The sequence below is a fragment of the Marmota flaviventris genome, chromosome 6 (assembly GCF_047511675.1).
Source record: "Marmota flaviventris isolate mMarFla1 chromosome 6, mMarFla1.hap1, whole genome shotgun sequence".
NCBI lineage: Eukaryota > Metazoa > Chordata > Mammalia > Rodentia > Sciuridae > Marmota > Marmota flaviventris.
Genome location: NC_092503.1, coordinates 116,528,911 through 116,810,050, shown reverse-complemented (window position 1 = coordinate 116,810,050; position 281,140 = coordinate 116,528,911). Strand labels below are relative to the sequence as shown.

The 281,140-nt window shown below is 50.6% G+C and overlaps 8 protein-coding genes, 1 long non-coding RNA gene, 1 other non-coding gene and 1 pseudogene across 23 annotated transcripts; 6 read left to right on the top strand and 5 right to left on the bottom strand.

Annotated features, from left to right (window-relative positions):
- The first annotated feature begins 2,859 nt into the window (after window positions 1-2,859).
- Window positions 2,860-10,852, top strand: Cdkn1a (cyclin dependent kinase inhibitor 1A). Of its 2 annotated transcripts, none has more exons than XM_027943723.2 (3): window positions 2,860-2,942; window positions 7,389-7,838; window positions 9,364-10,852. In XM_027943723.2, the coding sequence occupies exons 2-3, from the start codon at window positions 7,400-7,402 to the stop codon at window positions 9,411-9,413; spliced, it is 489 nt and encodes a 162-aa protein (XP_027799524.2). In that variant the 5' UTR covers window positions 2,860-2,942; window positions 7,389-7,399; the 3' UTR covers window positions 9,414-10,852. The 2 variants fall into 2 exon arrangements, with proteins under 2 accessions (XP_027799524.2, XP_027799525.2); XM_027943724.2 differs by lacking the exon at window positions 2,860-2,942 and adding an exon at window positions 2,950-3,072.
- A 5,439-nt stretch (window positions 10,853-16,291) lies between these two features.
- Rab44 (RAB44, member RAS oncogene family) lies at window positions 16,292-47,055 on the top strand. Of its 5 annotated transcripts, XM_027943583.2 has the most exons (15): window positions 17,757-17,924; window positions 18,098-18,237; window positions 21,485-21,703; window positions 30,954-31,065; window positions 31,995-32,166; window positions 33,064-33,210; window positions 34,139-34,229; window positions 34,481-34,576; window positions 36,012-36,199; window positions 36,679-37,862; window positions 40,591-40,672; window positions 42,455-42,569; window positions 43,600-43,701; window positions 45,647-45,723; window positions 46,621-47,055. In XM_027943583.2, exons 2-15 carry the CDS (start codon window positions 18,199-18,201, stop codon window positions 46,709-46,711), a joined length of 2,715 nt encoding a protein of 904 aa, XP_027799384.2. In that variant the 5' UTR covers window positions 17,757-17,924; window positions 18,098-18,198; the 3' UTR covers window positions 46,712-47,055. The 5 variants fall into 5 exon arrangements, 3 of the variants coding, with proteins under 3 accessions (XP_027799385.2, XP_027799386.2, XP_027799384.2); XM_027943584.2 differs by lacking the exons at window positions 17,757-17,924; window positions 18,098-18,237 and adding an exon at window positions 16,292-16,375; XM_027943585.2 differs by lacking the exon at window positions 43,600-43,701 and having other exon boundaries at window positions 17,747-17,924.
- On the bottom strand, window positions 22,703-23,367 carry LOC114099328 (transmembrane emp24 domain-containing protein 10 pseudogene; annotated as a pseudogene).
- Window positions 47,056-51,064: 4,009 nt separating the features above from the next.
- LOC114099293 (neuropeptides B/W receptor type 1-like) lies at window positions 51,065-52,156 on the top strand. Its single transcript, XM_027943552.2, has one exon. It carries the CDS (start codon window positions 51,065-51,067, stop codon window positions 52,154-52,156), a length of 1,092 nt encoding a protein of 363 aa, XP_027799353.1.
- A 2,911-nt stretch (window positions 52,157-55,067) lies between these two features.
- Window positions 55,068-143,647, bottom strand: Cpne5 (copine 5). 2 transcript variants are annotated; one of them, XM_034636749.2, is made up of 22 exons: window positions 143,066-143,647; window positions 128,894-128,934; window positions 128,070-128,116; window positions 105,621-105,724; window positions 104,686-104,725; window positions 104,269-104,345; window positions 101,452-101,511; window positions 99,501-99,551; window positions 99,162-99,225; window positions 88,109-88,212; window positions 83,438-83,542; window positions 75,964-76,005; window positions 73,475-73,550; window positions 67,790-67,843; window positions 65,230-65,291; window positions 61,144-61,190; window positions 60,182-60,363; window positions 59,136-59,263; window positions 58,808-58,910; window positions 58,093-58,150; window positions 57,566-57,639; window positions 55,068-56,490 (listed from the first exon to the last, which is right to left on the bottom strand). In XM_034636749.2, the coding sequence occupies exons 1-22, from the start codon at window positions 143,158-143,160 to the stop codon at window positions 56,272-56,274; spliced, it is 1,833 nt and encodes a 610-aa protein (XP_034492640.1). In that variant the 5' UTR covers window positions 143,161-143,647; the 3' UTR covers window positions 55,068-56,271. The 2 variants fall into 2 exon arrangements, with proteins under 2 accessions (XP_034492640.1, XP_027799545.2); XM_027943744.3 differs by lacking the exon at window positions 99,501-99,551 and having other exon boundaries at window positions 143,066-143,646.
- Window positions 143,648-145,925: 2,278 nt separating this feature from the next.
- On the bottom strand, window positions 145,926-146,048 carry LOC114099435 (U6atac minor spliceosomal RNA). Its single transcript, XR_003583896.1, has one exon. It is a non-coding gene; the product is annotated as a U6atac minor spliceosomal RNA (small nuclear RNA).
- Window positions 146,049-157,413: 11,365 nt separating this feature from the next.
- Window positions 157,414-173,972, bottom strand: Ppil1 (peptidylprolyl isomerase like 1). Its single transcript, XM_027943607.2, has 4 exons — window positions 173,680-173,972; window positions 170,477-170,631; window positions 159,163-159,231; window positions 157,414-158,585 (listed from the first exon to the last, which is right to left on the bottom strand). The coding sequence occupies exons 1-4, from the start codon at window positions 173,733-173,735 to the stop codon at window positions 158,365-158,367; spliced, it is 501 nt and encodes a 166-aa protein (XP_027799408.1). The 5' UTR covers window positions 173,736-173,972; the 3' UTR covers window positions 157,414-158,364.
- A 6,939-nt stretch (window positions 173,973-180,911) lies between these two features.
- C6H6orf89 (chromosome 6 C6orf89 homolog) lies at window positions 180,912-221,755 on the top strand. 6 transcript variants are annotated; one of them, XM_071613443.1, is made up of 11 exons: window positions 181,044-181,068; window positions 184,281-184,316; window positions 189,038-189,129; window positions 190,964-191,133; window positions 194,782-194,989; window positions 195,415-195,628; window positions 211,807-211,961; window positions 212,172-212,311; window positions 213,477-213,606; window positions 217,577-217,700; window positions 220,593-221,755. In XM_071613443.1, exons 4-11 carry the CDS (start codon window positions 191,123-191,125, stop codon window positions 220,685-220,687), a joined length of 1,077 nt encoding a protein of 358 aa, XP_071469544.1. In that variant the 5' UTR covers window positions 181,044-181,068; window positions 184,281-184,316; window positions 189,038-189,129; window positions 190,964-191,122; the 3' UTR covers window positions 220,688-221,755. The 6 variants fall into 6 exon arrangements, with proteins under 6 accessions (XP_027799402.1, XP_027799403.1, XP_071469543.1 ...); XM_071613442.1 differs by lacking the exon at window positions 184,281-184,316 and having other exon boundaries at window positions 180,913-181,068; XM_027943601.2 differs by lacking the exons at window positions 189,038-189,129; window positions 190,964-191,133 and having other exon boundaries at window positions 180,912-181,068.
- Window positions 221,756-232,659: 10,904 nt separating this feature from the next.
- Window positions 232,660-239,971, top strand: LOC139706041 (uncharacterized). Its single transcript, XR_011707745.1, has 2 exons — window positions 232,660-233,999; window positions 237,860-239,971. It is a non-coding gene; the product is annotated as an uncharacterized lncRNA (long non-coding RNA).
- Window positions 239,972-241,400: 1,429 nt separating this feature from the next.
- Window positions 241,401-254,095, top strand: Pi16 (peptidase inhibitor 16). 2 transcript variants are annotated; one of them, XM_071613441.1, is made up of 7 exons: window positions 241,401-241,813; window positions 245,913-246,134; window positions 248,740-248,849; window positions 249,165-249,253; window positions 249,924-250,184; window positions 250,798-250,915; window positions 253,764-254,095. In XM_071613441.1, the coding sequence occupies exons 1-6, from the start codon at window positions 241,643-241,645 to the stop codon at window positions 250,896-250,898; spliced, it is 954 nt and encodes a 317-aa protein (XP_071469542.1). In that variant the 5' UTR covers window positions 241,401-241,642; the 3' UTR covers window positions 250,899-250,915; window positions 253,764-254,095. The 2 variants fall into 2 exon arrangements, with proteins under 2 accessions (XP_071469542.1, XP_071469541.1); XM_071613440.1 differs by having other exon boundaries at window positions 241,402-241,813; window positions 249,924-250,622.
- A 2,446-nt stretch (window positions 254,096-256,541) lies between these two features.
- Mtch1 (mitochondrial carrier 1) lies at window positions 256,542-273,633 on the bottom strand. Of its 2 annotated transcripts, none has more exons than XM_027943599.2 (12): window positions 273,279-273,633; window positions 269,060-269,144; window positions 266,381-266,487; window positions 265,940-266,017; window positions 265,558-265,615; window positions 265,171-265,222; window positions 263,636-263,695; window positions 261,012-261,156; window positions 259,134-259,181; window positions 258,915-258,982; window positions 258,603-258,678; window positions 256,542-257,369 (listed from the first exon to the last, which is right to left on the bottom strand). In XM_027943599.2, exons 1-12 carry the CDS (start codon window positions 273,597-273,599, stop codon window positions 257,298-257,300), a joined length of 1,170 nt encoding a protein of 389 aa, XP_027799400.2. In that variant the 5' UTR covers window positions 273,600-273,633; the 3' UTR covers window positions 256,542-257,297. The 2 variants fall into 2 exon arrangements, with proteins under 2 accessions (XP_027799400.2, XP_027799401.2); XM_027943600.2 differs by having other exon boundaries at window positions 261,063-261,156.
- Window positions 273,634-281,140: the final 7,507 nt, after the last annotated feature.

Below are 281,140 nucleotides of genomic sequence, written 5' to 3'. Positions count from 1 at the left end.
GGTTCAATCCCTAGTACCAAAACAAACAAAACCCCCAGGACTTCTTTTGCTCAGTAATATAACTTCTCTGTTCCGCCTTTTCTCTGGGGTCTCACTTCTACGTGGAGGTGAATTCCTCTGAAAGCTGACTGTCCCTGTTTGGGACTCTCCAGTCCTTTTCTAAGAAATGGAGTCGTCATCCCCACACTTCCTCCCTGGCTTGGGTAGCTCCTACAGCCACCATGGAGCTCTCCTCAAATCCTCCTTCTCCAGCCTTGGTCTTCTGTCTTTCCCTCACCCACCCCACAAGGGCCCAGTCTGGGGTGGGAGCTGGTCTGGGCCCTCCCGTCCTCTAGCTGAGCTCCCTCCAAGTTGCTCCCTCCCCCTGAGCTGCCTGCTTTCTGGCATGCCCGGACAGCAGGCTACGGTCTAGACTGGCCCTCTGGCCCTCAGGAACATGTCCTAACATGTCAAACCTTGCTGTGGAAAATGCTGCTGGTTGCTTTATCCTTGGAAATGCCTGCCGGGAGGTGAGGAGGGGCATGGTGGGACACTAGAGACCCCTGGAGACTTTGCCTGAGTCTCTCTGAACAGAATGTGATTTGCAGATTCCTTGGGATAGGCTGGGGTCTGGTGCACATGTGTGGGCTTGTCTGTGTGGTGTGTGTGTGTGTGTGTGTGTGTGTGTGTGTGTGTGTCTGTCGGTCTGTCTGCTTCTGTCTTGTGTGTGACTTTTGCTCCCTTGCCCTCTTCAGGGCTGAAGTCCTCCTTTGAAGACTGCCTGGGTACACGTACAAGTGCATGGTCACAAACAGTTGTTGAAAGCTACTGAAGAGAGACAATTAGTAAGTGCTTAATAAGTATTTGTTGATACTATTGTGGTTGTGGTGAGCCAGAAGTTATGAATTTTTTTTCACTTCCCAACATCACCAACAAAAAATAATTATTTCACTGTGAGGCTCAGGACCACAAAACTTTCAATAATTCCCGACCATCCTTCATTTAAAAATTTCCCCCTAAAGTAGACACATAGATAATGTCAAGTCTCTCTGAAATGCTTGAAAGCCAAGGGGATTCAAGTCAGTAGGAGGACATGTCTGTCCTCTGCTGTACATCTGACAACCTAGCCTTTGGATGACCTAGGTGTGGAGAGGAGGTGGGAGACAGCAGCCAGAGGTGGGAGTGGTCCTGGCCTGACTGCAGGGCCAGGCAGGACGGAGAGTCGGGTCCTGAGTGCTCCCACCCCTGCTGGGACTCCATCCCCACAGTTGAGAAGAAGGGGGCCTGTCCTCTCTGAGGTCAGCTGCATTAGAGGAAGAAGACTGGGCATGTCCGGGCAGAGATTTCCAGACACCAAACAGCCCGAGACATCAGTAATTGTAGCTGATGCAAATCCAAATTCAGTTTTTTAGTGAGATTTCTGTTCACACTCCATTCTGGTTATTTTTGAAAAACAAAACTGGGAATGTTTGAGGTAAAGGAGGGAAGGCCAAGGTCAGGAACAAGGGTGCTTAGGGGTGTGGAGGTGGGTGGGAGCACATGGACACCTCGCTTCTGCATCGGTCAGAAGCATCAGTGGACCCTTCCAGAAATATCCTTTATCAATGTCATCTCAGTAAACTGCCTGGAATTGAGGGGTGCTGGGTATTTCCCTCATTCTGGACCTGAAGAAGTAGAGGGCCACAAGCAGAGAGCTCAGATAGGAAGTAAAGGGCTGACCTTAGTGGTTTATTTGCTGTGTGATCTGAGTCAGGTCATTGGACTAATCTGAGCCTCAGTTTCCCCAGAAGTTTATGTGGGCTGTGCGGAGGAGGAGTACCCAGGAGATAACTCACAGCCCGGATCTGTCTCTTTCCTAGCCAGCATAGCTACTGCATTCACACTGGTTTTACTGGAGAGGTAGGAGGGAGGTGAAGTCAGGGGCTCTGAGACTGGTTCAATGTCTGCTTTCTCCATGTCCCTGGAGACCAGATTGTCCCTTCCCCCTTTTTATTAGATACTGGGGATTGAACCCAGGGCTGGGGATTGAGCCCAAGGCTGCTCTACCACGGATCTACCACATCTCCTGTCCCTTTTTATTTTGAGACAGAGTCTTGCTAGGTTACCAGGACTGGCCTTGAACTTGCAATCCTGCCTCAGTGTCTAGAGTAGCAAGGGTTACACAACTGTGCCAGCACACCAGGCTGTTGGCCCCTTCTGAAAAGCTTTGGAATCCCCTGACGAGCAATGACTTTGCATACTCTAGTTCTCTGGGCCTCTCTTTCCTCATCTGTGAAACAATGAGGATTGAATTCTATTCTGGACTCAAATATGCTTTGTTGGGATTTCAGGGCATCTCAGGTGCTTCTGGGAGAGGTGTCTAGTGAGGTCCGGGTAAGTACAATGGTGTACAGTAGCCTTTTTTTCCCGGGAATTGTAAAGAAAGATACATTATGTTTTATTATTTATGGATTTGTATCTATTAACATCATTCCTCCTGATTTTCTCTACCGTGTGAAATACATCTTACCCAGAGTGTGTCAGTGGTGGGCAGGCACGAAAGGGGACTCACCCTAACAATGCGTCCCTTCCCGAGGGAGTGCCAACTCATTCGCCAACTTTAAAAAGCCCGATCTGTGCTTCCCTTCGTGGGGGAAATGTATCAAGCACACAGACCCAGGCGACGGCTAAGGGGAGGAGGGGAGCGCCCTTCGGCAGCCCGCGAGTTTCCCGGACCCGCTGGCCTGCTGGAGCGGTGCCAGGTTCCGCTGCTCGAGCCGGGAAGGCGTGTCTCTGCGGCGCGATGGGCCGAGCGGCGCGTCCCGCCTCCCGACGGCTGGGAGGCGGGCAGGGGCGGGCTTAATTATAAAAGGGCAGCGCCGAGCGGCACCCGCTGAGGTGTAAGCAGCTGCGGAGCCAGTTCTTTGGAGAGCCGGGATCGGGCGCAGCGGAGCAGATTCACAAGGCACAGACACCCAGAGGAGGTGAGGGAGCCTCGACGCGGAACAGCGGCCCCCAGCCGTCGGCTGGGAACTGAGCCCAGCGTGTCCGCGAGCGTCTGCGGGGACATTTGTTCGCGGGCGCGCGCCGAGTCCACAGGTGTTTCTGTGGCAGGTGAATGGCTGGCGTGGGTCTGGGCGTGCCGGGTTTGACACGCGCGCGTCGGTACACTTGCGGGTGACAAGGGAGGCTGTATCTGAGACTCGGCGAGGACAGCAGGAGCTCTGGTGACAAGATCGCCCGCCACGCTCCCCGCCCCCTGAAGCCCAGCTGGGGCGACGGATGAAGTGGTTAGGGCCGCTCCCAGGATCTTGCTTCTGGAGGTGGGTGGGTCCGGACCCCCAGGAGCAGCTGCTCGAGGCGCGAAAATGAAGCCCAGGTCCCCCGCGGGGGCCGAGAAGGGGAGGGGGACTCTCATAGAACAAGTTCATCTGGAGTCCGACCCGCGACGGTTCTCCGATCCAATAGGACCTGGACCGTCTGGGTCCAGGTCCCTGAGATTCAGGTCTTCTACGCCCTGGTGTCTGCCGCCCCGCTGGGAGCTGAGGTCAGCACGGGCTGTGTCCCTGGCCCTCGGGAACGTGTTAGGACATGTTTCCTAAGGACAAGAGAGGAGGTGACTCACGGTGACAAGGAGACCCTGGGGACTGGACTGTGAGATGAGAACCCCACCCAGACTGGGGAACACTGGCACCCCTGAATCGCTCTTCCCTGCCTCACCGAAGTCCCCGTCCCCTATCAGCACAGTGACCTATTTGGCTGGCACAAAGTGTTCCCAGGGAAGCCGGGACACTAGGAGGTCTGGGGCTGGGCGTCCGGTCCTCCCGCTCAGTGGCGCGCCCTCGGGGACCGGGAAACGCGACCGAAGCTAGTTGGGATCTCGCCAGCCTGCCAGGCGGGCAAGCCTAGGGGTCCTGCCCACCTCTCCCACAGCTGCGGGAGAAGCCTGGCTCCCGCTGTCCTTGCGTATGGACTCTGGGCTCTGGTGCGCGAGTGGAACCGGCACTGCGGAGCGACACTAGCCCACTCTAGGGAGGGAAGCACAGAGAGGCTCGCATCTTTGCGGGATGGGGCTGCGGGAGGACCCGACGGTGCTTAGGGCATCTGTCAGCTGCCTGAGGGGCTCGGGGCACCCGGACCTAGCCCCCAACCCAGTCGGCAGGTGGCCAGGCTGAGTGGAGTAAGAGGGCGAGTCGCTCCTTGGGCGCGTCCGCCCCGTCTGAAACCTGTAAGGGAACTTTGCGCTCTCCTGGTGTTCCCAGATGTTAGGGCTGGGTTTGGCATTTTGGGACACTCAGGAGGCCTCCTTTCTCTTTCCGTTCCTTTACGTCGCGTTTCTGGGAGGACTTTCGAGCGGTTTTTGTTTTCGTTGCTCTATTTTTATTTTCCAGGGATCTGACTCATCGGGAGTTTTGGGCGTGGAGATAAAGGTGGAGGGGCCAGATTTCGCCGCGCCTGTGCGTGCGCGAGTGTGTGTGTTTGTGTGTGTGTGTGTGTGTGTGCGCGCGTGTGTGTGCGTGCCGAGCCAGAGCGCGCCGTTTCCCAACAGCGGCGGGAGTTTCGGAAGCCGGACGGCTCAGCGTGACGTGTTCGCGGCTCTGGGCCCCTCCTCCCCTTCCCACCCCGGAGTGACGCGCGCGGCGGGAGGGGAAGAGAAGTTTTGGCGGGCGGGGAGCGCCTGGCAGGAAACTGACTCATCACTACTTGCGGGCGCTGTCCACGGCTTGGCCCACGCACCGTCCACCAGCGCTGCATTGCCTGGAGACCGGCGCCCCCTCCCGGCCCCGGTGCTAGTAGCAATCCGCCGGCCAGGGGCGATGCCTCTCCTGCGCGCTCACGGGAAATCGCTCCCAACGGCCCCTTAAAAAGAGCACCCACTGACTCAGCAGTAGTTACTGGGGACATCACGGGGGAGCCAGTATTTACTGGCTGACATCTATAGGAAGCCATTCTCAGTTGTTTGTAAAACGAGGGCTTGTGTTTGAGGTTGTTTTGAGATGGGAGTCGTGATAATGGGCATGAGAGCAAACTTGGGGAGGAGGGGTTTATGAGAACAATCCAGGAAGGGTGGTGGAAGGGGAGAGGGTCCCTGCCTGGAGTCTGGCCCCACCCTCAGCTCCTAGGACCCAGGGAATATCTAGCTCCTCCTTGTGCCTATGCAGCACTGAGACCCATCCGTGGGTCCCCACCCCCACCCGGGCTGGCGCCCAGAGAGTGCCCATCTGGGGCAAGTGTCTTAAGTGCATAAATCCCCTTCAATTTGGAACCAGTTGGTTTGGGGAAGCAGGGGTGCATCAATCTGTATATTTTTTTAAATGATTCTAATAGACATCTCTTTAAAAGAATCAAAATAGTGGAGAGAAAAACAGAGTGCTGCCCACACCAGGTTCTGCACTAGAGCACAGAACCTAGAACCCAGGGCAAATGGGTCTGGATTCAAACCCTGGCTGTGCCACCTGTGAGTTGTGTGACCTCAGACAAGTTACTTCTTTGAGGCTTGGTTACTTCTTCTGTAAAGAGAAGCTAACAAACCCACTTTCAAAGAGGGTTGATATCTGTAAACTGCTTAGGACAGCCCCAGCACATAAAAATATATTTAAATCCTACCCCCTGCCCTGAACATGGTGGGCAGAGGTTATACAAGTGTCCTGTCCAATGTAGTGTGTGACCCCTTAATAGGGTGGTGGACGTGGGTCTTTATTAGATGTGTGATTTAAGGGAAAGTTTCATATCTCTTCAAGCTCCTGCCCCTTTAAATGTGTTCTGAGGGGCTGGGGATGTGGCTCAGGTGGTAGCGCGCTCGCCTGGCATGCGAGCGGCCCGGGTTCGATCCTCAGCACCACATACAAACAAAGATGTTGTGTCCACCGAAAACTGAAAAATAAATATTAAAAAATTTTCTCTCTCTCTCTAAAAAAAAAAAAAAGTGTTCTGAGGTCACTGAGTGCCTCCCCTCTCCAACCAGCTGAGAGGTGGAATTATGGGCTGCACTCATCATGAGAGGCAAAGAGGTGGGGTGGGGTAGGTGTGGGCTGGGTCCAGGGATTCCTGCCTCAGGGGGCTGCTCAGCAGGGCTTTCACCCCAAGCCTGCAAATCAGGACTTGTCCCTAGGAAACAACCCAGTCCCTTCCAAGGTCGTAGGGCTTCTCAGCCTTGGAATCAGGCCACAGCAGGACAGGTAGACACCAGGGCTCCTCATGGGTTTTCCCACTCCTGAAGTGGGAGGAGAGGAGCTGGGTGGACCGGCCACCTTTAATTTTCTGTGCCTGCCAAACAGGTTCTTTGGATGCAGGCAACGCAGGAGGGCAGGGTCCCTGAGGTGTCTAGACTTCTGATCACCTGATGAGCCTGGCAGGATGTGTCTCAGCCTGGGCGAAATCATCACCCTGCCCTGCCCCACCCACCCCTCCTTTCCCCTGATGACATTCTTGGGAAAGGCCCTCAGCCTAGAGCACCTGTCAGCTGCTGCCTGAAGGAGCTGATGGCCAGGGGGAGTGATGGGGAGGAGGCTCAGCCCCAACTGCAGGCAGAGAGAAATAATAACACTTTCATTTTTCAAGATCTTCCACGCACCAGGTGCTGCTCCCAGCACGTGACTTACCATAATTCAGTTAATCCTCACATCTGCCTACAGAGACAGTCATCATCACTGCCTCCATTTTACCAGATGAGCCCAGAGACGTTAAGTCACTTGTCCAGGGTCAAACCAGCAGAGGCTGGATCCCAATCTAGGCAGTCTGGCTCCAGATCCCTCACACAGATCCACCAAGTCACAGCCTCTCAGCTCTCTTCCAGATGCTTCCCTGGCCAAATGCCTGAGCATGCTTCCACAGCCACACTCCTTAAACTGTCATGTAGCCCCATGTATACCTGAGAAAACTGAGGCCCAGAGTCATTAAGTGACTTTTTAAGGTCTAGGTAGTAAGCAGCAGAGCTATTAGGGCTACAGCCCAGGGCACTTTTCATTTGTGGGGCAAGGTTACCCCATTTGGGCATCTGGGTGGGGGAATCAGGAAGCTGGAGGAGCTGCCACCTGACCATTTGGGAATCGACCTCCTGTCCAGGGCTGCGGTTGGGAAACCAGACTCTGGCAATTCACACGGATTGGGGGCATTCACACCAATGGGACAGCTCAAGGGGGAAGACAGATTTATTTTAGCTGATAATTCCTGGTGGTAAACAGGACCCTGATCCCTGTGGACTCAGCTTGCCCTTCAACGCCAGCTCCTCCCATCCTTGACGTTGGGATGCTGGGCTGCTGAGCTCTGCCAGCCCCCAGTGTCTGTTGGTGGGCTTGGGGTGGTGTCCGGTGGGGAGGAGTGGTGGCTGGAAGGGACCAGAGTGACCCCTACCTGAGGTTGCCCAGCAGCGCCTGGTTGGTAAGGGAGGGCCCAGCTACCCTAGTGACTGGTCCTTCCTTGTGTCTCAGCCACAGGCACCATGACAGAGCCATCTGGGGATGCTCGTCCAGTCCCTCACGGCAGCAAGGCCTGTCGTCGCCTCTTCGGCCCAGTGGACAGCGAGCAGCTGCGCCGTGATTGCGACGCCCTCATGGCTGGCTGCCTGCAGGAGGCCCGGGAGCGGTGGAACTTCGACTTTGCCACCGAAACGCCCCTGGAAGGCAACTTCGCCTGGGAGCCCGTGAAGGGCCTGGGCCTGCCCAAGCTCTACGTGACCCCGGGGCCCCGGGGTGGCCCGGATGACCCGGGCAGGCGGCCCAGCACTTCAGCCGCCCTGCTGCAGGGGTCATCTCAAGAGGACCACGTGGACCTGTCGCTGTCCTGCACCCTCGTGCCTCGCTCCCCTGAGCGACCTGAGGGGTCCCCTGCTGGGCCTGGAACCTCTGGGGGCCGAAAACGGCGACAGACCAGCATGACAGGTGAGGACAGAAATGGGGAAGGATTCTCAGATCCAAAGAGGCTGAGGTGACTGGTCCAGCTTGTACCTTAGATGGAGGGAAATGGGCCCACAGAGAGGAAGCTACTACTTGAGGTCACACAGCAACTTTGTAGCCAAGACCAACTAGGTGGCATTTATTAGGAAATAATTACCTTCCAGGCAAGAGCTTCTAAGGTGGATTTCAGTTAGTCCTTCTAGCAATCCTGTATAAGACATTCTTCGCCAGGCACAGTGGTATGCCCCTGTTATCCTAGTGACTGGGGAGGCTGAGGCAGGACCACTGCAAGTTTGAGGCTAGCATCAGCAACTTAGCAAGACCCTGTCTCAAAATAATAAATAAAAAGGGCTGGGGATGTAGCTCAGTGGTAGAGCATCCCAAGGTTCAATCCCCAGTGCCCCCCCACCAATAAAAGAACATTCTTGCTTCTTTCTTTTCAGAACTGGGGATCAAACCCAAGGCCTCGTGCGTACTAGGCAAACACTCTTCCACTGAGCTGTATCTCCAATCCTGTTCCTCCTTTTTGGAGCAAGGAAACAAGGCTCAGAGCAGTACAGTGATTTGTCTAAGGTCCCACAGTGAATTTGCAGTGGAGAGAAGAATGCTAGTTTTTAGTCCACTCTATGCAAACTGTACTCCCTTTTCCAATACAGTTCCCTCACCCTTTCCTGCCTGCCTGGCTATCTATCAACAGCTCCTTCCTCACGGTGCCTCGCTAAGATATTGGCCTCACTAGATATCAGCAGAGACCTGCCTCTCTCTGGTTCATTGCCAAATCCCCAGCACCTAGCACAGTGGCACATAGAAGGTGCTTGGCAGATAATGAATGGGTGATGCTGACATTTAAACCCTTGTTACACAGGGTCCTAGACCAAAGCCTTCATTCTATCCTTAGGGCACCATGCCGTGTTATACTTATTTTACAGGTAAGGAAACCGAGGCTGAGAGATAAAGGCAGAAATCCCATGGCGTATTTGCAATTGGTCAGTACCAAATAATGATGATGCCAATAATAACAACGACATTCATGTGGGCCAGGCACTGTGCAAAGCACTTCTCTCAGATGATCTTATGGAATCCCCAGATCAGTGCTATTTAGTAGACTCTCTGCAATGACAGAATAGCCCAGTGCAGTAGCCCTCATAGTGGCCACGTGTGGCCATTAAGCCCTTGACATGTGGCTGGTGTGACTGAGGGGCTGAGTTTTTCATTTGATTTGGATTTTCGTCAATTCACGGAACCACAGGGGTAGTGGCTCTGTGCTGGGCAACATGCCTGAGAGCAGATAGATGGGTGCTGGTGTCCTTGCTGTTGCATCTGGAAAGCCCATGGGGTACCATGATTACCCCCTGGGAAACAGTGGAAGTTCTCCAAGTTCTTCCCCATACTTAGCAGTGTGTCCCTTTGGCCTCGGGAGGGGCGCCCCATTCCTTCCTCAGTCTGTCCTCACAGGTAGCTCAGGGCCCTCTTCCTCCCAGCCTGGTTGATGTCTGTTCTCTCCCCACAGATTTCTACCACTCCAAGCGCCGGCTGATCTTCTCCAAGAGGAGGCCCTGATCCACCCCTGGAGCCTTCGCACTCCTGGACACAGCGGGGGGGCCCCCAGGCCTCTCCCTATCTTCTGCCTTAGTCCTTCAGTTTGTGTGTCTTAATTATTATTTGTGTTTTAATTTAAACTCCTCCTCATGTACATACCCAGCCTGCCCTCTCTCCCCCCAGCCTCTGGCAGTAGAATTTATTTAAAGAAAAATTAGGCAGTAGAATGATAGGCTCCTCAGAGTGCTGGGCATACTTTTATTATATGAAATATTATTTAAAACCTGTCATCCTATACTCTTTGTGTCCTCTCGTGGAGGTCAGGGGGCGTCTGGCTCCATGCCGGCCACCTCTTCCTCCGCCTTGAGGGACCTGTTCCCTCCCTCTGCTCATGTCTCATGAGTATTCTGTGATTCCACCCCTTTCTTGGGTTCTCAACCTGAATTCCTTACCATTTGAGAAGTAAATAGATAGCACTTTGAAGGGGGCCCAGCCAAGTGGGGTCATCATAAAAAAAAAATCTTTGGAGTCCCTTCACCTCCTTTAAGATTGGGCAGGGTGACTGTGAAGTGGGCACAGCCTAAACTAGGGCTGGGCACTTCGTCCCTCCTGGCCCTTGATACCCACCTCTGTCCTGTGGTAGGGGAAGGTGGGCCCTGTAGCAGCTCCCCACCTCCACTGATGGCCCCCTTGGCCGTCCCCTGGGAGCACGCCTCAGTGTTTGGGCTTCTCTCCTGGTGGCTCCCCCTCTACTTTTTGGGGGGCCTCGACTGACTCTCAAGGCCCCTCTGCTGCTCTCCCCTCCCCCGTGTCCTTTGGCTCTGGGTACCTGCCCCCTCCCCCCCAACTTCATGGACTGGAAGGAAAAAGGACACACAGGAAGTGGACTCCCAAGTCCTACCTCGGGCAGCTCAAGCAACAACCACCTTCTTATGTAGCTCTGGGGATGGGGGTCCTGGGTGGTCAGGCAGGCCTCCGTGAGTGGGGGCCACTCCATATTAGGGTGTGTGGTGGGGGGACAGACCCCAGCCCCTGGAACTCATCCAGTGACCTTCCTTGCCTGCTCCATCCTTCCAACTTTCATTGCACTTCGAGGAGCAGCTGAACAAGGAGATGGCCAAGATGGCGGGCGTAGAGGCTGAGGAAAGGTGCACTAAGTAGACTAATAGGAGATGGAGTTGGGGGTGGTCGTCTTTCCCAGCACTGAGCATGGAGCCCCTGGAGGCGCTGAAGCACTTAGTGGGTCTGACCCCGAACACCCTCCAGTTCCTGTTACATCCTGGCCTGGACTGTTTCTCCCCGGCCCCCAACTGTTCTGGTTCCCTGTCTCTACCTAGACTGTAACCCTCCCAAGGACAGGGATCCTGCCCTGTACCACTCTGTGTCCTTCATAGCCCCTCCCTCGGTGCTGGATATACAGCAGGTGCTCAATAAACATTAATGAATGACTTTACTTGTAATATTGCTGTTGTCATTACATCTTGTCATTTATAAGAACACACAGGTGGAGGGCTCTGGGATGGTTTTCATGATTAAATAATTTTTTAAGGGCTGGGGGGCATAGCTCAGTGGTAGAATGTATGCTTAGCAGGGGTGAAGCCCTAGGGTCAATCCGAAGCATTCTAACAGTTTTTTAATTAAATACTTAAATTTTTAGGATTTGGAAATTTTAGCAAACAGACCTTGTAGCAAAAAAACCCAATAAAACCAAAATCATCATCACACCTCTGCAGATATCACCACTGTCAATATTCTGGTATGTTGTGTAGTCTTTGCAAAGTGTATTTTGTAGCTTAACATTACTTATTGAGGAAATGCAAATTAAAAGCACAATAATAGCCGGTTGCACAGGCCTGTTATCCAGCAGCCCAGGAGGCTGAGACAGGAAGATTGTGAGTTCAAAGGCAGCCGGGGGGGGGGGGGGGGGGGGGCGGGGGCGCTAAGCAACACAGTGAGACCCTTTCTCTAAATAAAAAAATACAAAATAGGGCTGTGGAGGCTCAGTGATTAAGCACCCTGGGTTTAATCTCTACCAAAAAAAAACCAATAGGAACTTAGCAAGGCCCTAAGTAACTCAGTGAGACCCTGTTTCTAAATAAAATATAAAAAAGGGCTAAGGATGTGGCTCAGTGGTTAAGTGTCCCTGGGTTCAATCCTGGATACAAAACACACACACACACACACACACACACACAAAATAGGATACCACTATGTACTTGCAAGAAAGTATCAAACTAAAAGGTCTCACAGTGTTGAGTATTGTCAAACATTTGGAGAAACTGGAAAGCATGATTTGCTGGTGGAAGTATAGAATTTTTTCTTGTGCTGGGTTTTTAGTTTTCCAAAGTAGTTGAAATAGGCTTGGGGTGTAGCTCTGTGGTAGAGCATTTGGCTCGCATGGGGTACTGCAAAAACAAAAACAAAAAACACTCTTATGGTCTCTTCCTAAGTCTGTTCTCTATGAGCACACATTTCCACTACAGATGTACAAAATGTTCCTAGCAGCATTATTTGTAATAGACCAAACTAGAAATAACTGAAGGGTCTATGACAAAGAATAGACCTGTAAATTTTGGTATATTTGTATAGTGAATTATCATACAATATTAAAAAGAACCAAGTACTGTATCATGCACGCTCTGATCATCTATATATAATCAACCACCCTAAGACTTAGTGGCTTAAAACAATAGTCTTTTATTTGCTCTGGTTCTGCAGCTCAGCCAAGAGCTACCTTTTAGTGTCGGCCAAGAGCTACCTTTGAGAGGCTGATTGTTCCCATGGTCCAGGGCAGGGCCTTGCACCAGAAGCCTGGGATGAGACGGCCCCACCCTGGGGCTTTCCAGACTTCTAGGTCTCCTCCCATAGCTATGCTCAGGACCAGGAGATGTGCTGGGCTGTGTGACCCAAGTGCTTCTGCCCAGCCTCACCCATCACGGAGCCCTCTCCTGCTCTGGATTCCACCCAAATGTGGCCGCTAGCCAGTCTTCCAATAAATGGGCCAGAGGGTGTTTATTGTACAACCTCCAAAATCCAAATTAAAAAGCAGTTGGAGGTACAAGATATAAGTTGCCCTTCACTACAGACAATGTCCCAATTCATTTAATCACTTAACTAAGGTGATGGATCTCTAAATTTTGGTAAAGAATGTGAATGTGGACATTTTTGATCTTCTTTCCTGATACAGATTGAAAAGAATGCATTTGTCATTATTGATGAGTTTCTTTTTTTTTAAATTTTAATTTATTTTTTGGTGCTGGGAATAGAAGCCAGGACATCATACACGCCAAGCGAGTGCTCTACGACCCAGCTCCAGCCCCTGCCCCACCAACGCCCCAGGCGAACACGGGGTGAGGCGCCAACCGTGGCTTCTGTTACTAACCGTCAGCGCGCCCAGTGCTGGGGTGAACGTAGGGGCACAAAGTCACTGTGGCTTACCCCCTGCCACCTACCCTACAGGACTGTGAGCTTCCTGAAAGCTGGTCTTGGCCCATTTTGTTCTCTGCAGTACCCCAGCACCTGGTGCATCGTGGGCGCCACACTGTGTTTAATAAATATTTGTTGAATGAAGGAATGATTCACCGTTGCTTGAATTTCCTTCTTGAGCTGAGCACTGGTCTTCCAAATCCAGCCCCACTCCTTGACCCTACCCAGCCCCATCCTAGCTCCCAGGCCCAGGGCTCAGGTCATTGCCCCTCACCACTTGACAATCAGTCTTAACTTAAAGCAGGCGGTGTGTAGATTGGTAGGAGGGAGCCATCGAAGAATCTCACTCAGTCTCCTCTCAACAATTGCACAAATAACGACAGCTAACATCGATTACCATCTGCCTGACACTGGTCCAAATGCTTTACGTGGTGCCTATCGTTTAATCTCCATAACAAACCTCCAACATGGGCACGGTCACCAACCCCATTTTACAGATGAAGAAACTGAGGCAACAAGATAAAGTCACTGGCCTGAGGTCACGCCCCTAGGAAGTGGTGAGGAGCCAGGAGCCCCACGGTGAGGTTTGCAGGTCACACTGCCTGTCTGATAAACCAGAAAGGAGAAGTGCTAGACTACGATTCTAGGAGGAGGCTGGTGGGGACCAGTGCCCTTCCGTGCCACTCCTCAGTCTTTGATGTAACTCAGATTTTCTCAATTTTCCGGAAAGTGCCTCACCAATACAGCTTCGAATCCAGCTGTCTAGCCCAGGTCTCCCGTGACCCTTCCACCTGCCTGAGCTCCTGCCAGAGAGACGATGGAGGCCGGAATCTCAGGGTTCCCTAGCTTTACCCCAGCTTTCACCACTGAACCCCCAAACAGAGATGCCTTGCTTTGGGATTTGCCAAACTGTGACGTGAATTCAAGCAGCTGTAGGTAGGGGACTGGGCGTGAAGACCTTCCTAATTGTGGAATGGTCTCGCGCCTCTGACCCTTGTTCACGTTCTATTTTGTAAAACCTAGTTTCCGAGCTCAGTGCGTTTAAGTCCAGCGACTCTGGATTTTAAAATTGGCTCCACCAAATCCAAAAGCTCCAGGACCTGACATTGTTTCCTAGCACTTGGTCTGTCCAGCCGGTGGGCTCAGCCTACAGAGGTTGTCACCCTGGGACAGATGCCAAGGATTGGCAAGGGCGGCTGAGCTGAGCGGGGAGGCTGGGCCTGAAGAACCCAGCTCACCCGGTGCTCAGAGAACAGGAGGGTTGGCTGCATTTGTCCCAATGCCTCAGCAAACCCTGCTGGCCCGGCTTTCAAAATACACCCAGGGTTAACCTCCTCCACCACTGTCCTCCTGTCCAAGCCATCACCTCTTGTCTGCATGAGTGGAATCACCTCCTCACTGGCCTCCCTGCTTCTGCCTTTGTCTATGGTCTATTGTTAGAATGGAAGCGGGATCCTTTTAAACTCTAAGTTGGGAGAGCTGAATCCAATCTCTTCCCCCACTGCAAGACCCCATGGTAATGGTCCCTCACCCATCACCAGAGCCCTCTTTGAATAAAGTCTTCCTTATCATCTTAAAAAAAAAAAAAGCTGGGTGGGGTGTTGCACGCTTGTGATCTCAGCAGCTCAGGAGGCTGAGGCAGGAGGATTGCAAGTTTGAGGCCAGCCTCAGCAATTTAGTAAGGCCTTAAGCAACTTAGTGAGACCCTGTCTCAAAATTTTAAAAAAAATGGAAAGGGCTGGAGATGTGGCCCAGTGGTAGAGCACCCCTCGGTTCCATCCCTGGTACCAAAACAAAAAACCAAGTTGGATCATGTCACATTCCAAATGGCTTCCATCTCATAATAAAAACCCAGGTGTTCACATGGTCTCTAGGTCACGCCTGTTACTTGCGATCTTGTCCCCTCTTCCTTCAGTCATGCTGTCACCCTGTTCCAGGTACACAAAGCATGCTCCTGCCTCAGGGCCTTTGCACTCACGGTTGAACACTCTTTCCGGATCTCCTTCCTCACATGTTTGATTCCAACGTTGCCTCCTCAGTCAAGAAGCTTCATTTTATAGGAAAGGCAGCAGAACACAACAGACACTAGTATGGCAACATGTAAATCAATGGATGTGTAACTGATGTGATTCTGCAATCTGTATACGGGGTAAAAATGGGAGTTCATAACCCACTTGAATCAAAGTGTGAAATATGATATGTCAAGAACTATGTAATGTTTTGAGCAACCAACAATAAAAATTAAAAAAAAAAAAAGAAGCTTCATTTTGTTTTTTTTTTTCAATTCAGCTTTCTGACTCTGCTTGTGCCTCCAACCCTCTCAACAATTTTCTGCTCCTTGTTAGGGAGAGTAACTTCGGCTGTCACAGACACGTTCTGAGAACGCATAAGAACTTGAGGTCTCAGCACGGGCCCCTCCAGCTGGTCTGTCCAGCTGCACCACATGCAGACATTGGTGCTCTGTCAACCTTCTTGGTATAAAGGTAAATGATCCTATCACCTAGGGGTCGGGGCAGCCGACTCCTGTTGGAGGCTGTAGAGTAGGAGAGCCTACGACAGTGTGTCCAGTGCTAGGCCCTTCTGAGAGGCTCAGACACCGTCCCCGGAAGAGGCACTGACCACCCGTTTAAAGGCACCTCCCACCACCACTCCACCCCTTCACTCGCTCTACTTCTCTTCGCAGTCCTTGTCACTATTGAACTTAATGTTATTGAGGTTTTTCTCCCACCTTGGTAGCCTCCATGGTCAGCACAGTGTCCAGCACAGAGTAGCGCTCAGTAAGTACTAACTGAGCCGGTCTCAGTGGTGCACGCCTGTGATCCCAGTGACTGGGAGGCTAGGGTAGGAGGATGGCAAGTTTGAGGCCAGCCTCTGCAATTTAGTGAGGCCCTGTCTCAAATATAAAAATAAATAATTAAAAAGTGCTGGGCTCAGTGGTAAAGCTCCCCCAAAACAAGAACAAACAGAAAATCCAGTATTTTCTTAGGCAAGAAGGTGCCCATCTAAGAGATCATATTTAGTCAGGCATGGTGGCACATGCCTATAATTCCAACTACTCAGGAAGCTGAGGCAGGAGGATTGAAAGTTCAAGGGCAGCCTTAGCAAATTAGCAAGACCCTGTCTCAAAATAAAAATAAAAAAGGGCTGGGTGCAGGGGCGCATGCCTGTGATCCCAGCGGCTAGGGAGGCTGAGGCAGGAGGATCGTGAGTTGGAGATCAGCCTCAGCAATGGCGAGGCCCTAAGCAACTTAGTGAGAGCCTGTTTCTGAATAAAATACAAAAACAGGCTGAGGATGTGGCTCTGTGGTCGAGTGCCCCTGAGTTCAAGTGTTCCCTGTTACTAAAAAGCAAAAAAAAAAAGACTTTGAAGGGGCAGTCAGGGGTCGCTTCAGCAGGAAGTTCCACAGGTGACCACAGGAGATTGGCTGGCTGGGAGCGGAAGGAGTGATTAAGCAAGAGACAAGACTGTTAACAGTCCCCAGGCGTGGGCTCTGCAGGGCGGCAGGGCCCTGTCACCAAGTCCAGGAGCACCGGGCTGCAGCGGGGAGCCTTTGAAGGTGGGGGCCACCCCGTGGTGCGAGGCTTCTTTCCTTTGGGGGCTGAGGGTGGGCAGGAGGTACAGCCCCAGTCTGTCTTCATGGCGAGGGGCCAAGGTCACGGTGTGACGTAGGGCACGGGGCGGGAGGCTGGAGGGTCACCTACCCCTAATGGCTGGTGGTCCTGGGCAGGCGGCCGGATTCGTCCCTTCCTGAGGGTAAGTAGGCTGGAGAAGGCCCCGGGTGCTGTCTGGGCCCAGCTTGGGCACTCTGGGCTCGGTGACTGTCAGGACTATCGTCACTGAGTTGGTGGCGTGGGCAGCACACCCAGGCTCAGGCCCCTCTGTGCCAGGCCGGTGGCAATGGGGAGCCTAGGGCCCTGCGAGTGCCATGCTACCCTCTGCCGCTGCCCTGGCCCTTCCTTGGTGGGGTGTCCCCACTTCCTGGTGGACAGCCTGTGGGGCCTGCTGCCCCGAGTCTACAGTGAGCCCCGCTGTGGGGAGCTGGCTCCTGTGGGGTCCCTGGGCGTGGGACAGGCAGGCGCCCGTGTTGGGCTGCAGACCTGGTGTGGTCCCTGTGGTGAGCAGCGTAGGGAGAGGCGCTGGAGTTGGGGGACAGTGACTGTCCCTGGCCACAAGCTCTCTGACGGCTAAGGGTGTGGATCCCAGGGTCCCCGAGGGCACTGTGGAGGAGGGTGCTGGCCTAGGGCCACCTCCGCTGGCTGACTCAAGGGAGGGGTTCTGAGTCACAGACCATGGGGGGGACCTTTGCCCAGCCAAGCTCAGGAAGGGTTTGTGTCCCACTGAGAGCCGCGTGGGGGGAGGGAGGTGACGATGGCCTGGGAGGGTGCATGTGTGCCCACACTGTGGGTGGACTCAGGGAGGTCCCTGCTGTCACAGAGTGGCCACAAAGGGGACATGGGCTGTTTTTGTGCTGCGAGGCCCTGGGGGCCTGTGGCTGATCTGAACGTGAGCGGGGACATATGGGGACAAGTGATCTGATGACTTTGAGGCGGCTGACTGTGGGGCATCTGCTGACTTCCTGCCCCAGGCCACCTGACAGACAAGGAGGGGACAGGCTGAGAGGCGGACACTGAGGGCCCCTGCTGGGTGGGGCCATGAGGGGTCCCAGGAGATGCGGGGAGACTGCAGGAGAGGGCCGCAGAGGTGCCGTGTGGCTGGGAGCCCCCAGGAGTGACGTCAAGGGTGCCCTGGGCCCTAGGACGTGGCTGCAGGGAGTTTATTTCAGGGCTCTGACGTCCTTCAGGGTGGGAGCCTGACAGGCCCGGGACACGGCAGCCACGTCGGTGACCTCCCAGCCTGGCACTGGGTCGGAGGCCTCCACACTGGAAGCTTATCTTGTTCCCTGCCCCTTATCTCCGCCGCCGGAAGCCCACGTGAGCGGCTCTGAGTGTCCAAGTACCGAGACCGAGTGACACCACACGAGCACAGCCAGCCCACATCTGGCCCGCTCTGCAGCCCCTGTCCCTCCCAGCACTGCCCGCCGGCGTCTGTGACCCCCAGAGGGGCCTCTGCCCGCTGCAAGGCCACTGTCCCAGTAAATGTCTTGGGTAAGCTCATCCCAAGAGGGGCCCGGAGTGCAGAATCTATTGCCAGCTCAGGGCGGCTGAGGCCTCTGCTTCCCCACCTGAGCAACGGGGAGAAGTCACCCTGCACCCGTCCTGGCTTTTCTACAAGTCAAATAGGATTTCACCCCCGTCAATGTCAGCACTACCTCACCCAGGGTCATTGTGTGCCGAACAAAAGAGCTTGACGTGGATTACATATTCAACAAATATTTGCTGAGCACCAACTGTATGCCAAGCGCTGATCTAGCCATTTGGGATGGAGCGGTGGCCAAGAGTGAAACCTTACTCACAGAAGGCATGTATCTCAGTAAACGGAAATGGAAATTTATAAAATAAAAGAGTAAGAGACTATTCTGAGATGGTGACAAGTGCTAAGAGAAAGTCAAGGTGAACAGGGAGGTGGGCGCTGCTGAGGAATGGGAGATAGTGTTGCCATTTCAATCATCTAATCCTCACAGCGTCTCGATGTGGTAGATATTAATCCTTTGAGGAAACTGAGGCACAGAGAGGCTAAGTGAGTTGCCCAAGGCTGCACAGCAAACGAGCAGCAGAGCTGGGAAGGTCAGAGGTCTGCGTGACTTTTGAGCAGTATGACCAGAGGCCACTCCCTCTCTGTGGCCGCCTTTACCACATCTCTTGGTCTAGAGAGAGAAAGTGGTTCTCTTCTGATACTGATGCTCAGTGAGTCTTTCTTTAACTATAACCCAGAGGTGCCAGGATAAGCTCCACTAGTCCCTGGAGAGCCACATGGTCCCCCTTGTAGGGGGACAGTGAACAGAGATGGACAGTGGCTTTCTGGGTGTTGACAGATGTGGCCCAAGGTGGGATGTGCACCTCATCATTGTTTCCACGGGACAGTTTGTGGTTGTGAAATACTAGGTGAAGTGTGGTCAGATTAACAGAGGGACTTCCTTATTCTAGACCCTGGCTAGTCTTTTTGGCTTTTTATTAAGAAGAGTTGATCAAATAGCTCAGCGGGCGGCGCTGTGCTGAGGGCTGACTCTGCCCGTAGCTCTCTGCACGTCCCCTCCACCACGCACCTTTTTCATTTGTTATGTATTTGTTTAGAGTCACCTCTAAAGGTGAGTTCAAGACACCTCATCCCCTGCCTCTAAAGGACAGGAGAGTTCCCAGCATGACTGCCACGTCTTCATCATGCCCAGGAGACTTCACAGCGCCCAACATCAGCTTAACCCGGCCATGCTCACATCTCCCTGGTTGATCCCAAAACACCCCTATTCCTAGGCCTGTCCTGAAGAGGAATCCACCTAAGGACCACAGTTGTATTTAAGTGTCATTTCTTTATATTGGGGATATAAAGGGATTGAACCCAGGAGCCCCTAACCGCTGAGCCACATTCCCAGCCCCCCACCTGGTTTTTTGAGACAGGGTCTCACTAAGGTGCTCAGGGCCTGGCTAAGTAGCTGAGGCTGGCTTTGAGGTCAAGATCCTCCTGCCTCAGGCTCCCGAGCCGCTGGGATTACAGGCGAGCGCCACGGCGCCTGGCTAGGTGTCATTTGTTTCAGTCCCTTGAATGTTGAATACGGGGCAGGGGCAGGCCCTGGCGATTGAACCCGGGGGTGCTTTGCCCCTGAGCTGCATCTCCAGTATATTTTTAATTTTGAGGCAGGACCTCCCTAAGTTGTTGAGACTCCATCAATGGCCCCGACCCCCTGGATGAGCCCATTGTCCCTGAAGCAGAGCCCTAGGACAGTTCCATTCAGCCTTTGGCCCTGTGTCGGTCAGCTTTTGGGTACTGTGAAAAAATACCTGAGAAAAACAACTTAGTGGAGAGATTTTTGTAAGCTCGTGGCTTTATAGAGGTTTTAGGCCGTGGCCAACTGGCTCCGAGCATCACGGTGGAGAAGGCGAGGTGGAGAAATGGGGGCTGGACTGGGGGAGGGGCCCAGGACAAGAGGACCCCCTCCGGGACACGCCCCCCAATGGCCTGCTCCCTCCAACTAGGCCCCGCCTCCTGCAGTTCCCACCCCTTCCTAATAGTCTGTTCGATCAGAACCACCAAAGGGTTAATCCAGAGTCCTCATGAGTCAATGCCTCTCAACGTGGGTGCATTGGGGACCACGCCTTTGACACACCGAGCCTTTGGAGGATGTTCCAGACCCAGGTCATAACAGGCTCCTCCCTCCACAGCACAGACAGGTTCTGCCGCCTCCAAATCCCACCTGCCTCCTTGAGAACTTGCTCACGTCCCACTCCCTGCAGAAGCCACCCTAAGTGCCCATCAGGGTCTTCCCATTCTCGACAGCTCCGGGCGCTCTAGACTCACTGCCCTGAGGGCAGGCCCAGCGTCCCTTGTCCTTACCCTGGGGTCCTCTACCGGAGGACGTTTATCTCAAAATTCTTGTCAACTGACTGAACTAAGGCCTTTAGCAACAGATGAAGGGGCCCCAGTGAATGAATTTGACAATTCATGTCTGAGCACCTGCTATGCACTAAGGTTCTAGGATCAGTGTAGACTGAGATGCACAGAGACGTCCCTACCAGGGGAATCCCAGGCATCAGGGGACTGTCTTACAGAATAGCACAGATTGAGTAATGTATGAAGCACAGACATCTAGGAGATCAAGGCCCTGGCATTTGAGGAAAGCTTTCTTGCCGCATCATCCCATGGTGGAAGGCAGAAGGGCAAGAGGGAGCAAGAGGGGCCTGAACTCACCCTTTACTAAGGAACCCACTCCTGCAGTAACAGACCTGCTCCCGCAATGACAGCCTGAATCCATCCTGAAGGATGGAGCCCCATGACCCGAGCACCTCCCGTGGGGCTCCACCTCCCGGCACTGCCACACTGAGGGTTGGGTTTCCAACACATGAATTTTTGGGGACACAATCAAACCATAGCAGGTCACAGATAAGGGGACACTGAGCCTGAAGCACGAGGGTGACTGTAGGGAAGGCTTCCTGAGGAAGGGAGGGTATGAGCTAGACCAGGGATGAGAGAGTTGAGAGAGATTTGGGGCAATGGGAGCTGGGAGTGGGAGAATCTGACATTGCTGGAGCCACCAGTTTTTCCTCAGGGTCCCCATGGATCACGAGGGTGTGAGGAGGGAAGGAAGAGGGGTGCGTGTCAGGTGGCACGCTTTGCTACATGGGTTCACGATGCGATGCGTGTGTCAAAGGAGGAGAGGAGAGCTGGAGAGGGAGGCTGAGGGAGGGAGAGGGCCAGAGCAGTCATTTGGATGCTGCCAGGGTGTGCAGAGATGAGCTGGCAGAGCAGCAGGAGACAGCAAGTCTGGGCAGACACTAGGTGACCTTCTCCTAGGACAACTGCCTGGGGCCATTTTATAGGGTGGCCAAAGAAGAGTTTCATGGGGACCTGTGGAGAGCTGGGGAAACGCACTCCAGGCCAGGCCCTGAGCAAGAGGTAGGGACGATGGGGGACAAGGACAGAGGGTCCAGCCAGGGACGGATCAGACAGGGCTCATGGGCGATGGTGGAGTTTCTTGCGGGGGTGATGGGGAGACACGAGAGGGTTTTGATTTTCTTCGCAGCCCAGTGCCCACTTAATTCTCCTCGGTCCCCAGGTCCAAGGCGCCATGGAAAATGGACAGAAAATACCTCGGAAAGGCCGGAGGTTGGGCTCCAGTCGGCGACGGCAGACCAGAGAGCCAGCTGATGGCCAGGATGCCCCGGTAGCCCCAGAGCCAGAGGCCTGGTCCGCCCAGGCAGATGCGGAACTGCAGGCCTTCTTCCAGGACTGTGGAGCCCAGGAGAGGGGGTTTGTCACCCGCGAGGACCTGGCGGTGAGCTCAAGGCCCCACCCTAACTCCTGAGTCCCTCTTCTGCAGACTCGGGAAACCTGCTGTCCCAGCAGCTCAGAAAAGACTAGGGCTTTGTTTAAACCCACATGGAAAGGACTGATAAGGCTTCCTGGGGCGCCCTCTTCCAGGAGCATTTGCATTTTAACAAAGGAGAGGATTTTAAACCAGAGGAGAAATTTGCCAGTGGTATAATTTCAGGCCTGTTATGCAGCAAAGTTTTTCTTGGGGAGCAGTCAGAACCCTGGAAATCAAACCAGATTGATGACTATAAACTTTATTATTATTATTATTATTATCATCATTATTATTAGGTACCAGGGATTGAACCCAGGGGCACTGAACCACTGAACCACATCCCCAGCCCTTTTTTATTTTTTATTTTATTTTATTTTATTGAGCACAAATATTTTAATTGTCTAAAATGAAAAAAATTTTTAAGAAGTTATCTACAGTTCTGAGCTCACTTTTATAAGGTATCACCTTCACGACTCTTATAAGAGAATCTTGTAAACATTTCCGCTAAGGGCCAGGATGTTTTTAGAAGGAAACCCAAAGAGGACAATGAGAATGAAACAAATTCAACATGGTCGTACAAATCTTGGTGAAAGAACTAGAGTGAAAGCCCAAGCCGCTGAGCAAGTGGGAGAAGGAAAGCAAACATGGTTCACGTACATCACGGGAGGAAACCCAAGACCAATGCTGACTTTGGCATTATCTAGGGAACCCCTATTTTTCATCCTGGGTGACTCTAATACTAGTCCTATTGTTGCAAAACCAGTCCAAATCCTCCCGAGTTAAAAAGAAGCCCCTCATTGACTTGTTGAGTGTAGGTAGTACCCCAAGTCCTCCCAAAAAAGATCTGTTCTGGCAAGAAAGCTTCAGTGTGCCTTCATGGTGCTGCTGTTGATAGGATGCCTTAGGTCAGGCGCGTCCCAGCGATGCTCTGCCGGCTGAGATTCACGAGGGAGGAGGAGATTTGGTCTCATTACTCAGTTAACTTCTTGGCCTTGAAAAAGCGACGAAGGCAGAAGACCTGCCAGGTGGCTAGTCCCATAAGGCAGAACAGTGAAAAGATGCTGAAGTACAGGACTCAGCGTTTGGTGACTCATTGGTATCACGCATTTCCTCCTCTCGCTTCTTCATGTAGGCAAAATCATTAACAATAGATCCTGAAAGGTCTTCTAGGCATCTTAGCTCCACCTCTAATGGTCTGAGCTTCTCAACTTTTGTTCATCTCTTCATAATTTTTCGCCTCCACTCCATGCTTCATGTCTAGGATCACCAGTTGGTCAGGGATCCGCCCTGTCCTCTTGCTCTCAAAACGTACTTCAAACATGTCATGATCTTCAGTGGTAAAGGCAAACTTCCCCTTGGATGCATCTTCCTTGGAGTATAAAATATGTCCAGCAGAATCTGTGATCTTGAGGTGGGTGCACAGGCTGCCAGCGCCCCCAGACTGGTCGGCGATCTCCTAGGCGCCCGTCACGACAGGTCCTTGTGGATCTCCTCGTGGAGACACTTGCAGGAGTTAACGGGCAGATGGAAAGAGATGGCGAGGACCCAGCTGGGTCCGAGCATTAATGCCAACAGCAATGCCAACGGGGGTGGGGGCCACTCTGGGCTACAGGGCCAGACAAACCAGACATGGTGCCGGAGACTGGTTCGCCACCCGGCCCCAGCCCTTTTTTATATTTTGAGACAGGGTCTTGCTAAGTTGCTCAGAGCCTCACTGAGTTGCTGAGGCTGGCTTTGAACTCTCGATCCTCCTGCCTCAGCCTCCCAAGCTGCTGGGATTACAGGCACCACTGCTCCTGGTGATGACTATAGACTTTAATATAAGATCAGCCATGGTTGTGTGTTCCAGTAAGGAGTCTTGGGCTACGGCCCAGACCGAGATTGACTGATTTTAATTTGCTTTCTCCTCATTCATTGCAAAAGGGCCTGTTATGGGTTGCTAGAGTCTCAAGGGGCCTGCTCTTCTATGCTGGTACTTTTGTCCTTTCCCCATCAGAACTGACCTTCAAGGCCACAGTAAGGTGTAAATATTGAAATGTGATTCTCAAAAAGGTAAAAAGAAAAAAAAATGACTTGAGTAAATATGAAATCAATACTTATCAAAGGTCTTGTCTAGTTTACTTTTATCATTATTAATTAATGAGGGAAACAGAAAGATGTTTTGACTCATTCAAAGAGCCCTTGAGCAATAGGATATTTATAGGCAATTTCACAGAAAAGTGTTTAAGATTGCTGAGTTCAGTGTTAAACATAGCTAATGTCTAACAGGCCATAAATCTTTGGGGTTTTTGTTCTATTGGATAAAAATTCTTTCTGTTTTCCCTGGATAAAAATCTTCCAGGTGGCAAGTAACTTTAGTCAGGGATATATATATATATATTTATTTACTTATTTATTTTAGTTGTAGATGGACACGATATCTTTATTTTATTTATTTTTATGTGGTGCTGAGGATCAAACCCAGTGCCTCACACATTCAAGGCAAATGCTCTACCACTGAGCTACAACCCCAGTCCTATCAGGGACTTTTAATTATAGATAAATAACACAATGATCTAAATCCCTTCTCTGGTTTAGACAATGCATGTAGTCTTCGCCTCTATGTAATATGGAAAAGATGTGCTTCCTACCTTTTGTCTTTTTTTTTAAAGTTTATTTATTTATTTTTATGTGGTGCTGGGGCTCGAACTCAGTGCCTCACACGTGCTAAGCAAGTACTCTGCCCCTGAACCACAACCCCAGCTCCTACCTTTTTATCTTATTTCCAAGTTTCAGATAATTTTTCTGATTGAAAATAATATCCTAATTTTTTCTTGATGTATGAAAGATTTGATTGGGTTTGGTCTTATTATTTGCACATGTGCAAAAAGAGTATGAATTAAATTAAATTTTTGGCAAAATCAAGACTTGGTAGTATTAGGCCCATTTTAGCTTCTGTTCAGAAGTTTTGATATGAAATCGTAGGTTGGACATTAAAAACCTCTGTAATTTGCCCTTCTAAGTGACAAGCTGTCCCAGTTTTCCAAGGACTTTGAGGGTGCCTGGAATATGGGATTTGCTTGCTAAAACTGGGAAAGTCCTGGGGAACCTGGGGAGGGTTGTCATCCTACTTGAATCCTAAGGTAGGAAATCACGCCCAAGACACTCTCTCCAGCAGATGGCACCTATAGATTTAAGTGGCTTCCTTTCTTGTCGAAGTCCCCAGTTTTTCTGCCAGGAAGTGACCTTCCTTCTCATTTGGTTCCAAAACAGCTTCCTGAGAGGTCTTTGCTCACACCTGATTAAATGAGGATCATTTTATAAAGTGACACCCCAGGTAGGGCCTTGGTTACACAATACTTTTTTTTTTTCTCCTTTTTCTGGTGGTACTTGGAATGGAATCCAGGAGCGTTCTACCACTGGAATAATCTCTAATCCCTGTTTTATTTTTTGTTTTGAGACAGCATGTCACTAATTCACCCAGGCTGACCTTAAACTTGCAATCTTCCTGCCTTAGCCTCAAGTAGCTGGGATAACAGGTGTGCACCATCACACCTGGCTCACAATTGTTTTGTCCAATTACATCCTTGTAAAAAAGTGGCCAGATTCTTTTAACTATATTGCTTTGGAAAGTAAGGAGCTTCTGTGAAAGCATTGGTTTCTAAATCCGTGAGGGGGCAGTGAGATTCAGATACCATTTAAAATGTTTCATTTCAGGGGCTGGGGATGTGGCTTATGCAGTAGCGCCCTCGCCTGGCATGCGTGCGGCCCGGGTTCGATCCTCAGCACCACATACAAACAAAGATGTTGTGTTCGCCGAAAACTAAAAAATAAATAAATAATTAAAAAAAAAAAAAAAGAAAAAGATTTCAGATCAGGGCTGAGAATATAGCTTAGTCAGTAGAGTGCTTATTTAAAAAAATAAAATAAAATAAAATGTTTCATTTCAGTTTACAAATGTCTGATGTACCAAACTGAGGATTAGAAACAGCTCAAGAAGAAAGAGAAAGAATTTCCTCCCAGGTCTATTAAAGTAGACTAATAATAAATAGTTATCAACCATCTTCCCAACAAATAACCACAACCAGAGTCCCTGCAGCTGTTCTTTCAGAGCCATGTCATTAATTTGGGTTCTGCTGGATCTTGGATAAACTGTCTGCATTTGGACTCAAAAGCGCTTCAAATCCTCAGGCCATCAGGTCCACGTGAAGGTCATCCAATGTCAGCCCAGAAGCCAGCATCTAAGTGAAGCATAAATAGCTCTGGGACAGTCCTTTTTCTTTAGTCTTTGACTTTTTCCTTGTTGAAGACAAAAGCTGTGACCTGCAGATCATAGCAGAGCCTTCAGGCAATCCGAGGAAAGCAGAAACCTGTCTAGTACAGACAAAAAGGCTGTGGTGATTTAGTAGAGGAGCTAACAAGCCCCGAGAGGAGGAGAGCCGAACACCCTGCCAGGGGACGCGCATAATTATTTCATAAGGGTTTGATCAGTGCCTCCCCCTGAAGACAAGAACATATCATGGGTAGCAAAGGCTTTGAGAAATCTCCAGGGTCTCCCCCACAGCGCAGGACATTGCTGAAATATTTATCTTAATAGCATTTTGCCCGTGTAAATTTAGCCTTGGACGGAAGGGTGTAGCAGGTGTTCCCATGATGCTCCTTATAATATGTATTGAAGTATTTAAGAAATATAGAGAAAGATAACCTCAATATTTTATTTTAATTCCCCCCTCCATTTAGGGGAAGCAACATTAAAAGAGCTGGCAGAGAACACGTGAGCCCTAGATTAAGATAGGATCCTGGGACCCAGAAATAGCAGTTGGTCACCTAACTTAAAGTAATAGTAGAATAAAATATTTTGAAATAAACATGGGAGAAGGTAATGTGATTACAAGAAAAATGAGCTCTTTCATAAGGGAGGTGACTTTGCTTGTTCTTTAAAAAATTAGGATATGGTATGGAAAAAACAAACCAGAAATTATTGTGGTGAGATAGAATCTGTTACCTATGTAGCTTACACAGAGAAAAATAGTCACCACCACCACTCCGCCTTTTTTTTTTTTTCTTTGTACTAGAGATTTAACTAAGGGGCATTTAACTACTGAGCCATATTGCTAGCCCTTTTTATTTTTTTACTTTGAGACAGGGTCTCACTAAGTTGCTCAGGACCTCACTAAGTTGCTGAGCTTGGCTTTGAACCCTTGATCCTCCTGCCTCAGCCTCCCAAGCTGCTGGAATTATAGGTGTGAGTCACCACGCCTAGCATAGTCACCCATTTTGAGCCCTTGCTGAGAACTCTGAGACCAACTTATCATTTTAATAGAGATGGAGCCAAATTCTAGTTTTGCATTAGTAGAATATCATGGCTGTTAATGTTTCATGAGTTTTTGTTTATTATTATTTTCAAACCCATCATAATGAAACCAATTTGGCAAAATGTTAATACATTTCATAGCTGATTTCCAGGCATTATAAATTAGGGCAAATAAAACTGCTTTCAGCGAACCTTCTCTATATATTCATATTTTGTCTTTTAATCCTTTTGCATGTTCTGGAATAACTGGGCTCTTTCAGCCAAAACCTCTCGCCGGATCCCTTGGAAAGCAAAACCACATTCCATTTTCCTTGCAGACTGTGTTTCTGTCACTATTGCTCTTAGTGGTGTCTTAAGCATCCAGAGGGATTAATGCTTTTAATCAACATAATTAACCTCTGTTTCACAGAAAGAACTGAGGGTAAATCATCAAGAATCATCCAACACAACCCCTTGTATCCGACTTGCAAAGCTCTCTGAGACACCTAACACAGCTTTCTACAGCCGCTCGTAGATGTTACACTTTTTAAAAAATTGTGATAAGGTGGACATAACATAAAACTTACCATTTTAGTCATTTTCAAGTGTGTAGCTCAGAGGTATTAAGTGATTCACACTGTTGCGCAACCCTTCTGCACCATCTGTCTCCAGAACTTTCTTTCATCTTCCCAAACCGAAACTGTGCTCATGAAGCAACAGCTCTCCTTCCCGCCTCTCCTCACTCCTCTGTGGCCTTATCCTCCTTTCTTTCTTTCCTCCCCCCCCCCCTCCTCCTCCTTCTTTGTACTGGAAATTGAACCCAGGGGTGCTTAGCCACACCCCCAATCCTTTTTATATTTTATTTTGAGACAGGGTCTCACTAAATTGCTTAGGGCCTGGCTAAGTTGCTGAGGCTGGCTTTGGACTCTCGATCCTCTTGCCTCAGTCTCCCAAGCCACTGGAATTACAGCTGTGTGCCACCACACTTGGCCCTTATTCTCCTTTCTGTCTGTGTGAATTTGAGCACTCCAGATACTTCAGTGGGATGGCCCAGTATTAGTCCCTTTGTGACCGGCTCATTTCACTTAGCATAGTGTCCTTACTGCTCACCCAGGGGGAAGCTTGTGTTCCAAATTCTTTACCTTCTTAAAGCTGGGTGCTATTCCATTGTACGTGGATACCACGTTATCCACTGATGGGCATTTGGGTTGCTTCCGATGTGGGGCTGTTGTGGGTACTGGTACTGTGGGTATGAACATGCAAACGTCTGAGTCTCTGCCATCCCTCACACAATTTTTTCTAAGTGGCAAAATGAATTCACTCAATAACATGACCCAAGATATGGAGACCTTCTAGCATGTGCGAAAACAGGCAGTAAAGGATATAAAGTTAAAGTTATGCTTAGCAATCAACAAATATAATTCAGTAAGTTCAATATTAAATTTTTCTTGAAATTATATAAGTAGGGGCTGAGGCTGTAGCTCAGTGGTAGAGCACTTGCCTAGCACATGTGAGGCACTGGGTTCAATCCTCAGCACCACATAAAAAAATAAAATAAAGGTATTATGCCCATCTACAACTAAAAATATATTTTAAAAGATTATATAAGTAGCCAAAAATTATTTGTTAATGTAATTGAATATAAATTCAGGCTCTTAAAGTTACCTGAGGATTTTGGAAATTGTGTTGAAGATGAGACACTATAGGCTGGGTGTTCAATCCCCAGTACTCGGGGGTGGGGGGGGTGGGGAAGAGGATACACTATAAAATTAATACTATTTACATAAAATGTATTTGTTAGAATAATAGATTTATTTATTTACATTTTTATAACCTTACACAATAACAACAGCACATGGTTAAGGATGATGTTGGCTTATTTCATCAGTAAGATGATGAAGTGAAAGCAATTCAGATTAATTAGTTTTCTCACAAAAAGCAAATCAAGATCTTCTAAAATACAGAATGGATACCTGCATTATAGTTAACATAAAGCAGAGAAAACACAGATAGCTATTATTTGTGTTCTTTAAACCAAAATTAACAAATCAGTTTAATTTGTTCTATGATCCACCTTAATTATGGCTAGCTCTTTAAAATATATTTTGAGTTAGCAGTTTCTATAAGATCATATTTTAAAGTGTAGCATATTTGTAACACTAGAATTTCAGTATTCTTATTTTCTATTTTGAGAAACATATTTGTCTCTGTAAACCAATCATTGCTGAACATTTTCAAGAGACATATTACCCTAAGTTATTACTTCCTCCCACAGGTTCAAAAATATTGCAGATTCTCAATAAGCGTTGAAGGTTTTTCTGAATTATAGACACACGCGCGCACACACACACAGAGTCCAGCTTCATTTCTACAATTCCACCCATGGGTCAAAAGGAAATGCAGAGACACAAAAACTCACCATCTCAGATCTCCAAGAGCTGTCCTCCTTCCCTGTGCAGAGCAATTCTTAGCCAATTCAACGTCACAAGTAGAAAAACAAACAACAAAAAGATGAGCAAACCAAATTTCTGTTATCTCTCCACCAACAGGCGCTTGGTCTCCACCATGCATCCCAACTAGGCCACGAAATCTCATCCCCATCACTGCCGCCACCATCTGGGAATAGCTTACCAGCAACATGCAACCCAAAATAAAAACACAAAATCAGCAAAAGGAAACCAATAATCAGAGGAACAGAATTGGCAGATTCAAGGTTCTGTTACAGTTGGATTCCTTCTGAGAGTCAAAAAAGAAACACCTGCTGGGGTTGTGGCTCAGTGGTAGAGCGCTCGCCTAGCATGCACAAGGCACTGGGTTCAATCCTCAGCACCACTTAGTGTAAAATAAAGATATTGTGTCCACCTAAAACTAATAATAATAATAATAATAAAATTAAAAAAAGAAACACTGGATTCCAAGAGCCCATGAGGTATCTGGCAATGTAGGGTACTTGGCTCTGCCAGGTGAGTCCCTTAGATGGTGGATCTTCTAAAGAAAATTAAAGGATAACTTTCCAAAAGGTGAAATCTCATGACTTATAGGCAAACATAAAAACATGCACATCAGAGACGGACACAGTGGAGCACATCTGTAATCCCAGCAGTTTAGGAGGCTGAGACAGGAGGATCATGAGTTCAAAGCCAGCCTCAGCCACTTAGTGAGGCCCTAGCAACTCAGTGAGCCCCTGTCTCTAAATAAAATATAAAAAGGGCTGTGGATGTGGCTCAGAGGTTAAGCACCCCTGGGTTCAATCTCTGGTACCAAAAACAAAAACAAAAAAAAAAAACAAAGAACTTCATATCAGAGACTTAACTCATTAATTAAGGTCAGGAATGATTCAAAGCACATTAAAATAGTTATGCAATTAAACAGAAGCATTAGAACCAGATTGCTGAGTTGGATTTTTAAAAGCTGGTTAATGTTCAACAGGCCATAAATCTTGGAGTTTTCTGTTCCATCAGATAAAAATTATTTATGTGTCCCCTGGATAAAATCTACATGATGACCTGTGACTTCATGTAGTCAGTCCCATGACTTGAACTAAGTCCACCTTCTAGTCTGGCAGAAGTGTGGGTGGCCCTCGATCCTCTGTGACACTGTGAGGATATGCTATCTACCTTTGTGACTTGTTTTCCAGTTTCAGATAATTTTTAGACATTGAGGAACACGTCTGGGGAGGATTAGTGGCTGTCCTTTATCGAGGTCCTGAAGGGCTGGGACTCAAAACAGATGAGACTGGATTTTGGAGGGAGAGAGGGAAAAGGCTTGGGGCCTGCTGCAGCTGCCCGGGGTGATGCTGGGAGTCCTGGGCAGCCCTGGGTCGGGGGTTGGGAGAACTCTGAAACAGGGATGGGGAGGGGGCTGGAGACAGCACCCCCTGTTTTGTGAGGGGGACCCGCAGCCCCTCGCTGTGGGAACAGCCGCCCACTCATGCCTTCCCTCCAGGACGCCAAGTTCAGTTTCCTGGCCAGCCAGGAGGAGCCACAGATGATCTTCGACTGGGTGGACGTGGAGCAGAGGGGCCGCCTCTCCCTGGAAGAATTCAGCTCTGGACTCAGTACGTCTGACCTGGGAGGGCCCCGGGGGACTTCCCCAGAGGTGTGCCAACCACATGTCCGGTGGCTGGTCCACCCCATCACAGTGCCCCCCTCCCATGCCCAGCAGTTCAGGGTACTCCGCTGCACACGCCCAGAAGGCCTCTCCTCAGGGATCCGTTAAAACCTCCCATCTGCACTTAGGCCACAGGCAGGTGTCCACCTGAGGGAGGTGACAGTGCCTGCTTTGGTGAAGGGAATTCTAGGCCCCAGGTCATTTAGAGGGTGGGGCCCCCTGACTGGGCAGGGTCCCTAAGCACCTGCCTCTCAAGATGAGCCTAACAGGACTCAGAGAGCTGAGGTCACGCTTCTACGAAGCAGAAAACTTCTGGCCCAGGGAATGGAGGGGGCGATGTCCTCCTCCGAGTCCCTCGGCCTTCAGTGTCCTTACAGCCCTCCAGAGCTCCAGGACCAGGGGGTGACTCAGAGCTTGGAGGAGAGCAGAGAGGAAGGCTAGGGGTTTGCATTCCTGGCTGAGGCCGGCCCGGGAGGTGGCTGCTCAAGTTCTGGTGACTGGGAAGCTAAGAGCGGAAGAGAGTCCGGCAAGTTTGCTTTTCAACCTTGGCTAGAAGGTCAGCTCTGCCAGGGATGGGCTTTTGCCTAATTTAGACACCAGCACAGAGTAGGTGCTCAGTAAACATCCTTCGACGGAGCGCACAAACAATCTGTTGGCTTCCAGAGCTTCGGTGTGAATTCCAGCAGGTCTTTGGGTGTCTCTGAGTGTCAGGTGACCTGTAAGATGGCCAGTGCCTACGTTCAGTGGACTGCCGAGGTTGCAAGAGGAACACAGAATGTATAAATGTGACCGGCACAGGAACAGTCCTCCCTCAAGGGCTGGAGAGGGGCGGGGTGGGGGCCAGGGCCCACCCACCTGCTCCCCTTTGTTCCACAGGAACCCTCTTTGGCTCCAGCCTGAGCACCCAGAGGCTCCGCAGAAGGCGGCCGCTGCCCGCTCGGGTGTCCGTGGCCACCAGCTTCCCTGCGCTGGAGGAGGCGGACGCTGAGGAGAGGGAGGCATTCCTTGCCCTCATGGGGCAGCTGGGGACCAGCCACGCCCTTCCTGAGTAAGGCCACTGGTGGGGGTGAGGGCGGTCCTGGACACAGAGCCAAAGACGCAAGCTGGGTGCAGATCCAGCCTGGTCACTTGCCGACTTGTGACCACGGGGTGGCTGACCTCTGACCTCTGTCCCCTGGTTGTCCAATGGGGAAGCTGCTGTGGGGTTGAAGCCTGTGCAGAGGATGCCCGGGGTCACCTTCCCCGCCCAGAGGTTGGGGTGTCAGCCTCCCGTGAGTGCTGGGAGCGCATCTCTCCTGCTCAGAGAGAAAATGCCCCCTCCACACCCTCCAGGTGCCTTGGGGACCCTCAGAGCCCCCCACTCCCTCAGGTTCGCTCACCCCATCCACGGGGCTCTGTGAGGACAAGATCCCTCACATCTGGCACTTGGAGGGTGGGACCTCGGGTGTAGGCCGGCAGGGCAGATAGAACGGGAGCCGTTTACCCACTTGGCAGCTTGGCCTGGGCTCCCGCCCTCTGGCGTCTGTCTTCACGACTTAATTAACAATCCTCGTGAAGCAGAATTTGCTGAGTGCCCGCCGTGTGCCAGGACCTGCGCTGTGCTCTCAGGGTGCGTCTCTCACTCCCCAGTGACCTTGCCAGGCGGTATTGCCCTCCCCATTTACAAGTGGGCCCAGAGAGGGTGTGATTTGCAGAAGATCACACAGCTCCAGAGTGGGAGAAGAGGGGAGGCCGATGGACGCCCTGGCTCACAGTCATGAGGACGGGGGAGAGGGCGCCTCCGGGACAGGTTCCTGGAGGAGGTGACGTTTGAGTTGTGCCTTGAAGGCTGTGGCTGGAGTTGCTGTCCAAGGCTCTGGGGGTGTTGTTGCCAGGAACACTGAGGAGCAGGGTCCCCTGCTGCCTGGCCCCTCCTCCCTGATCTCTGGTGGCCTCCCCTCCCCAGGCAGGCGGAGCTCTGGCAGCTGTGGGGGAAGCTGCGGCAGGAGGAGCCCCAGCTGGCGGGCAACCTCGAGGCCTTCCTGGCCAGGGTGAGCGGCCGCCTGCAGGAGGTCCGGGCCGACCGGGAGGCGCTGGAGCTGACTCTGAGGAAGTGAGTGACTGGGGACCTGCGCTCGTCCCCACGGGCTCCCTGTTGGATGGAGTCCAATCCCGCTCCTCCTAGGGCAGGCCTCGGGCTGCGCTGGGGCCAGGGCTTCAGGCAGCCTGGGAGGACAGTCCATCCTTCTGCAGGGGAGAGTGGCAGTGTGTCTGGTGCCGGGACTCCCCCAGCCCAGTCCAGGGACACTCCCAGCCCAGTCCAGGGACACCCCCAGCCCAGTCCAGGGTCACCCCCAGCCCAGCTGCAGGGTCACCCCCAGCCCAGTCCAGAGACACCCCCAACCCAGCTGCAGGGACACCCCCAGCCCAGCTGCAGGGTCACTCCCCAGCCCAGCTGCAGGGACACCCCCAGCCCAGCTGCAGGGACACCCCCAGCCCAGTCCAGAGACACCCCCAACCCAGCTGCAGGGACACCCCCAGCCCAGCTGCAGGGACACCCCCAGCCCAGCTGCAGGGTCACCCCCCCAGCCCAGCTGCAGGGACACCCCCAGCTCAGCTGCAGGGTCACCCCCAGCCCAATCCAGGGACACCCCCAACCCAGCTCCAGGAACACCCCAGCTCAGCTCCAGGGTGGCCACTCACCCAGACTGCAGAGTGTGTGGTGAGTCGAGCGCGAGGGCTGGCAAGGACACCCTGCCAGAGGGTCTGAGGAGGGGCAGGGGTTGTTGACCGAGGAAGGTGGGACCAACGATGGGGCCACAGGGACCATGTGACAGGGCCTGGGGGAGCCAGTATCTTGGTGACGGGGGAGTAACCCGTGTTAAAGTGCTCAGATGGCTGTTCCCAGGGTGACAAGGGACCGTGACTGCTGGAAGGGTGAGGCCAGTGGTAGGACAGGCTGGACCCTGGATCCGTCTGCCCCGGCAGCAGGGTCCCCCAGGTGCTGAGGGTCCCGGTGCCCGCCTCCTGCCCCCCTCCAGGCGTGACTCCGACCACCACCGCGAGGTGCGCCGGCTCTATGAGGAGATGGAGCAGCAGATCAGCAGGGAGAAGCGGCAGCTGCAGGCCGAGGTGGGCACCGCCTGGCCACCGCCTGGCCACCCTGCCCTGGCTGGGCACTGGGAGCGCAGAGCTGCTGTCTCCAGGGCCAGCTCCCTTCTCTGGGTCTCGGCCTCCTGTTGTGCAACCTGGGGATCCTGAGAACACTCCTGGGGCCTCCTGGCCTCCGAGTCTGGGGCCGGGTGGGGGCCACGCGTTGGGAAGGCCGCCCAGCCCGTTGGCTCGGGGAGTCTCAGGGCAGGGCTGAGCCGTCTTCTCCACAGAGCGACTCCCGGGGCCTGGCCCTCAGCTCCCAGATGCAGGAGGTCCTGGAGGCCAAGGAGCAAGAGGTGCAGAAGCTGGCCGAGGGCCAGAGGGAGGTGAGTGACAGGGACGTGCAGACGCCCCCCGACGAGGAGTCCCAGACTCTGACACCCATCTTGATGGGCCTGCCCTCCGGGCTCCCTGATCCTGACTGGACAGGTCAGCCTGGAGCCACCACCCCACTCTGAGCATTCACTGGGCCACCTGGGCTCCCCCACAAGCACAGCCCCTGGGAAAGAGTGTCCTGGGCCTGTTCTGAGGTAAGCAGCAAGTGGAGCTCTGAGCTCCATCACGAGGTCCAGGCTCAGACCCCTGAGCGTCCTCCAGTGAAGATCCATGCAAACCTGAGGAAATGGCTTCTCCTGGCCTCCGTCTCTCCACCTGTAAAATGGGTGGCTGTGTCCAGGGTGTCCCCTAGGAAGGCGCATTGGGTCAGATGAGGTAGTAGATGGGAAGGTGCTTTGAACTGGGAAAGCACTGGACAAACACAAGGTCTTGTTGTTGGAGAAGCCTGGTGACCAGGTGGAAGTTCATCTCCTCTGCATCGTCAGCTGAGTGACCTCTGCGGGTGCTTAACATCTCTGAGCCTCAAGGGGCCATTTTATCTTGCACCCTGCACCCCCACCCCCCGCCATTCTTCCCTCCACCCCACGGTTCCTTAATGGGCACCTATGATGTGCTAGACGCTGCTCTAGATTTTGAGGAACACGAGAGACAGACCCCTGCCTGTGGAGGTACCATGTAGTCAAGGGGACAGGGACAAAATGCACAGGTACAATATGATAGAACACGAGAGAGATGGGTGAGTGCTGAGGAGGAGTAAAGCAGGGAAGGGGGCTGGAAGGTTGGGGAATTTTAAATGAGTTAGAGGGGTGTCAAGGAAGGCCTCCCTCAGATGATGACATTGGAGTACAGACCGGAAGAATTGTGGGCTGAGCCTTGTGGTAACTGGGGGAAGAGCAGTCCAGGCAGAGGGAGTGGCAAGTGCAAAGGCCCTGAGGTAGGAATGTGCAAGGACTGAGAAGCAGACCTGTGAGCTGGGACAGACTGAGGGAGGGGACAGCACTAGGAAAGGCAGGCAGAGACATAACAGGGGGTGTTGGGGAGACTGCAGGGTCCTGGAAGCCGTTGTGAGAGTCCTACCTTCCACTCCCTATGGTCACGCAATTCTTCATCTGAGCCCCATGATTTGCCATTGGGTCAAGAGCCCTCGAAGCCCAGATGGAGCAGCCATGGGGCTCTCGAGCCCAGGCAGGTGTGCCTGTTTGACACGGGCCTTCCCCTCCTCCATGCCCTGTATGTCACATGTCCCTGTGTGGATGACAAGGGAGACGGTGAGGCCATTGAGAGGCGCCCCCACCCCACATCCTGTGTTTTCAGCTGGTCTCCTGGAGCTTGGGCCATGGGGTGGCAGGGGGTTGTCCCCATGGCCTGGGGAGACTTCTGGCTGCCCTGGAGGGCCACTGTGCCTCTGCCCCTCCCCCTGTGCAGCTGGAGGCCCGGCTCCATCACCTCAGTGACACGCAGCAGGAGGCCGACTCAGAGAACCGGCAGCTTCAGGAGGCCAAGCAGGACCTGGCTGGGCAGCTGGAGGAGATGCGGGGTCAGTTGCAGGTCACCAGGAGACACCTGGATGCTGCCAGGGGCCGAGTGTCCTGGCAGATAGAGGAGGAACCCAGGCAAGTGGCTGTCCTGGGACAGGGGAGGGGGACAAGGGAGGGGGACTCTGTTCTCTAAGGCTGTGGTCAGCATGCAACACACCTCCCTCCCTGATGCTCACGCAACCCTGCCGAGCCGAGATGACCGTGCCCATTTCTCAGCTGAGCAAACTGAGGCACAGGAAAGTGAAAGACTTGTGCCCAAGATCACACAATGGGATTAAGACACGTGTGTGCAGGGCACATGTGCATGCACACACACACACACACACGCACATGCACACGGCCTAGCGTGCTGCTGGAGGAGGTCCGGCTTCTTGTGGGCCTTGGGATGAGGGCTTGGTGAGTGGGAGGGACATGGCCAGGTAGGGAGGTGCCTGAGCCAGCACTGGAGGGGACAGTCATGGGACATGCACTGGATGGGTTGGTAGGCAGGTGGGAGTGGGGTGACCGTCCGCACCTGACCTTCCCCTGACTTCACTGCCCCACGTCCTTTCCAGTGTCCCCCGTTCACCTGAGAAGGCCCCAAGCCCTCCAGCGATCTCCCCGGAGGAGCTGCCCCTGCCTGGGCTGTTTGGGGACAGCGATGACTGGGGCCAGCTCCTGAACTTCAGCAGCCCTCCCCCCAAAGCCCTGCAGCTCTCCTGGAGCCCACCCCCAACCCCAAGAGACGCCGCAGGCCCCCAGACACCCCGCGTGGTCAGGCAGATCTCCCTCTCCAAGTCACACGCTTTGCCATTTGGTCAGGAGCCATCCTCTGGAATTGACCCAGAGGAGCAGGACCTTGGTCCAGAGCGTCCTGTGAAGCCCCGAGGCCTGGAACCCGACACTGAGCCAGGACCCAGCCCCAAGGCCCCCCTCCCCTGGAGTCCGGGAGCCCCAGCTGGGGGGTCAGGGAGCCTGGTGGCAGCTGCCCTCCGGGTGCTCATTCCTTTGGAGGCCGAGTCTGCCCCCCAGGGGGCTGTGGCCCTCCCAGAGGGGCCAACGGAACCCTCCTGGGGCCTGCGGTCAGTGGGTCAGTCTCCCACAGAGGGGCTGGGGCAGGGCCACCCCGGGGGGCTAAGAGAGGCTCCTGGCCAGGCCCTCAGGCCAGACGGGCTACCTGCCTCCCCTCTCCGGAGGCTGGAAGAGGAGCCCAAGGCTGAGGCAGGAAAACCAGCGGACCGCAGCCGGCAGGACCCTGGTTCCGCGCAGGCAGCTGAGGCTCCTGGCCTGGAAACTGGGCATCCCGAGTCCCCCCAGCAGGAGCCTCCGCGTGCCCCTCTCCCCGCTGACCTACCCCAGACTCCTGTGGCAGCCCCTGCTCCTGGACAGCTGTCCCCTCCAGGGGACCCTCCGCCCAGGGCTGCTGCAGGGTCCCTAGAGTCCCCTCGACCAGGCCCCGAGCTGGCTGAGAGAGAAGCGCAACCCAGGTCCCCAGCCACAGCTGCTCTGGCGGAAAGAGAAGCAGGCCCCTCTCGGGCCGGGGAGCCAAGGGCCGGGAGCAGGCCTGAGGACCTGGGATCCGACTCCGGGGAGGCTGGGCTGACCCCATCCCCGGGGGACTCCCCGGCCGGAGGGCCTCCAGCTGACCCCGAGTACCTCTTCCACGTCATCTTCCTGGGCGACTCCAACGTGGGCAAGACCTCCTTCCTGTACCTTCTGCACCAGAACGCCTTCGCCACGGGGCTGGCAGCGACCGTGGGTAAGGGCCCCGCCGGGGAGGGCAGACCCGGGGTCAGGGACGGGGAGCTGGAGCAGGCCCAGAGCCAGCCCCCGGCGAGGAGGCAGCAGGTTGTGCCCTGGCCACGGGCCCGGCGTTCGACCTTGTTCTATGTGGGCATGATCTTAGTATTTCACTAATCGTCCCTAATTACAGGTAATTTGCTTTTTCTGCATTGATCTGATTAGCTTATAATGTGCCCATCAACAAAGCACCCTGCAATTTAGGTGCAGCGCTGGGGGGGGTGAGCACAAGCCCAGCTCCACCCACGTGGCCATGGGCAGCCGCTGCAGGGCCAGCTGGACCCATCACAGCCAGCCCCAGGCCAGCCTGCCTGTTCCAGCAGGAGGTCCCCCGGGGCAAGCTGAGGCTCCCGCATAGAATCCACTTGTAGATGTGGCCGAGAAGGCACACAGGTGTCTGCCTTCAAATCCTGGCTCTGCCACTTACCAGGGAAGTGAACTTGGGCCCATTAATCAACCCCCCGTGCCTGCTTTCTGCCACTCTAACAAACATCTGCGATAATCGACTTGTAATCTCACGGCTTGGAGGTGTCCATCCATGGTCGGGTAGCCCCATTTGCCTTTGGGTCTGTGATGAGGTGCATCGAGGTAGGAAGTCTGTTCTGGAGCTAGACCGCTGATCTCGTGGTGGGAAAACAAAAGAAAGGAAAAGAGCCAGGGGAGGTGGTGCACACCTGTAATCCCAGCTGCTCGGGAGGCTGAGGCAGGAGGATCACAAGTTCAAAGCCAGCCTCAGCAACAGCGAGGTGCTAAGCCACTCAGCGAGACCCTGTCTCCAAATAAAATACAAAATAGGGCTGGGGACGGGGCTCAGTGGTCAGTGGGCTCAGTGCCCCCGAGTTCAATCCCTGGTGTCAAAAAAAGGAAAAGGAGGGGCTGGGGTCCCCCTCTCCCCTTCAAGGCATGATCGCAGTGACCAGAAGACCTCCCCGAGGTTTCCACCACTTCCCAAGCGTGCCAGGCTGGGAACCAAGCCTCCAAGACATGCCTGTGGGGACCCATTCCAGATCTAAGCCATAATTCCTTCAGAGCCCACAGATCCTCATCTGCATGACAGAGACAGACACCACTGCCTGTGGTGGTTGAAGGATTAGTAAATTAACAGCTCCAAGAACAATGCCTGGCACATACTAAGTGCTCAGGAAAATGTTAGCCATTGTTATTATTATAAGTAAATGTTTGATAAAGTCTAATTCTGCAAATGAGGTGTCCCAAAGCACTTTCTGGAACCAAAGTCTCCCCATCCTAAGACTCTGGATAGCTGGCCATGGAGCGTGGCATAGAGTGACAGAAAAGAGAGCTTGTGGGAATGAACGGGAGGCCTGCTGGGGGACAAAGATGGGAGCCCTACACGCCCTCATGTCAGGCCAGGGCGAGCACAAGGGAAGACAATGTCATGTCGGGCTGGCGGCTTACAGACCGCCCTTTCACAAAAGGGGCCCAGGACACGCTCTCGAGCCTTTCTCCGCCCAAGATCCTCACGTGGGGAGCTGGTGGGATGCAATGTCCTCGGGAGGGAGGGGGGACCTGTGGCAGGCTCGCCTGATGTGAAGTGGGGTCCCAGGGACTAGAAGGCCACCATCATGAATCCCCTAAACTACTAATTACTGGCCACCTACAGCGCACCCGGCGTCTCCATGGGCGTCTTGTTCCTTTCAACAACTGCCCTCCTCAGGCCTGGACCTCCCGTCATTATGGGAGAGGAAGTGTCCACTAAATCAGTGGAGCTAGAGCAGGCTGCAGCTGGTCGCGGGGCACCTCTCTGTGACTGCAGCATCGCAGGAGGCTGAGGCAGGAGGATTGCAAGTTCAAGGCCAGTTTAGAGAGACCCCGCCTCAAAATTTTAAAAAGGCTGGGGCTGTAGCTCAGTGGTAAGGCACCCCGGGTTCAATCCCGGGTACCAAAATAATAAGAAGAAGAACAACTCCTCGGGGTTGACGGAGAGGGAAAAAAGACAGACGTGACCGCGGGCAGCTGCCCCTCCCAGCGCCAGGTGGAGAGTGGGGGAGAGGGAGGGGCTGCAGGTGCCTGCGGATCTCATGGGAGAGACCTGCAGCAGGGTGGCTGCCCCTCAGGTCTGAGCCGGGCGTGGCCAGCGTTAGGAGATCCCCGCCTGGGAGCAGGCCGGGGCCTCCGTGCCCCACAGGAAGGTGGGCAGGACAGGGACAGGGCTGCCCCGCCCCCGGGCTGCCTCTCCCCTACCCACCGGGTTTCCTTGAGGTGCAGGGCTTGGCAGGAAGGGGCACCCGACGACTCTAACCCTCCCTGGGATGTTCCGTCTCCCCCCACCCCGCCCTCTCATGGAGAGACTGGAACTGTGACTAGGGGGAGCGGAGACCAGAAAGGACCATGAGAACAACTCGCCACCAGGCTGCGCCTTCCATGTAGCCTCGTACTTTCCCCAAACCCCTGCCGCGAGGATGAGAGCGAGGCTCAGAGGAAGGCAGTGACCGGCCCGAGGTCACACAGCCGGCACAGAGATGGCCCCATCCATCATCCCCAAGGCCAGGGCTCCGTCCTCTGCCCCCCAGGTGCCTGTCTACGGTGGCCTGTGAGGCTCGGGGACTTGAGAGCGCAGTGGAAACCCGGCAGCCAGGCTGGGGGCAGGCATGGGTGTCTCTTGGGGCAGGTCTGGGCTAGAGTCCAGGCGGTCCCTGAGGTAGGCCTCGCCCTGCTCTATTTCCTAGGAGTGGATTTTCGGATCAAAACCCTGATGGTGGACAACAAGTGCTTTGCGCTGCAGCTCTGGGACACGGCTGGCCAGGAGAGGTAGCGGCTCTGTCTGTGTCGGTTGTCAGGGACCTGGGTGTTCGGAGGGGGTGGAGGGCAGCCCCGTCGACCTGGGCCAGAGAGGCCGCCCAGGAGGGATTCGGGATGTCAGGGAAGGAGCGTGGGTCAGGCCCAAGCCAGGGAGGAGGGGCCAACCCAGAGGCCCCTGGGCCTGCAGGACATGGGTTAGGGCTGTCCCAACGCCACCCTCAGGAGACAGCCACCTGATCACCTGTCCTTCTGGATACCTGGCCTCCCACTTTACACCGAGGCAATAGGATCATCACCTAAAAGGCGCGTGTGGTTTGGCTCTGCAGTTCCCCCTCTAGAAACCCATGCTATAAATTATAAATTTATATACACATCATCTACATGACTGTAACAAAGGGACTGTTTATAGCCACGTCATTTATGTCACAAAACCTTGGACACAGCCAGGCATGGTGGCACACACCTGTAATCCCAGCAGCTCAGGAGGCTGAGGCAGGAGGATTGAGAGTTCAAGGCCAGCCTCCGCATCTTAGTGAGACCCTCAGCAATTTAGAAGGCCCTGACTCAAAATAAAAAATGAAAAGAGCTGGGGATGTGGCTCAGTGGTGAAGCACCCGTGGGTTCAATTCTTGGTACCCAAGACAAACAAACAAACAATAACCAAAAACTCACCTTGGAAACCTAAATGTCCATCAACAGTGGACTGGTTAAGTGAATTAGGGTCAGTCCATGCCCTAGAACACTACACAACTCCAAAAAAGACGGAGGACTGTATGTAGAGACAGGGAAATATCTCAGACATCTTGTCTTGTTAACTGGAAAAAACAAACGCAGGACACTAAACATTAATGAGTATGATGAGGGTTTTATGTTAGTTTTTTTTTTTTTTTTCATCCTGGGGCTCAAACCCAAGGCCTTAGATGCACCAGGATACACTGTGTTTGTGTAAAATGGGAAAAGGTGTGTGTCTGTGTGTGTCTGTGTGCACGTCTGTGTGCATGCGTGTGTGTGTGTGTGCACATAAACTACCCCTGGAAAGCTGGGCATGATGGTACAGGCCTGTAATCCCAACCACTCAAGAGGCTGAGGGAAGAGGGTGGCAAGTTCGAGGCCAGCCTGGGCAAGTCAGTGAGACTCTGTCTCAAAATAAAAACTAAGCTGGGCGCGGTGGTGTATGCGTGTAATCCCAGCGGCTCCAGAGGTTGAGGCAGGAGGATCCAAGTTCAAAGCCAGCCTCAGCAATGGCGAGGTGCCAAGCAACTCAGAGAGACCCTGTCTCTAAATTAAAAAAAAAAAGTGCTGGGGACCTGGGAAGGAGCGTGGGTCAGGTGCCCCTGAGTTCAATCCCTGGTGCCCCCCAAAATAAATAAATAAATAGGAAATTAAAAATGAAAATAAAAAATAAAAGGGCTGGGATGTAGCTCAGTGTAGAGCACCCCAGGTGCCAGCACCACAACACACACACACACACACACACACACACACACACACACACACACCCTCTGGAAAAATCTTAAGACCCTGGTATCCTGCTTGCCCTGGGGAGGGGCTGGGTGGGGGGGCGCTGGTGGCTGCAGGGTGGGCTGGGGAGGGAGGGTTCCTGGAGGTGCCCTTGTATCCTTTGAAACGTGAACCACTGGCACTGCAGCCTGGTGTGTGGGAGGGAAGCAGACGCACTCTCTCTTTGGGCTGAACAGGTCAGGGGCCCGCTTTGCAGAGGGCGTGGCGAGGCCTGAAGGCCAGGGCCTGGGAGCCATAGCTAACGTGGTCTCACGCAGGCTCTCCGGGCAGGTACCACAGCTTGACGCGACAGCTGCTCCGCAAGGCTGACGGGGTGGTGCTCATGTATGATGTCACCTCCCAGGAGAGCTTTGCCCACGTGCGCTACTGGATGGACTGTCTACAGGTGAGCACACAGCTGGCAGAGCTGGTTCCGCATTTTAGAATCTTTAGGAAGCTTGCATCCTGTCCTCTTCTCCTTTTCTCCCAGGGTTACAAATGACACCACAGTCCTGTGAGTGACACCACTCACTGACGGTATGTGACTGGATGAGCAGGGAGTGCAGTAGTACAAAGAAACCACAACCACATAGTACAGCCTCCAAACCAAACTGCTTCCTTTATCCTATGAGCATTTCTTCTCTGTACACAGCAGCTCTGTTTGTGATGTCTTCTTCCTAACACCTGAGGATGATGTGAAAATTCCTCTGTTCACACGTCTCTAGTTTTTTTTCTCCAAAATACTTGATACACATATCCTGGAACTCTGCAATGTGTATGAGCTAATGTGTGACCCACATGCAGGGAGACATGCTGCTTCTCTTCCAAAGTTTCTAGTTAGTGAGGAGAAGCAGGATAAGGTAAAGCATGAGGAGGGGACCTGGACTCTGGGCCTGACAGGACTTAGCTTTGAATCCCAACTACCCCACCCCAACTCTGTGACTTTGGACCATCAATTTAACCTCTCTGAACTTCCATTTCCTGGCTTTTCTCATCAGGGAGCTCTGAAGACTAATAAAGTAGAATCGCTTTCAGCACAGCACCTGGTGTATACAGCAAGCACTCAGTTATCAGAAGTTATTCTTGTTATTATTATTAATGAACTAGTTAGGGAATGTGCCAGGGCAGCCTGTGTGACCAAGCACAGGCAGGAAGAAAGGGGCATTGGGTAGGAGCAATCTGGGAGTGCTTCCTGGAGGAGGTGCCCTTGAGTTTGGCCTTAGAAAGCAGGTGAGATGTTTGTAGGCAGAGAGGAGGAGCAGACCCTCTGCGGATGGGGGGAGGGTGCACGTGGGAAGGAGGTAGGTGTGATGTGGACAGGGAGACACCTGGGAGGGCACCCCATCAGCCTCTGGGAGCTTCGAGCTGGGCATGGCCATTGCATGTCTGGGGGCCTGGCCTGCCCTGAGGGGGCTGAGGAGCTCGTTCTCTGACAGGATGAAGGGTCGGGCCAAGCAGTCGTTCTTCTCCTGGGAAACAAGATGGACTGTGAGGAGGAGCGCCAAGTGCCCACTGAAGCTGGGCGGCAGCTGGCCCAGGTGAGCACCCAGGCAGCGACCTGTCTCTCCACCTGGACTGAGTGGACGCCTCCCCAGCACTTAATGAACAGGGGTCAACTGGCCTGTGCCCTTTCCTGCCTTGGCCCCGGGGTCGGAGTGGACCACCTCCACCTCCCACCCACCCTGGGCCACTGCAGGCCCAACTCCCAGGCTGTGAAGGGCGTGATGTTGAACCTGACCGTGGAATTAGCAAGTCCCCACACAATAACCCTACAACATAAAAAATTAAAGGGAAAAAAACCTTCAGAGTCAAAAGGCTTTAAAAGCTTCCCTTAAAATTCCCAATCAAATCTTAAATTTATCTCTGCTCTCTAATTAGCATACACCCTTCTAATTTATTTTATTTTAAGACAGAAATCCTTCCTCAGGAAGACTACATCAAAAGCCGCCCACTGGCAGACAGTGGATACATTTATTTACAAATGGGATTTAATCACATTCTAGAAAAACCAGAGAGTAGTAAGAAAAGAGGAGGAAAAATCACGGCTGGCCCCACCCGACACAACCCTCTCGGCATTTCCTTCCCATTTCTTCTCTCATTTCTCATAATCTGGGGTCACTGTGGTGGCTCCTGAGTGGCAGGAGATTTCCCTCTTAGACGCAGCGGAGCATCCTCTGGTGCAATACCTTCTCCTGTGGGTGGTGCCCTTGATTCTAAGGGAAGAGTCAGAAATACTAAGGGAACACAGGATGATCACCCGAGGATAACGTCCGCGTTTATCTGAGGATGTTCACTGCAGTGTTGTTTATAAGAACAAACCTTTGACAGTGGTTGGAGGTTAAATTGTGGAGAGTCATATGAGAGGCTGGTGTCTGTCTTTAAGAATTCTGCCCTATTTAAGGGTGCGGGGCAAGCTGGCAATATAATGTGAAGTTGGAAAAGCAAGACGCAAGCGGGCTGGGGTCAGAGCTCAGTTGGTAGAGTGCTCGCCTCGCAGGCCCAGGGGGGGCCCTGGGTTCAGTTCCCAGCACCACCAAAAAACAACAACAACAACAACAACAAAACAGATGTGAAATCTAGATGAAAGTTGTGGCCGGGGTTGTGGCTGGTGGTAGAGCACTTGCCTAGCCTGTGTGAGGCACTGGGTTTGATTCTCAGCACCACATATAAATAAATAAATAAAATACAGGTCCATCAACAACAAAAAAAGGAAAAAGAAAAGTTGAATCATTTGAAATGGCTGGTATGGGATGGTTTGGGGCCTACAGAAGCAGCCATTCATAAAGTTTAACCAGATAGAGTGACAGAGAGCCCATACCCCACCCTTAAAAGGGATAAAGGGATCTACAAATTGGAATGGAAATGTATATCCAAATGCTAACGTTGAATTATATTTTGAGTTTATAGTTTTTAATACTGTATTTTTCAATATTCCATATATATATATATATCTATTTATATTTGTACCAGGGATTGAACCCAGGGGCACTCGACCACTGAGCCACATCCGCAGCCCTTTTGTATTTTATTTAGAGACAGGGTCTCACTGAGCTGCTTAGGGCCTTGCTGTTGCTGAGGCTGCCTTTGAACTCGAGATCCTCCTGCCTCAGCCTCCCCAGCCACTGGGATTACGAGTGTGCACCACCTTGCCTGGCTCCAAAGATATATTTTTGAAATGAAAAACATAACTGATCGTTAAAAGTGTCCGCAGAGGGTTGGGCTGTAGCTCAGGGTAGAGCACTTGCCTCCTTTGGGACTCAGTCTTCCTGCTGTCACTCGCACTCTGCGGGATGTCTCTGGGTGGAGAAGGGTGGAGGGCAGGGCCCTGCTGGGGATGTGGGCCATGCTGAGATGTGGGGGCTGCATCTCCCACAGAGATGGGTTTGGGGAGCCCGGGCCGGACCCTGGTTGGCCTATAGTTGGTGGCAAGAGCTGTCCCTGGCCCTTCTGCCGGTTTCCCCAAGTCCCTCTGTCTGCCTGCAGGACCTGGGGGTCTCCTTCGGGGAGTGCAGCGCTGCCCTGGGTCACAACATCCTGGAGCCCATGGTGAACCTGGCCCGGTGAGTGCCGTCCCCCACCCTCCCGCCCCCACCCAGAATCCTCCAAGGCAGCTGCAGTCCGGCCCTGGCTCCTGTGGGGCAGGGAAGGCCCCAACTGAGGAGGTGGCCCCAGAGTGGGTAGGACAGGGTGCAGGACACGGGGCTCCTGACTGCAGCCTGTCCTCCTCCGGCCTCTGTTTCCTTGATTTCTGGAGGAGAGCTCGTCCCCCTCCTGCTCCCACCTCCTGTGGATTAGGAGTGAAATCCAAATGCTTGCAGCAGCCGTCCTCTCTCCAGTGCCCCCTGCCCTGAACCCCCTCACACTCACCAGCTCCAGCCACTCAGGAACCTCCCTTGCCCCTCTGTGTCCCTCATCGGCCCTGGACACGCCATCACTGTGCCCACTCTGTGTCTCTGGCCTGCTCTGTTCAACCCCCCTGGCACATCCGGGGCATTCGGTGGAGTCCCAGGGTGTTAGACGGGCGGAGTGCCACCTGGCCCGCGGCGGCTGTGCCCACCGGCGTCTTGGCCCTCTCTCTGCCCAGGGCCCCCTTTCTGCTCACAGGCTGGAGCTCAGGTCCCAGCTCAGATCTGCCCCCACCCCGCTCCATCCCCGGCTGTGGTCATCCTCTCCCTGTGTGTCCTTTACTACGCAGGGCAGGTCACGTCAGCTTCTTTGTCCCAGTCAGTGTCCCTTCATGGTGCCCAGTGCTCAGTGCGCCTGAAGGATGCAGAAGAGACACAGAGGGGCACAGAGGGACACAGAGGGCAAAGCCTCCCTGGCCCCATTTTTCCGGTGCCAGGAGCATTGCAGGGAGGGGAGGGAGCCCAGATGCAGCCTCTCAGCCCTGGCCACCCCCAGGGCCCCTCCACACTGAAGGTGCAAGGGGACACTAACACCTGGATATTGTCATGCAGGTCACTCAAGGTGCAGGAGGACCGCCTGAAGGGCTCGCTGGTGGAGGTGGCCTCTGAGAGGCCTCCCAAGAGAGCTGGCTGCTGTTTCTGACCACCTGTCCCGTCCCACCCTGCTGGGCTTCCTGTCCCTCAGCTCCTGTCCTGACTTCCTGGACACAGGCAGAAGCCCAGGACCAGCTTGAGAGTTGAGGAAAAGCCTCCTCAAATCAGGACTCAGACGGCCCCACCTCAGCCCTGCACACTCCAGGGGACTTTGCTGAGTCAAATAAGGCGGTCGGGGATGGAGGTGGAAAGGAAAATTCTAGAAACCCAACCTAAGGAGGGGCTGGGGTTGTGGCTCAGCGGTAGAGCACTCGCCTAGCACGTGTGAGGCCCTGGGTCTGATCCTGAGCACCACATATAAATAGATAAATAAAATAAAGGTATTGAGTCCAACTACAACTAAAAAATAAATATTACAAAAAAAAAAAAAAGAAGAAAGAAAGAGAACCAACCTAAGGAAAAGACACTGAGATATCGGCACTACACCTCTGGGTGGTAGAATTACCGGGTGTGGGCGTTATGTTTTGCTTCTTGGACCTGTATTCTCAGATTTTCTGCGATGATAGGTGTTTCTGGTTCAATCAGGGGGATGGTGAATTGAAGACAAGAAACTTTCAAAGCAGTTGCTTGGTGCTGGTTCCCGATTCATAGAACCTGTTAGTTACAAAGTCCCTCTGTGTGGACAGGGCCGGCGGGACTGTGGCTCACACTGTTCCATTTGCCCACGTGGGCTTTCTTCCAAGTGGCATCTGGCTCCTGGGAGGAGGGCCTTCTGACGGCCCCTGGTGTGCCCCATGCCCTCCCTTTCCCCGTGATCCACCTCTGAAGGGTCACAACAGGGGATCCTCCTCCCTGCCCCAGTGCCTCGGTGACAACAGGCACGACGCTTAGTCCTGAGTGGCGGCTCCCTGGATGCGTGTGATTATGGGGCAGGACGCGGCTGATGCGCCTGGAGGGCAGCAGGGGCCAGAAGGGAAGTGTGTTTGGGGGTCTTAGCCTCGCAGGGCTGGACTGTCCCTTGCCATCTGTTTGTGGCCGAGGTCTGGTAACCACAGTGATGCTCACCACAAACTGAATGTCTGGTGGGTGCCGGGTGCTGAGTTTGGTACTAGGTGATCGCTGGGGACTCCCCGGCTGAATCACAGGAAAGCCCAGTCTTGTGGAGAGACCCCCGGGCAGCTGGAGGGCGAGCGTTAGGGAAAGTGAAGGGAGAGCGGGAGGCAGAGGACACAGCCTTGTCACCTGCTACTCACAGTCCCCCACGCCTGGCCCTGACTCCAACAGGGAGGCCTCAGCAGCTGGGAGCTGTCTCACTGGAGGCCACTAGTAGATGTCGGGGACACCTGGAGAGGGCCACGGAAAAGGTTCCAGCAACAGTGGGACTAGGTCCCTTAACAGACCCCATTCCACCTCCCGACTGGATGGGACGCCCCGTGGCCCAGAGACGCCCTCCTGGGCCCTGAACCAGGAACAACCCCATGTCTCCTTCGGCTCCAGAGCCCCCCTGCCCAGGGCAGTTTCTAGGGGGTGGGGGGTGGATGGGCCCTGGCAAGGGTGGGGGGTGGGTCCTGCTGTGGCTAATGGCGCTCCCCAGGGTCCGGACCTGACAGGCACCGACTTCGGGACCAGGGAGTTAATGAGGAAAGTAGGGAAGGTGTGAGCCCTGGGGAGCCAGGACAGGAATGGGCCTGGCCGTCTCCCATGGCCTCAGGCAGCTGGCGGGGTTCCCCAGGGGGGGAGGGACTGCAGGCCTGCGGGGGGGGGGGGGGGGGCGGGGGGGGGGGGTCGCCCTCTGGCTTTCTCTGGCTGGATCCACCTTCTGGGCAGAGCACAGCCGGCAGGGGCCACCAGCCTCTCTCAGTGTCCAAGGACTCACAAGTCATCAAGCAGGACGCAGGACACTCAGAGCTGCGCGAGGTGGGTGAGGACCGGGCGGCAGGGCTCCAGGGGGACTTCAGAGTCAGCTTCGGGCAGCTGTTGAATAAGCGGGGCTCTAACCTGAGGCCAAGAAAGCAAGAGGGAGGCTGGGCTGCCTGGGCTTAGGGTGTGACCTGAGAAGGGACGTACAGGGGACAGACGGAGGCGGGGCAGGGGTACTAAAGAAGATGGGTTTAGTATGGGGGTGGCGGGGACGGAACAGCAGCCGTCATTTACCCAGTGCCTGGTGTGTGCCCGTCACCCTTCTAAGCAACAAACTCATTTACCTCAATTAATCTTCGCATCAACCCTGTGGAAATTGGGCCTGTTATTACCCCCATTTCACAGATGAGGAAAGTGATGCACAGAGAGGCTGAGTAACTCATCCACAGCCACACAGCTAGTAAATGCTGGAGTCAGGCTTTAAAACCAGGCTCCTGTAGGAATGAGATGGACCCCGGGGTCAAAAGCTTCTTACAGGAATGTGCGGGTATTTAGAGCAGAGCTTGGGGCCCTCAAGCCTTTCACACACATGCACACATACACACGCACACACACTCCAGTTATTCCATGTCATTGGAGGACCTGAACCAGGAAAAAGAGAGGAAAAAGCAATGACAAACACCCCGAGGGTGGCTGGACTGGAGCATTCATCCAGGCTGTTGGGTATCTGGGCTGGTCCCTCATTTCCTCACCCCGAGTCCCTTGAACCACAGTGTGGGACCCCGGGTGGGTGTGGGTGTCAGAATTCACAGAGGCCCCTCCAGCCTCTCCTGAGCGGCCGGGAGGTGGGGGCTGTGCAGAACTCAGATGGGCTCTGTAGGGGCACTCCTGCAGGGGACCCCTCAAACCTGGCTTGGAGCTGCCAAGGGAAGGGCCTCTCCAGTCCCTGGCCCCCAGTGTAGGCGGCAGGGGAGGGAAACTCTCCCAGGACCCCTCAGCCCCTCAGTGAGGGCAGAAGAAAGGCCGGGAAATGGTCATTGAGCTAACCGGCAAGATTCTTCCCAGAGAAAGCCAGGGTCCTGGCTTGTCTTTGTGCTGGTGGCAGATAATAGTGGCAGCCCCCAGATGACTCTAGAATGTGAGACATAGCCATGTCCTCAGCTTGTGGGACACGGGGTGGGGGGGTTGACAGCCTGGGGCAACTCCCCCTGTCCTGTCAGGGATCCATCACACAACTTTGGGGCAGTGGTCCCCAAGCTGGTCTTAGAATCACCTGGGATCTATCAAAAATGCCAAAGCCCAGGGGTGCATGGTGGCACACACCTGTAATCCCAGCTACTCTGGAGGCTGAGGCAGGAGGATCGCATGTTCAACACCAGCCTCAGCAATTCAGCAAGACCCTGTCTCTAAATAAAAAATAGAAAGGGCTGGGGATGGGGCTCAGTGGTTAAAGACCCCTGGGTGTAATCCTCAGTAGCAGGGGGAAAAAAAAAAAACACCCAAAGCCACCACATCTCTGGAGGTGGGACCCAGGCTTCAGTATTGCTGAAACCCCCAGGTGGGCCTCAATGTGCAGAAGAGCTCAGGGACCTCTGGGGGCGCCTATGGACCCTCTCACAGCCCTCTCATCAGAACTTCAAGTTAAGCGTGCCTTTTCTGCAGTCAGGGCAGGATTTCGTTTTTATAAAAAATAAAATGTGTTTTATTATAAAATATTTTAAATATATGATATACAAACATAGTATTTATAAAAATGTGTTGTTTAAAAGTAAATTATATATTTCATTATTTGTAATAAATAAATAAATATTATTATAGGACCACGTATACTCCCTGCAGAAATTTTAGGAAGAAATTATTAACAACAAAATGAATATTACCTGAATCTCAGTCCTTGATGCATCTATTGTTGGTATCTGATTTATTTCCTTTTATTTTTTTTTGTACTTGTAGATGGACAGCATGGCTTAATTTTATTTATTTTTATGTGGTGCTGAGGATTGAACCCAGGCCTCACACATGCTAGGCAAGCACTCTGCCACTAAGCTACAGCCCAGCCCTCCTTTTATTTTTTAATCAATTTATTTTATGTGTGTGGTACCAGGGAGGGAACCCAGAGGCGCTCAACCACTGAGCCACATCCCCAGCTCTATTTTGTATTTTATTTAGAGACAGGGCCTCGATAAGTTGCTGAGGCTGCCTTTGAACTCGCGATCCTCCTGCCTCAGCCTCCTGAGCCTCTGATCACAGGCTGCGCCACCCGGCCAGGCTTGTTTCATTTCCTCTTTTCTGTACTGTTGAGGAATCCGAGGTAGAGAATCATCCAGAACCTCCCCGGGCCAGGGGCGGTCAGGGTGTGGCCGGGCGTTGGCAGCTGGACTGTGGGGCGGTGGTGCCAGGGCAGCAGGGGCTGGTGTCTGCCAGGGCGGGCAGGCATCTGGGTGCACGGCAGGCAGAGGCTGTGGGAGGAGGAGGCCGGCCAAGCGCAGGGAGGTGGCCCAGGGGTCTGATTTCTACCCTGTCCTTGTGTGCCTGACACAGAATGGAGCCCAACGCCACCTTCCCTGGGGGGCTCCCGGGGGCCCCCGCGCGCCTGCTCCGAGCGGCCTTGGCGGGGCTCTGCGGGCTGGTCCTGCTGGCGGGGCTGCCGGCCAACGGCCTCCTGCTGCTGGTGCTGGGCCGGGGCCCGGGCTCCCCACGCCCGCTGCTCGCCCTGACCAACGGCCTCATGGTGAACGTCGCGCTCTCCGACCTGCTCTTCCTGGGCTGCGTGGTGCCCGTGCAGCTGCTGAGCTTCCTGCGCCACGACTGGTGGCTGGGCCCCACGGTCTGCACGGCCAGCCAGGCCATCAACACGGCCACCATGTTCTGCACCTTCTACAGCATGGTGGCCACGGCCCTTCTGCGCCACGCGGCTGTGGCCTGGCCCGGCGCCGCCCTCCCTGCCGGCCGGGGTGCCCGCCTGCTGCTCTGTGGGGCCATGTGGGTCCTGGGTCTCACCGCATCCTTGCCCAACTGGCTGTTCCAGCGGGTGACCGTGGAGCCACAGGCCGTGGGGGCGCCCGGGGCCCAGGCCTGCCTCCTGCTGCTCAGCCCGGCTCGGGCCTCGCGCTACTTCGCCCTGCTGGGGGCGCTGGCCTTCCTGCCCTGCGCGTGGGGCCTGGGCTGCGCCTTTGGCCACGTGGGCTGGCTCCTGCGGACCCGGCCGCGGGGTCCCCCGGGGGAGAGCGTCCGGGAGCACCGCGAGAACACAGGGCTCGTCCTCCTGGTGCTGCTGGTTTTCCTGCTGATGTGGGGGCCCTGCTCTGTGCTGGGCTATGTGGCGGCCACTGGCCGCCTGCCCGACACACCGGTGACCTTCGTGGCCTCCAGCCTCTGCACCCTCCTGGCCTACTCCAACTGCGCCGTCAGCCCGCTCCTCTGCTTGTGCCTCTCACGCCCCTTCCGCGCAGGGCTCAGGGATCTTTGCCGCAGGCGTCCCAGGGGCGTGGGAGGGGCTGCTGCAGGGAGGGACAGCACCCAGCCTGGGCGCTCAGAGCCCCGGGAAGCCCAGAGGGATCTCAGCCGAGAGACTGCTGGGAGGGTTGAGGTTCAGGGGCAATGGGGGGAGCCCAGCTCTTCCATCCACCAGTAGGGAGACAGGTCCACGGGGGGGCGCAGCTGGAGCAGTGGCTGAGTTCCAGCTCACATGTGTAGGTGACTAGGGAGATAGGCTGGGACACCCAGACCCCTGATGCCGCTACTTTGGATGAGCTTAGGCGAGGCCTTTCACCCCTCCATGCCTCAGTTTTCTCATGTGTAAAATGTGGTCAGGAGACTGCCTCCTTCACAGTCATGAAGATGAATGAACCATGTTAGTGCATAAGAGTGTGGGTCAGGCCAGGCGCTGGGGCACCCCTGTAATCCCAGCAACGGGGGAGGCTGAGGCAGGAAGGCCAGCCTCAGCAACTTAGTGAAGCCCTGAGCAACTCAGCGAGACCCTGTCTCTAAATAAAATATAAAAGGTGCTGAGGACGTGGCTCAGTGGTAGAGTCCCTGGGTTATATCCCTGGTACAAAAAAAAAAAAAAAAAAAGTGTGGGTTATTATTACTATTATGATTTGCCTTCTTTTAACTCAGAGGCATTTGAGATGAATGAATCAGAGGGGTCAGAGGGGCTTCCAAAGGCAGAGAAGCAAAGGGGTGTCCTGGGAACCCACAGCCTGGCAGAGTCGCGGGGCTAAGTGGGAGCCAGGGGAGAGCTCAGAGTTGGGGACCTTTCTGTCCCCTCTCCCTTCTCTGCCCCAGCCCCAGATCGGTCCCACACATCCCTCGGCTGTAATGGAATGAGAATGAAGTCCTCACGGAGTGTGGAGCAGGGCTTGTGGATGTAGGAGCATCGGCTTGTTCTGTGGGGTTCCTCCTCCCTATGTGGCTTGGCAGGGCTCTTCCCAGGCCTCACCTCCCCACCCCTCTGCTCCCCGACATTCCTGCTCTGCGGCCTCCCTCCAGCCTCCTTGGGGCAGGCCTCAGCCTCCTGTTGGCCTGGGAACCTGGGAAGTTCTCTCTACTGAAATTCCCAAGGCGCATGTTTTGCTTGGTAAAAGGGCTGTCAGCTCCACAAGCGCGTGTGCATACACACACACACACACACACACACACAACTGGCTTTGTGGTCAAAGGCTTGGGAAATATTGGGTTGAACCAAGTCAAACCTGTCCCTTGGCTGCAGAACTTGTCAGATCCTTGAATACCCTCCCAGAGAGGCTCAGAGGAGAGGTTTCCCCAACTCCGTTCCAGGAAACCAGAGTTCTGTGGCACATACGTGGAAAGAACCCAGGAGAGGAGCTAGTGTCAGACACAACAGATGCTCCCCACGTCCTGTTTCAGGGCAGCGGCTCTGAACCCCCGTTTCTCTGCTGGGTGGCATCTCCTCTCAATACTTTCCCACGGTGCCCAGGCTTAAGTACAATGGGCCACCGGTTATGGGAACTTCCCTTCTCCAACGCTGTGACCCCACCCCATTCCCACTAAGCCTAACGCAAGTCACAGGGGCATCTAATTACAGAGACGGCCGTGAATCAGCTCTAATTTACTATAAAATCTTAAGAAGTAAATAAGTCCCAAACTTTTGGTATAATTAGTGCTGAATTCCTCTGATGTACGGGTTCTAATGCCTGCCCAGAGGGCTGATCTGAGGGCAAACTTGCTGGGAGAAGACAAGAAGTCCCCCTTCCCTGGGATCCTGGTCCCTAATGTCTACTGGGACCAGGAGGAGGACAGCACTTACTGTGTGCCTGGAGTGCAGCAGGCCCTGGGCGTGTGCACACACACTATGACGTGCCTACCTGTCACTCTGCTTGACCCTACAGTTCTTCAGGGAGGAGAGACGGGCCCCTGCACAGAGTGGCAGGAACTTGTCATGGGCACGTGGCCTGTGAGTCATCTAGGTTGGGCTGGGAGCTCCATTTTGGTGCCCCCAGGCCCTGGTCCCTCCCACTGGCCTGGCACCAATGCTCCATGGTGGCACTGATACCCTCCTCATTTCCCTAGATCAGGGCTTCCTTTGAGGTTATGACTGCATGTGACTCAGTGTGTCTCTCACTGAGCAGGGACTGGCTCAGTGTTCAGTAAATACCGGTTGAGAGATGAGAGGTCAATTGCAAGAGTCATCCATATGCTTTAGAGAATTTGATCACGTACTCACCTCTCATCTCCTCAGTGGTTCTCGGACTCACCAGAGTAAATGTCAAAAGCCTTATCATGGACTTCATGACCCTGTGCATTCTGGTTTCTTCACCTCTTTGACCTCATCTCCTGCACGTTCCCTTCCTTAGCTCCAACCACATTGGCCTCCTTGTTCTTATTCAAACACACCAAACTCCTACCTCAGGGCCTTTGCACTCGCTATTCCTTTTGCTTGGAACCTTTTTGCCCTAGATATCAGCATGGCTTCCTGTCTCATTTCCTTAGAGCTCATGTCAACTGTCACCTCCTGGTCACCTCATCTAAAATGCTACTCTACCTGGGCATGGTGGTACACATCTGTAATCCTGATGCTTAGGAGGCTGAGGCAGGAGGATCCCAAGTTTGAGGCCAGCCTCAGCAATTTTGCAAGACCCTGTCTAAAAAAATTAAAAAAGGACTAGGGGTATGGCTCAGTGTTAAAGCGCCCCTGGGATCAATCCCCAATATTGGAAAACGAAATTAATTAAATAAAATGCCACTCTACCACTGTCTATCCTGTCATTCTCTTACTTCTCTTGGTAACCCTTGTCACCGCCCAGAACTGCTCTGTTAACCTGTCTGCTTGTGTGCCATTGTGTTTTTCTTATCTGTGTTGTTGGAGGTCCCCATGGAGACGGCCTCTCTCTGTCTACTGTGGCAGCCCCTACGCCTAGGCCCAGGGCAGGTGCTCAGTGAATCCTGGCTGAACAAGGTAACTGGAGAGAGAGAGAGAGAGAGAGAGAGAGAGAGAGAGAGAAAGAGAGAGAGAGAGAGAGGGAGAGAAGGGGGGTGGGCTCCGACAACCAGCAGCCCTGTGCCACAGAGAACGGCAAACAAGGTCCTACTAAAAGAACCAAATTTACTTCAGTTTAAGGCAAATTCCACACAGACGGTCTCAGAGACAGTACAGGACCAGACAGCAGAACAGCACCACCACCACCACCATGCACGACGGAGTGAGAGGGCGGGAGGCCCATGCGGCAGGACGGCATGCGAGACCTGCGCCCCAGGTGGGGGAGGCGGGCGGCGGGGCGGGGAGACCCCTCCCACCTTCCCAGAGCAGGGCAGGAGCCCAAGTCGGAAGGATGGGGTGTACCTGGGGTGACAGAATGGAACAAGGTGACCCTTGAGCCAAGACGGCCTGGGGTAAGAGTGGCGCCGGTGAGGAGCGCGATGGGGGAGCTGGACATGGAAGCCACTACAGAGGGAGACCCCGGGACTATCTGGTCAACCCTCTCCCCATAAAGATGTGGAAACCGAGGCCCAGAAGGCGAAGGGCCTCGGGGTTCCCCCGACAGGCAGGGGCGGCGGGGCTGGAGCTAGCATTCCTGCCTCTCATCCCCAGAGAGAGCAGGGCGAGGGCAGGGGGCCTCGAGGAGGGCAGGCCACGAGCGGACACCCCGGAGGAGCAGGGACACCTGGGGCCAGGAGTCAGCTGTGAAAGTGCCTGCAGCCCACACCAGGGAGAGGCCTGGGCATTTATGTCTGGACCGTGTCACACTGGACTTGAGGTTCCAGAAAGGGCTGTTAAAAAGCCTGACCCTGGGCCAGCACAGCCCCACTCAGGGGGCGGCAGGGCTCCCCCGCACAGGGTGCTCCTGGGAGGGTCACAGGCTCAAGCATTCCTGCAGACCCATCACCTCGGGGTGCACCCCAAACAGGGCACAGGCGCATTAATTGGAGGGGGACCCGGGTTAGGAGTAGACAGCTCAGGAGGATGGGAGGGCCCTGGCCCAGGCCGGGTTTCAGGTGCTAGGTGAGCAGATGGGACTACTGGCAGTGATGGGGGGCGATTACCCCCATTTACACCCTCCTGGCTGGACTACAGGGGAGTATCGGGAAGCAGAGGGCTTGAGCCCAGGACCCCGCGCACCCCTGCGTCGAGGCCAGGGATTTGGGGAGGACCCTCCGGAGGCCCCGCCCCTGCCAGCCTCCCAGGCACTGCGATGTCCAAAAGGCTGGGTGGGCCGACAGCAGGGGACTGGGGACTCAGCCTACTGGCCTGGCCCCCCACTCCCGGGGCACCTGCCTGCACAGCCAGGCTCAGATGTGCGTGTGCAGCGGGGAGGCAGGGGGCGTGCGGGCCGGGGACTGTGGCGGCGAGGGCTCGGGCGCTGCGGGCGGGGGGCGCGGGCGGATGCCCTGCGCCTTCATGTAGGACACCAGCTGGTCCGGGATCTCCGCCAGCACGTCGCGGGCCAGGCGGGCCATGCTCAGCACGTGGTTGCCTGTGCGATCCACATAGTCCCTGAAGGGCACAAACTGGCAGGCGGGAAGGCAGGGTCAAGGGGTGGCTCCCTGGACCCTGGCCTCCCAAAAATGCAGGACTGGGGTCATGTCCCACCCCCTCCAAGACCCTGCCCACCTCACTCAAGTCCCCTAGGTGAACTCCCCAGGGACCGTCATAGTCACTGTTCTTTCATTCACTTAAAAAATACTCATGGTGTGTCTGTCCCATGCCAGGCTCCACGGCTCAGGAACACTCCTCAATCTCTGGCTCTGGGCACCATGGTGAGCCCTTGGAAGGTGCTGGCAAAGATTGCACAATCCCCTTTTGGGCCCCGGCCTCCTCCCAACTCTCCAACAGAGCCCTGGCTCCCTGTCCCCCTCTCCTTCTATCTTTGAGGCTAATCTGGTCAACACCACAGTCAGGCCTCTCTCCCTTCCTCCCTGCAGCACCCCCAAGGGCTCACTCCCGCCCCAGGGCCTTTGCTCATGCTGGTCCCTCATCCCAGACCACCTTTACTCTGGGTTCCATCCCTTATCTTTGTTCTCCAGTTTGTAAACCAATGGGTTATGAGAATGTCCATTTTGAGGTTCTGCATTTTGGGGTTCTGCATTGCCTGTGTACTGGGGACATGGTATGCAGGGGATTCAAAGGGACACGTGCTGGCTGAGGATGGCTTCCACAACCTGGCCGGATGGGAATTCCCTGGGGACAGGGCCCTTACTCTTTCCATTTGTGTCCTGCGTGGAGATGCGAAGACACCGGTTCACTGAACCACGCAATGCCCACTCCTGCAGAGGGCTGTGGTGACACTAAGGATAGCACCTCCACCTTGGAGGGTTTGCATGTCACTGGGAGGCCACCAGGCAGGAAACAACAGAAAGTGCATGGCTAGGGAGCCTGGGGTGCAGGGAGGGCTGGCAGAGCATCTGGGTTGGGGGGACACCAGCAATGTTAAGGGAGAGCCCAGCCTCGGGAGAAGTGTGACTGGAGGGACTGACTCCTCCCTTCGGTGACGGCCAGGCCCCTCCCCAGGAGGCCTGCAGAACCCCAGGGGCTCAGAGGGCTGGAGTCTGCATTTCTGTGCAGCAGGCAGGGTCTGGGCTTCACCTGGACAATGTCCCTCTCGGCCAGCTTCCCCCGGGAGGAGATCCGCACGTCATCGCCGTCCAGCTCTACCATGGCTGCGTGGGGAGGAGCGACATGGCGGGGAGGGGTTAGTGGTGGGAGCCTGGACCAGGTGGGACCCGTCTGCAGACTTGTCCTCCAGTCCCGGGCTACACCAGGGCAGAGGCCATCTGCCGGGCCCTCATGTCAGATACGAGGAAACCAAGGCTGGGAGTCAGGAGGAGCCCAGCCACCGAGCCCAGGGTGATCCCAGCCCAGGGCTCCTGCTTCCCACCCTCCCGGGTTCCAGGGTTGGAGGAGAAAGGAGCGGCTGGGGCCTCCTCCCTGCAGCCTTGGGGTGAGGGCGTGGGGTGCACACCCTGACACGCCCCTCTCTGTGCAGACAGACACACCCGGACAGTCACACTCCCAGGCCTCAGCGCTCACTGTCTGGGGCTCACAGGGCACTGGGGCTCTGGGGAACATGGGCGGGGGGAAATAGGGAGGACAGAGGGGACCTCGGGACTCACCATCGAACTCTGCCTGGCCCACGCCGATGATGATGATGGACATGGGAAGTTTGGCAGCCTGAGAGACAGTGTGGGGGCGGTCAGACCCAAGGGGCCAGGTGAAAGAAACAGAGATTGTGGACGCGGCAGGAAGGGGGGTCCACAGAGAGAGGCAGGATGATGGACAGACAGGGAGAAGTACAGAAAACGGGGAGAGAGAGAGGGGAACGGAGGCAGGGCCCAGGGAAGAGGGGTGGGAGGGAGGGGGCAGGGGGAATGGGTCACAGGCCTGCTTCTGTGCCCACCCGTCCCCTCTTCCGCTGCTGGGCTCCCACCACGTGGGCCCCTCTGTTCTGTGCTTTGGAGGAAGGACTAGGGCAGTTGTGGTGGAAGAGCACAGGGAGCCATGGCTCCCTCCGGGGCCCACCCCCTCTACCTGGCCTGGCTGGCTGGGGCCTGGGCAGCAGTCCTAGAGACAGGTAAGGGAGGGAGCCACAGGCCTCGGGAGGGAGGGACCACTGGGTTGACTAAGAGGTGGGCAGAGCTCAGCAGCCAGAACTCAGTGGCCCAGAGCCCCTCCCATCCACCACCCCCACACCCCACACTCCGGCCCTCCCCAGAGTCTCAGCAGACACGCAGCCAACAGCCAGGACGGGGATGAGGGCGGGGAGAGAACTGGGCCCCACCCCAGTGTCCCCCGACTCCTCCCTCTGTGTCTCCCACCCTTCTCACTCACATTGACGATGGCCTCCTTGGTCTGCGCCATGTCCGAGATGACCCCGTCGGTGATGATGAGCAGCACCGAGTACTGGGAGCCGTCCTGCACGGCCGCTGCGCTCCTGGACGGGCGAGCAAGGGCTGAGGTCCTGGGGGCCTCTGGCACAAATCCCCCAACCAGGACCCTGAACTTTGATGGGGACAGATTTTTGGAGAGGAGGGGTCTCTTCAGAGTCAGGGTTCACTGAGAGGGGGTCCACAGGAAGAGAGGTGTGCCATCCAGAGACGGCAGGCCAAGCCAAAGGCCCTGTGGGCTGTGAGAGGAAGCCCAGCGGCCCTGCACTCACCTGGCCACGTGGGTGACCACAGGGGCGAAGTTGGTGGGGCCGTAGAGCTGCACGGTGCGCAGGCTGCGGTGGTAAGCCTCCAGGATGCCATCGATGCCACAGCATGACGGGTTCTCCTGGTTGCCGTTCTGGGGCACAGAGGACGGAGAGGCTGAGCTCAGGGAGGAAGGAGGGGGCCTACAGGAGCACAAACAGGGTCGGGGGGCCAGCAGCCTGGGCCTCCCAGAGCTGCCCTGAAGGGCCAAACCTGCTCCTTGCCCAGTGCCTGCTCAAAAAGGCCCTGGAGAGCTGGTGCGGTGATGGATCACAAGTTCAAAGCCAGCCTCAGCAACTTAGCGAGGCCCTAAGCAGCTCAGTGAGCCCCTGTCTCCAAATAAAATACAAAATAGGGCTGGGGAGGTGGCTCAGAGGGTTAGCACCCGTGGGTTCAATCCCTGGTACCAAAAAAAAAAAAAATCCCTGGAGAGCCAGACGCTTCCCTTAGGCACCCTCTGGCACACCCTCCGAACCCTCATGAGTGACTCAGGAAGGGCCTGTGACTCCTCTGTCCTCAAGCGTCCTGTGCCCAGCATGGCACCTGGCACATCCAGGTGCGGGAGTAAGCTACGAGGACTGACTGTCCCCTGCTCATGGGAGGGAGGGACACAAGGATGGAAGGTGGCCTGAGTATCATCTACACAGGGCCAAGGAGCCCCACACGGTGCCAGGTTCTGTCACCAGGGGAACCCACCTCACCCTATCTCAGCACCCCCTTATTTTCTTTCTGGGGGCCTGGGGTTAGGTCCCCTCCACCTGCACCTTCTCAGGAATGGGGAGCCCAGAGCCAGCTGTGGGCAGCCCAGACTTGGAGGAGAGGGACTCACGCGCAGGGAGGGCCAGGCATGGGTTGCCAGAGGCCTTGACCCTGTCCCTATGCAGAGTGGGTGCCAAGCCCCCCAGAGGCTGCGCCTTAGGTCCCCAGGCCCAGCAGAGCAGCCGACGCCCACCTGGGCTTGTCACCACACCCCTGGCCTAGTCTGCACCCACCCACTCCTGGGACCTCCTACCAGTGGGAACTCGTGGGACACCCTGCCGTCGGGGGGCAGCTTGGCTCCGAAGCCCAGGGCAGGGAACATCTTGTCGCTGTCGTAGTGCTGGATGATCTCCCCGACCGCAGTCAGCGCCAGCGCGTAGGCATTCAGCTGGTAGGGACTCATGTAGTGCAGGGACGTGGACTGCGAGGGGTTCCCTGCGACACAGGACACAGGGATATCTGCTGGCCTGGACCCCAGGCTCAGAATGCAGAAGGGGTGTGGAAGGGCACCCTAACTTGTCTTCATCCATCCTTGACGCCTGTTTCTCAGCATGTGTTCAATCCTTCAGTGTCCCCAGCTGCTGGGCCTTCAAAACGGACCCGGAATCCCACCTCTGCCCCCCACAGGAGCACTGCCCTCTGCAGCCTCCTGATGGGCCTCCCTGCTTCCGTCCACCTTGTGCCTACAACCCGGCGCTCAGCTCCCCGGCGGAGTTCACAGGTTCATTAAGAGGCAGGACAGATGACCAAGGTGCCACTGCTGTCTCTACCTCCTTGTTGTGTGACCTTGGTAAGTTCCTTAACCTCTCAGCCTCAGTCTCCTCATCAGTAAAATGGGGATAATAGTTCCTACTTCCTAGGATTGCAGAGAATCAAGCAGGCGTTATCAATGTAAGTGTTGTCGCTGTTAGTATTACTAAGTCCCCCCAGTTCTGCTAGCACCCCATGATGCTGGGCCCTGCAACCCTAAGAGGGGTTTCTGACACACGACAGGAGGGTAAGACCCGGGCACGATGCCCAGGAGCCCAGATGTGCAGGGTCAGTGTCTGGCCGAGGGAGACGGCCGCATCCTGGTTGTGTCTTTGGTCCTGTGGGCCTCAGGACCTCTTTTTTTGGTAAGGAAGTGGCCAGAGAGCGTGGAGGAAGTGGCTCGTGGTCAGGTCAGCCCCCGGGGCCCTTGAGAGCTGCTCCTCCCTCTGCCCATCCCCCACTCACCATTGGAGGCTGTGAAGTCGATGGCCACCGTGAAGTTGATCTGGGTCCTAGAAGAGGGAGAACAGCCAGGGAGTCACCTGGAGAGAGGGAGGGCTGTGGGGAGGGTGGACCTTGCTGGGCAGGGAGGGAAGAAGCTGGCTGCCACTCCTCCCAGTTCTGAGGCTGGGACAGTAACGCCAGTCAGGCCTCCCCCAAGGGACTGCTGTGAGCGGGAGTCAGGCAGCGCGAAGGCTCTTCGTAGGTGATCTGTTCTGTGTGCGCATGCGGCCACCTTCCTCCCTTCCTCCTTGAACCCTGCCCTCTGGGCCCACCTGAGTGGACCAGGTGAGGTCTGGCCTCAATGGGTTTCTAGTACAAATTGGAGTCCGATTCAGGATTAAAATGAGTGACTAAAAGACAGACATGATACATCTCCTGAGGGAAGGGCAGGATCCCACCCGTGAAGCTGTCTTGCCAAGAAATCTGACCCAGCAATTTGGGAGGCTGAGGCAGGAGGATCACAAGTTTGAAGCCAGCCTCAGAAATTTAGCAAGGCCCTAAGCAATTTAGTGAAACCCTGACTCAAAATAAAAAAATAAAATGGGCTGGGGATGCGGCTCAGTGGTCAAGCACCTCTGGGCTCAATCCCCAGTACCAAATAAATAAATAAATGCAAGGGAACAGAGCACATGTTTAAATGACACCATGCAGGATGTAGCCAGCAAAATCCAGCCTGGGGAAACCACAACGGAGCACAGTGGAGAGAGGTCCGTGCTGGACAAGATGCCCAGCAGCGTCGGCATCACCTGGGAACCTGGGGCTCTTGGGTCCCCTCTGAACCTCCCGAATCAGAATCTCTTGGGGAATGCAGGAATCTATTTTAGCCCTTCATGTGCTTGGGGGAAACAACAGATGAAAAGAGAATTAAGAGAGAAATCCACCAATCAATATATGGATTTTGCCTAGATTCCTGACTCAAACAACTTTTTTTAGTACCGGAGATTGATCTCAGGGGCACTCGACCCACTGAGCCACATCCCCCAGCCCTGTTTTTTATTTTATTTAGAGACAGGGTCTCACTGAGTTGCCTAGGGCCTCACTTTTGCTGAGGCTGGCTTTGAACTCCTGCCGCAGCCTCCTGTGAGCCACTGAGATTACAGGCATGCGCCACTGCGCCCAGCTAAAACAAAACATTTTTAAAACACTTTGTAAGACAATTGGGGACATTTGAATACTGACTAGATATTTGGCACTAAGGAACTGCTTGATTTTTTTTAGTGATTATGGTATTATTACCAATTATGGATTATGGTTTATTTTAGTGATTCTGGTATTATGGCAATGTTTTACAAAGAAAGAGTCCTTATATTTTAGGGAGACATCCTGACACCTGAGACCGGCTGAGCTGGTAACTGCTAGAGCCTGCTGGGGGGCCCTCGGGAGTTTACTCTGCCTTCTCTCCACTTTTTCACGTTTAAAATTTTCTATAATAAACTGTCAGTTTGGGGGGTTCAGATCCAGGTTGACACTCTCTGAGGGCTGTGTTCTAAGATTTGTGCCAGACACAGAGAGAACAAAGTGCATCAATACCTGGGCCCCTAATGAAGTCGAGTCTTGTGGTTCTCAGACTGCAGAGAGCGTAGGGAGAAGATTCCGGGCTCCAGTCCCGAGATATCAATTTAGTTGGTCAGGAGTAGGGCCCCAGAATCTACCTCCCTAACTAAGACCTAGAGATTCTGAGGAGGGGGTTGTGGGATCACATTTGGGGAAAGTGCTTTGGTGGCCCTGAGTTGGGGCTTCAGGGCATGCGAGGAGGCAGACCTCATCTTGCATTTAGCAAAAGGTCCTTATCAGAACCCACAGCTGACCCTACAGCTGAACTGCCCTTCATGGGACCCTTGTCCTGGGAAAGGTCAAGGACATGGTTAACAGGAGACTCAAGTCAGGGTCTGCTGGCCGGAGACAGACGTCCCCCCACAACACACCCTCTTCCCCCTCTTCTGCAGGGTGGAGCATTCCACGGACTCCTGTCTCTAGGGGAGAAGGAACCACAAAAGCCTGGAGCCCTGGGTGACTGGTGGACCATCTCCCCACCCAACCCCGCGGTGCCCCCATGAGAACCAAGCATGTATGAATTGAGCCTTGAGGTCTGGGGATCACTATCGCAGCATTCCATCTGCCCTATTCATCTTCTCTGCTGTGTGTTGTCACCTCTCCGTGGGTGCCTTTGTTAGAGCCCTACCCCAGTGGTTCTGGCCTGCATGACAACAGCTGAGTACTGGCTCTCCCAAAAACAGGGTGAGGGGAGGGCTCTGCCCTACTCCTTGATTTTCTCCTCTGCATCCTAAAAAAAATGTGGGGGCAACTGGAAAGCAGCCCCTTCTGTAAGGAATTGCTCCTTGCAGCCCTGCGGCTCCTGCCTCCGGGCAGAATGCAGGCTGCGGAGCATCGAGCTCGTTGTCTGCCGTGGGGCTCAGGTGTCCAGAACTTCCTCCCGGGTCCTGGTGGATGCATGAGGTGGGCCAGGGACCAGGAGGAGAGGGTCCCTAGACAAATGCCTCCAGCACTTCCTGCCTGGACACGCAGGCCGGGCTCTCACTGCCGAGCCAGTTCTCTTACTCAGGTTCTCCAGGGAGTTTGGAGAGAGCCGTGGGGAGGGAGGGCTGGCTCTGGGCCAGGGCCAAGGTGTTAGCTTTGCCAGTGGCCTGGCCTGGGAGGGCTCCCTCTCACAAGACCACACAGCATTCGGCCCTTTCACTCACCGTCTCCAGCTCCATCCCACCCACCTGGAAGTGAGGGGCCTGGCAGGGCCAAGATTAACCACTAAGGGACAAAAGGCAGCAAGTTGTGACAGTGGGATCCCTGCCACCATCTAGGTGTGTAAAATGGAGACAAGGTACACACACACACACACACACACACACACACTCACACACACCTGCGTTCTGTAAGTGGCAGGCGCTATGCAAATGAGAAGGATAAACAGGGTGGAAATAGTTTGAAAATTACCCGGTTGCAGGGGCTGCCTGCTTAATGGGTCAGAGGAGGCAGCAGGTCTGATGGGGGAGGGAGCAAGGGCAGGGAGTGGAGCCGGCTAGGAAGGGCCAGAGGAGGCTTCTGGTGACTGCAGGGAGGGTGTGTCTGTGTGTGTGCTCAGTGGCTAGGACACTAGTGACCTTGAGACTGTGCAAGTTCAAGGACGCAGGGAGTCAAGTCACGGGAAAGTGTGTTTGTCATCCAGGGCCCCACCTCTCCCTCTGCCCTGGAGGACCAGGCAGCCAAGTGCCTGCTCGGCGGGGACCAGCCTCTCTGGCAGCTGCCCCCGCCTGTCTCCTTTCCAGGCAGGTGCAATCACTCACCTGCCTGCACCTGTCGGCTCTCAGCTGCCCACGCCCTGGCCGGGCAGGGATCACACCAGACAGGGCCTTTGCTTAGGGTCAGGCTCTTTCCATGAGCTGCTGGCCAGAACCTCCTGGCCTCGCTATGTGTCTGGGCCTGGATGCCTGTCTCTCTGGTCCTATCTGCCTCTTAAACTCGTGTTTGACCACCTGCTGTCCCTGGGTCCTTCCCTTGCTCACCCCCTAATCCTGCTGCCCCTTACAGATGATCCCTGATAACAGCAAGCCACCACTGCCCCCGCCCTGACAGATCAGAGGTACGGGATGCACAGAGCTGGAGGGGACCTTCCACCTCACCTACTCTATATAATCTCTTTGCAGAGGACACTGCTGCCCAGGGAGGGAGAGGGACTTGACCCAAACAGTCCAGCAACTTTACGGCAAAGAGGGGCCTAGAGTCGGGGTCTCCTGACTCCTGGTCCAGGGCTTTTCCACTTCCCCAAGCCCCTTGGTTCTTTCTGTCATGGGGTTCCCAACACCTCCAGGCTCCATCTCCACGTGGGGACATGACCCAGGCTGGCCTCCCTAGCTCAGGATCCAGGGGCAGACAGGGCTCTGGAGCGGCTGTGTCTGGTCAGACACTGGGGTGTGCTCAGAGCCCAGTGTCACAGGCTTGGTCCAGGATCTCAAAGAAGCCAGGGTGGGGCCAGAGCCCCAGAGTGGTCAGTGTGGGTGCCCCCTCCCCTTCCCCAAGGCCGGTTCTCCTCACCCTCCTTTGATGTAGTCTAGGAAGGTGCACTCGGACTCCACCGCGAAGGACAGCAGAGTGACCTTGAAAACAAAAGGGGGCTTGGTTAGTGGGAAGCACGGGGTGGGGAGAAGGTTCATGACGCTATGTGACAGCTGACACGGTGAAGCACTTAGCATGAGCCACTTTGGCCCACGTCACTGCAGACCGTGCCCCTAGCAACCCCCTGAAGCCCTATTATTATCTCCATTTTACAACCAAGGAAACTGAGGCCCCAAGAGGTGACACAGCACGTTAGGAATACTGCCAGGATGTGGCAGGGTGGGATCTGACCCGGGGTCTAATTTCAGAGCCTGCGTTCTTTTTTTATTTGGGGGTACTGGGGATTGAACCCAGGGGCTTGACCACCGAGCCACATCCCAGCCCTGTTATATTTTATTTAGAATCAGGGTCTCACTTAATTGCTTAGGGCCTTGCTAAGTTGCTGAGGCTGGCCTCAAACTTGCCACCTTCCTGCCTCAGCCTCCCGAGCCACTGGACTTACAGGCGTGAGCCTACACCCTCAATCTTGATGTCAAACTGCATCCCAAAGGGTCCCACCTGTCACTGGAGCCCAGGGACCCAGGCCAAGGGCACAAGTGTCCTCTGAGTGGGTGCTGGCTCTCCTGCCCTAGGATCCCCGGGGTGGGGTGGGGAGGAGAGAGGCTCTTGCCTGGCACAGGACTGACCACTGCCAACACTAACAAGCTCCGTGCTTCTGTGCACCTCTAGGGACCCCGAGACGGGCCTCTTGATCTGTGCTTATCTTAGACCTCCCTGCTCCTCCTCAGCCCTCGGTGTCTCTCAGCCCCCATCCTCAGGCCCAAGACCCTCGGGAGCAGCCAAGACAGGCCACCACAGGGCAGCTCACGACAGCAGGGGCTTCGGGCTGGGGAGACCATGGAGCTGGGCCTCCTAAGGCAGGAAAGTGAGGCAGGGCCAAGCAGGGCCCTTCTCCCTCAGAAGAGAGCCGGCGTCTCCGGGAGCCTGGACACGACGCCAGCTCAGGGTGCGCCAGGCCCAGGGCCACAAGACGTATGAGCCTTTACCTGAGCAAAGGGAGGGTCTGCGGGCGCTGAGCTGGGTCCCAGGTGCCCCCATTCACCGTGCTGGGCACCTGGAGGAACAGCTGAGCCTCCTGAGCATGGTGACTCTCCGGAATGGACGATGGCCCTGGCTTCGGCCCTGACTGAGCGCCATCAGGCTCCCTGGGGAGCTCTGAGGACATCCTGCAGCCCAGGTGGGGACCTCCAACCAACTCTATCAGAGTTTCTGGGACGACAGGACAGTTTCGGAGATCTTAATTTACCTCTTCACAGGACTCTAACCTGCAGCCAGGGAATGGCCACCACCTCCACCTGCCACGCCCAGGCTCTGGGACTCTGTGTCTGGAGACATTCAAGAGTCTTGCTGCTCAAAGTGCAGGCGCTGGTTAGAAATGCAGACTTGGCATTTTGGTGAGATCCCTGGGGGATTCTGCTCACAGTAAGGGACAAGAAGCACTAAACAGAGCCCTGGCCTGAGCCTGGCCTCCTAAACAGGACCCCAGGGAACTGGCCCAGGCATCTGTATTTTCACAAGCTCCCCGGATCCTGGAGATTTTTTTTCTTTATGATGCAGACTGGGAAATGCTGGGAATTGGCCAACACAGGCGGCGTGTGTGGGTGTACGTGTCCACGTGCATGTTTCTTCTCTCTGTCCCCCAGCAGAATAGAAGTACCAGGGACCTGGGTCTGTCCTGTGTCCAGCTGTATCTCCTGAGCCTACAGCAATGCCCGGTGGATGGCAGTGCCCAGAAATAGGTCTTAAAAAAATGCACAAATATTCTGAAGACCACCCTTCAGAAGCCACTGGACCTGGGTGGCACCCCTGGACGGCCGTGGTCGAGCAGGGGTAGTGCTGTCAGCAGGCACCAGGCCTAGGGTCCACCACGGTGGTGTTGGCCGGGCGCGGTTACACAGGCCTGTAATCCCAGCGGCTCAGGAGGCAGAGGCAGGAGGATCGTGAGTTCAAAGCCAGCCTCAGCAACTTAGTGAGGCCCTAGGCAACTCGGCAAGTCTACTAAAATATATATTTTTTGAAAGGGCTGGGGATGTGGCTCAGTGGTTAAGCACCCCTGGGTTCAATTCCTAGTACCAAGAAAAAAAGAAAAACAGGTGGAGCTGATGCCATCTCTGTGGCCTTCTGGCTGTGTGACCCTGGCTGAGTCACTTCCCCCTGGCAGCCCTGCTTCCTCTTCATGGCAAGCGGGTGCTCACGTCTGCCTCGCAGGGAAGCAACCTGTGAAAAGCACCTCACTAGGGGATTCCCCACAAACGCAACTCCCCTCTTCCTGCAGGAAGTCCTGCATGCAGTCTCTCTGTGATCCAATGCCTCTCATCTGGTCTACACGTCCACCCCCAGGCTGCTGCCCTATCTGCCCAGTCCTCCTGGGTCAGATTCCCACACTCTGCAGGTAACCACAGGCACCAGAGCCTCTGTCCCCAGGCCAAGCTTGACACTCAGAGCGCGGACACCCAGCCGTGGCGAGGGGGGTACTCACCGTGCCAGAATTCACGTATTTCTTTTTCTTCATTTTCTTTTTCGGGTTGATCACCTGGAGAAACAGACCAGTTACGGGTTCCCAGTGGTCAGGGAGGGCCCCTGAGGGCTCCCACAGACCCTGGGTGTGGCCCAGGCCCCAGCCTGGGCCAGTGGGGGGTGCAAAGACCACAGAGTCCAGGGAGAGGGGCCGAGGGAGGTCCTGAGGGAGATCGGGCTTCAGTGACACAACTGCGCTCCCCGCGAAGACCGGTGTCCACCTCGAACACAGCTGGACTGCTCTTCTAACCTCTCCCACCGCTCCCCAGACACGTCCTCCACGCCAGAGAGCCAGAGAGGGCTCCGTGTCGCAAGGCAGTCCTGTCTGTGCCCGCCCTTCGTGTCGGCTCCGGTTGCTTCTCACACCCCAGGCCCCCTCCTTTCCCTTGGCCTCGTCCAATCCTCCCTGCTCCTCTGCAGGGCCAGCTCAAGAGCTGCCATGGGGGGCCTTTGAGGCTCCCCTCTGGGTCACCACCTCGACCCACAGAGGCTCCTTCACTATCATCATTGAGCTACATCCCCAGCTCTTTTTTACTTATTTATTTTGAAACAGGGTCTCACAAAGTTGCTGAGGCTGGCCTCGAACTGGCTATCCTCCTGCCTCAGCCTCCCAAGTTTCTGGGAGGCAATGTGGCATCTGGCTGTCACTGTAAGCTTTAACTTCCAAAGCCACACCTATGGCCAGATGCTTTATCACAGGGTTAGGCACACAGTAGGTGCTCAATAAAGGCCCAGTGGGATAACTCAGAAATCCCAACCAGGGACAGGTCTGCCCCCAGGAGTCATTTGGTAATGTCTGGAGATGGTTCTGGTGGTCACTGGGGAATGGGTGGGGGCCAGGGACAGCCAGGGGGGACAGCCGGGGACGACAGCCACCACAAAGAATGATCCAGTCCCAAACGTCAGAGTGCCAAGGCTGAGACCCGGGCCACCTTGTCCTGGGGCCTCCTGCCAGACCTGGCTCTTCCCCTCCTCAGCCTTGCCAGCTCTTTTTTCCTTTTTTTAACAGGATATGTCTGGGCACAGCCTTTCCCTCCAGCCCCATCAAACAGAGCTAGGCGACTTTCGCACCTGCTTGGCCACCTGGTGAACTCCACTCTCCCTCTCCCTGTGCTGCCCCCAGGGCCTGCAGCTGCATCTCTGATCTTTCCTGTCCAAATGAGTACTGACAGCTACTTCTGGAGATAAGGAAAACAGGGCACAGAGATACCAAGTGATTTGCATAAGGTCACACAGCCATCTGGGTGATAAGGCTGGAAACCAGGCTTCCTGCCCCCAGGCCAGGGGTACAGACATGCGGGAGTGACACCCAGATGCAAAACACAAACACATCCTCTCAACACATGTTCATAGGGCGGGGCGACCACTTCCTCTCCCTTAGAACAGTCACTCTTGTCTGAGAAATAAGATACATCTTCAAGGCAGTAAGTGACAAGGGACACCACAGAGGGGGAGGAAGAGGAGGAGTTGAGGGAGGAAAGACCATGGGGGGTGGGGGGTAATGAAGGCAGCAGGTGGCATTGAAGGCAGACCCTGAGGGACAGGAGGCTTTGGGTATGGAGAAGTCGATGTCAGAGGAGATGCTTTGGGAGGAGAAGCCCAGAACTGGGGTCTGGTTTGACTGCAGAGCCCCAGGGTGGAAGAGTCAGCTGGGTGGCTGGACAAGCCAGGAATGCCAGGGGCAATGTCTGAATGTCACCCAGCTGCCAGCAGGAAACTCCAAGGACCTCTAGGCTAGTGGATGACAAGATCACAGCAGGCTCTAGGGTGCTGGGGCCTGGTGGAGAGCCAGGGAGGAGGAAGAGGGACATTCAGCGGATGTTTGCCTGGTTCTGCCACCCGATAGCTGTGTGGCCTTAGGAAAGTCACTTAACCTCCGTGTGCTTCAGTTTTCCCATCTGTAAAATGGGCACAGAGAGCACCTACCGCAGGGAAAGGAATGGGGATTAAGGGAGTCAGTGTACGTCAGTGCTCAGAACCAGGTGGACTGTCGTAGGTGCTGTACAGGTGTCAGCTGCTATTCCAATTCCTGCACCCCAGGAATTCAGGTGACGGGCAGTGAGGACCTGTGGGGGGGTGGGACAGGTGTGGCAAGAACAGCACTGTTGAAAGTGGCCAATGGGGCTGGGGCTGGGGCTGGGGCTGGGTGGGGCAGCGCTTGCCTACACCTGTGAGGCCCGGGGCTGGATCCTCAGCACCACATGAAAATAAATAAGGATAAAATAAAGGCACGCTGCTCACCTAACACTTCCAAAAAATTTTTTTTTAAGTGGCCACACATCTTGGGCCTTGGGGGTGGCTGCAGAGGTGAGGAAGGGCAAGGAGGGATGGGGTGATCCTGCAGACAAGAGGAGCTGGGTTTGGGCACAGGTGGGACATTCAGGTGGGTGACTGGCAAGAAGTGCAGTGGAACTGAGGGCCTGGAGAGGAGGCCAGAGTCACCTTGGAGGGGCCCTCTTCAGCACTGGGGACGCCCCTCCACAGGCACTCGCTGCCCAGGGCTGGGGCACTTCCAGACCCGCTCATGGGGTGGGGCTTAATGAGCAGGTTCCCGGGGAGCCAACGCCTTCCCCGAGGCGCTGGACTGTTAGAACCCAGAGTGTCCCCAGCTTCTGCTCTGAAGTCCAGCCCCCGTCCTCCCAGCTGAGGGGAGTGGGCGGACTCCTCGGGCCCTGGGTGTGTCCCCTTTCTTTGAAGGCTTGTGTGTGGCTGAATGAGCTGTCGTCCACTCTCTAATGCGACTCTTAGGAGGTTAGAGCTGTGGTTCGACTCAGATCTTCTGTGAAGTTGGCACTTCTTCAGATCTGTTTACCCACAGGTTTCCTGGGCTCCCCACAGCACACCCTCCTCCGGGGAACCGCCTCTCCAGCCCTGTGGCTGCCACCAGCTCCAGGAAGGGCACCAGCACCCCTAGGGGACACCCGGGGAACCTCCCCACTCCACTCGGCCTCCTCCTTTCCTTCCCAGAGGCCACCAGGCCCCCAGCACAGGTCTGGGGTCTGCCCTCCCGTACACCAGGGTGCCAAGTGGCTCTGGCATAGAGCAGCGAGACACTGTCCCCCCCCAGGACTTCATGGCCTTCATGGGGGGGGACAGTATGGTGAAGAGGTAATAGTCACAGGGTGCCCACGGGCACTCTGTGACCACAGAGCCACATTCCCAGCCCTTGTTAATGTTTTATTTTGAGACAGGGTCCCACTAAGTCACTAAGTCCTAGAACTTGTCCTCCTGCGTGTGCCACCATACCTGCCCTAGACAGGAAGGGGAGTCTGCGGTCAGACTACCACTCACGTCCCACTTCAAAGATCTGCTTCAACACTAAACAGTCACCTTTGAGTGGCAATGTGGAAGATGTGCTTGTGGTCAGGACTTCGGGCCACCCCCAGAGCCCTTTAGGTGCCTGTCATGAAGACCCACCCGGGGGATGATAAAGATGGTGCTGGAAGACTGAGACAGAGGATCCCATGTCAGGACGTTCGGGTGGCAGAGAGCAGCGTTCAGTGGTGGATGAGACGTGGAGCGGGGGGGTGTTCGGGATGACCCCCAGCCTGCCGTGGGCTCCGGTGCTGGGCAGTGGGAGATGCAGCCAGCTGGCCAGGGGCTGGGCAGAGCTGAGGGAGGCTCACCCATGAGTCGGTTCCTGGAAGGCTGAGTGCAGGAAGGGGTCAGCAGACAGCGAGGCCAGGAGCCTGACTCCCAGGGCAGCGCCAGGACCTGGGGTGGGGTCTTAACTGGTGGGCAGCCTCCTCCTTCTTTGGGCAGTTCTGACTATAGCAAGGTCTTCCTGGGCCCACCCCGGCCTCCCAGTGACACCCACATAGCCTGCCCTTGGGGCTGCCAATGTCGAGTTCCTCTTCCACTTAGTTCTCACATGGCCACGTCTCTTGCTGTTTGTAAAGAATCAGAAATCAACAACAGAGAAGCAAGGTCATTCCAACGCTTCTGCTTTTGGCCCAAGAGAGCATGGCCTGTTTTGAGCACCTTTGGAAGCCAAACTCTAATAAGAGACCTGACCTCTCCTCTCCACCTCCTCAAAGAAGGTCCCAGCTGGGCGCAGTGGTGCACGCCTGTAATCCTAGCAGCTCCGGAGGCTGAGACAGGAGGTTCGAGAGTTCAAAGCCAGCCTCAGCAACTTAGTGAGGCTCTGAGCATCTCAGTGAGACCCTGTCTCTAAATAAAATATAAAATGGGCTGGGGATGTGGCTTGGTGGTTAAATGTCCCTGGATTCAATCTCTGGTGCCCCCCCCCCAAAAAAAAGAAGGCCCCCAAAGGGTGGAGTCTGCCCCTCTCTGCTTGGGTAGGGGTGGGGGGACACAGATAGCCCCTCCCTTTGTAAATGCAGAAAGCAAAGCAGTTTCCAGTGTCAGCTCTTCAGAGAAACCCAGCCAGCCTCGCCTTCACAGTTAACAGCCTGTGAGCACACGGCACGCACCTCATGGGTGCCCAGCAGTGCCCGGGGGGCTGAGGGGCAGCAACAGAGAGGGCTGTCACCTCGCTGTCCTTGGGAAGTCCAGCTGGAACACAAGACCTGCCCGCTTAGAACAGGGACCCGGGTGAGGGCATGAATGGGACTGAAAATTCGGAGGGACTAAAGGATTTGGGTTCCGCCAGGGGATCCAAGCCAGCACCTGAAGCTCACTAGCCGAGCCTGGGGACAGCGCCACGACAGGGGACAGCGCCACGACAGTAGAATGGCTTGAAACGCCAAGCTCCCGGCACACAGGCGCCCAGCAAATGACATCGGAAGCCTGCGCAGGCAGACTCTGGGCCGGGCGCTGTTCCATCAACTTATTTAATTCTCAGTTTGCATGGAACCACACCAGGGGCCTGGGAGCTCAGCCAAGGTCACGGGGCTAGAAAGTGGCAGAGTCAAGACACAGACCCCAGCAGTTATTGGGGTTGTAAGGACCTGTGTGGGCTTGGCTTGAACTGTGACAGCTGTGGGGGTCCAGGACAGGGAGGAAGCACAGAGTGGCTGGAAGGAGCTGGAGGGTCGCTCAGAGGAGTAGAGCCTGAGCCAGGTCGGAAGGAGTGGGGGGGTGTCCCTGTGGGGACAGCACACAAGCAAAGGTTCAGCAGCAGAAATGTCCTGTGAGGGCAAATGCCATCTTCTCCAGAGAGATCGGGGCCTTCTCCAAGCCCCCAGCTCCAGCCCCGAGGAAGGTCTCCTGACTCTTTCTGGAAAGTGTAAGATGCCCCACAGGCCCCGAAGCTGTTACCACCTTGAACTAAGATCTCGGGTCTCAGGTCCGGAACCTTTTTTCAAAATTTTTGGAGCTGGGAGAACCCAAGACCTGCACATGCTAAGCATGGGCTCCACCACTGAGCTGCACCCCCAGCCTTCCAGAATCTTCTAGTGCTGCCCCCCACCGCCCTGCTCCTGTGGAAAGACTGTAGGGAGGCTCAGGAACTCAGTGATGTGGAGTCACAACAGTTGTTTGATTCTGCTACTTCACGGAACCATGTGACTGGGCAAGTGAGGACTCTTCTCTGTGACTCCGACTCCTCAATGATACAATGAGACTCACCAACCACCTCCCAGGAGAGCACAGGAGGCCCCCAGCCAGCCCAGAGCTCACTGTGGCCCTCACCATGACGGCTGCAAGCCACCCATCCCCAGAACAACCCAGGCCCCAGGCGCCTCACCTCATAGATGTTGAACTGGCTCTGCCCGCGGGCCAGCTCGCGGTAGCTGGTGGTGAATTCCCCAATGAAGTCGTGGCTGCAAGGCAAGATGGCTGCTGAGACGGAGGCCCAGGCCGCAGGCAGCCTCCACCCACCCCCAGCCTCTCAGGCATCCCTCCCCTGGCTCCCGACTCCCCTGGGCTTCCACTCCAGGGGCACATGCCACTAGGGAAGCTAGGTGCCTGCGGAGAGAGAACCCAGTGTCACTCATGGAGCAAGAAAACCCAAGGGTCACCTAGCAAAGAACAGGATCCCCGAGGAATGAGACCCGCTTCTACTTGGATTCTTGGTTGAATAAGCCAACAATAAAAGATATTTTGGCGGACAATTGTGGGACATTTGAATATGAAATGAATATTGGATGGCAATCAAAAATTATTGTTCAATGTGTCAGGTGTGACAATGGCATTTGAAGTTATGTGGGAAAATGTCCTTACTTTTTTAGACATTCCCAATGAAATATTTAAAGGCAAAATATCATGATATGATTTACTTTAAACTACATTAAAGCAAATATGGTGAAATTTAACCATTGTCAAATTCAAATGATGGGCTTAAAGGTATTCATTAAAGTTTTCTCTCTGTTCTTCTGGGTAGTTGTAGATGGACACAATATCTTTATTTTATTTATTTATTTTTATGTGGTGCTGAGGATCAAACCCAGGGCCTTGCACGTGCTAGGGGAGCACTCTACCACTGAGCCACAACCCCAGCCCCTTTTCAATAACATTTTTATGCCTTTTTTTGGGGGGAGGCAGGGTCTCCTTCTGTTGCCCAGGTCCCTGAACTGCTGGGCTCTAGAGATCCTCCTGCCTCAGCCTCCTGAGCAGCTAGGATTAGAGGTGTGCACCACAAAACTCAGCTTTTCTGGTTTTTTTTCCTTCCCTTTCGATGCTGGGGGTGAAACCCAGGGCTTCAAACATGCAGGCAAGTGCTCTACTACTCAGCTCCAGCTTCCACCATCTCTTTTTTAAGTAGACAATTAAAGCCATATCCGGCCAGGCAGCTGGGAGTACTTTCTATAGCGTCCACATCTTCTAGATGTGGACAGCAGAATGTAACAAAAGCTTGTACAAAACAGACCCCCCACACCTTGCTCCCAGGGGCTCCCTCTCATCTCACTGTCCCTGCTGGAAGGCACTGGTGAATGTGCCATGTGGGGGTGTCCTGGGGCCTTGCCCTGCCTGCAGCCCACATGGCAGTTTGTGTGTGTGTGTGTGTGTGTGTGTGTATTTGTTCTCTTTAGACATCCACGGCAGCCGAGTGTACTCTGACACACTACACATACGTGGAGTTTGACTACGTGTGTACGGTCCTCAGCCTGCTGACCCAGTGCCACCTGGTGGCTGCTCCCCAGCTGACATGGAAGAGAATATTCCAGGTCAAGGAGAAGCATGGGGAGTGCCAGGGTAGGATGAGGCAAGTCACGGTCCCAGCAAGGAGCTGGCCCGTCTGGCAGTGAGGCCAATGGAGGGGCACACGAGGTGGGAGGAGAGGAGGGGGCGGCCCTGCAGTGGCTCATGGCAAGAGCCCGGGCCTCACCTGCAGCTGCATCTGCCTAGCTCTTAAACAAGACGAGGCACTGCCCTACGTCCATGTCACAGACTCCCAAGGCCCCGACAGTGATCATGGGGCTGTGAAGGCTCAGGGTCACCCCTGGGTATTACTACAGCAGGGACAGGTCAAAAAGTCAGGATGACATGTTTGGCTGTGACTCAAGGGACAACCAGGAGCCAGTGAGGATGCTGGACTGGAGCTTCCCGGGGCCGTTCCTAAACTGTCTGCTAATTCCTAGCCACACTGGCTCCTGGGCACTGCGATCTAAGAGGGGAGGGCGCTGGCTGCCTCCAGACCCTGCGGGACCCGCCCTCCCGCCCGCCAGCCACAGCCTCATGGCTCTGAGTCCAAAGGTGGGCATCCAGCTAGCTGCAGCCTGTCCCTCCTCCCTCCTCTCCACAAACAGCTCCTCAGATGAGCCCAGGCCACACCTGCATGTCCAGCCTCCCCGCAAGACAGCAGGGAGCCCGAGGGCTGAGCAGTTACACACAATGCCCAGTCCTGGGCCTCACAGGGAGAACATGTGCACAAACCCGAGGGGGCCATTGCTACTGAACCTAGAACATGCAGACTTCACAAAATCCAAAATTCTCTCTACCGTGGGAATTGCAGGCACAGGCTGGCCACTGGCAGCTATTTTGGGGAAAAGGGGCCTCTCTGCTCCAGCACCATCTCTTACAGGACAGAGGTCCTCTGGTGCCTCAACAGAACACAGATGGAGACAAGTCACGGGGGCAGCAATCTTCCCTACAGGTGACCTTCCCTCACGGCCAGAGCTGCCTTGGGTGGGGCCTTGGGCACAGTCTCCCCATGTGAGGGCAGGGCCAGTCCTCCTTCCCCGTTGACTCCCCTCCCCACTCCCCTTCCCTCCTCCTGTCCTCTGGCGCACTTACCTGCCATCTCGATCCCAGTCATACACCTCCACCTTGATGGTCCTGAAAGACAAAAGAGCCCTTGGTGGGACGGGCCTGCGCCTGCACCCATGTGGTCCTGAGGACGGGGCCTCCTCATCCCCAGGACCAGCAGGTACGAGGGCTCCCTCCAGGCTCCAGGGTGCTGGGTGGGGGGTAGCAACCCCAGAGACAAGGAATGATCTTGAGACCTTTCTGCAAAGATCTGGGGGACAGAGCCAGGTAGGGGACTTCCAGGATTTCGAGGAGGATGTGGACAAAACAGCCCAGGCTTCTGTTCACCCCACTTTCTTCCTGGCCCCCCAGATGGGAGCTGCAATATGAGGCCACACTGTGTGTTTTGCTGGGGGTGGAGCTGTGACAGCAATGACATGGCCTGAGCTCAGGCCTCTGGGGAGGGGTAGTGAGGCTCTTGGTAGGACCCTGGGCCGGAGGGGCTACGTGGTGAGAAGCCAGCCCCGGGGATGGCCCAGGGGCCCTGACTTGGAGGAGGCCTGCTGCGCTTTCCATCCCCAGACTGGCTGCTGGGTGAGGGTGTGATTATCTTCACATTTTAGCCTGGCTGCTTTAATTAGTTTGTTTTGACTCCTATGCATGGGGCTGGGCTTGGAGAGCCCATTTTATTTTTAGCCACGTTCCCATGGCAACAGGCTAGCGGACCACAGGCAGTTGGAGGGAGGTGGAGGGTTGCCGGTTAACCCTTGGTGCTGGCTGCTCTGTCCTCAGGATGCCCAGGGACCTGGGAGCAACCAGGGTCCCCAAACAGGGTCTGGCTTGGGAGACAGGAGCCACCATTATCCCAAAACAGGCAGGAGAGGAGCAGGAAGCCAGGGGCCCTCAGCCCGCAGCTTCAAATGGGGCGCCTGGAAGCTTTAATTAGCTCTTCTATTAACATCCCAAGGCCCATCCTTGGGTCTGCCAGGAGCCGGCCTTGGGATCCGTGGTCTCCAGAAGGAGGCGCTCTGTCCCTTCGAATGAGCCTCCCGGGTGGGGAGGGGGGCAGGATACAGAAACTGGTCCAGGGTGAGCCAAGGCCTGTAAAGCAGGACTCTAGTAAAATGGGGCAGACACAGAGGTCACCGTTTAAAGAAATCCTTTAAATTCATGTTAAAAAAAAAAAAAAACTCTCTCTCTCTGGGGTGCATTATTGAGAAAAGGAAAAATAAAATAAAAGCTAAGCCCTGAGGGTGGGCTGGGAAGCTGGAAAGAGTGGGAGGAGACTGGGATGTGCATTCAGAGGACCTTAGGCTAGGCTGCTGGACCCCAGCTGTGGGACCTGGAGATGTCACTTTACCTCCCTGAGCCACAAAACCTCATGTGCAGTAGGGATAAGGAAGGTCCTGCAGGGGAGCAGAGGCCAGTCGGTGGAACCCTCCTGCCCCCGGGGTGCCCTCGATGAAAGCACCTCTCTTCTCTCCCTTGGATCATGTGACCTCGCCTGGCTAGGTTTTTCACATGAAATTTACTTAAATCAGGGGACACTTGAGCCTGGGTACCTGGGCTCTGCCACTTTCAGTTCCTGGAACTGACTTCAGTGGCATCTGGGCCTGCTGAGCCCAGCCACTCGGCAGCACCCCCAGGGACATGTGGCATCTCACAGCCGCTGCTCTGGCGGGGCCCGGGAACGGGTTCTGAAGGCCTCCCTAGTGACGGAGCTGTCACGCTCTGCAGCAATGTCCTCTGCCCCCTCATTTCAGATGGCACAGCTGAACCCTCGAGAGCCCCAGGTTGATACCCAGAGTCACATAGCCAATGACAGTTGGAACCAGGACAAAACCAGTCTGGGGCTCTGGCCACTGCCCCGTGAGGCTAACACGGGTCTCCCTGCCCTTGCCTCAGTGCCCTAAGTCCTCCCCTCCAGGACCCCAGCAAGGGACTAGGTCAGTGACAGCAACACGCCCAGAGGCTAAAGGATGTTGTCCCCAATCATGGTGACAAGCTCTGGATATCCACAAAAACTACTGGGGAGGTTGTCTGGAATCCCAGGACCAGAGGAGAGGGCCTGATTTAATCCATCTGTATAGAACCAAGGCCTGAGTCGCTCATGCGTTTCGCAGGTTTTTTGTCTGGGTTTTGCCTTGAGCGGGATTGACTCTGGGCAGGTGCCCTGGCCCTGAGCTCCGCCCCAGCCCAAGCAGTCCTGAAGAGTTCCCCGAGTGGTTCTGATGTGCAGCCGGAGCCACTGACCTTCTCCAGAGTACAGCTCCAGTTTTCAAACTTGGATGGGGTTTGGGTCCCTGAGGGACTTCAGAAATACTGATGTGGATGCTTCACCCCAGAGAGTCACTTAGCTCAGGGTGCAGCTTGGGCAAGGGGGTTGTTAAAAGTTCACCAAAGCAGGGGGCCGGGGACATAGCTCAGTTGGTAGAGTGTTTGTCTCACATGCACAGGGCCCTGGGCTCAATCCCCAGCACCACAAAAAAGAAAAAAAAAAAAAAAGTTCATAAAGGATCTGAACTTGCAGTCAAGGCTGAGACCAGAGTGAGAGATTCCTGAGCAAAAGCCCAATGCGGGTTGTACAGACCCCAGGGGAGATGCAGCCTGAAGTTAGGGGGCTCTGAGGCTGAGACCCCTCTGGGGGTGGGGAGAAACGGTGCCCAGAGACAGGGAAAGCCACAGGAAAAGCCAGACATGACTTTGGTGCTCTTAGTTCTCCCACTGTCCAACCGTGGCTGAGCTGTCCCAGGTCACTGCAGGTGCCACTGGTGGCCGGCAGGTATTGGCTCCCAGCCCCTCAGCACAGTCCTGTGATTTCTGGGGATAGCACCCAGGAGAATGTCCTCCTGCATGGGGGACAACATAATCGGCCTCTGCAGACCACATAATGAACACCCGTTTGGCATAAAGAGGTTCAGAACAGGGGGGCAAGGAGGTGGTCAGGGAGGAGCTATCCTGGGGCCAGCGCCTGGGCAGCTCTAGCTCCTTTGGGGACTAGAATGTGGCCCCGAGCAGCTAGCTAATCCCTGGGACACTCCATCTGGTCCTCTGTAAGAACGGATCGTCTCACCATCACCGAGGAAAGAAATGACAGCAGTCACACAGTCAGCCTTTGACACGTTCCTCTGTTCCTGCTGGACACACTCAGTGTCTCCAAACAACTCTTGTCGGCCATCAGAACATCCCCCCCCCAAGCCAGAGACTGCTGTTTGATTTGCTTCTGGCGGCAGCCCCTGTTCTAGAACGGTACCCTGCATACACAAGGTGCTCCATAAACACTGACTGGCTGGCCTGAGGTTTCCACTCTGCAGTGGGCCACGCAGGTGACAATACCCGTGTTCTACAAAACACAGAAGGAGGTCCAGAGGACGCAGCTTCCCATAAGCTGGCCAGTGTCAAGGCCAGGAGCTGTGTCCTGGGCCTCTGCAGTCCCAGTTCTGGGATGACAGAGCCAAGTGTCAGCCTCGCCCACCAGCAGGGACAAGGGAAGAAGCTGGCAGAGATGCCAGGGCCCCCCCTGCACGTCAGTCAGCTCTAACTAGAGTTGCCTCTGAGCCCAGAGCTGAAGGTCTTCTTCCTAATGAGCTTCTCCCAGGCAAGGAAAAGGACATTCCCTTGCTGCTTCCAAGTCCCTGGGGCTGACAGGCCCTGAGGGGTTTGCTTTGAACTGACGAGTCAGTCCATGCTCTGAGAGGCTTCAGCGAGGACAAGTGCTCAGCCTTCCCACCCACCCCTGCCGGGGTGGGGGGCAGGCAGAGAGAGTGGCATTGGGGGCTTCCAGCTCCCCAATCCTCCAGCTTCTGCACAGGCAGACCGGGAATGCTGAGCACCTGTCGTTGGGATCACACTGTGAAGTGCCTGGTACTGTGCCTGGTCCCTCCTGGGTGCTCAGCATATGGCGGGAGGCCAAGGAGAAGCAACTGGTGAGTCCAGGGAGCCAGAAGGCAGCTTGAAGCTGAGGCAGTGTTAGAGCCCCCACAACCCCCGGCCACTGAGGACCCCTCTCCAGACTTCAGAAGGTACCCTCAGCACACTCTCTGAGAGTCCACTCATTCAAACCAGCCCAGAGGCGCCCCCTGCAGAAAGGACAGGTACCTCTCGCTCTGGCACGTTACATAACCTCTAGTCCTCCATCTCCCCATATGTAAAATGGGCACATCGCGAGTGAACACCTACCTCCTAAGATTACTCACACAGTAATGCATTTAAAACAATTAGGACACAGCCTGCCCAGGTCCTCAACACCCAGCAACTTCAATCACCTAAACTGTCTCCTCCCTCATCATTCCACGAAACTGCCCTTTCTGGTCCTCACCCTCCTGGATGTCTTTCTCACAAGGGACCTGCGTGTTCTTCCTGCTGCCCATCCTGGGAACTCCCAGACCTCTGTCCCCTGCCCTCGTAGCTGTGCCTGGCTCACAGTGGCCTTCGGTCCCCAGGACGGAAGCCAGGCTCCCCGATTCTTTCCCCCTCCACAGCAGCCTCTCATTTCCGAACAGCAAACCCAGTCTTCATAATCTAGGAATGCTGATGTTTCGTGAACGGGCTGCATACAGGCCGTGAAAGGAAACCCCGTAATGCATCCTGTGACAGTAAGGATCTGGTTCCGGTCACACTTCCCCTTTGTGTCTGGGACACCTCCAAGCTCTGTCTGTATCTCACTTGTTGCCGTTCCTTCTCCTCTCCTCTCTGAATCACTTGCTCTCAGGACTTAGACTACCTCCAAGCTGCTCCCTCACCTCCAGCCCCAAAGGTGACCTGTCCCTGACCTCTGAGCAAGGTGCTCCTAGAGCCTCTTCCAGAAGTACCTGTCACAGCCCTGTCACACCACGTCTTGGCCGTCTGGCAGCAAGACACAGGAATTAAGAGCACAGATTCTAAGCCATGTGCGGTGGCGCAGGCCCATAATCCCAGCTGCTCAGGAGGCTAAGGCGGAGGATCGCGAGTTCAAAGCCAGCCTCAGCAACTTGGCGAGACCCTGTCTCTAAATAAAATTCAAAAAGGGGCTGGAGATGTGGCTCAGTGGCTGAGCATCCTTGGGTTCAATCCCTGGTACCAAAAAACAAACAAACAAACAAAAAAACACCACAGATCCAGAGCCAGCTTGCCTGGCCAGTACGGCTCTCCCGCTGGCTGGCAGCAAGATGCTCGGCAAGCTACTTAACCTCTCTGGCCTCAGTCTCCTGGCCTGTGTGGACAGCACTGGCAGCTTCTCCCAGGGAAGATTAACTTAGTTCACAGGCGTAAGCGCTTGGAACAGGGCCTGCCCAAGGTTAAGTGCCACTGGAGCCTTTGCTATGACTGTGGCCACTGTCTCCCCACTGGCCTGCCAACCTAAGAGGGAGCGTGGGCCCGAGAGCCCAGTGTGCCCCCAAAGCACCCTGCCAGCTCCTGGATCCTGGCTGGCTTGGGAAGCTGCTGCTGGGTTACACTGAGCGATTTCTGTGAGGCTCCCGGGGGCCTTAGCAGGGGAGGGCAGTGGCCTCATTTTCCTGCACCAGGCCCCGTCTCCTGCCTGGGGGGCCTCCCGACGCAGCCTCCTGAGTGGCTCCGGGTGTGTGGGCTACCCTAGGCTGGGGCTCACAGGGCTGGCGAGACACGCCTGGCTCTGGGCATTAACACCGCTGTCAGTCACGTCACAGTCAATTTGTGCCAGCCATGGAGAAGGGCATGAGCTCGGCCATCCTGTGGGGGTGAGGCTGGGCTAGGGTTGGGAGGGGAGGTGGGAACCTGCCTGGCCTTCCTCCCCAGGGTCCCCTGTCACCCACTCCAGAAGCCTCAGGACCCAGCCAGCCGGCAACAGGCCTTGTTTGGCTGGAATGCCTGCTCACCAGAGCCCCCAGTGATTAGACCAGAAGCTTCCAGAAGAGGGGAACACAGCTGAGTGTCCCCCCAAAATCACACAGAGGCCGGTACTGGGCATCTAGTAGGTGCTCAGGATCTCCTGGGGAACAGACTGTGGCTTTTCTATCCCAGCCAAGAGGCAGAGAAGGAGCACCTCAGCCTTGGCTGGGCAGCCTGAGGGTCTCCTGAGATGAAACGGGGGTGTTAGAGGCCATCCACCCACTCACCAAACCCACCACACACACTTGGTGGCCATTGTGAGCAAGGTCTCGGGGCACACCAAGGTGTCTGTTCTGATGCACCATGTCCCCGTGGGGTGAGCTAGGGACGGTCCAGTTCCTCAAGGCTGCTGGCCAGCCCTGCTGATGATCCCTGGCCAGCTTGCCCAGCTGAGCTGCAGCCATTGCCAGGGCACTGGAAGGTTCTCACAACTTAACCCAGGCCTACACCATCTCTGCGTGTGCACAGTGTTAGGGACTGAACCCAGGGCCTTGCATTGGCCAGAAAGCTCTCTACAGCTCAATACACCCCCAGCCCTCTTCATTTTAAGACAGGGTCTCATTAAATTACCCAGGCTGGCCTCAAACTTGTGGTCCTCCTGCCTCAGCCTCCTGAATAGCTGGGATTATAGGTGTGCATCACCATGCCCAGGGAACGTATGCATCTTATAGCTTCCGTCTGACATGACCCCCACGCTCTCCAGCACTTACTGCAACGGCTAATGATATGTTTGTGTGATTATTGGATTAATGTCTGCCTCCCCCACTAGCAGTTAAACCCACGAGGCTGGGAGAGGGGTGGAGATCGTGCTTTGCCCCTGCTGATTTCCCAGCGTCTGGTAGGGCCACAATACATTTGTGAACAAAATGTTGAATTTGGTATTTCACGCACACAGGTCCTCCTTGAATAGGCTGTGCTGTGTGAACTTCAAAGCGGCCCAGGGAGTAGGCAGATGTTCTCACACCTACTTTGCAGAAAAGAAACTGAGGGTCAAAGATCACCCAGGTTGACAGAGCTTTTTACTCAAAGAGTCAAGGCTGGAAACGAGGTATCTGGTCTCTACCCTGGAAAATCACACTGAGTGATTAAGATGATGATGACAGCTGACATGTCATGTGAGTAGGCCACACAGAACCAAAATACCTAGCAGGCTCTCATCCCTGCTCCCTCGCCCCTCATTTATGGCAACTTGGCTGGCAGGGAGTGTCCCTGGATTCTGACTCCAGAGTCCCCCCGCCAGAGACTAAGGCTGCTGGGGAGCAGCTGCCCCTGTCTGTGCCTACCTCCTCACCTCCATCCTGCCACCATATGCCTTCCCTGGGGAACAATGAAGACAAGCCACCGAGTTCCAGACCAGGGTACCAGGGACGCCCATCTGGTGCCCGTCTAGGTCACCCTGGAGCCCCAGGCACTCCACTCCCATCCTCCCTCCAATACGGAGGCCAGACAAGGAGGAAGTGGGGGGCAGGAGCTGCGAGACCATGGGGAGGCAGACCTGCTGGGAGCTGGCGGGAGGGGGAGGCCACCGAGCCCCACCCTGTGCGGACACCAAGGTGCAGCCCAGAGGCCCGTGCATATTGAGGAGGCCGGCTGACGGCGCTGCTTTGGGTAGTCCCCCTCGTGTTGGGAAGGCCTGGGGGTGGAGGAACAGGGAAGGGCTGTCCTCCCATCTCACCGGTCATAATCCCCGTTGCAGAGGGCCCTCACGGGGATGGAGAAGGTCTGCCACACGGGGTTGAGCGTGTTCTTCATGACCTCCGTCTTGTGGCAAATGGTGAACCTGGTGAAGAAGGGAGAGAAAGGCCGTCAGGCCTGAAGCCAAGAGCGGCAGGATCCAGGTTGGCAGGGGGGTCAGCCGGCCATGTCTGCCGCTGCCAGACATGGAAACTGGGGATCCTGGGGGACGAGCTGCCTGTCACTAGCAGCGGCCTGGCTGGAACTGGACGGCCACTGGCTGAGATGCTGCAGACCTGCACCAGATGGGGACCCAGCCTGGAAGGAGACAAGTCCTGTGGGGGCAGGAGACCTGGTCCTAACAGCCCCTGCTTGGGGCCAACTCACCGTGTGACCTTGACCAAACTCGCCCCTCTCCGGGCCTCCACTTCCTCGCCTGACTCAAAACCCTGTGAAGCTGGCCTCTATCTTCATCCCCTGAGACCCATGAAAGGATCTGTCTCAATGGACCTTCGTGGCCTGTGAGTCCCTAAAATTGTATCTAGAATTGGGTGTCGGGTTGCGGGTGTCTGCTCTTCTCCCACCCTAGGACGTTCCCCCCTTTCCTGCTCCCTGCCACACTATCTCAGGTCAGAGGTCATCTCCATGAAGTCCCCACTGATGACCATGTCCAAAATGTACAGCCTCCTGGCCTTTGATTCCGACATCCCCTGTCTCCTTCCATATTTCTTTTCCTATGTGTCACCATTTAACGTGATATTGCCTGTTTTCCCCTTATTTATTCTGTTTACTATCTGACACTAAGATTAACCTCCATCAGAATAAAGAGTTTTTCTCTTGATCCACTGATGTAACCCTAATGCCTAGAACAAGACCTGGCACTTAGTAGGTATTCAAGAAAATTTTTTTTTTTTTTTAAGGAGCCAGAGGAACTTTCCAAAGCTTCCACCTGCATTTCAATTCAGTGAAATCAAAGCCCCTGGGATGACCTGGATCGTCTCTAAGACCCCTTCTGTTTTTCCAGACCAAATTCAAAAAACCTGCTTTGCAAACTGAAAGTTCAGAGCTGGCTCACCCACACCGGGTCCCCTCCCATGCCACGCCTGGCTGGCCTGCCACCTGGATGGGCGGCCAGGAGCGACCTCCCAGGCATCCGCCCCAGCACCATCCCAGCTTAGAAAGGTCACCTGGGTAAGTGCTGGGCTCCGCCCAAGCCCACACAGCCTGTGCCATTTCTTCTGTGGCAATTTTCAAGTCAAAATGTCATCCCTGTCACTGTGGCTCTGAGTTTCTCTTCAGCTCGTCCTCGCCCACCCACTGGAGTGTGGAGATGCACGTGGGAGACCTCCCTGCACACCCAGAGCTGGGGGCGAGGACGAGGATGGGGATGGGCAGCCGGGGTGGGCCGGCGGGCAGGCAGGGGGGGCAGGGAGGAAGGGGGGAGCGGTGGAGGGAGGGGCAATCATGCCATACAGAAGCCACCCTGGGCTCCCCTGACTGTCACAGGTGCCTTCTGTGGACCCTCCCCAGCACCCCCATCTCTTGAACCCCCGAGTAGTTCTCTCCTTTCCCTTAATAGCCCAACTCCAGGAGCAGCCCTTCTATGAGCCCAATCTCTTCCCCACTCATCCCTTCCTGGGCCCTGTGCAGTGTGGTGTCGCCTCTGACTCTTGCCTGCCCTCCCTGGTCCCTCACCACCAAGCCATACCTTCCCCACTCTATGCTGCAACACCCTCCAACTCCCCCCCAACTCCCCCCCAGAGGCAGGCCCTCCTGTGAAGCGGTTCCTATGGCCCTCCCACCCCTTGACTCACTTTCATTTGGACACACACTGGGAGCATCGGTGGGAGAGCTACCCAACAGAGTCAGACAGATGGGAGTCCCAGTCCCAGACCCACCATCTGCCAGCTGTGCATCCCTGAGCATATGTCTTTCCCTCTCTGACTTTCCCCTCTCATTGCAAAGTGGGAATAAGAACATTCACTAACACTTCCAGGCCTTTTTCATTTCTTTGTGTGTGTGTGTGTGTGTGTGCTCTACCGTGGAGCTACTTTGCCACCCCTTTTTAATTTTTATTTTGAGGGTTTTGCTAAGTTGCTGAGGCTGGCTTCAAACTTGTGATCCTCCTGCTTCAGCCTCCTGAGTTTCTGGGATTATAGACTGTGTGCCACCACACCAGGCTTACCAGGCCTTCTTCTTTTCTTTTTTAAATATTTTTTTAGATGTTTATGGACCTTTATTTTATTCATTTATTTATATGTAGTGCTGAGAATTGAACCCAATGCCTCACACATGCTAGGCAAGCGCTCTACCACTGAGCCACAACTCCACCCCAGCCCCTACCAGGCCTTTTTCTAATGATAATATACTAACTCATCCCATCCTCAAAGCACCCCTGAGAGGGAGGTGCCACTTGTCCCCAGTGTACATACAACAGATTATGTAGGTACGTTGTACTGTCCAAAATGGCAGTCATGTGACTAAGTTAGATTAATTAAAATGAAATTAAGTGAAAAATGTTATCAGTTGCACTAACCCCAATTTAGGTGCTCAGTAACTATATGTGGGTGGTGGTGACCATGCTAGACAACATTCCAGAAGGTTCTATTGGGTTAGTCTTGCCTACCTCTACTCAGCTGGTAACTAACTGGTTGTGCCAGGCTGGGGCCACTGGCCCTTCCCTGACACCTGGAAGGCCGACAGAGGAGTTACTAACATGGAACCAGATGGGTCGGGGGGATCTCGGGGAGGATGGCGGCCAGGTTGGCAGAACACTTCCCTCCCCTGATTTCCCTGGCTGACCTTCCTCCTGCCCTCCTCATGACCGATATCTCCCCAAACTTCACACTCCTCTCTCCTCCCACCCGGGGAGACCCCCCCATCCTTCCCTGCTCAGCCTCTGCAGGGCCTGGGGGTCTGCATTCTGGCCCAGCCCTCAGCAGTCCCTGGATGGTTTCTACAGGTCTGGGGGGGGTCCCCTGGGGGGGGGCAGCTATCTTCCTGGAGAGCTCCAGCCCCAACCTTCAGTGAAACTTGCCCTGAAATAAATTCCCGTGGTCTCCCCCATTGGACCAGCTTCTTTGCCATTTCCCACATTTGGGGACCTGGGGCCCCACGGCCAGGGAAGGGGCTACACCTTCGGTCCCTACTGGTCTCCACGGAGTCCTCTGGCCCCCTGCTCCCAGCCCGCTCCCCCTGCAGCCGCACCCTGCACCCGCTCAGCCCGGAGCCTCGCCGCACCTCCCACCTGCTGTGGTGTCAGTCACGAGCCTCTCCACTCCCCGCCCCTCCCCAGCAGCCCAGCCCACGCACCGCTGCAGAACCGTCACTCAGACACCTCGACGGCCCCTCCCGCTCCACATCCCTCGCCAGGTCCTGGTCAGGAGCAGCTGGACAGGCCCAGGCCACCTGGGCTCTGCCTCTCCCAAGGGGACGTGTGTGGACACCCAGGCCTCCTCCTCCCCCACCGGGAGCCAAGTCCAAGTCAACAAGAATTATTTAAAGAAACCCTGCTGGGAGTCCTTCCCCAGACAAAGAATCCTTTTGTCATGCAAATGATCACACCTAATCTCCCCGTTTTGTAGCTCAGGTTTAAAAATCAGTTTTCCCAGCAACTGAAACACCTCCTCCCTGAGACTCCTGCCCCCCAACACACACACACACACACTCACACACACTCACACACACACACTCACACACGCACTCAGACTCTCTCCCTCTCCCGAACACACTCCCCGCATTTCAGAATCAGGGGCTGTGGAGGCGGCTCTGCCCTCAGGCACTGTCGTTGCTCCCTGCCCCCCCACCCCGTGCACCCACATTGTTCCTCTCCTTCAAAGGCTGTTTCCAACCCCTTCCTTCAGCAGAGTCTCTAATTAACCTCCTGGGTCCGTCCTTCCTCCTCTGTAGAAGCCCAGCAGTAAGTGTCCCCCGGCCCCCAGAACTGCACTGCTTAAAGAGACCGTGGGGGCCACCTAATCCCATGTTTCATTTATGGATGAGAAATCAGGCCCAGAGAGGGGGCATACCTTGCCCCAGGGTCACTCAGCAGGTGTGGGTGTGGACCTAGGTCCCCAGATCTGCAACCCAGAGTCCTTCCATGTATACTGCTGACCTACAGCTGCCCAAGCTTTAAGCACATTTTCATTACACGGAGGAGGGCTTCTACCTGCGGGAGAGGAGGAGGGAGCCCAGAGGTCCTGAGTTCTGAGTGAAGCCCTTGGCAGCGCTGGGGGCCAGGTGGAGGGAGGGGGCCAGCTTTGCCATGCTGAGGGTTCAGAGGGAGGGGACGGGACGTGATGGGGGGCATTCAGAGGGCTGTGGATAGAGGGGACTGGGCTTGGAGATGGGGACTGCTTTGTGTAGAACAAGGAAGAGGCTATCAGAGGGGTCTCATGGAAGCTGGGGCCCCTTATTCAGGCTCCAGCCTGTTTTTGTCTGCCCCCAACATACTCAGCACCTGTCATTACGGAGACCTTCTGCTTAGAGGCCATCCCCACTCCTCACTGACCCCATCTATATGTCAGGCACTCCTCTGCAGAGCCAGACCCTGGGGGGCCATGGAAAGAGCAGGACCCCAGCCCCCGACAGCCAGTTGCCGCTTGTCCATGTCCCTGACCCGAGGATGAGCCCAGTGGTGACAGCGCAATGCCTAGTGCTGCCCAAGACTCACGTGCCGTCCTCGTTGCTCCGGTAGAACACCAGGAAGGGGTCGGATTTCCCAAAGAAGTCCTTCTTGTCCAGCTTGTTGGCACAGAACTGCATGGTGGCCACATCCTGCAGAGGGAGGGGCCAGGGCGCGTGAGGCAGAGGAGTGGGAAAACAGCTCAAGACCCCGACAGGCAAGAGGATCCAGCCTCAGCCCGGCTCCACGCCAGGCCCGGCTGGCACCCCGGGGCTCACTCCACCTGGGCAGCAGCAGGCCTGGAGGCCCGGGTACAGAAGCAGGAGGATTCTGCAGCGGCCCTGGATTGAGTCTTAGCTCTGTCACCTTCTAGCTGTGTGACCCCGGGCAAGGTAGGTAACAGAGCCTCAGTGCAGAGCTTCAGTCTCCCATTGCAACCTGGGGACTCCAGGGGGCTGGGGACTAGGTGAGATGGGGTGTGAGGTGCTCAGCAGGGAACAGGTGTAGCAGTCCTCCATGAGCGCCAGCCCCCGGGATTCCATTCCCAATTCCCTGAGCAGCTAAGAAAGGGGAACTGATTAATCCAAGGTCCGCCTGAGTGTGATCTGCGGGCCCAGAAGCCTCCACTCTGCTCTGTCTCCGATGCTTCTTTCCTGCCTGCATCTGCCTGGCTCCAGCGGAAGCTGCAGTGCGAGCATCCTATCTATCCACACCGCCTAAGTCTCCAGAGGCCCACACAACGCCCTAAAGTGGATGTGGCAGGGACAGTGGCCCGTGTAACAGCTAAGACACCAAAGGCTCAGAGCAGGGAACTTCCCCGAGCTCGCCAAGTAGAGCCAGGTTCACCTGAACCCACCATGCTACAGAGGGGCTACAGAGGGGCTCCTGAGCACCTCAGGGACCTCCCTGAATGTGGCCCCCGCTCACTCCGCCCAAGCAGCCCCCCTGCTTAGCAGTTCTGCATCCTAACGGTCACGCCAGCTATCAGACTCTGTCCTGCAGACCCTGGGCCTGCCCTGCTCTAGGCCAGCTCCTGGCACACCCCTTTCCTCTCCGCAGGGGGCATGTCTTGAGGTGAATGACCCACTGCCCAGTGAGGACCAAATGGTGGTCACAGAGATGAAGATGTAAGCCGGGTGCAGTGGCACATGCCGGTAATCCCAGTGGAGACAGGAGGATCTCCAGTTCAAAGCCAGCCTCAGCATTTAGTGAGGCCCTTAGCAACTCAGTGAGACTCTGCCTCTAAACAAAATGCAAGAAACGGCTGGGGGTGTGGCTCAGTGGTTAAGTGCCCTGAGTTCAATCCCTGGTACAAAAAAAAAAAAGAAAGAAAATGAAGATGTGTTATAACCTCCCTTGAGGTTGAAGGACACAGTCAAGAGGCTGAACAGTGGGACTGGTGGTATAATGGTCAGGCCTATGATGGCTGCGGCCAGGCTATCTGCTTCACTAGCTGTGGGACCTACGGTAAATTAATCACCCTCTCTGTGCTCTGTGCTCCTGTAAAATAGGAGGAACGGGCAGGGCCTACCTCACAGGCTCATGGGGATAAAATGAGATAATTGTACAACGCTGAACACCGCGGCTAGCACAATTAAGTGCTGTGTGCGTGCGTGTTGTCGTCATCATCATTATTCTTAGAACATTTCTCCCCCCCCAGTGTGTGTGGCTGCTCCCTGCCCCCCCACACACACATGCCTTCCCACAAGGACATCCAGTGACAGCAAACTCAGCATCCCTCCACTGGCTCTCACTCAGGAGCATTCATTAGACACCCTCTGTGACATTCCTTAACATATTTAGTCTTCAAAACAGTCCTCTATTCGCTTTTTATGAATGAGGAAGCCGAGTCGGAGAAGTGAGGTAACCTAAGGCAGGTAACTAACTGGTAGAAGGGAAATTCAAACCTGTGTAAACTGATTTCAAAGTTATGTCTCTCAGCACACCACTCCCTCCACCCCAGGGCAGGAAGTGCCACTGAATACCCCTGAGGATGGGCACTGAGATGCCGGGTTAAGGGCAGCTTGAATCCTGTCTCCCAGCGTCACGGGCCAGAGTAAGAGAACAGCTGACTTACTGAGCTCTTACTAGGTGCCAGGGATCAGGTGGCACCTTCACCCTTGACACAAGTCCCAGTCATTTCTCTAGCTTCTACCTTCTCCAGAGGAGGAAACAGGTTAATCATACACCCCAAGTCCACGGTGAGTAACCCAGGCCGTCAGACTTGAGTTTTCACTGCTATCATTCTCTTTCTTTCTGTGATGCTGGGGATTGAACCCAGGGCCTTGTGCATGCGAAACAAGCACTCTACCAACTGAGTCATGTCCCAAGTCCCCCATCCAGAACATTCTCTAGGCTTCTAAGGCATTCAGCAGACACGCTCTGGAGAGTTCCACTCCATTCCGAGCTAGTGAACAGAGCATTTTTCCTCCCTCCCTCCCTCCCTCCCTTCCTTCCATGCTGGGGATTGAACCCAGGGTCTTGAGCATGTGAGGCGACCACTCTACTGGCTGAGCTCTATCCCCAGCCCTGGAGGGAGCATTTTAATGCCTTCCTGTGGAGCCACATCCTGTAGCCTGGAAAGGAAGAAGGCCTGGGACCTGGTGGCTCCTCCCAGAACCCCTTACATAAACTGTGGGGACCAGTGTAAAGGGAAATGTGGAGGCTTTGAGAAGAGTTCAGCAATTTCAGGGTGGTGACAGCAGAGCATTAAGCCACGTGCATCTCCCTGTGTGACCACACAAGGGGCCATGAAGTGGGCCTGGTCCTTCCCACAGAGGCAGCCTGAGTGGCACCAGTCAAGGCAGAGGACCTGGAGGGGAGCAAGGGGGACAGTCCCATCAAGGAAGTCAGAGGCCCGGGGTTCAGTCCTAGCTCTACAATTTCAGCAAGTCCCTCAAGCCCCCTGAGCCTGTTTCCTCATCCGTGAAGTCACGTGCCGGGCAGGATGACCACCCCAGTCCCTTTAAGCCTGGCAGATCAGACTCAGTGTCGATGCCACATGAACACTGGAGTGGGCCAACAGCTGGGGACACTCAGTAGCCAGTCCTGGGGGAGCACTGGCACTCAGGTGACAGTGTGGGAATCCAAGGTCCCTGCTGCCTCCCTGGGTCACAGTTTGGTGGTTATGACAATGACTTTTCACATCTGGAATTCCCCTGAGTGATATTCTCACCTGAATGAACACAGGTGAGCCCCACAGGACTGCCCGACCTATACAGGTGACTACCTGCACACCCTGGAAAGAGCCCCAACAGATGCCACAAAATCCAGACAAGCTAAAGGGGTGGTTGTTGTTTTGTTTTGCCTCAAAGGAGAACTCCTCAGGTCCCTGCAAGATCAGAAAGCTGGTAGAAATATCAGATAAAAAGCAAATGTAGGGCTGGGGTTGTGGCTCAGCGATAGAGCGCTCACCTAGCACGGGCGGGACCCGGGTTCAATCCTCAGCACCACATAAAAATAAAGGCATTGTGTTGTGTCCATCTACACCTAAAAAATAAATGTTTAAAAAAAAAGAAAAGGTAACTGGGTGGGGCCACACATGCCTATAATTCCCAGGGACTCAGGAGGCTGAGGCAGGAGGATCACAGGTTCAAGGCCAGCCTCAGCAACTTAGCAAGACCCTGTCTCAAAAAAATAGAAAGGACTTGGGATGTAGCTCAGCACCTCTAGGTTCAAACCCAGTTAAAAAAAAAAAAAAAAAAGAAAGAAAGAAAAAAAAGAAAAGTGACTGCAAGACCTTGATAAACTGTAACTTCCAGGGCCAGTCAATGTCCCACAGCACCTGACAGACGGCTCCGAGGAGCCAAGGACCACCAGGTTGGAGTCCCAGCTCTGCTACTGGTTGCTCAGGAGGCTGGGGGCACACAACTCCCCCTCTCTGCAGTTCGGTACAATGGAATGATAATACCCCCGTGCGAGCCCCTCAGGAAGACCAGGGGCGTGACGTGTCAGTTCCCAGCCATGGTGGCCAGCATGGGGCAGCTGTGAGAACAGGGGCTGCCACCGTTGGTTACAAAGATGACACCAGAAGAGGCTCTAGTATGTGCCAGCCACTATTTTTATGTATTTAATCCACTTCATCCTCTCAGCAACCCTGTGAAGTAGGTGCTTTCATTTTAAAGACAAGGAAATTGAGGCACAGAAAGGTTAAGGCCCTTGCAGGAAGCCACACAGCCAGAAAGAGGAGCTGGGACTGGGACAGACAGCCTGGCTCCCAAGACCAATAACTGAGATTCTAAAGGATGACTCCGCAGCATCCAGATAAGCTTAATTATGTTCCCTGACCTCAGTTGGCCAAGTCAGGGAGTGTGAAATCCATTTGGAAAGGCCTCCGTGAAACTAGTTAAAATCAAAAAAGAAAGACAGAAAAGGTTGGCTCTGAAATTCAGCTAACTGGAAAATCCGCCTGTGGGCCCAGCGTCCCGCTGCTGGCAGATAGGTGGGCGCTGTGGGGGCAGGGGGCTGCCTCCTCGCTCCTGAGCTGCCTTCCGGGGCATAAGCTCGGCCCAGGTACTTTTGCCTAAAGTCCAGTATGATTGTGGCACCCTTGAAGGATCCGCTGGGGACAGACAGACCTTCAGAGAGGTTTCTGACACGGAGGCCAGCTTCCCTCCAGGTGAAGGCCCACCGTGGGGAAGTCCTTGAGACAGGAATGTGTCATTGTCTGGTACCATTGTTTTTCTTTCTTTCTTTCTCCTTTTTTTTTTTGCAGTGCTGGGAGTGAACCTCCCAGGGCATCACAAGCTGGGCAAGCGCACTACCCCTTTCCTTTCTGAGGCAGGGTCTCACTAAGTGGCCAGGCTGGTCTTGAACTTACCATCCTCCTGCCCAATTCCACCCCAGGCCCTGCCTCTGCCTGTGCTTTTGAAGGTGGCCCCAGTCCTACAAACAAGGCCTCCCCAGCCTCCTGTCCCATCCCGTGTGGTCAGTGAATGGATGTCCAACCCTCCACAGACAAAGGTGTGGACCCATGAGGAGGCCAGGGAGGTGCAGGGGGATCAGCCAGCCAGCTGGGTATCCGCAGATTCTGGCGAGGGTCCGAGGTGGAGGGTGTCAGCCCCAGCCTGCGAGATGCTCTTCCCAAACCAGAAGCTTCCCGGGAGTCAGCCTGGGAGGATAGAGCCGCTCCTGCAGTATATAATTTCCTGCAATTTCTGCCTTTCACCCTATCTTTTTAAAAAACATATTAAGTTTTTCTAAAACAGCAGGATTGCCTCAATTTGCATCTCTCTGCATGTTAATTGAGCTGCTTGGAAGAATACAGCCAACAGCCTTTCTCTCACAGCCAGCGCCTGGCCTCCTCCAGCACCTTCTCCCTCTCTGCCTCAGAAGAGTGCTGCTATGGAGGTCAGAGGCCAGTCCCAGGGGTCAGCAGGTGGGCTGAAGGCCAGGCAGGAGTTGGCAACACCCAGGAGGGGAGAACAAAAGGCAAATCTGGCTTGGGTTTTGCTGGTAGCTCCCAGGGTCAGAACAAGCAAAAATCCATGATAAACAAAATATCAAAAATTTAAATGAAGACATTTTTACAAATGAAGTCATTGAGGCACAGAGAAGTCAAGGCACTTGCCCCAGACCACACAGCTAGTTAAGCAATGGCATTTAGTTTGGATCCAGAGCCCCCAAGTTCGTTATCATTTCGCCCCTATCACTGGCATGTTATACCCCGAGGCACACTTGTAAATAAACTGTGGGACCACAGTGACATTTATTGTCTTCTCTTTAAGGTCTGTTGGAATTTCCAAATCTCCTAGAATTGGCACATTGCCCTTTTTAGTCAGGAAAAAAAAGAGCTCAATTAAACAAAAGGAATCCTTAGCCACAATTCTCCCAGAGGGGAGAAGCGAGAACCCAGGGGGCCGGGATAAGACTACAGAAGCTGGACACTTGGGGAGGCCTGAGAAGACCCCCGGAAGACCCAGAGGCTCAAGGCTGATGTTTATTCAAACACAGGCCCTGGGCAGAGAAGCTGATCTGGAAGACAAGGCCTCCTCAGGCTTTGATTCTAACAACCAAGTTGAGGTAAGCACCTCTTAATGACCCAGTTCCCAAACAATCTAATCAGCTGCCCCTCTTGATTTGGTCATTCAGAGGCTGAAAATCTCTGATGGACCATTTTCCCTCCCACTCAGTAAACCTGTGTGTCTAGGATACCAATTTAAACCAACTATCCATCAACTGGAGCTCAATTAGAACATGAGGATGTTCACTGTAGCGTTGCTTATTTTGTTTCTTGTAAGAGAATAGGTTCAATAAATGACAGACCTTCCATACAAAAAGGAATAATACACAGTTTTTTTGTCCTGGGGATTGAACCCAGGGGCACTTAACCACTGAGCCACATCCCCAGCTCTTTTTTGTATTTCATTTAGAGAAAAGGTCTCACTGAGTTGCTTAGGGCCTTGCTAAGTTGCTGAAGCTGGCTTTGAACTCAGGATCCTCCTGCCTCAGCCTCTGGAGCAGCTGGGATTTCAGGTGTGTGCCACTGTGTCCGGCTTATATGCAGCTATTAAATACATGTCTTCTAAGACCATCGAATGACATAGGAAAATGAAGCCTATAAAGCTAGCTACTGGGCTGGGGACGCAGCTCAGTGGTAGAGTGCTTGTATATAGTCCCTAAATCAAAGAGGGGCAGTAAAACATCATTCCCTAAACGCCCCCTTTCTGCTCCCAAAACCCAGCCAAGTTAAGAGAACAACTAGAGCAGGTCTGGGCTGCAATATCCAGATACATATTATCAGGAGGACCCTGGCTTTCTCTTCGGCTCGCTGAAAACTAGGGCAAGTCAGAGTTATCTGGAGAAAGCTGCCAGCTTGCAGGAGTGCAGCCAGGTTCCGTGCTCCTTGGGATGCTGGTCCTACAAGCAAGCCAAGCATGCTGCGGCTGACGCGGTCACTGCTTCTGCAGCCTCACATGTAAAACCCTCTCTGAGCAGGACAGAGCAGAACTGGGGCACTGTGGAAAGGGTACGTGTCACTCGTCCTGCTGGCCCCCACTGGACAAAACATTGTGGAGGAAAGGAGGTACAGCTTGGCTGCTTGGCAAAGCACTGTGAGGCAGGGAGGTGCAGTCAGCCTGTCACCACTAAACTCTTCTTGGAACTGTCACTGATCTCCTGCAGGCTTTCCCCAAGAAACCACATGTGTCTCGGCTGTCTCGGGCACTTTCTTTGGCCTACACTACTGCGCTGGCCCAACTGGGCTGTGGAGGAGACAGCTTGCCTGGCTGGCCCTGGCTTCAATCTCCAGCACCACAAAATAATAATAATAAATAAATAGAAATTAATAATAATAAAATAAAAATCACAATCTAGATATCATAGTATACCAATTAGAAGAAAAATATACGCATACACTCAAGGAAAAACAGGCTTGGAAGAAACAAATCAAAATGTCCATAATAATTATCTCTGGGTGATTTTTTGATTCTTTAAAATTCTCTGTATTTTTCCAACAGTTTTGCCACTGGGCATGATGAAATTGGGGCAATTTCTTTGTCGGGGGCACAGTACTAGGCATCAAACCCAGGGCTTGGTGTGCGCCAGGCAAGTGCCCCCCCCCACCCCACGGAGCTGCATCCCCAGCCTGAAATGTGGGGATGCCCGATCTCCTGTCGACGCTAAGGACCACGGAACAGTGTTCGGAGCAAATGCCGATTTTAGGAACTTTCTTGGCCTTTAAATCCCAGAAGAGCTAGGCTTTTTCTATGCCTATCAAAGTAAGCTGGTGCTAGGCTGGAGCCCACCCTAATCCCCGGCAGGTCCCCGCCCGCCCACGCCATCCTGGCGGACGCAGGGAGGGAGGGTCCACTTGGGCTGCGGATGCTCGGGGCAGGACGCCCTGCTGGGGCGGCCACCGGCTCCGACTCCGCCCTCTTCCTTTGATCCTCCCACTGAATGCTGAGCCGGGAAGACGGAGCAAAGCGGCTCAGATGTAATTATTTTAATTCAGCCAGATGCTGGGAATTAGGCTCTTTTCCTTGCAAATATTCTAGGGAAAGACAGAACTCAGCCAAAGATGTGCCGGGAGAAAAGGAGCTGGCAGCCTCCAGTGCAGGGGAGGCGCCCCCAGACCCCCTGGCGCGGGAAGAGCTTGAGTGCGGGGGGAGCGCAGCCAGGTGGTCCCTGGATGCAGAAGGGAGGGAAGGGGAGGAGGGGGAGGAGGGGGAGGAGGGGCCCCGGTGCCAATAGAAGCCTGTTGACCAGCGCTGGCCCTGAGCCGGCGGCTGCAGCCTCCTCGTCTCCAGCTTTACAGTTTCCTCAGCGCTCTCCCGTCTATTACCTTATTTAATTATGAACCCGGGGGGAAGCCACCAGCTGGGCCAGAAGCTTAGGGGAAAACTGAATCGAGGTTGCTAGAGGTTCAGAGTCCACCTCCCTAGGCACCTGCCAAGCAGCCACCTTCCCGATCTCCTTCACAGCAACGGGTCAGGCCCACCCGCTGGTGGAAACCCGAGGCTCTGGGCGCAGAGGCGGCAGCCCGGCTGCGTCAACCGGCTGGAGCCCGTGTCGCCGCAGAGGACACAGGTGTAGGAGTTTTCCTCATTACCTGCTGCTAAACCCTCGGTCTATGCTTCCTATTCATTCAGTCACGATTCATAATAGCTTCTCAATGAACACCTACTGCGCAGTCAGCCAGTGCCGGGTACACAGTGGGTGAGGTTGATTCCCCTAGAGCCACCAGGTAAACAGAAGAGCAGCACCAGAATGAGCAGCTGCACTTGAGTTTCTTTGGTCATCTCTATGCTGCCCTGTATCATCAATTCTGTTTTCCTATGTCTTAGTCTCCAACTGAAAGCAGAGTTTGTGACCCAATAGCTAGTGGTTAAAGACCTTGGCTCTAGAACCAGATTGCCTGGGTTCAAATATCTTCTAATTCAGTGGCTGTATAACCTCGGACAGGTCACCTAATCTCTCAGTGCTGCGGTTTCCTCATCTATAAATTGAGGATCATAATACATCAGATTTTATAATATATCATACTACATACATTATATATTATAATACATCAGATAAATAAGACAACCACTTAGCACAGTGTGTAGTCCAGAATAACAATTGCTCAATTAATGTCAGCTAACACTATTATGCCCCTATTGTAGCAGTTCTCAAGATTTAGACCAGGAACTCTGGGAGAAGAGGGGTCCATGAGGTCAAAACTGTTGTTGTCATAATGCAAAGCAAAGAGTTTCCTAGAGGTTACATAACTGATATCACAACAGATTGACTGCAGACTGGATATGAGCATCCAGCTGTCTATTTTTGTGTGTGGTGCTGGGGATGGAAACTAGGGCCTCCAAGTGCTAAGGATGTGCTCTACCACTGAGCTCCACCCTGCTTCCTTCATCTGTCTTCTAAGAAGCTGGACATTAAAGAAATTTGTAAAAAATGTAAAACAAGGGGGTGGAATGTAGCTCCATGGTAGATACCTGCCTAGCCAGCATCTAGGAGGGCCTGGGTTCAAATCCCCAGCACTGGAATGAGAGGAGGGATGTGGTGGGGTAAAACAAGGCCACTCTTTTCACCAAAGAGTCTGTTTCAAAAAATACAGCTATTTTTTTTAGAAGAATTTTTTTTTTAACTTGGAATTGAACTAAGCTAATAAATCCAGTTTTAACACTGAGCTACCTTCTCAGTCCTTTTATTTATTTTTTATTTTGAAACAAGTTATCACTACATTGCCCAGGCTAGAACTTGTGATCCTCTGCCTTGGGCCTCCAAGTTGCTAGGATTATGGGCATGTGCCACTGGGCTCAGTCAGAAAATGTGTTACTTTTAAATGAATTCATAATAAGTAAAACATTTTTTTTCTGTTTTGCCTGGTGCAGTGGCCCACATCTGTAATATTTGGGAGGCTGAAGCTGAAGGATCACAAGTTTGAGGCCAGCCTCAGCAGCTCAGTGAGACACTGTCTCAAAATAAAAAGGGCTGGGGATGCAGCTCAGTGGTGGAACACCCCGGGTTCGATCCCCAGCACCAATAGGAGAGTTACACTGTCCAGAGGTCAGAAAGTCTCACTTATTCTCCTCAGCCCCCCTAGCCCCAACGGAAGCCCTGACCGGGGATGTCCCAGGCTGTGCCTTGGAATGACAGGGGCCCTCCAGCCCCTGTCCTCGCCTCCTCCTCTTCTCCCCACAACCCACCACTTCCCACCTGCGGTTCCTTGTTAACTTGTGTGGCCCTCTGGGTTTGGAGGACAAGCCCAGATTTTAGAATCAGGCTGACCTGGATCAGAACCCATGACACTGTTTCTTATGGTCCTTAAAAAGGTGACTTAGCCTCTCTGATAAAATGGGAATAATGTTTTAGATATTTCCCTATCTATAAAACAGTAATGACATTTTAGTACCCGCCTCTTAGGATTATTATCAGGAGTAGAGATATAAGTTATGTAAAAAACCCCACCACTTGACAAATATCTATCATCATTATGATATTTATGAGTACTATTAACCGTCAGATCCCTGAGCCTCTTCTTGGGGTGCTCAGCCACCCCTTCGATGTCCCCACCTCCTGCCTCTCTCTAGTTCTATAGGGGAAGCAAAATAAGGGCTGCCTGGGACTACAGACTGGCTTCTCAACACGCATGCTCATACACACACACACACACACGCATGCACACACACACGCATGCTCACACACACATGCACACACACGCGTGCACGCACACACACACGTGCACGCGCGCGCTTGCGTGCACGCGCACACACTCTCCAACTCCAACCCCACAGAGGGCTGTCACCCTATCCCGGAGATAAAATGAAAAGTGACAGGCAAATGTCAAGCGCCCAGGACTGAAAAGTCCCCTCCATCACCAGGGCTGGTGCCAGGGCAGTCTTGGCTCAAGGACACATGACAAGGACTGGAAGTAGCCCTGGTGTGTGGGAGCCTGGGGACCAGGGCTTGGGGCTCACTTCTGCCACTGACCAGTCCCCGCCCCCCCGCCGGGGCCTCACATTGAGCTGGGGTAAAAGGGAATCACCTTCCAGCTCCAGCCAGTTCAGACTCAGGAGCTGGGACACCAGGTCACAAGGAAGCCGCGTACCCTCTGTCACTGCCCCACCCCCACCAGATCCCATCGCATAGTCCCTCTGCCACTCACCCTGCAGTTGCTGAGCTCCTCAGCGGACAGGATGATGGTGCCACATTTCTTCCCGGGGACACCACTGGGAGAGAAGACGAAAGAATGGAAAGCCAGACAAAGACAGAGATAAACCTGACCCCCCGAAATCGGGTCCACCCCCCGGCCCCGTCTGGTGGATCTGCCCCAGAGCCCCTGAGAAGACAGCGTCTCCTGAAATGCATGTGGCAGCGTGGCCTGGTGCATCCTCCTGGGGCCAGGCCCTCAGTTCCAGAGCTGCCCACCCCCTGCTCCCAGAGCCCACCAGGGAGGCTGGTGTCTGCCACACGGTCCTAGGATCCCCAAAGCATCCAGACTCACCCAGAGGCTTCCAGACCAGTGTTTCTCAAACTTTCCATCCAAAGACCACTTCTGTGGGCAAAAGACCTGGTGGGCTAACCACCCCACCCTGCACCCGGCTGACCCCAGGGTCCCAGAATGTTCAAGCTCTGAGCCACTCTGATTTGTCATGGGAGGGAGAGCAGCAAGAGGGGGCAAGGCAGGAGGGCTGGGTCGTGTTAGTGGATCTCTCCCATGGCTGCGTACCCTGGAATTCTTGGCTGGAGTCTCCTGGGGTTGAGAGATTCCAGCCATCCATGCAGCTCCTCACTGAGCTGGGCAGCAGGGACAACAGCCACAGTGGAGAGTCCCTTCCAGGAGGGCAAATCCCAGGGAGCGGCTCCACCCAGGGGGCCCCTTATCAGGTGGGCCCCTTCCCCCAGGCACCAGCCCATCCCACTCTGATGCTTGATACTGGAAGGAGGCATATCCTGGTGCAGTCAGGGGCTAATGGGAGGGAGAGGTGAAAAGGTCAGGCTGTGAGCAGTTGTGTGACTCCTTCCTCTTTCCTTGCCCACAAATAAGTGTAATTGTAGCATCCATTTTACTATATGTACACCCAGAGCCTGGCACCGAGCAGGACCTCCCTGGACATCATTTCCCTCCCTGCATCCTTTGCTTCATGATGGTGTAAAGCTGGTAAAATCCTGCCCTGCCCCCCGCCCCAGCCCCAGGGCCACCAGCGCGCTGTCTGTGGAACACACTTTGAGAACCACTGATGGAGCTCTTTCCAGCACCAGCTTTTGGAAGGACAGCTCCCAAGAGAGGAGGCAGGGGAGGAAGGGAGCTGGCCCCAGGGGGTGGGGGCTGACCAGCCATCCGGGTCTTCCCCTTGGGGTGGACAGAGCAGGGGCCACACCTGCTGCCTCCCCTGCTCCAGGCAGGTGCAGTGCTGCCGGCTTGTCCCCGAGACTTGAGCACCCGAGCTGACTGCCCAGGCCCTGCCCGCCTGCTGGTCCGGTGCTCCACAGTAGTAAGACGTGGTTCGTGTGACCAGGCGGAGAGAGTCCCACACCAGCCTCCTCCGCCCTGTGCTTCTCCATCTGTTCCTCTCTTTGCCTCTGAGTCCTTCTTCTATTTCTGATCTCTCTTTCCCTCCTCTCCAGCCCCAACCTGCTCCCACAGGCCTGGCCTTCCTTCCTCTCCCCCTCCCTCCCTCTGGACTTTCTCCCTCCCCCTGTCTTTGCAGTTACTGTCACCTGCTCTCCCTGGGCTGGGAGCAGCCCTGGCTCCCCTGGAGGTCCCTTCCCACATGCAGCGCTTTGGTGGCCAGGAAGGCCGGGGGAGCCCTGCTCTCCCAGCCAAAGGCACTTCTGCCAAAGGCCCCTCCCAGCAAAGCTCCCACCCTCCCCCCACCAGGGTGAGGAGGAAGCCAGGCTGGGGGTGGGGAGGCTCAGGGGCTCTGCCCCACCCACATCTGCAGGCAGCCAGCCCAGAGCTATGGTCAGGGTGGGCAGGGAGTGGGGGCGAGGCTGGTCATCCTAGGTGGCAGGTGTATGTGAAAGGGGATGGGCTGGGCCTGCTCTGGGGGTGGCATCCAGCAGGGGAAACCAAACCCAGGGGAAGGGGAGAGGGTAAAGAGAAGGCAGGGGAAGGGCGGTGGGGGACACAGGCCAGGGAGAGGGGAAGGGATGCAGAGTGCCCAGGCCTGCTCATTCCTGGAGACAGCCCCCAACCCAGAGCTCCAACCTGCCCCTGAAGTCCCAAGAGCCACTGGGGTTCTGGATGCTCCAGCTCTGGCCTGGATGGGGGAGGGGCTGGCTACAGCGTGGGGATCTCCATGTGGGACCCTGCAGAGGGACCCAGGACCCTCTGTCTCTCACCAGGGCTGAATTCACAGTAGTGGGATCTAGAACTGAGGCCCGACTCAGATGTTCTCTGCAGCGGGCTGAATGTCAGAGGACCCCAGGGCCAGAGATGTCTGGTGACCTACCCGTTCGACACAGCTGGCATGGGTTTGCCCGTCCTGGAGTTCAGGCTGAAGGCTCCTATCCTGTGGAGACAGGGAGAGAGCACCAGCCATGAGCCTAGTGTCCTGCTCCGGAGAGGCCAGAACACTTGACGTTGGGATGCTTAGAGACGATTTCCTGTCCTGGAGGTTATTAAAACAGGACCAAAAGCCACAGACCAGGGAAAGAGAGGTGTTCTCAAACTCTGGTGTGAAGCCGGGACGAGTTAGTCTTCAAGTGGCCCCAGAAGGAGCAGCACCAGCATCCCCTGGGAATAACCCACAGACATAAATAACCCACCCAGACCTGCCGGTCAGAAACTCCGGGGTGGGGGGGGACAGAGCCCACAACCTGTGCCCCAGGAGACCCTGACGCCTGCTGCAGCCTGGGAATCGCTGTTCTACATCATGAACCTCAGTACCCAGGCTGTGAAATGGGGAGAAAGAATCACCCGAGATCATGTTGTTGAACTGTGTCCTCCACAAACTCATATATTAGTCTTTAGCCCGCAGCACCTCAGAATGTGACTGAGACAGGGCCCTTAAAGGGGCAATTAGGGTAAAATGAGGTCATATGGTGGGTCTTAAAAGACTGATGTCCTTTTAAGGAGAGAGGAGGCCACAGATATGGAGGGACCATGTGAAGACAAAGAGGAAGACACAACCATCTGCAAGCCAAGGAACAGGGCTTCTGAAGAAACCAACTCTGTGCCTTCTTGATCTTGGACTTCTAGCTTCAGAACTGTGAGAAACTAAACTCCTGTTATTTAATTCACTCAGTCTATAGCATTTACCGCAACAGGGCAATAAACTAGGAGAGTTGCCTGTCCCTCAGTGTCTATAAGGAATCGTTCTAGGACCCCCTGCATAACAATAGCCTCGGCTGCTCAAGTGCCTCACGTAAAGTGGTGCAATGTTTGCATTCACCTTGCACAAATCCACCCGTGCACTTTAAGTCATCTCCCGATTACTTGCAATACCTGCCACAATGTAAGTGCTATATAAATAGTTGTTATACTGATATTGTTTAGGGGAAAATGACAAGAGGTAGTCGGAGCCAGGCATGGTGGTGACACCTGTAATCCCAGCAACTGGGAAGGCAGGAGCATCTCAAGTTCAAGGTCAGCCTGGACAACTAAATGAGACTCTGTTCCAAAATTTTAAAAAAATAAAAAGGGCTTAGGATATGTCTGGGTTCGAGAAAGGAAGGAAGGAAGGAATAAATCTATACGTATTCAGTATAGACACAACTTTTTCTCCTGAATATTCAACCATCTGCAGTTGGTTGAATCCATAGATGTGAAATCCATGGATACTCAGCGCCGACTCTACAGATTTCATAAGCAAAACACTGACCCCTGTGTCTGGCCCAGAATAGATGCCCAGTAAACAGGAGCTGGTAATAGGTTTAGTCATGGAGACAACTAAACTTAGAAACAGAGCCTTCAGTGGGGTGAAAGGTCCCCGTCCTCCACCGGCACCTCCATCAACCTCTGTTTTCCATCCTGTGTGTCCTTTAGGGCTCAGCTCCCAAGCCATCTCCTGTAGAATTGTCCTCAGGCCCACCCCAGAAACTGTGGTCAGGGGGCAGCAGACAAGAGACAGACCTGGATGACAAGTGGGCACAGAAATACTCACGCCTGGGCACTGGCACCAGGCCATGCCAGGAGAGTCATGGAGGGGGTGGGGTGTAGGCAGAAGGGACTGCGGTAAAGGTCAAAGGCCCAGGGATGGGTAGACTGAGCACAGGGTCCCCACCGAAATAGCCGAGCTCCTTCTCAGATAGAGAAAGAACAAAGAATCATAATTAAAAATGGTTAAGGATACTATCGTTCAAGGCAGGGGGTAGCAAGGGTGAATTTTGTATCCTTTTTTTTTTTTTTTTTTGAAAAGGTTCTCAAATACTTTAATTTTCAGAACTCCCCAAACTTGAGTTTTCCCCAGTCCTCAATATATGATAGCTATTGTCATTATTTTCTGAGAACACAGAGATTTCTGGGGACCCTGAAGTTACCACATAGTTATCAGGGGTCACAGATCAGGAACTAGGAGAGACTCCACACACACACACACACATCATGAACCACAGGGAGGGGACAGTGTCTGGTGGGAACTTGGCAGAAGCAAGTGGGCCCTGTGGCCTAGACACTAGTTCCTGTCCACAGGTGGCTGCTCTTGCCTGGGCCTTGCCCCTAGGGCTTCCTCAGAAATAGAGACAAGAGAGGTGACTGTCCTGCCTGGCTAGCCCCGGCAGGTCCCTGAAACCACTCTCAGGTTCTATGGGGAAACCTGGGTCCTCATCTCAGACCCTGCTCAGGGCAATTGCTTTCCTCTAAAGCACCTTTAGTCCCATAATACACCGTGAGAGGCAGGGCAGGATGGGAAGGGCCTCACCGCCCTCGGCTCTAGCCTACAGTGAGTGGTGAACAATCCCAGGAAAACGCTACGGGAGCAGAGTCGAGTCCTGGGTTCAAATTCGAGAGCTCTCCCACTTCCTGTGGCCTTGGGCAAGTTACCTCCTGGTGCTGGGGTTCCTCCCCCCCCATGCAATGTTAGGAATGGGACTGAAAATGGATAAGAAGTATCTTCTGGGACTTTGGGACTTGAATAACCCCACTTGGTTTCTCTCCAGGATAACTGGCTTAGAAACCCTTTGAGAGCAGAGCCCATGGGTCTCCTTATACCCTGCAAATGCCCCCTGTGGCTGTGTCACCACCCTCAGCCAGCCCTCAGCAGGGCAGCAGGAAGTTGGACGGTGGCTGGATAAGCACCCCAGAAGGCTGTACCCCCTGCTGCACTTACGTGAGGGGCTTCTCCAGGCGGCTTCCGGAGGACCCCACGATCTCTCCAAGGGTGCAGAAGGCCTGGCCCAGGAAGTCCTGTATATCCAGGAGACAAAAGAGATCAGTGTCACAGTTAGGCCACCACCCTCACCGGCTGGCCCAGGGAAGTGAGGGGCTCTGAAGAACCAAGACACAGCACTGGACACACACCGTCACAGTGAAGGAAGCCCGAGGACAACCCAGGACACGGCATTTAAGAAATATGAGGGGCTGGGGTTGTGGCTCAGTGGTAGAGTGCTCGCCTAGCATGCGCAAGGCCCTGGGTTCGATCCTCAGCACCATATAAAAATAAATACACAAAATAAAGGTATTGTGTCCAACTAAAAAATAAATAAAAAGAAATATGGACTCTCAGGGTCCTTATGGCAGAACTCACGTGTTTGGACAAATCAGGGCTCTTGGAGTCAACGTCATATCTACAAGGAACACAGAGAGAGGGTGGAGCAGGTGGGGACATCCTGCCTACCCCTGCCTGGGCAGTATCAGCACCTCCCCCAACCCAACAGCCTCCAACACTATGGCTATATCTAGGAGCAAGGGCAGGAATGGGTGCCGGCTGTTGATCCGGGGGTAAAGTGTACCCTGGGACACTCTGCTGTATGTTATACCCCGTTAAAAACTGCAAACATAAAATAGATGAGCTCTGCCACCCCCGCTGGCTCACAGGTGGCTGAACCACCACACCCATCACTCTCTGTTCCCCAGCTTCCCAGGCAAAGGAAGCTCCAGACCTGGCCTTTGACCTTGCCTTGACCTTCCCTTGCCCAGGCCTGCCCAGCCTGCCCACTCACGAAGGAGCCTGGTCCCCCATGAAGGAGGCAGGCATAACCATCCAGCCTGCACCCAGCCGGCCTTCCTAGCTTCTGAGCACGTTCCAAAATGTCACCAGGTGACTTCTCTGCCATGGGCTGCAGAACATGCTGTGACAGAGCAAGAGGTGTGGGTACCTCTCAGCTTCCAGGAGAGAAAGGGCACTCAGAGGAGGAGCCTAGAGGAATCCCCAAGATCTTTCCAGAGTGGACAGTCCCCCAGGAACCAGGCAGCTTCTCATGCCTCCCCTAGTCAACTGAGACACTTTGGGGGAGGGGTATCTTGGTTCTTGCTGCTGTGCCCCCTTTCTCAGTCCTGTTGAGGCTGGGGATGGACTTCAGCCAACTGTCACTTTTAACCTGCCAATCTTGGACTCCCCCCCCCATATAACAGCTCCTCCCACCTCCCCAGGTAAAGGGTCCTGCTCGTCAGGTCCTGCAGCCCTACCCCCTGCCCTGGGTCCTCCTCCCAGCCGCAGCTCGAGCTCCCCTTTCCACTTACAGGTCAAAACGGAGGTTCTGCTTCTCCTCAAAGAAGTAATCCACGATGAACTTGCGCACAAAGTCGGGGTTGAGCGTGTTGTCGATGACTTCGGTGCGCCCGAACTGCAAGACAAGATGTGTGTGGGCCTCAGGAGCCCGGCTGGTGGGTCAGGAGGGAGCCCTGGGCTGTGGTCCGGCAGTCCTGCCTCCGCGGGCTCCTGTCCCCGTCCCCTCCCAGTCAAGGTGTGCACTTCACTTGTCAACCAAAACCATCCGCACTGGGGCTCCAAGCTCAAGGGGGCTTCATTCTCTTTCCACTGAGGCTCTGCGCAAGTTGGATGGCTGGGGACACCTCAGCAAGCCCTTCTCCTCCTGCCTCCTGACTTCACCCCCTCCAGGCCCTTTCCCTGGCCTCCCCTTCTCTGCCAGTGGCATGTCCCCCATTCCTCAAGGCCCATTGCTAATGCCACCTCCTCAGGAAACCTTTCTGATTCCTCCAACCACAGAGTTTTACTTCTCTGAGTCTCCAATGAACCTGAACCCACCCTATGACCTCCGGACATCTCTGACGGATTTCACATTAGATGTGTATTTATGTAATGCCCTGATTGTAAGCACCAGGCGAGATAGCAGCTGGCAGGAGGCCATATCCTAAAAGATGCCCGCCTTCGGTAACCCCCTCTCTTATATATGGAATGACCTGGTGACACACTTCTTCTTCTTTTAAAATAATTTTTAGTTGTTGACAGGCCTTTATTTTATTTACTTATTTCTATCTGGTGCTGAGCATCACAGGGCCTCACACATGCTAGGCAAGCGCTCTACCTCTGAGCTGCAATTCCAGCCCAGTGGTGACACACTTCTATGAACGGACCATTGCACAAGTCATAGGATGTCACCTGTGAGTTTATATTATAAATGACTATGACTTCCATCCTGGGTGCCCTCGGTAGTTCTGTCACTTTGATGAGGCCAGCTGTAGTGATGTGAGCTGCCCTGCAGAGGGGGTAGCAAGGAAATGAGGGAGGCCTCAGGCCAACAGCCAGTGGGGAGCTGGGGTGTCCACTCACCAGCAAGAGCCTGCACCAACCCCCTAGCTGGGAAGCAAAGCCTGTCTGGCTGCACCTTGATGTGATCAGGTAGGTAGGTCCCAGTCAATACCTTGGCCAGAGCTTTGTGAGAAACCCCAAACCAGAGGACCCAGCAAAGCAGCACCCAGATTCCTGACCCTCTTGTTTAAACCATATACTCTGGGGTCATTTGTTACTTGGCAATAGATTTTTTTACTATACAGAGATTGGATTTTCTTGATTTCCTTGAGTAGACACTCGAGAACTTTGCATACAGCAGACACTTAATAATTGAATCCCATTAAATTCCCCAAACGGCTTTGGGCAAGTCACACTCCATCTCTGGATATTAGAAACACCTTGAGGACTTGTTAAATACAGATCATGGACTTCAGTCCCACAGGTTCCCATTTAGCAGGTCTGGAGCGGGCCTGAGAGTCTGCATTTTACAAAGTCCCCAGGTGATGCTGCTGCCGCTGGTCTGTGGACCCACTTGGAGAACTGCTGGACTAGACTGTGGTCCACTGGATTCTCTGTTCCTTGAGGCTTCCCATGCTATGGAGCAGGGCAATGGGCATGATTCTAGGCCCACAATTCCATCAAAGTAGTGTTCTGTTCAACACACTGGAGTTTTTTTGGTTTTTGGGTTTTGATACAAGGGATTAAACCTAGAGGTGCTTAACCACTGAGCCATACCCCCAGCCTTTTTTTATATTTGATTTAGAGGCAGGGTCTCACTGGGTTGCTTAGGGCCTCACTAAGTTGCTGAGGCTGCTTTTGAACTTGCAATCCTCCTGCCTCAGCCTCCTGAGCCACTGGGATTACAGGCGTGCGCTACCATCCCTGGCTTATGACACTCTGGACTTTTTAGGCAAGCTTTGTTTTCAAAAACAAATATGAGTATGAGGTTAAAAGGCAAAGTATAAAACCACTGTACTTTCAATGGAGTATTAAACCTAAGAGGGAGAAAATCCTGTCACATACAACATGGATAAAACTTGAGGACATTATTCTTTTTTTATTTTAATTATTTTTAGATGTTGCTGGACCTTTATTTTATTCATTTATTTATATACGGTGTTGAGAATCAAACCCAGTGCCTCACACATGCCAGGCGAGCGCTCTTACCACTGAGCCACAGCCCCAGCCCCTTGAGGACATTATTCTAAGTGAAAGAAAACAGTGACAAAGGACAAATATGGTATGAGTCCACTTATACGAGGTCTCTTAAGTAGCCAAGTCCATAGAAAAAGAGTAGAATGGTGCTCCTAGGGGCCTGGTGGGAGGTTAAGGACCTGTGTTTGATGGGTATGGAGTTTCAGTCTTGTAGGATGAGAAAGGCCCAGAGACCCGACTTCACAACACTGAATATACTTACCACCACTGAACTGTACACCTTAAAGGGTTATGATGTCAAAGTTTACAGTATGTTTTTCTCACAATTGAAAAAACATCAAATGCCACTGTGTTTTATGCTCTAGGAATGCAGGGGCCTTAGCCATTATAATATCCCTGGAGTCTCAAAATGAAGGCAACATGCAGGTACAAGATAAAATATTTTAAAAAGATTGTTAATCTTTCTAAATACATTAGCATGTTTTTTTTTTTCCCTTTTGGAACTGGGAAAGAATTGTCACAGTAAACAAATAATCCTGAGTATCTGTCTCCCTTCTTGGGGGCTTTCCAGTCCAGAAAAATGCCAGTACCCGGGATCCTTGCAGGCAGGGTGGCCATGGGCAGCTGGAACTTCCCCTGAGTGTCCCCTTCTGCCCTGGATTAAGTTAGATACTCATAAAAGGAACCTCCCACTCAAGGCAGTGTGGGGTCAGCAGAGAAGCCTTCCTGTCCCTCAGTCCTCGCTGAACCCACCTCTCATTCCAGTCAACGCCATCTGAGGCATCTCTCTCCTGTCCCGGCCTCTCTGCCTCTTGGGTCCCCCACACAGGCCAGTTCCTGATGCTCTGGCCTTGGCTCCCTGAAAGTCCTGCTCCCAGCCCCAAGCCGCCAGCGTTTCTCTGAGAATCTCTCACTCTGCACTCCACACTGCCTGATGATGACCTGCGGAGGCTCTTTATACCCAACCAGTCTGTGAGCTGCTCAGGCAGCAGTAGAATCCAAGTTCTCATCATCTTTGCAGCCCATGACCCAACACTGTATCTAATCCAGAGTCACCGCTTGCTTCTGGGTGACAAAAGTCAATGTTTACTTACACATACAATGCTCCGCTTCAGGTGGGAGGCTCCCCCATCTTTGTGATGAGCAAAGGTAAGACAGAAAAGTTAAGTGACTTGTCAGGGTCATAAGGCTAAGAATTGCTGACCTCAAGGCACAAGCCAGGCTCAGGCCTACACCCTCAAGGTCAGGTGGTACCAGATATATGGTGGGAGGGCAAGGGTTGGCTGCTACTTCTTTTTATTGTTGTTGTTTGGTACCGGGGATTGAACTCAGGGGCATTGAACCACTGAGCCCCATCCCTGCCCTTGTGTTTTATTTAGAGACAGGTCTCACTGAGTTGGTTAGCACCTTGCTTTTGCTGAGACTGGCTTTGAACTCGTGATTCTCCTATCTCAGCCTCCTGACCCACTGGGATTATAGGCATGCGCCACCATGCCCAGCTGTGTTCTTTTTAAATATATATGAATTTTGACATATTATACAACATGGAGTATAATTTGTTCTAATTAGGATCCCATTCTTTTTTTGTGTGTGTGGGGGCGCGAAGGTACCAGGGATTGAACTCAGGGGCACTCGACCACTGAGCCACATCCCCAGCCCTATTATTTTACTTAGAGACAAGGTCTCACCGAGTTGCTTAGCACCTTGCTTTTGCTGAGGCTGGCTTTGAACTTGTGATCCTCCTGCCTCAGCCTCCCAAGGAGCTAGAATTACAGGCATGCGCCACTGCGCAGGGCTAGGATTCCATTCCTGTGGTTGTACATGATGTGGAGTCACACTGGTCCGGTATTCGTATATGAACACAGGACAGTTCTGTCCGATTCATTCTACTGTCTTTCCTATACCCTTTCCCCCTCCCTTCCCTTCATTCCCCTCTGTCTAATCCAGTGAACTTCTATTCTTCCCTCCCCTCCTCGACGTTACTTTTGCTCACGGGGCTCCAGGACTGGCCCTTAGCAGGCACACATGAACTAGGGAATGGATTAAGTTTGAATGGGGAAATGGATGAATGGCTTCAAGACTTAATTTCACAATCTAATTGTATGAACTGATCAGAGCTTTTCAGAACCAGTTTCTTCATCAGAAAGTGGAGAATAATACAGCTTGTCCTACTTAGTTCCTAGTGATCATTCAATTCAATTCAATTCTCGTATGACAGTTTTTAAGCATTTATCGTAGGCCAGGTGGTGTGCTTGGTACACAATTAAATGGAATGTGAACCCTGTACCTGAAGAATTCTCTATCAAGGTGGGACAACTCATAAACCAAATAGCTACAACATTAACCTGAACCTAGCATGATGACCATGACCAAAGAGCTACACAGGAAGGTATACGGCGGGGTCCTCACCCTTGACTGTATATTGGAGTTCCTGGGAAAGCGTGAAAGACACAGAAATGGACAAAAAAGCAGAGAGCAAGTGTCCTTCCTAACACACTACTCCAGGAATCCAATTCCATCCTTGAGCTATTCTGAAAAGCTCTAACATGGACAAAGTGATTCTTGTCAAGTGAACACAAGTGCGTTTTGCACAGTGGAATGCTATTGGTTATCATCCTGTAGATATGGACAGATCTGATCTATTTGTAAATTGATTTCAGAATTCCTGCTTGCCTATGTGTGTGTGTGTGTGTGTGGTTTATTTCAACGGGTTGTAAGATCTTACTGGTTTCCTCATTAATTAACAAGTTTAATAACTCTTTTTTTTTAAGAGAGAGAGAGAGAGAGAATTTTTCAATATTTATTTTTGTTTTCGGCGGACACAACATCTTTGTTTGTATGTGGTGCTGAGGATCGAACCCGGGCCACACACATGCCAGGCGAGCACGCTACCGCTTGAGCCACATCCCCAGCCCCAATAACTCTTTGTCATGTGTTCATTTTATGTTTGTATGGGAGTCAGATTTTATCTTTTTAAAAAAGACATCTTTTAACAGGTGCTTTTTTAAAAAAAATCTATGCCCAGCCAGGTGTGGTGGTGCACACCTGTAATCCCAACGCCTCAGGAGCTGAGGCAGGAAGATCTCGAGTTCAGAGCCTCTCACAGCAACTCAGTGAGGCCCTAGCAACTTAGCAAGACCCTGGCTCTAAATAAAATATAAAGAGGGTTGGGGATGTGGCTCAGTGGTTAAGAGCAACTGGGTTCAATCCCTGGGACCAAAATAAATAAACAAACTAAAAATACCTATGCTCAAGCCTCAACACAGACCAATGAAATGTGAATCTCAACTGGAGGGGCTCAAACAACTGTGCTTCTATAAAGTTCCCTAGATGATTCCAGTGAGCAGATGTAGTTGTGAACCACTAATGAGCAAGAATGCAGCAAGAGTCGGAAGGAAACTAGCATCTACGGAGCCCCTACTGAATGCTCACTACATCAGGTGCATCAGGTTATTTGATTCAATCCTTTCAAAAATCCCAACAGCTATTACTTATTATACAAGTGAGGAAATGCAGAATTCGTGAGGTTAAGTAACTTGCCCAAGTTCACCCAGTTAGACCCACCAAAGCCCATTATATTTTTACTTCTTCCAACTACAAGGAGTCATCAAACATGATGAAAAGCAAATAAGGATGAGGTTTACTTCGCAAGCATTTATAGATGGGCTACAGGGTGCAAGGCATCGGGGAGGACATCTCACCCCTGTTATGGTCTGGATACGAGGTGTCTCTGGAAAAGCTCATGTGTTAGGCAATGAGGAATGTTCAGGGGTGAAATGATTATCAGAGTGCTGCCCTAATCAGTGGATTAATCCATTTTTGATGTATTAATAATCAGAATGGATTACTGAGTAGGCAAATGGGGTGTGGCTGTGGGAGTAGGCTGCTAGGGTTTGTTTCCTTGGGAATTATATTTTGTCCCCAGCAGCTCTTTCTTCTGCCCCTCCCTCTCCTCCTCTTCCTTCTTCTTTTCTAACTTGCTCTCCCTCTCCCCACTGCCCCCCCAGCTCTCCTGAGCTCAGCAGCTCCCCCTCCAGGCCCTTCCTGGCATCGCGCAATGCTCTGCCTCATCCCAGGCCCAAAGCAATGGAGCTGACCAGCCATGAACTGAACCTCTGAAACCATGAGCCCCAAATACATGTTTCCTCCTCCAAGTTGTTCCTGTCAGGTATTGTTTTTTTATTTTTTTGGTCACAGCTGACTAACATACCCCCCCTAAATTCCACAGAAATCTTACAAAGTTGTAGCCTTTGTCCCCCTGATCCTGTATTCTCCTCTCCTGCTGTCTCTCTCTTTTTTATTCCTTCCTTGTACAGGGGATTGAACCCAGAATCATTCTACCACTGAGCTATATCCCCAGCCCTTTTTATATTTTATTTTGAGGCAGGGTCTCTCGAAGTTGCCCAGGCTGGCCTTGAACTTGTGATCCTCCTGCCTCAATCTCCCAAATTGCTGGGATTACAGGCCACTGCGCCAGCCTCGGATTCTTATACCTCCTTCCAACAGTCTTCAAACAAAAGGAAAAATCCTTCTAATGGCTTTCCCACGGAAAGTTCTAGGTAAATACTCAAGTTTCAGAGAATCTTCCCTTAAGGAACAGCCCTGCCCCCTCCTCAAGCCACTACCTCCTCCTCCTCCCCCTGCAGGAGACCTCCGCCTGCTAGGATTGAGACCTCACGCCCTCTGCAGCCCCCAGCCCAGCCCAGCCCAGCCCAGCACAGACTTCAGGAAAACACCATTAGAGAAGATGACGACGGAGGGAAGTGGCTTTTTAAATGGCACTTGAAGCTTCAGCAGAGGGGAATTCCCTGGAGATTGATCTCTGCCTGAGAAGAAAATGGAGTTCCCCTGGAAACAGGAGGGGAGGGGTGGGGAGGCCCCCCGGAACAGCTCCTAGAGCAGGCAGGGGGGGAGCCAGGGTGGGCAGGGCTTGGACTCGGAGGTAATTAACTTATGCACATCACAAACAACTGCTCAGTCCACCACCCAGGGACCGGCTGAAGGTGTTTTATGGTCTTCATTACTTGGACTAATAACAAAGGGGAAAAAATGCTAAAACTTGGATTTTAAAAATCCAAGAAGCCTCCAGGTCCCTGTCAGGACCTATTAATGATGGCAAGAGCACAACTGAACTGATGTTAAGGAAGAAAAAAAAAATCAATTTGGCTGTATATCTTGTTCCACATAGAATTAGAGTTTTCAAGCCGAAAGGGACTTGGAGAGATGAGGTATTAGCACCCAGCGGTGGGACCCACAGGAAGACTTGCAATCTAACTGCTGGGTGCCAAATCCTGCTTGGGAAGAAGGCAGGGGGCCTGCTTCTCACCAGGGGAAGCTGGAGCCCAGCCATCCCTGCTCACCTCCCAGCTCCCTGAAGGCCTGCCCATCACTCTGGTCCATTCAGAATAACCCCTATTTTAGCTCCCGGATCTGAGGATGGGGTGTGGGGTTCACATGGCTCACAGTGGGGGGTGCAGGCTTCCAGACACCAGGTAAGCCCCGGAGTTCTGATGGACAGAGGCTGAGGGAAGCCAGAGCTCTGCCTGCTCCCCTGGTGCTGACCCTAGGGAATGGTCAGGGAAGGTGGCAGCTGTGTGGCCCAGGTGGGCTGCAGGGTGGAAATGGGGAGGGGGCCTCCCTGACTCCAGCAAGGATACAACACAGTGAGAGGGAGGCCAGGAAAGGAGGGCGTTTACTCTCTGAAAGTCCTGCCTCTTGTCATCGGCAACAAAACCCAGTGGGAAAGCTTCTGACGGCTCCCAGGGGCTCCCACGGCCTCTGACTAAGCCCCTGAATACCAGGGAAGCAGCCTTCATCACACATCAGCCCTTCCAGCGAGACCCTGCAAAAGGAGGCTGACTTTACACTTCCTTGGGGAACTGAATTAAGTAGCTCCCTGGGGCTCGGCTCCACCAAAGAGCTGGAATTTATGGGGGCAGGTGGGCGGCTGTCAGGATGTGCTGCCCTTAGGACAGGAGCAGGGCTGACATGACAATCCAGGCCAGGCAGGCAAGGTCTGCCCCACACCCCCCTCCAAGTCCAGGAGGCCTCTGTCATGACCAGGGCCTCTGCCAGGGAGGAGTGGCAGGGCTAGTGATCAGACCCAGGTGAGGCAGCGGCTGTGGTACCCCACCCGGCCTGGCCTCCGCTTTGCCCTGCTCCACGCAGAGGGTTCTGGCCTCGCTTGAGCAGCACGGCCCTGCTGTGCCTGCTCAGTGACCTCTAGTGGGCTTGGCCACTGGGGGTACTGGCACATGGGAGTTGGGAGGAGACTGGGGGTTGCTCCCCACTCCTGCTGGCCCAGCACAGTGGTTCATGGGCAGCCCCTCCCTCCCACCTATGAGAGCAGCACCACCTCCTCCACTGTCCCTGCTAGCCATTGTCCCTGCTAGGTGTCCTGCCATTGCTAGATCCCAGGTGCTGCACTGTCCTTGTTGTCCCCAACCTCACGCATGCCTTTGAATGTGATCGCTTCCTTAAAGTCCCCCCAGTTAAGCCATCTGAGAACCCTCTTTCTTGCTGCAACTCTGACAGGTCTCCTCTCGCACGAACACAACCACACACACAGTTTCCAACTCACCTGAACATAAACCAAGGGCTGCCTCCCGCCCCTTCCGCTCAGATCTACCATATAATATTCATGTCACCAAGAAAGTACAGGGTTCCCACTGACGCAGCCACGAAACCAAGGTCCCATGACAGGCCTCTGGGATGCAGGGTCTCAGCATTGCTGTCCCACCTAAGGGCCTGTCTCTAAGGGCCTCAGAGGAGATGTTCAGGGACCAGGGCCCCAGGGGCCAACCAGCCTCCTTCACTGCATAGAGAATGGCCCCCCTGGCCCCATGCACACAGGGCCGGAGTGAGGACCAGGCAGGGAAGGACAACTGCAATGAGAGTCGGGGTTCGAGGCTCTAAACCTGGGCTTTAGGCAGGTTTGTGACACACTGAAACTGAATGCAGGGTCAGTGCATGCTTGCATTTTCCAGGAAGAGAAGTTTTTGATCAGTTTCTCAAAGAGAAAGCAAGACTTCAAAAAGCTTTAAAAAACACCGATTCTGGCTTTGAAGGCAGATCTGAGGGTCTCCCACAGGAAGTAGTAAAGTGAAGTCCTTCACAGCGTGGGGACTTCCTCACGGGTTGTGTGACTTCAGTCAAGTCCCTTCACCTATCTGTGCCTCAGTTTCCCCTTCTGTTAGTGGGAATAAAAATTTATCCATACATTGTAGGGTTGGTTGTTGAGGCTTAAATGATTTTATTTACATGCTATTCTCAGAAGATAGCATGTGGGACATCCAATGTGCTCTGTGAATTAGTGATTCCACTCCAGGTTTTATTTTGTTTGGTTTGGTTTTCAGTACTGGGAATGGGACCCAGGGCTTGTGCATGCCAGGCAAGCACTCTACCACTGAGCTGATCCTGGCCCTTTTTAAATTTCTATTTATTTATTTATTTTGGTGCTGGGGCATGAACCCAGGGGTGCTTTACCACTGAGCCAGATCTGGAGCTGGAAGGATCCAAATTCTCTCTTACCCAGTGAGAAATCAGAGGCAGGGAGGGCAAGGTGGGGGGTTCCTCCGAAGGTCACATGGCTAATTGGGAAACAGGCGTGACAGAGCCCAGGTCGGAGGGGCTCTGAGCCCAAGCAGCGCCCTAGTTCTCCAGAAGCCTGTCACCGCCCCCTCCCTCGGGTTTCTTTCTTTCACCAAGTCCTCCCCCTCCTTCCGCTTTGTATCGTGACTTCTTCTCATCTTCAAAATACTTCTACACATCCATGATCTCATGTAATCCCCTCAGTGACCCCGTGGAGATGACAATGCCGTCATCCCCACCTTACAGATAAGGAACAGAGCTCCAGGAGGCCACAAGGGCCCTGCACCCAGCAGATGGGGGAGGGAGGACCAAGGCTCCCAGGAGTGACAGGCACAGTGTCCTGTGGTGCTCGCCTGGGCCCCCTGCCTCACTAATGAGTAGGTGGCTCTGAGCCATCTTAATGGCCCCCGATTTAGGCAGCTCTTGCCTTTTTACAAATTACAGCTGGAGGGAACTGCTGAGCCATCCCCCAGCTGCCAAGCCCCTGGTGGCTGCACTGGCTGGGACCGAAGGAGGCCAGAGCTGACAGACGGCCCTACCTCCCAGGCTGCTCCCTCTTCCCCAGCCCAAGCTCCCCCATTAATTTCCACACATGATTGACGGCTCCTTCACTGGGATTCTAAAGCCTGGCTGCAGAGCCCAGCCCCGGCCCTCATGAGTCATGTTCACCGGATTAAAATTAGAGGCCAGAGTTATCTGTGACTCCAAAAGAAACAGGAAAGGGATGTGCTTTCCAAGGTCGGCCCTGGGAACTGGGAGCAGGCATGAGCCTAGTAACTGGGGAGGAGATTGGCCTGGGATCTGGGGGGTGGGGGAGGGCTCAGGGTCTGGTTTCACGACAGGCCTGCCACCATCTTGGTCTGGAAAGGTCTCCAGTTTCTTTCACAGGAGTCCAGAATTCTGGGGCCACACCCTCCTCCTACAGCTAGGAAAACCAGGCCCATAGGAGGAAGAGGCCTGCCTCAGCCCCACAGTGAGACGCGATATCCTGGGCACTCTGTTTCCAGGGCCTGGTCACCTCCCAGGCCACTTTCTGCATGGTTCATTCCTCTAGTGAGGAAGGATGCGGGGAGGGGTGCTGAGTGAATGAGAATACCCAGGTTCCAAAGGCCTACGGGGTTCTCAGACCTGGACAGAGAAGGCCAGTCTCTAGCCCCAAGTGCAGCCTATGAAACTTGACCAAGCTTATAATGAAAGACCTCCTGCCCAAAAGCTTTGTTCCTAATTAGCTATTGTTGCAGATAATCTGTTAAGCGGTCCCAGCTCCTAGGGGAATAGCCCTTTTGCCAATGAGCTTGGCTGCCAAGCTGCCAGCAAAACACTCTACCACCGCCAGGCACAGTGGCCACGCCTGTTATCCCAGCTACTCTGAGGCTGAGGCAGGAAGATCTCGAGTTCAAAGCCAGCCTCAGCAACTTAGCGAGGCCCTAAGCAACAACTCAGTGAGACCCTGTCTCTAAATAAAACACAAAATAGGGCTGGGGATGGAGCTCAGTGGTCAAGTGTCCCTGAGTTCAATCCCTGATATCCACCCAAAAAACCCACTCCACCCCGCCCTGGCCCCTGACCATGAGGAGCAGGAGGGGCCTGAGCAAGTCCTACCCTGAAAGCAGCTGAGCCCCCTGTAAGGGCCTCAGGGACCCCACAACCTCTGGCTCACCCCAAGATATCTATGACTCCTACCGAATGGCAACTGGAAATCTAAACATCCAACACAGTCAGCTCTTCCTTCCTCCAGGTAAGCTCTGCTTCCTCACCAGGGGCTTCTGGTAGAGCCTTATGGAGCCTTCTCTGTGTGCCAGGCTCTTTAGGGGAAGTAGCTCATTGAATCCCAAGATCACTCCCCACCCCCAAGGGTGGCTCCTGTGCTGAACCTGACTTTGGAGCCAACTCTCAGCAGCCCCACCACTCTGTGACTGCACCTGGACACTGATACCAAAGGGTACAGAGACTTATCAGACACCAAGGGACCTGGCCTAGAACCTCGGGGTCCCAGAAAAGCAAACTTCCTTCTTCAAACGGAACCCTGGGCTCCCATCTCATGTACTGCACAGAAATAATGGATACCTCAGGTCCAGGTGGGAAGAGGAGGCAGGGGCCACCCATAGGTTCTCAAGGGGACAGGAAAGCCCTCTTTGGCAAGCAGTGGCCTGGGCGGGACTCGGGACTCAACACCACATTCGCTCCCTGGCTCTGCCACTGTCTAGCTGATTTCCTAGGCGAAGCAAGGACCACTCCACGCCACTTGTCCCTCATCTGCAGTGTGGTCAGGACCAGGGAAGAAAATGGGGGCGTGGCCGATGTGGATGCTGTACAGTGGAGTCCGGTGTCAGTCATCCTTTCACTTAAGGCAGGAAAGGGGCCAGAGTCTCTTGGCGGCTCTGTCTGATGGCCCTGTACAGTGCTAACAATATTCCCAAGTATGGAGCCCAGTTGGGCCTGTGCTAAGGGAGTCTGTGGGTGAGCCAGCGTTATACCCAGGGAAGAAACTGAGGCTCCAGAGAGGTTAAGGGAAGTGGCAGAGAGAGGATGTGAAGGGACATCCGTGACAGTGTCTCACTGTGCCAAAAAGATCTAACATCCTGACCCTAAGGCTGTGAGGTGTCCATCTAGTCCTCCAAACAAAACCTTGGTCCTGGGCTGCCTGCTCCTGAAGACAAGGGTCAAAGCTCTGAAAATCCAGTTGTATGATGAGATCAAAGGCTTCCTAAGGGACCCACAGCTCACAAGGGACCTCTCTTTGCAGACACTGCAAAAAGGAGAGAGTCCAGAAAGCCAACCCCAAGCATGCCTTGGAGTCTGACTCTCAGGCCTGTCCCCTGCTTTGTGCTTCGGCAATAACGACGGTCCGTTTATTCCTTTAAATCTTTCAGTGAGGCTAAGGTAGCATGCCAGGTGTGGTGGTGCACACTGGGAGGCTGAGGCCGGAGGATCACAAGATCAAAGCCAACCTCAACAACTTAGCAAGGCCCTAAGCAACTCAGTGAGACCCTGTCTCAAAAGTAAAGATTTTTTTAAAAAGGAGGGGGAGGGCTGGGGATGTGGCTCAGTGGTTCAGCACCCCTGGGTTCAATCCCTGGAACAAAAATAAAGAAAACAAGATTATGTAGCATGATTGGGGCCAGGTCCTGTGTTGGTCACCAAGGATGCCCAATTAGGCAGGTGGCCTGGCAGGCAGAGGGTCATTTCATTTCAGCTTTACACTCTTGGTGTTGGACAAACCCAGAGCCCTATGTCCTTGCCCACCATGATCTCATTCTAGGACCTCCACAAAACTGCAAATGGTCTTTCTGCTTCTGCTGTTTCCTCTGTAGTCCACTCTGCTCAGAGAAGCCAGAACGATCTTTATGAAACATAAACTAGGCGGCATCAATCCCATGTTCAAAACCCTTGAACAGCTTCCTATCACACTTAGGTCCGTGTTCAAACTCTTCCCATGGCTCCTATGCAACCCCACCCAGGATCTGTCCCTGTGAACTTCTGTGACCCACTGACTTCCTCATTCCCACCTCTCCACTACACTACTTTCTTTTTGTTCTTCAAATACAGTGAGTTTGTTCCTACCCCAGGGACTTCCTGTTCCCTCACTTGGAACACCCTCCCCACCAGACTTATGGTTGGCACTATGCAGGACTCCACTTGTGTCACCAGGGTTGTGTCACCAATACCACATGGCAATCGACATTTCCAGGCATTTTCAAAAGCATCACCTTAGTTACTAACTCCCAAGAAGGTCTAACCCCATTTTACAGATGAGTAAACTGAACCTTGGAGAAGGTAAATACCTCACCCAGGTTTTACCCATTAGTAAACCCCAGAGCTGAGACGGGAACCCAGGGCTTCGGATGTCAAGTTCAGGGTCTCATCTGACAAGGCATTTGGCTGTCGTTTCTGATGTTCTTAAGACACGTGGAGACGTATGGGATGGATTATAGCAAAGGTATGCAGAACCCAGGTGGCCAACCAGCCTACAGCAAAGGACAGCTAGAGAACTGATGCTAACCAGGGAAAAGCAGCTGGGATGCAGCCCTGGGGCACAGTGCTTGCCCAGCACAGGTGAGAGTTCCCTCCCAGCTCTGCAAACAAACAAGCAAAAACCCCCTGGGGAAAGTCTCCATCCTGCTCACCTCCCAGTCTGGATGACCACTGCTGACCCAGGACCAGCGGGCAGAGCCCAGGTGCCCCCCCCACAACTGTAACCCCACGTGATCTCCCTAAACGGCAACAAAAGACAGAATTCAATAAAGAACACAGGTTGGAGATCCAGGCAAAATCACATGTCGAGGTGCAGAAACTCCCTCCTGGTCTGAGCTGGGGGACCCATGTGGACAGCAAGTCACCAGAGAAGGAAACCAGAGTCACCAAAAAGGTCAGAGGAATACAAGATGGAGACATGGCCCCTGACTCAACCATTTTGAGGTAGAAGAAATAGAATAGGAAAAAGACAGGAAAGGAGAAAGGCTTTATAAGTGTGGACCTAAGCGCTCCGTGAGCACCTCACTCTGGCCTGTTTTCCTGTTTCTGGCTGACGCCTGCTGTGTCAGTAGCTTATGCAACTTCTTTCTTTTCTTTCTAGGTGGGACCAGGGATTGAACCCAGAGGTGCTCGACAGCTGAGCCGTATCGCCAGCCCTTTTTATTATTTATTTTGACCCAGGATCTCCCTAAGTAGTCTTTGGAGGTCCTACCAAATTGTCCAGGCTGGCCTCAAACCTGTGATCCCCCTGCCTCAGTCTCCCGACCTGCTGGAATTCCAGGCCTGCACTACCTCATCTGGCACCACATATTTTCTTTTTTTTTTAAATATTTATTTTTTAATTGTAAGTGGGCACATATCTTTATTTAATTTTTATGTGGTGCTGAGAATCGAACCTAGTGCCTCACGCATGCTAGGCAAGTGCGCTACCACTTGAGCCACATCCCCAGCCCCGACACATATTTTCTTTAGACTAGGTGAAGCCAAGAGACACATACTATTAGAGGCTGATGACGTGGATACACTCAGAACATTACTGGGTGGGGGACGTCAGCCTAGACATCCTCAAGAGAACAGACCACCCTGAGCACCCTGTGCTCCAGGGTTAGGAGAACTGAGCTCACAGGCTGCGGTCACCCATGGGCTTCTCATGTCCACTAGTTACAGTTTCCTTTAGAAGAAAGACCAAGGGCTGGGCTGTAGCTCGGTGGTGAGCACTTGCTTGGCACATGTAAGGAACTGGCACCACATAAAGATAAATAAATAAAATAAAAGGTATTGTGTCCAGGGGGTAGGACCGTTGGTGGAATGAAATGGATATCATTACCTAAGTACCATGTATGAAGACACGAATGGTGTGACTCAACCAGACACATGGAAAATTGTACTCTTTATGTGTACTATGATTTGAAATGCATTCTACTGTCATATATAACAAATTAAAATTAATTTTTTAAAGAAGAAAACAGTTCTTTATTAAAGCAGGGAAATAAAGGTATTGTGTCCATCTACAACTAAAAATATTGGGGAAAAAAAAGGCCAAGACCCCCAATAGTGTCTCTTGTCAAGTGCCAGCTCGCCTTCTCGCTGGAGTGTGTACCCTTCCCTATTGTCTGCTTTCCTGAATACATTTCCTTGCTCAGGGCTGGGGATGTGGCTCAGTGGGCGTGTGCTTGCCTAGCATGTGCTTAGGCCCTGGGTTCCTTCCCTAGCACGTCAAAAAAAAAAAAAAAAAAAGTAAATCTCATTGCTTCCTAAATAAATCTTGTGTCTCTCTTTTTTTCGGGTGGGGGGATACCAGGGATTGAACTCAGGGGCACTTGGCCACTGAGCCACACCCCCAGCCCTATTTTGTATTTTATTATTTAGAGACAGGGTCTTGCTGAGTTGCTAGCACCTCGCTTTTGCTGAGGCTGGCTTTGAACTTGCCATCTTCCTGTTTCAGCCTCCCGAGTCGCTGGGATTATAGGGGTGCACCATCGCACTCGGCTCTTTGTGTCTCTTTTGACACATTCTGAAATTCCTTTCTGTGGTATAACTCAAGAACGAACTGCCAGGGTTGAGTTGCGGTCCCCTTCTCCTTCATACACTTTTCGGGTGACAATTTGATTTATAATTTTCCTACTTTATGATGGTGCAGAAATGAGAGGCATTCAGGAGAAAACCACTTCACATTTTGGATTTCGATCTTTTCCTGAGCTAGTGCTACCTGGCAGAAGACTCTCCTGGGTAGGGGCAGAGGCAGCAGCCACAGCTCCCAGTCAGCCAGATGATTGACAGGATGAACAAAGGAGATGCCACATTGTACTGTGTTGCTAAGCCAGACGTTCCGTAGATAAGGTGTATTGAAAGCATTCTCACCCACCCCCTTGGTATCAGGGACAGAACCCAGGGGTGCTTAACCACTGGATGTGCTGAGCCACATCCCCAACCCTTTTTATTTTTTGAGACAGGGTCTCACTAAGTTGCTTAGGGCCTCACTAAATGGCTGAGGCTGGCTTTGAACTTGTAATCCTCCTACCTCAGCCTCCTGAGCTGCTGGGATTATAGGCATGTGCCACTGCGCCTGGCCAAAGCATTTTCATTTTACAATATTTTCTATGTACAATGGGGTGTGATCCTGTTGTAAGTTGAAGAGCACCTGTAATGCTTAGAAACAGACCCACAGAATGAATGCACAGCCCCCAGAAGGAAGAATCGCAACTGTGTAGCTCACTCTGGGTGAGGAGGGAGCCAGCCCAAGATGCTCTGGGCTAGAGAAGGGGACCGTGCAGGACACACACTTTGGAAAGAACATTGACAGGCACGTGCTCCAGGCAGAATGCCCAGGTTGGTAAAGAGACAGGAGACAATGATATAAAGAACCTCAGTTTCTGGCTGAGTTGGTAGAGTGCTTGCCTCACAAGCACAAGGCCCTGGGTTCAATCCCCAACATCACATTCACGCAAAACTAACAAACAAAAACCCTCCGTTTCCTTCTCTGTGTAATGGGACTGATAAAAATAACATGGCATGGGTGGCGCTCTAGTGAATGGGACTGGTGCTCTTACAAGAGGCCCCAGGGAGCCCACTGTCCTTTCTACCATGTGAGGAGCAGATCTCATCACTCACGCATCTACGGATGCCTTGACACTGGACTTCCCACCAAAGGCCTATGTAGGAGGAAGTGCCTTTTGAGTGCTTAGAAGTGAAGCATCACTCCCAGCTGAAGCTCAACTGTGTTTTGTTTTTGAGGTGCTGGGGATTGAGCCCAGGGCCTCGTGCAGGGAGCGCTCAACCAACTGAGCTGTATCCCAGCCCCGAGGTCAGACTGTTAAACAAGCCAGGATTGCTCACAGGTACACTCACTGCTCTGGCAGGGGCGGTGGATGTGTCAGTGGGCGCCACAGGCACTGCAGGCAGTGTGTAGCCATCAGCCGGACACCCAAGATCCCATGATTCCCATCCCCTCCTTCCCAAGGGGTCCTCAGCCAGGACAGCCACCTGGCGAAGGAGGGGCAGGAGTCACCACCCCACTGTCACATGGAGAACCTACAGGGGCTCCCTCTTATGTCCCTCTTCCTAGTGAGTGTTCCTTGGACCCTCTTCTTGCCCGGCCACTCTGCCTTCCCCAGGACACGCCTAAGGCCCTGGCAGGGGTTGATGCAAATAGTGTTCGATTTCCTGGGCTAAAATTACATCTTGAGTCAATTCTCATAAAATGTGGTGACAGATTTAGGTGCTGGGAAGATGGAGCTTTCTCAGAAGGCATAAAAATGACCCAAATGGTTAAAATCAGCTGAAAGCCGGCAGCCAGGGGCCACAGAGCCGCATCCACACCCCAGGGTCAGCTCCTCTGCAGCCTTGTGCAAATCTGGGGTCTGTTCCCAGCCTGGAGAACCGTGCCTGTACTTGACTCCTGGGTCACAGGAGGATCATCTCGGCCAAGATCAGAGAGCTGGTCTGCTGCTAAAGTGGAGTGGCGGGAACTGGCCCGTTGACTGGCAAGGGCAGCCTGTCCCAGGGGCCGTTACACTGATGATTCTCGAGTTTTCTTTAAATACTCCCTTCTTGACTCTTTCCTCCGCAGTTCCCACAGAGAACTGGACAAGGAAGAGCGCCCCTCCCACTCCAGGATGTTTCCCAGAAACCACTTGGTGCCTGTGCCCGAGGGGTGCCCCCGAGGCTCAACACAGGTCCTGGCCACCTCCCCTAAGTGGGGTCAGCCTCCTTGAGCTCCAGGGACGCCCCTGCTCTGACAGCTGACCTGTGTCTCCAGCTGCCCTCAGCCTGACTGGAGGGCCATCTTCATGGGCTCCTCCCATCTCTTCTGGAGGCCTCGCCCACTGTAGGCCAGCCCCGCTCACCTGCCGAGGGCTCACCTGCCGGAGGTCTGCCCCCAGCCTTTCTCCACACTGCTGCGTTCAGTGAGGCTGGTCGAGTGGATCATAGTGGTGGCCAGAGGTCTTCTAGTGAGGTGCCACCAAGGTGGGGGGACACTGGCCAGAGATCAGAGGCTGGAAGAAAATGAGGTGGCCTGGGCTGCCCCCCATGAGGACCCCTGCCCTGTCCAGAGGCCACTGCCCACTATTGCCACCCTGTGATCCACTACCCCTCCATGGCTTCCTTGGACCCCACTCTTGTAGTTTAGATCTAGAATGATCCTGAGGGTCCATGGTGGTGCTACTGGGGAGTGTAGGCCAGAGGGAGATTCTTTGGTTAATAGAAGTATGTCCTTGAAGGGGACTGTGGGACTTCTTTTTCCTCTTTGGGTGCCATGTGGGTAGTTTTTCTCTGCCATGTGCTCTTATCACGGCCTCAAGCAACAGACAATTGACCACGGACAGAACCTCTAAAACTAGAGCCAAAATAAACCTGTTCTCTTGACAAATTCATTATCTACGGTGTTTCGTTATAGTTTTGGAACGCTGACGAACACACCCACTCACTCCTTTATTACAACCCCAGTGACAAGGTACCTGGGCTGACTTGCGCATAATGGTTGCTGCCTGTGTCTTTGCAGATGCCACTGTTTTGCTGAGTGCTTTTGTGCTCCGTGTCCTGGCCTTGCTGAAATCCAGGTGCTCTGCTGAAACCCAGGTGCTCGCTGTGACAGCCCTGGGGTCCAGCATCCTGACTTGGTACCCTGAAGCTAGTCCTGCCCTCAGGAGGACCAGGAGGCTGAGCTGTCCAGGGGGAAGTCCTTCCAACCCCATTGTCCTTGTGCTGCATCATTAGCCCCTGAGCTAAACATGTGTGTTCAGATTCAAATGCCATTTAAAACATCCACCGAACTGTCAAAACGCTTTAGCATTCTGGCTGTCGCTCTGCCGCCCCTAAACTCCCGTTTCTTTCCATCCATACATCCTCGGCCGTTCTGTTAGATCACTCACACGCGCATCTCCCCTGAGGGCCAGAAAACCTCCTGGTTCCCACTCCTGCTTCCAGTGAAGCTCTGCTCTTCTGACCCAGCGCCCTCTCTCCCCAGGTCCTGGCACCTGGTAGATGCTTTCTGTTGTAAATATTGACTGAGGAGAGAGGGACAAGGCCCCAGACCCTCTGGATGACATTCTGCAGTGAATGGTGTTTATGGAGTGCAGATCACACACCGGGCACTACCTCCAGCATCTGGTTCGCCCTTGCCGCAGGTGTACCCCATCTTACACGTGGAAACCGAGGCACAGAGAAGTTCCACAAATTGTTCCAGGTCCCACTTTCAGAAACGGATGAAGCCAGGAGCAAAGCACAGGTGTTTCTCACCCCCGGGGCCACCCACCCTCCCTGTGGGTAGTAATGGGATTGGGACAATTGGGGACCCTGAACCAAAAGGAGACAAGTTTCAATTACAGAATGTAATTAACGGTCCGCCACACCATGCCCCGCTGAAGAGGCCCTTCCAGACTTTCCTTAATGAATCAGCAAGACATTCGCACATTCCTGTTTTTCAGAAGCTCGGCCAAAAGGCCTCAGAAGTAATTAGTTCACTTAAGAAGGCTAACCGTTTCCCCAGCAATCTGGTTTATGCTTCAATGGGCTCAGAGTCTTGGCCAGGGTGAAAAAGTAACTTCAGCCTGGCCCCTGTGGAAACATTTCCCACGTTTTCTAGATAAAATTCACCCTGTCAGACACTTGCTCCTGCCAAGGCAGGGTGGGGGGTGGAGCAGGGCAGGTGATGTTCCAGCCAGGCCACCAGCCAGGAGGGGAAGTTGGTAATAAAATCTGAGTTACCACAGCTTTGCTGGCTATTCTCATGTCATCTGGGAGGGCTCCCCACCCATGGCCCTGGGTGTGGGTCATTTTGTACACTACTGTCCTGTCCCTGTGAGGGAGGGTAGAAGAGAGAAAAAACAGGAAGAGCCCAGCATGGTGGCACACGCCTGTCATCCCAGCAGTTTGGGAGGCTGAGGCAGGAGGATTACAAGTTCAAACCAGATTCAGAAATTTAGAGAGGCCCTAAGCAACTCAGTGAGACCCTGTCGCTAAGTAAAATATCAAAAAGGGCTAAGGATGTGGCTCAGTGGTTAAGTGCCCCAGGGTTCTATCCCAGTACCAAAACCAAAACAAAACACCCACAGGTAGAAAGGAGACCTAGAGGAAGGACAGGGAAATATAACCTGCATCTCCATGTACCTCCCAGGTACCAGGCCTGTCACTCTAAGTTTTTCGGAAATCTGTAAATCTTGAAGTTGACCACAAATTCACTTACTTATGACAATTACCTTCATCAGTGTGAATCAACCCCCCCCCCCCAGCAAACAGATTAAGCAAAGAGAAAGTGGATATTTTGAGAAACCTACAATTTAGGGGACTTTCCAGTGTTATCTACTGATCAGAAAATGGAGGCCACCTAGCCTAAGAATCCTGAGCACTGCCAGGCCACCATACATACACCACCTTGAGGTCACCAGACTGATGTCATCCCCGCACGCCTTCCCATACCCACCCCTCAGCAAGTTCCCTTTAAAAGAAGGGCCAGGAACCCCGAAAGCACGGCTCTCACTCCCGACGGCCCACCTTTTCTCCTTGCTTTCCTAAGTCAGTCTCTGCCTTTACTCACAAGGGCTGAAATTCTTCCCTGCCACGTGTCAGGAACCCCACTTGTCCTGTGAGTTCCCCCCTCACTGGGGAGTCCTCAGGACATTCCCCTGCAGCTCTCAGGAGCCCTCCTGAGCCTGGGGACTAGGCCACACCCGCTCTTCACAGCCACCGCTGCCTCCTTGGGCCCTGGGGCGCCTTCCCTCTCTGGTGGAGGCCAAAGCAGCCTCTCCACCAGAGCCCGGGGGCCTCCCTCCTGGTGTGCGTGAGGAGGTGGGGCTCACCTCTGCAAGGCCCTTCTTGCCGTTCCTGTGCCCGTTCTGATCACAGAAGGAGCAAGCTCAGTCTCCAGTCACTGGGAAGGCCACCGAAGCCAGCTCACCTCCCAGGCTGGACCTGCGCTTGCCGGCCAGAGCCTCTCCTCTGAGAGAAAGGAGGGGCAGTACTTTTCACTAGTCAAACAGGAGCCCGGGCTTCCAGGACCCCTCATCTCAACCCCCATCCTTTCCTGAGAACAATCTCCCACGAGAGCTTGTCGCTTGTGGGGGGCAAATGAGGCGGAGGTGGGGAGGAGGGGACCACTGCCATGTCCTGGGAGCTGGGAACACCCACTCCCTCCCCCAACCCATTCATTTCCTTAAGAGCCATCTACAAAGCACCTGCTGTGGGCCGGGCACTGTCCTAGGTGCTCAAAATGAAGCTGCAGATGAAGCCGATGAAGTCCCTACCCTTGTGGGGCCAGCACATGGCAAAACAAATACCTAACCAGAGCACTGGGGACGAGAACAGTGATAGGAGAGGAAAAAGCAGGAGGGGAAGCAAGTGAGGGAGCTTGCGGTGTTAGACCGGGGGCCAGGGAAGGCCTCCAGAGGACAACAGGGAGTCCAGACCTCAGGGAAGCTGGAGGGGCCACAGGGACCTGTGGGAAAAGGCCATTCAGGAAAGACAAAGGCAAGTGAAAAGGCCCTGGGGCAGGAGGCGGCCTGGCTGGCTGGCACAGAGTGGAGGCTGGAGGGCCAGGCCCTGAGGCAGGTCACCAGGGATAGGAAGTCAGGCGGGAGGGCCTCTGAGCCAGCAGAGGGACTGTAGCTTTGTCAGACAGGAGCCCTGCACAGCCCTGGGCAGAGAGGGACAGAATTTGACTCTGTTTTAGCATCACCCTCAGCACCTAGGAGGCCCTGTTCCCTCCCGGGTGGCTCTCCAAGTCTGCCCTCTGCTCACAGCCCCGTAAGGAAGAGCAAGACACAGGGAGCCATGGGTCTGGGTGAGGGAAATGAGCAAAGGCTGCAAAAATGTGTCCTATGAGTGCTCGGAAGCCAAGCTGAGGAGGGGGATCCTGGGAGCAGGAGTCGCAGAGGGTTCTGGGCCTGGACGTACTCACTAAAGCCAGCTCCCGTTAGTCAGAAGCACAGGGAGGGAAGCTGCTGGGCACAAGATCCAGGGCTATGTTCCCCGGGCCACCAACGGGATCACAATGTGCTGGGCCTCCCTCTGTCCCCCTCAGACTGGGGCACACAGGACAAGAGCTGCCTGGGCCACCTTCAGCCTCACTCTCTAACAGCAGGGACAAGAGCAGCCCAGCTGGTGTGGCTGGCCTGCACGGGGCTTTGGTGCTGCAGGGGGATCTCTCCAGAGTCACAGAGCACAGAGAGGGCAGCCGGGGCCACGCTGGAGCTTCCAGGCAGGGAAAGGTCTGCACCTACCTCTCGCCACTGCTTGTTCTCCATCCCTTGAGTATACATGACGCACACTGCAGGGAGAAGAGAAGGACAGCGGGTTAACACCCAGGCCAAGGGGACCCAGATGGGGAGGGCCCCGGCTGGACGGGGTGCTCAGAGGCTCCAGTAGGACTGCTCGGGTGGGCCTGGGCCGGGGAGGGACGTCTTGGTGAGTGGTCTGCATGCCTGGCCTCCAAGCCTGGACCACAGCTGTGTCTGGAGGGGCACTGTTTGGGAGAGGGTCAGGAGCCATTCCTTCCCAGGCCACAGCAAGGGTCGGAGGTGAGCAGGACGGAGGCCTGGGTGGCAGAGGCCTGGTGGAGATAACCCACTTGCACCCTCGTCAGTCCCACGAGGCCGGTGATCATCCTCAGCCCCTCTTTAATGATGGGAATACTGAGTCTCAGAGGTGCCTGAAGACCTGATCCAAGGTCACATCCATGGGCAGCAGTGCTCAGCACCAGAACCTGCTCTCCAAAATCAGTGCTTATCCCATCAGACCCAGCAAACTGGAGCCCTGAAATGCACAGGTTCCCTAGGGTGGGGACCTTCTGGCTCCACACACCCTAAGGCCAGCCAATTGCTACCCCTCCCAATTGATCGGTTGTGCTGAGGCTTCACAAGTGTGGGGGCTGAGCAGGGTCCCCAGTTCTCTGGACACTGTCAAGGAAGCACTGACTAGCCCTGTCACACTGGGAGCAGTGCCTGGCACATACTTAATGCTCCATAAGGGCCAGTGCCGGCTGCTGTCATTAGGCATAGGTGGCCGCTGTCATTATTACCCTTATTACTGTCAGAGCAGGACTTACGTGGGTCAGACTTGGAAAACATGTCTTTGTCCAAGAGGTTCCTGAAAGAGGGGGAGAGAGAGCAGTTAGTGGGTTTGGAGGTAAGGAGGCCGCCCTCTGGCCTCGTCTTAGACAAAACGGACGAGATGGCTCCTTGAGCCAACCTTGATCAACCTTCACTCAGAGCCAGGTGCTGGGCGGCCCCACCTTCCTGGGGTGAGCAGATCTCCTAAGGGCCACGACCTGAAGACACCACGCACAAGCCCTTTCTAGAAATTCTCCTTTCATCACTTCTCTATCAAAATAAATAAATAAATCCAAGCAATCAGAACACAGCTGCCCAGCCCCCCACCCCCAGGCCTCCACCCACAGCCAGTTCATTGTACCCTCATCGGTGCTGATGAATTCATCAATGACACCTCCCAGGAAACACAGGCTCATTGGGACAGGGTCCTAGCACATGGCCCCAGCTATCAGACTGGAAGTCCTTGCAGTAAGATGACAGATGGGGACAGAAAGGTCTCTGAAGGTGCCGAGCCCGCCTGCCCTGCCTTCTGAGATAGCAGCTCCTACTCCCAGATCCTAACCCAGGGACGGGTTAGGATAAGAGCTTTTAAATATTAGCTCCTCATTCTCAGGCTGCCCTGCGAGGTGGGGACTGGTGGGGACTGTCCCATCTTCCAGATGTGGAACCACAGGCTGCGGAGATAGAGCAGGCTATGTCCTACACACCTGGCGTCCCTCTTTCCACAGTGATCTGATAGCCTCAGGGAGCGACACAGCCAGTGAAACTCGGTCTCTGACTGGGAACCAGGTTTCTCAGAGCCTGTCCCTCAGTCTGGAGGGCCATGGATGCCCGGCTCGTGTCCCCAGACCTTCTCAGCTCACACCAGGGCTCCCCGCACCTGCTCCTCTCCAGAGGCCTCCCCCTGGCAGGCCAGACTGCAAGGGCCAGAAGGATGCTCCCAGGGGCAGCACTCAGCCAGATGGACTGGAGCCAGGGGATCAATACGCAGCTTCCTCAGGCTCCGGGGACAGTGCTGAGGGTGTCCCCAGTCTCCTGGGGGCCCTGTGGGAAGGAGCCACAGGGGCCAAGAGTCCTGCTCAGCCCACATCCAGCAGCTGTGCTGCGCGTCTTCCCTTCCCTACTCCTGGGAGTGACCCGGGAGCCCTCCTGTGTGGCAGCCACCGACTCCCTGAGGACCCTGCTCCAGTCCCTGCTCATCCCCACTGCATCAACCCTGCCCCACCTCCTTCCCTGATGTCCCAAGAGGCCTTTCCCCTCCACTCCCACAAACCCCCGTGGGTCCTGTGCCCCTTGACACCTTTTTCCCAGAGAAGAGAAACAATCGGCCCTGGTCTATGCGGCATGGCTCCCTGACAGCCAGCTCCCAGTGCCAGAGCTGACGAGGCCCGGGGACCCCCTCCACCTTCCCACTGACAAGGGCAGACTGAGCCCAGGGAGGGGCCCACAACAATGGCAGAGCAGCAAGTCTAGAAGAAGGCCTTACCCTGCGTCACCACCCCCAAAGCCACCTAGTGACTGTCAGGCAACTTGACCCCTAGTCAACCCTACCACCCCTGTCCCCAACCCTGAGGCACGAGAGTCAAAGGCCACCTGAAAGACGACACACACAGCAGCAGCCTGGAGCCGTCACATGGCAAACCCTGATGCCAGGGGAGGTCCCAGGCTGTGCTCACCAGTCACTCCTCAGTCCTGGAGCAGATTCTTAGCGATGTCCCCAAGAGAGATGTCCCCAGATGCCTGTGAGAAACCAGCTCCTGGAGAACTTGGCCACCATGCCTGCTCCACACTGTCCCTTCAGGGGCCTCTCCCCAAGGGCAGGCTCACTCTGCCGGACCTCAGGCCCCCCAACCCCTCCCGCAGGCTAGACCTGCTCCCTGCCAGTTGTCACTTAGAAACCATCTGATAAACTCCCAGCCCCTGCAGGAGCCTCGGATGAGACATGAGACACTACAGGAGGCAGCTCTGACGTGAGCACGAGCGAGTGGCCAAGCGGCCGCAGAGGCTGAAGAAGACATTTACACCCGGTCATTTCCATCTTGCGACCCAGCTCCAGCGTGCAGCCTGGGGGAGGGGCATCTGTCTTCATTCAGATGAGAGACAAAGTGCCTGAGCACAGAGCGACTCTACTGCGGGGAACCTCTACAGTGAGGAGGTGATGACGATTTTGGGGGGGGGGTCCCTACTAAAGCCAGCGCTGGGTCCGTCTGTCTGCCTGGGCTTACTGACTGGCTGGATTGAACCAGGGGCGCTCTGCTGCTGGGCTGCACTCCCTGCTTTTTTGTTCAGAGAGGGCTTCACAAGTGGCTCAGGCTGGCCCCCAACTTGTCATTCGCTTGCCTCAGCCTCCTGAGCATCTGGGATTACAGGCCTGCACCGCTGTGTGCTGCTGTCTTTGAATTCTACAACAAAATTCTATAACTACATAAGACCCTAGAATGTTCAAGCTGGAAAGGACCTCCAAAGTCACCTTTCTCAACTCTTTCACAAATCAGAAACGTGAGCTGGGCGTGGCGGCACACACCTGGGATCCCAGAGACTCAGGAGGCTGAGGCAGGAGGATCGCAAATTGGAGGCCAGCTTTGACAACTCAGTGAGTCCCTAAGCAATTTAGTGAGACCCTGTCTCAAAATAAAAAATAAAAAGAGCTGGGACTATAGCTCAGTGGTAAAGTGCCCCTGGGTTTAATCCCCAGTGCAAAAAAAAAAAAAAAAAATTCAAGAATGTAAGCCTGGCCACGTGCAGTGGCGCATGCCTGTAATCCCAGCAGCATGGGAGGCTGAAGCAGGAGGATGGTGAGTTCAAAGCCAGTGTCAGCAAGAACAAATGAGACCCTGTCTCTAAATAGGGCTGGGGATGTGGTTCCGTGGTCGAGTGTCCATGAGTTCAATCCCTGGCACCAAAAAAAAAAAAAAAAAAAAAATGCGAGTCTTAGAGAGGAAGCAACAGACTCCTCCAAGATCTGCGTCTCCTCCATGGTTGGGTGTGGAACGCAGGTTGCGTCGTGTCCAGCTAGTGAGCAAGAGTGATGAGACGCTGCAGAGCGGACTGGGCGGCGAGAGGTGTGGAGTTTTACCTCCAAAGACAAATAGGGGCTTGTCTTGGTCCTGCCCACTTCTCAGCTGGGCCAGAGGCTCACAGCTAGACTAAGAAACCATCCAGTCACCTGGCGCCCTGTCCAGTGATTCCGGACTGTCAGTGGTCCTGGGACCTGGGTCACCCCAGCAACCAGCACCTGGGATGACGCAAACCCTCCCCTGCACTCTGCAGGATCATTCCTTTCCTCCTTGCAGACCGCTCCACCCTTCCTGCCTGCCTTGCTGGACTCTGACCCACAGTCACTCCTCAGCTCTCCCTCGGCCCTCGCTGACGGGTGCGACCCCTGGACTCCCAGGCTCTTCACAGTGCTCGGCACACCCTGGGCTGTGGGTTCACGGGGGTCTGTCTCCTGCCTTGCTTGGGCTCCTCCAGGGCAGGATCCCACCTCTGCCACAGGATGGCCTAGCACCAGCACAGGAGTGGCCAGAACACTGGAAGGAAGACCCTGGAATGGCCCAGGGGGTGATGTCCCCTCCTGGACAGTGCAGGGCCGTGCTCAAGGACCGCTCCTTGGACTGCGTCCCGGCTGTGACGCGTAACGGCTAAGTGCCTAGACTCGGCAGCAGACAGGCCGGGTCACGCCCCAACTCTGGACAGGTGACTTGTCCCCTTTGTGCCTTGGCTTCCCCATCTGCAATGTGGGGTGGGCACAGGTCAGAGCTGTGTGGAGGCTAGCCACCCGCAGCGCCTAGGGCCTAGCAAGGCTTATAGGTTATCATCAGCCTGGTGCTAAGCAGCGTTCAGGCTTCTGGTGGATGCTCATGCTCATTTGGTGACAAGTGTGACACAAGCCACCCTGCTGGTCCAGAGAAGCCCAATCCCAACCCCCACTCCCAGCACTCACCTGAGGTGCATGCTGAACCTGCCCCACTGGCCGAGAGCAGCACCCAGTCTTAGGTCCTAGGCCTCCATCCCATCCTCATCTCTCTTGGAGGCCCCTCTGCCCCTCTCCAGGGTCTCTGCACCCTACAGCCTCTGCCCCTTTGCCCCCACCCACCTGTCACCCCAATTGCCTGGCATCACAGGAACAGGGCCTTGAGACTGTGGCTTCACCCGCAGTCAAGGGGCTTCACTCTTCCTGGGGCTCACCTCTGCCCCCAGATTCTTGGGCCCCATTCCCAGAGTCTGGTTTTGCAGATCTGGAACAGTGGGTGGAGGTCAGCTGGCCCCCAGTGCTTGACGTTAGCAAGCCAAATGCCACATGTTGAGACACTGTGTCTTAGGGCCTCTGCTAAGTCAAGGACCACAACACACACCCCAGCAGCTCTGGAGGACCCTCAAGATGAAGAATATTGGGCAGTGACCCTCATCTGATCTGCTCAGAGACAGGCAGTGACTTGCCCACCAACACACAGCCAGGAAGAGCCTGGGGGAGGAGAGGAAAGCAGGCCTCTGCCCCAGGTATGGCCCAAGCCCCAGTCACGAGGGCACAGACGACACCAGACCACAAGTGCTTTTTCTCTGCTTTCTGTTTTTGGAGAGCTCAAAGAGGATTTTTTTTTTTTTTCCAACAGGCAAAATGTATTTTTTCCCCAAAAGCACATAAAACCCTTCAGCCGTCCACTCAGCAGCCGGAGTTTGGCTTCTTTTGTTCCCTGAATCGAGGCCGGGAAAGCAGAGCCTCCCCTTGCTCCACATTCACCCCCAAGGAACCATTCCCAACTCAGAGGCAGTGGGAGACGGCCCTCCGCCAGGCTTGAGGTTGAAGTCCCTGAGGCCCAGCACAGGGAGAAAGCACTGGAAAGGCGAAGCCAGAGCCCTGGAGAGGCTTGGGGGTGCTGGCTGCTCCAGTCGGAGGGGAGACACATGGCCCTCAACCTGGGCCATCACACGTCTGGGCATCCCCGAGCAAAGCCCACACGGAGCCAAGCTGCAGGACTAAAAGCAGCACATGGAGGCTACAGCCTGGGCTTTGCCAGGACCAGGGCATTAATGGGGGTCCTGGAGCCCCTGAAGCTGTAGACATGAGGCACATTGGCACACCCACAGACACATCTTGGGGGGAGTTTTCAGCAGATTCCCAAAGAGATTCAAGAGGTTGCAAAGGTCAAAAAACAACCCACAGCAACCCGGGCCGTAAATACCCCCCAACTCTGGGGGAGGGTCATAGACTTGGAGCCTCACGGTGGGGTTGACTCCAGCTCTGTCCCTCTCGAGTTGTGCTCCTCAAGCCAGTCCTTAACCTCTCTGCACTTCAGCATCCCCATCTGCAAAGAAAGGGTCATCATGATCCTGGCCTCCCGGGGTTTTCTGAGATCAACAGTCTTCTCCTAGCATACAGTAAGTGCTCAGTGAAGGCCTGTGGAAGAGAAATGCGGCAGCTAGGGAAGTCCCATGATCACCCCTTGGTGCTCCCTAGTGCCCAGCTGGGGCAGGAACTGAGCCTCCTGTGCCCTTGCCCACCACTGCCCATTGGGAGGCACAGCCTTTCTTTCGGATAGCAGACTGGGGACAGGTCAGGCAGAAACAGGAATTGTGACACACCCTACAGAGACCCCCAGGCCTGAGGGGCCCACCAGCATTACCCCACTTCTCTATGGAGCAACTTAACAGCAAACGGGGTGGACAGAGGACCGGTGAATGTCACACACCGTTGGTGCCAAGTCCTCCGTGACACCCTGTTTCCCCTACATATCAATGCCAGGGAGCAGGTGCCACTCCTGTTCCCCAGGCAGGACAGATCTGAACTCTGAAGCTCGAGACCCTTGGAGGTGCCCCAGGAGACACGCATTGCCAAAAAGCAGAGGGCAGAAGCGCCTCCTGGCCCTGTGTCCTGCCCCACCCTCAGGAGCTGCTGCCCAGGGCCCCTGCTCCCGGACAGGCAGGAGTAATCCCAGGGGCCAGGAAGGGGGCTGTGAGGAGAGGGCCGTGGTCCCGGTCTCCCCGCACGGCCTGCGCCCCTTCCAGATCCTCCAGGTGGCTCCTCACCCACATGCACGGTGCACGGTCTCCGGCCAATCCACCTGCCGAGGGCTGGAGAGCAGTTCCCAGGGCCGAGCTGAGGGAGCCCCCTTTCTGGGTTTTCATTAACTACCGCAGTGACCATCCCTCCCAGACTGGGGCCCAGGCTCTCCCAGGGAAGGGCGCGCGCTCCGGCCCCAGAGGTGCCCAAGTTGGAATCACCACGAGGCCAGTGGGCGGGAACTCTGCCACCCTGGACAAGCTGCTCCGCCCCCGGCGAGCTCCTCATCCAGGGGGGCCTCGGGGAGTGAACGGGACGCCAGTGGCTCAAAACAGAAATGCAGGAAGCACGCTCCTCTCCAGAGCAGTTTCTTTAAAGGTTAATCAGAACCCCTAATGCTGTTGGAATAATAAATGAAATGCCTGATAATTGAAAGGTCATGATCTGCATCCCCTATTCCTTTCCGACCTCATTCTCCTCTGTCCCCCACTGCTCACACTGTTCCAGTCACAATAGGCTCCCCGTAATTTTGCAAGCATATTAAGTTTTTTTCTGCCCCAGGGCTTTTGCACTTGATGTTCTCCCTACCCAAATCACCTTTTCTCTAGATCTTCCCTTTGGTTCTAAGCTCAAATGGCACCTGTCTGTCCTGTCTAAAGCATCACCAACAGCAATGAACTTAAGAACCCTTCCCCATCAAACATTATTTAATTATTAAGATTTTTTCCCTTTATGGTACCAGGGATTGAAGCCAGGGGTGCTTTAACCACTGGGCTACATCCCCCGCCTTTCTCACTTTTATTTTGAGACAAGGTCTCATTAAATTGCCAAGGCTGGCCTCAAACTCGCAATCCTCCTGTCTCAGCCTCCCCACTTGCTGGGATTACAGGTATGCACCACCGTGCCTGGCTGCTTAATAAGAAATGGGTATTTATGTTCCACCTCCGTGTGAGTTCTGTGGGGGGAAAGAGTCTATCTTCTTGTTCATGACTACATTCCCAGCACTTGGAACTGTGTCTGGTACTGAAGGACGCTGGATGGCAAACACAGATCGGCATCCATCATCAGGTGAACCAGCGAGTCTGCAGTGTGCAGTTACTGATACCTGCTGTCACTAGGAAGCTTATTTGGCATTGTCTAGTTTATGTGAAACTCCACAAACTTAATCTCTTTGTATCTCTGTAAGGATCCCAGAGGGTGTGGGCAGGACCAGGATTCTCTGCCATTTTGCAGAGACTGAGGTGGGAGGTCTCAGAGAAGGGATGCTGGGAAATGAGCTGGCTGTCAGTGTCCTGCATGACGCCTTCAGGGTGCTGGGCTGGGCCAGCAGAGGAGATGGCAGGGACAGAGGCGCCTGAGGTGTTCCGCAGCACACAGCCTGCTTGTCTTGCCTGAATAGAAAGGAAGAGGGTTTCAGCCCAACTACACTTGAAGAATCAGTGCTGTCACCTGAGGCCAACTGCGGAAACTGAGGAGCCAGTCCCCCAGGACGCCAGCCCCAGGCTCCTGTTAGCTCCTGGGAGCTCAGGCAGCCTGCAGAGCCATTTGGAAAGCCTCTCTGTGCTGGAAGCCAAGGCTGCCCATCCAGCAAGCACTCCCTACCTGTTCCTGCTAACAGAAATGACACTGGTTCAGAGCTGATGGAGACGGTGGTAAGCCAGGGAAGGCAGACCCTTGTCTTCAGTCTACGTGTGGACACGGACCCCACTTTGGGCACTGAAATAGAAAGCCTGCTAAGAGATTTTGGGAGGAACTGCGCTTTTCAGATAAAAACAACTTTTCAGAGAAACCTTCGGCACCATGTCTTGCTTCCTATCTCTGGATATGACTGCAATGCCCAGCACAGGGGCAGTCAATGTGTAACAGTGAGGCCCACTATTCGGTCGATAGCACAGCAGAATGATAGTTGAGTCCTCCATGGCCAAGTGACAAACCAGCCCTCAGATACGTACCTCTGAAATCATTGTGATCTACGAAAAACAAATATATCTCAGGTCCAAACCTCTCAGTCAGATTGCGTTATCCACAGCGGAAGCTTCTCTAACTGAACCCGACCCCTTTCTGAACTTTCCAGCTCATATCCCCGCTTGCTCCGACCATCTATCCCACTGGTGGGTCCTGTCCATCAGTGACCTTGGACCTGAGCAGGGAGGGGAGACATGGCAAGCTACCATCACAGGGTCTGGATGCCCCAAGGGGCGGGCTCTATCCTGTGGCTTTCTCTGGTCTCTGCCCCGTGAGGATTTCTAGGTTCTGGGTCTGCCTCACAGAGCCAGAGGCTCCCCTGAGCAAGGAGGGCCTCTCCTATCTCCTATCCCTGGGGGAAACCGCTTCCTCTTGATCACGCCTACATCGCTGGCCCCTAAATCCCCCAACCCGGGAAGCCCTCAGGGCTTTGAAGTCTGAGAACTGAATTTGGATCCCCTTCTCCAAACCTTAACTTCTCTCAGCCTTGATTCCCTAATCGGCAGAAAGAGAACTACAGCTCTCTCTCTTAGGACTGTTGTGAGGTTAAAAAGACACAGTAGCTGTGGTGGGCAATGAATGTGTCCCCCCAAATTCCTGCTCCCCATGAACATGCCTGCATCATCCTCTCCTCTCCAGTGTGGGCAGGACTTGGGACAGTCGCTCAGGTGACTGGGTTATGACATAGGAAAGGTGATTTGATGCTTGCCCTGTGGCCGACTGCAGAGTCCCCCGGGCTGGGAGGAAGTAAGCTGTCACATTGTACAACAGGTACTTGGTGCCAGGTGCCGTGATGCATGCCGTGATCCCAGAGACTCCAAAGTCTGAGGCAGGAGGACTGCAAGTTGGAGGTCAGCCTCAGTGACTCAGTTTGATCATATCTCAAAATAAAAAATAAAAAGGGCTATTTAAAAAAAGGGCTAGGGATGTAGCTCAGTGGTAAAGCAACCTGGGTTCCATCCCCAGGACCCCCCAAAAAAGGTGGGGGGTACTTGGCAGTATCTAAGGGCAGCCTCGACAGTCGCTCTGGTCCAATAACCAGCAAGGGAACAGGACTTCAATCTCACAATTGCAAGGAGGTGAATTCTGCTAACTGGTGAGCTTGGAAAAGGACCCCATATCCTGGTTGAGACCGCAGCCATACCGCAGCCTCCCATCAGCCACGAGGCCCAGAGCTGGACTGAGCCGGCATTTGGGACCCACAGAACCCAGGAGGTAAGAATTCCCTGTTGTTTTAAGCCACTGGGTTTATGGTCATTTGTTCTGCAGCAAATGAAAACTAATACAATGATCTTACTTTGCACCATATGAAATTGCCACTCGAGACGGTCAGAACAAGCTGGGCACAGGCAACTGCACACAGTTCAGCACCATAAAGCCGGGCGGTGCCTCGCTGGTAGTGAGCACTCCATAAGCCCTGCTGTCACTATTCCCCGGGCTCCACCACACGAGAGCCTTGGCGTAGTCAGTGGTTCAATGGACCTTTTTCTTCCAGCTGGCTTTGACAGCTGCTGCAATGTCCCCAGGCCCCTCCATCCAATGCCCCCTCCCCTTGCCTGCCAGAAGAAAACAGAGTAGATTCCCGCTGACGCAGCCCCCAAGCTTGGCCGCCTCTTGGGCCCCAAGGCAGCCAAACTCCAACCTGCCAGACAGCAAATGTATCTCTGGGGCAGAGACAGCAGCTGCCCATCAGCCCATACCAGCGGTGGGGACAGAGCAGCTGTGTGAGAGACACCAGCTGAGCTGTGTGACCAGGCTGCCCCTGGCCTGCCCCTCTTCCCTTCCCTGGGGCTCAGGAGCCCACCATGTGGCACTGGGCATTGCTTCTCTAGAAGGACCCAGTCCAGGTGCAAAAGTTTCCTGTTACATTAAAAAAATGCAAATTGGCCAGGCAGGGTGGCACATGCCTGTAATTCCAGCTACCCAGAAACTAAGGCAGGAGGATGGCAAGTTCAAGGCCAGCCTGGGCAACTTGGTAAGACCCTGACTAAAAAAGAGGGACTGGGCTGGGATACCGCTCAGCTAGTAGAGTGCTTGCCTCACATGCACAAGGCCCTGGGTTCGATCCCCAGCACAACAACAATAAAAAAGAGGGGTTGGGGGCTAGGGCTGAAGCTCAGTGGTAGAGTACCCTGGGTTTAATGATCAGTATGGGGGAGGGAGCAAATCATTCTTTTTTGGGGGGGCGTACCAGAGTTTGAACACAGAGGCACGCAACCACTGAGCCACATCCCCAGCCCTATTTTGTATTTTTTTTGTTTAGAGACAAGGTCTCCCTGAGTTGCTTAGTGTCTTGCTGCTGCTGAGGCTGGCTTTGAACTCATGACCCTCCTGCCTCAGCCTCCCAAGCCATTAAGATTACAGGTGTGCGCCACCATGCCCTATGCAAATCGGTTTTTTAAACTAACATATTAATATGCTGGTTCAGGATGCACAGAGACTTCAAAAATAATATGGCCTTTGGGGAATGGACAAGGGACAAGTAAGTTTCAATTGGGTCTGAGAGTGGCTGACAAAACCAGAAAAGGCCTCGGAACTATCAGGAGAAGTAAAAGCTTTGGGCTCAAGAAGGATCTTTAGAGTCACATTTCCCACAACGTCTGCTGATATCTAGTTCCATAACCATCTGCCGTACCCACTCCCAAAACCACCTCTAAACATCTCTAGATCAATGTCCAGAATCCATGCAAGTCTTGGAACCCACCTATCGAGGTGTCAAATAGATGGACATAAATCACTATTCATGGATAAACCCTTGAGTCCCCACAACTGATATTTATGCTTCCTTTACAAAGGAGGCACAGACAGGCTAAGTAGCCCACCTGGGACCACAGGAACAAAGCCAGGAGGAACCCAGATGCATCCACATTCTTTTTTTTTTTTTGTACTAGAGATTGAACCCAGAAGTACTTAACCATTGAGCCATCCCCAGCCCTTTTTATTTTTTATCTTGAGACAGGGTTTCACTAAGTTGCTCAGGGTCTTGCTAAATTGCTGAGGCTGGCCTCAAACTTGTGATCCTCCTACCTTAGAGCCGCTGGGATTACAGGTGTGAACCACCACTCCCAGCCTGGACGCACATTTTTAATCACTGTGTCAAACAACCAAAGGTTTTCTAATCTTCAACCCAGAGTAAACCAAAGTTGAAAAAAATCATTGTTTGGGGGTGAACTAGAAGCTGAATCCAGGAGGTACTCTGCCTGAAGCAAAGGCCCAAACCAGTCTATCCCGCAGTGTCATCTGCCTTCGGCAAAGACTTGGCCTGCCTCACGGTGGTGGCTCCGTGCTAGGGCTCAGAATGAGTCTCCATACCAGGTAGCATTGCTTAGCTGGGGCGCCCTGGGACAGGCACTGCCAGTGCCTCCTCTTGGCACTAAGCAGAAAGCTCCTGGGGCTGGGGTGGGGGTGGGCAGGAATTTATATGGAGCGCAGAGAGAAGGGAACACAGGAGATCCCTGGGCGCCAGAGATGACAACTCACACCATCCCTGAAACACCGTCTCTCCAGATGCCCATTCTGAACCCCTGGAGTTCTCACCCACCAGCCCCTCTGCCTCTCCTACTGCTCCCTGCCTTCCAGCATGTGTCACCTAGATGCTCACACAGCGGTATCCCGTAGCCTCCTCTCCTGGGTCCCACTGATGCTGAACACAGGGCGCAGAGAAGTGGGACTTGACCCTTTAACTGGTGGCCACAGAGTAAAGAATATGCTAGAGAAGTCCACCCATGCATCTCTCCCTCCCCCCCACCCTCCATTTCCTCTTCCTATGTCTGTCTGTCTGTCTCTCTCCATTCTGGAACCTGGAGAGTTGGTCCCTGGTAAAGCAAAGAGATGATCTACAATTTCAAAGTCCACCAAGATTGATTTTTTTTTTTTTGCCTATCCTCTGTTCCAAATGACTCCTCTCTCCTTATCTCTCCTCACCAAAATCCACGTTCCCACTCTCTTTTTAGAGAGCAGGGGTAGGGCCCAGGTCAGGCCCTCCTCAGGCTGACAGATCATGTCCCCTAAGAGGGAATAGACACTGGATGAACCCTAGAACCACAACCTGCAGGGACTCAGATGCATCTCCAGGTACTTCTTATGCAAGAGACTGGCATCCTCTGGACACCTCCACTTGCAGAGAGCAAGCAGCGGGGACCAAATGTCATCACCTTGAGTAATCTTTGTAGCTACTCACTGAGCACCACGGTGCGCCATGCTGGGTGCATCTTGATCCTCCATTCCTGCCAGTTAATCCCACCAACAGTACTTGGGCTTACTATGTGCCAGGCACTGTCCTAAGCAACGAGCTGCCTTTGTGAGCAAGGTTTCTCCATGAACATACAGACGGGACAAATGGGGAAACGGAGGCTTGAAGTTTGTCCCTAGCAGGGAATCAGAGGTTCCATTACAAGATGTGACTCTGTGAGCACATTATCACCTGTCTTCTGCCTCCTTTCCTCTCCGCTAGGGTGGCGGGTTCCAAGTGGCTGATACAGCCTGGGAATCCCTGCCTTCCAATGCTCAGGAAGATGCTTTGCTAGAGATGGGATAAATCTGCACACTTGAGATGCCCACTACGTATGACTGACCCTGGGCCAGGACTGAATACCAGGGCCCAGGTAACACAGAAGGCAGTGATTTGAGCTGGGTGTCTCACGGGTGAGAGGAGCCTGGAAGTGAGAGCACAAGGCTGGGCTCTTCAGAGTCGGGGACACGAAGGAGGAGTGAAGTCTGTTCTAAGGCCCGGAGACAGGAAGGATCTCAAGAGGACTCTGAGGCAAGGGGCTGATTGAAGGCCGAGGGGTGCAGCAGGGGCAGGAGTCGGAGGGCCTGTTTAAGGTTGAGGAGGTGAGACTGGAGCTCATGGGCCATTTGGAATCTTCCAGCACAGCAATGGCAAGAGGCAAATGGCCCTGGGAGATGATTCCGACAGCCCTGTGGCAGGCGGTGGGGGCATCTGGAAGCTATCACAGCAGCCCCTGGAGGGTCTGGCTGTGGGGGTGCTGCCGTTCTACCCCACCAGCCTTCACTTGCCCTCAACTTCTAGCCTTCAGGAGAAAGTCCCCCAAGTCCTTCCCTCTTTCAAGACCCAGACCAGTGTCTCTGGCTCTACCTACAATGCCCCAATCGATATCTCAACTTTGTAGGGCGGGGGGGGGGGGGGGGGGGTCACAAGGAGGGTGAGGGACACTCTGGCCAAAAAGTGACCTAGAAGAAGATGGGATGGGTGATTTGGAACAAGGGCTCCACATACCATTGGTTACTGGGGGTGGGGATGCCTCACTGGAGGAACCTCAAGAAGGGCTATGCCTGAGCCACAGTACCCCTCAGTCCCAGCAAGGCAGTGACTCTAGGCCAATCACAAAAGGGCTGCGTCAGGGAAAAATCTCCCCTTCTCCACCTCTACCCTCTTACTGCCTGGGGCAGCCACCTCCACAACTATAAGAAGCCAGCTCTTAAGGAAGTTACCACAAATCCTGTGTGACATGACTTGAGGATTTGGGGGTTGTAGTCCACAAAAATACTCCTCTCCTGCTCATTCTAAAATTTCACCAGCGGTGTTCCGAGCCTTTGGTTTAAGGTTTCTGACCCAAGTTATTATTTTGTTTTGCTTTTTTTTTTTTAATGGTGTCACTTCAAGTTGCTATGGATTATCCACACCTCAGTATGAATGAGTCAATCTGATCCTTTTTCCTGTTGTTGGAGGTGAAGGAAGGCTTTGGAATCCCGAGTTCTAGGACCGTGAGGAGGTGGGGAGAGAAGATAAGGATGCTGAGCAGCACCGGAGGAGAGGAGAGAAGAGGGCAAAGAATGGGGAAGGTTGGCATGCCTGTGAGGAATGGGGCAAGTCTCTCCCTTCTCCATTTATGGAGGTGTTGATCAGAGATAGCAAGCGGGGACCCTGCTGCATCTCCCCTCCCCTGCTCTGGTGCCTAGACCCCTGTTCCTGTCTCTTCCCGCAGTCCTCGAAGCAACAGCCTGGAGTGCAAACTTTCCGGGCTATGACCCCAGCCGGGCTTCCCATTCTGCTGTCGCCACCCGCAGCTAGGCAGGGGCTCTTGACGGACCCCCGTGGGGTGGGATGGGGTGGGGGGCGTCCTGGAGGCGAGGACACTCTGGGAAAGGGGCTCTAGGAGATAAGAGGGTCAGAGCGGCAGGGGCCGCGGGGCTCTGGTCCAGGGGCGGGGCAGGGGGACCCGGCCAGCGGGCGGCTCACCTGCAGGACACGGTGATCTCCACCTTGGTGGCCGGGATGCTGCCCGCCAAGGAGTCGAACTCGCTCAGCGACGCCATGTCCTCAGGCTGCTCCATCACCCACCGCACCCCCCACCCCAAATTAGTCAATTCCTGCGCGATTCACGCCTCCTCCGGAGCGACTGGAGCCCTGGGCTCTCCCCCAACTCCGGAGCCGGGGCTGGGCGGCCAGGGGCGGAGAGGAGCGCGAAGAGGGGGCGTGGGAAGTGAGAGAGGGAGGGGGGCGGAGGGAGCGGGGGCCGCGGGGAGAAGAGGGGGCGCGGGTGACGCTGCGACGAGGCTGGGGGCCCAGCGGAGAGGGGCCAGGAGCCTGGGGAGCTGGGGCGCAGCGGGGAGAGACGGAGAGGGGCTCCGGGGAGAGGGCACCGGGAGGGACGAGCGGAGTCGTAGACAGGGGCGCGGGCAGCGGGGCGTGCGGCTGTGGGCGGGGGTAGAAGGGGTGCAGGAGCCCGGGAGAGGGTTGTGGGGGACCGAGGCGCGGGAGGGGGTGAGGGCGGCGGGGGTGGCAGGGCGCGGGCAGCGCAGAGCCCCGAGCGCCCGGACTGCGCCGCCTCTCCCTGGGTCTCGGCGCGGGCGGCGGCGGGGCTGGGACGCGGCGGTGAGCGCCACCTCCTCGGCTGGGGCTCCGGCTCCGGGGCGCCCGGACTGCGGGAAAATCAAATCTGCCCGAAGCCGCCGCCTCCCGCCACCCAGGGCGGGCTGCGTGCCGGGGCCGCGAGCGCCGGAGGGGCCGCCCGCAGGGGCCGGGGCGGGGCCGCGGGCGGGGTCTGCGCGCGGTGTTGAGTGCGTGTGAGCGGGTGAGTCTGTGTGTGTATGTGTGCGTGGTGGGCGTGGGGACGCGGCTCCCGATCCTGGGACAAGGGTAGCAACAGCCAGAGATGGTTCCAGGTGCGCGCGTCTTCCTCTGCGCCGTCCTCCATCCTGGTCAAGGGTCTCCGCACTGGGGGAGGGAGAGGGGCTTGTGAACCACGGGGCACCTGTTTGAAAAAGGTCTAGGCAGGACAGGTGGCAGGACAGGTGGCGGGGTGAGGGGAATGTGTGCATAGAGGGGGTCGGGTTACAGGGTCTCTCCCAGAAGCGGACTTACTTTCTACTGGGCAGGGAGGGTGGCGACCCCAGTGCCGGGAGAGGGCACCTCGATTTCCCAGTTAGGGCCTTTTGGCCCTGGGTCGGTTCCTAGGTGCTTCCCCTTCCCTCCTCGGGTTCCCTCCGGTTCTGGCCTCGCGGAGTCAGCCACCTAAGCCGCGCGCCAGCGCCCTCCTCCTCCCCCGCCCGTCGTGACCACACGGCCGTGCCAGCCCCCGGGTCTAGAAGCTTCTGCCACCAGACTAGGAGGATGGCCTGAGCTCCACGGGCTTCAATGCAACCAGCACCGAGTAAGGGCCTGCACCGAGTAAGGGGGGGGGGCGGGGCTCCAGGACCTGCCCTAGAGAACCACAGAGTTGGAGCACCTTTCAGCAGCCCCCTGCCCTGCAGAGCCTCTAGCGGTCTCCAGCCCGCCCTCCCGGGTCTGGGGTTGTAGCGCTGAGGCGTCTCTTGGAGACTGCGCACGTAGTCTTGCCTCACAAAATCCACCCGCGGCCCCTCCTCAGCCTGTCTAAGCTCTGCTAACATGGAGCTCCACTTCCGCACCCGCCGCCCCACGTTGTCCAAACCTGATGCACAGGAGGCCAAAAGTCTGAGCCTGGACCGCGAAGCGTGGAGCCTCTGGACCTGCGTTTGGCGGCCAGAGTGCGGGACGCGCCCATATCCTGTTTGAAGTCAACACATCAGATAGAGCCAGAATAGAAAATGAGCAGAATACATCTAGACAGCCAGGGTATAAGATAAGAACGCGTTCTTGGGGCTGGGACAAGTGTTTTTTGTTTACTCAACTCTGCTGTTCTGCCACCTGGGACAGAGAGGGACAAAGGCGATGGGAATTCCCAGGGCAGGAGGGAGAAGGTGGGTCAGGAGACTTCACTTTTGGATTTGGGCCTGCGACTCTTCCTCCACAGAGAATATTCAAGTTCTTTTGCTTCCTTTTTAGATCTATTTTTTTTTTGAAGTTTTTATTGATTTTAAATTTAAAACAAAATCCAGAGTAAACTACAAAATTCAGTTTGAACCACCAGTAGGAATACAGTGTAGTGGTGGAGTTGGTCTTTTGCTTGTTTTTCTTTTCTTTTGTTAATAGTGGGAACTGAACCCAGGGGTGCTGTACCTCTGAGCTACATCCCTAGACCTGTTTATTATTTTTTAGACAGGGTGTGGCTAAATTGCTCAAGCTGGCCCCCAACTTGAGGTCCTCCTGCCTCAACCTCCCGAGTGCCTGGGATTAAAGGCATGTGCCACAACATCAGGCTAGGTACACAATGTTATCTATATATTTTAAAAAATTATTATTCTACATAATAATAGACCAGAATTTACAGCATAGCATAATGTGAAGTTTTCATTCCAGTGCGTTCTATTTTCTTAGAATAATTAATTTTTTATTTGACATCGTTAATAGAGTTACACAAAAACAGAAAAATATTTTTAAGCAATTTGTCAAAACTTGTTATGAACATATTTTAAAACAGCATTCTGCACTGACAGTGGTGGCGGCATTCGCCTGTAATCCCAGTGACTCAAGAGGCTGAGGCAGGAGGATCCCAAGTTTGAGGCCAGCTTCAAATTTAGCCGGGCTCCAAGCAATTTAGTGAGACTCTGTCTCAAAATAAAAAATTAAAAAGGACTGGGGCTCAACTCAACGGTAAAGTGTCCCTGGATTCAATCCTCAGCGCACGCGCACACACACAACCATACAACCCTGCAAATGATTGGTTGAAGAAGAAACACCAGGTGCCTGGAAGTAAACAGCCATTAGGTAGCCATGCCTTCTCTCGTGCATGTTGTCAGCCCCAGGGCTACTTCCAACCCTGTCCAGGGCAGTGTTAACCTTCTCTCCTTATTTAAAACACCACACTTCTTTTCTTCCGGGATGAAATAACGCCAGATCTGAATCTCTGTGTTCCCACCCCCCACATACCTAACATAGACAAATGCTCAGAATGTCCTTGTGGAATTTGCTCTCCATTTATTCCGTGAGTATTTACTGAGCACCTGCTGTGGACCTGGCCTGCTGCAAGGCCACTTGGGAAGTATTGTTAGCAATGATCACCACCATTTAATTTTTAAAGAACTGGGCCAGACATCATGCTTAATTTGTTTTAAAAAAGATATTATTCATATTCCATAAATCACCATCTGAAAGTGTATAGTTCAGTGGTTGGTAGATTATTCATAAGGACCGTGTGTGATTTTTAAATTCTCAAAATTACTATCATTATGCACACTTTATAAATAAGGAAACTAGTGTTCAGAGAGGCTAAGTCACTTGCCATGATCACTTAGCTGGGAACTGGCTGAACCCAGGCAGTGAGACCAAAGCCTGACACTGGGTAAGAGGCATTTTAGGATGGGCTGGATGATGGAAGGTCTTAAAGTCACACATGAAATGAAGTCCTTGGGGGGTAGGGGAATAACGGGGAGCCATTACAAGTTGTTGAGCAGGTGAGAGGTGAGATTAAAGTTCTACCAAGCAGCCTTGTAAAGTGATAGCATTTGGAGTAGCAACCCAAGGGTTTCTTTCTAGAAAGAGTAGAATGTATCTGTCACTCCACTCCTTTTACTTTTGCTGGCTCTTTGGCAAAACAAGAAAACTATATTGGGCATCTGCTTTGTGCTAGGTGCTGTTCTAGATCCAGAGAATAAAAAAGCAGAAAGAACAAAGTATCTGGCCTTAAGAGGTCCCAGGTTTGTGGGGGCCTAGGACATGCAGACAGGTAAACCACAGTATGGCCTGAGGAGAGCTGCTGAGGTTGGCATAAAGGGTCCTGGGAACAGAGGAGAGTGACTGACAGCCCTCCAGGCGCCAGAACAAGGGCAGGCACAGGGAAACTGCAGACAGGAGGTATTGAGATGGCCATTGAGGATGCTGTCTTAATTTGCCCCAGAAGTAGCCCCTGAAACCAAGGTTGACAGGGAGGAGTTTACTGGGGAGGCTAAGGAGACGCTATGTGGGGAGTGTGGTGGGGAGATGGGGAGGGCAGCAGCCAGAAGAAGCTGCCCTCATTCCCACTGAGGAGATCGTGGGACATGCCTCAAACTACCCACCGAGGGGTGGGGGAGCCTGCCATTGGCTCAGAGGCCGAGGGTTGCTTCTGGAGGGCATCGATTTCCAGGCCCTTCTGGCCTGACAAGCACCGAATGGCAATTCAGGCTCCAGAAGCCAGAGAAAACCTCAGGCAAAGAAACAAAGGTGCTGGCAGGTGCTGGGGCTGGAGCCCAATGCGGTGTTAAAGGTGAAAGCTGAAGGGATGGACCAGGCCCTGACCATGAACTTCTGCCCACAGGATGCGGCTGAGCAGGCATTCCTGCGGGACACCAGCATGATTATGGGCCAGAGAGCTATGCTTGGGGATCTCGGTGTAGCTGAGAAGAAGGTGGAGGGTTGGTGGAGGTAGAATAGGAGGCAAGTGGCCATGCCACAGGGTCACAGCCTGGTTCAGCCTTTTCAGAAGGGACCCTGAAGGAGAAGAGTCTAAAAGCATCCCCCCGGTTCATGCCCAATGAGTGAGCCCCAGAAATAAAACTTGCTGACCAGGCCCAGGGACTGATGCTCCCAGACTTGCTCAAATGGATTGTAATGGGCATTGCCATTGGATGGGCTATCTCTCCTCTGAGAGATGATAGTGCCAAGTAACTGTGGTCACCTGTGACGTCCGAGCTAGCAGGCAGGCAGGCCAGCAGGTGCTGCAGACATGCTGTCTGGGCCTGGCAGCCAGACTTGGCCCCTGGTCCACCCCCCACGTAACTGAGGCTCATCCCTCTGATTAAGAACTGCAAGCACGGAATGGGCCATGCCCAGAAGATCTGGAATAATCAGCATCAGCGGTTTGCCTTTGCCATCCAAGACTGCAGACACGCTCTCATCTGACCTAATCTTTGGTGTTAATGACGGCAGAGCAATTTTGAGAGGCAACTCACAGCATCGATAAGGAGAGGAAAAGCACGGCGGGCTTTGGGGGCAGAGCTCCTCTCAGAAGAGGCAGCTGCTGCCCCCTCCCCCCAGGCCCTCCCATCTGCCCCGCTGGAGGAGATGATGGACGTGCAAGAGTGGAAGTGGGAGCATGCAAGGGGCAGGGAAGTGGGGGCCACCTATACCACACCTTAGAGCAAACTAGAAAAAGGCTCTGGATAAATACAGCCTTGAGTCAGGTAAGACACATGACTTACTGGGCAGAGTGTGGACTGGACTTGAGGCCCCACTGGCCCCTTCACTGGGTGCACTTACACGGTAAACACCCTGCACCACTGTACATGGCAGCCGCAGGGAAAGAAGTAAAGACAGAGGACATGACAGAAATTGAAACCACCAGAGCACTAAAGGGGGAGGGGAGATGCAGTGTCTGATTCCATCCATTAATAGAAATCCTAGAAGGGACTTGGTGGGAGACCATCCAGGTTAAACCCCTTCTTTTGCTAAAAAGCTGAGTGAAGGGGAGTGATGGATTCAAGGTCACTGATTCTTCGATTAGAAACTCCACTAATAACAGCAAGGTCAAGTACACAAGACAGTGAAGGCCTGTTTCAGAAGAAGCCACGTTCTGTTGGGTAGAGACAAGAAGGAGCCTTGGGGTTCTCCACGCCCCCCACCCTCTCTCCTCCTGGAGGGGCAGCAGCCTCCCTGATGCCCACCATCCTCCCCATCCCCGCGGCCCTCCCCGGGTCAGTCCAGCTAGCTCAGTCTGTGTTCATCTGAGCAAAGGGAAGCCAGGCTCTCCTGCTGCTGGCCTAGTGGCCCTTCTCCCTAGGACCCACACAACCCTCCCCTGCCCCAGGGTCCCTGGGCCCTGCTCTTCCCCGTCCCGTGCTTCTCTTCCTCCCAGGCTTGGGGGCTTCTCCAGCAGAGCGAGGCCTACCTGCCGCTGCAGTCTAGAGAGGGGAACCTTCACAACAAGAAGGGGGCACTTAAGCTAAAGTCAGGATGTGTCTCTCCTCGGCCCAAGACCCTCCCCTGGCTCTCATCTCCCTCTGTGGTAAAAGGAATGGGCCACAGGCTCTTCCCATCCCGCTCCCACCTCCTCTTTTCCCCTCAGCGACTCCATTCCAGCCACACGGCCTCTTCACCGTGCCTGCAGGTTCCTCTCAGGGCCTTTGTACCTGCTGTTCCCCTAGGCTGGGAGTCTCCCCTGGGTCCCTTGGACCTCTCCCCAAATGCCCCCACCTCATGGAGGCTTCCCTGGCACCCCGCCTAACGTCTCGTACCTGGCCACCCCATCCCCTGGGCCTCCTGCGCTTTTCTCACAGGAGTCTTCTTGTCGGTTTTCCTGGAGACAGACGGGCTTCATCTGTCACTGCTGTGCCCACAGCCCCTGGGACAGCACACAGATAACACATAGCAGGGGCCTGATTTGTCAAATGGCTCAATGAGGAGTCCACTCTTACCCCTGGAAACATAGGCCTTCATGAGGCCCCTCAGCCTCTGCCCCCCAGTGGGGACAGGGCCTGGGTCTCCGTCACCACACACATCTCATCGACCCTCCACCCAGCAGACATTTATTTGGCATTGATTATGAATTAAGCTATTGAATCCTTGTTTGGCAACTATCGGTTTCCCTGGGCCTCCTGGCCAATACCTCAGGGGGGACAGGGATTCTGATGTATTTATCTTATTTATGGGGGACCTGCCATGCGATTAGCTCTGCAGTAAGAATTTAACAGCCATCGGACATTGAATCCCCATAGAACCCTGCGATGCTGCTGTTGTCCATTTAACAAACCTTATCCCCCCCACCCCCGCCCAACCCGATCTGTGTCTCCTGCTGTGCCAGCTCATTACTAGGGTAGAGGGGTGAGGAAGGCCCAGCCTTTTTAGGAGCTCAGTCCAGTTAGGAATTAGGGACCCCATTTTGAGTTAATGTTCTGGGAAAGCCATAGAAGAATGAGTGGTATTTGCTGCATTTTTTCATATGAGGGAACCGGTCCAAAATGGTTCAGTAACTTAACTTGCCCTGCGGACAACTAACTTGCCCAAACTCACACAGTTAAGTGGAGAAAGGACGCAAACCTCAGACCATGTGGGCCCCAAGCCCCTGTCTTCAGATGCCACCCAGGCTCCTCCGCGGCTCTCAGGGATGCATGCCTCTGCTCCAAGCCCCAGGCAGGGCCCTCACCAGGAGCCTCCAGTCTCTGCCTCACAAGTCTGACGGGCATATTCAGTGCCAGGGGGGTCTGTGCTCTGAGCCTTGATCTTCCACTTTTCACTCTGAGCATAGACATCACAGCCTGCCATCCCCCCAAGCCTTACAATTTAATCCAGTTTTTAGCTTGGTATTTATTATTAGTCATGAATTACAGATCTCAGTGATGCAAAGGACTTTAAAAGAAGTCCAGCTCACCTCAATCTGGAAACGGAGACCAAGAGAGGGACAGCAATTCACCAGGGTTGTTTGGACGATACACGGGGCTTGGCAACAAAAGTTTGTAAGTGCTGGGGTGGGAATTAGAGTATAAAGGAGCCTTCCTTCTTTACTTCAAGTCCTTCAAGGAGAGATGGTCACCTTGACTTTTCGTTGATTGACATGAATGTGCCTTCACCGGGCCTCTGGCAATCAAAGCCAAAGTGACCCTCCATTTTCCCATCCCTGCCATCATCAGGCTTTAGATCAACCAGCTTGGTTGCCCTAGGCCTATCCTCTCTGCCTGGTCCAAATTCTACCCATCTTTTAGGTGCCATCTCTTCCAAGAATCTAGCCTAGATTCCTCCAATCTGAATGAGTTTCTCATCTGTCCAGATGTTTTCTCTCCTTTCCCCCTCAGCAGGGGTATAACCTGCAGGCAGGGTCTGGGCCTTCTTACCTGGTCCTTCAGCCCCCATCTTTCCTAGCCTCAGCCTCCCTATTTTGTTGCTGGATTTAGTTTTCCTTCCTTTCCTCCTGTGCTGCTGGGGATTGACCCCAGGGCCTTGTGCATGCTGGGCAAGTGCTTGACCATGGAGTTATATCCCCAGCCCCTAATTTGATGTGAATATATCACACCCCACTCAGCCAGTGGGCTCTTGGGCCTCCTGCACTCTCTCTCCAGTCCATGTAAGTCCATTTCCTCTTGTTTGAGCATCTAAGGAAATGGGAAATGAGTCCTCAGATTTCTTCAGAAGCTTAAAAGCAAATGAGGCCCCTCCCTAACTGCCAGCCTCAAAATCCCTCCTGATTGGCATGCTCAGGCCCAGGTGAGGTGTGGGCCTCTTAACCAATTGCGTTCCTGAAACTCATCCATCTCTCCCCTGAGCCAGGTGCCTGCCTGAGGTTCTACCTGGGCTGCAGGACTCTGCAATCCTTCCCTTAGATGATGGTGTGTATGTGTGGGGGGACTGTCATTTCACCCCAGCCCTAATTCTCTGTCACCACTGCTCCTCAGCATCTCCTGTGGCCACCAAGGATGAAAGGCTCATTTTTTTAAGCTCTAAATTCATTTTCATGCCAAGCTGCCTGTATTTGCTTGCCTGACTGCCGAAGGTAACTGAAACGTGCATGAAATGCCACGAGGCTGGCTTTGTGGAAGCTGAGGTCCCCATGGCCCTGCCCTGGAGCGTGCCTGCTCGCATCTCCAGCTGCCTGTGTGATTTCCCTGGGTTTATTAGCTCTGGCCTTGCACCAGAGAGGAGCTCATCAGACACACTTCACAGCCTGCCTCCTCCACCTCTGGCTAAGAACAGTTGCCCCGATTACGGGAAGTATTTGTTCCCCAGTTCTCTGATAATTCTATCAGAGCTGGAAGAGGCTCAGGTGTCAGGCTCCAGGAGCTGCTGCTGACAGCCCCTCCAAGGTGCTGGCCTGCCTGGAGGAGGAATGCAGAGCTCTCGCCAGGCTGTCTCACTGCATCTGTTCTGAGGTTCCCCAGCTTAAAAAGTGGGCTATTAGGGCCAGGCATTGTAGCTCAGTGGTAGAGTACTGGCTTAGCGTGTGCCAAGGTCCTGGGTTCAATCCCCAGTGCCATACACACACACTGGGGATAATAAACTCATTGTACCAACCTACCAAGAGTTGGGATGAGATTCTAGGTAGATAGAATGTGCCTGTAGCTCCTTGGAAGACAAATACCATCATAAATCATAGAAGTTTCGACCAGAGGGGGTTAGAATGAGTCTGGCCCTTTCATTCTATAGATGGAATAACAAAGGCTGGGGAGAGTCAGGCAGTGACCAGATCTGACTTGAAAATCAGTTTCTGTAAGCTTTGAGCTATAGGGAGGAGGGGGCAAGGAACAGTAAGGAAACCATCCCAGTGGGAGTTTAGAGTGGCAGGGGGACAAAGCAGACCCCGTGACTGAAGCTCAGCCTGCCAAGGCCCAGCCAAGGGACGAGGAGCCTTCCTCTGTGAAATGGGCATTGCGCTGCCTTCTTCATGGCTGTGGGGGGTGGGGGGTGGGTGTTAAATGGAATAATGCAGTAAGGTGCTGGCCCTCCTAAGTCCTCAGACCCAAGTCCCTTCCCTGCTCTTGCTGGCTCATACACAGCATCATACATACTGTTAAAGAGGAATATGCAGCCTTCAGATGGTGCAAGCCTGTAATCCTAGCAACTCTCAAGAGAATGAGGCAGGAGGATTGCAAGTTAGAGGCCAGCCTCTACAACTTAGTGAGAAAATAAAAATAGCAAAGGGCCAGGGTTGTGGCTCAGTGATTGAGAGCTTGCCTAGCATGTGCTAGGTTCGATCCCCAGCACCACACAAAAACAAATAAAATAAAGGTATTCTGTCCATTTACTACTAAAAAAATTTAAAAATAAATAAAAATAAAAAGGGCCAGGCACTGTGGCAGGCGCCTGTAATCCCAGTAGCTTGGGAGCCTGAGGTAGAAGGATTCTGAGTTCAAAGCCAGCCTCAGCAACTTAGTGAGGCCCTAAGCAACTCAGGGAGACCCTGTCTCTAAATAAAAATATTTTTAAAAGGGCTGGGGGTGTGGCTTAGTGGTTAAGCACCCGTGGGTTCATCCCTGGTACAAAAAAATAAATAATATAAAAAAGAGCCTAGGATTTACCTCAGTGATAAAGTATCCCTGAGTTCAATCCCCAGTATCACAAAAAGAAAAACAATCAAGGAAGGGAGGCACAGAGGGAACATTTTCTCTCAGAACTAAATATTGCCAAAAAGACAATTGCAAACTTTGGATTTCCTTTCCCTTGGGGGATTTTTCTATACAGTGGATATGATATGGTCATTTTCCTTGTCAGGATAATAAGGAAGTAGAAATATTAGTCCTCTCTCCTCCCCTGCCACTCCTGCTGTTCGAGGTCTATGGGGCGGCAGCTCTTAATGGAGTCGTGGCCAGATTCTCACAGAGAGAAAAGTGATTTTTGTGAGAAGAGCTGAGTGCTGAGGTTAATAGTTATGACCCAATAAACACACTGATTAGGGTCCTGTGGGCCCCTTCCTCCCCTGGTTGGGCTCTGCTGGGAACCCTCTTCCAGACAGCTGAGGCTGGGGCCTCCTGGCCAGCCAGGCCTGAGAATGCTCCAGGGGAGCAGTCAGGTTGGACAACTCAGGTTGTGACCTTGCCCTGCTACAAGATTCTTTTTCATTTCCTCATCTTTCTCTTATGACAAAGATGGAGATAACAAAGAGCTAACCTTGTAATCAAAAGTCCCCAAGTTCTAGTCCTGCCTTTTATTAGCCATGCAGACCCTGGGCCCACTGCTCCATCCATTCATTCATTCTTTGTGGTCTTGGTCCTGTTTGCTCATCCAGAAATAAGTGTAATGATGTCAGTAGTTGGTTTGGGGGAATAAGAGAAAAATAGGAGTTATCTGCAAACCATGAGACACTTTCTCTTTTCCTTTAGGGTTCCTGCTCTTTATAAAGCCGGCTACAGGACCAGGCCCTGGTCTCAGGGATCCTCCAACCTTACCACACTTGGAAGGAGGGCTTCTCCTCCACCTAGTCCAATAGACAGGACAGAGGGCTGATGGATCTGTGCCAACAGTGTTTCCATAGGTTCCAGTGCCAGGCTCACATCTCCATTCTAGTCTCTCACAATCTGAGCAGTTGCTGGATTTTCACATCCAAGGGGCGGCAGGCCTGGCTTAGGAAAATCATGAAAAACCTTGGCAGGCTTCTGCCTTTTGAAGAAGCTGTGAGGCTAAACCGTATTCATAGTGGCCTCTAGTGGCCCATTTCCCAAATAGCATGCTAAATGGAGACAGCAGCTGAAGGAAACTTTATGATTGACCTGGATTTAGACCTGGGGCCAAAGAGGCCTAGTTCAAATCTTGGCTTGATGAATGAGGACACCAAGTTTCAGAGGTATCGTGATTTCCTGAGGGTGCACAAAGGCCTCATACTTGCTACAGACCTTGCTACAACTGGCTGGCTGTGGTTTTGGTTACTTGAACGATCAGTTTGGAAGTACAAATGGGATCCAGTTTCTCAATCGGATCAAGTCAACCTGGAGACCCTATCATGTTTTCTTCCCCTGCACTTTTGTTTCTGTCTAGAGTATTACTAGAACATCCGCTGCCCCAGCATTTTCCTGGAGTGAGAACCCATTCTACAGGCAACCAGGCTCTCAAAAGTGCTTGATGGCAACAAATTCCAACTTTAACAAATGTGCTTTTCAATGCTTCCTCCTCCACATGCTCCAAGAATGTGGTGCCAAAAGGGGCCACAGCAGTGCCTCAGATTGGTTTGAAGATCTGGGGGTAGGAATCATTCGCTTTGTGCAGGAAAAGCTATTTTGACATATTTTAGAGATACAATCCAAAAATAAATCAAGCCGATGACTTCCAGAGGGCTGAGGAAAGGCTGGGCTGCCCATGCCAGCTGAGGCCTGGGTCTGTGACTCAGGGTACAGTGATTTCTGCCAATGGATCTCTTTTTCTGATGGAGAACATTTTATTTGATTCATTCAGCAGTAACTTCAAAGCACTGCACAAGGTGCTGAGAAGACTGAGAAAAGGAAAAGGCAAGTCTTTGCTTTCAGAGATCAGCAGAGTGGAGAGATTGTGCCAAGGTCAGGCTGCTAACAGGTTGGGATGAGGATGTAGGAGAGGGGCTGGGGGTGTGACTCAGTGGTAGAGTGCTTGCCTAGCATGCATGACCCTGGGCTCCATCTGCAGCAGGGAGGGGGTATGTGATGGCTTCAAGGGCCACTGGTAACAACAGCTGGCACTTTTTTTTTTTTTTTTTTTTGGTCAGATCCTGTTGTAACTATCCGTTCTTGCTCATCAAATTCAAAACTTCTATGAGGTTAAGATCATTATCTCCATTTTATAATTGAGGAAACTAAAGCACAGAGAAATTGAGACACTTTTCAAATTCACCTGCTGATACATGGTGGAGCTGGATCTGAACCCGGGCCTTCTGATTCCAGAGCCCCTTTCCATCATCATAATGGCTGGTGCCAATTGCCCTGCATTTTTTTTCTTCTAGTAGTTGGACACAATACCTTTATTTATTTATGTGGTGCTGAGGATCAAACCCAGGGCCTCACACATGCTAGACGGGTGCTCTACCACTGAGCCACAACTCCAGCCCTTGCCCTGCATTTTTTGTCTACTAAGTGTGCCATCTTACCCACTGTGGCACCCACACAGGGAGTCTCATGCCACACACTAGTCAGATTTCCATAGTGTGTACTGGAGTGAAGACGAAGGGTGCTATTCTTTAAGGCTCAATCTTAAGAGCCAAAGCAAAAGCTGTCACTCAACCTGTGCTTTGAATCTCTTCACTCTTCCAAGGTCACCTGGATGAGGCAGAGGGCCTTGGTCTAGGAGGCAGAAGACTTGATATTTTTATTATCTGATATTTTTTATTAATGGTCTTGAGTGCTCCACGCTGAGAAAAAAACCCTCCCCAGGTTCATGTTGGAAGTGCTTGGGGAGCGTGGCCTCTCAGAGCTTGCTGCTCTAGGTGCGGGGTCTGGGCCAGCAGTCACCATCTCTGGGGAGCTGGTTAGTATAGAATCTGGCTAAATGCTGAACGAGATGCTGCTTTCTGATAGGTTCCTTCTGTGACTCCTGTGTAAAGGGTGAGGAAACCTGGGCCAGGGCCCATGGGGTCATCATGTATACCCTACTGCCAAACTTCTCCTACCCATCCTAGGGGCACTTTTAGGAAGGCCTCTTTCACTGCTTATTTCCAGTTTAAAGCCTCTCCTCGAAAGTCTACAATCTCCTCCCCAGCGAAGTTGTCTTTCTCCTGTCCTAGATGAGCCCAGCTGCCCCACACCTACCTTCATTCATCTCCAAGTTATAAATGGATCCTCGCCTTCTCCTTGTCAGCCACCCTCACCTTGGCCTCTGAGACATGGCTAAAGTGACTGATCTGTGCACTTGCACACCCACTGATTTGTGCTCATGATTCTTACTCTCAGAGAGTAATTAAGTAGAATCCCTTTTAAATAAGCTCCCGTCACACAGAAACAGGAATGTTTACATCTCTGGCTAACTGGCAGAGTGGCTAAGGATTGTCAATTCCAGTCTCTCTTTGAGGTCACATCCATTACCCAAATTGGTCCATGTCCCTGTGTGGCTGCCTTGGCATTACCTGGTGTACTTTTCCAGAAACAGGGAACTGTTCCTGCACACAGAACCTTCTTTACTTCAAAGGAACATGGATGTTTCCACCGCGCCTGTGCCCTGAATGGAAGTGGCAATTCTCAGGATTAGAATTCTGGGAGGTTAATGGAGGGGTGTCTCATTCCTTGCTCTGAGTCAGCTCCTATTATGTCCATGCAGTCCAGTCCAAAGAAATGTTATTTCTATTATCCCAGCATACATTACTTTGTAAACTAAAACCATCTCTGAGACCTTAGGAAGTCATTTACATACTTTGTTGCTAGGCTTTTTTGTTGTTGTTTTTGCTGAGGGAAGACAGAAAGAGAAAGAAGCTGAAGGTCGAGAAGCTGTGGGATACAGCACCTTGGCCATTACAAAGAGTAAATCACTATCTTTAAAATTTATAGTGATAAGGAATATTAAAGTTACCACCCCTTCTCCCAGGAGAAGTACATCTGCCTGTGGCCCCCTGTAAACTGAGGGTTTCCCTGGTCTCTGGGCCTGCCCACCTGGTTCACCTACAGCTCACCTCTTCCTCAGAAATGCTAACTGATATCATTTAATTCTTTTTTTGGTTCTGCCTTTTGTCAGAACCGCTCCTGAAAAAAAGCCCAATGAAAACCCACAAGCCTAAAATGATGTGTAGTCTTGGAAGATTAAAGCTCTGCAAATCTACCTGAGATGAAAATGGCTGTTAGATCCTCAAACAGCAATTACAATCAGACCACACCCACGATTAACCACCAATAGCATTTTATTTGGAAATTTCTATGTATTACATAGGTATTTACTTCCTCTCATCCCTACTCCTACCCCAAACCTCATAAAGATTTAAAAAAAAAAAAAAAGTACAAAAATCTCTCATCCGATTTCTCTAAAGTCTTAGGTTAAAAAACATAAGCGGTGCTTTTCCTTGAGGGTGCTGCTCTGAGGAAAATGCGGTCCGTCCTGTGCTCACTACAGACTTCTTCTCCTTCTGGGGAAAAAATGGTCAATGCCTCAGCTTCCTTCTAATAAATTCCTTTCTCAATTATTAAACATTATCATTCCTCACTTGGCACCTTCTTAGAAACTTGATTGTTGGATGCATTTTTCATTTGGCAAAAATTCAATGTGGCTTTGTGTGGGATGTTTAAGCATAAGAAACAGCAGTGTTGATGTTCTGGTTTTGAGAGGGAAAACAGAGAGACGCATACGTTCCCTGGAAGAACAAATGTAGGAGACGAAGATGGGGTGTGCAGGGTTAACAGGGCTGATAGACACTACTTGGTTTGAATTCTGTGGCTGTCAGCTACCAGAGACTGTAGTGTAGGCCAGAATATAAATCTCTTCAAGAACAAGTTTGTTTAGGCTCTGTGAGATGACACAGCCTGCTTCATTTTGTTCCAAGTGTATCAGAGCAGACATGCACAGCAAGGAGAAGTATGGGTCATCCACAGGGGGCAGAAACCTGTAAATAAACATATGGAGGCATTTCTGCGAATGCCCCGTCAGTCCAGGCACTAGGTGAAGAAAAGAGAAGCATTCTATTAAAGTACACTTCGATCCTAACTCACCCAAGGCCCCTGGCTTCTTAGAGCCAATATATTCAAGGCCAAAATTAAGCTGAGTTACATGTCACTTGGAAGCTGGTTTGATGGGGCCACTGCAGAAGACTTGGCTTTGCCTGCGAGGCAGCGAGTCTACCCAGAAGGGTATGCCTTGATGATCTTCACATCGTCCACAGGGCGGTCCTGGGAGTTTGTTTCCACCATTCCCACTCGATTTACCATTCCTATGCCCTGGCACACTCGGCCAAAAATGGTGTGTTTGCCATCAAGCCACTGGGTGGGGGCAAGAGTCACAAAGAACTGGCTGCCATTGGTGTCTGGCCCTGCATTGGCCATTGCAAGAATTCCAGCCCCTGGAGGGAAAAAGGAAGAGAGGAAAGAGTATGAATAAGTCTCATGGCTCCAGCTGCTACACCATTCTAGGGATGCAAAGAAGCATCCCTAGAATGTTCTGGTTGTCATCACTTACTGTCCAGCCCTAGATGACCTGTCTCTCTCAAAGCTGGTGCTCTGCCCCGCACAAAGCTGGTCACTGCACTCTACTCTGATGACCTTGTCTCCCCTGTCCCCATCTACGTCCTAGCCTGGACCCTTGATGACCCCTGCTAACCCCTGGCCCATGTTACTGATTGCCTTCAGAAACCCAGCAAGGTCTTGTGTGTCTCTGAGGAAACCTTTAGTTTAGATGTCCTTTAGTCTACAACAGTGGTCTAATAGTTAAGAGTCTAGAACACTTAAACCAAGACTCTGAACCACTGAGGACTCTGTGAGACGCCGTTTTATCTGTCAGAACTCTTTATGGCGCCATGCCTGGGCAGCAGCCTGGCACCACGCCACAGTGTCAGGCATTTACCTTGAATCATAGCCAAGAACCAAGCTTTCAAAATCTGCCCCCGCTTCCTAATCAGTTCAGCCAGATGATGCACTTACCAGTGAACTTCAAGTCTGGATGAAGTTCATCTTCAAACTGTTTGCCATAGATAGATGCACCACCTCGACCTGACAATTAGAAGATCAGAAATGAACCAGTCCCACAGCTCCCCTTACAGCAAGAAGGACAGCCAGAGTCCAGGGATTTGTCAAAGTACAGGGAAGAAAAGGAGCAGTTCTAGCCCCATGCTAGATATATTGCAACTACTGAATCAAGTATTAACACAGCACATTCAAATCACTGTTTTCATTCAGGTGAGACATTTCTTTTCAAAATAATAGTGTTTCCCCCTGCTTACTAAAATTAATACATGTTCACCGTCAAAAATGCAGAAAACACAACCTTATCAAAAGAAAATAGAAGTCCCCTAGAATATATTCATTTACAGATTACTCTCATTCATAATCTGACAGAGTAAGAGGTTTCCTGACATTTAACATTTTTATTAGCATTTTTGCGGAAACACCCCAAGCCCTAACCCTGTGCCCATCACTGACGCTGCCATCAATCAGCACTCTTCCCTGCCGAGCTTAGATTTGCCTATAAATCCTTACCAATCCACAACTCCAGTTAGCCATTATTGGAGGATGAGAAAAGATAGCAAGGAGTTAAAATCTGTTTGCCACCCTTAACCTAGATTATGGAAAATCAAATTCACCTAAGTTGCCAGCCAGGTGGAGTGGCACATGCCTGTAATCCAAGCTACCCAGAAAGCCGAGGCAAGAGGATCACAAGTTTGAGGCTAGCCTCAGCAACTTAGCGAGACCTGCCTCAAAATAAGAGAATCAAAAATTCATCTTTTTCAAACTTATCCAGCTTAAGGAGAAATAGGGACAATGCTAAGTGGTGATGTGGGAGAAAGGAATATTAAAATGGCAGAGTTCACTGAGGGGACAAGTAGTGTACAGTCAAGGGAAAATGAAAAAATAAAGGCCTGGGAATGATCTGCAGCAAAGCCACCATCAAATGCTATTTATACTATATTCACAAGAGCACGGTACTGCGGACACTCTAAGCTCAGTAGGTTCTTAGAGCAAAAGGATATAAATTAAATATGGTTTTCTTTTCACTTTTCTTCTCACCCCCGCCCCCATTAGGGGAACAGAACCACCTTGGGGCACTCGTCCACCAAGCTACAGCCTTAGCTCTTCCTCCTCTTTGTTTTTTTTTTTTTTAATTTTATTTGAGACAGGGTCTTGCTATCTCTGGCCTCAAACTTGTGCTCCTCCTGCCTCAGCCTCCAGAGTAAACAGGATTATAGGTGTGCACCACTGTACACAGCAATATGGTTTTCTCAAAGGAAAACAGCCACAATGGGGGGGCAGCTTTCCCAGCCAACGTTGGTCAACTACATAGTCAACCTTATTGTACCACTGGTTCATCCAAGTTGGCTAAGCAGAACAAAATAGCCTGGAACAAAGCGAACACTGGATTTATTAGCTTTCTCTGCTTGCCTGGAAGCTAGCTCCCCTCCTTTTACAGGCAGCTATAGAAGGAGCAAGATTCTGTACCAAGTTCACCCCAGGCTCCTGGTCATGGCTCCTGGTCATGGCTGCTGCCTTTCCACAGCAAGTAAAAGACAAAAATTCTCTGCTTCACCTTTCAGGTTGTTCCACCACAGGAAGCCTGTCAAGGTCCCTGTTGGGAACAAAACACTGTTCTCATGCAAAGAAGAATGGGGTGAATCCTAACCCTCTAGGGGAAACCTCCCACCTAGCCCAAGCTTTTTCCTGGCCCTGGCCCTGGCCCTGGAAAATTACTGAACTATACCAAACTATGTAAAAATTCATCCCAAAAATTGTACCCTACCAGTATACTTCCAAACAGCACTTATGTAACCCATGTGTTCTGGCTCATCCCCGCTTTGCTCTGCCCTAGGGCAGTCACAAGGAGTAAGGCTCTAGCCTTGAAAGTGTGAACTCTGCAAAATGATAGCTGCCAGATGAAACCTCCAGGCCACTGCCCTCTAGGAACTGAAAACCATCACCAAAAGCACCACAAACATGAGCTGGAAGAACAGGCCAGAGAAAGTCAGAGGTGAGGATGGGGCCTTGAAGCCCTCAGGAGACAAGAATAGAGAGAATGGAGGCCCCTTCTGAATCACTAGGCCTGGTAGGACCAACTGGGACTAGCTTGGCCCCACAGCATCACTTACTCATAATCTGTTATCTTTTCATAACCCGATTCAACTCAGTAGGGTTTGCAGCAAAATGTCAGAAAGACAAACAAATCCAATCCAAACATTTATCTGGGCATGTGGAGCAGGGGTGAGGCAGCAGGAGCAGGGAGTGATGACGGCAAGAGAATCTAGTCACTTCAGGTCACTTGTCCCCTGAGCATCCCCACCTCTTCCACAGACTGCTTCAATCTCTGACAAGGAAGGCAGGTACTGACCAGCTCCTTCTACAGCCAGAGGTGACCAGAAGACCCAGCTCTGACTTACTGATGTAAACAGAAATGTGCCGAGTGGAAGTTCTGAGAAAGACACAGCTTTTCTGATAGAAAACAGACATACATATTCCTTTATGCTTTAGCCACCCACAGCTCCTTCCCCATCTTCCTTCCCTGAATGCAGGGTGACATCAGGAGCAGCAGCTGCCATCTTGCAACACCAAGACAACAGTCTGAGACCCAACACCAACACATAAAAATGTCAAAGTGGAAAGCTGTGGCAAACCCGTGCCCGACAACTCTGCTTGGGCAGGTGAAATCAATGGACAAATGCTCACCTCTGGACGTTTTGTTACATGAGAAATATAAAACAGCCATTGTGGTTGAGTCTTCTGTTACTTGTAGCCCAAAGCACTGCTAACCGATACATCACTTTGTTAGTAACAAAGCAGGAAGAGGAACAGACTTCTGGATCATCCCTGCAAATGCCAGGTACCTCATCTATCATGAGAAACAACGCCAGGGCTCTGCAGGAGGCTTTGAAGCTCTTACTTGCCTTTGGGGTCAGACATTCCAATTCCAGTTGTGACTATACCACTTACTATTTAACCTTAAGTACAGTAGTTAACTTTTACAAAAAATGAGACAAGAGCGGGAGTCGTGTAATGTATAACATGAAGTAAACACAGGGTAGTATCAGTGATGACAACCCCCATCGAACCAAGGGAACCAGAGTATTTTTCACAAAAGGCAGCTGCGGTCATGATTAGTAGGACACCTTGGGCAGCAGTCTGGTGGGTGATTCCACCAGTTTTGTCCTCAAAATTCTACCATTCCTTGCTGCTTGTTAAAGACAGCCTTGCTTCCTATTTTGCTGAGCAAAAGCAAGTATTCAGAAGGGAACTTTCAAGTTCCCCTGGCCTCTACCCTTTTCTTCTTTCCTGCACCACTGATTCATGGCGTGAACCAACTGTTCCCAGCACCATCCCACCACCTGCTCAGCCCCATTCACTTTGAAAAAACTGGAGAACTACGATGTCCCTCTCCTGTTATCAAATCTTCTTCTTTTAACACATCATTCCTGTCAGCATGAAACCATGTTATTGATATTTCCTATCTTAAAAATAAAACTCCCCCTCCACTATCCCATTTCCCTGGACCCATCAGACACACTGCTGGAAAATCTGTCGACACCTGGTGTTTCCACGTCCTCTCCTCCCGCTCTCTTCTGACCAGGCTTCGTACAGACTTGCCCCCTTCACTCCACTGAAGCTGTCCTCGCCAAGGTCACCAGTGACTTCCTGCTATGAATGCAGGAAGGGCTCCCTTGACTCGCTCCTCAGGCATCAACTGGCAGCTGATGGCCCCCTTCTTGAAATAAAGTCTTCACTAAGTTTCCAAGACTCCTGTCCTCCTGGGGTTCCTCCTTCCCCCTTTTCTCCTACGGGCCCCCCCCCTTCTCTTCCCTGCTCCCTCCACCAGCGGCAGTCCCTGTGCAGACTCACCCTTCCAACTCCGGATCCCTCTCCCTTTGACTTTCCCCAATGAGCTAGTCCAATGGATGTCTCAACTGTCCCCCTCTGCCCGGTGTCTGCTTCCCTGAGGACAGCACTAACAGCTGCTATCGCCATGGTCCAAACCACAACCGCCTCTAGCTCTGATAACAAGAGCTCCCCTCAGTTCTCCTTGCTCCCCTCTTTCCTCAGAGGTCTCTTCTTCACACAGCTGGGGGATCCTTTTACAGTGAGTGCAGGGCTGGGACTGGGGCTTGAGCTCGGGCTCAGTGGTAGAGCGCCTGCCTAGCACGCGTCTGGCACTGGGTTTGATCCACAGCACCACGTTAAAAAACAAACAACAAAACAAAACAACTAAATAAAGGTACTGTGACCATCTACAACTAAAAATATTAAAAATAAATAAATAAAAATGAGTCCGATCCTGGCACCCCCCTGTTTGGGATCCTCCATCAACTCTTCTTCACACAGAGAACAAGATCCCTGTCCCCAGCTCAGCCTACAGACTCTCCAACCTCTCCACAGTCATCTCCTGCTACCACCACTGTCCTCTCTGCTCCACCCACACTGGCCCTCAGTGGTTCCTGCCAAGCACAGGAGGTGAGGCCTCAGGCTGCTGCTCCCTTTGGAGTGTCCTTGTCCCCGGCACTTAGTCTCATGGCTCACTACTTCACATATTCAGAGCTCTGCCACCTTATCAGAGAGGGCTTGCCTAATCACATTATCTCAAACAGCACCTCGTCACCCTCTAGGCCAGGGGGGTTACCCTTTGGGACACTGTGTAATCTCTGGAGGCATTTTTGGTTGTCACAACTGAAAGGTACTATTGTCATCTATCCAGTGGGCAGAGGCCAGGCATGTTGCTCAACACTCTTCAGTGCTCAGGACAGACCACCATAGAGAATTATCCAGCCCAGATCAACAATGCCAAGGCGGAGAAACCCTGCTCCACCCCTTGTAGGTTTTTTTTTTTTTTAATTTTTTTGGTGCTGGGGATTGAACCTGTGGCCCTGTGCATGCGAGGGAAGTACTCCACCAACTGAGCTGTAGCCTCAGCCCTCTACCCCTTGAAGTAATTATGTTTTCCATATCATCTGTCACAACCTGAAAGTATGGCATGTACTTATTCATACATATTCTGTCTTTCCCACTAGAACGGGAGTTCCACAAGTTGTTGTATCCCCAGCTATGCCAGGCCTACGGAAAAATCCAAGACATTTGTTAAATGAATTAACAAAAATAAGTATCACACCTTTTTTGAGCTCCTATTTTCTATTAAGCCTGTGCTAACCATTTTACAAACACCAGATCAGTTGTTACTCACAATAACCTCAGGAGATAAGCACAACCGCACTCCCCAGCTACAGATAAGAAGGCAGCAAGGTTACAGGACTTGTTTATGTCTTATGAGTGTTCATGTAAAGCCAGGATTTAAGTCCAAGTCTACCCATCTCTGCCCTTCATCTTGATACTACACTACCACATACCTCAGTTGGGTTAAACTTTTCACATATTTTTTTCTTATTTATCCCAGACTCAAGACTCTCAAATGAGCCAGGCACAGTAGCACACACCTCTGGGGAGGCTGAGGCAGGAGGATTGCAAGTTCAAGGTTAGTCTGGGCCATTTGGTGAGGTCCTGTTTCAAAATGAAAAATAATTAAAAAGGGGCTAGGGATGGAGCTCAGAAGGTGCCTCTAGATCCAATCCCCAGTACTGCAAACAAACAACAACAACAACAACAAAACCCAAACGGCCTGAGTCATGCTAGATCATCTTCTCTCCATTTCTCAGGGTTACAATTCCACACTTCCTTCAAGACCCTCTTCACAGTCCGTTCCCCTGCCCTACTAATCCCACTCCACTGCAATGGTTCCCTTATGAATTATTCCTACCTGCTGCATACACATAATCCATACCAAGCCACCCTAACATTTGCATATTAATTATATTGCTACCTTCTAGTTATTTCTTACAATGCATAGCTTGTTTCCTGGCAGGCCTGGGAGCTCTGCAAGGGAAAAAAAGCCGTGGTTTCTAATGCTTAAGCACTCCTCACAGGCCCTGGAATAGCACAGGACACCCCGCAGACTCAGCAAATATTCATCAAATGAATAAAACTAACAGTGAGCTCGCTGTTCAACAGGATAAATTTCAGGTGTTCCTGGGGCTACTCAGAAGAGAGATGAAATCAGTGCAAGGGTGATGCACAGGATAATCAGCATATAATTAATCATCAAATCACAGCAGCTGGCGAGCACCTTGGGCCCAAGTGCTGAACATCAAGACCTCAAGGATGTTAAGCCTAAAGGGGAGGACAGGAAGAGGTTAGTAGAAAGAGGTAAAAGGCACACAGAGGGCTAAGAAAGTGCTAACACGGAGGTATCTTAATATGAGCATCTGAAGGCAGAAAAAGGAAATGAAGCAAGAAGTCAAAGGGTATTTGAGAAAGCATCTGGGAAAGATGTATCAGAAGAAGACTGTGGAAAAAATGGTTCCAGGGTAGCCAAACAGGACAGCTGAAATGGCACACCAAATTACTGAAGATCCCAGGATGCCACACGCCACCCGAGATGTTTAGCAAAAAATGTGTCACCTACTCAGCAAGCAGGCATGATCCAGTGACCCAGGAAGGCCTACCTTCTGTTTGTTTTTTATCACAGACCTTCTGGCAGCTGCTCAAACACTCATTATACTTGAGGCTGGATGCAGTTATTTGGAAATCTTCTTGTGATTCAATTTCATTAAAATTGTATCATGGAAATGTGACATTAGGAAGGATCGAAAACCAAGTACAAAAATACAGGGAAGCTCTGGCATCAGCAACTCGTGTCTGAGTCATTTCCGATTCTTATACACTAACCACAGACTTCTCAGTTCATTGGTGTTATGAGTTAAAATTCATTTCATTATTGAAATGCGAGGAAGAGAGGAAGAAGACAGGAAGAGGTCACTGAGGTACTGGCAGAACGTTTTCAGATAAAGTGGACTGAGGGAGGATTAGACCCTGCCTCCACTCAATAGCCAGAGAAGGGAACAGAGAATGATGAAAATTTAAAAATCCAAAAGTTCACCAGCATCAGCCAAATAAAGAAAACGATCATTCTAAAAATTCTGAAAAGAGTCAGCCAAGAAAAGAAATAGGTCATAACAGGAAAGGAGTGTCCTCCTGAGAATTCCCACAGGTACCCTCCAACTCTGAGAAGCCAGCAGAGGGAATGAGCCAGTGACCCCAACACAGCGCGGCACAGCCCTGGAGGGCAGTCGCCCACACACACCTCTGGGGAGGCTGAGGCAGGAGGATTGTAAGTTCAAGGTTAGTCTGGGCCATTTGGTGAGGTCCTGTTTCAACCAGGATGTGGTGGGCAACCAGGGCCGGCCACCTTCTAGGGCACTTGAGGGATGGATGAGTCAGAGTTGGAGTGGAGGCAGAAGGTCACCACTGGCTGGTAGAGAAAGCCCTGGGACAGGGTTGGGGGAGTCTGAAAGGCAGAACAGAGGCAAGCCCTTCCACAAGAGGCTCCCCAACGCTCTTCGGGCTAGGAGAAGATGGAGACGAGCACCCTAGCATTTGGAGTGGGGGAAACACCTGGCCCACATATATGGGGAGAATGACCAGGAAACTCCACTTACACTGTCCCTGAGCAGAGGAAGGCAGGCCCAACACAGGTGCGAAAATTAACCTGGAAAGAACCGGCACAGAAACTGCAAACAACCACAACAAATGGGAGGACAGAAAGAGGGAAGGGAGGAAGGACAAAATACCTCAGGAACTAAGCGTGGGAGAAAATGTCCTGAGAAGTGGCTTCTCTATGGCTGTCTCAAGATACAATGATTCGGTAGGAATGAGAGTCGAATAAAATGAAAGCTCAAAGAGAAGACAACAAATCACAGAGTAAGGTGAAAGATGGCAGCGCTAAGGACACAAATTGAGATCCAAATGGTACCAATAAAGAGGTAATAAATAAATTAGAGCAGCAAAGAACAGACATGACTGAAAACTGAGTGAGGCAGAGTGAGGGTTTGGGACTCTTTTAGTAAAGGCAGCGCAGAAAGGGAAAAGCCATCTTTTTCCCACAAAAGAAATGTGAGGGCTGGGGCTCAGCGGTAGAGCACTCTCTTAGCACGTGGGAGGCCCTGGGTTCCATCCTCAGCACCACCTAAAAATAAATAAAATAAAGGTATTGTGTCTATCTCTAAAAATATATACATATTAAAAAGAAAAAAGAAATTTCCCTTTGAATCAAAGGAAGGAGTAAATCTGGCCTCAGAATTTTCCAAAACTGTGCTCAAACCCAGAAGGCAATGGATCAGAATTGTCTGAAAAGATCTAAGGCAATGAATGTGGCCCAAGAATAATACTATACCTAGTCATGGTCTTTTTCAAGTATAAAGGGAATAGGCAGAAATTCACAAACAACTGGGGGAAGTAAGGCCTGAAATCCCAGTGACTCTGGGAGGTTGAGAGAGGCTGAGGTAGGATGGAAAGTTTACGGCCAGCCTTAGCAACTTAGTGAGATGTCTCAAAATAAAAACTTAAAAAGGTTGGGATATAGCTCAGTGGTAAACCACCCCTGGGTTCAATCCCTGTACCGAAATAAATACAGAAAATTCTCAAACAGAAGCCAATTAAAAAATATAATACCCTCCAGCTCTTGCAATAAAAACCAATAGATAAGAAATCTTGCTGGGTGGGTGCCATAAAGCCCATAATCCCAGCAGTTTAGGAGGCTGAGGCAGGAGAATCACAAGTTCAAAGCCACCCTTAGCAATTTAGGGAGACCCAGTCTCAAAATTTAAAAAAGAAAAGAAAAAAAGACACAAAATCCTTTCCTCTAGCACATGTGAAGATATCAAAGTGGTGGGCACAGAACCCCTGAAATAGAATGCACACTGTAGCTGTGTTACAGTATAGAAAACAAAATAAAACTATCAACAAAAATTAGGAATAAGAAACTTTTAATTACTAATTGCCTCATCCTTCATAGAGGAAGTCAGTTTTTTTTAGTTAAAAAAAATATAGTTAAATATATACAAAATTAAAAGAAACAAAATCAAATATACACAAAATTACATATACCACTATTTGTTTTAAAAATAGTATACAGATGGTGTTCACACATGAAGGCTGAGTAGGAATGATGTCAGTAGAACAGGGACATAGGACATCGCCTTGGTTCACGTGCAACAGGATGCAGGATACACTCCCCAGCTGCGCCCAGCTGCATGCCACCTGCCCAAGAGGGAGGCAGTACTGCACTCCACCATCTCCCAACCGCCGCAGCATGGCCACAAGCTCAGGTATGCTCCCAGAGGAAGAGCCAGGGACATTACATGTGTGGCCCTGAACTAAGAGGGACTTAAACCATTATTACACTGTCATGGTTAAAAAAAAAAAGCATAAAGAAATATCCCATTCTCTTGAAATTATCTATGCTAAATGGTTATCCATTCATCCTTTGTTTTTTGGTGCAGGGGACTGAACCTAGGGCCTTGAGCAAGTGCTCCACCACTAAGCTACAGACCCAGCCTTCCCTGCATACTCCTAACTAGATATCTGAAAAGAAAGCCAACAGTGCGCATTTCTCAGCAGAAGGATATTAGGAGATAAGCCAATAGTGGTTAGAAAGTTTTAGGAGCTTTGCTTTTGAGCAATTTTTCTTTGTATTTTTAAAAAATATTTATTATTTAGTTATAGTTGGACACAATACCTTTATATTATTTATGTATTTATTTATATGCGGGGCTGAGGATTGAACCCAGGGCCTTGCACGTGCTAGGCGAGCACTCTACCGCTGAGCCACAACCCCAGTCCCATGTATTTTGTATTTTTGAAATGTGTCCATGTACATTGAAAAAAGGGTTAGTTCTGACCATAAAGGACAATTAAGAATGGCAAAGAATAATAAGAGTGAGACAAGATTCTGCACAGAGAAAACCAAGACTGTTTAAAGGCAGAAGAACAGGAATTAGCAGACAACAAGCAAATTGAGAAGCAAAGGTTTTGGAATGAGTAAGCATTCCACCCGTTTCACTAATAAAGCCCACTTAAAATCCAGAAGTTCCAAATTCATATCTTTATGGCAGCTCTTTCCTTGGACTCCAAATTCATATCCAACTACTTATTCAACATTCCCAAAGATTATTGAGTATTTCAAATAGAATGTGTCCAAAACTTGATCTTTCTCCTCCAAATCTGCTTCTCTACCAGCCTGCTCCATTTCCCTATTCAGGTTAAAATCTTTGAAGTCATCCTTGACCATTTCCTTCTCTCACACCACTTGTCCAATCTGTCAACAAATCCCATCAGCTCTATCTAAAACTAACCTGAATCCAGCTAGGCACAGTGGCACACTCCTGTAGTCGGCAGAGACTTAGAAGGCTGAGGAGGATTACAAGTTTGAGGCCAGCCTCAGCAACTAAGGGAGGCCCTAAGCAACTTAGTGAGATCCTGTTTCAAAATAAAAATTTAAAAAATTAAAAATAAATAATAAAAAGGATTGGGGTATGGCTCAGTGGTAAAGTACCCATGGGTTCAATCTCTAGTATCAACCTCCCCACAAAAACAAACAAAAAGAAGCCTGAATCCAATGACTTTTCACCACCTTATCTATTAACAGCCTACTTCAACCATGTATTTGTAGACAGCAAACTCCTAACTGATCTTGCCTCCAATTCTTTTCCCTTCATCTGTTCTCCAGAGTGGTCCTTTTAAAATGTAGGTCAGATCATGTCATTCCTTTACTCAACTCTAAAACGGTTCCTATCTTACTCAAAATAAAACCTAAAGTCTCTACCAGGCTCTACAAGGTCTACATAGACTCCTGCCTCAGGGGCCCTGCACCTGCTCTTCAATTCACCCAGAATTTTTCTCTCCTATCCCAAGGTTCATTCTCTTTCTTCCTTCAGATCTCTGCTCCAATAACATCTCAAATCTTTAACTGTTTCACTAAAATTGTATGTCCATACTCCTTTCCCAGTTCATTGAGAGCAGGAACTCTTCTCTTTATTCACAGCTATCTCACCACAGCTAGAAAAGCATCTGACACAAAGCAGGAGCTCAATACCCAACGAAAGAGCCAATGAAGGAACCCAATATTTCACTCTTTTCAACACACTGTATATCTTTTTTAAAATTTTAACTTTTGATTGATCAGACTGCTCTACGCGTCACTACAGTCGAGGCAAATATTATCTGCTCTTGCTGAAAAACACACAGAAGGTATGAAAACTATCATACCCAGGAGTCAAAACTAGTTTCTGGTCAATTCCACATTCGTTTGGGGAAGGCAGGAATTGTCACGAAAATCAATCAACCCAGACCCACGTAAATGGGAAAGAAAACCCTGGCTGCCTTAGCACTCAGTTATGAGAGAAAGACCCAGAAACTAACGTTAGCTTCACTGTACCTGTCCCTGTTGGGTCACCGCCCTGGATCATGAAATCTTTGATGATTCTGTGGAATTTGGTGCCATTGTAGTAACCCCGACGAGCCAACTCAGCAAAGTTCTTACAGGTCTTCGGAGCGTGCTTCCAGTACAGCTCCAGGACAATGATTCCCATGCTGCAGGGAAAAGGACAACACAATGCCAGTCCAGCATAAGATCACAAGCCGGGTGTGGCGGCACACAACTGGAATCCCAGTGATTGGGAGGCCGAGGCAGAAGGACTGCAAGTTCAAGGCCAGCCTCAACAACTTAGCAAGGCCTGTCTCAAAATAAAAAATAAAAAGGGCTAGCGATGTGACTTACTGCTTGAGCACCCCAGGTCCAATCCTTGGAATGAAAATAATAATAATAATAACAACAACAATAGGAAGGGGCTGGGGTTGTAGCTCAGTGGTAGAGCACTTGCCTCACATGTGTGAGACCCTGGGTTCAATCCCTAGCACCACATAAACAAATAAAAATAAAGATATTGTGTCCATTTATAACCAAAAAAGTATTAAAAAAAAAAAAAGGAAGAAGAGGAGGAGGAGGAAGAAGAAGAAGGAAAAAACCCAAGATCATGGCCAACAGAATATCATGGAGCTGCTCTAGGATTCTTGTATTTTGGGAACGTGGGATTGAACTTAGGGGCACTGGAGCACTTGACCACATCCCCAGCCCTTTATATATTTTATTTGAGACATGGTCTCACTGAGTTACTTAGCACCTCACTTTTTTTTTTGGTACCAGGGGTTGAACTTGGGGTACTCAACCACTGAGCCACATCCCCAGGGTCTCACTGAGGCTGGCTTTGAACTTTCGATTCTCCTGTCTCAGCCTTGCTGGGATTACAGGCATGCACCGCTGTGCCTGGCAAGGATTCTTGATTTTCAATCTTGTAAGTCATGAAAATTGTGATAACCACAAGATTTCATACTCAAACACAAAAACACAAATGCAAATAACACAAACACAGATGATCTCCTTTTAATAAAATATGCTGGGATTTCTGGTACTTCTTTTAGGAAAAAAAAATCTTGTACTTAATTTGTAAATTCTGTTAAAATGACATTAAATTATGGTGAGTTCAGATTTACTTATATTTGCCTAAGTTTCTGGAGGAAGACACCATGTTTAGGCCACCATGCCCAGCCTAAATTTTCCTATTTTTGATCCACATGAATAGATCACCTACCTTAATTTCTTTTAGTAGAAAAATAAAACTGGGCATGGTGGTGCACACCTGTAATCCCAGCTACTCCAGAGGCTAAGGCAGGAGGATCCAAGTACAAGGCCAGCCTTGCCAACTATGCAAGACCCTGCTCAAAAAAATAAAAAGGTTTGGAGTGGTAGAGGGCTTGCCTACCATGTGCAAGGCCCTAGGTTCAATCTCAGCAACATACACACACACACAAAGGTATAGTCTGTGTGTTTGGGAGGGCATAAAGTGAACACAAAACCTGATGACTTCAAACCTTTGCACCTACCCAATGTGATAAATGCTTTTTTTCCTCCCCAGTATTCCTAAGGATAAGGAAGGTAGGAAAGGAGTCTTCTCCTACACATCATTACCCACCCAGACTTTTCTCCAAGAAAACTTATAAAAGCTTCTAAGGTTATAATATGTTCAAAGATGTTCATTTTAGTATTTGTCCTAGCAAACAAACAGAAGCAACTTAAATGTCCCTGAAAAAGAAAATTACTAAAATATGGAACTATCCATACTATGGAAAACTACATGTTGTCACTGAGAAAAAAAAAATTACTGAAAAAAAATATATGACCTATGGCCCCAATTTTGTTAAGAGGATAAAACACAGAGATGATTATACATACATTAAAAAAGATCTGGAGCCACGTGGGTGGTAGCAGACCCCTGTAATCCCAGGGACTGGGGAGGCTGAGACAGGAGAATCACAAGTTCAAGACCAGCCTCAGCAACTTAATGAGGCCACAAGCAACTTTGTGAGACCCTGTCTCAAAATAAAAAATAAAAAGGGCTGGGGATGTGACTGAGAAGTAAAGTGCCCCCTGGGTTCAATCCCCAGGGCCCCTCCCCCCCAAATCTGGACAGTTATTTAACAGTTAATTGGGGGGGGGGATGACTTTTACTCCTTTTTATACCCCTACTTTGCTTAGATTGAATTTAACATATTCTGCAATTAAAAAAAAATAGTGACGAGAGACTTAAATTACAAGTTGGGGCCTGCATAAAGTAAAATTTTGGCATATAAGATGAAGGAAAAAGATGATCAGTGCAAAAACACTACCAGCAAATACAGAGGGGTGTAGAAAGAACTCTGCTCTGGTTGAAAGTAGTGGAGAGACAGTATCAGGCAGGGACCTTGGTTGGCCCCCTGGCGGCTGATGGGGGAACAGCAGGTAGGCAAGGGCCATATGAAAAAAAAGCCAGACGAGAAAGTTTTTATGCTCTCTCAGCAGCAAGACGTTATTTAGAGTTTTTGAGAAGGATCCCTCGTCCTACTTTGGAAAGATCACTGAGTTTCTTCCAAAGAGGCAAAGGAACGAATGGGGCTAAAGAACCTAGCATGTGAGGCAAGAGGACCAGGATCCAAATGAGGTGCCCTCCACTTAATAGCTGTGTAGCTTGGATCTAATCTAAACTGTAGGAGAATTAAACTAAAATGTGATGGCACACATCAGAGGCATGGCACAAGCGGGTTGGTGCTTAATCATACTGTTACCACCTCACTCTCTGATAGTGGGAAAAACGTGCTTCCTGTGCTTTCATACTAATTTGTTCACACCACCGTGCAACGTGTCACGTAAGGTCTTACTGTAACTTCCTAAAGGCAGGGATGCGTCTTATCCACCTCTGTATTCCCAGATTCCAGATCCTACCTGCCTGGCCTGAGGGCTCAATCCACTTTGTTGAGTGAATGAATGAATGAATGAATGAGGAATGAGGTGGAAGGAGGACGAGAACCAGCAGCTGTCTCCGAAGTACTGGGGATCAAACCCACAGCGTGAGCCCGTGCAGCGCTGGGCGCAGGCGTGGCGGTCCCCTGTCCGCCCTCAGGGGTCTTCACCGCCGCCGCTTCCCGCTCTTTGACGTGAAGCCTGGCCTCTTGGGGCAGAGCGCGGGAAACCGCGCTCAAGGCGAGGCCCGGACTCCGCGTCGCCTCCGCCAGTCCAGCCGCAGGGACCGACCCCCGCCCTCTCACCTGGTCTCCAAGTAAACGTTGGGCGGCTGCCAGGAGTCTGGGGGAATGGCCGCCATAACGAAGCCAGCGGACTCCTCCTCTAGCAATTGCTACTTCCGGCGATTTGCTGGGGACCCGCTGCTGCTGCGCACACTTCCGGTCCCCACTGCTCAACCCTTTGGATTCCAGGATTTAGGCGAATGGGACAAGGAAAAGGAAGAACTCTTTTTCCAAGTTTGGGGTACCAGGCGAAAAGTGGCTGGGCGGAAGCAGGAAGAAAAGTGCAGGTTCCATTAGAGGCGACCTCCAAACTAGAGACCGCGCCACTCTCCGCACGACCTCGTTGGTCCTTTTAGGCAGGGAAGGCGGGGCCTTCGAGTCTTCACTCTGATTGGAAGGATATCCTAACACTCAAGATGTCTGTTTTGTTCCAGGGATTGAACCCGGGGTCGCTTAACCACTGAGCCACATTCCCAGAACTTTTTGATTTATTTTGAGACAATTGCACATTGCAAATGCAAGTTGCGTAGTGCCTCCCCAAGTTGCTGAAGCCGGCTTTGAACTTGTGATCCTCTTGCCTCAGCCGCTGGGATTAGAGGCGAGCGCCACCGCACCCGGCCTCAATTTGAAGAATTTCTTAGTCCCATAATTGGCCAGGGAAGAACAGGAGATGAAAAATGAAAGGAAATAGAATTGAGAGATCCTAGTGACAAACTATCACAAGGAGCTGTGCGATTTCCCCAGTTTTTGCACTTTGTTGTCTCATCTCCACAAAGGAATCCTGTAGCTAGTATTATTTCCATTTTTCAGATGTGAAAGCTTACAGCAGTTAAATGACTTATTTTTCCACAGCCATACAACAAATCTGAGTCTCCAGACTCCAAAGGCAAGGTGTCTGGAGGGAGAAAAGGAAAGATGTGAAAGAAAATGAGAGGTAAGGAAGGGGAAAGTCAAGAAAATGTAGGTCAGAAAGATCAGAGCAAGGGAGAGGTTTAAAATGATTGGCCTTGGATAGATGGTGCTCTAAAGTTAACGTTTGCTCTTTTTGGGTGGGATGGTGCAAACTTGCAATCCCTCCATGAGAGATGGAGGCAAGAGGATTGAAGTTTTGAGGCCAGCCTTCATCTACAAATAAAAACTAAAAAGGACTGGGATGTAGTTAAGTGGTTGAGTGTCCCTGGGTTCAATCCCCAGCACACTCCCCGCCCCGCCACCACCACCAAAAAAAAAAAAAAAAAAAAATGCTCGGGGCAAGAGAAGGAGAAACAAAGAGAAACTGAGAAAAGATTCAGGGGGTCCACAAAAAATGAAATGGAGGCAGTGCAGTGGCTCAGTGGCGAGCGCTTGCCTTGCACATGTGAGGCACTGGGTTCCATCCTTAGCACCATATAAAAATAAACAAATAAAATAAAGGCATTCTGTCCATCTACAAATACAAAAAAAATTGTTTTAAATAAAAAAACAAAACTGGGTAAATAAAATCATAAATGCTTTGTACACTACTCAATAAAGACTAAATAAATGCCTACCATGTGCAAGGCATTAAGCCAAGCACTTTATCATGTATTTACAGGCTTAACCTTCAAATTTCCTAACATAGATGTTACTATTCTTTCAGAAAACTGAGCCTTACTGAGACGAAATAACTTGCTTGTACCATACCTGGTGAGCTTGTGTTCACAACCCTAGTTTAACCCTAATGTCCTTAATTGTTAAGCCAGAATAAAAGTGTATAAGATTGTCAAAATAAACTGGACTAGCTCCTTCAGAGAGGAACTGGGCTTCCTCTATCTTTGTGCCCTCCTTGTTCAGTACTGAGCACTGTTGCTCAGGTTTTATTGAATGATTAATGGATATGAAACTACATTTAATTAATTAATTAATTAATTTGGGTACCTGGATTGAACTCACTTAACCACTGAGTCACATCCCCAGCCCTTTTTGTATTTTGTTTAGAGACAGGGTCTCACTGCATTGCTTAGCGCCTGGATAAGTTGCTGAGGCTGGCTTTGAACTCGTGATCCTCCTGCCTCAGCCTCTTGAGCCGCTGGAATTACAGGCATGTGCCATTGAGCTCAGCATGAAACGACATTTTAAACTGATGAGTGCTGTGCTAATGTAAAGTATGATTAATTTCACCCCCTGAAAATGTGTTTATGTTCATCTTGTGATCCTTGAGCTGGATGGGAAAGTCTTAATTATGTGTAATTCCTTACTTTGTGTCTTGGGAAGCTTCAGGAACAATGAGGATGCATTGGGATTTTACACAGGAATAAAACAGTGTTTTGCTGAGTCATTCCAGAGACTTTTATTGTTAATGACCTTTTTGTCCCCCAAAAAACATTAGTGCCTACAGGAGTTGACAGAGACACCTGGATTCTTTTCCTGAATTATATATGATAGTTAACATTAAAGTCAGAATAGCTTGTATTTACTCCATTTATCCTGTATCGTCTAAATAAATGTTTTCCATTGAAAGTAAAATCACGTAGAGCTGGAGCTCTAACTCTGTGCTAGCATGCTTGCTTTGCCTGCTACAGGCCCTGGATTTGATCCTCAGCACCACAGACACACACAAAATTATAAACTTTACAGAAACATCACTTTTCAGGCTAGAAACCATCCAGTCTCCCTCTGTTCCTTATAAGTGACTCATCATCAAGTCCTGTCAATTCTTTTTTCCAAAGATCCCCAACTTATAAGCCTTCCTTCCTAGTCTCAATTTCATTTCAGACTTTTAACACTAACATTATTCTGAAGCCCCCTGGCTGGGTTCCCTGCCTTTTGTCTTTCTCCCACTGATCCACCCTACACACATTAGCAGTCAAAACTTCCTCCTGAAATACCTTGTGGTGCGTCACTTTGCTCTAAAACATTGAATTGGTTTCTTTGCCTAGTGAAGTCCTAAACCACTTGACTTGGGCTTGAAGACCCTCTACCATTGGCCCCTCACTGACCTCTCCAGAATCACCCCTGTGATTTTTTTCATGCCCTGTATGTGTCACCAACATTCCCTCCTCTAGGCCTTTGTCCAGGCTGTTCTCTTTCCTTGCAGGTCTTCCCAGATCTTGCCTTTGTCCCAATTCCTACAGAAAGCCTCAACCACTGAGCCACACCCCCAGCCCTATTTTGTATTTTATTTAGAGACAGGGTCTCACCAAATTGCTTAGTGCCTTGCCATTGTTGAGGCTGGCTTTGAACTCCTCCTGCCTCAAAAAGTGACAGATATTTTCTGTATACTAATGATTGCTGGTAGCCAGCAGCCCCTAAGTAGCTTCAGGATGAGGGACAGTCATAGGAAAGATCCAGGCGGGATAGACATTGGGACTTTCAGCTCCACCACAATCTCAGGGGAGGGGAGAGGGACTGAATGTTAAGTTGATCACCAATAGTTACTGATTTGATCAATCATGCCTATGTAATGAAGCCTCCATAAGAGACCTGAAGGGAAGGGGCGCAGCTGGGGGTGTGGCTCTGTGGAAGAGCACTTGCCTATATGTGTGAGGCTCTGAGTTTGGCCCCCAGCACTGGAGGGAAATAAGATAAGGACAGGGTTAGCTGAACACATGGAGGTTCTGGAAAGGCATGGAATCTCCATGCCTCTTCCCCCATACCTTGCTCTATACATATCATCATTTGTGTCCTTTATAATAAACCAGTAAATATAAATGTTTTCCTGAGTTCTGTGAGCCACTGGAGTGAATTAGTCAAATCTGAGGTGTGGGAACACTGATTTATACCAGTAATTGATTGCTTGCTTAGTGTGTGTGGGAAAACCCTACCTGTCTGGTGTTAGAAGTGATCTGTGCTGGGAGAATGTAGTAAGAGAAACTGAATTTGAGTTTTGTTTTTCCTGTATATCTTCAGACTCCTCTTGGTCCTTCATTCCGTGCTGCCTTCTTTTGGTGTCTAACAGCTTGCGTCAGATTCTAATCTCTCCAAGTAGCTTATCAAGAACCCACTTTAGGGACCATGTCCTTTCACGTTAATATTGATAAGGAGCCCGAGCAGTGGGAGCCCCAGTGGCTGCTCCAGATTAAGGCATCAATTCACAAACAAGCAGTTTCTGTTCCACACCGTGCGGTTATCAGGGAACTTTGTCAAGGACTTTTCTAAATCTCAACAGAGAGAGGCCAATACTGAAGAAATGAATAGATGCCAGGCATGGTGGCACATGATTGTCATCCCAGCTACTCTGGAAGCTGAGGCAGGAGGGTCACAAGCTCACAACTTATGGAGACCCTCTCTCAAAATAAAAAATAAAAAGGGCTGGGGATGTAGCTCAGTGGTAGAGAGTCCCTGGTTTTAATCTCCAATATTGGGGGGGGGGGATAAAAAGGGAAGGAAGGAATGGATTTATCATTTTGCTCCCCAGCCTCTTCCCCAAACCATTCCTCCTCTGCGCCCTAATCCTATTGCCTTAGTCACCAACCGTATCTTGATTTCTCATGTTCTCTCAGCTACTCAGCTACTCTATCCCTTCCCTCTCACTTTACAGTTTACTGAAGACTTTCACATCCAGGATCTTTTCTCTGTCTTCCAATCACCAGGTTTTACAGCGGAAGAGAACATACAGGAGGATATGATCAGCGCCAGGACCCACCAAGAGTGAATGTGAGCTGGCACCCGTGCCTTTCCCCTGCCTTCCCCTTCTGGCAGCCTTCCTGGTCTGTTATACCTTGGAAATATTTTTTTGAGTGGTTTCTTTTTCTTCCACTTCCCTTGCCTAGACCATGAAAATTGTTTTCTCTTGAGCACTACACAGAGTTTGGAAAGTCAGACAGTGTTTCCCAGGCCTGAGTGTAACAGAAGAGAAGTGGGGTCATGAAGGGTCAAGGGACTCGATTCTGAGGGTGATCTGGAGCTGTGAAGTGGCAGAATCAGATTTTGTATGTTGGCAGCGTTACTCTGGCTGCGGTATGGAGACTGAAAGAAAGGGCAGGTATGGACTCTCAAGGGCCTCTGGACTACACAGAGCATTTATTTATTAAGGTACTGGGAATTGAACCCAGAGGTGCTTTGCCAATGAGCTACATCCTCAGCCCTTTTTATTTTTTTTTTTTAATTTCGAGACAGGGTCTCTCACTAAGTTGCTTAGGGCCTTGCTAAGTTGCTGCGGCTGGCCTTGAACTTGCAGTCCTCCTGCCTTAGCCTCACAAGTCACTAGGATTACAGGCATATACCACTGTGCCAGGCTGTCCAGAGCACTTTTTTTTTTCAAACATACTTTAAAAAAAAAAAAATGTGGTGCCAGGGGTCGAAACCAATGCCTCACACATGCTAGGCAAGAGCTCTATCACTGAGCCACAACCCCAGCCCCAGCATACTTTTTTAAAGTAAAAATTTTTGTTGAAATATAACATACATTCAGAAAACTGGGCAGACCCTAATTGTGATAGGTTAATTAATTATTACAAAGTAGAGAGCTGGGGATATGGCTCAATAGTGGAGCATTTATCGTGTGTATAAGGCCCTGGGTTAGATCCCCAGCACCATAAAAAAGAAAGAGAAAAAGAAAAAAGAAAGAAAGAAAAAAACTACATAATAAACCCACATGTGTAACCATCATCAAATTAAAAAAAAAAAAAAAGTTTACAGCTCCTCAGAGGCCACCCCCTAATTATTACCTCTTCCTTCCTCCCCAAAGGAAAGCGCTTTCTGCCTTCTAATATCATCGATTGAATTTTGTATAAATAGTAATAAAATATACATTTTTTATCTGCCTTCTTTTGCTTAATCTTATGCTGGGGAGATGTATCCATGCAATTGTATGCAATGACCATTTTTCATTTTTTTGTGCAGTGTAATATTCTGTTGTAGGCTTCCTGATTGTACCTCTAACAAATAATACTGCTACTACGAATATTCTTATATGTGTCTTGGGATACTTGTATATGATTTTTTTTTTTGGGGGGTAGATACCTTGTAGAATTGCTGGGTGGTAGGTGAAGTGGGCATCCCCTTTCTCCACAGAAAAGCCCTCTTCACCATGGCTGATTTGGGGACTGTCAGCAAAAGAGTCTCTGCAAAAGAGTCCAATGTAGATAAACTTCCTATTTTCATGTCACCCTGTTTACTTGGCCACTGGCCGAGAAGATTCCATCACTCCTGGTGCTGGACACCCCCTTACTAGTTTTCACAAACATATCAAGTATAGTACTTTGAAGAAATGTGCAAACAAGGCCTCTGGCCTTGAGCTGGGGCTTCACAGAGATGTCTACATTTTTAAAATAAGTTACAACTGGGCTCCATGGTAACAGCTGGCAGCCGGAGGAAAGAAAGGGGAGAAGAAGCTCTCCCCTTCTCAGGTGTTGTCCTTAAAGAGTTAACTTGCCCAGAACAGTGAAAGAAAAAGCTGTTTTTATGTGAACTTCTGCAGACTGTGAACTTCTGCGCCCCTCCCCTTACATGCTGGGTATAAAACTCTGAAACTCCCTGAACTCGGGGTTCAGGGGATTGATTGATTACAGCAAAGGCTATACCCTCTGAACCTGGCTACAGCCAAATAAAACTATTTCCTGCTGTCTTTGGTGCCTTGCCTCGTTTGTCCCTACAACAGTAGGTAATGTGTATAATTTACATGTGAGGCTCTATTTTGGGGTCTGTATTGGTTCATTGGTTTCCCTACCCCTGCATCACATCACACACTGCTTTTGTAGCTGCAGCATTTAGTCTGAATCCAGTAGAATCTTGTTTGCATATCTCCTGTAGAAAGCAATTAAGAGCTGTGGCCATGCAGTTGGACAGGATAAGGAGTCTGGGATTAAATGCTGAGCCCACCACTCCTTATATGTGAGCTCATTCTCCAGCTAGTTAACCTCTCCCTAAGCGTGTTTGGTTTGCATGAGCATAAACGTTATGGGGCTATTTATGTCATAGGGTTGTTGAAGCGGTTTTGTCCATGTAGAGCGCTCAGTCATGTCTGGCACGGAGAAAGCTCTCAATAAATACAAATGAGTGGGCCAAGTGTAAATTTGAGAAAGGGCTGCGCTTCTCCCTCCTGCTCCCATCCCTCAATGCCTATCACACTGCCTGGAACGCAGTTAGGGAACTCAGTAAATGACTGTTGAATGGATAGTTTTGCTATGAAGCTTGCTGTCAGTCCACGTGGGAGACAGACGCTGGCCAGGAATACAGAAGACTCAAAGAGCCACGCAGCAAGAGGGACGCCAGGGGGAGCCAGAACCTATGCTCGCCAGATATCGCGAGAGTTCCCGCGGCGTCCTGCGTTCCGTTCTTGGCGGAAGCACAGGGCGGGAAGGAGAAGCTACCCTAGAGCGTGCGACCTCGCTTGTGGTGTGGCTGTTGCTTCCGGGTTGTGCTCCCGGAAGCAGGAAATTGGCCCAACCTCCATGCCCGGCGGCTGATGTCCCCGAGGCGGGAGGAGCCCGAGGGGGCGAGGGCCCGCATGTGAGTCGCTGGGGCCCGAGGCCGGGAGGGGGGGAGGCCGCCGTGCGGGTCTGTGACATCCTCGCGCAGCCCCTCCCGCGCCGCTGCTGCCACCTTTCACCCCAGTGTCGGCCCCTTTTCTTTTGAGTCGCGTTTTGCTGACTGACAGCTTTCCCGGACAGTCCCCCCAGGGTTGACTCGCTTAAGACGGCTCTTTCCTTGACCCCGCCGAGGAGAAACGAGGGTGACCCCGTTTGAGCGCTTCGCAGGCGTCAGAGTGCCCAAGATGAGCGGTGCCAGCCGAGTCCAGATTCTACTGCCCTTTTGACGGATTTCTTGTTTTCATAAATACAGTATAGTGAAAGCAGATCCCCCGCTCCCCGAAACGTCTTTTCCTAATAGTTGCTACGGGGAAAATATTTTTTAAAAAAATGTGGACTTGTTATGTGATAAGTCTGGCATGTTGGATTTTACCAAGGAATATGTGTTGGAGCATTGACACGAGTAACCCAGGTGTTTGTGATCACTTCCTAGTATGAGGAAATTAAGTGTCATAGTATTTTAAGACTTAACCCGCAAGGCCACAGTTTCTCGGGGCTAAGAGCCCACGTGGGCATGGTATTTGAGAATGTTTCTTTGAAAGTAGTCATCAGTCACCTTTATAATAGAGACTACTCCCATGTTCTTAGTATTCGGATCTTTGCGATTGCTCATTTGGTAGTTCCCATGGAGGAATTTTCTAGACCTCTCTCCCTTAATAGAATCATTTATTTGAATTTGAGTTCTTAGCTTCCCTTTAAAGAACAACATGCCTTAAAAAACAACAACAACAACAACAACAAAAAAAACAAGTTCACCAGGTGTGGTGGAGCAAGCACACCTGTAATCCCAGAAATTCTGGAGGCAGGAGGATTGCAAGCTCAGAGCCAGCCTCAGCAATTTAAGGAGACTTGTCTCAAAATGAAAAACTAAAGAGGGCTGTGGATGTGGCTCAGAGGTTAAGTGCCCCTGGGTTCAATCCCTGGTACAAAAACAAACAGACAAAAAAAAAAAAAAAAAAAAACAAGTTCAATTTTGCCACTTTGTAGTTTTGACTGAAAGTTCACATAGCCCAACATGCATACCAGAAAGCAGAAAGAGACCCTATTAAGCTTTTTCTGCCTTAAACTAAAACTTTTCAAGATCCAGTTTGAATTCCTGTTCCTTTACAACTACTGTGAAACAAAAACGAGGTCTAAGGTTCCTAATCTGCTCACTTAAACCCTTGTCAGGCTGATGCATTACAAGAAGAAGAAAAGGAAAAAAGAATTAAAAAACAAACAAACAAACAAAAAAACCTGTTAGTTACATTTGGTTAGTTTGGGAACAGAATGCTTTCTTTAGGTCCTTTCCATAAATTTGCTCAACAATAATGAGGTTCCAATGTCTGAGGTGAATTTTAGTGTCCATTCTTAGTGTTTTTGTGTAGTTGTTTTCTCCCATTTAGTACTGCTTTCAAGAAACTCACAATTTAGTGTAGGAGGTAGACAGGGAAATAGATGTAATACAAAGTGACAGTTGCATAAGGATCAAAGGGCAAAATTAATGTTGGAGTCTTGGAGTTCACTTATTGGACAAAGCACTGGGGGCTTGGTTTTTAAGGCAGAAAAAACTTTATAAAAGCAAAAAGATGTGAAATAGCACAGTAGTGTAGTATATGAGGAAGGGTTAGCAGAAATGAGACTCGGCAGGTAGACAGTGACCAGATCATAAAGGGGTATTGTGAGTAATTTGGACTTCATCTTAAAACAATTATTACTGAGTTTGTCTGGAACAGATGTTTTACTTATATCATTTGTAGTCTTAACATTGTGGGGTAGACATAATTATCCCCGTTTTATAAATGAAAGCTCTAAGGCTTAAAGAGGATATACAGTAGGTGGAAAAACCTAGCATTTGCATCCAGTTTTTATTTTCCAACTCCAGTGCCTGTGTCCTTAACCACCATGCTAAACTGTGCCTGATAAGGACTCTGGAAGGTGTTTGACATGAGCCAGTATGTGTTTCAAGGAAAGAACGTGCACAGGAGAGAGCATAGACTGGAAAAGAGAACTGGAAATATAGAAATTAACATGGTTTTGGTCTGGGGCTGTGGCTCAGTGGTAGAGTGCTTGCCTGGCACATGTGAGGCACTGGGTCGATCCTCGGCACCATATAAAAATAAATAAAAATAAAATAAAGATGTCCATCTACAACTAAAAAAAAAATGTTAAAAAAAAAGAAATTAACATCGTTTTTATGATGTCCATAGAAAAGGTATTGAGGGCCTGGCCTGTGCCATTAATGTGGAGCTAGAGAAAAGGTGATGATATGAAATTATACAGGGGGTTGAATCAAGAGGAATTAATGATAGTCTGGTGAGAATGAGGTATAAAGAGGATAATTTTTTTAATTTGAAAGGCTGGTTTTTCTATTAAGGAAAGGAAGATAGTGGGAAGAAAGTGTTGAACGGGAAATATTATGGACACATTACATATAGGAAACTATGGGAATTTGGATCAGGATGGCTGGTAGGTAGTTAAATAAATGAGTGGGTCTTGAACTGTGGAGAGAGTTCTGGATTGGAGAAGAGATTTGGAAATCATTAATAGCCGGTGGTTGAAGCTGTGGAGGCAATAAGACGAAGGTCAAGGACAACTGTGGTGTCCTGGCCAGTCTCAGCCAGAGAACAAGAGTTATGCCAAGATTTTAGAACATGTGAGGAAGAAAATGGGTAGCCATAACAGCTGCTGCAGAGAGGTTGCATAAATGTCCTTTAGACTTGACATTTAGAAAGCCACTAGCAACCTTAGAGCAGGATCAGTAGAGTGAGGCAGGCAGAAATGTGATTTCAGCAGGTTAATGAACAAACAGACTTGAGGAAGAAGAAATAAATAAAGTGTCCCTTATGCCCCAAGGAGCTTATCTGTGGTGAGAGAAAGTACTGAGAGTACTGGAATTCTAGAGGGGAAGGATTTTTTTTTTTTTAAGTACTAGAAACTGGAAAAGCGAGGAAGGGAGCAGGTGGAGGTAAGTTTAAAAATGTGGCAGCTTCTGCCTCAAATATGTCAATGACATAAAGGACCAAATAATAATAATAATTCTCAGAATTTACTATAGATTAAGTACATCAGACACAACAGCCAGATGATATATGTGATTATTGGTTGGATCTTGGATTGATTTTTTTTTTTTTTTTTTTTTTTTTTTTGCAGTGCTGGGAATCAAACCCAGAGCCTTTTACATGTTAGGTAAGTGCTCTACCACTGAGCTACACCTTCAGCCCCTGGATATTAGATTTCTTAAAAAGCTATAAGGTTGCTGGTAAGATAATATATGCCTATAATCTCAGAAACTTGGAAGGCTGAGGCAGGAGGATTGCAAATTAAAAACCAGCTTCAGCAATTTACTTAGGTTCTAAGTAACTTAGAACTGGTCTCAAAACAAAAAAATTAGGGACTGGGGTTATGGCTCAATGGTAGAGCGCTTGCCTAGCATGTGTGAGGCACTGGGTTCAATCCCTGGCACCACATAAAAATAAACAAAATAAAGGTATTGTGTCCATCTACAGCTAAAAAAATATTTAAATAAAAAATTTAAAAAGGATGGGGGCCTGGACATGGTGGTATGTGCCTGTAATCTCAGTGGCTCAGGCAGGAGGATCACAAGTTCAAAGCCAGCCTCTTAGTGAGGCCCTAAGCAACTCAGCAAGATACTGTCTTCAAATAAAATATAAAATGGGCTGGGGATGTGGCTCAAGGGTAAAGTGCCCCTGGGTTCAATCCCTGGTATAAAAAGAAAAAGCTATAAGATCTTTGTCTGAGGGGTAGGGGAGGCAATGGGAGGATATGACTATAGGTAGAATACTAGGTAATATTAGAGAATTTATTAATTTTATTGGGTATGATATAATAATGCCAGTGGTTATATAGAATAATATCCTTAGTAGGAGATGCATGCTGAAATATATAGAACTGATTTCATAATGTGTTAACAATTAACTTTTAAATAATTCTAGTTAAAAACAGAAAAAACAGATATAGACAAATGTTACAAACTGATAAATGTAACTGAAAGAAAGATGTTCATTTTAATATTTCTGTTTTTCTGGAAGGTTGAAATGTTCAAAGTAAAAAGTTTGGAAAGAAATACAGAATTGAGGATGAGTTCATGTGAAGGCTGTTTTCTCTCTGAATCAGGAAGGGACATATTTTCAAAGTTAAGAAAGAACTAGGACTGTGGATGTTGCTCAGTGGTAGAGCAGTGGCCTAACATACATGAGGTCCTGGGTTCAATTGCTGGTATTGCAAAAAAAAAAAAAAAAAAAAAAAAGGGTGCAATGAGGCAGGACTGCAATCTCAGTGACTTGGGAGACTGAAATAGGAGGCTCACAAGTTCAAGGCCATGCTGGGCAACTTAGCAAAACCCTGCCACAAAATAAAAAGAACTGGGGATATTGGTCAGTGGTAGAGAACCCCTGAGTTCAGTCCCTAGTATTGGGGAAAGAAAAGAGGAAGAAAGAAAAAGAACAAGTGAAAGAACTTAATTAACTCTTTAAGTCTCACTGAGCAGAGGTATCCCCAAAGGGGGCCATTAGATTGAAATGTTAAGAAAGTAGAATTTCTTTGGATCATATTTTTAAAAAATTTTCAACTATGTTATTGAGATAAAATTGACATACAAAAAGCTGTATATACTTAATGTATCTAACTTTTATGAGTTTGGAGAAAAATATACACCAGTGAAACCATCACCATGGTTTGTACCATCAACCTGGGTATTCACCTGCAAAAGTTTTCTCCTGCCTCCTTATTTGTTATTATGATTAAAACCATTTAAGATTTACCTTGTTAGCATAAGAGTACAATATTGTTAACTTGAACTCTGTGCTGTACAATGTCTCTAGAACTAATTCGCCTTGTATAACTAAAACTTTGTTATCTTCAGTTTCTCCTGTCTCCAGCCCTGGAAATCACTGTGCCCCTCTGGTTCTGTGTTTAAACATGTTAGATTAATTATATAAGTTGTATTAATTAATTATTAATCAATATTATATTGTATTTGTTTTTCTGTGCCTAGTTTATTTCACTAAACAGTATCTTCCAGGTTCATTCATGCTGTCACAAATGGCCACGTTTCTTTCTTTTAAAAGGCTAAATAATAGAGCTGGGGTTGAGGCTCAGTGGTAGAGCACTCGCCTACCAAGTATGAGGCCCTGGGTTCGATACTCAGCACCACATAAAAATAAATAAAATAAAGGTATTGTGTCCAGCTACAACAAAAAAATAAATATTAAAAAAGGCTAAATAATATTTCATGTATTTACATACCACATTTTCTTTATTCATTAATCCATCAGTGGACATTTAGGTTGCTTCCAGTCTTGGCCAGTGTGAATAATGCTGCAGTGAATATGGGGTATATATATCCAGAGATCTAGATTTTATTTCCTTTGGATGTGTACCTACCAGTTGCTAGGTCATATAGTAGTTCTAATTTTAATTTTTGGGGAGTGAGGGGGTGCTGGGGATTGAACCTAGGGCCTTGTGCATGTGAGGCAAGCATTCTACCAACTGATCTATATCCCCAGGCCTCTATTTTTAATTTTTTAAGGAACTTCCATACTATTTTCCAGAGTAGCTGTACCAGTTTACATTCCCACTCACAATGTACCTTGATTGTAAATTTTAAGCACTCAGTACTGTTTTAAATTATTACTCTTTTAAATCATATTAATCATTTAAAAATTGTATCAATTAGTTTTCCTCTAAATATGGTGGATTTTTCTTAATAGTTTTTATTTAAATCCAAGGAACATATTTGTTCCTTAGACTATATCTTCAATTAATGGAAAGCATGAGAAAAATAGAATGGAATATATTCATAACACTAAAGAATGCTCACAATGCTGTGTAGTTAGTAGGATACAAAAGAACCAAGTAAGTGAAAAGATCATTTACTGTTACTCTGGTTATGAGAGTAGATTGTTGAAGATTGGGGTATATTTATATGAGCTTTAAAACTTTCTGAACTGTAGTGTTTCCCCTTCTGTGCTTTAAAGAATGAGTCAGTACTGTAACTGAGAGTTGCCTAGCTGGCATAGCTGTCCAAAAAATTGAGAACCTCCAGGGTAATGTCACATCAATGTTCCAGACATATTAATCGTATCAATAGAAGTATTTATTCTCTATTAAACAGTGCAAAGGTGAAATTTGATCTCCTAATCTGATTTCTGCTTTAAATACACTTTTTTTTAATCAGTAAGTTCTATGAGTTATTATCGGGGGATTGTCTGCCAGCATCTCACTGGGGGTTCTTCTTCCTGCCTAGGAGGAAGCCTAAGCCACCCTAAAACTTAAAATCTCAAATAATTAGTGAATAACAAAACACAAATACTCAGAAATATATTTACAAAAGGTGAAGCCCCTGATAGATCTAGTGCACATAGGTTCTGGAACTAGACCAAAAAAAAAAAAATGGCTCCGGTTGTTTATATAAGGGGGTACATCAAAGGCAGGAATAAGGTTTCAAGGGCAGAGTCTTCCTTCCTGCAGTTTTGCAGTCAGCTGGTTGATTGACATCTTAGCTGGTCACACCCATCTCAGGTGCTGTTTGGGCCACCGCAGAGCAGGATAAAGATTCACATTGTCCCTGGGCAGCTGACCAGAGAAAATATCCACTGGTCCTTCCCAGACACTAGATGTCTCTATCCACGAGGCTTCCAAAGCTCCTGACAAGTAATTCTGTTAGATTTGCCCCTACCCTGTTTCTTCATAGACGAAACCAGAAGGAATTGAGTAGGACATCTCATTGAAATGTTCATTGTTTCTCTCCTATTCCTGAAATACTCTTTTAGAAGTGAAGCAGCTCTCTGGCTTACCTCCCACAGGCCTCTTTGTTTTTTGTTTTATTTTGTTTTTGAGGTACTGGGAATTAAACCCAGGGCCTCTTGCATGCTAGGCAAATGCTCTCCTACTGAGCTGCATCACCAGACCTTCACAGGCCTCTCTTGAAAGCAAGATTTTTCAACCTCAGCTTTTTTTAACATTTTCAGCAGGACAGCTTTTTGTTGGGTGAGGGTTAGGGGTGACTTTCCTGTGCATTGTATGATGTTTAGTCTTTATCCACTGGATACCACTCCTCCAGTGTTGACAGAATATTTCCAGACATCACCCAATGTCCCCTGATGAACAGAATCACTCCTAGTTGAAAACTACTGTTCTAAAACAGTACTGTACCATTAATCAGTGAGGAAGAGGCTTAAAAGCTTCTGTGCCTGAGTCCTACTAATGGAGGAACTGGCAGTTCAGTATAATAGTCCCTGTTCCGGCAAGTTCAATTACTTGTGATCTGAAAATATTAAGTGGAAAAATTAAGAAATAAAAAAATTTATGTTTTAAATTGTGTGCTGTTAAGTGCTGTCTTAGCCAGAGTGTCAGTCATCTCTTGTTTAGTATATCTACTCTGCACATGCTACCTGTCACCTACCACTTGCCCATTGGTTACTTGGTAACCATGTAGGTTATCAGATTGTTGCAGTATGGCAGTGCTTGTGATCAAGCAGCTTATATAGTAGCCTAATGCTATGTTACAGTGCCTGTGTTCATTCTCACTTAATCTCATCATGTAGACATGTATCATTCACATCATCACCAGAAGGGTGAGAATAATCCAATAAGATGTTTTGAGAAAGAACACATTCGTGTAACTTTTATCACAGTTTTTTTGTTATAATTGTTCTATTTTAATATTAGTTATTATTAATATCTTACTGTGCTTGATTTGTAAGTTGAACGTTATCATAGGGGAAAACATGGTATATATAAGGTTTGGTACTATCCATGGTTTTAGGCATCCATTGGGGGTCTTGAAGTGGATTCCCCACAATTTAGGCAGAACTACTGTGTGTCCAGGATGATGCATGATACCTTGAATTCGTAATTCCACTAGTGATCATGCCTTGCCCTTTCAGGTTTAAGCCACTGTTAAGAATCAAGCTCACTCTTCTGAACTTCCCTCTGTGGCAAAGCTTACTTCTGCCAGAGTTGGACCTTCTTTCTGGAGGTAAATGGACTTCCATTAAGCCTCAGCTGATTTCATTCAGTCCTCTCATGCTTGATGCTTAGCCATGATTTTGTGGTGGTGTTTTTTTTTTAATAAAAGAGACAAAAAGATTTTGTTGTTCAATTAACATCACATCCTACAAAATGCCAATAGCATCCTTCTGGATGACAGTCAGAAATGTCTCCAGTTTGATGATAGAGGTATGACTCAATGGTGAAGCACTTGCTTAGGGTATGTGATATTCTGAGTTCAATCCCTAGCACTGGCGGGGGCGGGGGGGGGAAGAAGTCCCCAGTTTGAACAACAACAACAACAAAAATGTTGCCTCTGGGATCACTGGTCACAAAACCAAGATGTGAAAAATACTGTAATGATTTATCACTTTACTCTTTTTGCGGGAATCTTTGTAGCAACATATAGCCCCACAATTATCTGTTGTCAATCTCTGACTCACTTTGTGCCCAGTGATGTTCTTTAAGAGTAGCTGTGGTATTTTTTTTGGTTATAAAATTAATACAGGAAGTTTAGAAAATATGAAAAAGCACCCAAAAAAATCAACTATAATCTCATCTCCCAGAGATCTTCTCCTGACTTACTAATTGGATATATATTAATTTCTGGGGTGTTTTGATTGGTGGTGGTGTTGGTATGACTCTTAATGCTTTGCCATCCCTTCTGACTGCTAATCCAGAATAGCTTAATGAAAAGAATGTGAGGTCCTATTGCAGCTCAGGTGACAGCTAACTGGATGGTCTCAGATAAGTTACTCCCCCAACCTCGAAATCAAGATATTGGAACCTGAAGTGATTATCTAACAAAATAGTTAGCAGTTGCAATTGACAGTTGTTAAGCATATGCATTAAGAGACTTTCTATTGGGGAAAAAAAAAACTCTTAATAGATGGATTTCTAAATCCTTGGCAGTAGTTTCACCATCGTCTACCCATTTTTTTGTTATCTTTATCAACAAGTATATGCAAATACCTTTTTTATTCCAGACAATTACCATAGTTAGGATCCATGAGCTATTTCCTGCTTTCATAGACCTTAGAATCTAGTGGCTGGACAATGGGTGGGGTAGAACATAGGAAAATAGTAGTGTTATAAATGTTGCAATAGGGATAGATTCAAATTCTATAAGTACACATTTTTAAGGCATCTTTTTTGAGATATAATTTATATGTCACAAAATTCACCCATTTGAAATGTATAATTCAGTGACTTTTAATATATACAGAAAGTTGTGTAGTCATCAATGCAGTTTAAGTTTAGAAACATTTTTGTAACTCTGGAAAGAAACCCTGTGCCTATTACCAGTCATTCCCCATTCTCTCCACTATTTTCCCCTAGGCAACTATTTATTAATCTTTTTGGTGGGTACCAGGGATTGAACTCAGGGGCACTTGGCCACTGAGCCACATCCCCAGCACTATTTTGTATTTTATTTAGAAACAGGGTCTCACTGAGTTGCTTAGTGCCTCATGTTGCTGAGGCTGGCTTTGAACTCTGAGATATTCCTGCCTCAGCTTCCAAAGCCACTGGGATTACAGGCATGCGCCACCACGCCTGGTTTATTAATCTGTTTCTCTCTATATTGATTGCCTATTTTTTATTTTCTATATAAATGTAGTTGTACAATAAATGGTCTTTTGTGACTGTATTCTTTCACTTAGCATACTGTTTTTAACTTTCATCCATGGTGTTGCATACATTGGTACTTAATCCTTTTTTTGGTAGTTGTAGATGGACAGAATGCCTTTATTTCATTTGTTTATTTTATTTTATTTATTTTTTTTAAAGAGAGAGAGAGAATTTTTTAATATTTATTTTTTTAGTTTTCGGCGGATACAACATCTTTGTATGTGGTGCTGAGGATCGAACCCGGGCTGCACGCATGCCAGGCGAGCTCGCTACCGCCTGAGCCACATCCCCAGCCCCTCATTTGTTTATTTTAATTTTTCTTATGTGGTGCTGAGGATCGAACCCAGTGCTTCATGCATGCCAGGTAAGTACTATGCCACTGAGCTACAGCCCCAGCCCACTTAATCACATTTTGTTTATCCATTCATTGACATTAGGTTGCTTTTGTTTTAGAAATAATGCTGCTATTCATGCAATATTTTTTTTGTGTGTGTATGTGGTACTGGGGATTTAATCCAGGGATACTTTACCACTGAGCTTCATCCCCAGACCTATTATTATTATTATTATTTTCATTATCATTTTTAAAAATTTTTATACCTTTATTTTTTATTTATTTATTTATTTATTTTAATGTGGTGCTGAGGATCGAACCCAGGGCCTCGCACGTGCTAGGTGAACGCTCTACCGCTGAGCCACAACTTCAGCCCCTGTCATTATCATTTTATTTTTATCCAAATGTTATCTCACTAAGTTGCTGAGGCTGGCCTCAAACTTGCCATCCTCCTGCCTTTGCCTTCTGAATTTCTGGGATTATACATGTGTGTGTGGATTATAGACATGTGCCACTGTGTCCAGTTTTCTTTTCTTTTTTTTTTTTTTTTTTTGTTTTGGTGGTGCTGGGGATTGAATCCAGGCCAGGCAAGTGCTCTACCCCTGAACCACATCCCCAGCCCCACACATGTACAAGTTTATGTGGGCATATTTCAGTTTCTTCAGGTGTATACCTAGGAGTAGAATGGCTGGGTCATATGTTAATTCTGTGTTTAACTTTTTGAGAAATTCCGACTGTTTTCTGTAGCAGCTATATTGTTTTACATTTCTACAACAGTGTACTGTCCACTCACTTCACATATTTCATACCAGAAACCTGAAAAAGCACTGACATGGTACACATGTATTCTTTCAGTAAGGTGTCATTATCTGTAAGATAGAGAACAACAATCATGTTGCTCCAAGAGAGAAAGGGAGGCCTGAAATGTCACAGCTCAGCACCCATCAGTGTATCTCCTGTTCCAGCAGAGCACCTCTCAAAGACCCATTCTGTTTGGTCCCCTTTATGCCTTTAAACGTTTGGTTTAGGTCTTAGCTTGGCCTGCACATTAAAGAGCTTTAATAAATGCTCATACCTGCCCATACCAGTTAAATCCGAATTGCTGTACTAATGATAGACTAACAGGCATGTAATCTAGCCTTGCATGCAAGTTCCTGTTGCTCCATGTCCTCACCAACACTTAGCTGATTTTTTTTATCATAGCCATCCTGAGGTGGTATCCCATTATGATTTTGGTCTGCATTTCTCTGTGGGTTTTTTTCTTTTTCTTTTCTTTTTTCTTTTTTCAGTGCTGGGAATGGAACCCCAGACTCTGTGTGTGCTAGGCAAGTGCTTTACCACTGACCCACACTTCCAGCTCAATCTGCATTTCTCTGATGATTAAAGATGTTGAACATTTCTTCATGTACTTATTTGCCATTTGTACATCTTTTTAGGAGAAACTGCTGTTTTTTGCCTATTCTTTTGCTTATGTTTTTTTGTCTTTTTATTATTGATTTTTAAGGATTCTTACGTATTCTGGATACAACCCCCTTACTGATACACGATTTACAAATACTTTTTTCCAATGTGTGGTTGTCTTTAACTTTCTTCTTTTCCTTTTCTTTTCTTTTGATGGTGCTGGAGATTGAACCCAAGGCCTCACACATACTAAGCACTTGCTAAGCACTGAGCTATACCCGAGCCCCGTTTCATTTCTATGATGTTATCATTTGCAGCATAGACATTTTTAATTTTTTGTTGAAATCCAGTTTATTTTTATTTTTTATTTTTTTAAAGAGAGAGAGAGTTTTTTTAATGTTTATTTTTTAGTTTTCGGTGGACACAACATCTTTATCTTATTTGAATTTGGTGCTGAGAATCGAACCCAGCTACCGCTTGAGCCACATCCCCAGCCCCTTATTTTTTCTTTTGCTGCTTAGTATGCTTTTGGTGTCATACCTAAGAAACCAACATCTAATTCAATATCATGAAATGTTTCCCCTATGTTTTCTTCTCGGAGTTTTATAGTTTTGGCTTATGAATTTAGGACTTTGATCCATTTTGAGTTAATTTTTGTTTATAGTATAAAGACGGATCTAATTTCATTCTTTTACATGTAGCTGTCCAGTGGTTCCAGCACCATTTGTTGAAGATACACTCTTTCTTCTTTTGGTCCTGGAATTGAACCCAGGACCTCATGTATGCTAGGCAAATGCTTTTCCACTAAGCTACATTCCCAACCCTTTTTATTTTTTTATTTTGAGGCAAATTGTCTAGGCTGACCTCAAATTTGCAATCCTCTTCCCTCAGCCTCCTAAGAAGCTGGGATTACAGGCTCATGCCAGCATGCCTGGCCAAAGATACACATTTTTAAATAGCATCCCAAATGCCTTTTATCCAAATGTTAAAATGAAGGCATAAATGGTCTGGAGGAAAAAAAAAAAAAAAAGAACTTTGTGCTGAGGCACAAAGTTCAGTGGCAGAGTGCTTGCCTAGTATGTGTGAGGCACTGGATTTAATCCTCACTACCACATAAAAATAAATATATAAAATAAAGGCATTCTCTTCATATACAACTCCAAAAAAAATTAAAATAAAACACTTTAAGCAAAAGCAAAGTTGTTTTGAGGCACTCAGCTAGAACACAGGATGCCTGATGCATGTCCACGGTTGTGAGATTTCAAGGCTCCTTTTGTCTGCTGAAGCCACCCTACAGGTGGCAGCATCTTCTTACTGAAAGAATGCATGTGTGTCATGTCAGAGCTTTTTGAGGTTAGAAGCACTTTGGGAACGAAGTGTGTGAAACACAACATGTATCTGATTTCACTTTTCAAATGGTACAGAGAGGTTTTACCATTTATTGTGTGGCCACTGAACAATTTGGCTTTGAAATAATACAAATCAAAATTTGAAATTAGTGAAAACCTTAGATTTTTTAAGTAAAGTACAAATGAAATGCCATATATTGTCTAAAATCCTGTTTATGGAATGCCACAGGCCTGAAGCTGCAAGATGTGAACAGCTCCCATGCCATAGTTTTTGGTTGTCTGAAACCCTTGCTTGGTTTTCAGATCAGTTCCTCCTCTTGTGTTGCTTAAAGATCAGCCCTGGTGGAATTGTATAGAAATAACTTATCAACATCATTGTCCGTATTCCATTTATGTTTATTTTGGTAAACGACCAGTAGGATATCTTCTGGGATTTGTTTCAGAAATCTTTTTGGATGTCATCGTGCTTCAGGGTCCCATTAGGGATTTATTATGCTCCAAACCAGTGCTCCTTAAAGTGTTTGAAAGCTAGTGAAATTGTTTGAGAGAGATGCTGCTATGTAGGATGTTACTAGCCCACAGTTGAATAACATTGAAAAACTTGCAAAAAGCCAGGTGCAGTGGTGCATGTGTATACTTCCAGCTACTGGGGAGGCTGAGGCAGGAGGATCACTTGATTCCAAGAATTCAAGATTATCCTGGAAAACATAATGAGATCCCATCTTAAACAAACAAATAAATGTAATAGTTTGACATTGTCTCATCTTTCTTACTATGTTTAATAAGAGTATCTATAGTAGATTGGGAATAACATAAAGCTGGTCCTTTATCTCAGAGGGTGAAGAAACACTGCTCTAAAGGAAGTAGCCTTGAGGAGGAGTACTTTAATGAAGCCACCTTTATTTTACATTTATTTTCTATTTCTCAGGGATTTTGTATTGGAAGATATGGATCTTGCTGCTAATGAGCTCAGCATTTATGACAAACTTTCAGAGACTGTTGATTTGGTGAGACAGACAGGCCATCAATGTGGCATGTCAGAGAAGGCAATCGAAAAATTTATCAGACAGCTGCTGGAAAAGAATGAACCTCAGAGGGGGCCACCCCAGTATCCTCTCCTTATAGCTGTGTATAAGGTAAAAATAAAATCACTTTGAGCACAAACTCTTCAACATTGTCCCACATATTGTTGACTGATTCTACCATTTGAAACTTGATTTTTCTATGAATAAATTGGCCTTTGCTCTTGTTGTTTTGTTACTGGAAAATTTGACTATGTTGTTCATCATCACAGATGAAAACTGTATGTTTATAATGAAATTATTTGTGTATGTTTTTGAGTGGTAGATATAACCTCTGATTGTATGATAGGGACTTGGTGAGCCTTCGGGTCCTCCTAGTTCTCAAACTTTAAATGCTTTCAGAAGTGAAAGTAAATGGCTTGTTTATGAAAGCAGATTTATTCTTCTGGAAGTATCAGAAAAGGGCTGTGTTTTTTCTTGGCCTTAAGGTATTTTGTTGTTGGGACAATTATTAATCTTTTTCTAATCTTTCCTTGTAGGTCCTTGTAACTCTGGGATTAATCATGCTCACTGCCTACTTTGTGATTCAACCTTTCAGCCCATTAGCACCAGAACCAGTGCTTTCTGGCGCTCATACCTGGCGCTCACTCATCCATCACATTCGGCTGATGTCCTTGCCCATTACCAAGAAATATATGCCAGAAAATAAGGGAGTTTCTCTGCGTGGGGGTGACGAAGACAGACCCTTTCCAGGTAGAGTGCTGCATCTACTACCTATGAGATAGTTTTCCTGACAGTATTTGATGGGAAAGGAAGTAACATTTATTGAAACCTAATGAGTGACATCTTTCCTATATTGTCTTATTTAATTCAGTCCTCACTAAAACTCTATAGGATGGTGTTTTAGTCAGTTTATTCACTTCTGTGACTAAAAGAACTGACCAGAACAATTTTAGGGAAGGAAAAGTTTATATGAGGGCTCACAAGTTTCAGAGGTCTAAATCCATAGAGAGTAGACTCCATTCCTTGGGGCTCCACGAAGGGCAGAACATCATGGCAGAGAGTGTGGCAGAGGGAATCAGCTCACATGATGACCAGGAATCGGAGAGAAAGATGTCCCCTTGGATACCAATAAATACCCCAAAGCCATGCCTCACGTCCTCCAGCCACACCCCACCTGCCTCTAGTTACCACTCAGTCAATCCTATTGGGGATTAATTTGCTGATTGGTTTAAGGCTCTCATAACCCGATCAGTTTCCCTCTGAACCCTCTTGCATTGTCTCACTGTGAGCTTTTGGGGGACACCTCACATGCAAACCATAACAGATGGGTTTTGTTATCTCTGTTTTGCAGATGGATAAACTGAGGCTCAGAGAAATTAAGAAACTTACCAGAGAAACACATCTATGTGGTGTGTTTTCACTAGAACACACATCTTGAGAATGAATGTTTATGAAGGATTTGACTAATTTTTTTCCCCTGCTTTCTCTCCTATGGTCCCTATCCATAATGGATGTTTAATATATAACTATTAATTTACTGAAAGTGTCAGAGTTCAGCTTGTTTTTTTCTTTTAAATTTTTTTGTAGTTGTAGATGGACAGAATGCCTTTATTTTATTTGTTTATTTTTATGTGGTGCTGAGAATCAAACCCAGTGCCTCACACATGCTAAGCAAGTGCTCTATCACTAAGCTACAACCCCAGCCCCGAATGCATCAATTTTGATACACATCAAGTTTAAGAAACACTTAAATTTAGTAACAGTGCATCAATGACAGTGTAGGAATTTCTAGTCTGCCAGGACCATTTGAAGGGTTTCTTTTTGAGATAGTGAACATGTGATAAGACTTAAAATTTATTTTTTGAGAAAGAATAGAGGGATCTTGGGAATTTTTTTCAGTACCAAAGCTCAAGCCCAGAGCATTGTGCACACCAGGCAAGCACTCTACTAGTGAGCTACACCCTCAGCCCCTCTCTCCTTTTTTGTGTTTTTTTTTATATTATTTGGATATATAGGAAATGTATACATTGATATCACAAATGTAGAATTTTTTTGTGTGTAACTGTTTTGAAACCTGTAGGATTTAGGATAACTTTTAGGAAATATGTTTTCAGGAAAAAAAAATTATTAGTTTAAGCCAAGCTTTCTAATTATAATGCCATTCTTTAAGCCAAAACCTAATCAGTCATAAAAATTATCACTTGAATTGGGTTTCCTTTGAAAGCTATTTTTGTACATTTGAGGAAGTCATGAAAAGATTTCCAAAATTAATCAAAATCAGAGGAAGGAGCCAGGTGTGGTGGTACATGCCTGTTATCCCAGCTTCTCAGGAGGCTGAAACAGGAGGAGCATAAGTTTGAGGATCACAAGTTCAGTAACTTAGTGAGACCCTGACTCAGAATAACAAAGGACTGGGAATGTAGCTGAGTAGTAGAATGCCCCTGGATTCAATCCCTAGCCCATGAAAAATAAGTAAAAATACAAAATTAGGGGCGGGCCACTGGCGCTGTACCTCAGTGGTTAGAGTGCTTGCCTTGCTCGGGTGAGGCATTGGGTTCTATCCTCAGCACCACATAAAAATAGATAAATGAATAAAGGTATTGTGTCCATCTACAACTAAAAAAAATTTTTTGAAAAAATACCAAACCAGAGGAAGGGAACATTGTAAGATAAAAAAGTGTCTTGGGTTTTTGTTTTTTTCCTTTTAAGTCAACAGCTCACATATTTAGTTTTTAAATTCTAGATATAACTTTCTTATATTTATTGGGAAGATTATTTTTGAATGTCATCAATATAACTCAAAAATTAAGTTTCTAATTTCTGTCAGGAAGGTCCAGGGCATCTGGAGAAAAGAACCAGAGACCTTGTCAGTTAGCCCAGATACATCCTTCTCCTTTGCTGACGGTCTTCCCCTCACAGCCTCCGAAGAGGTATCTGCTCTTTGGCACGTGGGATGAAGTAAACAGGGCCTGGCTGATGGTTCTTTCTCCTGATTCATTAGAGAAAGTCTTCATAGACAAGCTAAAAAATGAGAATTGATCAAGGGACAATGATTGCTCCTCCTCTAAATTATAGTTTAAAAGTTTAAGAAACTTCAGTGTCTTGTCAGAAATCCTAATTATTTGGTCCATTTAAAATTTTAAAGAAATATATCTATTTTTTTTAGTTTTAGGTGGACACAATATCTCTATTTTATTTTTATGTGGTGCTGAGGATCAAACCCAGGGCCTCACGCATGGTGCGAGGATTGAACCCAGTGCCTCATGCATGCTAGGCGAGCACTCTACCACTGAGCCACAACCCCAGCCCCCACTTAAAATTAGTATTTTGCCCTGCAGATTGAAATCCAGTGAGTCCATGGAAGTATATGGTTTTAGCTCATTAATGTTGATTCTATAAAAGTACTGATTTGACTTAGAAGTGTAGATACTGACTCACCATATTTTCCTGTGTGGTAGTTCTGCAAAGTTGTAAACACAACAGTGTTTTGCAGGGTATTTAGAAGGAAAGTTAAGATAGCATAATGATATGAGGGGTAAATAGAATTGGGTGTGAGAAGTAGGAACCTCTAGGCCTTTAAGAGGGCTGGAAAAGTAAAACTATGATTCTTAAAGTCTGGCTAAAAAAAAAAGGAAAACAACCAACAACTGTTTTCAGCTAAGGATTGCTAGCAGTACCTTTGAAATAAAGGCAGTAGAATGCTCTGGCAGATTTCCCCAAGGAAACCCTGTGAGCATATTGTTTCCTTAAGTGCGGCTTGTCTGATGCTCCCAGGGTCAGCTGGTGCTCCTTGCAGTGGCACCTTGGGAACGACAGTGGCAACTTGATGTTCTAGAGGCACGACCACCAATGGTAAGAGGTTTCCTCCTGAGCTCTGGTGGGTTTTCCTCCTGACTCCACCCAGGGAACAAAAAGCCAACAGAAGTGGGGTTCTCTTTCTAGGTTTCGGCCTTGGGTAGGAAATCCCACCCTCCTCCTTCCTCTTGATGAGGAAGATGGAAGTGACTTTGTAGTGAGTTATGGGAACAATACATTCAGCAGCAGAAAATAAGTAAAGAAGCTGCTGGTTATTTAGTACTCACCAGTTTAACAGTATTTCCATATGTTGGCTCATTTAATCTTTACAACATCTTTATGAGGTAGATTCAGGTTTTATGCCCATTTTACAGATGAAGTCACAGTAAGATGAGGTCATTTGCTCAAGATTCTAAGACTATTGTTTTGGAGCCAGGATTTGAACCCAGGCAGCCTGTCGTCCATCTGGGTTCTTAACCTCTGATGTGAGTAGTTCATAACTGTACAGGATGACTGAGGAGTCTAGTTTTCAGTGATTTTGGAAGTTCTTTCTTCTTCAAGTCTCCAAATGCTTTCTCTCTCAGCTCTCAAGTCCTTGAAGAAACAGGGTTCTTTCTGACTGATACTGCAATTCAGTGATAAATGATCTTTTAAATTATTGACCCGTTAGAAGTTTCCTGCACTGGTGTTTTCCTAGGCTTTCAGCCCAGCTTATCCTCCCAGTCTGTACTGTTATGGATAATGTTTGACTTAATATTTTCTCTTATTAATCCATAGTTTTCCCTTCATATTTACATTCTTTGTTCTTTTTTTTCCTCCCAGACTCATAATTTTTTTATCTCCTTTGATTCTGCCCATTATCCTCTTGACTTTCATCATTTTCATTGAATCATTGAGTCTTTTTAAAATTTGTATTTATTGGTGGTACTGGGGATTGCATCCAGGGCCTCGCGAGTGCTAGGCAAGCAAGTGCTGTTCCACTGTGCTGTGTCTGCAACTCAAATCATTGAGCCTGGAGTTAAAAAAGGAACTTTAGAGTTAGTCTAGTATATACCCCTATTTTATAAAAGAGGCCAGGAGAGGTGAAGGAACTTGCTTACCCATCTAAATGTGGCAAACTAGCCGGGTGTGATGTGGCAAACTAGCTGGGTGTGGTGTCATATACCTATAATCCCAGATACTTGGGAGACTGAGGCAGGAGGATTTCAAGTTCATGGCCAGCCTCAGCACTTTATTGAGGCCTTAAGCAGTAGTGAGACCCTGTCTCAAAAATAAAAAAATATAAAGGGCTGGGTATGTGGCTCAATGGTAAAGCTCCCCAGGGTTAAAAAAAAAAAAAAGTGGCAAACTAGCACTTGAACACTAGTTTCTTAACACTATTCTATCATTCTGCTCATTATAACACTCTTTACCTCCCATCTCTGGTCTCACTAAGCCAAATTCCAAGGTTATATGCCCAGTTATTTTGTTTACTTCAGGCATTTTCTGGCCAATTTTAAATTAAAACATCCATTTATGCTGAGGAGACCTGGATAGCCTCACATACGGTGAGATGCTGTGTCTGCACTGCACAGCAAGAATACTATGTATCCATGACCTTCCAGGAAGGATGAAGTGGGTCCAGCAATATCATGGAGGGAATAGTAGGTTATTCATTGACTTAGAACTAAGGAACATAGAAGGTCCAGGCCAGTATCCAAATATGAAATTCTTGGACCTCAAGGAATAACTTCCTCTTTTATTGGCAAATAAGCTTACCTTCTGTGAAATCAACAGCTCTGACAAGCAGTACCAGGCACCGTACCATGTACTTTATTTTCATTTCTCAGCCTCACAGCAATCATATAAGATAGTTAGCCACTTCAAAGATTTGGAAACAGGCAAGATTAACTAACTTACCTAAAGTCTCACCTTTGGAGACAAATTCTCATACAAATGAGAACTCATGAAAATAGATGGATTCTCTGGTTTGGAATGGTTCAAATGTGTTGCTTCTGAAGGCAAAGCTATTGGCAAAATGATTCCTTGGGCCTCTATCCCTCTCATGTATGAAGTGGGCTCCAGCTGTGATGCCTCCCATGCAGAGCTGGCCGTGGCCACCTGCACTATCAAGGCTTCACCCCTTCCTCACTAGAAGAAGCCCTGTGCAACACGAGCTTAAAGGGTAGCTTGGTCAAGTAGTGAGCACATACCAGTGTCAGTCAGGGAACTTTACCATGGACGTGCAGGCTTTTCCTGGGTACATTGCTTTTCTTTTTCTTTTTATTTCTCTCTCTTTTTTTTTAATTGTAGATGGACAATAGTGCCTTTGTCTTATTTATTTATTGTTATGTGGTGCTGAGGATCCAACCAGTGCCTCACATGTGGTAGGCAAGTGCTCTACCATTGAGCCCCCAGCCCCAGCTCTCCTTGGTATATTTATTTTTAAAATATCTTTCTTTCTTTATTTTTATGTGATGCTGAGGATTGAACCCAGTGCCTCACACGTGTGAGGCAGGCACTCTACCACTGAGCTACGGCCCCAACCCCTCTCCTTGTTATATTTCTAATATAAGAAATCTAGGGGCTGGGGTTGTGGCTCAGTGGTCGAGCACTTGCCTAGTGCCTAGAGGCTCTGGGTTCAGTTCTCAGCACCACATAAAAATAAATGAATAAAATAAAAGCTCATCAACATCTAAAAAAAAAAAGAAATCTAGCATAGGGGCTGGGGTTGTGGCTCAGAAGTAGAATGCTCACCTAGCACATGTGAGGCACTGGGTTCAATCCTCAGCACCACATAACAATAAATAAATAAAGGTATTGTGTCCAACTACAACTAAAAAATATTTAAAAAATAACTTAAAAAGAAAGAATAGAAATCTAGCATTAAAAATCCTGAGGATATATTTAATGTATATATATATTTTAATTGATACTGGGGATTGAACCCAGGACCTTTTTGTTTTATTTTAAGATGGTCTCATTAAGTAAGCAGGCTGTCCTTGAAGTTGTGATCTTCCTGCCCCAGCCTCCCAAGTAGCTGGGATTATAAATCGGTGCCACCACATGTGGCATTTAATCCTTATTTTGAGGGTTCTGTGGATTCACTCTGCTCATTTGATTTTCCTCTCCATGGACTTAATCTTATTGTTAAAGTTTCTGAAAAGTCAGGAGTGGCCTCCCTCCCTTCGGTTTCTAGAAACCCTACTGTGTGCCAGGCCCTGCTTTCGACAGAGCAGTGAACAAAACAGACAGACTCTCTGCTCTTGCACAGCTAGGATTAGCTTTGGGCCTTTCTTTCTACTTCACTATCCTTGTTACCCAGAGGGAGAATTTTATCCAAAAAGATTTTTTTTTTCTTTTGCCAGGTTAATAATCTGTGTGAAAGGACTCTCCCTACTGCGAATTCCAGGGTATTCTGTGTTGTTCACAGTAAACCAGCCTACATGAGTATTCTTTGTCAGTCACTCTCAGGCACCAGAAAGCCTTTTGACAGTCAGATCTTGACCACCCAGTTTTCTGCAGAAAGGTCCAACTTATAGAGAAGAGTGGGAGGTTACAGTTTTTGTACGTAGACTTCAAGAATATGTTTGATCTAGGAGATTGTTTTTGACTTTCAAACAGGGAAATAATTCCAAATCATGGTGATAATTTGGACTACAGGTTGTGAGTTTTATTGAACTCATATATGTACATAGAGTTTCTCTTCTCCTCCCTGCCTTTTTTTTTTTTTTCTTCTATGTAAATAACTGATATGGGAGCATATCCGGAGTAAAACTATTATTGACATTGTGCTTTTCTTCCTTATCTTTGTTACCTAGAGGAAATTTTGAAAGAAAAATGGGCAGTTACTGTGTTCCTTCCACTGGCCTTTCTGTCTGGTGCTGTAGAAAGAGTGAGTAGAAACAGGGGGACAGAAAGAAGCAAGTTGCAGCAACTTAATATAATTAAAAAAGCGTTGTGAGCTTGGGTTCCATGGGATGGTCTGTCTGTGTGCTCTTGACTATTTCCCAGGATGGGGTTTTGCTCATTTTGTGGCATGATGGCTCCTGCCATATGTAGAGAAAATATCACATGAAATGTTTGCAGGTAGACGCACAAAAGCCCACTGTAGTCTGGTCACATCTCTGTTTTGGGGGATTCTGTAGAAGGGGAGGAAGAGTCTACACTGTGCCCCCACCCCATCCCCAAATAGTCCTCTGCCTGCCCATTCCTTATGCCCTTTCCATTAAATACAAGCATATACTTTATCCACCTTGGTGATCTCAAGGCTAAGAAAGCAAAAGTAGCTCTTGAAATTTGAATGGCATAGGCTAGCCCATTCCAGTGATCCTTCCCCCTCATTTCCCCTTTTCCTTTGCTGGCACCCTCCTTGCCACATGCTTCTGCTCCTCTTGGGTGCCTCTCCAGGGGACTGATGCTGCCTTCTTTTTTTTTTTTAAAGATTTTTTTTAGTTGTCAATGGCCCTTTATTTTACTTATTTCTATGTGGTGCTGAGGATCAAATCCAGTGCCTCACACATGCCAGGCGAGCGCTGTACCAGCCTGGGACTGCCTTCTGATATGACTCAGTTCCACATTTCAAACTTGATATTCTTGGCTTAAGTTTTCATGATCTCCAAAGACATTTTTTACTTGGAAGATACATAAAACAACACATACATACAAAGAAAATAAAGAGGCATAATAATGTTTTGGTTTAAAAAAATTATTTTTGGGGGGTATTGGGGATGAACCCAAGATCTCTCACATGGTAAGCACACGCTGTACCATTAAGCTACACCCCCAGCCTTATGTACTTTATACACACAAACACTTTTTTGCTTCACAATCACATAAAGGGGCTTCTGTAGGTATTATTTTTGGCTAGACTCATGGAATTACTTTCTTAGGCTACTAAACCAAAGTACCACAGGCTGGGTAGCTTAAGACAACATAATCTGTTCTCTCAGTTCTAGAGACTGGAAGTCTGAAATCAGGGTATTGGTAGGGCCGTGCTTCCTCCTGAAGCTCTTCAGCTCCTGGTGGTTGCCAACAACCCTTGGTGTGCCTTGGCTGGGGCTCCAGTCTCTGCTTTTATCTTCACATGGCTGTCTTCCCTTGTGTTGCATATCTTTGTGTGTTCTCTACTCCTCCTCCTCTTTTTATTTTAAATATTTTTTTGATTGTCAATGGACCTTTATTTGTTTATTTATTTATTTGTTTCTTTGTTTATTTATTTATTTATTTATTTATTTATATGCAGGGCTGAGGATTGACCCCAGGGCCTCACACATGCCGGGCAAGTCCTCTACCACTGAACCCAGAGCCACGACCCAAGTCCCCTCTGCTCTTCTTATAAAGACTGTTTTAGTCAGTTTTTTCACAGCTGTGACTAAAAGACCTGACAAGAACAATGAGGGAGGAAAAGGTTATTTGAGGGCTCACAGTCTCAGAGGTCTCATTCCATGGACAGCTGGCTTCATTCCTCAGGGTTCGAGGGGAGGCACAACAATGTGGTGGAAGACTGTGGTAGAGGAAATCTGCCCTTATGATGATTAGGAAGTAGAGAGACTGCACTTGCCACATATAAAATATATGCTCCAAAGGCACACCCCAATGACACACCTCCTCAAGCCATCCTGCACACCTTCAGTTACCACTCAGTTAATCCCGTCAGATGATTAATTCACTGATTGGGTTAAGGTTCTCATAACCCAATCGTTTCCCCTCTAAACCTTCTTGAATTGTCTCACAAATGCGCTTTTGGAGGACACCTCACATCCAAACCATAACAAAGACATCATTCAGATTGGATTAAGGGCCCATACATTAGTATGACCCCCATCTTAACTAATTGCATCTGCAGAGAACTTATTTCTGTGTAAGGTCACATTTTGAAGTCCAGAAAGGTCATAAATTTTGGATACTATTTAACTCATTATATAATTTGGGGGAATTTTATACTCTATTCTGAAAATAGTCCATAATTTAACAAGTTTTGCTTATCTATTATAAAAAATATACCTGACATATTTATAAATATATATTTTTGTATACATGTACTGTATTTCTATAAGATATACATATGTGTGTATATTTATTTATTTATTTTGTACCAGGTGTTAAGGTTAGGGTTAGTTAGAGTTAGGGTTATACATATTAGATCTATTTCCATATTCTTTTTTCTGTTTTCTTAAGCTTTTTGCATATATATATATATATATATATATATATATATATATATATATATAATGTTTTTGTTCTGTGCAGAGGAAGCACATATAGCTTCCTCTAACTGTACACAGTTGATTTTCATTATTTATGGTAGTTATGTCTAGGGTCTGAAGTTTCTGAGAACACTAGATTAATGATTGCTAAATTACTGCCTTTATAGGAAATACAGGTTAGGTACCTGCAAGCCTCTCCCACAGTTTTCTAATCAGTGCACACTTGTTTTGTGTATGTTTCTGTTTAAGGGCCCCTTGTTGAATATATATTGTTGCTTCATTAACATTAAATTCATAGTCAACATCATTATAATTTCTGAACAAATGCATATTTTTTCTGCAAGGCACATCACAGCCTTCTGGCACTAAAGAAGACCAGGTAACACTTTAGCATTATACTTGAGAACTTTTTTTTCCTTTTCATTAATTAACTTCATTTTTTAGAGCAGTTTTGAATTCACATCAAAATTGGGGAAGTACAGAGAGGTTGCATATGCCCTGTGACCCCATACATGCACTGTCTCTTTTAGGGGCCCTTTTAAATACAAAATCACTCAATGAAAAGCACAAAAATGCCAAAAAAGTGGCATTAAAATAGGTTATGAGGGGCTGGGGTTGTGGCTCAGTGGTAGAGTGCTCAACTAGCATGCTTGAGGCACTGAATTTGATCCTCCACACCACATAAATGTGAAATAAAGATATTGTGTCCAATTAAAAAACTAAAAAATAAATATTAAAAAAATAAAAATAAAATAGATTATGAATAGGATGCTTGTTTATAATATTGGAAATGGGGAAAAAACAGTAAAAGATGTTACCTTGTTCTGCCTCAGCTGGGATTTGCTGCTCTGCGAATGAAGCAAAAAGTATCTTGGGTATTGATTTTAGAGTATTAATTTAGGGAGTAGAGGAATTTGAAAATAGGAATTCTAATAATGAGGATTACCTTTACTATTTTAATTATTGTAACATTATAGAATGTTCTAATGTCTGGTGAAGTAAATCCCTCATTTCGTTTTCAAGAATTTATTGTTAACTGGGTAAGGTGGTGCATTTGTGTAATCCCAGCTATTCAGAAGGCTGAAACAAGAGGATCATAGGTTTGAGACCGTATTCAGCAATTTAGTGAGTGTGCAGGGTTTAGTACTGGGTTCAATCCCCCGTACTAAAACAAAAAGAATTTCTTGTTTATACCTCTTAAAATCTAGTTCTAGAATAGGACAACCAATGAAAAATTAGCAAGGAATTTGAATAGACATTTCTTTAAAAATATACAGATGGCCTGTATATACATGAAAAGATCCTCAATATCATTAGGCATCAGGAGAATACAAATCAAACCACAATGAGATGCTACTTCATACCCATGAAAACGGCTGTAATAAAAAAAAAAAAAAGAAGAAAACAGATGTTTAACAAGTGTTTGCTTGAACATGAAGAAATTGGAACTTAATCTGCGCTGATGGGGATGTTAAATAGTGTGGCAGTTCCTCAAAGAGTTAAAACAGAGTTACTATGTGACCTAGTAATTTCATTCCTAGATACTCAAAAGAGGTAAAAACGTATGTCCACACAAAAGATGTAATAGAAGCATGAGTCATAATAACCCCAAAATAGAAACCACTGAAATTTTCACCAGCTGATGAACATGTAGACAAATGTGGCATATCCATACAATGAAATATCACTTGACATTAATTAAGTGCAACTGGCGGAAACCCAGGGACATTGACAATTCGGTGTGGAGAAGATTCAAGGGCCAGATCTTGATGCCCAACATTGGTTACAGGAGCAACAAGAAAACAAAGCACACACTGCCCAGTGGCTTCCAGAAGTTCCTGGTTCACAGTTTCAAGGAGTGGAAGTGCTGCTCATGTGTAACAAACCTTACTGTGCTGAGATTGCTCACAACAATTCCTCCAAGAACCACAAAGCCATCCTGGAAAGAGCAGCCCAGCTCACCAGTTCCAACACCAAGGCTGAGCAGTGAAGAAAATGAAAAGATAGTTGACGTGCACGTTTTTTGTGTGCTTAATCACAAAAACTGCCCCCCAAAAAGAATGAAGTATGGATACATGCTACAACAAAGACAAGCCTTGAAGACCTATGCAAGCTGGGCATGGTAGCACACACCTGTAATCCCAGTGGCTCAGGAAGCTGAGGCCTGGGAAGCTGAGGTTCAGGAGGCTGAGGAAGGATTGCGAGTTTGAAGCCAGCCTCAGCAACTTAGCGAGGCCCTAAGCACCTCATGGAGGCTCGGTCTCTAAAATATTTTAAAAAGTTGGGGAGGGGCTAGGGTTGTGGCTCAGTGGTTAAGTGCTCCTGGGTTCAATCCCTGGTTACCAAAAAGAAAACCTATGCAGAATGAAAGAAGCTAGATATAAAAGGCCACATATAGTATGATTCCACTTATGTTGTTCAGGGTTGGACGGGAGTGGCAGGGGATTGGACATCCGTGACTGCTGATTGATAGAGTTTGTTTTTAGAATGTTGAAAATATTTTTAAATTAGTAATGAGAGTTACACAACTAGGAATTCACTAATATTTAGTGAATAATATGTTTAAACTTTTTAAATTTATTTTTTCTGGATGAATAGTCTATCTTCTGATAAATTATACACTTTAAATGCATACATTTTATAGTATGTAAATTTTATCTTAGTAAAGCTTTAAAAAAGAAACGTATTGACAACTACTTAGAGAAAGCAAAATCATGTTCTGCCCCTCCAGTCCTGCCCACCTCTACCCAGGTAGATACAGGTTCGAGCCTGTTAATAACCCATGGGCAGTCAGAAGTGGGGGTCTTTAAGTCGGTCATTTGCCCAGTGTCTGTCACATAACTGTGTTCTAACTGTTCCTGTGCCTGAGGACTCCATCGATTTTAGCCAGTGTCCATACTTGGGAAGTCCTTATGTTGTCCAGGATGGTTGGGCAGGCTGGATTACTGACTCTTGCTATTCCACATATGCACTTTATAGGTGAACTTTAGAACCCCGTTGTGACAGCCTCATCCCACCCCTGCCTTCACTAGTAAGAAACCTGATGTGATTCTGTCCAAGTTATATTAAATTTGTATGTATGGTTTTGGAAGACTCGACATCTTGTGTGTGTGTGTGTTACTGAGGATAGAACCCAGAGCTTCCCACATGCTAGGCAAACACTCTACCACTGAGCATCCTTAGCCTGAGATTTGACAAGTTTATATCTAGTCTCCCTACCCAGGACTATAGTACATGGTTTCTTTCTTTGTTTTGAGATCTTATTTTTAAAAATATTTTTATTTGTAGATGGACATGATACTATTATTTTATTTATTTCTATGTGGTGCCAGGGATTGAACCCAGTGCCTCACACATGCTAGGCAAGCACTCTACCACTGAGCCACAACCCCTCTATTTTTATTCATTTACTTTTATGTGGTGCTGAGGATCAAACCTCACATATGCTAGGCAAGTGCTCTACCACTGAGCTAGAACCCTAGCCCTTGGGATCTTATTTTTATGTCCTTTAATAAAGTTTTATAGTTTTGGCCTTTTTTTTTTTTTTTTTTTTTTTGATGGTGGTGGTGGTACTGGAGATTGAACCTAGGGATTCCCTACCACTGAGTTACATCCCTTAGTACTTTTTTTTTTTTTTTTTTTTAATTTTGAGACAGGGTCTCATTAAGTTGCAGCTTGCCTTGAACTGGTGATCCTCTTGCTTCTGCCTCCCAAGGAAGGAGGTGCCACTCACCCAGCTCCTAGTTTTACCTTTCTTGTTACATTTATTTCTAGTTTTTATGAATTGGATCATTTTTCATTTCAGTTTTTAACTAGTTAGAGTATTAAAGCTATTGCTTTTTACATATCAAGGTATCTGCATCTTACATTATTTCATCTTATATTATTCCTTTAGTACTAGCATTTGTTTACGTGTGTTTCTTGGACTTTCAGGGAAAGTCACCCCTAGGTTTTTCTCTTATTTCCCAAGATACTGTCCTATTCTTGCTTTCTTTTCCTTTCTTGATTTTCCTTTACTGGATCTTCTTCTTGCATCTGTGTTTCAAGGAGTCTCCACCTGGAAATACCAAGAATATCTAAAGCTCATAATAAAATTAAACAAGTTACACTTAAACCCTTCAGAGCTGCTTGCTGCTAGACAATGCAGCACATTTGTACAGATTAGAGGACGGTTCCCCTTTGTGTTGATGCTTTACTCTCACCTCTTGGGAAGTCTATCTTAATTAACTGATTCTGTTGAAATATGACACATCACTGCAGAAAATATCATAACAAGTCTGCGGCTATCCAGGGTCTCGCAGGTTGGTGCTCTTTAGATGAGGAGCCCTGCTGGGTGTCATCCACCATAAACATTCACAGCAGTGCCGCCCCCGTCTATGAATTTGCCTTTCCTTCAAGCCCACTACCTCTACCATTTAGTCTCATTGTTTCACTTCTCTTCACAGGACCCCAAAAGGGGAAAGTCAAAATATAACTAGGTCTTCCTCTTCCCAGTCTCTCTTAGGGCGCTCTCATCCCAACTCAGAATAATGTCCCTAGAACAACAGGAAACCCCTGCTGAAAAGCCTCATTGATGGATCAAAATGATGGTTCCTCATTTTGCTCTCAAGAGTCAGATGCGCTTCAAGTCCTAGAAGCCCTATGGCAGCGTTCCCTTGAGCTCCTTTCCCGGCGTCCCCTATGCTTTTCCTGTCACACTCTTAACTTTTTTTTTTTTTTAATTTTTTATTGTTGGCTGTTCAAAACATTACATAGTTCTTGATATATCATATTTCACACTTTGATTCAAGTGGGTTATGAGCTCCCATTTTTACCCCATATACAGATTGCAGAATCACATCAGTTACACATCCATTGATTTACATATTGCCATACTAGTGTTAATATTTATTTTTTTTTTAGTTTTCGGCGGACACAACATCTTTGTTTGTATGTGGTGCTGAGGATCGAACCCGGGCCGCACGCACACCAGGCAAGCGCGCTACCACTTGAGCCACATCCCCAGCCCTTAACTTTTAGTTTTTTATCCGTAAGGTCAAAGTAATGAGGCCTCCTCCGCAACCACATAGTACACATCAAACAGTATAGTATGCAGAAATGGCACACGCAGGGCCAGGCTCTTGTTGCATTAGCTTCCTTTTCTTCCCAACTACTTTGGAAACTGAAACATGATGTGTAATGGTAACGTGTTATTATAATTATTTGTGCTTCATGGTGTGCCCATTATGTGGAGTTCTTGTATTTTGGCAAGAATTCATTATTTTTTACTCCTAATAAGGAACATTTGAAAATATTCCAGAAGGAAAAAAGTGTACACTTTGCAACCTTAGTGTATCACAGAAACAGGTGGCACTATAAGTTTATTCCGCTGGCCCTGGAGGCCCCTGGCGAGCCCTGTGGGAGGAGAGGCCCCCTTGCACCTGTAGTTGTCTGGTTGATAGATTGACCAGGAAGAGAGCTCTTTGAGGACGCCCAGTGCTATCTGTGAGGGATGTGCTGGTCACAGACCTTCCCTAGTGGGGATTCCCCTGTCCCTCTGCTACTGCCTTAATGAACACCAAGATGAAGTGTTTACTACTGATTACAGGAAATGTTTGGTGAGGGCTGGGGTTGTGACTCAGCAGTGGAGCGTTCACCTAGCACATGCAAGGCCCTAGGCTCAGCACCACATAAAAATAAATAAATAAAATAAAGGTATATAAAAAAAGAAGGAAAATGTTTTGTGAATAAGGGTCAGTTTCTAAATGAGTTTATTAGTTTAAAAAATTCGGTTCACCCCACACAGTAGGGTACACCTGTAATCCCAGCAATTTGGGAGGCTGAGGCAGGAAGATTGCAAGTTCTAGGTCAGCCTGGACAACTTAGTGAGACCCTTTTTCAATGTAAAATGGTTGAGGCTGTAACTGAGTAGTAAGGTGCCCCTGAGTTCAATCTCCAGTACCTAAATAAATGAGTTCATTCCAGCCACATTTGGTATTCTCTTGCTTTTTGTTCTATGCTCTCTCTGGATTCATTTCTACTAGGTTTTAATCAGAACCATGTTGTGAAACATTTTGGATTCAAATTAGAGTTCAAAACAAACAACTCTGAGAGAATACAGATGAAACCCAGAACAGAAGATAAACAAGAAATAATATAATAGCATTATAAAAAGGATTCTGTCAGAGGGAAGGGACAGGAAGAAGCTGGGGAAGTCATATAGAAACAGCCCCCTCAGAGAAGGACCCAAAGAGGGAAAGGTTTCAGGCAGCCAGTGAGTACTCATGTCAGGGTCTGGGTTGGGGTCCTTCCACTTCTGACCAACCTGTGTCCAGAAACAAGGGTTAGTAGTGGCCCTGCCTCTTTTGAGATAGGGTGGAATAGTTCTTATGGGCAGATGCAATTCACTGTATGCCAAAAGGGCCCCTAGGAAGTGCTGTCTCTCCTCTGCATCCCTTCTGTTTTCTGTGCCCTTTCCTCACTCTTCCTTCCCAGAGTTGTCCTGGCCCCCACTTGTACTTGAGAGCCAGAGGTCTAGATGCTCAGAGTGTGCGAGAAGACATGTATCAGGGGTGTGAGGCCACCCTTTCCATCTGCCCTCCCCGTGTGCTGTAGACATTTCAGACAAGTGGTCATGGGTTAGAAAATGTTGAGAGAGAATGTTTTTGCCAACTGTTATGTTTGATTTATTGATTTGATTTAGGAAATATATGTACATGTTAAAAGACATTTTTCATAAAGTGTAAGAAAGTATACAGAGAAAAGTATCCTTCCCATCCCTGTCCCCTGAACCCTCTACTCGTCCTCAGAGGGTACTTACTTCACATGTCCGTCTTCAGAGGTCTTGTGCTTATCATTGTTTCCTTTGAAAATAATGTTCCTTTCACTTTCGTTCCCGGAGTACTGGATCTACAGATGTGTTATTCCTGTGTCTAACTGCTTTCTCCATATCTCTTCCCGTCTCAGATTTTGACCCCTGGTGGACAAATGACTGTGAGCAGAATGAGTCAGAGCTCATCCCTCCCAACTGCACTGGCTGTGCTCAGAAATTACCCCTCAAGGTAATACTCCTGGAAGATACCCCCAAGGAGTTCGAGAGACTCCATCCTCTGGTGATCAAGGTAAGAAGACTGAATCTCAGGCTGGGGTTGTGGCTCAGTGGTAGAGCACTTGTCTAGCATGTGTGAGACGCTGGATCCAATCCTCAGCACCACATATAAATAAATAAGTAAAATAAAGGTACTGTGTCCCTCTATAACTAAAAAAACTGGAAAAAAAAAAAAAAGCCTGATTCTTCCACTGAGTGATGTTTTGCTTTCTGTCTCACCAAGTCTGGACAGCCCCTGTTGTCTGAGGAGATTCAACATTTTTTGTGCCAGTACCCTGAGATGACAGAAGGCTTCACTGAAGGGTTTTTTTCCAAGTGGTGGCGTTGCTTTCCTGAGCGGTGGTTCCCTTTTCCTTATCCATGGTGAGTATGGAAGGGCACTTAGCTTGTGTGTGGGGAAGAGGTGGGCTAGATGTCCGAACAGTGGGAGCCACTGAGCCCCTGCCACGTGTCAGCACCGAGCACTCACTTGACAGCATACAGCCAAGGGAGAGCAGTTCTCTGATAAACTAACCAAATGGAGCATGGTCAAAAGAAGGGCACAGGCATGGGGAAACACCAATATTGCCTAATAGAATCATGATTTATTTCTAAGTATGTGTTAATAGAGACGTGTCTGGAGGATGGGTCCTGAGCACCGGGGCCGAGGAAAGAGCGTGAGCAGCAGGAGGAGAACTGCATTTCCTGGCACTTGCTTGTTCCAGGCAGTGTGTTTTGGTGATTAGTGTCTGTTGCTCATTAGTGACACTCACAATAGCTCTGGGAAAAAGAAATTATCATTGTCATTTTTCAGATCAGAAGAGTGGCAATCAGAGAGGCTCAGTAACTTGCCCAAGCACACCCCATGAGGACTGACACCCATTTTGGTTTTCCTATTCCTTTCTGTGTCCTACAGAAGACACTCCATGGCTTCCAGTCCTGAAGATAGGCTGGCTGGCCCAGTTGTGTCCATTCCTTGGGTCTAAGGTTGCTCTCTAACAAGAAAACAAAAGCTGGTTTCTATCCTAGAACTGTTTCAAAGGAGAATTAAAATATTTTTCTCAGAATTCTTCCGGATAATTTCTTAATACATCCTCCTAACTTTAAATTTGCCATCTATTTTTGAGATAGAATGCCCAGTTTAACAAGCTCATCAGGCCTCCCACTCTGCACTGGGAAGAAGGGTCAGGCTTTTTTATCCCCTCCTCTCTTCTTCTCTCCCCCACGTGGCCTGCTGTTTTTGTAACCTCTTTACAAGGTAGAATGAATAGATCATTTCTTTTCTTCGTCTATACATTGTTTTAACTGGACTTTCTAGACATACCACCCACTCATAGAAACCATGGCCATAGGGTTTATGTGTGTGTATGCATGTTATAATTCATTTTTTCAGCTTGACTCTTCTTCATGGACCTAGAACTTAAGATATTATACTGTTTTCTTTTCCTCTTTACCTGCCACCCAGTTCCCCACCCTTGCTTAGTCCTCTGTTAGTAGATAGGCTGGATGGCCCAGTCTCATGATGTTTTTCTGTTACAAACTTTCACAGGAGAAGACCTCTGAATAGGTCACAAATTTTACGGGAGCTTTTTCCTGTTTTTATCCACCTGCCATTTCCAAAAGATGCCTCCTTAAAAAAGTGCTTCCTTCTTCACCCGGAACCTGTTGTGGGGAGCAAGGTAGGAAATTTTGAGAGGACTTGGATCTAGAGCATTCTTCATTTGGGATCTGGATTGGTGTCATAATCAAGGCCTTTCTGGTATATTGATTTAGAGGGTGAATTGAGGGTACACCTACATAATCCAAAGGTCTCCCTTCTGCTGCTAGCCAAGAGACCTACAGTGGCCCACCCTGTTATAAAGGCATGTTTTCAGAAAGTTTAGGTATCTTAAAAGCCTGTTTCCTGTCCTTAACATGTAGGGGCAAGCTACTTTTCTATATTGAAGGGAGTAGAATTGTAAATTTTGAAGGGACTTGAATGTACAGTGAGTCTGACTTCTCTACCCCAAATTATAAAGTAGGCAAGCCATAGATGAATAGTATATAAATGAATAGTCCAATGTTTCCATTTTGTAAATAAGGAAACTGAGTCCCAGAGAGATTTTAAGTGTTATCTGTCCAAGGTCGTGGAGCAGATTAACAGGAGGATTCCTTCAACCCCCCACTCCCAGGGTAGCTGGCTTTCCCCAGAAATAAATAAGAAAGCCAGGCATCATAGCTTATGCCTATAATCCCAGCTACTCAGGAGACTGAGGCAGGAGGATGGCAAATTCAAAGCCAGCCTGGACAACTTAGCAAGACCCTGTCTCAAAATACAATAAAACGAATGGGAAAGTAGCTCAGAGACAGAACATTCGAACATTCCTGGGCTCAACTTCCAGTACCACCAAAATAAAATAAAAACAAATGAGAACATTCAAGCCGGGTGTGGTGGCACACACCTGTAATCCCAGCAGTTCAGGAGGCTGAGACAGGAGGATCACGAGTTCAAAGCCAACTTCAGCAACAGTGAGGCCCTAAGCAACTCAGGGAGACCCTGTCGCTAAATAAAATATAAAACGGGCTGGGAATGTGGCTTAGTGGTTGAGTGCCTCAGAGTTCAACCCCTAGGATGTTCCCCACACACAAAAAAAGAACATTTAGGTAGAGAACTGGAAAGGCAAAAGCTTGGGAGCCTGGGGAAAATCTGCTAGAAACTTGGAGAAAGTAGGTGTCCCACTCAGGGTGGAAAGGCCCACTCTGCACCCAGTGTTTCCCACTTTGTTCCCTAGCCAGTAGACTGGGAGAAGGTATTCTGTGTTTGTGTCTATTTACTTTTCTCTGAATTGTTCTTTTATTGAGTTTCATTCCTGAGGAAGATTTTGAGCCTTTATTGATTTGGAAGAATTAAAAGAATGAATTTTGTAAAAAAAATTAGGGATGGGGGTACATCCCCAAGGTAAAGCTGTGCTTAGCATGCTTGAGGCCCTGGGTTCAAACCCCAACACCACTTAAAAAAAATAACACAAAATTTAAATGTCCCAAACTGTGACTCCCTATCAACTCTGGGTTGTGTCTTCAACCTCCTGATACTCTTGTTTGGCTCCAGATTTGCTGAATTGTGTTGGAAAAATTTAAAAACCTATAAAAACAATCATTTTTGTCTAGAAGTAAGAACTTTTGTCTGCCAGCAGTGGGGAGGTGCTGGGCTCTTGCCTCAGACTTTACCAGAGTTTATCCTGCTGTCCTTGACTAGAACTTTGGCCATAGGATGATTTCATCTTCATAATTATGATTTAATTCTGGGCGAGGGCCGTTATCTCAATTTTCCCACTTGAATATTGAAGATAATTTCACCAGCCTGCTTAGCACCAAGGAGCCCAGCCAACCAAGTAACTTGAGTTACTCAAATGGCTATCGAAATCATCTTATTGTGGTTCACAAGGATGTTTTGGGAAGGGGAGTGGCCCCAAAAGGCAAAAGTCCTGAGTCTGGTTTCTTGGAGCATCTGTTTTCCCACCCTGGCCCAAGCTTTCCTTTTTCCCAGCCTTGTTACTCCACCCAGTTCTCCACATCCCTGTTCCTGGGCTCTGGTAAAGTCAAGGTCTGCGCCCAGCATCCCAAAACAGGCTTAGGATAGAAGAGGGGATCTGGTTCTTAGGAGTCACTAGGGGAAGAGATTAAGTCTAGCTCCACCCACTCCACAGTGCTGCCTGGGGCTGGCCTGCATCTCCTGTCTCTCTGTTTCCACTCTAGGTGTAAAGGAACATGACCCCACCCCTCTCAGGCCTATGAAAGAAGACTACACCCACTTGCTTTAGGTCTTTGGGATTTTTTTTTTTTTTTTGTCGACTACAGATATCAGGGCTTCTGTGGTGTTAGCACCAGTCAACTGCAGGCCAGCTCAAGGTACCAAGCTCCCTCCTGTCACTACACCATTTCACTGAAATGGCTCTAATATGTCTTAGAAACAGAATCATAGCCAGGGTTGGACCCAGAAGAAGATGAGACCCAAACCTAGAGTCCTGGAATGGAAAAGAAAAACCAAACCCAGGGAATCCAACTTGTGCCATCTGTTTTATGTAGGCAGGAGCTCTACTCTGAAGGGCAAGAGCTTCAGGTGGGGAGGCGAGGAAGAGGAAACTCTTGGGTTTTTTTTCTTTTTTTTTTTTTTTGAAGCTAGGGAGAAAAACCAGAGTAAGTCCCACTTCTCCATGTCCCTATTCCCTGCCCATCCAGGGGCTTCACAACTCCTTGCGTGGCACACAGCAGGTTGTACTTAATGCATATTGCTGACAGTAGTTACCTCTGCAGGTGCATATCTTGATTGTCTCTCATTTTCAAAATCAGAGGCCAGGCTTATTGTCATTAGGTTTAATTAGTAACATGGCATATCTGCTTACCTGGGTCTTGCCAGATAATATGAACTTGCTGCTATGCAATTTTTATCAGAACCCTGATAGTAAGAAATGATAGTCCATAGAAGAGTGCCTAAAGGATATGCATACCTATTTATCTAAAATATCTGGATTAAATCAGACCCTTAGAAGATTGTATACTTAAACCACCACAGGTAGGCCTCTGATAGAGCCACTTTTTAAAATATATATATATATATATATATATATATATTTTAGCTGTAGATGGACACAATATCTTTATTTTTATTTCTTTATATGCGGTGCTGAGGATCAAACCCAGTGCCTCACACATGCGAGGCAAGCACTCTACCACTGAGCTACATAACCCCAGCCCAGAACCACATTTGTTAAATTGTGGTAAGAAGATAGAGGATGTAGCTGAGTGATACAGGGCTTGCCTAGCATGTGCAAGGCCTTAGGTTTGATCCCCAACTCTTATCTATATTTATATCTTTATGAATATCTGTATATGTATGTGTGTGTGTGTATGGCAAGAAGATATTTTGCCTTTGACCTACTTTGAAACTGTGGATCAAAATAGTTGCACATTGTGAAGCTCATTGTTTTAGTCAGCTTTTTCACAAACAAACAATTAGAGTAGGAAAAGTTTATTTGGGGCTCACGGTTTCAGAGGTTTCAGTCCATAAAACAGCCAGTTCCATTCCTCAGGGCTTGAGTGAGGCTTAACATCATGGTGGAAAAGTGTGACAGAGGAAAGTGCTTCAGACATGGCCTCTGCGAAACAGCTCTGCTCTACAAAGGCAAAATATATACCTGAAAGGCACAGCCCCAGTGACCCACCTCCTCCAGCCACACCTACCTCCCTTCAGTTACCATTCAGTTAATCCCTGTGAAGGGATTAATTCAGTGATTGGGTTAAGGCTCTCATAAGCCAATCATTTCACCTCTAAACCTTGCATTGTCTTACACATGAACTTTTGGAGGACACATGTCTACGTCATAGCACTCATTCAGCAACTGCTCTGGGCTGTCATTGAGGGTGTTGCTGAGTAAATCACACAGTGTCTCTTTAGAAGAACCCATAGAAGAGATTTTATCCTGGTTTCAGTACCAGGATATGCCATGCATAGGAGAAACTGTTTTGTCTTTTGGGCATAATTATGAATTTTTTGTTGGTTCTCTTTTCCTCTTTGCTTAGGCTGCTAGGAAACTCAAGCCATATGTGTGAGGATTTTCATGTACTAATCCTCAGGTTTTGTTTTCTTTCCCTCCCTGCTCTTTCCTCCAGATGCATAAGGTGCATGACCTATTTACCATTGGCAGCGGTGAGGCCATGTTGCAGCTCATCCCTCCCTTCCAGTGCCGAAGACACTGTCAGTCTGTGGCCATGCCAATAGAGCCAGGGGATATCGGTATGTAGGGTCTCAGGAGGGTAGGATCAACTGAGGAATCTTTAATTTTTAACTCAGAAAAAAGAGTTAAAATATTCTAAGTATCAAATACTCCCTTCCTGAAATTTTTATTAAGTAGAGTCAAAAATAGCATTCTTTTATTAACAGAGTCAATATGTTTTAGAAATAAACTTATGTAGCAGAGAAAAATGTCTTCTACATACCGTAGTTAGAATGCACATGTCGATTGGTCATAGAACCTTCCAGTTAGAAGGAATTCTGGAAAATATTTAGATCAATCCCTCATTTTACAGATGAGGAGGTTGAGACCCAGAGAGGACGCCCCACTAGAGTCAAGCAGAGCATCAAGTCTTACATGTCGGGGCTGGGGATGTGGCTCAAGCGGTAGCGCGCTCGCCTAGCATGCGTGTGGCCCAGGTTCAATCCTCAGCACCACATACAAACAAAGATGTTGCATCCGCTGAAAACTAAAAAAAAAAAAATATATTAAAATTAAAAAAAAAAAAAAAAAAAAAGTCTTACATGTCCTCTCAGGTGCAGGCAAGCTCCAGGGAGGGACAATTCAAGATGCCAGGAAACTATATACCTATTTTGCAAATAAAACAATGCAAAGCAGTATACAAGGGTCACACACGGAAATGTTACCTCCTGTGTGGGTTCCACAGCCAAGTCACAGCACACACGGAAATGTTACCTCCTGTGTGGGTTCCACAGCCAAGTCACAGCCTCACACCAGTGACTCACTCTTGACTCTGGCTTCATGTTTTCCCAGATGAGACTTATCCTGTGCCTTATATTCTAAAAATCTATTCCAAAGAAACAGGTTTGCTTCAACTACTGTCAGTAGCAATTAGTGTGAGAGCAGTCTTGTTGGCAGAAGCAACTAAAACAGCAAGTGTCATCATTGACCTCTTTGTTTTTCCTGCCTCACAAAACCTGGGTGAGGCCAGCAGTCCCCGACAGAGCCCAGACTAGTTTTCCAGTTGATTTCATTTTATTCATTCAGAAGACCTCAAATTCCTGCAAACATCTCACCTCATTTGTGGGGAGCAAACTATACCAAGCTTTACTCCAAGTTACATAACCCTTATTTTAGTTTAGACATGGAAAATAACTAAAATGTACAAATTAGGCATCAACTAATAATGGAGCACAGCTGGCCTGGCGCTTGGGAAATGCTTACAAAAAAGAGGATTCCTGAATGAAAATTGTTCTGAACCTATTTCCTATACTACAGTGACCCTTACACTAAGGGTGATTATTGCAGAAATCTGTGTTTTGTGTTTGGAGTTTGTGTTTGTGCTTGAATAGGTGTCTTATGTTCTACAAACGCCTAGCAGTTGAGACAACTATAGAAACCCCTTAGTTATCCACATTCCAGATTTTCAACTCCCACAAGTATCTAGAGTGCCAGTTATAGAATTAATTTTCAAGGGGGGAATAAGGTATCTAGCAATAATAAAAGAGACTTTGAGCATCAAATGCTGCTGGTGCAGATAGACCAGAATAGCCTAAAACCAGAACAGTTCACCTTCCAAGTTGTGATAGGCCAGTTTGTGAACCAGAAGGAAAGGAACCTTGTGGTTGACAGTGTCTGTAAAAGGCCATCCACATGACTGGGACATGGAAAAGGCACAGGAGACTGAGGAGAAAAACAAGCTTGGGAGAAGAGGAAGGGAACAAGGTAGGGAGGACAATGAGTATCTGAGGTAGTGCAAGAATAGAAGCAATGGCTACAGCTGCCACCATTCAAAATAAGGACAGAAAAGCAGACCCTGACAAGGGAGAATAATTCAATGGTTGTAGGATAGTGTCAACTTCAGTCCCTTATAAATTCCAAAGAACGGTACTATGACAAGAAAGTTCTTTGATTTTTGACAAAATATTGTCCTATGGAGATGGGGGGAATTAGGTCACCAGTCACCGAGAAACCTTGACTTGGAGGCATTTTCCAGGATGACACACAGGTCAGGCACAGCATTGGCAGTCACTGTATAGTACCGCTCATTGTGATCTTTACTGAGTCGTCAAGTGTAGATTAAATTCTATTCAGTTTTCTTAAAGATGAGTAGGAACCATACTCTAGAAAATTCTTCATCAATAAAGTTTTTTGCTTGTTTCTTAATATTATTGTATTATGGTAAAAAGAATTAATACGAGATCTACCCTCTTAAATTTTTAATTATAAAAGACAGTCATCTTAATCATAGACACAGTGATGTCGGCATCATCAGATTATCTAAGTGTCAAAGGTCTTAAGTTTACCTTCCTCACCCACTCAAACAACATAGGTTCACGTGTCTTTGGATTGCTCCTGACTCCAGCAATGGGAATGGCAGCTCCTAGGGAAGGCCCTTGGCAAATAGGGTTTTTAAGTCAGTAGAGTCCACATGCAGTGCACATTAGTGTACCAAAGACTGAAAAGCCTTGGAGGAATCTGCTGTTCCTCAAACTTACTTGACTGTGGAACCCAGTTTCTTTGGAGTGTCTTATAAGACATTACTGTTTGCAGAATGCAATTTGGGAAATGCTGATTTAGGGTAATCTGGACATGCTATGATGCAATCATGTCATAGATGGCCTGAGAAAAACTGAATAGTAGGTCCTGCCCCCTCTCAGACCCATCCTATCTTGCTAAGAAAGCTTGAGCTCAATCTGAGGCTGAGGATTGATTGCCCAGGGAAGGGCGGGGAGAGAAAGCATTTTGGTTCAAAGTAGCACCTGTTGGATGTCAGATTACAGCAAGGAGCGAACAATACTTACACTAGGAAGAGTTAAAGACCTTCAGTGTAAGATGCCCCGTGGACTCTGCAGGTGGCCTGCCTGGCTCTGTCTGCAGGTGCGCTGGTCTGCTGATATTCACGTGCTTTCTTGTTGCTGTTTCCCTTCAAGGCTATGCTGGTGCCACCCACTGGAAGGTCAACATTGTAGCCAGAGGGGTGCAGCCTTTGGTCGTCTGTGATGGAACCACTCTTTCAGAACTATAGGAAACAGAACTATATACAGGAACAGCTCTGAGAGCTGAAAGTGGGGGGAATAAAAACAAAAACGATGAAACCACTTTCCAGGGGCTGGTTACTTAGTTCCCTGCCCTTTGCATGCACATGCTAGTCACTGCTGTGCTGGAGACCAAGGCCAGGGCCTGACCTTCTGGACTCCACCCAGATGGCTTAGGAAGGACTCCAGCCTGGCTTCTTGGCCTGGACTTTGCCAGCACCCATCTGTGAGAGACTGGCTCTTCCAGGCCTGGAGGCTCCCTCATAGGCAGGAAGTAGGGTGCTGCCTCCCCCCATTTGTGTGGACACGGTCCCCTCTGCTGGCTCCGGGCAATGGAGAGGGCAGCCAGTGGGTCCTGACATCAGAGCCGTTCTTCACCAGGTGGGCCTGCTCGTCTGCTGATTGCCCGGCTACATTAGCCTGTACATCTTTTGGGAAAGCCATGGCTGATTAAAGAAATGGCTGCAATTTCTCAAGCAAAATGGAATTTAGAACCAATGAAAAAAAGGTCAGATAATACCAAATTACATTTACGAAGAGCATCTCTTTCCCAGTCTGCATGGATCTGGATGTCTCAGAGGTGCCAGGCTGCATTATGATTAAAATTCCAAATGAGTATTCCTAAGGTGATACTTTTCTCCATTTTATCAGGTTGTTATCCTACCCCACCTTGCCCATCTGGATGGTTTCTCAGAAGTTGGGCTCCGAGTCCCCTCCCTTGGCTGGGCCAGAGCCCTTCCTGCTGATGCAGCACTGCCCCTGTTGATTGTTGCTTTTACCAAGTGTCTTCAGAGGGGAATGAGTTAGAGTAGCTGGCCTGGGAGTGGGTGCCTCCCTGGGTTTGATCTTTAGGATCTGACTTTGTACAGAGATGTTTTGCTGATGCGTCAAAGCTGATGTTGTAATGTGGTTGGGGAAGGAACTCCAGACCCAAAGTGTTTGCCAGCTGGGCTGCAACTGATTTTGTGATCCTTGGTCTTAAAATGAGCTCCCTTTGTACTGGGAGACAAGGTGAGATGTTATTTTTTGTAATGTTATAAAGCTGTGTTCTCATTGGATGATTTGCTGTGCTCATTGTTTTCCGCCAAGTGCTTTTGGTATGTGTTAATCAAATAGTATAAATAAGGATACTTTTCTTGTTTCCTTTTCCCCCTTATTATTCCTTTATTGACATTGCTAGATCCCTGGCCACTGATCACGCCTCCTCAATACAAAAAACAAACCACACTAAATTGCAGAAATCAAGTGGATGCACAGTAGATGTCTGTCACAGAGTTATGGACTTGAGGCAGATGGAGATGGTGGAAAGCAATTGTGCCCCTTTCTGGGATCCTCCTCATCCTTGGAAGACTCCTGCACCTCTACTCCCAGGCCCCTTTTCCTGCACATTCCATGAATACTGAGCCCTTGAATGGCCTCTTTGTCTATGGTTTTGTAAAGGACAAGCAGAGTTCACAGAGCTTTGGATGGAAACACTGGGAGCCTCCTCCATGGGTTTAAATGAAACCAGGATGAGCTCTATGTACCTGGGGGAATTTTTCCTTAAAAGAATTATCCCCTTGTGTGGGTGAAGACAGGGAAAACAAAACTTTTTGTACATATAAAAGTCAAGACTGCTAAGCAGTTATGATTTAAGAGATTTTAAATGAGGGATCATCTAGAGGCCAGCTTTGTGCAAGCCCTCCGAGCTTCTGCAGGGTCCCCACCCCTGCTGCACATGGTGCATGATTATATATAAACAGATTATATATAAACATATTATATATAAACAGGTTCTCAGAGGCCTCTCAGAATTTTCTTAAATTAGACCCTTTGAGTTAACAAAAGAGAGCTCCTTAGGAGGGAGCAGAGGGATGGTTTTGATGATTGAGACCTGTTTTGTTCTTATTAATTATCTTGTGTTTTATTACTCATTTCTGCCTTTCATATCTTAAATATCAATAAAATACACAGTTCAGCTCAAACTTTGATAACTAAGAAACCCTTGCACGTGTTGATGTTGGAAGGCATCCCCTGAGCTGTTCTTCAGTACAACAAAGAATGATTATAGCCGAAGACAAGCAGCAGCTTTATGTATGTACCACTCGTTCCACTCATTTTCAGCCAAGACCTTGAATATCGATTTGTGTTAAGTGAGAAATTCTCCAAAGAGGATTTTCTGCTCTTAATTACTGGGTGCATTGAAGTAATTCACTTTCTTGTCAAGGTAATTCTCATAAGTAGAATCTACTAAGCTGCCAGCCCTACAGGAATGGCGGGGTTGCCAGCCAGCCGTTTCCTAGTTATTCACGGCTTTGTGTAGGATGCCATGGGATTTCCCCACCAGTTAGCGCTCAGCCACTAGACAGAACTAGCAAAAGCCCCTCTGCATGACCCAGTATGGAAAGGAGGCTCCCCAACATGAGAAAGTGGGGATAGAGGGACAGGGTAGGACCACTTAACCCATGCCCCACCACCCCAATCACAATTAAAAAAAAACTCAGAACTCCAAAAAGAGAGACTTGTTCACAGGTTTGTCAGGTGTTTGCTGGGAGGTGACTCTGCACTGGGTCGGGTTCACTTTCATGTAGGTTCCCAGCACAGAAATGTGGTCCTAGGAATCGGCTCTCTGGGGAGGCAGGTTGCTTTGGTGCCATTTTGAAGCACTTGTGTCCAGATGTCCTGAGCCTTTCACCAGTTAATGAGTGGACTACACACCTATTCTGGTTTATGAAAAAAGGCAGAGCCATCCTCCATTTTATCAGGGAAGGGAGGATGTAAAATAGTAACTGTTTATAGAAACAGAAGTCTACCTATTTGGTGAAATACAAAGCAGTCTGAATAAAAGGGGCAGATTTGGGCATATTTTCTCAGAGAAAGGACTCCTAATACTTGTCCGAGTCCACTCCAGCTTACAGGGTGCCTCTAGATACATAGTCTCCTTTCTTCGCTCAGTCCTATAAAATGGATAGTAGATACTTCTTCTACAAGTAAAGAAATTTGGGTGTTAACTGCCAGTAGGTAGGTAGGTGGGTGCTTCTGCAGCACATTATTTTTCTGCTGCATCGTAGTGTGGTGCCCAAGAAGAGAACTGTGAGTTCCATTGACTCCAGTGTGCCCCATCAGGGTGATCCTGAGGATGAGATTCAGCAAGCAGGAACCCTGCAGGGTTTGTTTAAAAACTCTTTTGGTCAGAAATGGAAAAGAAAAGAATCTAGTGATTTTTATAAAAATCCTTGCACTTTTTCCCTTCCCACTTGAAAACTCTTTAAAAAAAAGAGTGAGTTGTAGCTGGAACACAACTATGTCCAGCCATTTTCCTGTCACCACGTGTTTCCAGATGTGTGACCAGAGGAGGGACTCTGCCCAATTCCAGTTGTGGCTCCCCTTGGAGTTACATCACTTGTTTTTCAGTTCTCAGTTTTCTATTCCCTTCTTCTAAAATCCAGCATAGGCCTCAGTGTAGGAGCAGCTATTCTAAGGTAGTCTGGATGAGTCTGTTCACTCCTCAGTTGCTCCCACAGTCAGTGTTCAAACCCCAAAGCAAATGTCCACTTCTCATTATCTCCAGCAGGAGGACAGATGATAGAGGGAAAGGGAAAGCCACCTGGTGCAGGGGGGAGGGTGACTTTGTTCATCTTTTTCAGGTGTTCAACAGAAGAGTCTTGTAGGCTTTTGAGTTCTTCCAGCAATGGAAGGAACTCCCAAGAACACAGTTCCTCATTACCTTTCAGTGGTGACCTGTCCCTCAACAAAATTGGTTGAAAGAAGAGAGTGTTGGAGATGGACTTTAACATAGTGCTTCAGGCTGAGATTCTCCCCGTGCTTGCACCTGCAGATGTTGTGTACAGAGACCGGGTGTCTCAGGACCAGGAGGTTAGGAAGGTGAAGGCATGTACAAAAGAAAAGTAGGGTGCACTAGGAAAGTGCCAGGTCCCCAGAGGCACATAGAGCCTTGTCCTCCTCACTACCAGCCTCCAGATATCCAGCAACAACTTCCAAAAAAGCACCTCAGGGAGCCAGACAGGTGCTCTTCCCCGGCTGCACCATGTCCAAGCCTGCAGCCCTGGGTGCGGTGCCACTTTAAATGCGGGTGTGCAGGAGAAAGCCTCCAGCCGGCTTGTCTGCTGGCCAGGTCCCTCCGTGTCTGGTTTCTCTGCCCTGCATAATTTAAGCATTAGAGCTAAATACATCTGTCATTCTCCTCTCCCTGGAGACCGTGAAATGTCCAGACTTTTTCAGACTAGTGCGGAGAAGGAATGTTATGTAACTAAGCAGAGGCCTGGGGCTGTGGAGAGGCACCAGGGCGGGCAGGAGACCCTTCCCTCACCACTGAGTGTGTTCGTCACTTAAGCAGCTGTCACCAATCAAGAGTGAACCACGGTTCTAGCACCAGTGCAGAGAAGTGGGCCCAGCTGAGTTTTGAGTTCCAAGCAGAAATGGGACACCTGCTTTGTGCCAGGCTCCATTTACCTCATGACAGCCCACAACAGCTGGGTAGGTGGGGGTCACCCTGGGCAGCCATCTTCCCTCACAGCTTAGCTGCAGCTCTGCAGAGCACTTTTGACCCTTTTTAAGAAAAACTCTCACCTGTCTATGAGAATTGGTGACAAGAACTGTCAGACGCCTGGCACTGGCAGGTGTCTCATCATAGGCAATGTTCTCCTTCACCCTTCTTTCTGCAGTTCTACTCAGAAAAATGCTGCCTGTATGCTTCTCCTCCTCTCTTCCCCCCACAGGAGAGGCGTGGGCAGGCCAGGGACTCAGGCAGGACTTAGTGTCAGCCTCTCCCTGCCAGCCTCGGGGACAGGGGCTGGGAACAAGCACAGTTCATCTTCAGGGAACCAGGTTGTGGTGGGTTCGGGTGGCCCCAATGAGCAGAGGTAGACACCTGTCCCAGGTGTGGGTGGTCAAAATGGTCTGAGCTGTTCATGTGTGTCAACTGCAGAATGTGGACAGTAATTCGATATACTGTGAACTCATAAAGACCTCACCATGTAAAGAATGTATGTAAATTAAAGTTTTATGTAATGAAAGTTTTTACTTTTTGTAATTAAAAGTGTGTATGTTGGTTGGTAAGAACTCTCCTTTTCTTGGTGTCATTCTTTAATTTCCTGTTTTCTCTTCTCCCATAACTTGGGAGACTTACAACCACATCCTTCTCGTGAGGCAGGTCTGTGGGGCTCTTCTGTGGGCCTCACCAGGGTCATCTGCCTCCATCTGGCTTTGGTCTTCTATAACATTCTCGCCCACACTGTATTTGGTGACATTCACAGCCTCTTTATTCCCGTTCCAGCCTTTTGCCCCAAATGGCTTCTGATCTGTTAATTCCTGCAAATTCCCAAGGCTCAGGTCTCCTGCAGATATCCTCCCCCATCCTTGCACTTTGCCCACAAGTCAAATAAGCCCCCAGGAGCCTTTTTCTTTCTCACCAGCTTCACAGAACTGTGCCCAGATGCCCTTACAGTGGCATCTCACCCATAGGTGTTCTCACAGGGGGACAAAATACAGGTGGAGGACTCCAGACCCCTTCTGGCTCACCCCAGCTGCCACCAGACAACAGGCCACTCTCAGCATTCAATTAATTCAGTGAGGATTTGAGTTAAACTGTTTTTTGTGTGTTCATCTTGTTTCTCATTTTTACATATAGTTTTATATAAATGCATAAACCATTTATATAAAACACCATTTCTTCCTTTTTTTTAAGTTGTAGATGAACACAGTACCTTTATTTTGTTTATTTAGTTTTTTTTTTTTTTTTTTAATGTGGTGCTGGGGATTGATCCCAATGCCTCACACATGCTAGGCAAGTGCTCTACCACTGAGCCACAACTTCAGCCCCACATGACCATTTCTTATATGCTATTTAGTGGCATATTTCATTTTCCTTTATTGCTTGCGTGCCTCTCCCTCTTTCCCACATCACCCTCCCCTTTGCCTAGTCAGGTAAATGCTGTAGGTACACAGCCATACCTACCATGGGTCGTTCCTAAATGTCCTCCATGTTCTCTCATCATAAACAAGTTCTTTGTCATCGCTTTCCCAAAAATGAGCCCTTATTATAGGCACTTTCTGCATTTTGTTTTTCTTACTCAGTGCCTCACAGAGTTCAGCTGGCATAGCTCCACGTCATTCTTTTAAGAGTTAATATTCTTATGTAAGAAAAAAGAATATCAGAAATATTTAGTTATTTGCAATTTATAAGTTTACTATTATTAAAACTCAATAAAATACATGAGAAATGTTAAAAAAAAAGAGTTAATATTCTTTGGCACAGATATGCCATCATTCACTTCCTTTCTCCTTGTGACTTCTCCATTAACTATTATTGATTGTAGGTCACATCCCACAAAATGATTTTTTTGGATTATAAGCTGAGAACTCAAGTTAACTTTTAAAATACTTCATTTTACAAAATGCGTGTTCTTACTTGTGACAATCCTAATGTATGTTCTTTGGGAATCATTCAACTCCGTAATTATATTTACCTGCTTGAAAATGAACTTCAATCCCACCCTCCCCCTAATTTATTTCCATGTTCAAAGGTGGTAAAGTTTTCGGTCCTCTTCTTTCTCAGCCCCTCAATTTTTTAGCATTTGATACTGACTTGTGGAGAGTTCCCTCTTCCTCTGTCACCTGTGATCCTTACTACTCCCTGCCTGAACCTTTTTCCACTTCCTCTTTTTTTTTTTTTTTTTTGTGGAGGTGGGGGAGGCACCAGGAATTGAACCCAAGGGCCCTGAACCACTGAGCTACATCCTCAGCCCTTGTTGTATTTTATTTAGAGACAGGGTCTTGCCAAGTTGTTTAGGGCCGCAGTAGATTGCTAAGGCTGGCTTTGAACTTGCAGTCCTCCTGCTTCAGCCTCCAAGCCACTGGAATTAAGGACGTGGGCCACCGCACCAGCTCCTTCATCATTTGCCTGTCTCTGAAATTCAGGTCTCCCTGTCGATTCTACTGATGGGGCCTCTTCTCAGCTCTGTGCTTCACCTTCCTCCCATGGGGAGGCCATCTACAGTCTGCATGCCTGGCTGTGCCTCTTACCTGAGGGCTGGCCCTGTGTACGCAGCTGTGGAAAGGTCATCTCCACCAGCTCTGAAGCCCCTCCGACTCAAAATGCCCAGAATGACTGCAGCCTCCAGGGGCTCTTCTCTTTTCTCTCAGCCTCTACTTCTGATCAGGACCATACCCTGGAGAATCCTGCCTCCTTGTCATATATCCAGCCCATGGCGATTGTCTTTATTCAGGGCCTTGCTCTTTCTCTCTTAAGATTCTGCTGTCATTGCCTAATTTGTTATTCTGTGCACTTCCCACCATCCCTCCATGTAGCAGCCACAGTGATCCTTCTAAAGCACAAGTCTGGTCATTTGTTTCCTTTCTCTGTGTGAGTTCTCCCGGAAGCCCCTGGCCACCCCTCCACCCTCATTTCACTCCTGACCTTCACTTCCTTCTCATCTACTATGCTCACCTCTCCTGGGCATGCGTTTCCGGTGCATTTAGGTGGCAGTTGCTGGAGTCTGAGGAGTTTCGTAGGAAACCATCCAGTCACGTTGCACGTGGCTGTTCCACTCTGCATCCCCACTAGCAGTGAATGAGAGTTTTGGTTGCTCTGCATCCTCGCCAGCCCGTTGTGTCAGTGTTTTGGATTTTGGCCATTCTAACAGGTGTGCAGTGATGTTGTTTTAATCTGTAATTCCCCGATGACGTAAAATGTGGAACATTTTTCTCGTCTGACATCTGTGTATCTTCAATGAGGAGTCTCTTCAGGTCTTCTGCCCATTTTCTAATGGGATTGCTTGTTTTCCTGTGGAGTTTAAAGAGTTCTTTGTGTATTTTGGATAATAAACCTTTATCACATGTGTCTTCTGTAAATATTTCCCTTTGACTTGTCTTCTTATTCTCTCGACAGTGTCTTTTGCAGAGCACAGGTTTTTCATTTGAACGAAGCTCTGCTTTTCAGTTCTTTCTTTAACAGTTTGTGCTCTGATGTTGTATCTAAAAAGTCATCTCTGTACCAGGGTCACTAGGTTTTCTGCTGTGTTATCTCTTAGGAGTTTTGTGCCTTTTCGTTTTACATTTACATTTGAATCCATTCTGAGTTAATTTGGGGGAAGGGTATAAGGTCTGTGTTTCGATTCACTTTTTGGCCCATCAGTTTCTAGCTGTCCCAGCACCCTTTGTTGGAATGCTGTCTTTGCTCTTTGGAGCTCCTTTGTTGAACACCACTTGACTCTATTTATGTGGATCTATTTCTCAGCTTTCTTTTGTGTTCCATGGATCTATTCATTTATGCTTTATCCAGTATGATAACATCTTGATTACTTAGTAAGTCTTTTTTTTTTAGTTGTAGATGGACACAATATCTTTATTTTATTTATTTATTTTTATGTGGTGCTGAAGATCGTACCCAGTGCCTCACATGTGCCAGGCAAGCGCTCTGCAACTGATACACAACTGTAGCCCAACTTATTAAATCTTTGGAAGGTGGGTACCAGGGATTGAATTCAGGGGCGCTCAACCCCTGAGCCACATCCCCAGCCCTATTTTGTATTTTATTTAGAGACAGGGTCTGACCGAGTTGCTTAGCACCTTGCTGTTACTGAAGTGGGCTTTGAACTTGTGATCCTCCTGCCCCAGCCTCCCGAGCTGCTGGGATTACAAGCATGAGCCACCACACCTGGCTCCAACTTATTAAGTCTTGACATCCGGTAATAAAATCAGTCTTCCACCTTTGTTCTCCTTCAGTGTTGAGTTGGCTGTTCTGGACCTTTTGCTCCTCCGTGTAAACTTTACTCATTTATTTATTATTAATATTTACTTTTTAGTTATAGGTGGATACAATATCTTTATTTTTATTTTTCATTTTTTATGTGGTGCTGAGGAATGAGCCCAGTGCCTCACGCATGCTAGGCGAGTGCTCTACCTCTGAGCCACAAACACAACCCCAGTCCCCTCCGTGTAAATTTTAGAATCAGTTTGTTGATATCCACACAATAAGTTACTGAGGTTTTGTTTGGAATTACATTGAATCTATAGCTCAAGTTGCATCTGGGTTGTTTTTTTTAAAAAGTTCATTTTTTTATCTTGTTTGTATGTGAGCTGCTGGACCTTGGACATGCCAGGCAAGTGCTCAGCCACTGAACTACACCCCCAGCCCCCAGGCTCTTTTAATTACAAGTTGTAATTCCTGTCTTATGATAATATTTTTGAACTTTATTATGTCCTTTTGCCTAGTTTAAATTCCATCTTCTTACTGCACATTCCTCTGACATGACACATCCTTTAGGCTTTCCTAATAAATCAAACTGACAAACCTCTAGATACCATGCTGAAGACAGATATTTCACCAATCTTATTTTTTTTTCATAATAATGACTTTATTTTTGTAAAAATGATATGCTCTTATTATGAAAAACTGAAGGCAGTTTGTGCAATCTAATTAAAACCTCCACCCAGAAATAACTACTAACATTAGGTGAAATGTGTTCTAGAAATCTGTAGGGTACATCTAGCTGGAAAGCTAGATAAAAATGCTTTTATTAAAATGAGACCAGACATGTTATTTTTTAAAAAAATAATAGAAGTCATATGTCTAACTTTATGTGAATCTAACAGAAGAAAAAGAAACTCAAGTAGGTGTTTCTTCCCCACAGAGAATATTAGTTCCTAAAAGAAGCCAAGACTGGGGGCTGGGGTTGTGGCTCAGTGGCATCGTGCTTGCCTGGAACGTGTGAGGTCCTGGGTTTGATTCTCAGTACCACATAAAAATAAATAAATAAATAAATAAAGGTATTGTATCCATCTACAACTAAAAAACAAAGTTTTTTTTAAAAATCCCTTAAAAAAAGAAGAGGAAGTAGCCAAGACTGTGAGAAACAGTAAGAAACTAGAGTTGACCTTCGTAGGTCTCCTTTCTGGGGTGCGGAAACGGCTTCTCTCCAGCCTCGTCTCTCCGTCTCCTTTGTATCAACTCTCCCAGGGATGACGGTGGCAAGTCTGTGAATGGTCTTCTGCTCAGAAACCCGGTTCTCTTGTGTTAGCTCTCACTGTATACTTAACTCATTTGTGGCTCGCCACCAAGAACTTTTGCTATCGCTTCTTCATTCTTGAGTGTTGTTTTTTTTACACTTCTGATCTTCTGAATTTCCTCACCGGGGATGCGTCAAGCATGGCTCCTGGGATTGGACTATTTCTTTGGACTTTCTACTTGCACACACCTTGGCTATGCGGCTTATTCTTGCACTACACTTTCTTTTGCTTAGAATTTGGATACGTTTCTCCGTTGTCATCTGGCACTGACTGTTAGGACAACAGGTCCGTCTAAGTTTCCCTTTTAGAGGTCTCCCATTTTCTTCTTTCTTCTCCTCTTCTCTGTGTATAAAGAATTTTGTCTTTCTTGTTCTTTAATACTTTTTCTTGGAACAGAGTATGCCCTTTTGAGTTGCAATTCCATTCTGCGTTCTAGGGAAGATGTTTTCTTTAGCAATACTTCTTATTTTCCATTTGTAGGGTTCATTGCTTTCGATTTTATATTTAGTCTTTTTTCATTGCCTTGATCTCTTATAACTATGGTTTTGTGTGTTTGTTGCTGGGATTGAACTCAGGGGTGCTCTATCACTGAACTATATCTGTGGCCTTTTTTATTTTGTATTTAGAGACAACTTTTGCGAAGTTGCTGGGGCTGGCCTTGAACTCGAGATCCTCCTGCCTCAGCCTCCCAAGTCACTGGGATTACAGGCTGCTCTCCCTTTTTTACAAAACTTACCTTAGCCGCCATCTTGGCACGGTGGGCAGTGCGCCAGTCTCAAGAATACTTGTCTTTTTCTCCTCATTCTCTATGACTCTCATGCCTGCCTTCTATTTCCGCTTGTTTTCTAGTCATGTCTATTCAGTGTCTTGCTGTTTCTCTCAGTTCCTTTTTCCCTTTTTATTTCATTGTTTCATCTTTGCTTACTTTCTTGAGTTCACGTTATTAAATTTTTCTATAACTCAGAATACTACAGAGAATTTTATTTTGTTTCTCAGATTACGTTTTACGTTAGGCTTGGTTGTCATCAGTCAGCAGGTTTCTTTCTTTCGTGTGTTTGTGGCTCCCATGCCATTTCTTTTGGACTGGACCCAGGGCCTCATGCATGCTCCACCTGCTCCACCACTGAGCTGCGCCCCACCCCTGGGCTAATAGCTCCCTTTGGGGTCTTATGGTTGACGTGGCAACTCTGACCAGACTTTTTTCTTCTTTTTTTGTCTTCTGTATAATCTGAGTATGTTCTCCGTTTGAACAGTACCCACCACTGTACTGTACCCACCACTCAGATTTAACCAATGTTAACATTTTACAATATTTTTAAAAAGTCCCGGGGGCTTGCTGTAGTGACACATGCCTGTAATCCCAGCAACTCAGGAGACTGAGGCAGGAGGATTGCAAGTTCAAGATGAATCTGGGCGATTTAGCAAGACCCTGTCTCAAAATAAAATAAAAAGGGCTAGTGGGTGGGGGACGTTGTCTATGGTAGAAGTCCCTGGGTTCAATTCCCAGTACCAGAAAAAAATTTTTTAAAAGTATTGGTTAACACAACCCATTTTAGTACTTGTCACAAAACCCCATCTGTGTTCTTCACTAACTTAAGGAGCCTCCTCACCAGGTAGAGAACCCAGCCTCCCCTTTCCCTCCTGAGTTCACTTTCCCTTTCTTCACTCTGTTCTACTCAGGAGCTAAGATTTTCTTAACTACCTGCCATTTCTATCTTTTGATTTAAAAAAAAAAAAAATCCTTATTCCTGCCCTGACTATGAAAAAGTGCTGAAAAACAAATTTGTCCAAAGACAAATTAGCAAAAAATAAAGTAAACAAGATAGCATTCATCTAAAAACCAGTGCAGTGACCCCTTCCTTCCAGCCCCTCAGGCACATCCATCACCCGGGACCACCGTGCCTCTCAGGAGCACAGCCACCAAAGTCAGGGCCTTGGTACAAATCCCAGTCCTGGTTTACTGGGAAAGTGACTTTGGAAAGTGACTGCCAACCTCTCTGGTCCTTGGTTTCCTCATCCCTAATCAATATGGCTAACGCTGTCCTCAGGGGTCAGCCCAGAGGCCATGAGGCCATGTGTGGGGAGTGCTTCCCATGTGTGAGTACTGTCCCCTGTCCCTCACCATCAGCCCATCTCCCCTCAGAGCTTGCTTCTGCTGTCCTCTGTCAACAGGCTTCTTCAGCCTCCAGAGCCAACCTTGAAACCACCAAGGCAGAGCCAGACCAGACCCAAAGATGACCACCCCTCTCCTTCTTTATGAAGAGATGAGGAAGCCGAGACCTGTAGCTGGCCACTGAATCAGGAGTGGAACTTTCGCAGTCTTTTAAGTTCATGGAGAAGCTGCGCTTCCTCTGCCTGCTCCCTTCCTGGAGCCTCTGTAGAACTTACCACTTACCGGAAGGCTGTCCACGGTTCGCTCAGAGCCCCGCACAGGCTCCGCCTTCGTCTCCTGTGCTGACCCCCAGCACTGAATGCTTTCCTTCCCCCTTGGGCTTGGGTTTGAGGAATGAGGCTAAAACTCCTTCTTTCCAGTGAACTCACCCCCTGGTCCTTCCAGGGCCCAGGCCCTGCATCGCTCTGTGGAGGCCCCTCTGCTTCTCTGCTGCCCTCTCATCCCTCGGGCAGCTCGCATGGGTGGAAGTAGCCACAACTCCTACTGACGCTGATTCCTCCCTGGTGGGGAAGCTGCAAGGATGTGCAGCCCCCTCCGCACGCTCAGGAGGCCTCAGAGAGAACCAGCCTGGCCTGTGGGCCCCCAGCACCCCTGACTTCTGCCCGATCCCTCGCTAACCAGCAGCTCCACCTCCTGCCAGTCTGGGCATCTCCCATCCAGAGCTGGGCAAAGCCCTTGGGCCTGGGGGTTATAGAAAGGAATATGGCCTTGACTCCCTAAAATTTTATAATTTTGGGGAGAAGACAGGTAGGACAAGCACAGGTGCATTTTAAGAACTACACATGAGGAAGGAAGATGCACCAATACAAATGATCAGAACAGAGCTCTGCAGTGGCCCCTTAAGGAATGGTCCATGGATATGATTGCAATGGGAAGAGAGCACACAGCGTGAAATCCACACCCCCTGGAAGACGGGGAGGATGCCACCAATGCAGGCCCAGAAAAGGGAGAGCCTCGTAGGCAGAGCTGGCAGTGCCCATCTGATGGGAAAACTGTGCTCCTGGTTGATGGCACAAGTGTTCTGGCCCTTGCCAGCTTACACCTGCTACATTGTCATCAACAAGCCTCAGATTCTATGGCAAGCAACTTCTCTGCATTCCTGCTCATCAAGCAACCTTCTGGTAAGTTGGTGTCTTGACTGTGCTGCTAAAGCAAAACACCATAGCCTGGCATGGTGATGTACACTTGTGACTCAGGAGGCTGAGGCAGGAGGACTGCAGGTTTGAGGACAGCCTCAGCAGCTTACTGAGACCCTGTCTCAAAAAATAAAAGGCTGGGGATGTAGCTCAGTGGTATAGACCACTGGATTTGATCCTCAGTACTGCAAAAAAACATTACCAAAAACCCCCCCACATAAACTGGGTAGATTGTAAACAGCAGAAACTTATTTCTCACAGGTGTGGAGGCTGGGAAATCAAGACCAAATGCTGGCAAATTCAGTGTCAGGTAGAGAAGTCCTTTCCTGGTTTCTAGGTGGCTCCTGCTCACTATGTACTCACATAGCACAGGGCACACAGGTTCCCACAGGGCACTTTTTGTTTGATCCCTGGGTGCTGTAACCCTGAGGTACATCCCAAGCCTTTTTTATTTTTATTTATGAGACAGGTTCTTGCTAAGTTGCCAAGGGCCTTGCTAAGTTACTGAGGATGGTCTCAAACTTGCAGTCCTCCTGCCTCAGTCTCCCAAGTTGCTATAATCACTGGCATGTGCCCAGCCCCACATACCACTTTTATAAGGGCACTAATCCTATTCATGAGGTCTCCACCCTCCTGACCTCATCACCTCCCAGAGACCCCACCTCCTAGACCCATCACGTTGGAGGTTAGATCTCAACATAAAATTCTGGGAGGTACACAGTCCACAGCAGCTGGCTTCCTTGGGACAGAAGTGTAAATATGTACATGACATGCCTCTTTTCGTGTCAGTCTTGTGAGCTGCTAAGATGAGTGAGCTCTTCTGGGCTTGTGGAGATCCTGTGAGGCACCGTGGGGCTGAGCTTCCCACCTCCGGGTCCTTTTTCAAGCCTCCTGGGAGCCAGGCGTCCCCACCCCTCACTCTCAGTGAACCCCGTCCTCACACAGCACCTCTCTGGTGCCAGGCTGCAAGGAGAAGGCAGGCAGCGGGGACTGCGGCAGGCGGGGGCGGCCGGCAAGCTCCACGGGGCAGAGGCTCTGTCTGTCTTGCCCAGCACCACGCCGGGGCCAGCCCGCGTCGGTTCTTATGAGTGATTTCTAAATGGATGCTGCAGTGACAAGCGGCCCGAGAGGATCCAGAACCGAGAGATCGTAACGGGTTTGAGGAAGAGAAGCAAGGAGACCATGATTCCAGAATGAGGGGACGGCTGCTTTCCGTGGAGAATGAAGGCACGGGGTGGGCCGATGACCCGCACAGGGGCCGGCAAGGCGTCGGGCCAGCAGGGCGGGGGGACATCGGAGAGCACAGTGAGGAGCAGGGTAGGAGAGAGAGTGGGGCCTGGGCTCAGGGGAGGGGCTGGGCTCAGGCGCAACAGGAGCGGGAACCATTCTGGGTTCCTGGGAAGGAAGGATGTAATCCTGGCTGGGTGGACTGATGGACTCCAAAAAGAGGAGTGGGCGTGTGGAGGGGAAGAGACCAGGTGGGCAGGCAGCCAGGAGGCTTCCAAGTGACCCAGGCCTGTGGTCATGGCCCACCATGGTGTGCACTGGAAATGAAGAAATTAAGAAGACACATGGAGATGCGTACAAGGATCACTTGGAAGCACCATTTGTAATAGCAAAAAAAAAAAAAAAAAAAGTGGAAATAGCCAAATGTCCATCAGTAGGAAACTGGGTAAATAGATGGCTGTGTATTCATGTAATGGAATATTATACAGCAGGAAAAATGAGCAGCGTAGATCTACATACCCTGACATCAACAGATCTCAAAAAGGAACAAAGCCTTTAGAAGGATCTAGATTGTGCTCTTCAACGTGGTAGCCACTAGCCACATGGGGCTCTTTAAATCTCAATGAACTAAAATTAAAAATGTGATTCCTCAGTCATGCTAGCTAGCCACACTTCAAGTGCTTATAGCCACATGAGGTTAGTGGCTACTGTACTGATCCACTCAGATAGAGAACATGTCCACCACCACAGAGAGTTCCCCCAGAGAACACGGGTGTTTCAAGACATGAAATGCAGGGTCACGTATTGCATATGACACAGAATGTCTAGTGAAATAGAGATCACCGTAGAGATCACGCACAAGACAAACCAGAGACTTCAGACAGTGGCTACATCTGCCAGGGGAGTGTGTTCAGGACCAGAGAAGGAGTTCTGGGCCCTAAGCTGAGTGTGGGCACGTGGGTGCTCATATTACCTGTGCTTTGTAAAATCATCTATACTGTTATATGCCTGCATATAAGGCACATGTATATATAAGGCATAGGGACACTGTGAGGGACTGAGCCTGGGCAGGCGGGACATCATACTGGCTTGAGTCTCTTTCCTGGGAGATTGGCAGGGGTCTGTGTGGAGACACCTGAACCTTCCTTATGCTGCCATACAGCGACTCCCTTGTCACGGTCACTATCCTGTATCCTCACAGGACACACTCTTCTCTGGTCCCCAGTGCCGTGGTTACCTGACCCAGCCAGCTATGATAAAAGGTCAGGCTCAGATGCCTGTGCAGGCTGGCCCCCTGCCAGGCGCACACACCTCCCCATGTCCCTCCTGCTAGCCCAGCCACAGCCCCGCCATCACTGCCACATGCCCTCCCCACAGGCTCCCACACCAGCTCCAGAACCAAGCCCAGCCACTCACTCTCTAGAAGAGGGCAGTTTATCACTTTGTCCCATTACAGTCCTATGAGGCCCGGGACAGCTGTACTCAATCAGGAATTTGCGCCACACAGGAGGCCAGCAGCCCAGGAGTCCCTGGGGGTCTGGGCCGGGCGCCCAGCCCTGTGGAGGCCAAAGAGCTGCCTGCTGAAGGCTGTGGGCACGCGCTGAGTTTGGCCTGCCAAGAGCCAGGGCCTAGTTAGGACTTGGGACAGCTGGGCAGCCAGGCTCTCCTCTTCAGGCCAGAGCCCACCCCACACCCCTCCTCCTGGAGCCCAGCCCTAGGGTCATTTTTAGAGTAGATGGATCTGCTGGTTCTCAATGTCTGGCACCCTCTCTTAACACAAATGAGTTCAAATGCTATTTGTTTCTAAGCCATCACCCTCAAGAACGGCACAGAGCTGGGGGATATGCCAGTACCTTCTATTCCAGACACCATGTCCTCAAGATAAAAGCCATTAAGGGCAGGGGGTCATTGAGGTAGGCCATCAGCATGAAAACCGAAATACTTAATATAGCTGAGATTTCTCTCCTGTTGTACCAAGCCCCAATTTTTAATCATAGGTTCAACAGACAGCAAACAACTCTGTCCAGTTGCTCAAAGAATTTCTAAATGCTCACACTTTCTGCACCTGTCACACTGAGGAGCAGTGAGGAGAACCTGTCAGGACAGCACCAGGCCATCGGCCACACTTTTGAGTTGCGTCTGCTCAAAGACTAGAAGCAAATGCTAGATGTGGAATAATTATTTTCCTCTCTGGATTAATTTTTCTGTGACAGAGTTATACTGTTCAAAATGAAAGCTGGTTTAGGGGCTGGGGACATAGCTCAGTGGTAGAGTGCTTGCCTCACATGCACAAGGCCCTGGGTTCAATCCCCAGTGCAACAAAAAAATGAAAGCTGATATAAAATATACAGAAATAATCACTCAAAAGAAGATACATTTTCCCCCAAGTTCAGGTTTATGGACAAGGCACAGCTGATATAAATCAAAGCCATCTTCCATCTGCCTGGTTCTGTCCCCTTCCTTTCCCTCCTGCCTTTCACCCCGTTGTCCCCAGCTCCTGCTCCCATTAATCTTCCGCTTTCCCTAGTGGCAGGTCCTGGACTCTGGTCCCCCTGCTGTCACCGTTCCAGACTCCCAGGAAATCACCTGACCTCAGACCAACGTCTTTCCTTGTGCAGGTTGGTGATGAGACCCGCCTCAGAGGACTGTCACAGAAGTGAGGTCACCAAGAGGGAAAGCTCTGCAAGTCACCGAGGAATAGGCCCTGAAGAGTGAGCCCCGGCCACTTGCCCTCGGTCCCCCAGCCTCTGGCCAGCTCGGGTCAGCCTCCCGGGCTTCCTGGCCCTCTGGGCCTCTTCTCAGGCAACCACTCTCCTCCACCGCCTGTTGCCAAACAGACCTTTTCCAGGAGGCCTCTCCAGCGCGTCCCCACGGTGCACACACAGGTGCTTCTGTCCCTCAGAGCCATGGTGGCCCCTCCCAGGGTAAACACCCGCCCAGGCTGCTGGATTTTGTCCCTCCTGACAGCCAGCGGCGGGCACCCTCCTACCCTCAGTCTCGATAAGCTTGTCTGCTCCAGGTACGGCATGTAGGGAAATCAAAAGGTCTGTTCTTTTGTGTCCGGCTTATGTCATCTAGCATGTCTTCAAGATTCATCCACCGTGTCCTGCATCAGAACTTCCTTTCTATCTACCTATTGATTTGTTTGTTTGTTTATTGGTTCTGGGGATTGAACCCAGGGGTGCTAAACCACTAAGCCACATCCCAGTCCTTTCTGTATTTTCTTTAGAGACAGGGCCTCACTAAGCTGCTGAGGCTGGCTTTGAATTTGTAATCCTCCTGCCTCGAGCCTCCCAGTCACTAGGATTACAGGCATGTGCCACTGTGCCTGGCTCCTTTCTTTTTAAGGTGGAATAATATTCTATTGTATGTACATATCACATTTTGTTCATTCATTCATTTATTCGTGGACATTTGGGTCACTTCTACTTTTTAGCTGTTGTTTTAAAAAATGCCATTATGAAGCCAGGTGCAGTGGTGCACGCCTGTCATCCCAGCAAATCAGGAGGCTCAGGCAGGAGGATCACAAGTTTGAGGCCAGCAAGACCCTGTCTCAAAAATAAAGTTGTTTTTTTTTTAATAATTGTAATATTTATTTTTTAGTTTTCGGTGGACACAACATCTTTGTTTGTATGTGGTGCTGAGGATCGAACCCGGGTCGCACGCATGCCAGGCGAGCGCGCTACCGCTTGAGCCACATCCCCAGCCCTCAAAAATAAAGTTTTAATAAAGAGTTGGGGATGTAGCTCAATGGTAGAGTCCCTGGGTTCAATCTCCAGTACACCCACACACACAGAGAGACCTCTAAGACATCGTACAAATGTCTGTTTGAACCCCTGCTTTCAGTTATTTTGACTACATCCCTAGAAGTGAAGTTTCTGAGTCATATAGTACTACTGTGTTTAATTTTTTTGCCAACAACTTTCTATTTTCTGGGTTTTTGTTTTTAAAATATCCATCCTAATGGATGTGGTGGGGTATCTCACTGTGATTTTTATTTGCATTTTTGTAGTGATTGGTGATTTTTGAGCATCATTGTGTCTTGGGAAGTACTGGGGATCAAACCAAGGACACTGCATATGGTAGTGCTCCCCTCACCTTTTAAATTTTCTTTAGAGACAGAATCTCACTAAATTGCTCCAGGGGAGCCTCGAACTTTCGATATTCCTACCTCTGCCTCTGGGGGAGCTGGGATCACAGGCGAGCCGTGAGCATCTTTCCCCCTACTTACTGCTCACCTGTGTATCTTCAGGAAAATGTCTGTTCAAGTTCTCTGACCACTGTTTAATCAGATTGCTTATTTTGGGTTGTTGATCTGCAGCAGTTCTTTATATATTCTAAATATTAATTCCTTATCAGATACATGATCAGCAAATACTTTCTCCCATTCCTGGGTGGCCTTTTCGCTCTGTTGATTGAGATACAAAATACACTTTTAGTGACACAGACAAGAAATCATGGCTTCACCCAGTGCCATGAAACCTGTTTTCTTTTTCTTTTTCTCATTTCTCCTTCCGCTCCCTTCTCTTTTCTCCTCCTCCTCCTCCTCCTCTTCCTCCTCCTCCTCCTCTTCCTCCTCCTCCTCCTCCTCCTCCTCGACTGAACCCAGGAGTGCTCTACCTTTGAGCTACATCCCAGCCCAAATTGTATTCTTTTTTTGTTGCTATTGTAAATGGAATTGTTTTCTTTTTCTTTTGGATCATTCATTATTAGTACATAGAAACATCTGATTTCTGCGTGTTGATTTTGAATCCTGCAATTTTGCTGAATTGATTAGTGGGTTTTTGTTTTTGTTTCTTGTGGAATCCATAAAACATGTTTTTTTTTTTTTTTTGTGTGTGTGTGTGTTTGTTGTGGTCCTGGAGATTGAACCCCATCCTGGTATGACAGTGGTTTGACACACCCTCCAGCACTGGACCCCACCCTACCCCACTTTTGTTCAAGACTGGGTCTTTAAATTACCCAGATTGACCTTTAACTGGTATCCTCCTGCTTCAGCCTCCCGGGGAAGCTGGGTTCACAGGCGTGTGCTACCATGCCAGGCCAAGGTTTATATATATATATATATATATATATATATATATATATATATATATGTGTGTGTGTGTGTGTGTGTGTGTGTGTGTGTGTTGTAGTTGGACACAGTATCTTTATTTTATTTTTATGTGGTGCTGAGGATGGAACCCAGGGCCTTGCACATGCTAGGAGAGCGCTCTACCGCTGAGCCACAACCCCAGCCCCAGGCCAAGGTTTTTGTTATAGTTTTTCTCTTTACCTGGAGGCCTGGGTAGGGACAGGTTTCCTTGAAATCTTCCAAGTTCTGTGGGTAAGCTTTTTCTAGGTCCCCATTGACTAAGGGTGCAGGCTTCATGGTCCCCACAGATTTCGGGAGTGCCGGTTCCAGCTCCCTGCCCTGCATGGCCACGACAGCACCCTGCTGGGTGGCTGCGCCAGTCTCCCTCTGGTGCCCTCCAAGCCCTTCCCGCAGAGCTCCCGCTGCACCAGCTCACGCGTCCTCTGCTTCTCTGCTGTCTCCTACTTTGGAAAGCAGACCCACTCTATCTCCTGACTACGTGACACCCGAGGGGTCCCAGCATCCGTTTCCAAATGCGCACCCCAGCACGAGCATTCACAGAACACACCTGGGGCCAGACCCTGCCCATGCGAGGGGCCAGACGCCAGGACACAGCCAGAGTGGGAAACACCTTGGGCCCTTCTCCCACCACAAGGGTCCTGCCTCCCCTGGGCTGGGAGCCAGGCAAGGCCTCACCATGCGGGGCGTTGTGGTCTTCCCTTCTAAAGGCTCACGATGCGCAGATACCACTCGAGCCACTGTGGGATCTTACATCTCATTACTCCTTCCTCCGGCCCTGTGGGTAGGCACTATTATTGTCACTCAGTACTGCCAGAAACGCAGATGGCAAGGGGCAGGACTGGGATGCAGACTTAGGTTGGACCAACCTTTTACCAAACATCTCATCTTCCTGTGTCCTTCCAAAGCCACCGTGGCTTCCCTGTCTCACTGGATCCATCCTCTGGTGGTAGATCTGGGTGGTTTCTCTCCTTAGCACCCAGTGGGTGTGGCCCGGGGGCCACCAGCCACATCTCTGCAGATGTTTTGCCCCTTGAGACTCCGTCCGCAGCTCGGGAGGGACTGCAGAACTCACACAGCCCTTGGCCTGCGCCCCTGTTACCAGAGAAAGGAGGCTTTGCCAAGGACTCAGGGGGAGTGGACTCGGCTCTGTTTGGGACCCAGCCCTCCCCGAGACATTGTAGAGCCGACGGGGCTTCCAGACACAAGCCCTGCTGCCCCACCCCAGCCAGGGTGGTGCTTGTGTGGGAAGGACTTTAAATCCAGCCGCCAGACCCCTGGACGGGAGAGGCAGGGAGTGCTGGCCACCATGCACAGCTCCTGTAGTCTCCGGGCGCTGCTGCTGCTGCCACCACTGCTGCTGATGACCACCCCAGACCCCGCCAGAGCCCTCACGAAGGATGAGCAGCGTGCCATGGTGGAGCTGCACAACCTCTACCGTGCCCAGGTGTTCCCGCCGGCCTCCGACATGCGACGGATGGTGAGTGCGGCTGGGGGAGCGGTGCCGGGCAGGGCCCACCGCCCAGTGCTCCTCCCCACTTCCACCCCCCATGCTGAAGCTGGCTGTCTCGGGAGACCCGCCTCTGGGGCCAGTGACAGGGTCCTGACATTGTTCACCTCACAGGTTCCCATGAGCGGCCCCATAATACAGATGAGGAAACCGAGGTTCAGAGGGACATGCTTGGGCTCCTGCAGCTCAGAGAGCCAGATCTGGAAGCCCTGGCTTCCCACTCCAGTGGCCCCTCCCAGCACTTCCAAAAATGCATGTGCCTCTGTAAGGGGGACACCTTTGTGACAAGAGTCTTGAGAAGCCCCTCAAGATGATGGGGAAAGGAAGGACAGCTGATGGGTCTGCACTTGGGGCAGGAGGGAGGTACTGAGGAGGCGGGTGGGAGCAGGAACCAGAAGCAGAGGGAGCTCTGGACCCCACAGTCCAAATTCTGTCTCCATCACTAATGAGACCTATGATTTGGGCCAAGTCCTTTCAGCATCTGTCATTTTCTCATCTGTAAAATGGGGTCATAATCTCTCTCTCTCTCTCTCACACACACACACACACACACACACAAACACACACACACACACACACAGACACCACTGATTGAACCTCACAGATATAATTTTGTGGGCAGGGATGAAATCTCAAAAAAAAAAAAAAAAAAAAAGTACATAAATATACTATTTATGTACCAGTGAGAAACAGATGCAGGAAAGGCACATGCATGTGTGTAAGGTGACAGAAATCGGATTTTTCCAGGCAGGGAGAGCCATTTGGTGGCAGGGTTAGGAGGGATGTCTGTGCTCAAGATTAGAGATGAGGTGAGGAAATCCACTCCCTTCCTGACCTTCCCCGTGGTCCTCTCCAGCCTCCCCCGGGGGCCTGGGAGGTGGGTGGGCAGTGTCCAGGAAGCCCTGGAGCTGGTCTGAGAGAGCAAGTCACCCCTGGGGAGCACAGCAGTGAGCCTGTGGGCCCAAGGCCTAAATTCTAACCTCAGCTCCGTCCCATCTGGGTTAGTGACTCTGGGTGCCCCTTTCCCTTCTGCTTCCTGATGGGAAGATGGGCCTGGCAACCCCCGTCCTGAGAGTCAGACAGGATGAGACGTGTGAAAGCTGTGGGAAGGGCTCTGCCTACACGCCCAACGCCCCATTCACAGCCCGTTGGCCTTGGCAGCCCGGAAATGCAGACGACACAGAGCCCCGGATGATGGCCTCCACTCTGCCAACAGCCCCCTGATTGCAGCCTGGGACCTGTTGGGCCTCGGTGTCCCTGTCTGTAGATCCCCAATGCCCTCCAGTCTTGCAGGCCCAGGATGAGGGTCTACGCAAGCTGGAGCAGTTCCCAGACAAGAGGTGCCTCCTGGAGTATGGCCACATGCTGGGAAGCAGTGCCAGATGTCAGAGTGATGTGCAGCTGCCTCGTGGGAAGTGATAAGGTGGAAATGAGGCTGGGCCAGTGTCAGGATGCGGTCGCGACAGGACTCAGGCTCCGCCTCAGTAAGGGGTAAATGCAGAGCCCCTGGAGCCAGATGGCCTGGATTCTAATTTTGGCTTTCTCAGTGATTAGCTGTACGACTTTGGCCAAGGTATTTATTTAACTCTTCTGTGTTTCAGTTTCCTCATCTGTGAGGTGGGAATGATAATAGAACAGCTCCCTGCAGGGTAGTTATACAATTAAATGAGCAAGATGTGTAAAGCTCTAGGAACAGTGCCTGACACACAGCAGTGCTCAATGAGTGTGTGTGTGTGTGTGTGTGTGTGGCACTGGGGATTGAACCCAGGGCCTCACACATGCCAGACAAGTGCTCGACCATGGAGCCACACCCCCTGTCGCACACTGGAGAGAATGGATCCCGGGTGAGGCAGGTTTGTCTTATCGCAGCTGCTCCCCTCTCTCTTAGCCTCCACTCTACTTGTCACCACTTTTACCTTCCAGAGGGTTCCATTGAACCCCACTCCTACCTCCCCACCCTCAGCCTTTTCTCTCTTTGACACAAACCAGGTTCAGTCTTCCATTTTCTGCACCCAGAGACTCCTAGGATAGCCCCCACCTCCTTCCCAGCCGCTGGCCTCTGCTACAAGAATGAGAGCTCTAACACATGGCTCTGCCCCTTGTCCAAGACCTTCAGTGGCTCCCACTGGCTCCCGACTGCCTCCTCATTGAGAAAGCCCTGTGTGTTCTGGCCGCTGCCTATCTCTCTCCAGCCCCCTCTCCCGCTCACCCTTAGCCTTCAGTTACCTGAGCAGCTTGGCTTTCCTCAAGTCTGAGGAGGGTAAAGGCTTGGAGTACGGATTGTCCCAAGGGGAGTGGGAATGTCTCAGCTCTGTGCTTTGCATGAGCGCCTCTCCCCCGCCGCCCCCGCCGGCTCCACCTGGCCAACATCTTTGAACACTTGGCTGGGTGTCCCCTTCTCCACCCTCAGCCTGGGCTAAATGGCCCTCTTTGGTGCCTGGTAGTGCTCACTGCTCATGGTATTTACCACATCCTGATCCAGCTGACTTTACAACCCTATGAACTTGGGCTCCTTGGTACTTGCTGTTGTCCTAGTGCTGACACAGTGCCCAGGAGTATGGAATGAATGGAAGGACTAGGGAACTGGCTCCCAGTTGGTGACCAAGTGGCCAAGGTGGATGGAGCACCTCTACAGGGCGCACTGGATGACTGACTGAGAAGCCTTCATACCCAAAGCAACGACTCTGTAATGGTAGGACGTCAAGCGTCTAACCTGGACTCTGTAGGGAGCCTGCTTTAAGCAGAGCCACTCTGCCATCAATAGTCGACAGTATGTGTTAAGCACGACTGTGTCAGACACTGGACACATGACTGCCCTACCCTGAGGGAGTGTACTGTCTAGCCTGGAGCCTGCAGGTCACCCCAGATGGCATTCTGGTCCACCCCCTCTCCAACTCTTCCACCATTGCTGAATTTGACAGGGACCAGTGATTTGGGACAAAAATGTCCAGAGAGAGAAAGGGATTCATTGAGGTCCCAGCCCTAAACTTGTCCCAGCCTGGACCTTCCATCCCCACTCCAGCAGCTGCTCGGGAGCCCTGAGTGGGTGGGGAGTGGGCGTGGCCACACAGCCCCCTCCTCTGGGGTCACCGGGCTCCTGCTGCTTTATGGGCTGTCTGGCTCTCAAAGCTGGCTGAGCTTGGAGGGTGGAGCAACAGTTGCCGCCAGGACATCCATTTCCAGGAGAGGCCAAGGACAAAGTTTAATGGGATCCAGGCCTCCCTCCCCAGTCCTTTGGGTCAGATGCCTTGCTAGTTCCTCCTCCCACCCACACTCAGTCTGTCCTCCCAGCCAGAAGCAGAACCTCAGAGGCCCTCTATCCTAACATGCCCCCTCCCAGCATCTCACCTGAGGCCCCCTGCCTCTGGGACCTGACAGCTGTGGGTTACTAGGGCCAGAAGATAGGCAGCCGGGCCCTTCAGTGAGGGGCCTACTGCATTGTCACACAAGACGCTTAATTTTCTTGGGGAAAGGCATTGTCAGATGACAGTTGAGAGCACTCAGAATAGCACCTGGGAGGGAAGCCTGGAGAGGATAAAGGCATGGGGCTGGACCGTCCCAAGGGGAGTGGGGACAGAGGGAAGAGGAGGGCGAGAGACAAAATGGACTGAATAAACACCCCAGCCTTGGCCATCTCACTGGACGCCTTGTGGGCTTCAGAGCAGTTTAAATGCCCTGAGAAGGGTATCACTGCCCGCCTTGTACATAGAAGATTAATAACTGTCACAGACACCATATGGGTGACTCAATCTTCCTGCTACCTAGGAGAGTTCTCTCAAGTCACACAGGTGGTGAATGGTCCCAAGTTTGAGGAAATTTTCTGCCTGGGGTGGCTCCCTCTCCCTTTCCCACAGAAGCCCATCAGGAGCAGAGACCTGCTACAGGTCATGACTCAGGGTCACCTCTCTAAGGCGAGTGGGTGGCTGGATGAGTCTCTGGACCCCTCAGGCCCCCAGGACACCCTCAATCTTCTGCCCTGATCCCTGCAGGATCTTTGGGCGCCCTCACCTCCCTCTCCCACTTCCACTGTGCCCAAGGCGTCCTCACCTCCCTCCCACATGCCCTGCAGAGGTGGGACCCGGAGCTGGCCGCCTTCGCCAAGGCCTACGCACAGCAGTGCGTGTGGGGCCACAACAAGGAGCGCGGGCGGCGCGGAGAGAACCTGTTCGCCATCACGGACGAGGGCTTGGACGTGCCCCTGGCCATGGAGGAGTGGCACCACGAGAGGGAGCACTACAACCTCAGCGCCGCCGCCTGCACCCCAGGCCAGATGTGCGGCCACTACACGCAGGTGCGAGGCACGGCTGGCGGGGCGGGGCCTTGGGGCGGGGGCGGGGCCACGTGCGCGAGGGCGGGGCGGGGCGGGGCCATGGCGGGGGCGGCCACCTCTTCTCTCACCTGCCGGGAAGTCCTCCGAGCCTCTCCACTTCCCCAAAGTGGGTCCTCAGCACTCTCACCCCTAGGTGCTCACTAAGACCCATCACTGCACAGCCAGTATGGGCTGCGGAGGCCTTTGACGAAGTCTGCTTCTCAAACTGCCCGAACTATCGTCATTTTACTCCTTAAAAACCATAAATTTTGTCGGGTTCAGTGTCTCCGGAGACTGCCGCAGTAGGATCTCGAGTTCGAGGCCAGCCTCAGCAATTTAGCGAGGCCATAAGCAACTCAGCGAGACCCTGTCTCTAAATAAAGTATAAAAAAAGGGCTGGGATGTGGCTCAGTGGTGAAGAACCCTGGGGTTCAATCCCTGGTACCAAAAAACAAACAAAAACATAAAACCATCTTTTGAAAACCCAGACCACCCTTTTTGGCCTGATCTGGCAAGACATAAGTTAGATGTTACAGAGCCAGTTTCGCGGATGGTAGTTATTGTCATAGGAGAAATTTGGACTGGGCTCTAAGCAGTCCTGCTCTCTCCTGCTTTTGTCTAAAATATGCAGGGCCATTTGCCCCCCGCAGCAAATGCCCCTTAACTTTGCTCTTTTCTCCCTCTCTCTCTCCTGATGTGTATCATGATGCTTAATTTGCTGAATCTAATCCACCTGGGACTAAAAGAGCAAATAGACAACCTTGTTTAATTTTTGCTTTAATTAACTATGTACAAGAGCAAACTGTCTCTGTAAGCGACTCTGGAGGCTAAAGCAGGAGGATTGCAAGTTCCAGCCCAGCCTCAGCAACTTAGTGAGACCCTGTCTCAAAGTAAAAAATAAAATGTCTGGGGATGTGGTTCAGTGGTAAAGTACCCCTGGGTTCAATCCCAGTGCCAATAAATAAATAAGGCAAATTGTCACTGAAGGAAGATTTCGGGGGGCCTTCTGACACCATTCTCTGCCTCTTGCAATCACCTGTTGCTCACGGCTGGGTTCTCACTGCGTTTGAAAGTTAAGTTAAGAGGCATGTGAATGCTAAGGGGTGGGCGGGGGTGGCGGTCTTGACCTTTGTGTTGAGTCCTGTCTTTTTCTCTCAGTGCTTATTTGTCAAATACAAATGACAACATGACAAAAATATCCAAAGAAAAGGAAACCAAACATCTTCCCACCACGTCCTCCAGTTCCATTTCTTTGTGCCTCTTTTAGGTGGTATTTTTAGTCTTGATCTTTAGGGAAGGAAATCTCAACAGCACCCACCCAGATCAGGAAGCTGTGAGGCCCCAGGACCCTCCCAATCCTCTTCCCTCCTGCCCTGCCACCTCTCCCCCTCTCCATGCACACACAAGCTCCCAGAGGGACTGTTGGCGGTGCCCAGCAGGATCGTGTATGCCCAGCTCCACCCCAGCTTTCTCTGGGCTGTGGGAACAGGCACTGTGTGTCATTTCTGCATTGAAGATCTTCAGCTGATAAGCAGAAAGACTCCTAGGCAAACTCCTCCTAGAAATAGCAAGGGAAGGTTGGTGGTTCCACCCATGGCAGCACACAGAGGTCATTTTTTTTTTTTTTTTTTTTTTGTGGTACTGGGGATTGAACATGAGAAGCAAGCACTCTACCAGTGGAGCTATATCCCCAGCCCCACAAGAATTTTATACTTAAGATGGAATACATTCTAGCAGCTAGGAGACCCATGCCTAGAAACAGGAAGAGCAGGTTCTTGCCTCCGTGTGGTTTGGGAAAAGTTCCACTTTCAGAGTAACTGCACCAGTGCCCTCCTTGGACTTCTTGTGGTTGATGCCTAAGCTTCTTCCATTTAAGATCCATTTCTTTGTATAAAATGCAAGGATCTTTAGGAATAACCCACAGGAAAAATTCAAGAGGGTATATCAGAACTCTGGAACTGCAGGAAGATTTAAAGAGGGAAGGAGGCACACCTGTAACCCCAATTCTCCAGAGGCTGAGGCAGGAGGATCACAAATTTGAGGCCAACTTCAGCAACTTAGTGAGACCCTGTCTCAAAAAAAAAAAAAAAAAAAAAAAAGGCTAGGAATGTAATTCAGTGGTTAAGCACCCCTGCCTTCAATCCCCAGTACCTCCCCCCAACCTCCATGCATCAGGAAAAGAGGCCTGGGGAATTGGTAGGTTTGGCAGGGAAGAGTAGACTGTTAGGGAAGAACTCCCCCACCTCCACCTTCTTGTTCAAAAATATTCAAAGAAAAGGAAACCATATGCAGGGCCATTTGCCCCCGGCAGCAAATGACCCTTAACTTTGCTCCTGAACCAGTGATGGGTGGGGGTGAGGGTACCTAAGCCTCCCCTCCAGCACCATCCTCACCTCTTGCAGGGGGAACGTGAAGGGACAGAGGTCCTATCAGGAGGGAATTCCGTGCTCGCAATGTCCCCCTGACTTCCACTCTTGTTCAGTGTGGTCAGGGAATTGATGCCTGGTGTAGGCTGGTGCAGACAGACACCAGTAAGGGACCATGCCACCCAGTTCAGGGCTAAGCTGTCGGGTTGGCTGTCCTTCAGGTGGTTTGGGGCAAGACAGAGAGGATCGGCTGTGGTTCCCACTTCTGTGAGAAGCTCCAGGGAGTTGAGGAGACCAACATCCATCTACTGGTGTGCAACTACGAGCCCCCGTAAGTGCTGGGGAAGCCCCAAGGATGGGGGGAGGTGGGGAGGCGGGAGTGGGCAGAGCCAAGGAGATCTGAACTGGGTCGGGCCTGAGGAAGTGGGTGTCAGTCTGGGGCTATATTCTCCAGGGAGCTGAGAGGGTACCAATGGGGTCGCCTCTCCTTGGCCAGAGAAGGCCACAGGGAGCCCGAGGTCGCCCAGCGATTTATTAGCGGGAGGCAGCAGACCCAGGGGCACTTGTAAACGAGTGCGTGAACGAGTGAAGGGACTGGGTGGGGGTACCGAAGCCTCCCCTCCAGCACCATCCTCGCCTCTTGCAGGGGGAACGTGAAGGGACAGAGGCCCTATCAGGAGGGAATTCCGTGCTCGCAATGTCCCCCTGACTACCGCTGCGAGAACTCTCTCTGTGGTGAGCTGGGCGATCGCGCGGGGCGGGGGCGGGGAAGAGGTCCGCGCCGCTGGACGGTCTGGACGCGTGTGGCAGGGGAGGGGTGGGATGCGACCGCCAGGAACCCCCGGCGGTTCGCTTTGCCTTTTGCGCGTCCAGTTTAGTTTGGTCCGGTCATGCCAGGTGACCAGATTCCAATCTTCCCACGGTCACTACGGAGGGTAGAGCAGAATCCCGAGGCTCTCCAGCAGCGCGCTAGAGGTCCGCTGGAGAAGGCCGGAGAAAAGGGCTCGGGCCGCGCCAGTGGGCGTGGCGGAGGGGCTGGGGGCGGGGCCTGCGGGGCGGCAGGTGCCTTAGGAACCCGCGCGCAGCTGGAGGATGTCCCTGAAAAGCGGCGAGGTCGCAGGGAAACTGGAGAGAGGTGGATGAAGGAGCAATTGTGCCAGTAACAAGAAGGGAGGGCCGGGCGCGGTAGCGCCGTGGCAGAGTGTCCCTGAGTTCAATCCCCGGTACCAAAAAAAAAAAAAAAAAAGTAACATTTATTATCAGTGAGGGACATACCCGCTGGGGAGGTGTCCCTATCGGTGTCTGTGCGTCCTGGTAGCCGCGGTTGCCTCGCGTTGGTTGCGGTGGCGGAGGGAGGTGGGGTCCGGTTTGCGACACTGACACGCGGCCTTGGGTGTCTTATCAGAACCCATCAGTGGCCCGGAAGAGGAGCAGGATTTGCCCTCCCTGGAAACTGCGGCCCCGTCCACTCGGGCCACGGAAGCCTCAGGCTCCAGGAAAGCCGGCGCTCCTTCCCCGGCGACAGAGGTCGCGCACTCCTGGGTGACAGAGGTCTCGGGCTCCCCGGCCACGCAGGCCCCGCCCACTGTGGAAACAAAGACTCGGTCCTCCTCAGCCACCAAGGAGCCCTCGGCGACGGCCACAGAGGCTCCGCCTTCCCTAACGAGTGAGGTCCCTTCTGCGTCAACAGCTCACGACCCGCTCTCCTTGGATGAAGGGCCGGTCACCGTCCCCAAATCGACCCATGTTTCTGTTCCAAAATATGCGGACAAAGTAGAAAGCGAGACAAGAGCACCCTCCATAAGCCCAGAGAAACCTCTTTACCCTGAGATGTCCCTGACAGGGATAAGGGAATCCCTACCCCATGCTCAGGAAGAAGCTGAGGCAGAGGCTGAGGCAGAGGCTGAGGCAGAAGCCGAGCTGCTTCCTTCCAGTGAGATCTTGGTGTCAGATATTCCAGACCAGGACAAACCAGATGAGTTGCAGGCCACCCTGGACCACATGGGACAGCCCTCCTCCAAGTCCCGGCCCAATGTCCCCAATGCTTCTTCTGCTGCTAATGCCAGGGGTGGGCGTACCCTGGCCCTGCAGTCATCCCTGCCAGGTAAGGGCTGTAGCCTCCTTCCTTCCCACCTGCCTCCAGCGGAGGTGGCCTGGGCTGGCAAGGTCTGCACCCGCAGCAGGCACTTCCTCCCTGGCCCCAGCTCCCTGCTGGGGGTGGGCTGGTGAGGCCGGTGGCAGCTCTCTCCAGCTGAGCCAAAGCCCCTTCCTTCCCACAGGTACAGAGAGCAGGGAGTGGAGGCTGAGCTCCGGTCACATGTGGGGTCCTTCCCAGGGACTACTGCTGCTGTCTCCCCTGATGTTGGCTGGACTCTTCTGAAGGGGACAACATTCAAGGCAAGCCTGGGGGAAGGGAGGGGAACCCTGACCTCCTGCTCACTCAGGTTGTCTTTTTCCAAGTAAGAGGTCCCCATTTCCTGGGAAGATCCTGCTCTGTGGCCCAAGTGCCTCCTCTGCACCCCAGGTTCTGGCCAGATCCCAGGCCAGCTCTGATCCCCTCAGGAGGCCTCAACAGGACTAGCCCCTGACTGCCTCAGGAGGGAGTGCCTCTTCCTGGGGTGTGGGGGACACAGACTTCTGAGCAGTGTTCCAGTGGCCACGAGTACCCGGTATCTAGTTGTCTTGTGGCCGCAGGCTGCTCTCCTGGAGCCAGAGGATCTAGGGCTTCCCAGGAGCCCCTTGACCCCTTCCAATCTCCTGGCCTCTTCCTCAAGCCAATTGAGTACAAGGCTGTCCCCAGACGTGCCTCCTGCCTTCCCAGGTCGCTGCTCAACTGCCATCTCCCCACCCTGTTCCCAGCCCCTCAGCTTCCTGGCTGAAGGCCCTTGGGGAGGGAAGGGCTGCCAGGCCTGTGCCTCATCCGGCCGCACCATCCCCGCTGGCTGCCAGTTCAGGGACCAAGATGGCTGCACTCCAGCCAGGACCCCTCCTGCCCCAGCATGGATTCCTGCAGGGGGTGGGATTCTGGGCGCGCTCCTGTCCAGCAGGACCGCCCTGCGCTGTTAGGCTGTGGGTCCGTGTGCCCATGCGGCTGGGGAGGCAGGGGCGGAGGCACAAGCCCTACCCAAGTGGGGTTCTCTGGATTGGGAGGCAGGGACCAGAGGAGGCCCCCTGACTCCTGAATAAAGCCTATTTGGGAGCACCCAGTGCCCCAGTGCTTATGAGGGCTGAAGGCAAGGAGGGCGATGTGGGAGGCCCTGCCTAGGCTCTCCCCCCACCAACCTGTGACCCTGGAGTCCCCCTTCACATCTTCTCCCCCCAGATACTCCATCTGTTCCCTTCCTGTAACTCCCCGCCACCCACATCACAGGCCACACAGGAAAGGGCAGGCCCGGGGCTCTGGTGATCTGGTGACTCCCAATGGGGCCTCGCTGGTTTGAGGCTCAGGGTCGGCAAGGTGTCTGACCTTTACAGAGGGTGCCGCTGCCCAGGCCCCCTGCAACGGGGTTAGGAATGCACTGCAGGCAGGGCTTGGCCCTGGTGCTGGAGGAGCCCCGAGGTCGGATTCTGGGGTCCCAGATGCTTTTCCAGGAAAACAGAGCAGGCTCTTCCAGAAGTGCCGTGGGCCAGGAAAACACAAGTGGGGACAGCAGCAAATGGGTGACCAAGGGTGGTGGGGGGAGCAGAGCAGGCCGAAGCAGGAGGGACAGGAATGGCAGGATGGCCTGGTTACAGGCCAGGCTGCAGGCTTCAGAGGTCCTGCCTCATTTTCTTTATATACATTTTTAGCTCCATTAATAACCCACGTTACCTAAGATTTGCCACTCAACACAATATTCTTAGTATATTCACAGGACTGTGTAACCACCACTTCTAGCAATTTTAGAAATTTTCATTATCCCCAAAGAAACACTACACCTGCTAGCAGTCACTCCCCATTTCTAGCCACACCACTCCAGCTAAAGTAACCACTAATATACTATCTACATGAATTGACCCATTCTTAACATTACATATGATTTCCTGGTAAACCATATATAATTTGTGATTGCTTCTTTCACTTGTCTTCAAGCTCATCAATGTCACATGGATCAGAACTTCATTCTTTTTTATTGTCAAGTAATATTCCATTCTCTGGAATTTTTTCCCTCAGTGTTAAGGGTTGAACCCACGGTCTTTTTTTTTTTTTTTTTAAGGCAACAGACTCTTTATTTAATGTGGTTTAAAATACATCAATAAAGTCCCTGGCTGTTGTGAATACCAAAAGGAGGTTCACTTCCCCCATGCCCCCGCCGCCCAAACCCAGGGTCTTGTGCATGCAAGGCAAATGCTCAACCACTGGGCTACATCCCCAGCCCTCTGGAATGCATTTTATTCGTCCATTCATAATTCATTCATTCAGGTGTCAGCTGGTAGACATTTCAGTTCTTTCCACTATTGAGCTATGAATAATGCCACATTAAGTATTCATGTACCAGTTTTTTTTAACATGAGTTTTCAGTTTGTTTGGGTATATACATGGAATACCTGGGTCATAGTTAACTTTAACTTTTGGAGAAACCCTGAACTGCTTTTACATTCTCACACCAAGCATGTGAGGGCCTCAGGACCCTTGTTCTTCTCTCCATCACAGGCACCCTAGCAGGTGAGAAGTAGTATCCCCTGGTGGTTTCAATTTGCACTTCCCTGATGACTAACCTGATGGCTATTTGTCTTGGGCTGTGTATTTGTCCTTTCCTGAGTTGTAGGAGTTCTTTATACATTCAGTACAAGTCCTTTATCAGATAAATGATTTGCAAACATTTCCTCCCATTCTGTGGCTTCTCATTCTTTATATTCTTTAATATAAGTTTTAGATTTTGATGTCAAATCTATTTTTTCTTTTGTTGCTTGTGCTTAAGATGTCATCACCTAAGAAACCATTGCCTAATCCAAAGTCGTAAATATTTATACTTGTGCTTCCTTTTTAGTTTTAGTTCTTAAAATCTTTAATCAACCATTTTCAGTTTATTTTTCCTATGAATCCAGCTTCATTCTTTTACATGTGAATATCCAGTTGTCCCAGCATTTTTTGTTGAAAAATTATTCTTTTCTCATTAAATTGTCAAAAATCAATTGACCATAAATTTGTTTATTTCTGGGCTCTGAATTTTATTCCATATGCCAGAGTTTAATTAAGCAGCTTTTGTATTGAAGTTTTGAAATCAGGACACGTGAGTTCTTGAACTTTGTTCTTCTTTTTCAGGATTGTTTTGGCTATTCTGGGCCCCTTGAATTTCCATATGAATTTTAGGATCAGCTTGTCAAATTTCTGCCAAGAAGTCAGCAGAGTATTTGTTACAGACTGTGTAATCTGCCATGTTAAATCAACCATGAACATGGGCTGTCCCTCCACTTAATGAGCCCTTCTTTAATTTCTTTCAACAATGTTTGTAGTTTTCAAAGTTTTGCATTTTTTGTTAAACATTCCTAAGCATTTTATTATTTTTATGCTACTGTAAATGAAATTGTTTTTTTTTAGTTTGTTAGTTCTATGTATAAAAATAATTTTTTTCAAAATATTGATCTTGTATCCAGCTACCTTGCTGAACTTATTGATTAAATACGTTTTTAAAAAAATGGATTCCTTAAGATTTTGTATAAGTCATGTCATCTGCAAACAGGTCATTTTTTACTTCTTACTTTCTAATGCATATGGTTTTTACTTCATTTTTCTCATGCAGTTTCCTAATGAGAATCTCCTGTACAATATTGACTAGAAGAGGCAAGAATGGACATTCTCATTCCTGGTCTTGGAGGAACCCATTCACTAATGTACCAATCTGAATTCTGGTTTTCTCATAGATGCCATTTTATCGAGCCGAGGAAGTTTTCCCGATTCCTAGTGCACTGAATGTTTGTTTTGTTTTGCTTTGTGGAGCTGGGGACTGAGCCCAGGACCTCACACATGCTAGACACTCTACCACTGAGCTACATTCCAAGGCTCCCACTGAATCTTTTGATCCTGAAGGTTGTCCGCTTCTGTGTTGATTATGTGATTTTGCTTTGTCTAAGGATAAGAGTGTGTTCCATTAACCGACAGAGGTTCAACCAGCTGCCTTCCTGGGAGGTCCCTCGCCTGTTTTCTTCAGCTAGTGCCAGGGTGTCCTCTTGGACCAGTTCTTGATCTACTGCCAGGGCCTGGGTGGTGGTTGGGTCGGGGGCCCCCTGGAGCAGGACCCATAGAAGCCCACCTTCTCTAGTCTGGGGGTGGCTCTTCCTGCCTTTTGCAAAGAAGGAGCATCTGCTAACAGCCCTCAGGGAACCTGTCACATGAAAGAACCTGCCTAAAATAAGTAGGGACCCGGGAAATTTATTTTTTGGGGAAATACAAGACACTGGGCATGATATCCGCACCTGTCAGGCCAAGCTGTGACAGACAGACAGACAGGTTAGGAGGCGAGATGGGCAGGGAGGAGGCTAGTCAGCACAGGCCTTGAGCATAAAGGGCTTGTTGAAGCAGAAAAGGCGCCGGCACTCTCGGAGGCCGTGGGGCCCAGAGGGGAAAGGTCTGCTGCAGCACTGCCACTCGGCTGCTCGGCCTCTGGGGCTGCAGTGACAAGGGCTGCAGAGGGGCCAACAAAGGACACCCCTGTCACCTCAGGCTTCACTATGAGGGGGTCCCAAAAATCCCTTCCCACTTTGCCCATTAGAACAAGACTGTGCGGCCTGCCTCTGGCCCTTGTTGTGGAGTCGGCCTCCTTTCTCAGGCCAGCACCGGCCATTCCAGTTTCTACGACTGACAGAATACCCTGAAACCTAAAAGACCTCAGGATACTACCTCAAGAGGGCACTGACCCTGCCCAAGGCATTGAATGGCCAAGTCCATGGGCAGCCTCTCCAAATATCCAGGAGGATGTGGCTATCAGAGGGAAGGGCTCTTTCAGGGCCAGCTCAGTACAGGCTTCACAGATCCAAATGCCCCTAAATCCGGGGAATCACAGGAAGTCATCAGTGCAAAAACGAATTTGAGGGTGGAGCAGCAGAAAGAAAAGTGACCCTGGAACAGTGGTCAGGACAGGGGCAATCACAGGGCTGGGGAAAGGGGACAGCCAACTCCCCTCTTGGGACCCGAGGCTCGACTGCTCTGAGGAAATGGTGCTGCGGAGGCCTGGACTGATTCCGCCCCACGCCCTCCCCTTCCCACCAGGGAAAGGGGGTGTGGGACCCAAGTCCTGAGGCTTTGGGAGCCTCAAGCACTAGCTGTTTCTGCAGCAGCTGCACAGGCACAGTTCTGTGTTCTGCCAATCAAAGACAACCACATCAAACTTCCCCTGAGTCAACTGTCACCAGACTACTGCAAAAACATCCCAGGGCCTTCCCTGGTGGGGACAACCACCCCATGCTGTGAGGGAAGAATGACCTCAGTGCTAACAAGCCAGGTGTCCTGGAGCAAAGGCAGAGAAGCGTGGTGGGAGCACAGCTGGACCGCAAGACCTTCTGTTTACAGACCCTGATGCTGGGCAAAACCCAATGGAAAAGAAGGGAAGGGAAGGGAAGCTTATCCCTTCTGCTGCAATCATGTGGCCACTGAAACAAATCACTCAGCAAGACGTGAACACAGGCCATCTTCCAAAGGTGCTGAGACGAGAGGTAAGGGTTGGCGGGAACACGTTCTGGAAGAGCTGCCTCCCTGGCAAAAGGTCTGACACCAGCTGTTGTTCTGGGGGCTCATCTCACCCTGAGACTGATCCCCACCCAGCCTCACACTCCTGCTCCTGGGCGGTGCTCCCCTCTCCTGCTGTCCCTCTGTCCACACCAACACGACGGACAGAGAATGACTCTGCTTAGATTTTTTTTTTAATAAATCAGTTTTTTTTTTAAGTTGTTGATGGACCTTTATTTTATTTATTTATATGTAGTGCTGAGAACCGAACCCAGTGCCTCACGTGTGCTAGGCAAGCTCTCTACCACTGAGCTACAATCCCAGCCAGACTCTGCTTAGATTTTTAAACTCACAAAAATAAGAAACTCCTCACAAAACTCCAAATCACCACCAATACATTTATTTGAGGGAGGTGGGGTCAAATCTTACCATGAACTTTTATACTGGGTAGGGCTAGAGACAATGATCTGCCTAACTTTTTCACATTCACACAACTGCACAGGTAACCGAATCCTGCACATGAGGTGTCACCATTAAACAGACAAGCATTAGATGTGGGGGACACATTCTGAAGAGTCACATGATTTCCAACTCAGAAAAAGGCGCTGCCCTCGAATCAGAAAAGTAGTGTTGAGGAAATGAAGGCAGAACCTGGCACTGGCCTTCTAGCCTAGGCCCAGTCATGATGGCGGCCTCGTGAAGGGGTCATGCCCTATTTACAAAGCAGGAGAGAGACACTCCCAGCCGAGCTGCAGAGTGAGAGCCGGGCTCCCTGGAGGGGTGCAAGTGGGTGGGACTGATTCCATTAGGCTTCCCTCAACCACCCTGGCTCCACAAGCCTTTCTCTGGCTCTGTACAAGGCCGACTCTGGGAAGTCAGGGAATGACGCCTCAACTCCCCACCCCCCCACCCCACCGTCTCCAGGTCTAACAGGTGACCCCACCCACTGGGTGCAGCCCACCCCTGCGCAACCCCACACCTCAACAGACACATGGCCAATAAGAAAACTGTAGCCCAGCGGGGCTGGGGTACACCTAGGTGTCGCTGGGCTGCAGTCTCCCTACAGGTATCCCGAAATGATCGGCCTCACCAGAGGGCCAGGCTGAGACTAGGAGTTTGGTCAGGTGGTTTAGGTTACTCCAGGGCAAAACACGATCCTGATGACACCCGGCGGAAAAGCAGGCTGGAGCCGCGGAACAGCTGGCCCTGGAAGGGAAGGAACGTGACCGTGAGACCAGGAGCTTCCCCATGGCCTCAGAGAAGAGGCACCACGGCTCTGAGGCCCCAGTGCAGGTAGAGGATCGAGGTCTGCATCCTGGGAGGACAAGGTCAGCCTGCCTGTGCTGAGGAGCGAGCAGGCCACCTCATGTCTGGGAGTGCCCAGTGTCTCTGGGGCTCCTCAGGAGAAACTCCCAAGAGGAGACTGGTGCTCTTCTGGCCACAGAGCCCAAGGGAACTGAGCCTCAAGGGAGGAGTACGATGGAGACCGACTGTAGTGCAGGACTGGCTGGCTGTCCCCCTCCCTCTCTCCACCCTCTTCTCACCTAGAAGCCAGCCAGCACCCTGCTCTCCCCAGGTCAAGGCCGCATTTACCGTGGGGCAAACCAAGGCTGAAAGAAGGCAGGTCTGCCCTTGCCTAGAAGCCTGGTCCCCGACCGCTGGGCCCAGGAGCGCCAGCCGGCAGGAGGCAGCTTCAGCACAACACCCCAGAACCCAGGCCTGTCCCCCACCCCCCACAGGCTCCCCATGTGGTCAGCGCCACTCTGCAGGGCCTGGGGTCCTAGAGAAGGGGACCTCCCGTATGCCATGTCCCAACACTGGTTCAGCTACTGTGGTCTCGGGCCTCACATTTTCAGTCCAGGTGCCTTGAAGGACAAGTGCTGAGGCCTAACTACCCACCACAGGGGCCAGGACATCCTCATCCTTGTCCTAAGTCTTTAAGAGTCAAGTGAGACTGCACCTTCCGTGGAATTCTTACTTTGTTTGTTCTTCTTAAAGCAGAGGCTCACTGTGCTGCCCGGGCTGGCCTCAAACTCCTGGGCGCTTCTACCTCGGCCTCCAGGGGCCGGGACGATGGCCGTACGCCACCACACACAGCTCTGATGTGTCTTTTAAATGAATCCAAACTGAGCCACCTCAAATCCTTTCTTAAATTAGGTGAAGTGCAAATTTAACTTAAAAGCCTTAAACCAAGTGTCTGTATTTTCTCTATTCTCCGTACTAGAAGCCTGGTCCCCGACCGCTGGGCCCGGAAGCGCCAGCCGGCAGGAGGCAGCTCCAGCACAACACCCCAGAACCCAGGCCTGTCCCCCGCCCCCCACAGGCTCCCCATGTGGTCAGAGCCCTTAGTCGCCCCTACAATGAAGAGCTCACAGAACCATTCAGGGGACAGTTGTGGCAAAGAATGGGAAAAGCCTCCAGCCTCCCGGGCTCACTCACCTGCACACTCAGGTACTTCCAGCAATGAATCCAGGATTTGAACACTGGGGAGTAGGGGGGGAGCCCAGCCTGCAGCCTGTGGGAAGGACAGTGTGTGAGAGGCAGAGGACAGAGGGAGGCAGGTCAGCTACACCCTCAAGAAAACAGCCTTGGGCTGCCACCTGCCGACATCCAGAAATCAGGTTCACCTCACAGGGCGTTGGTGGATCCAGGGGAACTGTGTACATGGGGAGGTGGGAGGGGGCAGAGAGCCAGGAAGGCCCGGCTGGGGAAGCCCGCAGTCAGCAGGGCCGCGGAGGGCTGCACACCTACCCACAATTGTTCACAGCCATGAGGTCTCCGACCAGTAGGAAGGGGTAGGTCAGCATGCTCACTGCGATCTGAAACCCAGAGAGACCTGAGCGCTGGCGGTCTGCCCAGCCCAGCCCTGCACACGCTGCGCAGCACCTTGCACTAAGACCCGCCTCCCCGTCCCAAAGCTGGCCTGAGCTCCACCCTGCCCATAGGGAAGGCCAGGGCAGCTGGACTTACCCCCATCACAAACTTGGTGTAGCTCCGGATGGCCAGGGCCTGGCTGAACTGAGGAGACAGAAAGGGAGTGCGGTTTGCCATGGACAGCTCAGGATGCAGACTTCAGCCCTGCAGACCCCGCCTCGCCCTCCACACCCTGACCCACCCACACTGCACAGGCTGCCTCCATCTCAGGGCCCACTGCATCCATGGCCTAGAAGGGCCCCAGAAGACCTGAGGCAGAGGTGCAGGAACTGGCTGAGGACTCCAATGAAGGAGATGGGAGCGCAAGGTCACCTGCTGCTGGCTTGTGTGACATCGTGAGTCAGCTCCCAGGACATAGCTTATACCTGCCTGGCTGCGTCCAGGGCCTGGGCTAGTCAGGGCTCACTGAGTGAACCAAAAGATGGACTCCCGTCCAGACACCCAGAGAAGCCTGGCCCTGGGCCTAAGGAGAGGGAACACTCAGGCGGCTGCCACCTCCACCTCACCAGGTTGCTGCCCCCTTGGTGAGGGGCAAAGCCAAAAGCCCCACTCCTAAAACTCTGCCCTGGGAATAAGCTAACAAGGAAGGTCACTGCCCATCCCTCGGCTTCCTGTGGAGTAGCCATCCCACCAGGGATTCCCTGACCTGGGCAGAGATTGCCCAGCCCTCTGCCTGGGCGGCTCAGCAGGTCGGCAGCCCCACCTGAGCCTGGAAGCCCACACAGAAGATCCCTTCCATGCGGCGCCTGACTCTGCTGCTGCTGCTGAAGTGCAAGCAGCTGCCCAGCCGGACCAGAGTAGCCAATCCATAGCCTCCACCAAGACACCCAGCTGTCCCGGGCATGCTCTGCATACGACAGCAGCAGTGCACCCACCCACAAGGTCCCCAAGGAAGGGCAGAGCTGCAGGCATGTCGGACAGGGTGTCTTCATGGAGCTTATATTGAGAGGCCAGTTAAGACTCACCCAAGTTCAAGGGCCAGCCAGCCTTGATGTGGGAGCAGAGCTCTCATCTGGGGCCACAGACCTGTGCCCAACACCCCCAACCCCCCCAACCCCCAGCCCATACTGGGCCCACACAGCCCTGTGGACCCTGCCCCTCCCCGACCAGGCTGATTCTGGCAGGCGGGTCCCCAGGTCCCTCACAATCCTCCTGGGCTTGGCTGTCCCTATAGCCCCACAAGAAAACCACATTGCCCAGGAGATGAGGGATGAAGCCACTAGGAGTTCCAGCCCCTCACAGCTCTCTAACCCTTGCCTTAGTCCAGCAGAACCTGTCACCCACCAGGCGCCCAGAGCCTTTCCTCACCAAGCACCTGCAGAGGGACCAACTGCTCTCACGCCTGACGGACCTGCTGAGGCCTGTGTGCACCAGGCTGGGAGAGCCCTGCCAACAACATGGGGGAGCTCCCGCCCGGCTACAGAGATCACCAGAGAATTCCGGGGAAAGCACCCTCAGTCTAGCAAAGGGAAGGACCCTGGCCCAGTCTTGTTGGTTCCAGCCCAGTGACTTTGGAGCGCTCATTTAACCTCAATTTCCACTATGGGTGTCATCCACCTGTCCTGTTTCCTTGACAATCAAGGCTGGCAGGACCAAAGGTCGTAACCTTCACAGAGGACTTTGAAAGCATAAAAGAAGAAGCAAAATCTTCTGATTTCAGAGTCTTGGTTGAGTCTCTGCCCAAAGTACCCTGAGGAACACTGGAATGGTAAAGCTGCCCAGGACAACCGCCCTCCCAAGTCTGGGTACCAATCTAACATCCCATCTTTCCCCAGGCAAAGCCGAGACACCAGGACTTCTAGGGGCCTCTGTCACCCTCAGGGCGAGGGAATTCCAGAGTCCTGGACCTGTCTCAGACCCTGGGAGTCAGGAGTACATGGAGGTAAAGAAGGACAAGTCCTTGTTCCAACCAACCTGGGAACCTGGATTCTGGTCGTTTCCCAGCCCCCCTGGGGTGTCACTCACGCTGTCATCCACCAGGTAGGCATTGATGAAGTGGGCCAGCAGGTTACAGCCCCACAAGAAAACCACATCGCCCAGGAGATGAGGGATTAAGCCACTAAAAAAACAAGGTGAGCAAAGTGAGGGGGGAGCGAGGGGCGAGGTCCTGGGGCTTCACACCCAGGAAGCAGGGAGGAGGTTCCAAGCTCAACATTTTAGCACCCCCAAGAGCAAAGCCTCAGAAGGAGAACCCACAGGCCCTTGTGAGCCAGCAGCGGCCCACCAGAAAGGCCGGGGTCCTCGTCCCCGAGGTGTTACAGGCCACTTCTAATGCCACAAACTGTTGGAGGTCTCAAGCAGTTTTTAAACCACAGAAGCCAGGCATCAAGATGTGAGAGTTGCACATCTCAGATTTTCAAGTGCAGATGATGAAAGTATCCACATGTTGGCAGCTTTCTCCTGGCCTCCTCACCAACCGTGTTCAGTAAACCTCTTCACCCCTAGAACATCCCACTGGCAACATCCCATGCAAATGTTTCCAAGGATGCCACCTCATAGACCAACTCATAACGTGACGACCTTTATGGCAAAAGCTCCAAAGAGCCCACAGGGAAGGCTCCCGAAGGCAGTGCTGAGGGCACTAAGCCACAAGTGCCACTTGGGTCTTTTGGGGTGTTTTGTTTCCTTCTGCAGCACTGGGGATGCGGTTCAGGGGTGTCGACCATGAGCCACATCCCAGCTTTAAAATTTTTCCGTTTTAAGACAGAGTCTCGCTAAGCTGCCCAGGTTGACCTGAACCTTGGAGCCTCCTGCTTCGGCTTCCCAAGTGTGTGCCACCGTGCCCGGAGGCCACTTCTGCTCTCCACATATGCTTATTTGCTTGTAGAGGAACAGAGTGCCTCGGGAGGTGCTCCAGGGGAATGGCTGTCTCTTGGGAAGGGAAGCAGAGTCATTTCTGAATTTTTAAAAAGTCTTTTGGAAAGCTCAGAAGAATATACATTAACACATGTATGAGGACTAGCAATCAAAGGATTCTTTTGGGATGCGATTCCTAACAGGGCGTCCCTGCCCGTGCTCAGGTGACCATGCACGGGAGCTCTGGGACTGACTTGTAACACAAATGGGTACTGCCTACTCCAAACCCCTGGGGAGAAAGAACCCAAGGGCTGGCGTGAAAACGCCAGAGGTGGTGACACAGTGTTTCAAGGCCTAAAGTACCAAGTGCACAGGCGAACACGTACTCACATACTTACACACATGTGTGCATGTATGTGTGAATGTGCGAGTGTGTACATCAGCGCGTCTCAGCCTCGGCGCTGTCGCATTTGGAGCCGAGTGACGCTTTGCTGTGTGCTGCTTCCATGCTACAGGACACCCAGCAGCACCCTGGTCCCTCTCCACTAGGTGCTGGGTCTGACAATGAGATGGCTCTGAGAACCCTGATGACAGCCACATGTGATATATGAATGCACACAGACACACACCCCCTCACAGGAATCCCTTGGCTAAAGAAATGCTATAAATAAAACCCTTGGAAAGGGTTGGAAAACCGTAATATAAGACATTATGTTAATATACTATAACTATAGAATATCATTAATATGTGATAATATCCCATAAGTAAAAAATATACTAACAACACGGGACCCGATACTCGTACACTATACATGGAACAGCTGTGTCACCACCTAGATCTGGAAAAGGAAGACAAAACACATACTTGTCAAGCCTGGCTTCTGAGTTCTGTTTGTAACTTTTTTTTTTTTTTTTGGGGGGGGGGAGGTGCTGGGGATGGAACCCAGGGTACTCCATCACTGAGCTACATCCCCAATCCCCTTTATTTTACTTTTGAGACAGGGTCTCTCTGAGTTGCCTGGCTGGCCCAAGCCTCCCGAGGGGCGCTCTGGTGGGCGCGGCTTGGACTTTCTGAACAGCCTCTCGGCAGGTGAGTAAGGAAACAACCGAGCGCAGGAGGTCGGTGACCATCAGGACATCATGTGCCCTTGGGCCCCAGCCAATGGCTGCTCTTAGAAACAGAACCAAGGGCCAGATTTTCTGACTTTTCAAGAGAAACCAGAAACACAAACTCTGATTTGCCAGGACAGACACGACTGGCTGGAGTTGGCCTGTGGCTCCCAGCACTCGACCCTTCAGTCCAAGTCTCAGGGTTTCAGGCACTCCTGGAGTGAAGCCAAGAACTACGGGTGCCGTGGCTCGTGAAGACCACTGCCAACACCCACCTGCAGCCCCCAGGGTGAATGGCCAGGGCCTCGCGGGGCCACTCCATTCATCTCCCCTGTGCGCTGGGTAACAGTCCCTGTTTGTTTGTGGTGCTACAGATTGAACCCAGAGCCTGGCGCGCTCTGAGCCACCCCCCAGCCCTATTTGATTTTTATGTAAACTGTGACCTGAAAAGGGCCGAACAGCTTGGTCCTGATGCTCTGTGGCCCAGACCAGAGCTGGGCCACAGCTGATCGGACTGGGGCAGAGCCTCGTGGTTAGTGTGAGGGGGCAGCTGTGGCCTGGGAGGCCGGGAACACACATGTGTTAGCTGGGCCATGGCCATGGCCGGTTACAGGGTGGATAAACTCACGTACACAAAGAATCCCAGCAGCCCCTCCTCTTTGAAAATCTTCCCAATGGAGCTCAGCACACCACTGTGAAGAAGGCAAAATAGGAATACAAGGTCACCTGGTCACTTAGCAGCAGCCAACCCCACCAGTCCCCCCCGAATCCAGCCAGTCCTAACTTAGATGGGGAGGAAGAACCCAAGAAGAGAATCGCCGAGAACTCTGGTCTGGGGAGGTTTACACAGTCGTGAGGATGGAGGAAACCAACACACCCCAGGGGCACGGGACCTGCAGTCCTCTCCTGCCGCGTTCCCTGGGATCTGATTCAGGAATGAAACCCTCACCGGGGACACTGCAGCAACAGCAGCAGGCCCTCTCCCACCTGGCCCTGGTACTTATCTAAGGTCAAATACCCTCCTGGCAGAAGAGCCTGCAGGTCACCTGACAGGGACCGCAGGGAAGGGGTGGTGAGCAGAGGGGGTCACCTCCGGGTAAGAGGAACCCAGAGCCTTGAAATGGGACCCCTGGACCAGCCTAGGAAAAGCCATCTGGCCCTCCATGGAAGACGCCTGGGCACTAGTGTCTACTGGAGACCAGAGGACAGGCTGTGGCATCTTGCGTGTGAAATGCAAAGAAGGTTCAAAAACCTCCTCTGCGACCTGTAGCTAGAATGTCAGCTGGCCTCTCCTGAATGGTGGCTATGCAGGAAAAGTACAGGAAAAAGGAGCAGGTGGCAGAAGACGGCGGGAGCCGAAGCCCCGGCCAGCACACGTCCCACCAGGCCCCACCAGCCTTCTCAAACGGGCTGGCCACTGGAATTCTGAGACAAGTTGTCCTCTCTGGTGCCATTTCCCACCCTCACCTTTCAGTCTGGGAACAGGCCAGTTCTCACTAGTGAACCCAAGATGAGGGGACACAGCAAGCAGGCTTCATGGGGTAATGGCCCATGGGATAGCTGCAGAGAACAAGTGACCCAGGGAAATGAGATTCAGAGGGAGGTAACCCAGATGTGTCTATGGGCCACATGCTTCCAGGACCTGTACCCTGTGAGGCACCTCCAAGGAGCAGAGAGGGCACCAGCCCTGCAGGGAAGACGGTGTGGGTACAGGTGCCACCCTCGCCCACATCCAGGGAAGCTTCTGACACACAATTAGTGGATGAGTCCCAAGCCCACGGGACAGCTTCTCAGGACTGTGAAAAGAGCTGCTAGCCAGGCTCTAAAACAACCGGAGAAACCTTTAGGGCATCAACTGAAGAGTCCAGAAGGTAACCCTGGGTCAGTCCTAAGTGACAGAATCAGTGCTGGTCCTGAACACCTGTCCAAGCAGAATCCACTGCCCAGCACCGAGGCTTGTCTAGCGCAACCCCCGGGAAGAGATGAAAAAGAAAAGGCCCGTGACACAGACCACGGACGCTGCTGCCACAACCTTCTAAAGTGACGCAGTGGGCTGAGCTAGGGCACAGTAATGGATCAGAAAAGGTGCAGCACTGACCCCAGCATGGCTTGTGCTGGGTGACTCTGAAGGGTCACAGGGCCACTGCAGCCAAGAGAAATTACCCACCTGTATTTGGCTTCCCGTCCCACAAATTGGACCATGCAGCGCATTGAGATGACTGAGAAAAGAGCAAAGGCACACAGGTGACTTGGTGGGCCAAAGCCCATGACACCCTAGCCACATGGTATCCAGTGGTCACTGAACAATGTGGCCTAAGTCAGAGCGCAGGAGAGGAGGGCCTGAGGCTCTGGGACCACAGCATCCCATTTCTTCTTCCTAGAAAGAGTTCTCTGCCATTGCAAAGGACTCTTGGCCAATCTCTCCTTGGTGGGTTCCAATGGGAACTCCTACCCCCACCACTTCCCAGCCATGCCACCACTGCCTGCCTACAGCACACAAGGCACCATGCCACCCCCCATTTGGGGACAGATGCAGTCCCTCAGGGCGGCTCACCATGCAGGGGGTGGGCCAGCATGCGGGACACGCACTGCATCATCATCTCGTAGGACGTCTGGAAGAGAGCGGTGAGGGGGATTCATCAGGCCTGTCTCTGGGACTGGCACTCGTGGGGAAGCTGTCCTTCTGGGGGAAGACTGGGGGACCCACGGACCTCACATGGGGCAGTCCACTTCCCAGGAGAGCTGCCTGGTCCCCAGTGAGGCCCAATGGCAGCTGGGAGGGCTTTCCAAAATTCCCCAGGTCCCAGCAAGGGCTCCTGCATGCCATGCACCAGGCACACACATGGCCAGCAGTTCCTCTTCAAAAACCCACCCACCCCAGGATGAGGCACAGCAGACTCCCCTCCCCGCACACCCCCCTCCCCCCACACACCCACCTCCTTCACTACTTTCTTCAGGGAGGTCTTCATGTCATCCTTGTTGGAAACCTGCTCTATCTCATCGGGAGGGAAAACCTGACACATAAAAGAGGGACAAAAGCAAGGTACAGTCATGCCTCTTCGGCATCTTAAGGGATGCAGATGGCAGAAACCAGCCCCTGATATTTCCTCTACAGGGATTGCTAGCTGGGCCACCTCAGGTAACCCCCATGCCCAGGGGGCAGGATGAAAGACAGCCACTGTCACAGCTGTAGGAAAATAGGATTGTGGGGCGGGAAGCCTCCAAATCACATGACCAAGGGTCTGACCACCAGGGTCTGGAGCCCAGCCATGGCTCTTGGGTCCAGAAGGGGGGAGCAGGACCAGGCACACGGGCTGCCTCTGATGGTGGCTGGGGGCAACTCCAGGCAACTGCTCCTGGCTTTGCCCCGGATTCACCTTCTTCATGCTGCCCCGAGTCACAGTGGAGAGGGCGTTGGACATCAAGCGGGGGCTCAGGCCCCGGAACAGCCCGATCTTCCCGTCCACTTGCACAATGTACTTGGCTATAAGAAAGCAGAGGGAGTAGTGTCACACCCAGCTCAGGAGCGCCCACTCCTGGGCCACACATTCCCAGACTAGCTGTGGCTTGTCCCTCAAGTCCCTGCCTACTCCAGCGTGGAGGGAGCCTCCATCCAGGGTCTGCAAGCAGTCGGGCTCCATTCCCAAATGTCATCTGGCCTGTTTCTTTTTGCAAAACCTTCGCAATGTACTTTAGACAAACAAGCTCACACACTTTGCGTTTTCTTTTTGGTTTGAGAACTACTTGGCAAACTCAGCTGTGGTTTCTCAGTGTAGTGACCTAAGAGCTGCAACCCAAAACCAATTTCTGTTGCTTATAAAATGTTTTTCTTGGGGAAAAGAAAAAGAAAAGAAAGAAAAATGATGATGTTAGTAACCTAAGGAGGGAAAAAGTGGAAGAGGAAGGGCACTAAGAAGAAGGCCTAAACACGACATGCCCTGGCTGGGAGGGCCCACCTGCTCCCGTGCTGCACCCTGGACCCCACCTGGCACTCGCCAGTAGAGGAGTGATTGAAGCAGAACACCCATAGACGATGCTAGGAAGCCCTTGGGTGGTCAGTGAGCTGTGCCTGTGGGGGCCGTGTTTTGATAGGCCTCTCCTTTTACAGAGACTCGCCTCATTGTTTTATTTTACATCAACTTTTTAAACACGTTCAAAAAAGCCATGTATTTTTATAAACCCTCGACCCTGGAAGCTCCCCTTTCAGACCCACGCATTAGCTCTCTAGCACCGCACAGAGGCAGTGACGAGCAAGTGCACCTTCTCCTCAGCAAGGTCTGCCAGCATGGCGACTGGATGTCACAGTGGGAAAGGGCTTCCACCAGCTTTCCAGAGCACCTGTCACCCGCACAAATGGATTTCTGAGATGGGAGTGAGCTGGAAAGAGGAGCGGGAGGAGGGGAGGGATGGGTCATGGGGCCACTGTCCTACAGCACAGAGTGAAAGGCACAGAGGGGAGAGCCCCACCAGCCTCATTTTACCTGATTTGCCCACGGGTGAGAGGGCAAGGAGCTGTACCTCCCCACTCCACAGATGAATCACGGAGAGAGGGAAAGGTGCACAAACTGTGTGGGAGGCCTTCATGGACTGGCCAGGGCCCTTACTCCAGAGCCAGGAAACCTTCTAAGAAATTTTTCCTTTTACACAGAGAATGTCAGGACAGCTGTGCTGGTCACCAGGATATGGCAGAGCAGTAAAAACTGGCCACACATGGACATACCTGATCTCCCAACTGAGAACAAACATGGTGTCCAGAAGTACCCAACAGACATCTGCTCACATCTGGATCAAAGGGATATTTACATAAACAGGTGGGGTGCCTCGGAACTCTCACATCTTTGCAAAGAGCCACTAAGATGGAGGCCAAGACTGCTCTACCTGGAGTTGAGTCCTTTGCAATGTCTATGTGACCTGAATGGAGTCATGATGTGGGATGTGGTGTCATAACAGCCAGTGGAGCCAGACATGAAAGCTGATGAAGTGCGATCCCGGCACACTGGCTCCACAGACAGGTGGGACCGCCTTCCTCCTCCGGTGACCTACCCTCCCCCTGACATTTTTAAAATAAAAATAAACACAAATACATTTTCCCATAAAATGACACATTCTGCCTGGCTCTAGCTTTACAAGGGACAAGCAGGGGTAAAAATGGAAAAGAAAAATGACATCTGATTCTGACAGTGTGTGAAATAAAACAAACAAAAAAGTGACCCAGAGGCCAAGCCCCAGGTTACTCAGCAGCAGGAAGATTTTCAGAAAACATTATGGACCAAACAGGCAGGAAGAGCAGAGGTGGGAAACATCTGGATTAGTCTCGAGTGGAATTCTGGCCATGAACAAGGAGAGAAGGGCATGAACAAGCAAGTGCCATCACAGCCACCCGGCAATGGGGGGGGACTGGGAAAGGAACAGCTATGATGGACTTAAAAAGGCCCTGGACGGCTGACACCTTGGGCCAGCAGGAACAGTAGTGACAGCAGGTGGACGTCTCAGTGGACAGACCTCCAGCAGGGCAGCTAGGAAGGGACTTGAGGGCTGAGGCACAAAGTGGTGTAGCCAAGCTCAGGGACACCCGGGGCAGAGCTGTGACTCTTCACAGTTCTGTAACCAGTGGCGAGAGACGCCAGAGTGAGCGGGCACTTGTCTCAGGAATGCTGGGGAGCAGAACAGCCAGTTGTCATGAAATAAAGGAGCTTAGGAGGCCACTGTCAGGCCTCCTGCTGGGACAGAAAAGTAGAAAAGCTGCTCAGAAAGAAAACTCATGCCTGCCCTGCTCCCGGCAGAATTGGCTGGCAAAGGTTGACAGGGATTAGCGTCCCGGCCTGGCCCTTGGCTCAGGCATCTGTCTGTCCTGCTGACTGGGCTGGTGGCTGGCAGATGTGAGCAGAGGAGGTGGACCAAGGCCGTAGTGCTCACCTGCTCCTGCCTGACACCCTGCCGTGTCTAGCAAATCTCAGGTTCTCTTCTTAGCGCCAGAACCAACTGTGGTGCCCTAGGCCCTACTGATGGTCTCTCTTCTGTTGGCATGGGCTTCCTGGCCTGAGCACCATACTCACCATAGGTGAAGAAGCTCGGCAGGTAAAGGACCTTCCTCCCCAGCACATTGGTCCCAAGCGTGGGGGGCATCGGCTCATGCCCCACCTTCAAAATTAAGAGAGAAAAGCAAAGTTCTTTGGTGATTCAGGCTCACTGCACGCCCTCTTTCCCACGCCTAATTTCTCTAACGCTGCTCCTGTCTCCCACTCACACACCCCAGAGAGCTCACCTGCGTTGACCGCCATCGGCATCACGTACTCTCCCAGCTCTGAGCAGCATCCAGTCCTGGCTACTACCCTGACCACCCTGATCACAACGCCCGCCCCATCCGGGCCCCAGCATCCTGATCCTCAAAGCCCAGGATTCCCAGTGCAGAAACACCCCTTTTAAAGTACTTCAAAGTCCATTCCCATCTCAGGAGAAATCTCAGTTAATTTTAATTTCCAGGTAAAAACTTCATTTTCCAATTGCACTCCCAACTGTGCCAGCGCTAACACACCACACCTGAGTCTCAGTCCCACACTTCAGACAGCTCAGCTCTGTCACCCGGTCCTAAGTTCCCCCCATTCTCTCATCTCTTGCCTAGCCTACTGCAGACACCTCCATGGGCTGCCCTTCCATTTCCAGCTTTAGCAAACTTCCCCCCAAGCCTACTCTTCCTCAAACCCATCCTCAACTGTCCTGTAACCTCTGTTGTCCCATATCCCTGGGACAAACTGACTGCCCTGGGCTCCACAGGCTACTGTCATTCTTGCTGCACAGAACCCAATTATAACCAAAGTTATTATGCCGTCCACACCCGAGACTCTGCTGGGGTGGGGGTGGGGGCATTTATTATCTGCCCATTCACAGGCAGAGACTCTGTAATCCAGAAGGAAGGCAAGGTACAAAGGAGACTCATGCCCAGGTAGGGAGTGAGAAGGCCTGCCTTCCCTTGGCAGGGCCAGGACACCAGCCCAGAGGACCAGAGTGACAGAAGCAGCGCCTTGCAGATTGCACAGGGAGGGACTGGAGCCAGCAGGTCAGGAGGCCCTGCCTCAAAAGCTGTGGCAGGTGTGCTCCAGGCCCCGGTTAGCCAGTGTCTTTGAAAGTTCAGGTTGTCCCTTCTGAATGTGATTCTGAGACACACATGACAGATCACTGATTATAAATTTTAAGCCCCCCCACCCTCATTATGGGCACTGTCTTAAATACAAAACAAAACCCACATTCCAGCCCAGGGGACAGACGAGGCTAGAGGCAGCCCTGCCCTGCTAGACATTTTCCCTTCTGAGTGAACCCGAGGGTTTGGAATTAAGTTTAGGTTTTGTCTTTAAATGCAGGTGATGCTCCTTATACACTCAGCTACTGCTCTGTGCTGTCTTAGTCTAGCCACTATCATTTGGGAGTCCCTCTGATTCCAACTTTACACTTAAGTTTGTGTCCCTCCACCCCACATCCCCATGGCTTTCAAATCTGTTGGGTCTATATCTTAAACTACTCAGGATACCAAAGGCACACTGTCTCTCCTGCTCATTCCTCTCACCTGCGGGTTTTAATTATCTGTTCCCAAGTCACTGCATGCCTAAATCTGTTAATCCAGTCCTAACCACAGCCTACACTGTGGTCCTGTATCAGATACTGGCAGAGCCAGTCAGCCATCTTTAAACCCCCAAAGCCCCAATCTTGACACCAAGCATTCATTTAATCTATTTCCTGCTCTCCCAAATAGTAATCTGATCTACCTTTTTGCAAGATTTTCTTCTTTTTGGTACCTGAACCCAGGAGCACTTAGCCACATCCCCATCCGTCTCTGAGACAGGGTCTCACTAGGTTGCTTACAGCCTCACTAAATTGCTGGGGCTGGCTTCAAATCTGCAACTCTCCTGCCTCAGGCTTCCAAACAGCTGAGATTCAGGTGTGTGCCACCAAGCACAGGCTTTTTGCAAGATTCTACTCTGATTCCCAATCTATACCCACTGAGATCAGACCCTCAAGTATGTTACACTTAGCACCAACTGCCACCCTAACTGGGTCCACCCATCTTACACACCCACCATCTACTTCTTCTCACCCTTCGGGCTCCCCCATTCCCCAATTCTTTTTCAAACCACCCTTATTTCAATTTTCTTTTCAAACCTGTACACCAAATCACTAACTCCACCACTGCCCAAATGAAGCCACTTCCATTTCTCTCACATGAGACACCCATTCTGTACATCCCAGCAGCTTGCACCCCAAAGACTCTACCACCTGCCTCTCTAAAATTCCAGCCCTCGTTCAATCTCACTCCACTGGCTCTGGCTCCCAGCACCCTCGATTATCAACTCAGTGCTGGCAAAGCACCAGTTTCTCTCCCAAGCCTGCAATCTCTATTGCTGTAAATACTAATCTTATAAGTAAAGAAGCCCTCACTCCCAAATCACAACCAAATGCCCACCAGTCTCAGTGTCCACTGCCCCTCAGCCATTTCTTTGGTACTGAGGATTGAACCCAGGAACACTTAACCACTGAGCCACATCCCCAATCCTTTTTATTTTTTATTTTGAGAAAGGGTCTTGCTAAGTTGCTTAGGACCTCGCTAAATTGTTGAGGCTGGCTTTGAATTTGTGGTTCTCCTGCCTCAGCCTGCAGAGCTGCTGGGATTTCTGGCATGAGCCATTATGTCCAGCCCCCTCAGCCATTTCTAAACCTCAGTCACAATCAGTTACTCCTGATTAGATGTCCTCATTCCTTGTCATATTTCTGGGCACACTCAAATGTATTACCCCCATTCCCTGGATTTCAATTATGCCCCCCACCCCCTGACACTGGGGATTGAACCCAGGATGCTCTACCACTGAGCTACATCCACTGTCCTTATTTTTTATTTTGAGACAAGGTCTTGTTAAGTTGCTAAGTAACCCTCCTGCCTCAGTGCTCTAAGTCATGGGGATTTCAATTACTCTCATTCATAGACCTTCTCTTTTCAATGGCATTTGACATTCTTCAGTTCAATCTCAGGGACTGGTAAAATCTGACACCCATTTGCATTAAATCAAACCTCAAATCTCTGTTGGGTCTCCATCTCAATTTTTACCTCCAACGCTCGCCCTTCTGAACTGGAAAATTCTAGCCTACATCTTCAGATACCACTTTAGGCTTGGACCACGCCCATCAAAACTGTGCCTGTCTCAGTCACACACACCTCCTTCAAACTGGACCTCTCCCTTTCTCAAGCAACCCTTTCATCAGTACTGCATTGCTGGCGGCCACCAAATATGTCCAGTGTCTAAGCATCCCTGGAGTCCAGAGACTTTGCTACCTGGGTATCAACTTCGGCCAACCCCTACCGATCTTGCCTTGTCTCCACTGCGACTTTTGCCAAATTCCAGTACTCCCAGACCCCTTTGGCCTGTCTCCGCAGTTACAGCCTGCGATTCCATTTTCTCCTACAAATGCGTCATCCCCTTCCCTCTAAAAGACTCCTCCTTGCTGCCCTCTCCAAACACATCACCGCGGCTCCCCGAGTGCACAGCCCTATCTGTTCCCTCCCCCCCCCCCAACGCGTCACCCGGTCTCCTCCTCCCACCAAATCTGTCGTCGCCATCAAATCCAGAGCCCCTATCTCCTGTAAACCGATAGCTCTCCCCTGCTGAATTCTTTGCCTTCGAACTTAATCCAATACCTACGTCTCCCCTTCCCCCAAGTCCCATGCCCTTCTTTCCCTCCTAAATTTGTGGTCCGGCGCCCACTCCTTTGTTCCCCAAAGCCTCCTTTAAATCCATCTTTGTAAATTCAGTCCTCGTTGTCTTCCACCCCAAATGCGCTCCTTGGCCCCCAACCCTTCCCCCTACCCACTCACCCAAACTTCTTGCCCCTCCCCCAATTCTGTTGCTTCTTCCTTCACCCCGAATCCGATGTCCTTCTCTATTCCAAACCCATCACTTCAATTCTTTAACCTTCTAAACCCGTCCCTCCATCCCGTCGCCTCCTCCTCTATACCTGCTCCCCTGCACCCTGGTCCCCAGTTCCTTGCTCGCCCAAATGTATCGTTCAGACTCCTTCACCCCTTTTCTTGCACCCCCAAACCCGACTCCTGCCGACCCAAGCCCCTCACCGCTTGCCTCCTCTCCCACCCCTTCCTTCCGGAAAACCCACGGTCCACACTCCTCCCCAAATCCGTCGCCATTGACCCTCCCGCTCCACTCCTCCTCCCGGTCTCGGCCTGTCACCTTCACAACAGCTTCCCATCTCCTTGCGGCGCCTTTGCCCCCTCACCTGGATTAGCAGCTTCACATACAGCAGCGGGTGGCTAAGCGCCGTCACACCCGCGCCCAGCGCCACGAAAAGAGCCTCGGTGGTCGGGGCGTTGTCCCCCGAGCCCAGACCCCCGGACGCGCCGTCCATTCTGCGGGCGGAGGGCTGCGCTGCAGGCCGAGGATGGCGCGGGTGTGCGCGGTGCGCGGGCGGCGGATCCCGAGCCCGGGCCTCAACCCCCGCCGCCGCTCCGCCGCGAGCTCCAGCTCCAGCTCCTGCTCCCGCCATCCCCGCGGCACCGCCGCGAGCCCTGGGCGCCACTTCCGGGTCCGAAGCCCCCATGGCGCCGGGCGGCGAGGTCACTCCCCGTCACGTGGCGTTGAGAACCACGCCCCTCGCGGGCGTCGGAGGCGGGGCCGGGCCGCACCACTCGCAGCCGCGGGGGAGCGCGGGAGTGCGGCGCCATGGTGGGGCCTGCCGGACGTGGCCCCTGGTGGTTGGGATTGGGGCCTCGCCGAAAGCTGGACCGAGGACTTGAAGTCAGTGGTCACAGGCAACCGGGGCTGCAGGTTTGGGAGCCGCGGAGGCCGCGGCAGGCCCGGGCGCTGCCCCGGGAGCCCCAGAAGACGGCGTGGGCGGGGCTCAGCCGCTCTGGCATCCAGACGCCCCCAATATGGCCTGAGGCACTTTCAAGCCCCCTCCCCGGCTTCGGGAGTTTTCTCTGCAGTTCTGGGCCCGCCCCTTTGCGGCCCACATCCTGGTCGCTGCGGCCTTCGCAGGGTTGGGGTGGCGGCTATGCGAGACCCAGGCCTCCTGCCGCAGGCAGAGCCCCGCGGTGGGCTACAGCCGCCCTTCTTACCCCTCCCATGTCCCATCTGCCAGGAGTGACCTCCCGCCAGGTCACAGCCAGAAGGCCCCCCCCCACACACACACACCGGGGTCCACGCTCCCGCTGTGAACCTTTGCACACCCCACCCTTAGAGCCCCAGTTACAAAACGTGGTTTGCTCTAAGGTAGTTGAGAAGATCAACTAGTCCGTCCACGTAAGCACGCGCAGGCACTGTGCTGCGGGCCCTTAGTGTGCGTCAGGCACTTCTAAGTGCGTTACACCTGTTAAATAGGATCCAACAATCCTGCCAGGAAGATATTTATTTCAGCAAGTGCCCAGTTCCCGTTTGTAACCTTGCCCCACCCCCAACACCCAGAACACCAGCACCCTGCTAGTTATGAGGGTGCTCAATAAAAGTCGCTGTTAAATGGATCTTAAAGTCGGCAGGGACAGACAGGGACGGCAGTCCCTTAGCCTGCATTTATGTTGTTGTTCGTACTTCGTGAGAGTTCTTCAGAATAGTCAGACACTTGCCTTCTGATCGCTTTTGACTCTCCTCCAAGCTGACCTTTTAAAAGCCACTCCCAGTCACCACTGAGGAGGACAAACACTGTGTACTTTCCTGGTTGGAAACCTGCGGGTCTCTGTCCCTTCACAGAGGGCTCCATCTCCCCCCCCATCTGACCTCCTCATCTCAGACTTGCCCCGATGGAATCACTACAAAACCTTCCAGCCCTTCCGATTTACCAGGTTTTCTCTTTCAAACCCAACTTTCATTAACCGCCCCCACCCTCTCCCAAGAGTGCTTTAAATGATTTCCTCTTGCCTGAATTCCGATTTAGCTTTTTCAGTGTGGAAAATCAAGTTCATAGGATAATAGTGAAGCTAGATTTACAGATAGGTAGTTAGGTAAATCGGGTCTAATATCCAGTAAGATAAATAAAATGGAGGCCAGACCATTATAGAGAAAGGAGTCCCGGAAACCAGAGCAGCACTTGGGGAAATTGAAATGTTATTGTCCCCATGGCCCGAGCCCATTCTAAGGAAAATGTTAATGAAGCAGCAAAGGAGGAGGTGCTAATCAAAAGCTGCCCCAGGCCCTTCCTGCCCACCTTATCTCCCACCTTTTAGGCCTTCCATTCTATCACTAAAAGATAAGGGGAAATAAAAGATCTGAGTGTGGGAAAGCTGAAAAAAGAACTTAGCTATAAAAAAGGGAAGACCTCCCACTTCCACCGATTCTGCCTTTTGGGTCCCCTTCTTCCTCTGGGGAGAAGTCTTTTCTGCTGTCCTTTAATAAAGCTTCTACTTTCCACTCTCCACTTGCCTCGGCTGCTTCTCTAATGTTCAAACTTCAACATGTGGGGAAGCAGGACTCCTCACTCATAACCAGCGGTATCCACAGGTTTCCAGCTTTCTAGGCAGGTGTCAGAACAATGTCATCAGGGCACTTGGTGATGACACATTTCTAAGAGAAAATGGAATCACCGTGCCTGTACCTTCGGGATGGGCTGATGCGTATCCGGTGAGGGCTGTGATTGGCCTCACCTTCCTCCTGACATCTCCTCACGCAAACCCTTTCCTTGGCTGGGTGTTCCTCTCCATTTTTCCTCCATCTGTCTATGTTTCCTTCTGAACTTGTCTGTCCCCATCAGACCTTGTGTAGATTTGGCCATTTCCCACAGTGATTCCGTGGAAGGGAGCTATGTTGTATTTTATTTATACATTATTTTGTATCTTCCATAGCAACAAATAGGGATACACACATAGTAAATGCTCAATAAATGGTTTCCAAGTAATTCAACAATTTCCAAAAGTGGTGGGGGAGGGTAAAAATAGGTCAGTTAAACCTGCTAGACCGCTAGGAATACCAAGCAGAAGCAAATGTAACACTGGGCTATAGCTGTATCTCTACAACTCAGGGCTCACAGGGACACCAGGAGGAAAAAGTAAAAAAACTTGATATTTTAAAATTGCAAGCCAGGCACAGTGGCACACGTAATCCCACTGACATGTCAGGCTGAGTCAAAAGGATCACAAGGTCCGGACCAGCCTCTGCAACTCAGTGAGACCATGTCTCAAAAAAAAAATAAAAATAAAAATAAAAACAACTAGGGATGTGGTTCAGTTGGTAACCTATCCCTGGGTTTAATCTGTAGTACCAAAAACAAAACAAAACCTTCAAGCCATTGGAAGACATATCCCATCAGCAGAGTGGACAAAACAGAAGGACCTAAGATAATACAGCAATTTGAAAGAAACTTTAAAGCGGGAGGGGGGGGGAGTTTTCAAATGAAAAGAAAGTACTAGAAAAAAGAACAGGTATAGTTGAAAAGAAAACAGAACCTCTAGAAGTGAAAAGTATGCTCACTGACATGATTGAATGAGGAAAAGTCTTGCTGGGCATTCATGCTCCTGAGCCACCCAACAATGTGTCTCCAGAGCTAGAAAGCAGTTGGCTCTAGGCTGGGTTAGTGCCCACTGACCCTGCTACCCGCTGCTCTGGTCACCCCACAGCACTTACCACACTGTAGTGGGCAGCATCACCCTGAGCCCTTGCCATTCTCCCCTGGTAGTCTATCAGCTCGTTGGCACTAGGGACCATCCATTCATGGCTGAACCCCAAACTTGGCACATAGTAGGAACCCAACAAATGCTTACTAGGAAATAAATGGATAAGCCAAAATGTGTTGTGGTTTTTTGTTTGTTTGTTTGTTTTATCTTGTTTCTTGGTACCAGGGGTTGAACACAGGGGTGTTTAACCACTGAGCCACTTTCCTATCCCTTTTTATTTTTTTTATTTTGAGACAGAGTCTTGATCAGTTGCTTAGGACCTCACTAAATTGCTGAGGCTGGCTTTGAATTTAGGACTCTCCTGCCTCAGCCGTCCTAATTGCCAAGATTACAGGTGTGCGCCACCACACCTAGCTAAAGTATGTTTTAGAATTATACAGGAATTAAAACTTTAGGAAGACCCATATGCCCCCAAGCAGTAGGATAAACTAATAGAAAATTAGCAGGAAATCAGCTGAGCACTGTGGCGTATGCCTGTAATCCCAGTGGCTCAGGAGGCTGAGGCAGGAGGATTGTAAGTTCAAAGCCAGCCTCAGCAACTTAGTGAGGCCCTGAGCAACTCAGCGAGACCCTGTCTCTAAAATAAAATATTACAAGGGCTGGGGATGTGGCTCAGTGGTCAAACGCCCCAAGGTTCAATTCCTTGTACAAAAGAAGAAGAAGAAGAAGAAGAAGAAGAAGAAGAAGAAGAAGAAGAAGAAGAAGAAGAAGAAGAAGGAGGAGAAGAAGAAGGAGAAAAAGAAATTAACAAGAAACCAAACACTTGTAGACCTTGAGAATTGCAAGAATATAGACCATCCCAGCTCCTTGGGATCCAGTGGGGAACTACGTTGCAATGAAAAGAGAACAGAAAATCCTAAGAAGCCACCATTGCAGTTAAGTTGACATCACATTAACTGGGTCTGGAGGGAATCTAGGGGGGATGTCAAGGTCTATGTGAGAGTTTAGGCCTCACTGGGGAAGGCCTGCCAGGAGGACCCCCTCAGTGTAAGAAGGTGACCACGCTTGGCCACAGGCCTCCTGTCCACTTGTCCTGGGGGAGAACTTCCTGGCTGCTGCCTCTGCTCACCTACCTTGCTGGAGTGGGGGCCGGGGGTGGAGAAGGCTGCATCAACCTTTGGGACTGACCTTTATTTCAAAGCTTCAGGGATTCTTGACAGTGCTGGAAATCAGATGTGAAACAGCATGTGGCTCTGGGGAAAAAAGCCATTTCCTATGATCTTGACTGTGACGGATGATGGGAAGGAAGGGACTCTGCCCTCGAGAGACAGTTTGAAGCACTGACCCCACTGTGAGACATGTGACAGATGGGTAGCTGGGTAGCTGAGGCCAGCAAGCCATTTGTAACAGCAGGATTTTGAAGCAGAAATGTGGATTATTTCATTTTAAATCCCTGCACCTGAGTTTATCTTGGGGAGAATAAGGAAGAAAGATGTGGTGTCAGGGAGCCCGCCTCCCCTCTTGGCAACAGCAGGTCCTAAAAGACAAAGACCATTCCCCCTGAGAAGGGCCCAGACTGTCTACCCATGATGCCCACATTTCCACAACACACTTCCTGCAACCAATTTTAGTACCTGTGTGGTTCTAGTTAGCATTTGAGTTTGGAAATTCTGGTTTCAATTCTACCAACCCCGAGAACTAGTTTGGGGTGTGCAGGTGTGTGTGTGTGTGTGTAAACAGTTAACTTCTGGGTGAACTGAAGTCTAACCATGCGCACCCACAACTTCGCTGGTTGGAGGTACCAGACTTGGCATCTTGGGGTACCCCTGCTCACTTTGGGTGCTCCATGGGAATTGGGACATCAAAGCTCACCACCAGGCCAGGACATTACCTGGACTCCCAGTCCCCAACCCTAGCTGAACATTAGAATCACAGAAGAATTTAAAAAGCGGGGAACTGGGGTGGTCGCTCAGTGGTAGAGGGCTTGCCTGGCCTGTTTATGGCCCCAGGTTTGACCCCCAGTACTGCAAAAAAATAATAATAATAACCTCAACCCTCAGCTCAAAGGGTAGACTGGGACTGGGTTAAAATGTTGCTTAGACCCTCTCTAGGTGATTCCGGTGTTCCAGGCCGGGGGCGATGGGATGCTCAGCATACACCTGTGCTCAGGTGGATGGGTGGGTATCTCCCGGCTGAGGGGGTCACAGAAACACAGAAAATAGCCCTTTCAAAGAGAAGCCAAGGAAAGCACTATTTTCAGTTCTTCTCCCGGTGTGTTTTCCTGGGAGTCAGCAGAGTCACACACACAGCATCCAGTTTGCAGACTATTTTCCTCCCCAGGGCCAGAGCAGTAAGGGAAGCACCCCTTGCTGTACCGCAGCCCCTCTGGGTACCAGCTGGAAGTGGCATCTTTTTTTTGGTAGGGGGGCAGGAGGGATGCTGGGAATTGAACCCAGGGGCACTCAACCCCTGAGCCACATCTCCGGCCCATTTTATTTTTTTATTTTGAGACAGGGTCTTGCTGTGTTGCTTAGGGCTCAATTGCTGAGGCTAGACTCTAACTTGCAATCCTCCTGCCCCAGCCTCCCAAGTCACAAGGATTATAGGCATGAGCCACCCTGCCCAGTGGAAGCTGCATCTTGTCCAGACTTGGGCCTGAAGTTCCAGCAGGGCCAGAGGCAGAGCAAGTCTTAGCTTCCAGTGAAGCGCAGCATCCTGAGCAAGCTCAGGAGGGACAGAAAGCAAATTCCCCTGGATTCCTTCAAGCACTACCTACTGAGCATCTCCTAGGGCCAAGCATGGCCGTGACGCTAGGAGTATACAGTAGGCAAAACACAAGAAACCACACCGTCATGAAGCTGGTATTCTAGTCTGGGGGATAGACAACGCGATAAATCAGCCTAAGTGATAAAAAGAGGACAGTGAAGCAGGAGAGGGCCTGGGAATGTGTGAGGATGTTGCAATTTGGGGGAATCTGTGAGGGTCAGGAAAGGCCTCGTGAAATGGTGACATTTAAGCAAAGATTTGCTAGATGGGGTGGGTCCAGTGGTGCACACCTATAATCCCAGTGGCTTATGGGGCCGAAGCATGAGAACTGCAAGTCTGAGGCCAGCCTGGGCGATTTAGCAAGATCCTGTCTCAACATAATAAAACCAAAAAAAGCAAGAAACTCAGAGGTGAAGTGTCCCTGGGTTGGACGCCCGGCACCAAAACAAAACAAACCACCACCGAGATTCAGCGGAGGGGTGAGGGGAGCCATGGGGCTGTTTGGAGGAAGAGAGTGCCCGATAATGGAGGTACAAGTCAAAGGCCCAGCGGGAGGAGCCCAGTGAGAAGGGACAGGGGCTGAAATGAGGCCAGGGAGTTGGACCTCGTAGGCCTTCGCTGTGACCTTAGCTGGGGCAGCAGCAAGGCACAAGCTAGATATATTTCAGAGGAGGGGACCCTCCCAAAGGGAAACTGAGGCTAGCTCGTGGGTCTCCAGCCGGCTTTCCCCCTGGTTTCCCTGTGGGGGTCTGGGAGTTGGGGTGGTCTCAGTCCCACTGGAGGGAGCACGGAGCATGGATGAGCCCTGAGAGGCCGGGCCCTGGGACCTGGGGGGACCCAGTGAAGGTGAAGGTGTGGGGAAAGGTCACCAGAGGCCGGGCCACAGGGTGTACAGGAGCAATCTGTTCCCTCTCTGCCTGGAAACCGGGCCACTCTTGTCTCTCCCTGAGCCGTCGGGCAGGACGAGCGGTCCAGGCCCAGAGAAAGGCCCACAGTTGTCTGGAGATAAAGGAAGCCCCCCCGGCCCACCCCCGGGCTGTGAGGCCCTGTGCTCGCTCTCTGGGCACCTTCTCAGGGCACTGCCTGGCACCACCCGGCTCTGGCCTCGCCTCTCCAGCTCCCCTCTGGTGCCTCCCCTCCTCCCCTGGACACACAATGTCTCCTTGTGCCTTCCCCCCGGGCTCCCAGGGGCGTCTCCCCTGCCGGCCACACATCCACGGCCAGCCCAGGCCCGCGGCTCTTTCATCCCGCTGCCCGGGATGCCTCCCTGGTCACCCCTGCTATCTGCCTCTGGCGACCTTGAGTCCCTTCTGAACAGTGGGAGGGCCTGGCAGGAGCCTTGCCCAGTCCCCGAGTGCCAACTCTGAAACCAGATCGGTCACACCCTGAAGAAGAAAAGGCTGTTTATGTTCCTCCTTGACGTCCTCCAGCCGCCACCAACGTCAGGAGGGACACTCACTTGCCAGCTGGGCTTGCTGCCATCCCGGTGGCCTGGGGCAGACTTCCACCTGCAGCCCAGAGAGTGTGGACACAGGCAGGTCCCGCCTCCGTGTTCCTCAGGGGCCTCCACAGTGACATTTAGAGACACCCCGGCTGCCACCAAGGGCAAGTGGCAGGAAAGGCGGGGTCAGGAAGGGAAGGTGGCCTGGCTCCTGTGCTGGCTGGAGGGGTCAGGCCCGCTGGCCAGCCGCTCAGCGCCCTCCTGCAGGAAGCCTCAGCAGATGGCGAACTTCTGGCCCAGGGACAGGGTAGAAAACTCTGGCTGCTTGTGGGA

Coding starts and splice junctions, on each gene's coding strand:
- Cpne5 (XM_034636749.2), bottom strand. CDS start 143,160: ATGGAGCAGCCTGAGGACATGGCGTCGCTGAGCGAGTTCGACTCCTTG. Junction 128,935..143,065: donor GAGATCACCGTGTCCTGCAG/GTGAGCCGCCCG, acceptor CCCCTCTTTCAG/GAACCTCTTGGACAAAGACA. Junction 76,006..83,437: donor TGCAACGGGGATTATGACCG/GTGAGATGGGAG, acceptor TTTGTCTTTCAG/GACCATCAAGGTGGAGGTGT.
- LOC114099293 (XM_027943552.2), top strand. CDS start 51,065: ATGGAGCCCAACGCCACCTTCCCTGGGGGGCTCCCGGGGGCCCCCGCG.
- Cdkn1a (XM_027943723.2), top strand. CDS start 7,400: ATGACAGAGCCATCTGGGGATGCTCGTCCAGTCCCTCACGGCAGCAAG. Junction 7,839..9,363: donor GCGACAGACCAGCATGACAG/GTGAGGACAGAA, acceptor CTCTCCCCACAG/ATTTCTACCACTCCAAGCGC.
- Ppil1 (XM_027943607.2), bottom strand. CDS start 173,735: ATGGCGGCCATTCCCCCAGACTCCTGGCAGCCGCCCAACGTTTACTTG. Junction 170,632..173,679: donor AACGTTTACTTGGAGACCAG/GTGAGAGGGCGG, acceptor TTTTCCCTGCAG/CATGGGAATCATTGTCCTGG. Junction 159,232..170,476: donor CGGTGACCCAACAGGGACAG/GTACAGTGAAGC, acceptor TCTAATTGTCAG/GTCGAGGTGGTGCATCTATC.
- Rab44 (XM_027943583.2), top strand. CDS start 18,199: ATGGAGCGGTGGCCAAGAGTGAAACCTTACTCACAGAAG. Junction 32,167..33,063: donor ACCAGCCACGCCCTTCCTGA/GTAAGGCCACTG, acceptor TCCCCTCCCCAG/GCAGGCGGAGCTCTGGCAGC. Junction 34,577..36,011: donor TGGCCGAGGGCCAGAGGGAG/GTGAGTGACAGG, acceptor CCCCCTGTGCAG/CTGGAGGCCCGGCTCCATCA.
- Pi16 (XM_071613440.1), top strand. CDS start 241,643: ATGCACAGCTCCTGTAGTCTCCGGGCGCTGCTGCTGCTGCCACCACTG. Junction 249,254..249,923: donor CTGCGAGAACTCTCTCTGTG/GTGAGCTGGGCG, acceptor GTGTCTTATCAG/AACCCATCAGTGGCCCGGAA. Junction 250,623..250,797: donor CCTGCAGTCATCCCTGCCAG/GTAAGGGCTGTA, acceptor TCCTTCCCACAG/GTACAGAGAGCAGGGAGTGG.
- Mtch1 (XM_027943599.2), bottom strand. CDS start 273,599: ATGGGGGCTTCGGACCCGGAAGTGGCGCCCAGGGCTCGCGGCGGTGCC. Junction 266,018..266,380: donor CTCGGGGCAGCATGAAGAAG/GTGAATCCGGGG, acceptor TTTATGTGTCAG/GTTTTCCCTCCCGATGAGAT. Junction 258,679..258,914: donor ATGGCTGTGAACAATTGTGG/GTAGGTGTGCAG, acceptor TCCTTCCCACAG/GCTGCAGGCTGGGCTCCCCC.
- C6H6orf89 (XM_027943601.2), top strand. CDS start 181,025: ATGTCCCCGAGGCGGGAGGAGCCCGAGGGGGCGAGGGCCCGCAT. Junction 184,317..194,781: donor CAGAGCCTTTTACATGTTAG/GTAAGTGCTCTA, acceptor TCTATTTCTCAG/GGATTTTGTATTGGAAGATA. Junction 213,607..217,576: donor AACCTGTTGTGGGGAGCAAG/GTAGGAAATTTT, acceptor TCTTTCCTCCAG/ATGCATAAGGTGCATGACCT.